The sequence below is a fragment of the Python bivittatus genome, unplaced genomic scaffold (genome assembly GCF_059951505.1).
Source record: "Python bivittatus isolate LINGU-HERP-01145 unplaced genomic scaffold, Pbiv_v1 ctg000520_np1212, whole genome shotgun sequence".
NCBI classification, from domain to species: domain Eukaryota; kingdom Metazoa; phylum Chordata; class Lepidosauria; order Squamata; family Pythonidae; genus Python; species Python bivittatus.
Genome location: NW_028277080.1, coordinates 1,767,858 through 2,056,215, shown reverse-complemented (window position 1 = coordinate 2,056,215; position 288,358 = coordinate 1,767,858). Strand labels below are relative to the sequence as shown.

The window sequence follows — 288,358 nt, the reverse complement described above, 5'->3', positions numbered from 1 at the left end:
TCTGGTGGAATCAGGACAGGGGTAGTACAACCATTCTGGTTCTTGATCTCTCAGTGGCTTTCAATACTATCAATCACTGTATTCTTCTGGATCTCTTATGGGGATTAGGAGTACAAGATGTGGTGCTGTGATAGTTCTCCTTTCTCTGTGGTTGGGTTCAGGAGGTGCTGGCAGTGGGAGAGATTGAACCAGAGATCCCTGAGGGTGCAGTGCCTCAGGACTTAATACCCTCTCTCACACACACACACACACACACACACACACACACACACACACATTTAACATCTGCATGAGGCTGTTGGGTGAATTTGTCAGTTTGGGGTCAGGTACCGTTGGTATGCTGATAATACCAACTTGTACCTTCCTAACCCTGGGTTGACCAGGTGATGCTGTCAAGCTCTTGCCCCAGTGTCCCGGATGCTATGTGGGTGCGGATGGGGAGAAACAGGTTCAAGCTCAACCCTGACAAGACTAAGTGGCTGTAGGTATTTGAACCACCCAGGTCTGGAAATATTCTACCTTTAGTACTGAATGGGATTGCAGTACCCCCTTCAGGACTGGTGTGCAATTTCAGGGCCTTGTTGAGCACAGCTCCTGTAGAGGAGCAGGTAGCAACTGTGGCCAAGAAGGCCTTTGCACAAATTTACCTAGTGTGCCAATTGCACTTGTAACTATAGCTAGAGGTTCTTAGCACAGTTACTCATGTTGTGGTCACCTCATGTTTGGGCTATTGCAATGTGTTCTACATGGGGCTGCTCTTAAAGACTACTAAGAAGGTGCAGCTGGTCCAGCATGGGCAGTTATGGGCATACCACAGTATTCTTATTGCTTCATGAGCTGCAGTTCTGGGTGTTGGTTATCATCTATAAAGCCCATCATGGCATAGAGCTCGGTTATTTAAAAGACCACCTGGGCAGAGTTAGCATGTTTCAGGTTCTATCAATAAGACTGTCATCTGAATAGACCCAGAAAGCAGGCCTTCTCTGCCCTCTGGAACAATGAAATTCATATCGCCCCCACCCTGATCCAATTTAAATGAGCCCTTAAAATCTCACTCATCCCCTAGTCTTGGGCTAGAGCAGTTGGTGAACCCCTAGTATGCCACCCGACTCCCAACAAATCTGGGTGCTTCTTTCCCACCACTTCCGCTAATTCTTATTTGGCTCAATGTCTTCTAGAAAGCAATATACTCAGACTTCTAAACCTTTTTTAAAATGACAAAGCAGATTTGTAGTAGAGAATTCAGATTTGTCACTTGCTACCTTACATTTTAGCTTTTCAGAAAGGAATATTGCTCCATGGAAGTTGGGGAAGCTGTCTTGCCAATTGCTCAGATCTACTTGGTTTCAATGACCTTAGCAAACATCAAAAACCATACTCTGTCAACAGTATTTTTTACTTTATGTACTCTCTGAAGCTGGGAGTTATGTTTCCTGAAAGGCTGTTGAGTCACATTCAAAAGGCTTTGATAACTGAAGTGATATTTGAGTAATTTCCTGGTTTATTTGTCTGGGTAACACCCAAACTGAAAATCACAAAGGGAAGAACAGGTACAAGTACTAGTTTTAAAAAGGAAAAAAGCAAAGAGAAAAAAGATAGGCATAAAAGTTTTATTCACATGTACATAAACACTCATGTGCGTGGAAAGGAAAGAACAGAGACAAGATGTCATTTCTGAAGATAGCTGAGTTAATTTAGTAAATGTGATAATTTGCTCAGTAATAAGGGAAGCCTATTGGTCTTATGCATTGCAGAGCCTTCTGCTAGTCTCAATTCCTAATATTTTTCAGCAACTCCACCTTCTTTTCATGGAGCTGGCAAGATGCTGAAATTGACTGCTTTGATTAGAGAAAAGACATTGATAAATTTTAATGCTGACTGGAAACCCCTTTTGGACTTTTTTGCATGAAATAGAAAAAAGTGAAACCATGATTTGATGATTAGAAATAATAGTAGACAACAGAAAAAATGAAAGTTATGTTGTAAACTTATAGTAACAGCTTAAAGAAATTTTATATGTTTATCTGTTGTAAAAGAAAGTTGGAAGTTGTTTTTCTTTTGTATTTCTTTTTCTTTCTGCAGTTTTGACCTTGTCCTCTTTTTCATTCTTTACCTTTTTCTCTTTTCGACTTTTTCTCTTAATTATTAGTTCTTGTTAGTTTTTATCTTTATTTTAAAATTTTAATAATTTAAAAAACACACACACAACTCCACCCTCTTTTTTTTGTCCTCATGAATATGACAAATTATACACGGACAGATAAATAGATAGACAGACATGCAACCTGCTACTTCCACCTGGAATGTCAGTAAAAGGAAAAGGTTTAAATCCAAATTCTGCTCACTGAATAAATCAGTACCTACCTCATCTATTTAATTCACTCTAACTTTTTAATGCACTCATGTTTTTAAATGATTTGTTTTTACAACTGAGCTCTTTGCACAGAGTTCATCCTGCTTTGGTTATGCAAACACTCCTACGAAACCTGTCGTCCTACCTCTTTTGCTTCTATGTCTCAGATTGCCTTTGAAGTCATAAAGGCAATGTCAGTAAAACAAAACAGAGCATATACACTGCTAGTCCTAATGCAATCTACTGAACTCTACATGAAAAAGAATTGTTTGCTTTTATTTCTTCCCTACAGTAACATGACATGGCATCTAACAATGATGTTCAACATGGATTGAACCAAAAAAACAAAACAAAAACACACTGCAAAGACAAACAGAAAACAGTGTACCTTCATATTAAATGATCTTAATAAACATTAAGGCAGAAGCTTTAAGGATAGAGTGGAACACTGTTGCACTACTTCCATGAAGCTTTTGGAAGAAACCTGTAGTCCCAATACAATAACTAAAACAATTTAAATTGTATCTATTCTTTCTCCATTCATTTTTGTTCTCTTTCTTTCCCATCCTGTTTTCTTAGTATCAGTTTTAGATCTGAAGTCCATTCTTTCTAAACTACCAAGCATATCGGTGGAGATAGAGTGACATATGTTATGGATATGGATGACAGATGTTACATAATATAATAGGCTTTTGAAGAGAGCTATTATGGTGTGATGGTTAAAGTGCATGATGATGATGTGCCATCAAGTCACTTTCAACTCCTAGTGACCACACAGATTGATCTTCTCCATGACAATCTATCCCTAACTTGTTCTTTCAAGTCTCTCAATGGTGCACTCATTGCCACCATCACTGAGTCCATCCGCCTTGCTGCTGGTTGTCCTCTTCTTCTCTTTCCTTCCACCTTTCTCAGCATTAGGGCCTTCTCTAAGGAGCTAGGTCTTTGCATAATTTGTCCTAAGTAGGATAATTTGAGCCTGGCCATTCGTGTCTGAAGTGAGAACTCTGGGTTGATTTGTTTGATGATCCATTGGTTTATTTTCTTGGATGTCCATGGTATTCTCAGTGCTAGATTAGGAGTGGGGAGACCCAAGTTCTAGTCCTTCCTTAGGCATGGAAGTCAGTTGGGTGGCCTAGGGCCAGTCATACTCTCTCTCTGCCCCCAAACAGCATCAGGCTCTGTGACAAACCGGCTGAAGAACATAGTCCTCATCACATCGATGAACTAGACAAGTCCACAACAAACAAGTGGACCCTCCAATGGTGGAACAAGTGCTTAAAAGAAAAAAAAAGATTGGTGAAATGTGACTTAGATTTGCTTCTACAAAGAGCTGCTCAGTGAAGGCAACTTAACTTCCAGCCTTCTCCAGTGACTTCTGCAAAAGTACTGTATGGATGCAGAAGCCCATCCTGGCTTTTCCAAATGACAGAGGACAATGCCCGAGGGTCTGCAAAGCAGAGCAGAATGAAGCAACGTGTTCTCTTGGGGGTCATGTTGCCTTATAAAACAGCTGTGGGGGAGACTTTGCTCAAACTTTCCTAAAACAAAGCAACAAAGATTTTCACAGTCATATTAGGTAGCAGAATATTATCTGAAGAAGCAGTGAGTAGGATTTATACCTTTCTTACACAGGTATACAATTCACCATGAGGTAAACTTAAAGAATGTATTTGATTGTATCAACTCAGGTACATATGGGGCAGGTTCATCTCTTTGTCCTGTGGTCTGCAAATCATCTCTTAGGGGTGACACAGAATTAGGCCTCTCCTCTGATGTTACCTGTCTTATGGAATAACTGTTCCTCTGATGTGTTTTAAGCATCTTTTTAAAAATCACTTATTTTATATTGGTCTCCCTAACTATAATCTGTTATTTTACTTCAAATTGTTTTAATTCTGAAATGTTCTAAAACTTTGCTTTTGCTTTTTTTTTTTCTTTGTGGATATGCAGTGAGAAGTGGTCTGTAAATATATTTATGAAATAAATAATAAATGTTTGCAAAGTGGAGTAGATGTTACTTGCTAAAGATTCAACTTAAAAAGCAAACTAATACTACTGATCAGCAGTAAAGCTGGGAATGTTTTTTATTAGTTGGTTACACAGTACAGCTCTGGGAGAATGCAAGAGTGATAGAAGATTAAATTTTAATAGGCATCTTACATAGTATTTTGAATCAACCAATCACTTCTAATTCTGAAAGGTTTGAAGCAGGATTGGCTGAGAAAGGGTTAAAAATAGTGGCCACAACTGTGCTCTTGAAGCCCCACCTCTTGTTTACATGCATAGCACATGCAACACAAAAAATAAGATGCACACACTATAAATGAAATACAGTACATAGAAGGTGTAAGGTTTGCCCCGTTCGACAGAGAAACTCTCATGACACGTGTGGTTCACAAAGAAGGTTTACTCATGCGTAACGTAGTAGTCACAAGCAAAGCCAGGACTGGCTTGGTACAATTGCATCACTTGTTATATTCCCCCCTTCCCGCGCTTTTTTCCCGCCCCGCAATCACGTTGCAGCTGCGGATTATGGGCTCCCAATAATCCCCCTTGATTGTTCATGATGGCAGGATCGGTCAGGGTCTATTGTCCTTGATTGCCAGTCCCCCTCCGGCTGGGTTGGTTCCTCCCCGTTACGTGCAAGCCCGCGGGTTCTGTGCTGCGTTGCGATCTTGTTTCGCTGCCTGCGGCCCCGTTCATTGCTGGCTCGCGCCGTTATCAGTTTATAGTTAAAAGCTTCCGCTGCGGTTTTCCGGTTTGGCTGGGCGCAGGTGGCCCGTTAATTAGCGGCGCTTTCAGTTCCTCTTTTCCCCGCTAGCTACCGCCGGTGGATTCCGCGTGGTCTGGCTGCGAGCTTCCCTGAAGCCCCGTGCTTCCCTGAAGCCCCATGCTGACCGAACCTGACATACCGCCCCCCTGAAGACAATTCCCCCCCCGGCTCTATTTCGGCTTCCCGGGGTATTTCTTGTAAAAGTCCCGCACTAGGTCCGGTGCCCTTATGTGGGTTTTACTCACCCATTCGCTGTGGGACTTGGGAAAATGTTTCCATTGCACTAGGAGCTGGGTCTGCCCCTTGTGCCTCCGGGCGTCCAGTATCTGGTTGATCTCGAAATGCTGCTCCCCCCCGACCATGATGGGTGGTGGCACTCCCTCTGTCTTGTGCCAGGCGTTCCCCGGCTGGTGCAGCTTTAGCAGGCTGCAATGAAACACCGGGTGGATCTTTCCGAGGCTTTTCGGGAGCGTCAGCCTGACGGTTACTGGATTGATGACCTCTGCAATGGGGAACGGCCCCACAAACCTTGGGCTGAGTTTTTTCGATGCCTGGTGCGTTTTTAGGTTTTTGGTTGACAGATACACCTGGTCCCCCACTTTCCACTGCTCCTCAGGGAGCCTCTTGTGGTCCGCGTGTTTCTTGTAGTCGGCTTTGGCTCTTTGCAATGCCGCGTGCGCCGCTCGCCGGGTCGCGTCGATTTGGGTGAACCAGACGTCCAGGGAGTTGATCTGGGATTCCGGCTGAGGCAACTCCGGCATGGGGACGAAGTCTCTCCCGGTGGCTACTTTGAACGGAGAGAACCCGGTACTCTTGTGGACGGCGTTGTTGTATGCCACTTCCGCGAATGGTAGTAGCTCCGCCCAATCGTCCTGTTGGTGCCCCACGTAGCAGCGCAGGTACTGTTCGAGCCCCCCGTTCAGGCGTTCCGTGGCTCCGTCCGTCTGCGGATGCGCCGCGGAAGAAAGGGCTTGTTTCGTCCCCACCCGCTTCAGGAACTCCCTCCAGAACCGCGCGATGAAGTTGCCGCCCCGATTGCTGACGACCCGTCGGGGTGCGCCATGGAGCCGGTAAACATGTTGCACGAACAGTCTCGCCAACCCCTCTGCTGTGGGGAATCGCCGGCACGCTACAAAGTGCGCTTGTTTAGAGAATAAGTCCGTAACCACCCAAATGGCGGTCTTCCCCTTACTCTCCGGGAGCTCTACTATGAAGTCCATGGCGACCTCTTGCCATGGGCCGTTGGGTTCCGCTACCGACTGGAGTAGCCCTCTAGGTTTGCCTTTGGCCCCTTTCGCCGTCGCGCACACCAGGCAACCCCCCGAGTACGCCTCCACGTCCTTACGGAGCGTGGGCCACCAAAATTGCCGCCGGATTAAGTGGAGCGTCTTTACGAAGCCGTAATGCCCCGCGCTCTGGCTGTCGTGGGCTCTTTCCATGACCTCCCGTCGGCAACCCTCGGGCACGTACAGCTTTCCTTCGTGCCACCACAACCCCTCTTGGCTGGTTAGCGCCTCTCGGTTCTGCTTGAGCCAAGCGTCCCGCTCCGCCGCCTCCGCAAACCCTTGCCTTACTTCAGGCGCCGCGTCCCGTCGCTCCCCCTTGGTCTGGCTTCGGGTCACCGCCTTTGCAGCCAGTCGGCTGGCAGGGATGATGGAGTCCACGATCTCCTCCCGTAGGCTGGCGTGCTGGGGCATGCGAGACAGTCCAACTGCTAGGAAGTTGTGCTTCCCGGGGATGTGTTTTAGTGTGAACCTGAACCTCCCGAAGTACTGGGACCACCGCGCCTGTTTGGGGGATAGCTTACGCGGGGTCTTCAGGGCCTCGAGGTTCTTATGGTCCGTCCACACCTCGAACGGTTCAGCTGCCCCCTCCAGTAGATGCCTCCACGTGGCCAGTGCCCACTTGACTGCGTACGCCTCTTTCTCCCACACCATCCACCTTCTCTCCGTCTCGGTGAATTTGCGGGAGGCGTAGGCGCATGGGTGGATGGCCCCCTCCGGGCTGGGCTGGAGCAGGACTGCCCCCGTTGCCACGTCTGACGCATCTACTTGGATTATAAACCGCCGATCTGGGTCAGGATGGCGCAGGATCGGCTCCGCTGTGAACCGCCGTTTTAGCTCCTCAAACGCCCCCTGGCATTCTGCAGTCCACGCAAGTGCCATGCTGGGCTTGGGGGGTTTCCCAGTGCCCTTGGTCTTCAGCAGGTCGGTTAGGGGAAGGGCGATTTGGGCGAAGTTTGGGATAAACTGCCTATAGAAGTTCGCAAACCCTAGGAAGCTTTGGAGTTGCCTCCGGGTTCGCGGCGCTTCCCAGCCCAGGACATCCTTTACTTTCACCGGGTCCATCTCAATTCCCCGGCTGGATATTCGGTAGCCGAGGTAGTCTAGTTGCTCTCGATGGAACTCGCATTTCGATAGCTTCGCATACAGCTGTGCCTTCAGCAGTCTCTGGAGCACCATGCGCACCAGGCTCACGTGCTCCGCCAGGGTTTCGGTGTAGATGAGGATGTCGTCCAGGTAGACCAGGACGCCCCGACAGAGCAGGTTGTGCAGCACCTCATTTATTAGCTGCATAAATACCCCCGGGGCCCCTTTTAATCCGAACGGCATCACGGAAAACTGGTAGCTTCCGAGCGGCGTGTTGAACGCCGTCTTCCACTCATCTTTTGCGCGGATCCTGACTCTGAAATAAGCTTCGCGCAAGTCCAGTTTTGTGAACACCCTCCCCTTAGACAGATGCGACATCAAGTCCTTCATCAGGGGGAGGGGGTATTTGTACTCCGTGCTGATTGCGTTCAGCCCCCGGTAGTCCACGCACATTCAAAGCGAGCCATCCTTCTTCTCCCGGAATAGTACCGGGGCCGCTAATGGTGACTTCGCGGGTTGGATGAATCCCCGCGCCAGGTTCTTGTCTATGAACTCCCGCAGAGCCCCCATCTCTCTCCTTGACAGGGAGTACATTTTCGGCTTAGGCAGGGTCGCCCCTGGCTCTAACTCGATGGCGCAATCACTGGGCCGGTGTGGTGGGAGCTGGTCGGACTCCTTCTCCCCGAACGCTGCCGCCAGGTCTCGATACTGCCTCGGGATTCCGCCGCCCGTCGTGGGTTCCCCGGGCCCGGCCTCTCTCTTTGCGGTTGTCTCGCCAGTCGCCGCTGCCTCCCCATGCCTCGGGATCATTGCGGGTCTCCGGGGTCCCGGCGCTGCTGCTGCTGTTGCCGGCCGGGTCTCAGGCTCCGTCTGCTCTCGCCCCGTCTCCCGGTGTCCCGGACCCTCCACTTGCCCGTCTGTGGTTGCGGCCGCACCCGTCTCCACGGCTCGGTCCCCTCGGCTTTCACACTTCGCCGGCCTGTCGACCCCGAACCGCATTGCCTCCGCCGTCCAGTCGACCCGTGGGTTCCGTCGTCGCAGCCACGCCAAGCCGAGTACCACCGCGTAGTCAGCCACCGGGACCACCACAAATCTCAGTTCTTCCCGGTGACTCCCGATCGTCATCTGGACCGGCTCGGTGTAATACTGAGCTGGCCGCCCCCCTGCCAACGTGCCGTCTAGCTGGCTGAATGCAATGGGCTCCCGGAGGCGCCTCAGCTGTAGTCCGAGCCCCGAGACCACAGCTGGGTGCATCAAGCAGTGGGTGCAGCCTGAATCCAGTAGCGCCCGCAGCTGTGCCTCCCCTCCGGATCTCACCCCCCGGATGTGTATTCTCACCCGGAACGGAGGGCAGTCCTCATCTCCTATTGGGTCCGCGCGCCTCGACTCCCCTGCTCGCACTGGGACGCCGTTCAGTGCGAGCGCGCCTCGTTTCCCGCCGGCTCCGAGTCCTCTCCGGAGGACGCTGTCTCCGGGGTCGACCACCCCCCGCGTCCTTTCTCGGTCACCGCCGCCACTGCCCCCTTCCGCGGTCGGTCGCCGGCCCTTTTCCCGGTCGCACGCGGGGGCTTGACTTCAGGCCGTGGTGAGGCTCCTTCCCGCTCCGTCGGGCACTGCGCCGCTCGGTGGCCTCTGCCTCCGCACCGGAAGCACAGGTTCGGGGCTCTGGTCGCCTCTCGCACCCCGGTGGGCTGCCGCCGACTGCTCCGCCTTTCCTCGGGGGTTCTCTCCCTCGGCTGGTCCCTCGTCTGGTCCCGTCGCCTCGCGCTCTGTTGGATCTGCCGCCATGCCGATTCCGCCGTTCCGGCCAGCCAGATCCAATCTTTCACTGTGGACGGGTCGTCCCGCCCCAGTGCCCGCTCCAGGATCTCTGGATTGAGCCCCCTCTTAAAATACTTCACCCTCAGGGACTCCGGCCAGTCCGTGAGCTTCTCTGCCAATCTCCGGAACTCCAGGGCGTACTCTGATACCAACTTGCCCCGCTGTCTGAACCGCAGGATGTCGTCCTCCGCCCGCTTGGCGCTCAATGTGTCCTCGAATCTGTCCCGGAGAGCCTGCATGAAGTCCGGGAAACTCCGTAGTTCCGCCGCGTTGGCATCATATAGTCCGATCACCCAGCTAGCTGCTTGACCATCTAGCAGCTCGGCCACGTAGGATACTCTATCCTCGTCCCTAGCGAATAGGTGACCACCCCTCTGCATGAACCCCCTAACGTGCGTCAAAAAGTGTGGCAGCTGTTCAGGGTCCCCTGAGAACTTCCCAGTGATACCTCGAAGTCTCAGGGCGTCTGCCGCCCGTCGGTCCACCGACCGGGGCATCGTGGCGGTGCCGGCTGAGGTGCCGGATCGCCACCCCTGTTGCTCGCCCCCTCGCTCACCGCAGGTGGTCCCACTCTCTGTAGCAGGGTCTGGAGCATCGCCTCCATGGCGTCTAGGCGCCGCTCGACTCTCTCCTCTAGTCGGGCGAACTTCTCGTCCCACTCGCGTCTGGCCCTTGGTTCACGCCCATCGACCACCGCTCGGCTGGAGGGCGCCCGGTCCTGGCCGCTGTCCCGTCGCTCCCGGGTGGCTCCGACCGTCCCTCCTCGAGCCTGGGTTCCTCGTGCTCCAGCTGACCCACGGATTCCTCGTCGCTGGTCATGCCTGTATTGGAAAAGGAAACGCTCCTCGGTGGTACCGGGTAGCGCTAACGGTGAGTCCTGGCTTTATGTAAGGTTTGCCCCATTCGACAGAGAAACTCTCCTGACACGTGTGGTTCACAAAGAAGGTTTACTCATGCGTAACGTAGTAGTCACAAGCAAAGCCAGGACTGGCTTGGTACAATTGCATCACTTGTTATATTCCCCCCTTCCCGTGCTTTTTTCCCGCCCCGCGATCACGTTGCAGCTGCGGATTATGGGCTCCCAATAATCCCCCTTGATTGTTCATGATGGCAGGATCGGTCAGGGTCTATTGTCCTTGATTGTCAGTCCCCCTCCGGCTGGGTTGGTTCCTCCCCGTTACGTGCAAGCCCGCGGGTTCTGTGCTGCGTTGCGATCTTGTTTCGCTGCCTGCGGCCCCGTTCATTGCTGGCTCGCGCCGTTATCAGTTTATAGTTAAAAGCTTCCGCTGCGGTTTTCCGGTTTGGCTGGGCGCAGGTGGCCCGTTAATTAGCGGCGCTTTCAGTTCCTCTTTTCCCCGCTAGCTACCGCCGGTGGATTCCGCGTGGTCTGGCTGCGAGCTTCCCTGAAGCCCCGTGCTTCCCTGAAGCCCCGTGCTGACCGAACCTGACAGAAGGAAGGTAACTGGTCACCATATCAAAAACGATACAGTGGAGCTAGAGAAGGTTCAGAGGAGGACAACTAAGATGATCAAGGGACTGGAGCAGCTTCCCTATGAGAAAAGGTTGCAACGTTGGGGGCTTTTTAGTCTAGAAAGGAAGCAAATGAGAGGGGACACGTACAAATCATGCATGGTGAGATAAAGGGACAAGAAGTTATTTTCCCCTTCTCAGACCAGAGGTCACCCAAATGAAATTGAATCTTGGAAGAATCAGGACAGACAAAAGGATTTTTTTTTTTTTTTACACAACACACAATTCAGTTTTGGAATTCACTATCATTAGATGTGGTGCTGGCTACCAGTTTGGCTGACTTCAAAAAAGGGTTGGTCCAATTTATGGAAGTCATGGGGATTGATGGCGGCTAGCCTTGATGGCGATGACTGCTTCTGAAGGCCATCTGCTGGCAGGCTAGTGGGCTTCCTGTGCAGTTAGTTGGCCACTGTGAGAACAGACTGCTGAATAGACAGGCCGAGGGTCTGATCTAGCAAGGCACTGCTCATTTTCTTTTCTGTGGAATGGGGCTAATAGGATTTTGTTTTTTCCAGTGGCAGCTCAGAAGATTACCCCTTTCAGTTCCATTTTTTAAAATGCTCCTTTTTTTCAGCTTGAGGGAGAACAGATTGGCTGATAATGTTCCCGGCCTGTTTTCAGCAATTTGAAGCAGCAGAAATGAAGATGGTCAAAGGTCAGCTTAAAATTGGTGTAGTATGGGATGGGGGGGAATGGAAACAGTGAAAACGGTACTAGGTGGAATTGTCCCCAGTTTGTGTTCAGATAGAAGGGAGTGCAATGCAAATTGTTAGTTGCACATAACAAGTAGTACAAATAGTTGCACAAGTTTTATGGACCTCCAGATGACTCATTCTTTATTTAGTGAACAGCTCATGTTTTACCTTTCCTCTACTGTCTTTTGGATGTACATTATTCACGTACATTCTCTTGAGGTGGACATTGACTGTTGTCAATGTCATGCTGGACAAAATTCATCTTGTTTTGGTGGGGTGATTGCTATGTTAGGAGCAACTGATATTCTTCTGCTTTGTTCAGTCCATCCCACAGGGGTTTCCCCAACAGTCCAGCAAGTTTTGCTGTGCTGAGCTGCGTTTTTTGTTGCTGTTGTTTCGTGTTCTGGAATTCTAGAATATTTGGGTATTTTTGGAGCAACGTGTTAAATTAAAACTGCATCAGATGAAATGGTAGAAAAACTAATGTGGGCCTTTCCAAAGTCTAAGTTCTGGCAAAGGTTTGTGCATACAGATTTCCATGTGAGCATTACTGCTGATTCATGCACTACTCAAAGCGATGGCAGAAAAAAAGCCATGCAAACTGATGATATGTTTCTCTTGAGTTCCAGAATTCTCTAACCTCAATTATAAAAGAAAGCAAACAAACTGTGATTGCAGGAATTGTAAGCTCGCTCATTAGTTCAGCAAACTGGGGAGAGGGACAGTACATTGTAGTTAGCAGGACAAAAATTAGAAGGATAAATGTCATGCTCTGCCTAAACTATGAATGAAGATTTCATTGATTTTTCATCTGCAAATGATGGCCAAGAGAAAGCAGGAATGGGAAGAAAGCAACACTGAAAAATAGTTTGTGTCTGGACACAGCCTCACAACCTTGAGTGGCCCATTAACACACTTAATGCTCAGTATGTTTCTGATATCGCCTACTCTGTAGGATTTTTTTTTCTTGCAGTAAGCAACAGCATCTACATCTGGTCACCATAAATAGAAGGATTTACAGTATACAAATAGAACATAATGATTCAATAAATCATTATGCAGCTTCCACAGTAAGAGATCACAATATTTCGGGAGGCTCCTCCTCTGTATTTTTTTATTTCCCCCTTTCACTTTCAATTCCCTTAATTTAACTGCACTGTACTTTCTGTTCCCTGAGGAGCTGAATTTTCTGTGCTGCCACTGCATTTGCCAACTATTTTAAGAAACATTACTATTTCCCCAATATAGCCAGGAAGGAAGAGAGGTGACTCTCCAAGGTAAGATATTGAGGATGTGGGTGGGACAATTCTGAAAGAAAATAAACGTCTGGAATAGCTGGAAAAGGTCAACCTGGTTAAGACTTTTCAAATAAAGAACACGTTGAGACTGTTTTGTCTGAAAGTGTAGACACTGAATATTCTGTGGCTCTGTGAATTCTAGCAAAATTATTTTTTATAATAACTTTATTAAATTTTAAAACAAAGATAAAAACTAACAAGAACTAATAAGAAAAAGAGTGGAAAAAAAGAAAGAATAAAGAGAAATGAGAACAGAAGTGCAGAAAGATAAAAAAACAAATACAGAAAAAGAATGACTTCCAACTTCTTTTACAGCAGATATAAGTAAAACTTACATTTGCTCTAGTATTACAACGTAATGTGCATTTTTTCTGTCATCTGTTAATTTTACTAATCATCAAATCCATATATCATAATTTCATTTTTTTTCTGTTTTCCACAAAAAGTCCAGACTTTTTTTTGCTTCCAATTAGCATTAAAATTAGTCAATGCCTTTTCTCTAATCAAAGCTGTCAATTTTGCCATCTCAGCTAGCTCCATCAACTTTACCATCTATTCTTCCATTGTAGGTAATATTGAGTCTTTCCCCCTTTGAGCATATAAAAGTCTTGCTGTGTATAAAAACAAAGATCCATGAGATTTTTTCCAATTGTTATCCATCAGCCCAAAAGAAATGTCTCTGGTTTTTGATTGTATATTAATCTTCAAAATCTTCTTAATTAATATATATATTTGAGTCCAAATTTTTTTAGCTTTTTTACATGACCACCAAAGATGATAAAAAGTCCCTTCTTGTTCACATTTCCAACATATAATTGAAATCCCTTTGTACCTTTTTGACAATCTTTTCAGTGACAGATACCATCGATACATCATTTTATAAAAATTCTCTTTAAGATTATAACATAATGTAAATATCAACCCTTTCATCCACAAATTTTCCCATTGTTCCATTTGTATATTATATCCAAAAATTGTAGCCCATTTTATCATACAGTGTTTAACTTGTTCATCTTCTGTTTCAAGTCTCAACAGAAGTTTATACATTTTAGCAAATTCTAGCAAAATTATTGTAGTTGAATGATTGCTATCAATCTAGCAATGCTACACAGTCTGGATATAGGTGTGCTAACTAATACTTTTAACAAGGGACATCCATTTAATCCACTATGGCCAATGGCAGGATAATTTATTATGATTGATTCACTAGTTGGGGGTCACATACACTATGTGAGAACTGCTTTGAAGAGGCATTATTTTGATGAGGGTTTTTTTAGGTTTTTTTTATCCCACCTTTATTATTTTATATAAATAACTCAAGGTGGTGAACATATCTAATATTCCTTCCTCCTGTTTTCCCCACAACAACCACCCTGTGAGGTGAGCTGGGCTGAGAGAGAGTGCCTGGCCCAAAGTCACCCAGCCAGTTTTCATGCCTAAGGTGGGACTAGAACACATGGTCTCCTGGTTTCTAGCCTGCTGCCTTAACACTTTTAATTAAAAAAAAAAAAATTTTTTTTAAAGGGTTTTACTGTTATTTTAATACATTCTGGTTTAATGTTTTTATTGTAAACTGCTTTGAGACTTTGGTAAAGGTTGGTATAAAAATTAAGAATAAATGAGCACATAATTCTCATGAGGGCCAGTTTGATGTAGTGGTCAAAGGCAGCAGGCTAGAAACCGGGAGCCCATGAGTTCTAGTCCTGTCTTTGGCACAATAACTGGCTGGGTGACTTTGGGCCAGTCACTTTCTCTCGTAGTCCTAGGAAGCAGGCAATGGCAGATCATTTCTGAAAACACTGTCAAGAAAACTGCAGGGCCTGCAAGACTGATTCAAAGGCACACACCAAATTCAACTCATAAATCTAGCTAAAACAGTTTCATTATTGGGCTTTTGGCCTTCTTTATAAAAGATCAGGACTGATAGGATTTTTCTTTTTTCTTTTTTTGGCTGCAGTACAGACGTTCTGCAGATCTTTCAATTGTTCCTCTTCATTGGGGAATCCATAATGCTTTGCCCATCTCTTGCCTCTCCCCCAAATGAGAAAAGAGCCTGGCAAGTGAAACCAGAACCCAAGTTCCTGAAACAGCTTCTCCCTAGATGTTCAATGATTCCCATGGGAGGAGATGGGACTTTTTCCTATCCTGATGACATCCAGAACACAGTGAGGTGAGCTCCAGCCCATAGGTCTGATCCTCTCTCCATTCAGACTATGCTCAATGCCACTTTCGTTGCTTCAGAAACAAGTAGGGTTCCTGTTCACTTTGGATATTGCATTATCAAAAACACATGGACTTCTTATGACAGCAAGGCTGGAGTTAGGGTCTCAGGTGGTCATACCTTCCTCCTTCCGTCTTGAACTCCCATCAAGCAAATCTGAAAGCCCAAATTGGTTGTTTATATAGGAATCTTCCCTTCCGGAACATCTAGAGGCTCAAATCATGGTCCAAACACAGGATTTGTTCAGTAAATAAGCAATAGTGCATCAAGGAGAGGGAGATAAAATTACAGATAAAACTGATTCAAACTACCTCCCAAGTTCTAGGAGGGCCCTTAGTATTGCTGACAGTTAATATGCCATGTGGTAGCATCAGCTCTTTACTTTATAACTTTACACATAAGAGTAGGGGGCAAACTCACTAGAACTGAGCCAAGAACTTTATCATGTTGGTTAAAGAAGCAAAATTACTTCATAGCAGCACAATTAAGTTTATCCTCCCCTCCCTTATTGAGCTTGATTTATGACGCTTCCTGAAGAGCAGCACTGGAGAAAGCAAAAGCTCATGTGCTATTTTAAAAACTGAGTGTTGTGTGAAGGTATTCAAGTTCCAGTGTAGTTTGCTTTTTTTCAACAACAGCTTTTTAAAAAATAAACAATGCTTAGTTAAAAAGGTGGTTGACTATTTGGTGGATCAGTGTCCTGCGCTAACTAAATCAGTGTGATAGCTTTTGGTTTAATGGAGTATGCAAACCCAGCTAATATGGAAAAACACTGCTTGGCATGTTGTGTGAACGGAGCCAGTAGTCATATAGGGAGTTAGAGTCTTCTTCTTAGCACTTGGGAAAAAAGCATCTCACACCCGATCGAGACCCGCACAAATTATATCCCACGCGCTTTATTAGTGGCCAGAAATCAATTTGGGGTTCCAATGAAGTAAACATGGACAGAGAAAAGCCCTCCCAAATCCCCAGGGTAAGCAGGCTTCAGGAATGCGCCTGATTGGGGGAGGCAAGCATAGTTACAGCTAATCAGCTACAAGCTGCCGATTAAAAAGACCCTAATCCTATTGGTGGCCTTCACGTGTTGGAGGTCGAGGGCGTGGTCGGTTGCCGGAGCCGGGGCTAGTGCGCAGGTGCGGACGTTTCATTACGTTGACTCGCCGTTCTCAGCCTTCGGCTCCGCGGCGAGGCTGGAAAGTGCCGCCGCTTTGTAGCGGAGGAGCAGAAGGAGAGGTTGGGGGGGAGGGTCGCCGACCCGGGAGCGCCGCTGAGGACCGGGGGAGCGGCGCCCGTGGTCCGACCTGCGTCCGGGCCGGCGGGCCACGGGAGGTCGGAGCGCCGAGGGAAGGAGATTGCAAGGGGAGCCGCCCTCTCCGCGCCGAGTTGGGACCCTGCGGGGTGGCCCTGGGAATTGGTGAGCGGAGCCGCACCTCCTTGCCTTGGCCCGGGCGCGGCCGTCTTGTGCAGAAGGGCTGCGGGATCTGCCTGGAGCCGGCCGAAGTACAGCTTTTGTAATGAAAAATCGCTGCGACGGCGTCTAGTGCCTGTCGGGCTCAACTAACCCAACCCTGGCTGGGAGTGAAAAAAATTTCGCCCCTTCGATTCCGTGGGGGCAGAAGGACATCCCTGCGCAACTCTGCATCAGGGATCCCTGGAACCTAAAATACTACCTCGAGGTTTTGGGTTATACCTTATATATCCGTGTTCAAAATAATTATTAACATAAATACTCTTTAAAGTTCTATTCTCCGTTTCTCATCTCTACCCTGTTTTCCTTCTAGCAATCATTGGTGGTACTTGTGGGGAAAGTTGGGAAGGAGAGATGAGCATTTTCATTTTTGCTGCTGCCAGAGATCACTTTTAACATTTATTTTTCCTCCCTTTCTTTCTCACTCCCTTCATGCCATGTTTTTTATATTCCAACCTGCCTCTTGTTCTTCCAGCTTCATTGCTTTGATTTTTGGCGAAAGAATGATGCCTGTGGCTTATTTTTATTCATATTTCCAAGGGGGGAATTAATAAATAAGCTTACTTTGAAGCTTATACCTTGCATTATTGTTAAAACACAAGATGTGTAATATAAATATGAAACAAAATCAGTGTAAGAAAATGCTAATGGGTGTGCTTGCGGGAATGGTTACTGTCTGATAAATGTTGACAATCCCTGGATAATTTTATTTTGTCTTTGATGTTAAAGTTGTCTTGTGAATGTCAGCATTTATTGTCAGCTTGTCTGATAAGCAAGACCATATGCCACACTGAAATGTGATGAATGATTATATTTGTCAATATTGCTAGTCTTGCAGATGGATTTTTTCTCTAATTTCTAGTGGTGTAGCTTTTAGTTTTGGTTCATCTTGCAAATCCATTTAGAATTACTACATTTTATATACATGCCAGTGTTAACAGTCCCTTGAAGACTCACTCTTATGTGAGATGTAGTAATGTCTTGTAATCCCAAACTACCATTGGGTAGAAAGAGCCTCTGGATCATGGGCTTTCCTTCTCTTTGCAGCATGGAGGCAAATTAACAAAAAGCATTTGCTTCTGTTTTAAAGCAGATTGTTTAGTCTTAACCTTGGATTAATGAATTAAGATACTTAGAAAATTGGAGTTTTCCCCTAAAGTTTGAGGTTAACTACAATCCTGGATTTGGGCATGATTCAGCATTTGATACGTAAATGAACTGAATGTGCCAAGGAAACAATGAAAGATATCTGCATTCTTGTTCTGTGTATTTTCACAAGATCTATATGTGCTGAACTCTTCTACATGTGCACATGGGGAAGTTGCTTTTGAAGATATTCTATATTTAAAAAGTTAAGAGCAGTAATGAAAACTGCTTGTCTCTCTCAACACATGCACGATAGTGGTGTTGCTATAATGATACATAGGGAGATTGGCTGCAGAATATGGTTCTCAAGGATGTAGCATCAGTTGAAATTCAAAATAATTGTGTGGAACAGATGCTGATATTTTATCTGTGTTTTAGGAAAACTATTATTGGTTTCACTGGTTAATTTCTGTTGATTTTCCTTCAAAGGCTGATGTATGCAAGTTATCCTTTTCAACAGTCCTGTACAATATTTTTGTTTTCAGATGCTTAGTCATTATGAAATAGCTAACGCATTTTCCTAGTGTGATTGGGTATTTAGTTTTAAATTTTGGATACACTAACATTGAATTTCTTGCATATTAATGCTCCAGATCCACAATGCTTGCTGACTTCCATCTAAAATTCAAGTATAATTACTTTTCTATTGCAGGTAAAAATGCAGGAAGCAGATCTAGTAGCAAAAATGCTTCGAGCTGTTCTCCAGTCTCATAAAACTGGAGTACCCTTTTCCCGTTTGCAAGGGGAATATAAATCTTTAACTGGAGATTGGATTCCTTTTAAGCAGTTGGGACATGCTACATTAGAGGGATATGTGAAGAGTATTCCTGGAGTTGTTAGGACTGAAATTGGCAAAAGTGGTGAGGTGAGATATCCTTGCTTTATAATTAAACTATACGTAAATGTGCAATGGTTGTAAACATCCCACTAACTAAAACTTGTTAGTGTTGAATTTTGATTATTTTAACACAAAACAAAGCCTATATCTAGGCCTTTGCGGATAGTCACTTGGAGGTGCTTACCATTTCAGTTACCATTCTTGAGTAGTTTACGTGGTGGGGTGACTATATTGTAGTCTTTATTTTGCTTGTTTGTAATACATATACAAAGATTCATCTGAGCCTTTTGAGCACTGCCTCCAAAACCTGAGAGTGTGTATGTCTTAAAGGTAATAACAGTAATAATATATTAAACTTGCATGCTGCTTGACTCTCAGCGACTCTGGGTGGCTCACAGCAATCAAAGAAATTACAATAAAATCAATAAAAGTAAAAAGATGGCAAGTGCAATAAAGCAAGGGGACTTGCTCTCCCTTGCCAAAGGCCTGGTGAAGAACCATGTCTTCATGGCTCTTCTAAACAACAGCAGAGTGGGGGCCATCTGGATCTTGGGGGGGAACCTCGTTGTAGAGGGCAGGTGCTGCTACAGAGAAGGCATGCTTCCATGGTCCTGTAGATGACATTGTTTAATCGAAGGAACCTGGAGCATGCCAACCCTGCAGAATCAAATTGGCTGGGCAGTTATGGGAGACAAGCAGTCCCTCAAGTAACCATGCCCTATGCAGGATAGGGCTTTATAGGTAACAACCAACACCTTGAATCCCACCCAGAAGCAAACTGGCAACCAATGCAGATCGCGAAGCAGAGGTGTTACATGGACGTACTGAAGCATGGCCATTACTGCTCGCACCACCGCATTCTGGACTAGTTAAAACTTCTTTTGGTCTTCACGGGAAGCACATTGCAGTAGTCAAGCTATGAGGTGACTAGGGCATGAGTGACTGAAGGGCGCCATGATCTAGGAAAGGATGCAACAGGCTCACCAGATGGAGTTGTGTAAAGGCTTTTCTGGCCACAGCTGACACCTGCTCTTCTAGCAGGAGCTGTGAGTCCAGGAGGACCCCCAGATTGTGTACCAACTTTGAAGGGGAAGTACTACCCCATCCAAGGTCACAGATGGAATATCCCCAGACCTGGATGGCCCAAACACAACCTCCAAGCATTGGGACAGAACCTTACCAAGACTCTTGGCTGGCCCTGGGTCGAAAGATATAATTAGGTATCATCAGCATACTGATGACACTGAGCCCCAAGCCAATGGATGACCTCACCCAGCAGTTTCATGTAGATATGGAAAAGGTGGGGAGAAAGAGTAGAGCCCTGCAGCACCCCACACAAGAAGGACCTAGGGAGCGATCTCTCCCTCCAACCAACACCCACTGGAACCAGCCCTGGAGAAAAGAGAATGACTGTAAAATAGTGCTTCCAATCCCTAACCCATGGAGCCAGCTCAGTAGAATATTGTAGTTGATGGTATCAAAAGCTGCTGAGAGGTCAGTGAGCACAAGGATGGATGCACCACCACCATCCTGACTCTGCCACAGGTCATCAAGCATGACCAAAGGTGTCTAGGTACTAAATCCCAGCCTAAAACCTGACTGAAATGGGTCTAGATAATCCATTTCTTCTGAGAGTCTCCTCAGCTGCAGACTGACCATCTTCTCAACAACCTTTGGCGAAAAGGGAAGGTTGGAGACCTGTCGGTAGTTGTCAAAAACCGTTGGGTCCAGGGATGGCCTCTTTTGAGGCAAGAGGTACCACCCCTTTCATCAGGGAGGCTGACACAATAGACTGGATCCGACCGTGGGTCACCACCTTGGCTGCTTTTATGTTCTTGGAGGGGCTCGGATCCAGTAAACTGGTGGCTGTCCACTTCCTTGGGAGTTGCTGGCTCCAAAAGCCTCTCAGATCATACCTATAGACCATGCGCCAGGCATCTCAGCCTGCTCTGCCCAGTCAGAGTCCAAATTGGAGCAAATCTGAGTGACTTGATCCACCAGATAGCCTGAATAATCCTCACAGTAGCCCAATAGATGTTTGGAAGGACCTTTCCTACCCAACAGGGACAGAAAGAAGGGAGGAACCCCAACACACAGAAGTTCAACACACACTCCCCCCAACAGGGTAGGTGCCCTAATGATGACACAGATTGAAAGGCCCAGGCCAGCCAGATTCCCAAGGCCAACTTTGGAGGGCTGGGGCTGGGGGTGGGGGGCGCAAAAGGCTAGGTCCACCAAGGCTGCACAGGCAGCAAAGTTCACCACACCAGCTGTCCTTCACTGAGATGCCAGTTTCAAGGCCCTCACTGGGCCTATATAGGCCTTATTGGGATTCCTCTTGGGCCCAGAACCCAGGTCTGGGTTGTGGCCCCAAACTCACAACTGGTGCCAGCTTCCGCAGTCCAGATGCACCATCTCTGGGCTCCACCGCTGCCACCATCCAGGGTCCAAGAGCTGCCAGACTCTCACCCCCTGCTCAACCCTCTGCATCTTCCGCAGCCACCAGGTCTTGCATCAGCTCCTCAGCTGCATCTCCAATTTTTCCTTCTCTCTTTGCAGCCTCCAGCAGCCTTTGCAGCCTCAGAGGCCTCGTATGTCTCCAGGGCTTTGTGATGGGCTAGAGAGCTAGTAAATACTGTACTGGGTTCCCCCACTAGCTCAGTGGTTGTGTGGGCCAGCCAAATTGACTCCCCCCCAAAAAACCATACAGAAACAAAGAGAGCATCCACACCAACCCCTCCTCAGCACACAACCCATCCAATCACCATCTTAAAAAATAAGTACTGCTAGCTTGTATGATCCATGGGTTGAAGACCATGTTTCTAAATGGCACTGAAGAGCATAAAACACAGTACCTAAGGGTGCCCCATATTTTCTGCTCTGGGCATTAATATTGCTGTAATCTGTACAGCTGTGACAGATGTGTAGATGTATGCTAAGCTTGCTTTAGCATATTGCAAGCCAATGCAAAGAAGGTGTGGAATGGCTTATAATGAATGAATGTCTCCCATAGCTAGGAATGTATAAAGCTGTTAATGCATAACCATCTGTTTCTTTCCACATCGCGCAGGTGATTTGCCATGCTGTTGTTTGCCAGGAGACTGCAAGAATTGCTCAGCTTGTAGCCTGCCAGAGAACTTCCAAAAGAAAATCAAAGCGGCAAGTGAATTGCCAGATGAGGCTGAAAAAAACAACTCCCCTCGCGTCAGTAGGTAAGCTTGTCAGTTGCAAAACACCATGCTAGAGCACACTGAATGAATCAGCTACTTGCTAATCACTGGCAGAGCTTTTCTAATTTCTGCTGAGTGCAGTTAACTCTGCATAAACTTGGACAAATCACACGCCCCTCACAGCTGCATGGTAAAGTCCCAAATGTTGGAAAGAAAAGGAAGATCTGTGCCTATAATGTCATAATCTATTTCATAGTTCAGCCTCTAATTTCATATTCCATTATGTCTACAATTTCGTAGTCTGTTAAGTTACATTCTTTAGTATTTAATTATGTTCTGAAATGTAGATTTCTTAAATAATTGGGTATATTTCTTCCAAAATGACTATCATGTAAGCCCATGGACTGCATACACTCCTCTGCCCTGTCTATTCTCCAGGGATTTTTCTCCCTGCTAAAATTGAGTGGCAAATCGGCATTTTTCAACAGAGCAAACTTTAGCTTTTAAAAAAAAAACAAATTAAAGATTATATTGGATGTCTGTTTCTATGGGACATGCACACAAAGGTCAAAATGTTTCAACTTTGCTTACTCAGTGACATCACTGTGTTGCTTGGACTTGGCCCTTGTTGCCTGTGGAACTCTGTGTGTCTGTGTGTCTGTCTATCAGATCACCCAAGCTGGAAGAGATTATAGAATCCTGATATAAGCAAGTAATGTTAAAATTGATTATGCATTTAGATACCAAGTGTTTATCTAAAATGTCTTTGCTTGTCAGATTCTCAGCTTTTTGGTAAATTAATCTACTGAAATGCTTCCTAGTCATAGGTAAATAAAAAATGAGACTTAGGATGTTGTGTCTATTTTGTTGTATTTTAGGCAAGCCAAAGGACACTCTGAGAAAACCTGGATTCATGAGTTTTTCAGAAGAGGTTAAGAGGGGTCCAGTCCCATTGCTGAGAGGCAAAGGAAGCTATGCTGTTGTTAAGCCTAGTATGAACCCTGCACCATATACTTTATCCCCTGAATTTGGGATGGCTGTACCTAATGAAATACAAGGACATGTGACCATGATGAATAGGTTAGAAAACTTGTCAATGGTTGTTGTAATGATATTTTAGAACTCTGTGTTTCCTTAGGATGAAATTGCTTTTTAATGGTATAAACAGGTGTTCCAAGTATAAACTTCAGTGATAAGTAAAAATAGTACAGGAATTATAGACCAATGGGGTTCCTTGTTTTCCATTAGAGATGGGGAAGTTCATAGCAGGAAATAATGGGAAAAGATAAGAAAAAATGCCAGCCAGAGGAAGAAAAGGAAGGTCGGTATAATGGAAAAACGTAGGGAAAAGAGAAATTGTATGATCAGACTTTTTTAAATTTTTTGTTTGAGATACATAGTGTCATGTGGAGGATTACTTCACAATATTTTCTTTGATAGTGATGATAAAATACTTTTTAGTGTTCTCTTTTAAACTTGTTACAGTTTATACCATGGCATAAATAGAGCTATAGTTTAAAACAAGTTGTCTAAGCAGGTAATGTTCTTGGTCCCAAGTAATCAAGCATATTCTTTCTGATGGTAATGTTTTAGTGTAACACGTGAATTGTGTCACTTTTCACTTCATATATCTATCAGAGAAAATAAATTGACAGATGTCAAAATTAAACACCCATAGTCAAGAAATAAATGTGGAAAAGCAGAGAAACTTCCTAATTTATACAGGCCTTTAGTTTTCAGTGGTCTGGTTTAGAATTAGAATTTGCTATGATCTGAAAGGAGAGCCAGTTTGGTGTAGCGGTTAAGGCAGCTGGCTAGAAACCGGGAGACCATGAGTTCTAGTCCTGCCTGAGGCATGTGAAGCCCGCCAGGTGATCTTGGGCCGTCATTCTTTCTTAGTCCTAGGAAGAAAATGGCAAACCATTTCTGAAGATCTTGCCAAGAAAACTACAGGGACTTGTCCAGGCAGTGGCCAAAAATCAAGACTGACTTGAAAGCGCATGCGCGCATGCACACATGCACACACACACACACACACACACAAAAATGATCTGAAAGGCCCATGAGAGAAGTAAGGTTGAGTTATGCTAGCAAAATAGGCAACTGATTTTCTCTACATATCAAGCGATACCTGCAGCCAACATTTCTTCATGTTTATTCATAAGCAGATGTTACTTATCCCAATTACTTTAATACAGACTAGCCTTACCATGAATGTTAATTTCAAATTTAATGCTGCTGATTAGATAAATTAGCATATTACTATTTCCAGAGATGTTTCTCCAAAAACAACATACATTTATTTTGTATAACATTAAAGGTATACAGTCTAAGTCTGAATAATTTATTAGCTTTTTAATAGCAATGATATGAACTTGCTTTTTTCTTCTGTGTTTCTGATTCAGAGACTAAAACATTGAACATACTTGTTCTTGAATAAAGTGAAGGCACTGATAATAAAGAGTTCTAACTTACTACATACAATGTATTTATATTTTTAAAGTAAATTGAGGTTTGTCACAATACTTATGCATTTGCTTTTAAATTTCTATTTTTTACTGTAAGTGGAGAGAGCTGTTTTGATAGACTTTTATTTATATAAACTGTACCTTTCTAAGCCATAAAGTTTAAACTGTACATCTCTAAACCAGGAACAAAAATTAACATGTGGGAATTCTTTCTGCAATACCAGGAGAAAATTAATGTTAAATTTAGGTATCCTTAGCTTCTCTGCAGTTGTTATACTACTTGAATAATTTAGATTGAAGAGGGAAAAAAATCCCCTTACATCTAAAGTGGGGAGTACTATGATTTCAGAATTGGCAGTAGACCATTTTTAAAGTTAGACAAAACTGAATTGGCATGTTTTTTTGTAACTGTGCACACACCATTTAAGGAAAAAGGACATGAGCTTTATGCCAAATGTTTAGTGATCTAGTAGTATTCTCCCCTTCGCCCTTTCACAGTCTACAAAATCAAAATTGACAAGCTCAGCTGCTGTGCCATCACTTTTCCATGTATTGTTTGCTGCTGCTCTGGATCATCAAATGATGATACAGATAGACCAGCAAAGACTGTTGTTGTGACTGGATTTTTCAGACTAGTTCATATTGCCTTGTTAATCCTCCTGTTGTGCTTTTAGGAAAATGGTGCTTTCAAACTAATATATTAGTATTATTGTTTGTGAGTCCTTTTTAGTTGAAAGTGTCAGACCTTTGAGGTAGGCCAGCTTGTTTCTGTCTCATTGTATATTAAACAAAATCAAGGCAGGGTAATTTGGGTTTTTTCCTTATGCTTCCTTCTATCTCTGGACTGTGTAATCTCTTATTCAAGTTCCTCCTTAACAGTACATTCCTTCCTCCTTTAAAGCCTCTGTCATAACTTCCCAAGGTCAGGTCTTAATTCCTTTGCAGAGAAGCTATTTTAGGTGGAGAGTGTATCTCCCATAGTCATTGTGATTTAGATATGAATAGAAATAATACGGAAGAAGGGAGGTTATGTGATAATCATGGAACACCATGTTTCAAACACAAAATAATTTGTATTTTCAGCTTTCCAAAGTAGGGAGTCCATCGTTGCCCTTTTTTCCCATATAAACACAAAGATAGCTGTGGATAGTTAGTAACTGTAAATCTAGCTTGTTCTTTTCCCCATCTTGCCTGAAATGACTTTGGGGGATTGGCCACTAGTAGGGGAAGGCAGTGTATCTAGCCTTGGAAAGTAGCCTATAATGAAATTCTTCGCTATACAACAAACCTAAAGGGACAAGATGCATTGTTGGTTCATGAAAACATTCTGAACTTCTAGTTCTCCAGAACTCTTCAAGCTCTATATTAAGCAAAACAGGAAAGTGGGGATTCAGTAGAAGAAAAGAAGAGCTGATGCCCAAAGTCCGAATATGGTCACGGTTTTAGGATGGTGTGCAAAAGAAAACAGTAGATTAAAAAAAATCTTCTTAAATCTACTGTAAGACACCCCCCCCCTCAATTCTGGGATTATTAGGACCAACTGAAATTAAACACAAAATTGATACAGTTTTGATTGGTCCCAATAGATATTGCTCAGCTATGGATTTGGATTGAATTGGAATATTTTCTGCTAAGTGCTGTGTAAATTCTACGTTACACCAAGAACTGCAGGGGCAATGGAAGTAGTAGTAATGACTAGTTACCCCATCTGTGAAAATATGAAATGCTGTGGTTGTCTGAATGAGATTTGTGTTATACAGTACATTTTTAAAACTGCTAGCCCTTATATTTTCAAAATAGGAGATCACCCAATGTTAATCACCTTCTGTAGTCCTCCAGAAGATTGGGAGGTTGAATAGTGGCTCATGACCCCTCAAACGCTGCCCATCCATGATAGACTTAATATTTTGGTTACTGTTTACCAGTAATACATAATTTTTTTTATATAGTAATTTAAAATAATTTTATTAAAAATACAAACTAATACAAACTAAAAAAAGAATAAAAAGAAAAAATAGAAGGTGCAGAAAAGAAAAAGAAAGAAAAAATAGAAAAGAAAAAAATAAGAATATAGTAAAAAGAAAAATGTATAAAGAAATGACTTCCCCCTTCATCACAAGAAGTATAAACGATTTTAATAACATCACCTTCTCTTAAAGTAGAACAAATTATCTATTCTTCTCATATCCTATCTCTTATCTATAAACAAATCCTTAAAACCTTGTCATTTCAGTCCTGATGTCAGCAAAAGTTCATTAAGGGTTACCAGAAATAACAACATATCTATTTTAACCTTGATCACATAAACCAACTTTATATTCCTTCCTTTTACTTTTAACAATCTTGATCTTTAGAACCTTCAAATAATGTCCTAGAACTTTATTTCTTTTCATTTTTTCTTGTCCCTTTTCACAAAATTCTTCAACGTTTTAACAAGCCTTTTTTGTAAATCCAATATAGGAAAATTATCCAGGTCACTGTCTAGGTTTGTTATTTGTATATCCCTTTTCATTATTAAGACATCAGCTGGTTTCTTTTGTATATCCAGTGTAACATCTTTTTCTTTGTGATTCTTGTAGCCTGTCACTTTCAGATCAGTCTCAATCTTGTCAGGTAAAACTTGTTCCTCTTCCATAACTTCTTTGAAATACAGTCTATCTATAGAGGCAGACACTCCTGAAATTAACTTCTGGGTCCATTGTTCAAAAATATCCTTCAATATGTCCAACGTTAACATATTTTGCTTCATTCTGTATTTGTAAGTTGAGTTTGAGTGTTCTTCTTTAACTGTAATCTTTAGTTCCTTCTAATTTCCTCTAGTGTCCAATTTTTAAAGTCTTATTATGTTTTTTTTAAGAATTCAGAACAAAAGCATTTTCCCACGGGAAAGATTCTGTATAATTAATTCCAAAATCTTATTTCAAATTTATCTGGACTCTTAGTCTGTTTGTAACTTTCTAAAATCAAAGTTTTAATCTTTTGCTGCTTATTCCAAAAAAAAAAAATTTTTTTTTTTAAAGTTCTTAAACTTGTATTTAAAACTTCTTTTTCTAAGGACTGAAGGAAACTCAGCCAGTGTTGTAAAACCTAGCTGAAAAGCAGTTAACAAGCAATTTCTGAAAGTTATTAGAAAAGGAAATATGTGAACTCAGTGTCCTTTCAAAGGTGCTGACTGTGGTTTGAGCAAGGTGGCTACTCCCTCATCTCCCAGTGCTGAAAACCTGCTGGAGACTGCTGTCTTGCAGTCTCCTCAGGAGGAGCAGCTGTCTGGAGCACTTATAGGCAATCTTAAGTCCTCTCCTTGTCCAGAGAGGAAGTATGGAAGAGCTGGTCTACTTCCCGGCTCTTCATTCCATCATGGTTGTCGGCTCCGCTTTTCATGGAGCTAGTCCACCATTTCTTCCATGGAAATCCCAGCAATATATAAATTCGCAAATAGGAAAATATTTGTCAGGAATGAATAAATGAATGAATTTGTCAGAATTATTGGTGGTTTCACTGTGATACATAATGTTTGCTGTAAGAAGCTTCAAAGATGAAACTGGCAAGTAATAGCTATTGCTTATGCTATGGGTCTGGTAGTTCTAACAATTAGCAGCAGCCCAGGAATTTCATTATAACGTGGCCATTATAATTTCATTATAATGGCCATGATCCCCACTTCCCAGTCTTTTCCTAATTTACAGATGTTGGAGTTGTTACTGCAGCTGCTGGGTGTTTTAATAGCCCTGTTTCTGCAAAGACAAGCAACTGTAGAGTCTTTTTGGCTTCTTTTCTGAGTGGGCTGTTCAGTCATTGAACCATGCAGTGGACAAGGCCATTCATGAAACAGCCTTTTCCTGAAAGCCCAAAGGGCTATTATATCCTCTAATGTTAGAAGCTAGTGAGGTCTGCACAGATAGAGGATTCTGTGGTTGTTGGACTTGCAAAAAAGGACTTTCTGAAAACAGATGGGCACAAGTTTAACTTTCCTCACGAGCAGTTTCAGTTGCATTGAGATTCGGTAGCTATGAATGCATGATGTGGCTGTGAAGGTGGTGCAAGGAAACAAAACCTGCAAAAGAAAATAGAAGCTAGGCACAGAAAATAATCAGCCTTCATTGATTTATGCTAGATTCTTTATTTAGGCTGCGTGTAGATGAGCCTGTTCCAGTGTACCTAATTTTTCATTTATTTTTTTTTGTTTTGCCCAGTTTGTTTATGTATATTTGTTTTTATGTTTATTTTACCACAAATTTATGTGGATTTCCTACAGAAAAGAGTTTACTTTCAGTTGCCCAGCATAACTTGTATGGAATAAAATAGTTCCATTTTATGTAATAGGGTAACAACCGCTACATTTGAAAACAAGAATGCAGGTAGAGAGTCTATGTGGTATATGGATTGTTTAGCTGGAGTTTTTAGAAAATGAAAATCTGAGTCTTTGCTTTGGGTTTTTAGGCCTGAGAGAAGACTTATGGTTCCACCAAGGTTTCAAAAAGAGATTCAAGTTCATCTGACAAGAAATGTGCCTTTGGATATTAACGGTATGTTATTAGAGGTCCACATTTTAATGGTTGGCTGTGAAGCTAATTCTCACTTTCTGATAGTTGGGAAGCTATTGCTAATGTGTACTGCACCTGTCTACCAAATAGTAAAAGTATAGTTCTAATTCATGCTTTATCTAGGTAAGTTAATATATAAAAGGATAACGTATCAGTTGATGTGCAAGTTCTCTGCCTGAGACTACGATTCTAAGCTAGATGGGCAAATAAAAGTTTGTATGTTATTGTAAGCCATGACTTATCACAATTGCTAGATCCATACAGTACATTAAGCCAAAGGAATTCTGGCTTATCACCTAATGAGTTTTTTATATAAATAATAAAATAAAACCCCGTTATGGATAGCTACAACTATTATATTCTGAACCAAAACAAGGGCAAATTGCTTATGGTTCTGTTTCTTGGCTTTTTACCATTCTTCCTGGAAGTTTAAGACAGTTCAATTTCCTGTGTAAGTATGTAACTGAAAGCAATTTAGGTCACACCAGATTTATTCCCTCTACCCACCAAAAAAAAAAAAAAAAAGGTTTGGGCAGTCAGGTTGCCAGATAGATGACAAGATGTTGGGTATTTTAGAAGCCAAGAACTTCATGCTACCTGATTTAGTTCCTGTTGGTTATACTAGCTTCCTAGTACATGGGATTTGAAAAGGCTATTTTATGAGTATTTGTTTTTTCCTTTCCAACTTTGATTCTATGGGGATGCTTAATATGGATTCCTGCGCTGAGCAGAAGATTGAGCACCATGGCTTGAGTGACTTATTTCAGTCATATGGCTCTAAGTGTCATGAAACCTGTGTTAACATTTTAAGATCTTGCATAGAATTAATGAAAGCAGTTGCATTTGTTTGTATTGATTAGTGATTAAATCCATAACTTTGTAAGGAAATGAGAAATATTTCATACAGATCATAGTCATAGATTTAAAAAGTAGGTCTCTGTTCAGAAAGAAGAGAAAATGTATGATGTTTTAAACTTCAAAAGCTTCTAACTTCAGCTGAATTGGATGAGATTCAGTTTTGAGTAAACAAGAATAGGGTCAACCTGTAAAACAAATGAAGCCTTTCTTTCCCAAAGATTCTTCAGTCAGTTATTGTGAAATGTTTGCATTTCTTCAGCGGTGGTTAAAAGAATTAACACTGTGAAATCTTTGCTTGCTGAATTCACACCAACTTCTAAACTGTTGGTTGGAACCTCAACGAAGAATTAGAAGTTCCAACCTAGCTCTGTAAGGCTGCTTTCCTTGTTTGTTTTTAAATATATGATTTTTTTCACCATTTCGGTAAGAGTTTGATAACTTACCAAACTAAATGTATTTTCACAATCTAAACTGTGATCTAAAAGGCTTGCAGGCAAAAATAGAGAGGTTGCATTCAGTTAAGCATTCCCCCTTCAATCTTCCATCATCTCATGATTAATTTGGAATTTGTGTTTGTTTTGATTAACAGTATTTAAACATCCTCCTACTTTCTGTTACCTTTACATTTTTACAGTTATGAGCTTACCTTCAAAACAGTGTAGGTGAAGCAAATCTGGACTAACTCAGCAGCACCAACACATTCCTTCCTGTTAGCCCCTAAAGAAAAAGCTTTTGCTATAGCAGGGAAGAAACAGTTACGATGACAGTTGCATATATATTAATGGGTCTGTATGTAAACACCAATAGCCGACTTTACTTTAAAGTCTGCAACATAGTGGTGCTTTGTAGGAGTATCTTAACAGGTGAAAAAAATTCACTATTTTTATTAATTGAGTATTTATATAAGCTTTTTAATTTTTTTTTTAAACTTGCAATTGTTGGTTTTAAAGATTTCTTTATCATTCCCCCCCCAAAGAAAATGTAATTATTACAATTTCTATAATAAATTAAGCCTTGGTTTAATTGTGGTTTATTAAAAGAAATACACTGTGGCTCATTTTTAGATTATTAATAGTTTTAATCATTGTTCCTTTAAAAATAAGTATATTCAAGAATATGTGTTTGCTTTTGCAGAAAATGTAAAAGAACCAAGACAATTAATACAACCAGTCCCCCCTCGTAACTCAAATACTGATATAACTGAGATTCAGAAAAGAATAAAAGACATCATAAACCGATTCAGCAATGGAATATGGTTATCGAAGATACCACACTTGTACAGAGAGGCATATGATGAGGACTTTAATACAACTTTGCTGGCACAGTTTGAATACTGGCCTCATGTTTGCGTGGTAGGTACCAATTTTATCAGAGCAGATAAAATGATTTGTAGGCTAATTTTCTGATTTGAATGTATGTTTTAAATTTTCAAGTAAAAATCTACAAGCTGGTTTACTTGGAAATCAGAATTTAAAATCAGCATGTAAAAGCCTAGACAGCCTCAGCTAAATTAGGATTATCAAAGTGCTGAAGCTTGTCTATGAATAGGACTATATAGAATTCCACTCTTAATAGGATAAAATTGTTCCTGAGGGCTTCCTGCTGAACTCAGAATATAATAAATGATCTCATGTTTTAGAATCCTGGAAGTATCACTATATCTCAGCAAAATCAGCCATTGAGCCCCTATATCTGATGTGTTCTTATATATGCCTCCCATCTGAGCTCAACAGTGTTCTTAATTCTCAAATTATGAAGATTTTTTTATTCTGTCAAACAGCATGACTACTCAGGCAAAATCTTTTTGTCCATGTTCGCTCACAGGTAAACCACACGTGATTCAGTGGAAATTCCTGGAAATGGGTGTAGAGAGGATTGCCACCCTAAATATAGTTATTTAATATCTGTGCATGTGATCAAAGGGACAGTAGAAAATTTGTATCCCTAGGCAGCTCTAACTTTGCAGATCAAATGGCAATATAGACTGAAGAACAAAAGATTTTATAGGTTGTGCTACTAGGCTTTATTTAAGCCCCTAATTAGGCTTGGGTTACAAGTGGCCATATCCAGCACCATAGAGGATGAGCATTTGTAGATGAGAACTTCTGTGTTTGGAAAAGCTATTTGCCTTGGGATGTACAGCCTTGCATTATCAGATTCCTGCTTGTAGTTAGGGCTAAGACTGAGAATTATCTGCTCCGATAGGGCTTCAATTGTAAAGTAATATACTAATTATGGCCAGAAATAAATTGGGAAATTGTTTTAAAAACAATTTTTAAATAATATTTTAAACATTTTTTTCTGTATTAACAGTCTACTGGAATGTACTGTAACTTGAAGATCGCATTCTCGCATGGACAGTCTGTTGGGGCTTTTTTTCAACTTACTCTAATTCTAAACGTATTTCCAAATGTTTGTACACAGTGTTAACCATTTTTAAAATATCCATTAAAAAGTCAGTGATACCCATAGGTCAGGTTTCTGTAGCCTGGTGCTCTCCAGATGTGTTGTCTTTTGGTTCCCAAAATTCCTAGCCAGAATGGCATTTGGGCACATCCACTCATAATTACGAGAGTTGCTGTCCAATACTTACAGGGACCATGGTTGTAATAGACTGCCATAGTTGCATGAAAAGTAGAAGGTTCAGCCAGTCAAAATAAATGGTTTGGATTGGAAAGATTTACCTGAATATAATCAAAAGAGGTAAGTGATTGTAGGCAGCCTTTTCTCACAAGTTTATATATTAGGCTTACATTAGGCTGCTCCAAGACTGAGCACGCTAGACCTCTGAGCAGGAATAGGTTGAAAAGCAGTATACAACAACAACAAACTTCTTTAGACATTGGGGAACAGCCATGATGGATATAAAGTTTTACCCTATAGGAGGGAACAAATACACCCCCATGTACCCCAAAATGTTGCTGAAATAACCAAAATTACAATAATTTTGTAATTGGTTTAAGACAAAGATCAGGGCCTATTGGATATCTAGGGGAATGCTGTTCCAGAGAAGGGGGCAACAGCTGAGAAGGCCCAACCTTCTAGATGGGTTGGGGCCCCGGGGGAGATTTTTCTTCCAGATCTGAAAGGCTGGCAGAGACTCTTGGGAGAAGATGGTCCTGTAGATGTGTAGGTCTTGAAACATGCATGCTTCACTTGCCTAGAAGTTTAAAATCTTTTATTAAACTAAGCACACGATTGAAAACGTGCTAGGGAAGTGTACATCTATCCTCTGTTTGGCTGATCACTTCAAATATGTTTTATATAAGGTGAAATGGCAAGTTTAATTGGAGGTGGTAAGAAAAAAAGTGTTTGAAGAAAGATGAGTAACAGCAGTGTTTGGAACCGGAGGCTTGATCAACTTCTGATCAATGAGCTTGAACAGTAGCATTGAACTTAAGCATTTTAGTCATTGTGTCTTTTTTTATAACTCCTTCTCTTCTTTCAAAGGCAGAGAAGGTATGTTCTGGTGGCCAAAGAGATGTACTTCTCTATCCTTCTGGGAAAATGCATCACCCAGGAAAGGATATTTCAGGCCAAGAAAGAAAGCCTCAGCCTCCATTAATAAAACAAAGTCCAGGAACTAAAGCTGCTACGCTCCATGGAGACTTCAAGCAAAACATTGCAGCTATCTTGATAAAATATTCTAGTGGTCTTTGGGCTAATGCACTCCCCAAAGTATATGAAGATACATACAAAGCAGCATTGCCTCAGAATCTTCTGGACAACCTTGACTTACTTTCAGAAATATGTACAGTCAATTACATTTCTGAAAATCCAAAGAAGGCAATTCTGTATGCAAAGCCAAAACAGCACACAGAGAAGAACCTGAATATTATTGCTGAGAACACCACACGTGAAGTCTTACCAAGACCAGCTGAGCAACAGTCTATTAAGGCAAAGCAGGAATCCCAGGAGGATGATTTGGAAAGTATTCCTGTACCTCCTTTAATTATCCCAGCAGAAACATCACCATCTGTGTTGGTAGTGGAGCTAAATTCTACAAATGAAGTTGTTGTTAGGTAAGTTTATAAACCTCTCTTTGATATTTCTCTGGTGCATGGAGTTGCTAAAAATCATAGGTAAGAATGGGAAACATCTCAGTTTGAACAATTCCAGGGGTATATCCTGTTGTGTTTTCCCTCTGTTTATAGAAGGTTCTTTACTTCAGTAGATTCTTCCTTGGATCATAGAAGGGATTTTCACAACACCCTGGAATTCTCTGCACTTCCCCCATCCCCTTTCTAAATTTATTCCAGTGCATTGGACATCCTTTGGAATAGCGAAAAAGAATGCAAATGGAAATGTAGCATTTCCATGAATGGGAACCAGTTTGGTGCAGTGGTGAAGGTGCTGGCCTAGAAACCAGGAAACTGAATTCTAGACCTCCCTTAGGCATGAAAGCCAGTTGGGTTACGTTGGGCCAGTTGCGTGCTCTCAGCCCAACCCACCTCCCAGGGTTGTTGTGGGGAAAATAGGACTCAGGAATATTAGGTATGTTCGCCACCTTGAGTTATATATAAAAAAGGTGGGATAAAAATCTAATAATAATTTGAAAAATTTGCAGTATCAGGGAATTTCCATTCACTTTTAAGACTTCAAAGAGATTCAGCTGCATACTAGGACTGGACATGCTTCAAAAAAGTTTTGGAAGAAGCATTTCAGACCTTACATGAACACAGAATTCCTTTTCTGTTAGTTAAAGCAGCCTGTCTTGTCACACAAGCTCTTTTAAGACTAGCATTAAAGAAGTGCAGTTCATTAAAGCAGCAGCATCTTTTTTTCAAGTTCAGATGGATATCTGAAAAAAGACATGAAATCTAAAACATTCCTGTATTATTTTTGAAACATATCAAACCTTTATTACTGTTGTGAGGTCAGAAGGTTTTTGAAACATACTCAGCCCCACTGGACACAATCTGTAAAGTTTTAATTATATTTTTTTTTCAGAATAATCATGTTAAAATTCTGACAAGATAGTCCTTTGTAAATTGATTCAACAGTACAGTAAGTCTGAAATAGGTGTAAAATTGGACCTGAATTTATTTGTATTAAGCATGTTAAAGCCCATTGCTATTAAAGCCCATGTTTTAAAACTAGGATCAACTATAAGTGCGAAATTAAAAGTTTCATTTCTGTGTGAAAGAAAGAGGGAGAGAACAATATTCTGAGAATGACTCGACAAGTCAGAAATAGATATACAATTTAGGAGACTTATTCTGTAAATCACAATGATTATGTTTTTTTGATCTCCAATTATTATACTACTATATTCGTATAGTATATACTATATTGGTATAGTTTCAAACTTTTACTATACTAATATAGTTTCAAACTATATAGTTTATTATATTATATATATATTATTAATATAATATATCTTAGTATGATGATATGCTAATATATTAATATTCTCCTAGTTTATTGCTAATAATCAGCATACTACTAATATGTGAATATATTAATGCCATATTAATATAATTTGACCTATATTTGAACCAACTAAATAAAAAGGGCAGTTTAATTGAAGGAAAAATTGTCCAGCATCCATCCTGTTTTGCTTCCAAGAAAATTATAGATCCTTGTTAAAATGCAGTCTTACCCATCTTTATTCAGAAGTTTTGCTTTGTTTCAAAACATCCTTACTTTCATGTTCATGTCATAAATAGGCACATAGTACAAAAGGCATATAGACTGCATAAGCATTACATAAAGGCTCTAATTTGAAATCAAACTATTTTTAATAAACTGATGAATATGTACATTTCCTGGCTAACTATATATATTACAGTTTCCTGCTTTATTTACTGCATATTGTTGTTATTTTTATTTAGGCACTGCCCAACTGCTAGCAACTCTGGGTAGCTCACAGTATAGCAAAACGGAATAAAAATTAAATAACAATGCAAAATGAATAAACAAGATGGAAATCTGGCCACTCAACAACAACCACAGCAAAACCCACCTACACAACACATACCACAAGGAGCTCCATCTTCCCTACCCCCAACACCTGGGAGAACCGCCAAGCCTTTAAAACCTTTTGAACACCATAGGTTGGGAGCCACATGGATCTTGGGGGGCTTATTCCAGAGAGCAAGTTCCATGACAGAAAAGGCACGCTTTCTGGGTCCCAAAATATGGCACTGTTTAAGAGATCTGGCTTGCATCAATTCTCTTAGCCTGTATCAGCCAGGCAGAAACCATGGGAGATAGGCAGTCCCTCAAATAACCTGGGCCTATGTTATGTAGTAACCAGCATCTTGAATTGCACCCAGAAGCATAATAATAACCAGTTCAGCTTGTGAAGCAGAGGTGTAATAAAGGAGTACTGAGACTTGCTCACCACCTCCCACACCGCTGCATTCTAGACCACATGAAGCTTCCAAGCAGTCTTCAAGGGCAGCCCTGTATAGAGCACACTGCAGTAGTCAAGCTCTGAGGTGACTGTCTGAAAGGCCTACCAATCTAGGAAGGGGTGCAACTGGGACACCAGACGGAGCTATGTAAACGCATTTTTGGCCACAACTGCCACTGAATTATGAGTCCAAGAAGACCCCTAGCTTTTGCACTACTCTTGAATGGCAAGTACTACCCCATTCAAGGTTAGAGATGGAAAATCTCCAGATCTACAGTGGGGCAAAAAAGTATTTAGTCAGCCACCAATTGTGCAAGTTCTCCCACTTAAAAAGATGAGAGAGGCCTGTAATTTTCATCATAGGTATACCTCAACTATGAGAGACAAAATGAGAAAAAAAATCCAGAAAATCACGTCTGATTTTTAAAGAATTTATTTGCAAATCATGGTGGAAAATAAGTATTTGGTCACCTACAAACAAGCAAGATGTCTGGCTCTCACAGACCTTCTTTAAGAGGCTCCTCTGTCCTCCACTCGTTACCTGTAGTAATGGCACCTGTTTGACCTTGTTATCAGTATAAAAGACACCTGTCCACAACCTCAAACAGTCACACTCCAAACTCCACTATGGCCAAGACCAAAGAGCTGTCGAAGGACACCAGAAACAAAATTGTAGACCTGTACCAGGCTGGGAAGACTGAATCTGCAATAGGCAAGCAGCTTGGTGTGAAGAAATCAACTGTGGGAGCAATAATTAGAAAATGGAAGACATATAAGACCACTGATAATCTCCCTTGATCTGGGGCTCCATTCAAGATCTCACCCCGTGGGGTCAAAATGATCACAAGAAGGGTGAGCAAAAATCCCAGAACCACACGGGGGGACCTAGTGAATGACCTGCAGAGAGCTGGGACCAAAGTAACAAAGGCTACCACCAGTAACACACTATGCCGCCAGGGACTCAAATCCTGCAGTGCCAGACGTGTCCCCCTGCTTAAGCCAGTACATGTCTGGGCCCGTCTGAAGTTTGCTAGAGAGCATTTGGATGATCCAGAAGAGGATTGGGAGAATGTCATATGGTCAGATGAAACCAAAGTAGAATGTTTTGGTCTAAACTCAGCTCGTCATGTTTGGAGGAGAGAGAATGCTGAGTTGCATCCAAAGAACACCATACCTACTGTGAAGCATGGGGGTGGAAACATCATGCTTTGGGGCTGTTTTTCTGCAAAGGGACCAGGACGACTGATCCGTGTAAAGGAAAGAATGAATGGGGCCATGTATCGTGAGATTTTGAGTGAACACCTCCTTCCATCAGCAAGGGCATTGAAGATGAAACGTGGCTGGGTCTTTCAGCACGACAATGATCCCAAACAGACCGCCCGGGCAATGAAGGAGTGGCTTCGTAAGAAGCATTTCAAGGTCCTGGAGTGGCCTAGCCAGTCTCCAGATCTCAACCCCATGGAAAACCTTTGGAGGGAGTTGAAAGTCCGTGTTGCCCAGCGACAGCCCCAAAACATCACTGCTCTAGAGGAGATCTGCATGGAGGAATGGGCCAAAATACCAGCAACAGTGTGTGAAAACCTTGTGAAGACTTACAGAAAACATTTGACCTCTGTCATTGCCAACAAAGGATATTTAACAAAGTATTGAGATGAACTTTTGATATTGACCAAATACTTATTTTCCACCATGATTTGCAAATAAATTCTTTAAAAATCAGACAACGTGATTTTCTGGATTTTTTTCCCCCATTTTGTCTCTCTCAGTTGAGGTATACCTATGATGAAAATTACAGGCCTCTCTCATCTTTTTAAGTGGGAGAACTTGCACAATTGGTGGCTGACTAAATACTTTTTTGCCCCACTGTAGATGGCCCCTAATATCCACAGCTACTCGCTGTTGGTAGGATGAAGTTGAAGCCAGTTGAATGTTGTATTAGGTAATCTAACCAAATTAGCGAAGCAAATATTTTCTTGAATATTATACACATGCTAGTTTATTGTAACTGATGAGCATTCCAGATTATGCAGTGCTGCGTGTATGTCGTTATTAGGGGAGGTAGATCATGACACTCTCATACCAGAGATATATCCCTCATCAAAATCAACAAATTGTGGGATCTACTGAGGGCTAAGTACATAAGATTATAGGGTTAAACTCTGATTATCCTGAATTGCTATTTTTATGATTACTGAGAGTATATGTTACAATTTACTATTAACATTTCTGTAACCTTATTCCAACTGTCCATCAGAAGCTGTTCAAAGCAGCTAATAAAAAACATAAAGAGAAACATACTAATACATTTAAAGCCGTAATATGTTTTTACCATACAATACATAAACTGACATGTTATTTCATTTGGCTGTACGTGCCATCATAAGTCCCCAAATCTGAAAATAATAATTATATATTGGTCCACAGATTATATAAATAATACAATTGTTTTTAACGCTGTTGCATTTGCAAAACTGAAAGCATAAAAAATCAGCTAAGCTTGTATCACCAAGCTGCCACAATTTCAGCAAAGAATCAAAATGCAACAGATTGAAAGCTTCCTCTATGGCAGTGTTGTCCAAACTTGGCCACTTTAAGATGAGTGGACTTCAACTCCCAGAATTCTCCAGCCAGCATGGCTGGCTGGGGAATTCTGGGAGTTGAAGTCCACTCATCTTAAAGTGGCCAAGTTTGGACAACACTGCTCTGTGGCTTCATCTGTCAGCAGTTCTACTGCCGGAGGAGGAAGCATCCTGATCCTGTCCAACTCGCTTAGTTTTCCTCTTTGGAAATGTACTCATGATTTACTCCTTTTGTAATTCTGAGCAATGAGAGTTACACCCAAGCAATGCGTATAAATAATTAAAATAGCTGTTCGTTCTTCCTCATTAGTAATAAACCGCCTTCATCCACCAGTAGCTGTACATCTGATGCTGTAAATCTTTTTTTCCTTGATAGGGTTTTTTCATTTACCTTATCATTACAGCAAGCACCAGCGTAATAAGAGGTCTTTCCTTCAGATAACATCTAATTATGAATTCCAATTGGATGCTTTAGGTAACTGTTTTGGTAGGTGGTATTTAAACGTCACCAAGCCACCTTTTTTTCTAGAGTTTTTTTTAATAAGCTAGTTGCACCTCTGTTGAAATCTCTGCCATTTTATTTCCAATCTCTGGTGGCAGACTGCATTACATAGCTTTCATAAGTCACTTTCTCTCTGAACAAAGGCCTTGAATTACAGGGAATAAGTACAAAAAGTGCTTTATATAAAATATAAGTTTAATATGTATTTTTATTAGACTTCAGCTGATGCATCTGTATGGAGTTCTCTCATTCCAAAAGAGTTTGCGTAATAAAATGAAGGTATTGTTTGTTTTGAAATATATTTTGGGATCAGAACTTTTTTTAATTTAAAAAGTGATGCATTTAAAAACTCACTCATATACTAAAAAGCACAGTAAACACATTCCATAGTTCAGTTGCATTCACTTGAGAATATTAACCCTTTAGCTGCTCCAGTGTTTCCTCGTTACTGATTTCTATTAACTTGTGTCAAACTGAAATCCCATAGATATGTGGGGGCAAACTATTCTGCTGCCCAGGAGTCAATGGAAGATGAGATGAAAGATTGGTACTGTCGGAATTCCTCACTTTTGCAAATCCAGTCTCCTCGAGTTGGACAGGTCGTTGCTGTGCTTGCAGAAGAAGACACTTGGCTGCGGGCACAGATTGTTTCAACAGAGGGCAATAGAATAAAGGCAAGTGCAAAACGTTCTGTAGTGAAAATGATATAAAAGTTGGATGCTGGTCCCAAATTTTATTCCAATCAATTCTTTTATTGTTTTAGCCACCATGATTATTTCTAAAAATCAAAGTGTGTGGTTAAAAATACTCCAATCAAGGAATTTGCTTGGTAAAATTCTATTAAGGCAAACAGCCATAGGTATAGCAGTAGAATTGTTTATTCTTGCCTTCCTGCTAAAATCTCTGCCTCTGTTAGATAGCTGAAATAGTACTGAGATTTTGTCTTTTACTACTTGTTGTACCAGTACCGCACCTGTGGGGAAATTTTAATCCCACATCTTGGGATGTGGCTTGTTTGTTTGTTATATGCTCGCATTTAAGACTTCAAGGTGGCATATGTGTTGCTCCATCCTTTCTTTTTGCCCCACAACAACTCTGTGGGGTTAGCTGGGCTGAGAGAGTGATTGAGCCATGGTTGAGTTTCCATGGGTGGGGTTGCAATCTACAGTTCTAGTCCATTATGTTCACCACTGCATCAGACTGGCTCTCTTTACAGTTCCCAACAGCCCCAGCCAACATGACCAGAGGCATGAGATACTGAGAAATGCACGTTAGCAATTTTCCTAACCCTGATCTAAGCTGTTGATGCCAGCCCACACTAATCAGTCCCTTTCTCCTTGGGAGGTAAACATTTAGGAAAGCACCAGTAAATTGAGTTTTCCTTGATCCTCATGAGAGAAAGAGATCAGGAATAAAGAACTAAGGGGAACAAGTCACAGCCTTCAATCCCTATTGGACCTAGATTCTCTTGGCCACAAAGTGGGCGGCTCTGTTCAATAAACTGAGGATCTTTTTAAACTTATTTTGGGTAACTTGCATTTTGTGTACACAGAAAATATGCTCTATATGAACAACATGCTCTGAACCTTATGGCCCAATATGTCCAGTGATGCGGATTGATCTCAGCCTGGTGTCAAAGCATATATAAGGATTGTAGCCTTAGGACATTAAAAAAAATCCCTGAATATTCCAGTTTTTCACTCCATAAAAGGATGGCTAAAGAAGCTGCAAGAGGACAAAACAAAAAACAAAAACACTCTCCTGAAAACTCAAGGCCTTTCACTTATAGCCCCTCATGGCTGTAAAGCAGGTGGGCTGTTATTAGCACAACTCTTGCAGCTTGTACAGCCAGTGGGTGTGCTGGCTGAAGATACTGGGAGTCGTAGCCCACATTTGGAGGGCAAACCCCCAGGGAAAGTGCAAAGAAATAATTTTAAATGACATATGTATTGTGACTGGTTAAGATTCCTGGGTGTCTCTTGTTTCGTTTTGCTTCTAGGTATGCTATGTTGATTATGGTTTTAATGAAATCATTGAAAATTCCAGAGTGTACAGATTAGCCAAGCATTTCTATACGCTGCCATTCCAGGCTTCCAAATGTAGACTAGCTGGTAAGACGTGCCTCTTCCTTTTCAATAGATACAAACACTATTTGTATAGCAACCTATTAGCACGTGGGGGAAAGAGATGATAGACTCTTATGGCATTATTCCGACAGGTGTTGAAGATGGTACCTGACAAGGTCATCTTGTGCTCTCAGAGGTGACAAAATGAGTGGGGGTGACCTTATGACTAAATTTCTTTGAGATAACTAGAAGGCAGTCCTCTTTTTGTTATTAGTTTTTGAAAAACTCCTTGTATACTAAAAGACTTCATCCGGGCTAAAAAAGGTTTTTATTCGATGTTGCATTTAAAACCTTCCAGAATTTCATAAATCAACTTAGTAGGCAACAATGTCAGCACATTCATTTTGCACATAAGAAAGAAGCAGAGCCATAGTCTCTAGCTGATTTGAGTTAGAATTTGACCTTGATACTTTTCATGATATCACTGGCATTCTGTGGTATGAATGTTGCTTAGTGCCCTGAGTTGGTAAATGGGGCTGCCCTTTTGATTAGAAAAATGGTTGAATAATATTTGCAAGCCAGCTAGACAATTGTAATGCTAAATTGCAACCGTAGAATGACACAAAATTCATTGTATGATACTTAAGCCAGTTCAACTCTTCAGAAATCTCACTGATGTTTGATAAGTACATTTTAAAATTTTTGTATTCTGTGGTAGAATTCCCTATAAAGAAAATCTGTTTTCTTCATCTATGTTGTAATCTAAGTTCTGGACAGAAGGTTTTAGGGTACTTTAGCCATTCTGGGAGGAAATAAAAATTTCAAAGGTTTTTGAAGCCTGTGATTTCACTCAGCCTTCTAGCTTTTTAGATTTCAGCAGGCATTGATCATGCCTTTACAGCACTAGGAGCTCCAAGCTTCCTTAATGCTTGTAGTACTTCCCTTAAAAAATAGAGAAAAGCACAATAAGTGGCCAGAGTAAAAATAGAGAGGTGGAATTCTTTCACCATTGTAATATAATCCTGATACTAAGCATTGACAGTCCTAAGAGACACATTGAAACAAAAAGCTCCAATTTGTAATGCTCATCAACTTACATTTTTTGCTTGATTGCCTTACCGTAGGTTTGGAGGCTTTCTGTGATGATCCAGTCTTGGTAAAGACAGTAGAGTCTCAAACTTGTGGCAAGATATTTGCTGTTGAAATATTGGAGAAAAGTGACATTCCCCTTATTATCCTATATGACACGTCAGGAGATGATGACATCAACATCAATGCCACTTGCCTGAAGGCACTGCGTGATAAATCACTTGAGTTTCATCTTCAGGTACTGCCTTCACCCCTCTGTATTACTTTAATAAAACAGATAAGTTTTTAAGTTGTAGAGGCATTCAGCATCTCACGTACTTTGCTTTATAGGTAGATGCACTCTATACGGAAGTCCGGGTAACCAATGTTTGCTCAGATGGAACTTTATATTGTCAGGTGCCATCAAAGGGCCTGACCAAGCTCTCTGAAGCTTTGCGGAAACTGGAAAACTATTTCTACCACAAGGTGAGTCTACTTTTAATATTGGCTTCTGCCTAAAACGTTACAAGATTAAGAGATTTCCAGGGCAGTTGCTAGCAATTCCGTTATAAACAAGTGATGAATTTCAAAGCTATTGGACACTCATTCTTGCTGACTAGTGTAGAATAGATATTAATCACTTTTTAAAAATGTACATATACTGGTTACCTAGCAATACGAGGTTTGCAATACTAAAAATAAGTGCCCCATGCTGAAGAAAGCCCATATATTTATTTAACATAGAAATCCTTTCATGGGAGGAAAATGTAGTGCAGTGAATGGATTTCAAAATATTATTGAGAAGTTAGCGGGACTCCATACACTTTTTCTTACTGTTGGACTCTAAGCAGAATGCAAATATTAAAGGATGCTTTGACTTTGTAATTAATAGGAAATTGCAGTCTTGACTGGAAGTTTGAGCTGGAAGAAGAAAGGCAGACTAAATCTGTTCATAAATATCCAGGCCATTGTATTTGTGAAAGTGGGATGTGTCCTGTTCTTAGTCATTGGCAGCCATATCCAACTGTGTAGCCCCCCAGGGGTTTCACAATATTAACACAGTGCTTTGTCCAAAAAAATCCTCTGCCCATCTTTGATCTTTGCGCATTCTTATTCTTGACCTTTGGCTTATACCAGAGGGAAGAAAACTCTGGTTTTGTTCTTTAGATCTCTCTCTGTTGCACAATAAAACAGTATGCCTTATTTTGAATGCTGTGAGATTGTGGCTGCTGAATGTTTTTGCATTAAGGTGGTATTATATTCAACATTCATTTTGGATGGTTAATAGCAGTGATTGCTCCAGGCTTGTTGGCAATGCTTTAATCTTTTGGTGCTCTGGAATGGAAATAAGAAAATAACAATTTGTGTGCTACTTGTTGGGATTGGAGGAAATGAATTAATTACAAGTAACACTAAGGTTGTAAGCAATTTATATAAGCATTCTGAACTCATCCTACATTTCATTGTAACCATTATAATTACATAATCAGGCTTCAACTCTACTCCAACAGGCAACAGGGTATTCTGTATCACTACCGTTTTGTGGCATGATCTGCTTGCTTAACTGTAAAGGAAAATGGGCCCGAGTAGAGGTAAGAAATATAATATTGACAAGTTGATCAGAAAAACTTTTTCTAAAAATTGGAGGTTTTATCCTCTAGTATCTTCTAGGTGGGTTGCTTAACTGAACATTGGATTAAGAACAGACTGTGTCTCCTAAACTGCCTATAGTTAAGCCGTTCTTTCTGCTTAGTTCTTCTGAGCCAATTTCTGGTGGAACAGAATGCTGACACCATTGTGAGATGCAACATTGCTCCTCTTCTTGTACCAGTGTAGAAACAAATGAGTAAAAGCCAGTCCCACCAGTTAAATAGTAAAAGAAAATTCCTACCTTTTGAATAGGAAACCAATATGCCAAACATACAATGCTAAACTGCAGCTCCATCCATAGTCAAAAAGCCCAGCATAATTTGGCATGTTATTCAGGGATTATGGGAGTTGCTGTTCAACACATCTGGGTTGAACACTAGGTTCAAAAGGCTAATCTAGGGTAATTGTTTGAGTCTCAGGAACTAACATTTAGTAAAGAGAGGGAGGGAGGAAGGAAGGTTCTTCCTGCTGCAGTAAATTGTTAGCAAATCCTTTACTGCCTGACTGCTTAAGTGACAATTCTGTCCATAATCATTATTAGTGATTTACCAAGCCTGGGATGCATCTTATCTTCCTATATGTTAAACATTCTAACATTTTGATATTACCCCTACCCCGTCTCTCAGATAACAAGCGTTCACAGTAGCCGGACTCTCGATGTTCAGTTTATGGATACTGGAACAGTAGCATCTGTAAAAGTGCTGGAACTGAGAGAGATTCCCTCACTATTCCTGCGAGAAATCATTGCAATACCACCTCAGGTATGAGGATCTCTGTTTACTCATTCTCAGGATAGTTTCGAGCAGCTTACAAAGTAAACATGAATCTTGCTGCCATGTGTAACTTGAATGCTGTTGTGATTATATATTTAGGCAATAAAATGCTGCTTGGCTGACCTTCCTCTTAATATTACCATGTGGACTCCAGATGCTGTACTTTGGCTGAGAGATACTGTACTGAACTGTCCTCACTGCAGCATGAAGGTAAAAAAAAAAAAAGTTACATCTGCTCCTTAACATTCAAGGGAAGATGTTCTTGAACTATTACTTGTTTATCAAAGTGAAAGTGGTTACTCAAAGTATTCTAGGTAGAATTTTATTGTTTTGGTGTATACTTCTGCATTTTATCACCAGATTTTAATTATCTAAATGTTTTAATATGATCGTACTTTAATACTCTACTAGACTCTCATTTAGAAATATAGCTTTGTACTTACTTAACAGTTAAGCATTTTTTACAATTTCTGCTGCCTTACATAAGTTAAATAGGGTCTGGTACTCCAGTTCATACCTGCTGTTTTTACTTTTCCTCCTCTTTCAGCTCTCTTTTGTGTAAATTGCTCACTTACCTTTATCCCGTTCACCTTTCCCCCCCATAATATTGTTGCTGAATTGTACCTACATCTGGTCACCGACTATAACAAAGGATTTGATTTGTCAGTCTTTCTCAGTACTGTGTGCTGCAAAAGCAACTCATATTGGAAGTCATTCAAGAGGGAGGAATTGCATTTCTGTTGTTTCTGTTTGTCCTCAGGTTTTAAAAATATTCAGTGCATTTCTTCTCAGTGAAGCAAATGTGAGGGGTTTAATATATGGACTTTCAGGGCTTCACAGTTTACAAGGTGGTATGGGGAGTATGTCAGGGTAGTTTTGGCTCCTACCTATTAAAGATCTGGAATATTGAGATCACTTCTGATGTAAGTTACACTCTGTAAAACCATCTGCAGAGGCTGGCAATAAGCATTAGCAGTCAGATCTACCCTCTTGTATATTGTATGCTACATCAGTACTACCAAACATAGTCACTGGAAATCTTGTGGGCATTATATTTGTCTTTGTGTAACTAGCTTTGTAGTTTGGTGTAACAATACTGTTAAGCTCTATTTCTTCTTGAATTAGTGACTTGGTTTATGTGTTTGCTTGCTATTACTTAAACTAATCCCTTGTCCTGGTAACATTTTAATGCTGGTGCAAAAGTTTTCTGAATTAAAGTTCTCTATGCTATTGTTTTGATCAAGAAATTATTTTTGATCATTGCACTATTCTCTCTCCCAATAAGGTAGTTAGACTAGATGACCAGATTGCACACATCTATCTGTTTACACCAAAGAATTTTCCAGACCCAGATCGCAGTATAAATAGGCAGATCACCAGTGCTGACTTGTGGAAGCATCAGAAGGATGTCTTTTTGAGTGTCACTGCCAGTAGTTTCCTTGGAAGAAGGGAAGCCAACTTACCAGTGCCGCCAAGCTTAGGGCCCAAGCAGAGCTCCGCAGATGCAGTTCCTCATGTTCTGGAATCCAGCAAGGTTGAAACCACCTTGAATGTGCCACCAGCACTGCCACTTGTCCAACCCCAGGAACAGATGGATGTTTTCGTTTCACTGGCCTGCCACCCAGGTTACTTTATCCTCCAGTCTTGGCAAGAGATGCACAATTTAGAAGTGCTAATGGAAGAGATGCTTCTGCATTACAGCACAGCAGAAGATGGAGCTGTTGCTGTCGAAAAAAACAAAATCTATGCAGCTAAAGTAAAAAACAAGTAAGCAACTTTTATAAGTACTCCGTCCTGTATTTGGAAATTGTATTCTGTTAACTATGGTTTGAAACTAGACTCATTTAGTCTCTAGCCTATTGATTTCAGTGGGACTAAAATTTGACATAGTTAGTCTAGATTCAGTTCTCGTGTCTTCAAAGATGATCTATTCCAGCACTTTCTGGCCAGCTTCCAGATGGGACACAAGCCTTCCTCCCTGCTGTTTACTACAACCATTTATTGTACTATTGAGGATACTTCACTTAAATATGAAGATGCAATTTAACTCTCAAGGTTAAGCATATATTCTTATGTCTTTACATTGGTTTTCTTCTTCCTAAGTAAAGTATTTGTGCTTTATTTCTGCCTTGTCTTGGTCATCTGATTTCTTTTTTTGTTTTTTGGCACTACTTGCTGTTTCATATACAGAATTTTAAAAGTTCCATAAGTTTTCTGGGAAGGTTGGGGGGGAACAGCTGTATACAAAGAGCTATGTATCCCTTGTGCAAAAAGTTTGAGGTACCCATAAAGGATGGACATTCCTCAACGGGGGGATTTTTTTTCTTTTTCTTTTTCTTTTTTTAAGTGGCTTCTGTCTTCCACTCTAGATAGGAAAAGGGGAGCAAAGGTTTCATTTCTTCATTTGCCAAATGGTCCAGGGCAGTAGCTTGGAGTCAGGGAGTCACATAGGAAATATTTAATACACTAATACCTGAAAATGGTGTTCTCAGGGACACTGGGCAGGGAATGAAGTCCACCCCTTACTTTCTGTGAATCTGTTCACTCTAAGTGAGTGGAGTCCTGTCTTTGTTTCTTCGTTTCCTAGGTGGCACAGAGTGTTAATAAAAGGAGTGTTGGCAAATGGACTGGTGTCAGTATATGAACTGGATTATGGTAAACACGAGCTGATTGGCATCCAGAATGTAAGACCTCTTGTGGATATGTTCAGAAACCTGCCATTTCAGGCCATAACAGCCCAGCTTGCAGGTGCGTTGCAGGTTGTGACGTACAGAAATGATGACTGCAAAAATAACAACAGAGAACTCAGACTTGAGAAAAGAGATAGAGATATAGAAAAGCACATTGGGATCAGTTAACTTCATGACTTCACCATCTGCTAGGACAAGCTCATCTTGATCACTGTGTCCTGTTCCTATAAATCACGTTCTAAAGCTGTTCTTCCCATTTCCCTGAAGATGATTGTTCGGTAGAGGCGCCTGCTGCACCTGTGCAACATGTTCTATCCAGACTCTTCTGAATCCGAGCTTAGGATTAATAAGTAGGCAGGTTACTGCATTCTGCCTAATCACTCCCAGTTGGCTCCTGTTGCAAGAGGTGCTAAACAAATCAAAAACTTAGTAAGCGCAGGAGTTTTAGTACACCATTAGAATGTTAGTTTGTTGTTTCTGTTATTCCAACCAACTTTTATTTAGAAATTTGTGCCAATATGGTAGTGTAGCACCAGGACAAGTCATTCTGACTAATTCTGAACTATAGTCATGTAGTTTATCCAGCCATTTTTTTCCTCAGTTTGTTTGTGCCAGGAATGGGCAGTGTGTCGTCCTCCAGATATTTTGGACTGCAGTTACGATCCCTTACTGTGGGTTATGCTGGCTGGAGAATTGCAATTTATTATTACACAGAGGATGACAGGTTGTCCATATCTGATCTGTGCCCAATGATAATAAGATGTTGGCCAGTAACATTAGTACGTAGGCTAAGTGGAAGAAAAATTTCTCTTTGGTAACATAAGCTTTTAATGTTTAACACCAGGACTTTGAATTTGTTGTTAGAAACTGATTGGAAGCTAATTTAGTTTTAGAATGAAGAAAGCATTTTCTTGTCAAGTGGCCACTTTAGATGAGGCTCTTAAAAAAAGAAATCTTGGAAGAGGGCAGTAGCAGGACATGAATATATCAGCTAATTCACCCACAGTCACACTCAGTTTAAAGGAGACTACTTTTAAGCAGCAGAATCTGCCAGATCTTACTGCTTTCATCAAAATGACAAAAGCAACATTGCAGTATCACCCTGGAAGCTCAGCCCCTTTCATACGTGCATGTGACATTATGACTCACATACAAAAAGGTTGGGCTTTTGGTTGCAAAGCCACTTGGATCATTCTGACACATACACACACCCTCCCACAGGATATATTGCTATTTTTAAGTACTTAAAGTTAACAGTGGGCATTTTTAAATTGTATCATAATACTGATCTAAAATATATGTTTACAGTACTTCATTATTGATTAATACTATTTCACCAGTTTCTTGATCAAGTTAATTAACCATCATTGCACACTAGTCAGAGGTACTTAATACAACCATTGTTTTGTTTGCAATTGGAAGGAATGGTCTCCAAATGATTTGTCATGGGCTAGGTTGTTCCATTTAAAACTATAAGTATGTGGGGGAGGGTTGGACCTTTTCCTGGAGTAGCTAGCAGGCATTTCTTTCAGGGAAACATTCTGATATGCAATCATCACACCACCCCTTTTGAAAGTTGCAGTTTGGAATTATATGATCCTGGAAGTTTTACCATATGATTTATTGATATGGCTTATGCTTAACAGCAGATTATATGATAATTTGATCAATCTAAAAATAGAGATTTAGGCTGTTAGAACATTGGAGGTGAAGATGCTCTACCTTTTTCACGTGGTAAAATGGCTTTAGTTCAAAAGGAGAACCTAATACAAAAAGTATATTCCGGCATGATAACAGTGTTCAGTGGTTTCCCTGGCTGATTCATTCCAGCCTGTCTCTACTCTTAGTGCTTAATTCTCTAAACACTGAAACTTTAATATCTTTTAAATTGCTGTCATTGAGCCTCAGTTGAGAATGAAAGCTATAGTTTTATGTGGAAAGGCCAGTTTTTCTGGCAGGTGTGCCTCTTCCTTCACATGCTTCAGATTATGGGCTCCAAAATCACTTACTGAGCATATGGGTTAAAATATTTCTAAAACTTCTAGTGATGTTTTATGACTCTGTTTAATTTCCTTCTTTGCTGCTTTCCCCTAGGAATAGAATGGCAGCAGTGGTCAGAGGAAGCTTCAATAGTCTTCCGAAACCATGTTGAGAAGAAACCTCTAGTGGCCCAGGTGCAAACAATTATTGAAGGGACTAATCCATGGGATCGCAAAGTAATTGTCTATTTGGTGGACACATCACTACCAGACAAAGATATATGGATTCATGATATTATGAATCAGTTGTAATGGAGATTGCAAAGGCGATGTAAATTATTTTAAAAGTTTAAAATGCTAGTAACTTTAGCAATAACAATATAGAACAACGACTTAAACTAAATCAGTTTACTTCTGATTGGTTTTTGAACTGTTCAGTGCTAAAAATTTGTATAAATAAATATTTCTGTTAACTTCTTGTATTAGAACAGTTTCTTTTTGCTTAAAATTAAGAGTTGTCTGAAGTTGGCCTGCTAGTTAGAAACAGACCTTTCCCAACCTCCAGATAAGTTGAACTTATATTTAGCTCATGCAGTTAAGATGGATTGCATTGGTTAAATAGCAGATTATTAATCATAACCCATTGTACCTTCTGTCTGTAGACTTTTCTACAGATGTATCTTGAATTATGTGACACTAAACCTAGGCTTGCCACAAATGTACTTGACTACTAATCTGGTTATGAGCATGTCAATGCTGCATGTGTTTTCTTGCACTATACATTCTTTAAATGCAGACAAAAAAAATGTGTTTGTGTGTATATGTGTGTGCACATATCAGCCTGTATTATGCATTCCATTATTGTTGCATGCGATAGCTCCATTCTTATCATACTGAACAAAAACTCAGGCCCTGCCTAGTTTTCTGCTTCATATAGCCTAGACTCTAGTCAGATTAACCAACTTCTTTCTGATCTGGGTCATCTGTCAATACAGACATTGTATGTAGAGCTAGAGCTTGGGTATTAGACTAGTATCTGGCACTCATATCCCCAGTAATCAATCACTCTCTAGATCCACTGTTACTGAGTGGAAATTAGTACTTCTGGTTCATATAGAATCTTTCTCAATCTTTCTTAAATGGACATCTTAACATGGCTATGGAATAGGGATGGACAAATTCCAACAACATTATAAATTGGGAGGGGGGAGAGAGAGAAATTAATTATAATGATATACTATCCTCCTTCCTGCTCTACTAAAACTTATACTTCACAAAGCTTATCTCTTTTCTCCTCTCCCCAATCTTCCCAGTATGGAGTTGGAAAAGGAGGAAATCAGTATGACTATGTATTGTGCATATACCCTTCACACACACACAGACATATTATGTACATATTCACATACAATACACACAGGTTTCTGTGTGACACACTGGTCTGTATAATATCTATTAGTACTCATATGCTAAAAAAAAAAACCCAAATTCTGTATCAGAAGTGCATCATATTTCCAGTTTAATAGGACTAGGCACAGAATTCATTTGCTAAGTTGAACATGAGCCCTTGCTTTGAAAACCAGTGGGATATATAAACTTTTTTTAACATGTTTTGCTTGTAACAATTTGCGCCTTTAACTCCAACCCATCAAACATAAAATGAGTTCTTGCAGCTATTATTGTCAGATTTGTATACCACTGAAACCTCCGTGCTAGCCAGTACTAGCCCATTCTAGGTGCAGCTGCATATTTATTGCCAGTATTTCTGTACTATCCTTTCACTGCATTTCCAAGATCACTTACAAATCTGAAATAATGTTCCATGGTTATTATACTATAAAGTACACAAACTTGTGAGATCCCTTTTTTAAGGAGAGAAGATTCATCCTGTTTTGGAGTGTGTTAACACAAAGGCTAGAAAGACGACAGCTTCCAAGTAATGCTCAGGCATCATTTTGAGGAAGGATCCTGTGTAATGTGGAGATACTTTCTTCCTTAGGAGACCTCTCCTGTTAAAATCATTGAGTGACACATCTACCTGGCAGGATTGTCTGAGGTTAGAGCCCTGAGAAGGACATAGCAGGCAACACGTTTGATGGAATTTTGCTTCAGAGCATTAATGCAGGTATAACCAGTTTGATGTAGTGGTTATGGCATCAGGCTAGAAACCGGGAGAGTGTGAGTTCTACTCCCGCCTTAGGCACAAAGCCAGCTGGGGGACCTTGGGCCAGCCCCTCTCTCTCAGCCCTGGGAAGGAGGCAAGGGCAAACCACTTCTGAAATCTTGCCAAGAAAACTGCAGGGCCTAGTCCAGGCAGACACCAGAAGTCAAAAACTGACTCAAAGGCCGGCGCACACACTCAGCTGAGGTCTGTAGAAAATATATTAAGATTTACTCTTAGGCAATCTTACACAATTTCCTCACTTAATGATTTATGGTGTCTTCTATATCATCTAACCATTGTGCTGATACAACTGTCACCTGGACAGTCTTTAAAATGGATGAGTAGCACCATAACATACTGCAAGTGCCTTTCCTGACTGCTGACTTGAAGTGGAAGTTTTCCTTGAGTAAGTACAAAATTACAGTAGCGTTAAATATGCTGCCCCCATAACCACTTCTAACCCTGTATCTTGCTTCTGTTCCATTACCTGTTCCAAAGTAACAGGTGATAAAGCCTGACAGATTTTACACACCTCAAGTTTGCCCTTGGATGGTCTCAGAATTAAGGGGAAAATACTACTATAACACAACTATGGACAACTTAAGCTGATGTTATCCAAATGAAGCCATTGTGGGGACATGGCAGGAAAAAAAATGTTCCAGGTGTTTGTATGTAAGTGGGGAAAGGCTCCAGGTTGAAAAAGAGAAAGACTGCAAGATATTCTGTGTGAAAGCTAAAATAATGTGACTTAAGTGCCAAGAATTCATTTTATTTAAAAAAGCACATGAACAGTGAGGGGAAAATGGCACTTTAATTTTTTTTACACACACACACACATATTCCCAACAGTACCCGCTCTTCTTTTGCCACTTGCGTGCACACATCACAAACTTGCGAGCATATGATCACAATCCCGAACATGCATACAATATACGGGTGGGGTCAGCTTGTTAAATGCGGCAAGAGCGGCACTCAACGAAACGCGCTGAAGTGGTTTCTCTCCTTCCCTGTCGGCCAGGCTAGGACCCGAATCTATTTACGGCCAGGCAGACGGGACAGCGGGGGCTGCCTGCTGCGGCGTCTCCTGACCGCCCACCGTGGAATCGCTTCTTCTAATAACAGCGGCCCTCGCTGTCGCCGCTCCCCCGCGCGCCCGCCCCGGACACTGAGACGCGGGCGGCGAAGAGCCCCCTCAGCCAAGCCGGGGGGGAGAGCGGCTGCTGCTGGGGCCGCTGCTGGTGGCTCCAGCGAAAGGTGGGGGTGGGGGTGGGGGTGGGGGGCGGCCTTCCGTTCGCCGTCCGCGGCCCCATGAGTGACAGTAGCGGTGGGAGGGGGGCGGGAGTCCCCCCGTCTCCTTTCTGCGTAACATCAGAGCTCCTCTCCGGGGCACGCGTCTCGCGACAAGCGACGTGCGTCCTCCGTCCACAAGCCCGCAGCCTGCGACGGCAACAGGTATATGACCGGTCGAGCGGGGAGGGTGGGGGTGTGCAAGCCTTCGGTGCCCCTCGAATTGGGACCCCACCTCTCAGTCCGTCCAGGAGCCCCGGCAGGAGCCGCTCGAGCCATATCTGGCCAAAGCATTCCGCTGCCACCAAAGGAGACCGGCCTAGGCGCGGCGCCTATAAATAGCTGCTGCTTCTGCTCCCCGCTGTTTTTTTGCTGGGGTGGAACTGGGAAGGACAGGGCTACGGGGCGCCGCGGGGAGAAGCGGCTTCGGGCGTTTCTAGTCCCCCTTGACTTGGCTGGAAGTTTCTTCTCTCGGGTCGATCCGGGGCAAAATGGAAGTAGTTGCCTCCCTGCCCCGTAGCCCTGATGGAGGATGTGCGCCGATGGAGACGGGTGAGCCTGAAAGTGTGGCCCCTAGGTTGCTGCCTCCGCGAACAGTCTTTGCAGCTCGGAAATAAAGCAGGTGAAATGTCCTGCCCCCCCCCCCCGCCCCAGGAGATAAGTAATTGTGGGGGGAGGGGGAGAGAAGGCTTTGCCTGCTGTGAAGCTCAAGGCATCTGCCGTGTAGGACAAGGCACCAACAGGAAAGTTGCCAAGACTTTGGGTTCCTTCCTCTAATATTGCACAGCATACAAAGAAAATGTTTTTTAAAAATGATCCACATCCAACAATATATTTAGCTATTTAATATCCTGTCCACATATAAAATGGACACTCACTTGATTACTTTAGGCTAGGGAGCAGAGTTTCTCAACCTTGATAGCTTGAAGATGTGTGGACTTCAACTCCCAGAATTCCTCAGCCAACATGGCTGGCTGGGGAATTCTGGGAGTTGAAGTCCACACATCTTCAAGCTGACAAGGTTAAGAAACACTGCTTAGTGAGTCACTGCATCTCAGCATACCTTATGCATCTCATAAGTTGATGGTTGGGGGGGGGTTGAAGGTTATGAGTACCCTGTACACCAGTGTTTTTCAGCTTTGGCAACTTTAAGATGTGTGGACTTCAGCTCCCAGAATTCCCCAGCCAGTATGCTGACTGGAGAATTCTGGGAGTTGAAGTCCACATGTCCTAAAGTTGCCAAGTTTGAAAAACACTTGAAAGGCACCATCTTGAGCTCTTTGGAGGAAAGGCAGAATATAAATTATAATGAGTAAAGAAATAAATAACAGCAATTATGAATACTGTACTTTGAAATACAGAATACTTTGAAAAACAAACTCAGAAGTTCTGCAGATCCCAGAAAGTCCTGGAGCATCCCAGATCATACTTACACAAACATTTGGTGATAGTTTCTTATGAGCTGCTTTCAACTGACCTCAGGGCTAAAAATCTTAAGGAATTACGCCCACCTTGTGAGTCATTTTTAGGGGGACCCCTCTTGGGCCTCCAAGTATTATCTTGACTCTCCTAATTGTGTCAGCTTTGGTTTCGGTGAGAATAAAATAATGACTGTGTATATGCACGTTGTAAGTGGGTGGGGGAAGGAATTGTTGATCATAGGCATTCCTTTTTATTCTTGACCCAGAACTAGGGCAAACCCATTTTGGCAAAATTAAAGGTAGCTTTTCTCTTTGCCTGTTCTGTTTTACATAATAACTGACAATCCAAGGAACTGAGTCATAAAATATGACTTGCGGGTGGGTTGCCATGCTGCAAGACGGAATGTTACCCCAAGAAACCTGCTGACAAGCTTAGGTAATCAGCTTTATAAGATCTGTCATTACGCATTTACAGCAACTTTGGTTCGCTCTTATTCCTTGATTGGTGGAAAGCAGCATTTTTTACACTAGAGATTAGGTTGCTGCTAAAAGTGCAGGGTTAGAAAGAAATCCTAGCTCTTGTCCAGCACACATGAGTAAGCATATTGTTTTTTTCCTAGCCTGTAAGTAAGAGCTAGGAAATGCTCATCTATTGAATGACTATATATCAGGTTAACAGCACAGGAATAGTTTTCTTTAAAAGGCAATAACTTATCCATAGGATGCAGCTTGGGCCTTAAAATAAAGACAGGAGAGCTCAAAATCTTTTGTGAATTTAGGATGATGCAGATTGTATTTCAGCTACCAGTTGTGAAGGAGGTTTGCTCTGGGAAGAGGAATATTTGCAACAATTACATCATTGGAGAGCATCTAGTCCAGTGTTTCTCAGTCTCAGCAACTTTAAGATGTGTGGACTCCAACTGCATGGCTGGCTGGGGAATTCTGGGAGTTGAAATCTTAAAGTTGCTGAGATTGAGAAACACTGATCTAGTCTGATGACCTCTTCATGCAGGAAACGTGCAGTTATAGCCCCCTGATGCTAAATACTTCCAGCAAAGAAGGGCACGTCAGCCTGTTCCTATTTGACTATTAATAAATATTAGACAATTTAAGATGTTATAACCTGTTTTCCTAATTACAGTTCTCATATACTCTACTTTGAATATTTGGCCATTATTTGAATTACCATTTAAGTGACATGAATTTAGATGGTGGCAGCCAGTTTTGTTCTCCAGAATTATTGTATGAGCTCCTCCGTGGGTATCTGCAGGAGCTTGCTGGCTTTGTGCTTCTGCCCCTGGTTGTTCCCTCCTGAGCTCTTCAATCTCTTTCAATCTCTTTCAATCTCTTTCAATCTCTCTCTCTCTCTCTCTCTCTCTCTCTCTCTCTCTCTCTCTCTTCCTCCTCCTCCTCCTCCTCCTCCTCCTCCTCCTCCTCCTCCTCCTCCTCCTTCTTCTTCTTCTTCTTCTTCTTCTTCTTCTTCTTCTTCTTCTTCTTCTTCTTCTTCTTCTTCTTCTTCTTCTTCTTCTTCTTCTTCGGCAACCCTTCAAGCCATCTTCAGTCATAACTGCCAAAAATCAGTGCAGAACCTCCTGTAGTTTCAGGTGAAAAATACATGAGACCTGCAGTGCGATTCCTAAAATAGAACTAAGATTTATATTTAATGAGATATTAAATTAAGGTTGCTATTGTCAAATAACTGTCAAGGCAAAAAGTACTTCTAGGCCACTACTCCCCAAACCTGGGTAAATTACCCCAAATTGGGTAAAAGTGGCTTTTCTTTGGGTGACGACACACAAACCCATTACCCATCACAACACGGGTTAAATTAAGTTGACTTAAGTAAAAGGGGCTTTCTGATAAGCAGTTTTGGGTAATGAAGGAAAAAGTTTGGAAAGCACTGTTCTAGGCAGTGTATCGCATTTGTTATTTATTGGTATATTTGTAGAACTACATTCTATAGCTGAACTTTTTTTTTGGTGCCTTTGAGCCAGTTTTTGACTCCTGGTGACTCCATGGACTAGTCCTGCAGTTTTCTTGGCACGATTTCAGAAGTGGTTTGCCCTTGCCTCCTTCCTAGGGCTGAGAGAGGGTGACTGGCCCAAGGTCACCCAGCTGGCTTCATGCCTAAGGCAAGACTAGAACTCAAAATCTCCCAGTTTCTAGCCTGATGCCTTAACTGTTACACCAAACTGACTCCCTGAACTATCATTAGGGATACCATACTTGGGCTGAAAATATCTGAACAACCACTAGATGGCAGCAAAGACATACAGGTAGTCCTTGCTTAACTTAACTCGTTCAGTGACCGATCAGTTACAATGGCGCTGAATGAGGGGTACGTATGATGGGCTGTCATAGTTGTGGCCATTGCAGCATCCTGTGGTCACGTGATTGCCATTCGTGACTTTCTCTGGCAGCTTCTGACAAGCATATTCAGTCAGGAAGCGGGCAGGAGGTCGCAAATGGTGATCACATGATTGTGGGATGCTGTGACCATGTGGGATTCACCTGGAGTGCTGATTCCGGACAGGTTCTTTGTGCTGGGTTCTGGTTTTCTGTATCTCTTTGCTGCCATCTAGTGGTTGTGATCACCTTGATTTCTGCATGCCATATATGATAATCCTACCATCATACAACCTAAGTTTTAACTTTTCTCTTATATTTTTTAATCATCCAGGTCCTATATTTTGTGAAAAGGAAGAGACTTAAAAGCCAACTTTCTCCAAAATGTCATACAGACAAGGTCTAGAGAAATACCGAGATCTGGATGAAGATCAGATCCTTGGAGCACTGACAGAAGAGGAAATTAAGATGCTAGAGGATGAGCTAGTAGACCTAGATCCAGATGTAAGTGCTTTAAAGAATAGTTTTTTAAAAGGTAGCATTGTTTTTTTTCAGTGACTTTCAATAATGATTAAATTTAACCTCCTGTTTTAGGCAGCAGTTTACCAGATAGTGGGAGCAAAGAATAAAGCAAAGAGATAGTAGTGATTTTTATACTACAGGTAGTCCTTGGTTAACGACCACTCATTCAACAATCATTCACTTACAACCATTCACTTACGACCAGTCATCAGAATTCCAGCCACCCCCATAGTCACGTGATCACAATCCGGGTGCTTGGAAACCTGCTCACACTTATGATGGTTGCAGTGTCCCACCATCACATGATTGTCATTTGCAACCTTCCCTGCCGGCTTCCTGCAAGCAAAGTCAATGGGGAAGCTGGCAGGGAAGGTCACAAGTCACTCCTGTAAGTCGCTCCTGCTCCCACTGGTTTTTCTCCAAAGGAGCTTGACTACGGAGTACAAGATCCCAGGGATCTCATACTCCATAATGCATACCCACCAGGAGTATTCCCCCCCATACTCCATAGAGCACACCCGCATGCCTTTCCACACTCCACAGCAGCCACACCTGGCTGGATGTGCTCACGCTGTGGCAGCCACCTGCACACCCTCCTGCATTCCACAGCTGCCACTCCCTGCCTGGCCACACTCCATAGCACTCACCCACCCACTGGCCTGCTTGCGAGCTGCCTGGGGCTTGCTACTTCCTGCTGGCTTTCCATTGACTTTGCTTGGAAGTCAGCAGGAAGTCGCAAGTCACAGTCACGTGAGGTCCTCGCTTAATGACCTGCAAAGCTTGCTGGAGATGGCAGTGGGGACTGCTAGGATTGCTGTCGCTAAGTGATGCGGTCACGTGACATTGCTCTTTATGACTGCATCGCTTAACAACGTGAATTCTGGTCCCAATTACCATAGTTAAGCAAGGACTACCTGTATGATTGTGGTCTTCTAAAGGAAATTGGATGGATTCAAGGCACTACAAACTCTGAACCTTGGATCTGAAAAGTGAAGGCAGGAATACCAGAGGTTTCTATGTGTAGAGAGTGGGGGTAAGCCTCTGGAGTAGAGATGCAGGGAGGAGAGTAAAGGAGCCCCAATTCAGGGACTGATAGTGAAGGATTTGAAGGTAATCTAAAGGTCAGAGGAGCTGGTTTCCGTCCAGCTGGTTTCTCAGTGCAGCATGATCAACCTAGAGTGGAGGTTGTGGGGGAAGACATAGGACCATGGAAATCTCATATTACTCCCCAAAGTAACTCTTCAAACTGGGCAAGCTATGAGGAGTTTTATCTGGTGTTGAGTCAACAAGGTAGACTAGAGGGACTGCTGATGTATCACTTGTTTTACTGTGCAAGAGGCATCCTCACTGAGCTGCCTTAGGTGGACTCAGGTATGGTATTGGAGAACTCTAGAATAGTAGTCCTGGGAGCTTTAGCATTCATTCTGAAGCTGTCCTAAAATACCCAGTCCAGGATTTCATGGCTTCCATCATAGCCATAGTTCTTTCTGAAACTATCACTAGACCAATGCATGAGGTAATGGTTTCAGTTTCACCTCAGGATCTGAAGAAGTAGCCAACTTCATTATGTAATGAAGTTTGATTTTATGGTGCGTCCCTCTTCTGCATTAAGATCTCCCACCCCTAAAATCTGGTGAATTCTTGAATACTCTGGAGGACTTTTCTTTTTTTTTTCAAACAATTTTATTAAGAATTATAAATGAAAAGAATAAAAGCCAATACAGGCTACAAAAAATACAAACAGAAAAATACAAAAGAAAAGAAAAAATGTGAAAAAGGAAAAGGAGAAAGAAAGAAGTAACTTCCCCCTTCATCCGGGCAAGTAAAGACAATTTTAATAGCTTATCACTGTCTCTAAATACAACATAATCTCTCTTTACCCCATATATTATCTATTGAATTAAAAAACAAAACAAAATCCAAATGCTTCATTAGTCGTTCTTTGTCAGCAAAAGTCCAGTAAGAGCAGCAGATATAACTATTTTTCTCCTTTAGCCTTGGTCCAATAAGCCAACCTTGTATTCCTTCCCTAAGTTTTTAAAAATATCTTTTGACCCCTTCAAAAACAGTCCCAGAGTTAGTTTTCTGTTCATCTGTGTTTCAAGCCAAAAGTCTTTCAGAACTTTAGCAGATTTCTTTTGTATATCCAATAAGTAAAGTTTGTCCTTTTGTTTGTCACTTCTAGTAAAGTCCTTCAAAACCTTAACAGAGCTCTTTTGTATATCCAGTAAAATCTGTCTGTCTGTCTGTCTGTCTGTCTGTCTGTCTGTCTGTCTATCTATCTATCTATCTATCTATCTATCTATCTATCTATCTATCTATCTATCTATCTATCTATCTATCTATCTATCTCCAAGTCAGTTTCCTGGTTCAATATCTGTATATCTTCTTTTGAGAATAAGTCACCCATTGGTTCCATTTGTGTGCCCATATCTTCCTCCATATCATTCTCATTACTTGTTACATTTAAGTCCCCCTTCAAAGTAATTTAAAAATCATCTGTTGCAACTGTTCTTGTTCTGTAATTTCATTACAACATGCTCTGTCAGTCTTGTCAAGAAATTTATCTATTTTGTCAAGAAGCTTGGCAGACAAATATTCCCTGATTTTAGATTTCTGCTCCTCTTTATCCTCTCACTCCCTCTAGTGACCAACCTTGTCATGAAAAAACTCAAAACAATCACCATTTTTCCCATGAGAAGATTTCTTCTAGTCAATTCAAAGCTCTTTGTGGGCATTTAAAATTATAATTCCAAGTCCATCTGAGCCCTTCATCTGTTGGTAAACTTTCTGAAGTCCATATTCTGAGCACCCTTTTGTTGTTTAATCCAAAAAGTAATATTTTTCAAAAGTTTTAAAAATTGTATTTAAAAGTTATTTCTCTAAAGAGAAGGTGACTCACCTAGCAAATACAATATAATTTACTGTTCCAAAAGGTCTTAATCCTTTTAAGGCAGCAGAAAAAAAAAAATCCAAAGTGCTTAAGAAGTGAGGCTAGGTCGAGCTTATTGTCCTTTGAAAGGCTACGTTAAAGACTGTGAGCAAAGATGGTTCCTCCCTCCACTCAACCCATAGGCAAACTGTAAAACGATGATCCCTGTGGTTTACTCACCAGGAGTGGCTGTGCAGAGTCATGTGGGCTATCTCAAAGATCTCTCCTTAACCCGGAGAGCATTTTGGTGGCTAGGATCCTGCATTCTGCGCTGATCTCCGTCATAATGCCATCCCACTGCAAAAGGAGTGTTTAGCTTGCCATGGCTCTCAACCAGAAGTCCACTCTGGAGGAATTTTCAAAAGCCAGAATTATGTATTTATTTATGAAATTTATAGGCTGCCCCAATCTGTATGACTCTGGGTGACTTACCAGATACAACAGTAAAAAGCAGTAAACCCACAAATATATATATATATATATATATTCACAAAGAAACTCCAGAGAAAAATAGCAATCAGTTAAACAACCAAAACATCCCACAAGGAGTCTACCATCCATTCTAACCCAGGGCTCGGGGATAGACCCAGGTTTTAAGAGCCAAGCTGGGAAACATGACAGTCTCAGGCAGGATGGTGTTCCAGAGGGCAGACATCATGACAGAGAAGGTCCACTTCCTGGGCCCTACCAGGTGACATTGTTTAATCAATGGGACCTAGAGCAGGCCAACTGTGTCAGACCATATGGGACAAACAGAAACTGCAGAAGATAGCCAGCCCCTCAAATGATTGCCCTGTTTGATCTTTCTTGATTTTTCTTCGTGCCTCAGGTGGGACTAGAATTCACAGTCTCCCTGTTTCTAGCCTGGTGCTTGAACCACCACACCAGAATGGCTGTCAAGGATGTTCATATTGTCAGCTATACAGTAGCATTTTCCTGGACAGTTGCCATGAGTTAGTATTTGGAGGCACCGTGTTACTATAGTTCCACTCTACTTGCATGGGTAGTCTCAGTAGCATCGGTGGTGGTTCCTCTGCACCCCTGTCATCTGTATGAGCCCTTAGAGAGCAGTCATGAGGAACGTGGGGCTTAATACTACTAATATGCTGATGAAACTGAGTTCTGTTTTCCATTACATTTGCTTTTCCCACTGCAATAATGAGGTGCCTATTACATCTTCTAAATCCTTCTGTGGATCTTTTTTTTCACCCAGACCTTCCCTGTTGGACGAATTTTTAACTTTGCTTACTTTTTCTTTCCATCTTTTTAATGAGAATGTTATTATATTACATCTACACTGTTTTGAGTATATTGCATGTATATTATTGTTTTGATTAGCTCAGTCATTTTGATTGAAACTACTTTGAGATGGAGTTATATTGACAGTCATATGAAAATACATTAAACAAACAAACCAACTCTAGCGCAGCTCAGCAAAGGAGCTTTTTAACAGCTGTAACAGAACATGTATTATTGAGTAGTCTGAAAATGTGGAGGTTGGGCAGCCCCATGTTTTGCCCTCTTTTCCTCACTCCCTAGATCAAAATGACTTGAGTTGGATTTGATAGTAGCTTCTTTTGGAATCCTATGCCTTATTGCACCTGGAAAAGTATGCTCTTGTCTGCGCTCTGAGATGTCTTTTGGATATATAAATGGTCATCTCCTGAATGGGATAAAATTTCATGTGGTTGCACACTCTCGAGGCCACACATGTTTTTGGGCAAGCAGGGCATGAAGGTTTTTGGTGTTTTCTTTTAGATCTAAAAGGTATTATCTTATCATGGCTGACATCTGAGAAGTAAACTTCACTGACTGTCGGTGCATCTGTACCTGACTACATATATGGAGATAATGATAATGTGTCCTTCATAGTCTCCAATACACAACGGGCATGTGCAAAGAGGAGGATGAGTTAGAATTCTCTGTTGAGTGACAACTATATATTTGACCACTCATGTTTCCCATTTATGCTTTGATATTGAGGTTGGCCATACAGTGCTCATAGCCGCTGCTGCATCCTTGCACACTCCTATGGGTGCCCACTAGAGCCCATTGCCCCACATCTACAAAATCTGCCCCTTTACTGGATTAATTTTAAAAACATTTTTAATTATACATTTTTCTTATTATTATTTCAGATAACTAGCAAACAGCTGCCATTTTGACTCCTTCCTTTCTCTTGCATAGAATGCTTTGGGCTTCTGGGATAGAGCTCTTTTTATATCTCCTTCAGCACATTGTAAAAAAGACAGTGGCTAAGTTTCTCAAATTGTGCTAAGTCATAATGTGGTTTGTTTGGTTATGGTTTAGTATGATGTAGGAAACTAGTCATTGTGGTTTGTAAGCCAAACTTTACGGCTTTAGAGTTAAGCATGAAGCAAAACTGTGGGCAGAAAGTGAGGGTGGTGGTGCCTACTTTTAAATGCCTTGGCATAAGTACCAAAGCAAGGCGATTCCAGCATCTCATATAATACTGCCAGCAGTTTGATATAAGTTCATAGATGAAGATCCCTCCATGACCCAAATCAGGGTTCTTATTAAGGCAGGATATAACAGTGCCTTGAACACATAGAGAAAACTTGACTGTCTATAAATACTGAACAAAATACCAGGATTACTTATAGAGCCTACCTCTACGAGGTTCTGCTCAAGGACTAGGGCAAAATTGATTTTTTCTGGATGAAACTCAGTTACTTATCTGATCATCTGATACTTATCTGATCATCATTTGACTGGTTGTGAGACCCTACTTGTTAAATTGGGCTCTAGGGATCTGGTGGGACTGTTGCTATAGTACCAACCTTCCTGCTGCATAGCAGTATGAATTCCTTGACTCCATGGTCGGATTTGCAGTGGAGTTCTCCAGGCTTATGGTCTTGGGGAATTTCAACTTGCCTTCTCTGAGGTAACTCAGGAGTTCATGGCTACTATGACAGCCATGGACCTGACCCAAGTCATTGAGGACCCAACCCATAATCGTGGTCACACTTTGGATCTGGTCTTCCTGTTTGGCAGTGGCAGTATCATCTGGGATTAGAGGAGATTACTATTACTCCCCAGATCACCTTGGCATGATCTGGGACAGTTCCTGCTATAAGGAATCTGGGCTTATTCAATCAGACAATCCCAGGTGCCTGATTGACCTGTCAAGGTTCCAGAGGGAGCTTGAGGTTGTTCCTGAATCCTTAGATGCCGCTTGGAACGAGAGGGTAGCTGGGGCCTTCATTCAAATCATGCCGATGTGTCCTCTCTTACTTCCCACCCCCTATGGATCTTGGGGCTTCCCTTGGTTTGCAAAGGATCTTAGGGAGATGAAGCAGAGGAAGCAGAGGAAGAGCACTGCTGGAGAATGAAGAAGGGTGTCTCTAATTCAGCATGAGCTAGAGCCAGTATTAAGGGCTACCACATGGCAGTAAGGGTGGCAAAGCATCATTCTTTTTCTGCCCTTATTGTATTTGCAGATAGCCACCTGGCGGCCCTGTTTCAAGTGATCCTATCCTTTCTGAGGAAATGGAGTTGGAGACTCATTTACAAGGCTACCGTAAGAAATATGCTAGGCATCTAATGGATAAAATCACTCACTCAGATTCATTCCAACCTGGACTCCAACCTTGATGCAAGTCCATGGAGTTTACTGAAGCTCTGTTTTGCTTGGTTATCTGGGCTGAATTTGATCCTGTTAGTCCTGAGGAAATAGACAGGGTTCTCAGAGCTGTGAGCTTGGCCACCTTGGTGTTAGATCCATTTTCCTCTCAGTTAGCCAAGGCTTCCCAAAGGATGTGTGGTTAGGTCCTGGAAGTGAGAGAGTTTAAGAAGATGGTGGTCCTTTCCCCCCTGAAGTAGTCATCACTATATCCAACTGTTCTGGACAATTTGCATCCTGTCTCCAAGGAAAGGTTGCTGAAAAGGTGGTTGTGCTGCAGCTTCAGAGAGCCCTGGAGGAAACAGGTTATCTCGACCCCTTTTAATCAGGTTTCAGGCCCAGGTATGGGACTGAAACAGCATTGAATGCACTCGGGGATGACCTCTGAAGAGAGCAGGATGGGGGTAATGCACCTATCCTTGATCTCTCAGCAGCTTTCAATACCATTGATCATAGTATCCTTCTGGACTGGTTCCAGGGGTTAGGAGTTAGGAGTACAATTTTGTGCTGGTTCTCCCCCTTCCTCCAAGGTTAGTTCCAATCACTGTTGATGTGGGGGAGAAGTCCACCCATGTGTTCTTTTGTGTGGGGTTCCTCAGGGCTCACCAATCTCCCTGCTCCTATTTAACATGTATATGAAGCCACTATTGAGGTTATTCAATGGCACAGAGTGAAGTATTGTCAATATTCTCAGTTACACATCTCCAGGCCTGTGGAAGATCTGTCTTGGTGTCTGGAGATTGTGGGGAAGAATAAGCTTCAGCTGAATCCTAATAAGACTGAGCAGTTCTGGATTTTAGGGTCTCCTGGCCCTAGAGATTTCCCATCTTTAGTTCTGGATGGGGTTGCACTTCCCCAGACAGAAACTGTGTGTGATATGGGGAGTCTTCCTGAACTCATGGCTGTAGTTTGAGAAGTAGGGCGGCAACAGAGGCCATGAGGGCCTTTGTACAACTTTGTGTTGTAGGCCAATTATGCCACAACACTTCTGCTTCCGAGGACTGAGAGAGAGTGACTAACCCAAGGCCACCCATCCAGCTTTGTACCTAAGGTGGGACTAGAACTCCCAGTCTCCCTGTTTCTAGCCTGATGCCTTAACCACTACACCAAACTGGCTCTATTGCTCTAAGTCACCTAGAGTCATTTAAAAGTGAGATGGGCAGGTATATAAATCAAATACATACATACATACATACATACATACATACATACATACATTCAAGGTGCTGGTGGTCACCTATAAAGCCCTTCATAACATGGGTCTGGGTGTCAGCCTCATGAGATAGACCTGTTCGTTTTGTGAGGTAGTCCAGACAAGAAGCACAACTAGGAGTACTAGCTCTATCTTTATTGTAAGGTTACATTAACAGAATCTTGCAAGGCTGAAAGTACCCCTCCCATTCCTTACTTTTACTCTCCCAAAACCTAGGGAGGGTCCTTCTGAGATGCTTTCACCACCTCTCCTCCTTCAGACTCAAATTTCGTTTGTCAGACCATCGTCTAGGCTGTGGCTCTTCCTCCTGTCTCCGAAGGTCATTCCCACATACCATTATAAGACCAGATCAGAAAATCAACTCCACAAGAATTCTGGAACTGTACTTTATTGAGATAGGCTATAATAGCAGAATCTTGCAAGTCTGATTGTGCTTTTTCTCTCCTCCTTCTACACTCCAGTCAGGGAGGGGCCAACCTGAGTTTCTTCTTAACAGTATCTTTGTTCCCAGGACAAGGAATGTTTTTGTCCTTGGACAAAAGTATATTTTTTAACTGTTTCTGAATATTTCCTTCAAGGCCACCTCCCTGGCTCTGTACGCTGGGTTATTTGAGGGGCCTTCTCTCTCCAATGGGCTCTGCCTGGCCATCAGATTTGGCAGAAGGGGCATGCTCCACTTCCCATTGATTAGAGAACGTTCTCTTGTGGGATCCAGGAAATGAGCCTTTTCTGTCATAACACCTGCCCTTTGGGACACCATGGACTTGAGATTAGTTTGGCCCTGATCCTGCTGGCCTTTCAGGAAGCCCTCAAGACCTGGCTGTTTTCCAAGGAATGGAGGATGGAAGGTTAGTTGAGTCTATGTAGGATTGTTTGATTGGCTTCCTCTCTTGCCTTTTATGCTTCTTTGTTTTTGGTTTATTTTCCTTAATTATTATTTTGTTATTGTTCTCGGTTGGTATTTTAAACTTTGTTAACTGAGTGGTCAAACAAACAAGCAAACAAACATTTCCACACATATTTTATGATTTTGTGAGTGCTACTCCAGTTCACTAACTAGGCACAGCCAGTGGGATTTCATTTAAAAAGATAGGGTGATGAGTGATGATCATGGAGCTTGTATGTTTTTTCTCCTTTCTCCAAAATATAGAATGCAATATTACCTGCAGGAATGAGACAGAAAGATCAGACCAAGAAAACACCCACAGGCCCTTTTAATAGAGATGTTCTTCTGGCACATTTGGAGCAGCAGGCAAATGCTACTAAAGACCGAGATGATCTGGTTCCCTTCACAGGAGAGAAAAGAGGTAGGAGATTAACAAGCACCACTGCTGTTTGAGCGTTTCTTTTCTGTGCATGTGTGTTCTAGAATTTAGATTAAGCTGATTGAATGAGTGCCCACAGGCATGTTCATTCTAAGGTACATCTGTTACATTTCTTGCATGCTCCGTAGGACTGGGGATTCAAAATCCAAACTGGGGTTGTAGTTATAATATGTAAGTGACAAGCAGATGTTTTAGCCTTTTGAGACATTCTCCTGAACAAGTCCTATTGAAACAGGACCTTACTCATTTTAGTGATGTTTGCTCAGAAGAACTTCCAGTTGGAATGCGAGTAGAGGGTGGGGGAAATTCACATAGATGGAAATTAATGCTGTGTTTAGGCAGAGACTAACTAACCTTGCCTCATGGTTCAAGTTTGAGGTACAGTTACATGTACTACTAGAACAAACCTTCCATCTTAAACCTTTTGTTCTAATATCCCATGCATGCTCCTGTAAAATAAATAGCAGTGGAACAGGGGGTAGATTTAGATATTAAGGTAAGACATGTAGAAGCTGCCTAACTGCAACACTCACCTTTCAAGAGTGTGTTTAAGAGTTCCCTGCCCTGTTTGTGGCACATTTCTAGCAACTGTGCAGCTGGTATTCTTTCTCTACCCACAGCTGCTCAATACATGGAATAATATTTTTTTAAAATATTTCCTCACGCATCTTGCAGGGCAACACAAGAAGCAAGGGCTTGGGTGAGTCAATATATCCACATAAGCCCACAGGAATTGGATCCACTGTCCACTAGAGCTGCCCAGAGTTGTTGAGAGCCGGGCAGCATACGAATTTAATTAAAAAAAAATTTTACACTCCCGTAAGTGTTAAGCAGCAAGGACACTTCCATGCCAACAAAGATTGTGTGCAGAAGTCCGAAGGAATCAGTTTGGTTGTTGTCAGTAACAAGATGGTGGAGTAGGCAGAGCTTGGGTTCTAACATTTTTATTCCCATTCGGAGATCATCCATTAAATCCCCTGAAATGCTTCATGAAATCGATTAGCCCTTGATATGATCTAAAAAGATGGTTACATTACTAATATTACTATAAGGATTCATACTTTTATTTTCATAAGTAGAGTGCCTGTGGACAAAAAAACATATGCTAAAGAAAAGTTTTAAAATAAGCCACAATTTCCTCTTCCGTGTACAACTCACTGCGTGGTAGTGCAGTCCAGTGCAAAAGAGGGCGGTGCTCCTGGGCCCTTAACCATTGTGTAAAAAAAAGTCACGTCTCCTTCAAGTTGAGCTCTTGTATTGATGACTTTATGGATGTGGCTAAATTGTATTTTGGGCAATGATACAGCAGTGGTTTGCTGTTGCTTTCTGGGATGCTCTTTTGACTTCTTCCTCTAGCTTCCAGTCATGGGATTGCCTGAAATGAACCAAGTCTAACCCTGCCTGGCTCAGATTGGTGAGGTGCTTCTACCTAGCTGGGTAGCAGTTGTATAGAAGATGGCAGGTGTACTTGTTATGCAAACAATGCCTGTTGAAATTCCTTAGTGAAAGAGCCCTGTCCTTTCTTTTGCAGATCCCACCAAGTTTCCTTCCTTCCTTCCTTCCTTCCTTCCTTCCTTCCTTCCTTCCTTCCTTCCTTCCTTCCTTCCTTCCTTCCTTCCTTCCTTCCTTCCTTCTTTCCTTCCTTCCTTCCTTCCTTCCTTCCTTCCTTCCTTCTCATCCTATTCCCTGCCAAGGGAACCATGTTTAAGAAAATGACAGATAATTAAGAATCAGCGAAGCCACAGAAATACACATACCAAAAGAAATAATTACCTTGGCATACACATTCCAACAGTCTATAAAAATCATTTCTCCATAAACCTTCTTTTGTTATGTCTTTTGGCCCAATTTTATATCAAATTAGGCATTTCTGCCAATTTCCAGACACTTCGCTAGCCAGTCTTCTTGTTGATGGAGAATGTACATCTTTCCATTACTTTGCCATAATTAATAAGCTCATAATAATTGATCTTGTAACATTTGGGAAGACTTCTGTCAAATTAAGGAAGATCAGCAATGGAAACATTCAAAATGCTACTCCTAATATTTCTGATATTGTATTTACTATTTCCTTCAATACTCACTCCTTATCAGGCATCCCCATTTGTTATGAAGTAAAACTGCATTAGCTGATCAACATTTTCATGACCTAAAATATAACTTTAAATATACCTTAGCTGATTCTGCAAGTGCTGTGTACCATCCAGAATACTGTTTTATACTGTGTTTCTCAAACTGATAAACTTAAAAGATGTTCTTAACTAAATATCCCATTTCATTTCTGTTCTGATACAAAAATTTCCACAACTCTTTCCCACAGCAGTTTAAATAATTGTATTATATATTCAGATTGCCTTTTACTGTAAAATAAAATCAAGTGCAAGGAATAGAATAGTGATCATACGGCTAGGATCTGTAAAAGCAAGCCCTTGTTCTACAATATTGTCCCTTCGTTCTTCTCCCCTCACGAGAAAAGGAACAGTTGCTTCAATGTGAGCCTAAATTTAGCCTTGTTCCACCAACAAGCTGGGACTGCGTGGTCTTTGTCCTCTGTTTCATGCCATTTCTTAGGAAGCAGGAACAAAAATAGCTCCAGTGTCACATTCCATGTCTGGAGCAGGACTTTTTTCCCTCCCTCTCTCTCTCTCTCTCTCTCTCTCTCTCTCTCTCTCTCTCTTTTACAGACATTCAACTGTACTGTTTTATAAAAAGGAACCTTTTTCTTTATGTTTGTTCATTATGTCTTGCTTTGTTGCTTTCCATTAAAAAAAACCAGACTTTTTCTCTCTTACAAGAAAATAATTGCCAAAAGAAATACAAAAATATTCTAATTTCTCCCTTTATATTCTTCATTTTTCCTTCTTGTAAAGATGGCATTTTAGCCACTGCATACACACATTTCCTTTGTGTGTTGGTGTACTTAATTTGAAGAATTTGCTAAAATGTATTGGATGTACAGGATTTTTATTTCTTTTCATTTAATTTTTCTCAAAAGTTGGGCTGGAAGTATAACGACATGGCAAACACTGCATAAACCTCAGGTTGAGGCAGCCACTAAAGTCTTAAACAGTTATTTTATTCTTCACATACTGCAAGGTTTTCAGTTGAAAGAAAAATATAATCAAGAATGTGTCCTGAATGTTGCTAATGATAACATCTATACATAATTGTGGCCAATAATTGAAAACAGTCATTATCAAACTTCTTTTTTTTCTTTTCCATTAAATTGGAACCTTTTTAAAGTATATCTCATTTTTTAAAATGATGACTTAGTTGGGGTTTGTTTATTTCCAATTTCAGATAGGTTTTAAATCTTTTAAAGATAGTGGAATGTATGACAGGAAAATAATAGCCATGTTTTTTGTTTGTCATTCTGCAGCTTTGGGCTATAATGCAGAACTGCCAGGTAAAATGGCCTTTGGAATTATGGGAGGGAATCAGTTTCAGGAGGCTATTCTACTACCCTTCCATTCTCTACAAAGGACCCTAAATCAGAGTTTTTCAAACTGTGTTCTATGGAACCCTGGTGTTCCATGAGAACATGGTGGGGTTCTGTGAAAGACTAAGGGAGAAAGAAAGAAAGAAAGAAAGAAAGAAAGAAAGAAAGAAAGAAAGAAAGAAAGAAAGAAAGAAAGAAAGAAAGAGGGAGGGAGGGAGGGAGGGAGGGAGGGAGGGAGGGAGGGAGGGAGGGAGGGAGGGAAAAGCTTGATCATGGGTTCTGGGAAATTATTATTTTTTAATTAACAAGTTCCACACCCTGCCTTTGCTAGTTTTTCATCTTACTGAGCTATTGTGGCAGGACGCTGCCTCCCCTTTCTGTGTGTTTTCTGCAGCACCTGATTGGCTATCTCTGGGCACCAAAGTTAGGCATGGTTGGGTTGCCTAATACTCAATGGAATTCCAAGGCTAGACTAGAAAGTGTGTGTGTGTGGGGGGGGGGGAAGACAGAAGAAGGCAATGGCAAACCGTTTTCATACTGTTGCTAAGAGAGCTACATGGACGTGTACTCATCAACAATCAAGCACTACTCGAAGGAGACTATGGCCATTTCCACACCAGTAACTTAGAGCATCTTCAAAGCCTCATCCAGTCATCACTGAAGTGACATAAAGCCTCTCTTCATCACCTTTGATAACCATTCACCACTGCAGTGGTTGGATGGTTATCAAAGCTGCTGTAAGTCTCTAGCGGGAAAGTGACCTTTATCTTTACCTTAAACCAAACAAACAGAACTTTACTTTTAAAAGAAAGCTGCGGGGTGGAGGTGGGGAATTGAAAATATAAGGAAGGAATTTGGTTTGCTGTTGAAAGGGCCAAGCTTGAATGAGCACATCCCACACTGAATGAGAATTTGGAGAAGAGCCTAGGATATCACTGTAGGCGCCAGGCCCCCAAAGGCATGCTCTGCCTCCATGCTGTTGCTATTTTAAAATGAACACCAACCACATTTAGGCAGCCTTAGAAGCAGGATGCTGTAAAAATGATTTTGTGTTAACATAAACTGAATTGGAATTACATAAAACCCAACCCCTACTTTAACTGTAAGGTTAGCAACCACACCGTGAGTCCTGAATCCTGATCTAAATCCCACATCCAGTAGGACCTTTTTTTTCCTACGAGTTATTGCTAGACAGAGAGAATGATTTTAATTGGGAAGGGAAGAGTTTAACTTCCCCTTTTCATACAACAGGGTCTCAGTGGAAAACCTTCTTCACCTTTCTTAGTGTTTATAGTCTTGGAAAGTTGGTAACTATGAAAGAACCACCTAGGTAGGCCCTTAGGAGGGTAAACTCTATACAATTGCCAGCCTACTGGAATAGAGCTGAAGCTGTTACCACTTCATGTATTTATAGGAAAAATCTGGGTGCCCAAGCAGAAAGCTATTGATCCTGTTTTGGAAAGTGTAACTCTGGAACCAGAACTGGAGGAAGCCCTGGCAAATGCTTCAGATGCTGAGCTCTGTGACATTGCTGGTAAGATGCAAGACTGAATGTGTTAGTTTTGTCATTGTTACAATTATCATTATTCTAAAACATGTAGAGCTCTTGGCATTAATAAAGTCTTTAGGAGAATTCATGCACAAGAGAAGCAGAAAGGAGAAGGGAGTATGAGCTTTCACAGCCTACTTCCTTTACTATGGTTATGTTTAGATGAAAACAGGTATAACTGTTCTGAATATTAAGGAACCTCAGTCTGTGCCTTTTCCTTTTCTGGCACTGTATTCAGGTTTCATAGGGGAGTGGAGAAATCGTTCTGCAACAAACGCTGCTACCTAGGGAATAGCATTAATTAGCTCTCTCCTATGATATGACAGAATTAACTTCCTCTCCTCCATGCTGAAGAAAGTTTTTTTTTTTAATGTAGGAATGTCTTTATGAGAAAATCATCCTTAAATTCACAGGGCTGATTTTGGAGACTTAGAAGTGAGGGATGTTTATTTTAATTCTTCCGCATTAGCAGATCTTTCTCTTCTTCCATCTTACCACATTATGAACATGCCCTAGCAACAGTTTTATATTGTTGTTCCGCCTTGATGTTACCTTCTTTTTATCCTCAGTCCATGAATGAGGCTTAAATCTTCCTTAACGTGTTCCTTCAGTCAGCAACAAGCCATAGCAGTTCCAAGATGTGTAAAGTCTGTGGACTATTCTATCGGTGATAGCGAAAGTCTGTGGACTATCCCGTTGGTGAAAGTGACCTCTAGAAATGGAAAGGCCTAGCATCTATTGTCCATTGCAGGCTGGGGTGAACACCTCCACTCCCTTTGGATTCCAAGGAACTCTTTTCCTCCACCATTCTTTTTTTCCCCCCTTCTGGCAGAAAGAGTTGGACAAGCTGTTCAAAATTTGGGCACTCTTCCAGTCCATCAAAAAACTTTGAACTAAAGAAGTTGCCATCAAAGCAGGAGCACCAGCAGACCATTTTCATTTAGGGAAATTGGAAATAATTAACCTCCAATAGTAGCAGCAGCAGCCTCTGCCAAGCCAGAGGCTTTAATCAGCCACTTTGTCTAACCTGCTCAGCACATTAAATCACAACATCTGAGTTCTAGATCTGTCTGAGGCACAGAAGCCAGCTAGATGACTTCCAAAAATGTTGCCAAGAGAGCTATGTGGACTTTTCCATGAAGTCACCAGAAGTCAAGGTTGAGTTAAAGGCACCAAAAAACAAAATACCATAATAGGGATCAGCAGTGGGAACAACAAATTTTAGATTGGTATAGTTTTCTGCCCTGATTTGTTGACTAAGCCACAGTTGGTTGGTTGATGCAACTTGCTGAGTCACGAACAATGACTTGGTTCACATAACACACCAACAAAATCAAGGACACTGCATTTTGGCCCAACACAATATGCAAGACCAGTCTATAATATGATATAAGTAGTTCTTATCAGAAAGAAAGTCCAATAAAGGACTTCTATGTGTATGCTATAAATTATTGTTTTCCCCTCCTTGTACTGACCAGGTTTATACTCCTTGCTGTAACTTGAGAGGGACAGCAGAGTAAGCATTCAAAGGCTTGAGCACAGACACTAAAGTCTCAATGACTCAGTCCTAGGCTACTTTACTGGGAAATTTGTGGATACAAATATTTGGCTAAGGCTTTTCCCTGCAGTAGAACAGAAGAAAGGCAAAATGAGCAGCTTACTTCCCCTTTCAACTTTTCCCCATCTTTCTGCACACAAGATTTTGCCAGGCTTGCCAAGAAAGTTGTTTGAAAAAGGCTTGGAAAGCAAGTGAGGATAGTACGTGTAGTTGGGCAGCCAAACCTCCTTCACAAGAGAAATGTGAAGAAAATATAGTGGTTTCTTATGCCTCCTCAGACCGAGCATTCATTAATTGTCTGCTGTAAAACTGCATAAGCCATTTACAGTCCGGATAGCCTGGCTGGGTAGGAGCTGAAAAGGGTGCAAGGTAAGTTTTGTTTCTGAAGATTGGTTGGTATTTTAAGGTGATACTGGGGTGGGAAGAATAAGATCCATTTAGTACCTTGCCATCTTGCCAGCATACTATGTTAATTTCATGGAAAGTATAAAATAAGACAAGGACTTCAAAAGCTGTGGAGAAAGTTGGGAAAGTAGGAAATCATTGAGCTTTCTCTACGAAGGGTAAAGAGAAAAGGAGAGACATCTGCAGATAGATTATTTTAGTGGGCTTGGTATACAGTGATCTTTTTTGTTGTTGTTTTGACTTCACCTTGGCTCTGTCCATTAAATTGAAAGTTTCAAGATATAACTGCAAATGATACCCATTATGTCAATTACATAACTATGTATATGACATAAATCAAAACAATTGATGGAAATTTGGATTTAATGGGCATTTGGGTCTAATGGACATCTCCTCTCCCTGAATGGTCCATTTAATCTAGGATTTATTGTACTTTGGTGCCTCTGTAACCCATGGTGCATAAAGGAGTCAGCTCTTCTCCTCCTCTCTATAATGCCTAGAGCAAACTGCCTGCAGTGTGAGGCTGTCATGGCTTCTCTTCTTTGTCCTCAACAGCAGTTTATTGAGGCAAACATGGAGCATTATGTTGTCACAACAGAAGGTTAATGTGGAGAAAGAAGTAGAGGAAGCCAGTGTGTGTCTCTTTGTTAGATTCATATCCTGCTTTTTCTTCTGAGGCTCAGAGCTACCCTTTTCACTATTCTATCTTATCTGAGCTTGGCTTATTCTCCAAAAGTGTGAATTAACATTCCTCTCTCTGATTTGACTAAAATCCCCTTCCCTTTGTTCAGCTCATATTCACTGAAGCAACCCATTCCTGCTTTAACTATGTCTGTTTTTTCCAGCCCGCTGTCTCTTCCTCTCATATTTCCATGACATCATCCATCTCAGCAGAAGTTGCAGAGGGACTGTAAGAGAACCATGCCGGTGACCTCATAGTCCTGCTTTAGGAATGCAAGACTGCATTAGGCCTGCTGCTCTCTCCAGCTATCCAAAACTATTTTGCTGCTTTATCATTTTCTCTTTGCACAAGCTATCTCGATTGTGAATTGGAGTTTCCACCAAAGGCTTGTTCATTGGCTTCTCCATTTCCTTCATCACATGCAGACTGGCAAGCTGGAGAATCCCCGCTGCCCATGCACTCATGAGTAAACATCTGCCAGGACTTCAACCTGTGTTAAAATGGCAAACTGGGTAGGCAGCCAATGAATGCACCCAAGCTTATGCTTCACATGCCAAGATGGGATACTTACTCATGAGTAGTTCTGCATATCTGTAAAGAGCAATAACTCATTCTTCTTAGATTTTCCCTGCCCTTTCCAAAAACAAATACATGTGCAGTATCTCAGGAATTCCGAGAGAAATGCTTATATAGTCAGACAAATAGATTAACATACCATATTTGCGCTGGCAATTTGGTGCATTGCACATCTGCAGCATGTAGTGCATGACCCTGGCCTTACCCTCTCCTCCAGTCATTTTTGGCTAGGACTGGATAATTCTGTTACCTCTGTGAATTGGATGTATTTGTTCCTGTGGCTGCTTCTGGTGCTGAGATAGCAGAATGAGATATCCTCAGAACAAACTACTAGTGATATCTCTGCACGAGTCACTGCATTGAGCTTGCTTTGTGGTAATGAAATAAATGCAAGAACTGTCATGACTTCAGTTAAGTATCCCCAGTGCAGCCCAGCTCTTCTCAGACACAGTACCTTCTAAAAGTAAACTGTTTCAGATATTAAGAGTGAGTAGGTCTTCAGTTTGATTCTAAAGAGAATGCTGCATCGATTAATTGTTTGGGATAAATTGCAATATCTCATAGCAAACCCTCTGTATTTCAAGTGAATAGACTACAGTACATATACAGTACATCTTACATGGAAGACTACAGTATGCTGAAATAATTTGCGTAGGACCTACACTGACACTTCCTTCATCCATGACACACCGTGGTGATGGTATTTCTTCCTATTACAATACTGATGAATAGACACATGCAATGAATATATAGCACAGCATCCCTACGACAAAATTGTAGTTGTGGGAAATATTTCAATGGGCACATGTTTTACACCGACCATCTCCATAATTGTAGTCTCTAATTGCTGCCATTAAGTCCCAGTAGCGGTCCATGAATATATATTTCAATTACTTGTGCAATCATTTTCAGATCCAGATTTTCATTTGTGGAATTGAAAATGAATTGCTAAATTCAGGTCTTGACCTCAAATACCTTTCCCTTGCCCCAGTTGAACTTGGGGCACTGTGCTACCTTTTCTTTGCTGATCTCAACAGGGCTTCTCTTTGCATCTTCACCCATCCTGAAGAGCATCCCATTTTCCTAAAGCGCTTAAAAGAGACTGCTGCCCCAGCCGCACGCTCATGCAGGCACTGTGTGTGTATCAACTTAGCAATCACTTCTACTGTAAGAAAGAAACCCATTTTTTTCAGGCTTCTGTGTTTAATGGTTCATTAACTTCAATTAGACATTAGATGTTAGCTTGAATGTGTTGACACTTAAAGCAGATGCATCTTTTTCCAGGCTTGTATGGAAGCCTGAAAAAGCATGGGCTGCTTTAATAAATAGCCAACCAATGCTGTGCACATGTAAGATGTATTTGTTTTAAGTGTATTTAGATTTAGAAACCACTCAACTTCAGAGTGACTCTGGGCGGCTTAAAATAGGAAAGCAGACAAACAAAGAAATGTCTGGACAAACTGCACAACATCCAACCTTCCAGGGTTCCACAAGCATTCTACCCCTAGGCTGGGAGGACAGCCAGGTTTTAAAGATTTGTAGAACATCATTAGAATGGCAGCTAAACAGATCTCTGGGTAGGATATCATTCCAGAGGGCATGTGCCACAGGCCTCCTGGGTCCCAGTAAATGGCAATGTTTGATCAAGGAGACCCAAGAGCACCATGTCTACCTGCTGTTACTAGAGTGGCAGAGATCATTGGGGATAGGCAGTCCCTCAAATAACCCTATGCCATGAAAAGGTTTAGAAGTCATAACCAACACACCACCAGTGCAGCTTGCAGAGCATAACAAGGCATACCCTACATTGCACTGCTGCATTCTGGACCAGCTGCAGCTTCTAAGTGGTCTTCAAGAGCAGCCCCATGTAAAGCACATTGCAACAGTCTAATTGGTAGACACAATAAGGTCAGAGAAATATTGCTGTCCTTATCATCACAAGATAATCCCAAATAGGGGCTCTTACCTGTGTTTGATCACTTCGCTGTTTGAGTTCCTCCAATGGTGCTCCAGCTGTCCCTTTGGGAGTTTCATCTCCTGGAGCTCCTTGGTAAGCTAAGGTGCCGTCCACAAGGAGAGGCCACAAAGGGCAACATGGTCCACAATCCAACCACTACAAGGTGTGACCAAGGCCTCTGCCAAACTGCCGACTCTCACTCTGGAACCTCTCTGGGTCCATAAGTTGCCTAGGGCAGGCCAATCAAATAGGCCTTATCTCCCCACAGCACAGGAGGGTGGGGCAGGTGACACCAGCAAGCCAGAGGGAAACCAGAGAGGCAGGCATTTCTTCCAAATTGTTTTAAAAGCATACAGAAGCCTCATTTACATAAGGTAGTCTTGATTCTTGGGCTGAAGCAGACAGAAATATGAGAGAAGCTGGTTAATGAAAATGTATGGCTGCTGTTTACAAGACATGGCTTGATATTCTTTAAAATCTCAGGTTGAATTGGTAAATCATTTATAGATTGTTTTCATTCTTATTTGCTGGCACATTTTTCCAAGTCAGTGATTTTCCAAGTATATACTTTAGGATTCTCAGCAGCATTTTAGGGCTTCTGATTGAAAAGGTAACAGTAGTGTGGGGACATGGACACATACAGACACACATGTCCAAACAGTTGGTCTATCACCAGCAAGTTTTCCTTGCATTGTACAGCCAGCCATAGGAGAGTACAGCACTTCTAGGACACATTCCCATGCAAGACAGCTGGTAGAAAAGTTCCATAGCTCTCATTAGCACCCAGCACAAAGAGAAAATAAGGCATCAAATACATTGAAGATGTGCTGTAATGCATTCTAGCCCCCTGCTGAAAGTGCTGGGATATCACAAGAGACCAATTTAACTTAGTAATGTTTCTTGAAGAAACCTTAATTGGGAAGCCACTAGGTTAAAAAAGAAAAATATTTTTGTAATTATTTTGTTTGATGTTTTTAAAGACAAATTTGATTGTGTTTTTAAAAAAAACAATATGAAGAGGTTTTTTAGAAGATACATTTCAGCATATATAATGTTGGGTCCATTGTAACTGAACATCTGGCTCTGAGCTTTTTGCTGCTTGCTGAAGAACTGCTGGAGCATGGCTGAAGCTAGTGCTTATAATACAACAGATTAAATACGTAAAGATATTTTTTATATAGAGAGGACAATTTAGAAGTGCTATGTTTACCTGAATCATACAGCTCATTCCATCATCCTGTTTCATTTTGCTAGTGTGTAGTGGTACAAGTTAACTGCTAGAGCAATAGACATTCCTGCAGAAACAGGATTTTCTAAGCAAGGAGAGCCAGATTTGCAGACATTGCGTTTGAAATGGGATTGTACTAACACACAAAAGAAGTGACAGTGAATCCTGCTGTCTTCTCCCTCCCTGGTAGTTCAGCAAAAGTTTGATTTGGAATAGATGTCATTGCTGGTTTCATCTGCTTTAACATGAGACCTAGGCTTTGTCACAGGCCAACCACAAATTCAGAGGCTTCATTGTTCATGGGAAATCTGGAACTGGGACAAGGACCCACCTAGCACAGCCTCATGACTATTGCATCCTTTAGGGAAGGTAGCCTAAGGTAAGACATTTGCCCCAGGTTTTGTAGAAGCTTCTATATAATCCTGTTTCTACTTAGATGGCACCTTGATAGGCAGCTCAAGGCCCAGATGGATTTGGCCTCCTAAAATCTCTGTTTATAAAACAAATTATATCTTTGTTTCATCGTGATTCCCAAACAAATTATGCACAGGAAATTATGCTTATAAAACCCTGCCAAATAATCTCAGGTGGCTCTCTTTGGACTACCAGATCAGGGCTGCAAAGAGTCTTCTGTATCTCTCTGCAACCCTCTAGCAGTTGTCCAGCTTTCCACAGCCCAGTCCTAGTAACAATGAATGAAAGAGGAAAGCCTGTTGACAATATCAACATTGACAGAGAATGTTGATATTGCTTATGTGGAATATCATGGATGAGTTTGTGGTTGGGCTTTTATTTTATACAGGCTCTAGAATTTTATGAGTTTGCCAGAATCTCACTCACTGGGTGGCCAGCAAGCAAGAAATTTTCACATGATGATAATTCATATATGCAGAATTTAGGCCTATAATGTTTTCAGTGTAATTTTATCCTTGTTTATTCAGCTGAAGATCCCAATAGGTTTGCACCCTGACAAACCCTTCTTAGGACTGTAGTCTTAGTCATTCAACCAAGAAAATGTGATTTAAAATATTTTATTCATTTAAAAATCTCTCCCTAATTAATTTAATATTTTTTAAGGACTTAAAAAATTGTGGGTGGCAGGCACTGCTTTAGAAAAGAGCCACTCACTTTTCTCTCATATGCAAGTTTGGAATGCCTGTTCTAGGATGGTGCTCATTGCAACATATACGTGCAAATAACTGGCTAAAAAACATACAATTATCACTTGTGGTACTGCAGAACTTATTATATTCCTAACAAAAAGTTGCTATCATATGTACCACTGTCCAGAATGTTGCATGTTTCCTAGTCTAGGAATGGATGTAGTTTTATAAGATATTAATGTTTTTGTGTGCTATTGAAAGCATGTCAGAATAAAATGCTAGGTGTGGACTAACTCTGAGATCAAATAAGAATGTCCAGCTTTTATTTATTTTGAGAGCAAAAGGGCAAATATGCCCTTACAAATGTTGGTGGTAGCTCAGATTCTACTCATACTGGAATTGGGAGACAAATGTGATTGAGCCTTTGCTAAATGGCAATGGCAATATTGCTTTGTGCATCCAGCTGACTTGGTAAGCTGTAGCATCTTGCCAAGTGGTGAAGAGAATTGTATTCATTCCACTCCTATTTCCCATAGGTATTTGGGTGGATGCAGTGAAATTCTCTCACATTTAATAGGGCATACAAGTAATTGGCATATCAGTTAGGGGATCCACAATGTAGTCAGTTGCTGCTTACTTTAAAAAAAACCCTCTAATTAGCCAAAACAATTGTGAAGGAACAAGGAATCACATTCTGTGAGAGCATACAAGTTGTGCTGAGCTTCAATGGATCTTCTCAATGGTCCCTTTCGAAATAAATAAAATCATTTATCACTGATATTTCACATTTTTTTCTAGGCTGCTTTGTGTCTTGGCCAGATTATCACTTTCCCAGGAAGGGGAAATCTATACATATATTTAACTTTCTTTGTTTGATTTTTTTCTTCTCTCGTGTAGCTATTCTTGGCATGCATACGTTGATGAGTAACCAACAATATTATGAAGCGCGGGGGACTACAACTATAGTCAACAAAGAAGGATTGGACAGTAAGTAAGATTTGCAACACTACAGTAGTTTAGCAAAGTGAGTCAAAAGCAGCAATGTTATTATCACAGTTAATAAGTCAGTAGAGCAACCCAGATTTAAGAGGGGAAAGCAGATTCAGAATATGTGAAGGTGCTCCTGTCATACTTAGTGAAGATGCTCCTGTCATACTTAGTGAAGACACATTTGATATCAGAAGATGCCAACAGGTGTGATTTATATTTCCACACTACTCAGAATCACCTTTTTCCCTTCAAGTCCAGATAATTGCCCAGCCCGTAAATTTGGTTTTTTTCCCCCCAAATAATTGTGTGGGTCCCTACATTTGCTGATAAAGAGCAGAAGAAGATAGTGAAAACAAAGGAATAAGCATGAGTTGCAAATGGCTCCAGATATCACAGAGTCCTTTTGAAGATTAGTCTAAAAATTAGCTGCTGTTTGGGAGGGCTTCTCACCTGTTGAATTTAAACCTTTTGTAATACTAAGTAGGACTTATTTTCTCCCAGCCTTGTTTCCATATACTTTTTTCTTCCTTTCTCCTGCCTCCTCTTCCTAGGCATCTCCAAAATTCAGTGCTTTCATCAAAATGACAAAAGCAGCCTTGTGCTGTTGCAAGGCAAACTCTGCCCCTTTGTATGCGTAGAGCTTATTGTGGACCATTTCTTTTCATGTCATCTTCCTTCTCCTTCTCTGAACAACTTTCCTCTTGCCCCAGCTCCATTCTAGTTGTTCCTCCCTCCCTCTCTTTCTGTTGGAAGGAGGAAGGGGAATGTGTTTGCACGTGTTTCTATTTGTGAGAATGGTTTGCATTTGTGGGTAAGAGAGAGTTGCTTATTGTCAGGGCAGTAAGAGTCTCCAGATTTGGTTTCAACTGGAGTCAGCAAACCTAGTTTGACAAGGTGGGAAAGCTGGGCAATGGGTAGGATTTTTGCTGGATTTATAATTTTTCTTCTCCTTAGTTTTTCTTTCAGGGAATCATCTTCAATTTTTAGGTAAATGTGCTAGTGGCACTTCTATAATAAATGTACATCCATAAATGAATTAATATCTACCTCTTTTGGGTCCTGTGCCCTGGGAAAAGTTGTTTCTCTGAAATAAACTCCAGGGAACGTTACTGGTTAGTGATTTCTGTCTAGGCTTGATTATGGAGAAACATGTTCCCCTCTACAAAGCAGATCACTTGAGAATGTTGGAATTATTGATATTGTAGAAATGTTAAATTTATTTATATGGAAGTTTCAGAAAAATAAATACACATTTCAGAATTTGATCAAAGACAGAAACACATTTTCTAAACACATGCCTATATAATATGAAAACCTTTTCTCTTATTTTCTGGTGGTGGGGAGTCTCTTTCATGACATACAATTTGTCATTGTTTACTAAGGAAGCAATTACATTGTCAATGTCTATACTGAAGACATTGTAGATTTCAACTTTTTTTTTTTTAAGCCAGAGTTATAATGAATTACAGAAAAAAAGCTTTCCTTCCTGGCATGCAGTTTATGCAACAAAAAAGATAGGACAATTTCCAAGCATGGATGTTCAAATGTGTGGGTTTTTTTCTTTTCTTTTATTTCTAAGCTGAACAAAAAAAGTTAAATCGTAAACACACAGTCCGTACAAAATCTATAAATCATACTATCCTCTGAGTGTTACTGCTAAGAGACATAAAGCGTTATTACTATATTTATTTATTTAAATTCAGTTTTTTTCCAGCATGGGTTGAAAAGGCTGATGCTCTGTGCATTTGTTTGTTCTGTGCATTTGTCAGAGGCACATGAAAGCATTTTTTTAGGAAATAGAATAAAAATGCAGCTTAGTTATTAAGCTACCAAAGCTGAGTCTGTTCCATGTGTTTCTATACAACAATGAAGATATTTTCATCACCATTTGATCCGTAGAAATTTAAAACTGCATCAGTGGTTGATGCTGAACTTATTTTAATTTATTTGCATAAGGGCCCTATATCAGAGAATCAGATTGTTCCACTTATGTCCCCAGTAAAACAAATATAGCTAGAAATGTTGTGAATTTCAGAAGATGCAGGTTTGGAACTCGCAGGAGGAGTAAAAGTGAGGCACCCCCTCTTTCTTCATTGTACCATTAAAGACTGGTCAGAAGCAAGTGGACCCTAGGTCTTTATCTCTTCTATTCCTGCACTCCTTTTCATGTAGGTATAATCAAGCCCACCCAGTATAAACCAGTTCCTGATGAACCAAATTCAACCAATGTAGAAGAAACTTTGGAACGAGTAAAAAACAATGATCCAGAGCTTGAGGAAATCAATCTCAATAATATTAAGGTATGGATTCCTCTCTACCCGAGTTTCCATTGAGTAGGCAGAAGGGGCAAATTTGTTGCATAGCCTACTAAATTACTTGCAATGTAAGGAGCCATTTGGAAAAGAATGAGATTATATAAGAGAATCAAAATGTGACTTGCATAGAAAGTCCTATAGATTTGGCCAATAGCTTAGACTTGTTTGAGGCAGTTAGGAAAACAAGATATTGTCTATAATTTCAATTGGTTGCTAAAGAATAATATTTTAATGCTTTCATACATAAATTATCCTACATAAATAATACCTACCATTCAGAGAGAAAATTCAAAGCCAAGTGATTTTAATGTATTTTTTATTTAATAGCTAGTCTTTGTGTTTTGCTCTATTGTATTCCTGAAAGTTCTTTAGTTGAGTAGATCTCTTTGGATACTTAATAATTCAGAGGCAACATTTTTGTTCTGCTCTTTTACTTTTTGGGAAAGTGTAACTGTAATTCTGAATAATTACCACTAAGAGCCTTTTGTTTAAAACAGTTGGAATTATGGGCAGAACTACTTTTTATTTCTGAAAATTATTTGTATTAAATTATGCTGGTTGCAATAATACAAGTATCACAGTGAAGTTGGGCGGGGGGATAAGCACATATAGAAGGGTGTTTATAAACAGGAGTCTATAATGCTTATTCTGCCCATTCTTTTTCTTTGAAAATTTTCCTCAGTCCTTAAGGTAAAAAACTCAACTTGAGCTGAACTCCTGGTGACTGCAGGAATACATCATTTATTTTATTTATTTATTCATAAATTCAAATTTATATGCCACCCATCTCACTATATAACTGAGTCTAGGCAGCTCACAAATAAGAAGCATAAAAACAATTTAAAAACTACAAAACAAAGTTAAAAAACAGAGAGAGCATCCTCAAGGCATCAGCCACCCCCAGTGTTGGGAGCCCCCATTGGATCCCCAAGCTAGTCAGCAGAGCCAGGTCTTAACACACTTCCGGAAGGCCAGAAGAATGGGGACCAATCTCACCTTGGGGGGATCAAGATATTCCCCCTTGGGGCAGGGGCGACAGCAGAAACGGCTCTTCTCCTAGACCCCACCAGTCAAAATTCCCTAGTTGACAGGGTCCGCAACATGCCCTTCCTGTTGGACCGGGTGGGACAGGCCAATGTAACCAGGACGAGGCGATTCCTCAGGTAATCTGGGCCCATGCCATGAAGGGCTTTAAAGGTCATAACCAACACCTTGAATTGGACCTAGAAGCAAACTGGCACCCAATGCAGCTCACGCAGCAGAGGTGCTACATGTGCAGCCCTAAGGGCACCCAAAACTGCCCGCATCGCCACATTCTGTACCAGTTGCAGCTTCCAGATGCTTTTCAGGGGTAGCCCAGTGTAGAGTTCATTGCAATAGTCTGTGTGGGAAATGACCAAGGTATGAGTGATTGAAAGAAGGGCTTCCCAATCCAGGAAGGGGCGCAACTGGCGCACAACCCAAAGTGGAGCAAAGGCTGTCCTAGCCATGACTGCCACCTGCTCCTTGAGCAGGAGTCATGAGTCCAGGAGGAGCCCCAGATTGTGCACTGGGTCTATCTGGATGGCAACCCCATCCAGAACCAAAGATGGTAAAACCTCAGATACAGAAGAGCCCTGAACTGCCGCTGTGTCTTACCAGGGTTCAGTTGAAGCCTGTTGTTCCCCATCCAGACCCCCACAGCCTCCAGGTACCATGAAAGAACATCCACAGCATCACTTAATTCACCCCAGTGGCTTCATGCAGATGTTAAAAAGGAGCGGAGAGAACACCAAGCCCTGTGGCACCTTACAAAGCAGGGGCTGCAGGCTGGACCTCTCGCTCCCTATCAACACTGATTGGGACTGGCCTTGGAGGAAGGAGGTGAACCAGCACAAGACTGTGCCCCCCACCCCCAACTCCCTCAGCTGACCCAAAAGGACATCGTGGTCAATGGTATTGAAAGCCATCAAGAGGTCAAGAGGTTTCTTCACAATGAGACCAAAGTGGCTATTAACTTCTTCCAAGGTTTTTTAAGATGTCCCAGGCTAACCTTGAATGGTCTCCTATTCAAGTATTTACCAAACTGAATCTGCATGCCTTTTTTCAAGCTCAGCCAAGGTTGGCTAGATGCTGCCACCTGCATTCCCCACTCCATGACCCCGGAAGCTCCAGAGAGTAAGAGAAATGACTTTTCCCTCCATTACTTAGAGATAAATAGACTCCTGAAAGTTAGCTACTTGAAACAAAGGTATCTTTTTCACACCAGAACTATAGTTTAATCATAAAGTAGAAATTAAACTGAGGCTGTAGTCCTAAACAGTATACTTATTCATTCCATCAAAAAGCAGTTGATCATTTCAGGGAAAATATGATAGGCATTAATGTGATAGATGCTTTCCCTATCTTTCTCTGTGACATTTAACATATGAAACAAAGCTTATGCTGCAAAGAAAACCAAGTGACTGCTATGTTATTTGCACATGTTTTGTTCCAGACACATTTTGGACAATAATTCTAAATCAAGGAAGACTCTAAAATATGGCAGGACCAAACAGACTTATTACTTTCCAAGTGCAGTTGCTTGGTTTTCTTTGCAGTATATTTTATATTTTGCCACGGCTTTATTCTACGTGTTTTTAAAATGAAGTCAAGGTCCCTACCTTCTGCTCCCACTCCAGCCTATGAAAATGATCCCAAATGGGTTTATTTTCAGGTTCAGAGCTTAGCAGGGGAAGGGCAGCATGGCAGCACAGAACTGGAAGGTTTGAAAAGGATTTAAAGGCTATCTGGATTTAGGAGCTCCATGATTCCTTGGAATATGTGACCGTATGCCAGTAAAACAGCTCATATCACCCTTGTTTGGTGTTCTTCTTTTAAAGGATATTCCTGTACCTATTTTGAAAGCCTACGCTGAAGCTCTGAAGAATAATACCTACGTGAAAAAGTTCAGCATAGTAGGAACAAGAAGCAATGACCCTGTTGCTTTTGTAAGTGTCAGATGGCTTCTACCTAATCTTCTCAAGAAAGCTTTTAATGGGATTGTCTCCTTTAATAACAGCCTGTTTGGGTGAAATGCAAGTCTGTTGTCAGGATGCTGCCTTTTCAGAAGTCAGTTCAGAAGAAGGTTATCAAGGTGGTGAAGAGACTGGAAACCAAATCCTATGACAGCTCTTATTACCTGAAAAACCAGTTCACTCCCTCCTCTATATCTGTGAGGGACAGTTTAAAGATTGGGTACATTTGGCCTGGAGAAGAGATGACTGAGAGAAGATGTGATAGTATCTTCAGATGTAGACATAAAAAGGGTTGTCATATAGAGGGAGTGAACTGTTTTTCTGCTGTCCTAAAGAGTAGGACCAGAACCAGTGGGTTGAAACTTCAGGGAAGGAGATTCAGATTAAGTACTTAAAGGGATTTTCAGGTAATAAGAGCTGTCAACCATTGGAATAGGTTGCCTCATGAGGTAGTATATTTACCTTCACTGGAAATCTTCAAACAGAAGCTGAATAGCCACTTGTCCAGGATGCTTTAGCAGATCCTGCATTGAGTAGGGATTAGGACTAAATGGTTTGAAGTCCCTTTCAACTCTATGATTGTATGCTTTTCATGGGTGAAAATAAGGGTTACACAGCTGTTTGAACTACACAATTCCTTACTCAAATGGTTGTGACTTGCTTCTAATGAACCATACTCATTATAAACTGTTTGAGTTATGACATACTTGTGGTTGACAGAAAGAAAAGGAATTAGGGCAATGAGTAAAGCAGGAAGGGGACTGGGTACCTTGAGCTTCCTGAGCTGTCAACACCTGAGGAACTCATTCTGTAAAAGTCTACGCTGGAAAGATCCACTAAAAAGACTGCAGGTTCCCCAAGGAATACAAGTCCGTAGAGTTAGAACAAGATCACTTTAAGAAGGTTTCTTATACTCTTGAGGCTTGTCATATATTCAGTCATAGGCTGATTTCAAGTTCTTTGGCAACAGAGGTGTACTCTTTATGAAGAACTCTCTATGGCTGAATTCTCAGGTTGATCATTACCCAAGTTTGAGGACTTGTATTGTTATCCTAGTTTATTTCTAACCACTAAAAACTAATTTCCATTTTCACATATAGTATAATCTTAGTTACATTAGTTTGTTCATTATTAGATTTATTTCCTGCCTCTGCTTTGTACAACTAGTGGGCTTTCTTGAGCAGTTGGTTGGTTGCTGTGAGAACAGACTGCTGAACTAGATGGGCCAGGGGTCCAGTCCAGCAGGGCACTGCTTATGTTCCCCACAACAACAACCCTGTGATGTGTCAAAGCTTCCTTATGGGTTTCCCAGGGTCACCCAAGAGATCACTGGTATAAAGGAAATAGAAAACTCTGGTTTGAGTTAGCAGTGTAGTTATTTATGACAAAAATAGCATTCCAGTAGTAATGATGCTATCGTTAGACCTTTGTTTAAAGTAATTAGCAACCGTAATAATACACAAGTATTTTGCTTTTCTCTTTGTCTTTTTCTTTCAATGGAAGGCACTGGCAGAAATGTTAAAAGTAAACAACGTGATGAAGAGCTTAAATGTGGAATCAAATTTCATTACTGGATCTGGAATCCTGGCCCTGATAGAAGCACTGCAGTACAACACAACACTAATTGAACTCAAAATTGACAACCAGGTAACCTGTGTAGAATGAGACCAGCTTCCTCCCAATGTTACAGTCCAGGCGTTAACTGCCTCTTCCATTTTGTTTCTGGGCTTTGTATTATAAAACTGAGATGGGAAGATACCCGAGGATATCAGAGGGAACAGCCAATGAGTGTCATGCATGCTTGACTTTTACATTCAGCCTAGGGATGGAACAGGTCTGTCCAGACTGTAGACAAAGATCATGGATGCTTCCAGTTGGCTGCAGTGCTCTAGAAATAATATGTACAGTCGTGTGAAAAAGAAAGTACACCCTGTATTGTCGAAGGCTTTCACGGCCGGCATACGATGGGTGGTGTGGGTCTTCCAGGCTGTGTGGCCGTGTTCTGGAAGTTTTGTTTCCTAACGTTTCGCCAGCATCTGTGACTGGCATCTTCAGAGTGCAGGAGCACAGACAGGAGCAGTTCTCTCTGTGCCCAGGGTGATGTGACCCTTTTGTGGGTATTTATAGAGATCTGGGGGGAAGGGGGAAGGGGTGGGGGTTGGGTTACTGAGTGGCTGCTTGTTTTGGTGTCAGAATCTGTGTGTATTTTCCTGGGGATTGGGCAGGGTTTTTCTTCTATTTTCTTCTACAATAGAAGAAAAAACCCTGCCCAATCCCCAGGAAAATACACACAGATTCTGACACCAAAACAAGCAGCCACTCAGTAACCCAACCCCCCCACCCCCCAAACCTCCCTTCCCCCAGATCTCTATAAATACCCACAAAAGGGTCACATCACCCTGGGCACAGAGAGAACTGCTCCTGTCTGTGCTCCTGCACTCTGAAGATGCCAGTCACAGATGCTGGCGAAACATTAGGAAACAAAACTTCCAGAACACGGCCACACATCCCGGAAGACCCACACCAGCCAAAGTACACCCTCTTTGACTTCTATGGTTTTACGTATCAGGACATAATAAAAATCATCTGGTCCTTAGCAGTTCTCAAAAGTAGGTAAATACAACCTCAGATAAACAACAGCACATGACATATTACACCATGTCATCATTTATTTTACAAAAAGAAAGCCAAAATGGAGTTTGTTAATACCTGTTGCAAAGAAGGTTGGAAGTCTTTTTTTTTATTATTATTATGATTGTTTCTTTAGTTTTCTTTCTCTTTTTTGCTTTTTGTACTTTTCTTTCTTTTTCCTTTTTCTTCTTTTTTCTTTAGATTTGTCTTTTTCTTATGGAAAATGTTTCAATTAAAATTATATATATATAAAAAGGAATCCAAAACAAGCATTAAACTAAGGCACTGATTGAAACTATTTCATGCTAAATTTTGGTTCGTTTAACCTTGGTTTCCTGAATAAATTGCAGTTGGCTGGGAGTCCACATATTGCTAACTCTAAAATTATGGTTTACCAACCAAAATCCTACATATCATGGTAAGCCAAAACCAAATATGCCACATGATGGTTTAGTATCATCCAGGTGATACTCTGAAATGCAGATAGAGATGAATGATAATATGAATCTTCACAATCTTAACAACTATCTCCACCTCACACAAGGTACGCATAACTGAGTGGAACCAAAATGGGCCCACGCTTTGATCTTTTTTATTTGCACAATTTGCAAAGAAGGATTTTGGTAAGTTTGAAGAGCTCCTTCAAAGGGGCAGAGATTTTGCCCCACTGGCAACTGATAAAACCTTTGACTTCCATCTACAAAAATCCTGTTTTAAGCTGAAATGATTTTCTCATCAACTTTACGCAGAAATGAGGACTGACTCTTACATTATTTTGATTTTTTTAGGTGGACTGCTAGCATGAATTTTATATACATGTATATGAATTTTAAAAGGCAGTTACTTGTGACTACTCCATTCAGTACCAAATTCAGGTTTTGTCCATGTTAAGACCATGGATTCACTTTAATACTCATAAAAATCTTTATTCTGATTACAGATAAGCATAATTTAGAACTTTGAAGTAAGAAACAGTAAAATAAAAAGATAAGCAACTAAAATTTAAAAAGTGCTTCTCTGCAAATGTTTTTTTCTTTTTTTTTTTTAAGTGCCAACTTTTGGGCAACAAGGTAGAAATGGAAATTGCCAGTATGTTAGAAAAAAACACCTCTCTCTTGAAGTTTGGTTATAACTTCACTCAACAAGGACCCAGACTTCGGGCATCCAATGCCATGATGAACAACAATGACCTTGGTAAGATTTTTTTTTCATAGAAATAGGGGTTCTTGGGGTGGACATGACCATCTTTCTTGATCCATGACCCCAAGAAATGGCAGTGTTTATATATTAGCCTTCTTAAACTGGTCACTTCCAGCTGCTGGTTGGGAATTCTGGGAGTTGTAGTCCAGCACTTCTGAAGAACATCAGGTTGGGGAAAGATATTGTTTATTGGCTCCCTGGCAGGCAGAAGAGATTGCTTTCTTCCTATCTTTTGTAGCTGAGTCAATTTTCCTTTATTCAATATTTTGAGGGTGGGGGAGTGTTGGATTCATTTGTGGGTGGGGTTTTTCTGGGGGTGGGTGGTAAATGTTGCTTGAGATCAGATTTTCCAAATGAATATCACAGATTGGCATGTTGAAAGGAGGGAGAGTAAGATTCTACTTAGAACAAAACAATAAATGCAGTCCTCGATTAGAGTTGCAACTAAATTTCCTGTTTCAGTCAGAAGCTTTTGAATATGTAGAAATGTAGATATTCTTCATATATTTTTTTTAATGAAAAAATATCACGCTTTTAAAATGGTGTCTGTGCTCTTATTATCCCTGACTGCTATTCCTGTGGTATTCAAGGGGTGGGTTTGGGATTGATTTTGTTTTGTTTTTTGATGTTGCCAAATTTTTTCAGGAAAAAACAGCTCATACCAAATGGGTAATATATGAACCTGCCTTCAGATGATTCAGGTGGTTGGTCTGTCTGGGCCAATGTTACCTGCTATCTTAACTTACAGCAGTTCTTCATGGACTCAGGCATCTTTTTATGGAAATTATTTGGGATTCAGTGGGGAACAATTTGCATGCAAAGCATGCAGCATATACAAAGCATATACAGGGATTACAGATTCTCTAGCCTACAAACAGTGGGAAATCCTGACCTATTGTAGAACTACAGATTAGCTTAAATGATTCATTAGTGCTCATGGAAAATCAAGCATACTAAAAAGACTTCTGCAAAGTATGTTGTGCCTTTATACTGTATTACATTGCATTCATGGAATATATGAACCTCTGTCATTGATTGGATGAGCAGATGTAACAGCAAGGAGGATTTCTATTGCATGGGGAGCAAGCTGTCGCAACTAAGTGTTTGTATTCTAGGTTTTGTGAGTAGAAATAGATGTCAGTTGGCTGGGGACTGGTCTCAGCTGACCTCCTTGGTGCAAGATTCTACAGAAGATATCTGACTTAGTTCTTATTTGCAGCTCGTATACATCGATGTGACGGTCCCTGGCATTACACCTCAGCCCTGGAACTGGAAGATGTCTAAGTATAGATTTCCCTGCAATTCCCCTCTTGGCAATTGCTTTTCTTTCCTTCCCAGGTTTGGAACTAGTAGTGCTTCTCTGCTATTCTACTTGGTTCTGACTGTCCCCCTCCACTTCTGCTCATAGCCTTCCTCCGGATATCTTTTATTCTATAGAAATAGCTTCAGCTCCCTTTTTGGAAGAAAAAGACCTCCTATCTTCATGGTTGAATGACTATGACCCACTCTTTCATCCTGTCCTTGCTCTTCCTCTGCCTTCTGCTTACATACGTGATTGACTTTTGCAATTGAATGTCATGTGATTTCAGCTGGGAAAAATCATTGCATAAAACAACCTTCCTCAATGTAGACAGCCCCAAATGTTTCTGGCCCAAGTGCAGAATATGAGGCTGTCCAACCAGGACCAGACCAGATGAGGTTATATGATGTTCTCCAGACACTCTACCCTCAGTTAAAGCTTCAAGCCTGTTTCTACATTAGGGGTGCCTTTATTTGAATGCCAGCAATTAAACCTGATACAAAGAAGGCAATGCTTATTTTTGTCAGAAACATTACACAAACACCTGGTATCTCTGTTTTGCAAAGAACTACTTCAAGAGCTGGTGCCTACTTGATTTTTCCGACTAGGTGAAGATTTTTTTTTTAACATTTATTTCCATTTATCATGCAAACAACATAACAACATCTAGGCCTTCCACAATGAAGGAGAAGGAAATCCTAGCTATCTGTTGACCCCCTTAGACCTAAACCTGAGCTGTCTTTTGCACCATTTCCATTCAGTAGCAACTCTTCTAACTAGGTGGTTTTTTCCCAAAGAATCATAAGAAGTGAGAAACTGAGTTCAAAGTGCAACCTGAGTTACTTAATTAACAATCCCTGGTTCTTTTACAAAATAGGAACTACTTTTTGCAGGAATTGGGATGGGGGGAGAAGGGGTAAAACAAAGCATGCAGAGCCCAGTTTTGTCCTTAGTCTAATTCCAGTGGACAGTTAGATTCTCTAGGCCAGGGTTTTTCAAACTGGCTTCTGCAAGGACTTGAGTTCTGTGGGACTAATGGGATAAAGAAACTCTCTGCAAGGGTCAAAGGGGGGAAAAAAACTTTGAACACACTTGGCCATCTGCTCCCACCTCAACAATGCTCTTCAGGGGCATCAGTAGCATTTTTTTCAAGGTACAATAGAAAGGGCAGGGCTTGTCAGTTGACATTCAGAAGCTCCCCCTCTTTTGATCAGGGATTGTTTTGTTTTTTAAATGAACAGGTTCTGCAGCCTGAAAATTTGAAAACATCTGCTCTAGATAGAGGCTGTGATCGTGTGTGTATTTGCTTGTTAGTTCTGTTAACGTAAGGATTACTTCTGACTTGTTATCTACAGCATTGCACTGTTAAATTGACTTTTCTAGAATCCTAGGAATTCCAGTTTCAGTCCTGAGGAAAGGAAGTAATAGTCCTTAGTACTTCACAAAAATGTTTTCCAAGAAAATTGATTAGCCCAGGACAGGGGCACTGGAGAAGCCCTGGCGATTAATGCAGTCTAGGTTACAGTGTTTTCAGACCTTCCTTGATTTCTTTTAAAAATATCCTAAATTAAATTGGTGAGGTTTGTTCAAATGTGATTAGATGGTTTAGTATTCTAATTGTTACACCTAGGGTTAATTGTCCTTCTTTGTGATGGTCTTCTAATTCAAGCATTTAGAATATCTATGGAATACCCCCCTCTATACATAAATAATATGCTGACCTCAACTGTATTTTTTTTTTTCCTCAGTGAGAAAAAGACGACTTGCAGACCTGACTGGACCCATCTTTCCCAAGTGTCGAACTGGGGTGTAGTTTTGGTTGTGGAGATGTGTCAGCTAGCTTGCACTGGTTTATGAAGGCTTATGGAAGCAGAGCAACTGGGCAGTGAATTTCCGGGGCTTGTTTTTCATATGACACCCATGCATATGGAAGATTTAAATTAAATAGTTATTATAGGCAAAGGTCTTCATTATCAATTTGTGGAATATGGCATCTTTATTTTTAAAGAGTAATCCAAAGTTTTAGCCTGTCAACCATAAGATGCAATTTTGGATTCTGGTGAAATATATTGTGACTCAGAAACAGCTTGAATTTATAGTTAAATCACAACTAGTTTTAGTATGGATTTGTGTGTGTGTGTGTGTGTACGCGCGTGTGCGCTGTGATATGCATGAGTAGTTAGCAACAATAAAAGACGTGATACTGGACTGCAAATGTAGCAGAAATGTTAAAAAAATACTTTATTATTTTGATCTTGAAAGAATTAGAAAGATTCTACTAATTTGACAGCATTTTTATCATCCCAACATACATAATCATTTTAAAGACTTGAGAACTGCAATCAGCTAGCAACATCCAGAACCCTATGTTGTAACCCAGCATCAGAATCATCATTTATACTTAAAGCACCTCACAGCCCCCCCAGCACAAAAAATGTAAGGCCACTGTTTCCCTAAGCAAGTCACAAGAAAGGCAGTTGCTGAATGGGATGTTGGTTATTTCTATCTTTCCTGAAGAACTGAAGTATTTTAAAATATGGATTAAATCTCATAATACACCCAAGAGTCTTTATGCTTGCAAATTGACTGTTTTATTTTTGTATTATATTTCTTTCTGTTTCACTACAGTATCTCCTAGCGACAGTCTCCTTGATCTAGCATGCTTTTGCAGAAAGCTGCGTGGGGTCCAATGTTTGAAAAATTTACCTGAACAAGGGCTTTTGGATTCATTCCATTCCATTTGCTCTGCAAGAGCAGAGTATTAGTACCTGGACAATATCTACTAATCTCCCTGTACTGTTGATGGGGATACCTATTCTCACTGCACAGGTCTCCTATACTTCCTGTATGGAGGGTGTCCTGACATTCTGCAGACAATGGCTGAAATGGCTTCCTTTTTCCTAGCTGTCCATACAAATATGATTTTGCCACTATGTTGCCAAAAGAGGGTATAATTTGCTTATATGCCTCCCCCTTGACAGTGTCATAATCTGCCCTCCCTAAATGTAGATGAGAATCCCATGGTTAAGGGACATGGGGAATTTCCTTTGATGCTCATAGTACCATTAGAATCTGTAATGATTGAAAGCAGCCAGCATCCCCATTTGTAGCCCAAAAGCAGGCATGGCTGAAATCTGCAAAACAAAACATGCAGAGTCCACTTTTGTCCTTAGTCTAGTTCCAGTGGACAGTTAGATATTCTAGGCCATGGTAGTTGTGGTGTTGGTGTTATTATTATATCATCTCACCTTTATTTTGTGCAATTTAAGGCGGTATACATAATGCTTCCTCCTATTTATCGATAGGAGATTTAGATATTCAGCATGCCCCTTAAATTCCGAAACATCCCCTCCCCAAAACTGGTGCAAGTTTGACTTGTTTTGGGGGGGTTAATGAGGAAAAGAGCATTTTACACTTCTGTCCCTAACACTCCTGAAAATGGCTCAAAAAGTTGAGCCCTGCTTATTCTAATTACATTGTAACATCAGCAACCCTAATTTCTATGGCCCAAATTGTAACCCTCAGGATGAAAAAAGTTTGTCTACTTCTGTGGTACAGCTCAACTCACAGTCAACAGATGCTCTCCTGTTAGTCCTGTTACCAGTGGTGGGCAACATTCAAAAATGGCACAGGATTCTATGCAACTCATTAAAATTAATGGTGAATGCACTATAGCCTTGCCTGTTGGGTTGAGACCAATCTGCTATTTTTTCGTTGCTTGTGAATTAGGCCTTCCTAAAGCATTACATGTAAGAACCTGAAGCTGTCTTGCTGGAAGACTCTAAACATGGTTGAACCTTTCTTCTCCATGCAATTTCTTCTGAGAGGAATCCAATCTTGCATAAAACCTTGACTGCAGCTGGAACTGAAGATCTGTTCAACTGCCCCACACAGCTAACTCCCCCGAGTCCCATTAAAATATGTCTCAGACCTGGCATCTCAGGCAATCATCCATAAAGAGGGAGCATAACTTCAGGGGTCTTTGTCAAATGCATTCCACTGGTACCTGCTGCCGTGTTCCTGTACACTCACACTCCTCTTTGAAGGTTAGTCCTGAAGGTGCTGAAGCCAGTGCATGACCTTTCTCCTGGCAGAGGGGACAGCAGGCTGTGAGCCCTTTCTGTTGGCATTGCTGGCATGTCAGGACAAGTTGACGGCAGAGCTGGGTAGAGCAAAGACGGTACTGGTCCCAGGGTGTCCCACAATAACGGCAAGCTGGAGAGGAGGGAAGCAAGCTTAAATTTCTAAGGGGAACAGTTGTTTAGGGTTACTGCTGACCCTACTTTCCCTATGGTCTCTAACACAGTGTGATTGGATTCACACAGCTACCATGGTTTCTTCAGTAAGCCACAATAGATTGGGATCATACAGCTAAGCCATAAATTGTACTTTATAAGCACAATGGTTGGGATCACACAGTACACTTAGCCAAAACCAAACATTCCAACATTAGTTGTTATGTACTGGATTTATACCCTGCAACTGCTCTGTGAGCTCATGACAGCACTCATGGGAGGCTCCTCATTTTACAGTAAACCCTTAATTGAATGGACCATTCAGAGGGAGGGGGTGTCTATTAAATACAAATGTCTGTTAAATCTGAATATAGGTCATTTGTATCAGTATACATGATTTGTGTAGTTACATAGTTGAAATAAATGACAATATCTGCAATAAAACCTCAGTTTAGCAGATTAGCCTTAAATGGGACTGAAAAACAAGTGAAAATTTGCCCATTGTATCTGGAGTCCATTACGCCTAGGCCCATTAAACTGAAGATTGCTATATTCCTACAACCACAACCTTGTAATGCAAATTAGTTGAAAGAAAGTATAGCTCACTTTCCATCTTCCAGTGATGGAAGGGTAGGTATTTGAACTTGAATTCCTTTGGCCCAAATCCAACATCTTAAAACACTTGGGGGAAGAGCAGTGTGTGACTTAGCATGATGTATGAGCTCATTTAGGGGTTTAATTGTGACTGACCAAGCATAGTTAGCTGAAGTGTATGCCAGGATAGAGGAGATGGGCAGCAAGTCAGTCTCTCATTTCTTGAGTGTAAAGAAAAAAACAACGACTTGGTGCTTCCAAACTGGCTTCCCCAACTAGATGAGCTGGACTACAACTCTCATTATGCCCAGCCATCTTGCTGTTCATCCAAAGGGCAACTAATTGGTGATGTTGAGCAGGAGGGAGCTCTCCTGTGGTAGTTTACAAACTAGTGGCCTATAGGATACAAGCAGCAAAGGTGCCAAACAGCCGCTCAGATGGGGAAGAACATACTTTACCTGAAATCACATCACTGTTTGAGGAAATGGCATAACGTTCATCAAAAACAAACAGCTTTCCTCTATAGAACCCATCAGGAAATTCTTCCAAGTACTTGTGGATTCCACCTTTGAGATGATACACCTCTGTGCATACACCCTGGTTCAAAGCAACACCACACATAGATTTAGGAACTTTTGAAAGGCCAAAAAAAAAGTCCTACACTCTACAACCAGTTGGGTTATAATTTCTTGTTGCTGATTTTCTAACTATGGTTTAGTGTTGATGATGCACATATGATGACAAAAAGGGAATGATTTTCTCCGAAGACACAATTAATATAATTTTATAGAGAAAAGGCAAGACAGAAATGCTAGAAATATACAGTATGCCTATATTCAATATTATGTGTAGAAATTTGCCATCCTCATGCTTTAGGAAGCTCTAATGGGTGCAGTAAACAAACTAGTATTTTAGTAATAAACCCAAATCTAAGAACAGAATCCAAATCTTTGGTAGCGAAATGATTGGTGGTGGCAGTGATGGCATGACTTACAGTACATGGGCTAAACAGAAGGCATAGCCTTTACTCTCTGTTTCTACCCTATATCCCCTATCCCCCAGTTATCAGTTTAGATCAGCGTTTTTCAAACTTGGCAATTTTAAAATGAGTGGAGATTAATTCCCAGAATACTGGGACTTGAAGTCCACCCATCTTAAAGTTGCCAAGTTTGAAAAACACTGGTTTAGATGTTCCAGGTCTAAGAAAAGCAGCTGACAGACAAAGTTATGGGAGAAGACAATGGGTAGCTGAAGTAGTAAGTATTCATTCAGTATCCGCTACTTATCTAGGGAAAATTATGTAAGTTTCTTCTGCCAATTTTCAGCTATTCAATGGAAACCCAAGTCCCCAATTCTACTTATACACTGCTAGTTAAGGCCCAAGGAAAAAGGAGCAAGGCTGGATATATCGCTAATGACATATACTTGCACCTTTCGTATTGTGCTACAGTATTCAATTCACATGCATAAATGAATTCTTCTGAAACTGAGAACTCTTCCAATCAGAGGAAGGCAAGTTCTTGAAGGGGGCAATTCAGCCTCCTACTTTGCTGGCAATTCTTCCAATGATGCAATAAGGCTGAAGTATTTTTTAAGCATTTAGGGGATTTTTTAAAGCATTTGGGGGATTGGGGTGGGGATGTTTACGGATAGAAATGGGAGAGTTTTGTGTCATGGAGATCTTGTGCTCCCAGTCTTCTCTTTCTCTTTAGATAGAATGGGAAGAGACGAGCTTGATCCAGAGATCTTTGTAATTAATAGTGAGGCTGTTCTGGAAGTTTTCTCACCTTGTTCAGTCTGAGTATTTTATTTCCACCCTTGGGTTAACCTCTGAAAAAACAAGTTCTTAAGACAAACCCAGATATAACTAAATGGCTTACAGGTCACAAATATACATTATCCACACCTGAGAGAGCAGTTTTGCCTTTTTTGGGGGGGGGGGGGCTTCAAGTTAGTCTTGACTCCTGGGACTACCTGGACTAGTCCCTGCAGTTTTCTTGGTAAGGTTTTTCACAACTGGTTTGCCCTTGCCTCCTTCCTAGGGCTGAGAGAGAAGGACTGGCCCAAGGTCACCCAGCTGGCTTTGTGCCTAAGGCAAGACTACAACTCATGCTGTCCTGGTTTCTAGCCTGGTGCCTTAACCACTACACCAAACTGCCTCTCAGTAAGTCTTCTTGACACCAGAAAAACGTTTGGTTGATTTTTACCACAGGAGACTGATATGCTCACCCTTCAGGAGAGCTAAAAAAAAAAAAGTCCCTCATATTTTTTAATAAGGGAGATCTGGATTGTTCCATAATTACCTAACGAAGCTACTCTACCATGTTGAGGAAACTATTTTCCATCATTTTAGAATGCATAAAAAGCAGACAAGGGAAGTGTCAGTCCAATTTCCAGTTTTCCTGGAAAAAGGGTCAGGGGTCTGGCTCAGCTGTTTACTCCTACATAAAATCTGCAGACTAAGTTTTGCAGCAAAGGCCAGATTTGCTCCATCTGCTTATCCTGTACTGAACAAAGGGTTCTGCTTTTCTTAATGCACAGTTGGGTTCACAATTTATTAAGAGGTACATTTGATTATTATCTAAACTGCAATGATTCATCCACTACAGGTGGTGAAAGAGCAGGTGCTCTTTTCCAGCCCTTTTGAACAGTAATTAGTTTAAACACTTGGCAGGTTATTTCGTGGTTCCCTAGAGTTTGACTTTGTTCAGCATTACATAACTGCTAGAAGACTGGACCTATTAGGTCTGAGTGAAACTATGAATGCCTTGCACAAACCCCGCTGTGTCACTTGTGTTCTACAGTTGACCAATTCTAAGTCAAGCCTTCTCCCCTGAGCGGCTCACCTTAGACCTGAGGTAGGCTGAACCCCGCTCGCAGCGGATCCCTCCTGTGCAGTACATCAGGACTCGCTTGCTCCTGAAAAGGTCCAAATTCTCATCTATGTAGATGGGGAAGTAGCTGAACTTCCTAATGTTGGGAGCCAGACAGCCTTGGAAATGCCCCTGGAATTAAAAGAAAAAAAAGCACTACTTAACCTGTGATTTTAAAAGATAAAACCAGGAACAACTGCAGCTGCTATGCTACCATGTTGTCTCACTGCTTAATTTCTTTAGAACCACAGAACATATGAGTTGGAAAGGATCCTTTGGCCATCTGGTCCACCCTCCTACTCTGTACTCAGGGCATCCCTGACAGGCAGCGGTCCGGGTCTTGGTTCAACAGCTCCACTTAGGAGAAAGCCATCATTGTCCTAGGCAGGTGGTTCCACTGTTTAACAGCAAATTCCCATAAAAAAACACATCCTAATATTCAGCAAGAACATTTTTTTCACTTTAACTTGTTGGGCCTCGTCCTGTCCTTAGTTCCAACCCAGGTCCACTCCCTCTTCCTTTTAAACATTTGTAGACCACAAGCACAATGTTTTATTTAGAACATGTATATAGCCACCCATCTTAAGTACATAACTCTGAGTGTTACAATACAGTACAATACAATTAGTTTTGGCAGGCCAGACATGTTCCTGCTCCTTTAACTTCTCCTCATAAGGCTTGGTTTCCTTCAATCTTTAAAAAAAAACAAAAAACATTTCCAATAGGAGCCGTAACGGAGGAGGGGTGCAGAGGGGGGAAGAAGTCTCACTGCAGCTTCTGAGCCTGCTGCAGCCTCAGCAGAAGCATCACCAGCACTGCCAGCGTCCTCCTCCAGTCAGATCATCTACAAGTGGGGTAAGGACAGGCTGCACTAAGTAATGGAAGGAGAGCTCTTGGTGGCCCAGTAGGAGCGTTTGTTCGCACACAATAAGAAAAATACAATGTGATAGCAAAACAAGGGACAGATAAATGTAGGCAACAAGGAATAAAAGTGGAAGCCAAGAAGTCTGCTCAGTAAGATGGGAAGGGAAAAGAAGCACAAGAGAATTTCAAAATTACTTGGGGTTGGTTTTGATTCATAGAGGCCACTGGATGTCTTGTGACCTTGACTGAATGGTTCCAGCCCCTGCCAGTAGGTGAAGCCTGATACACTGACAGCCCCTCCCCTCCAGTGCTAGTTGCGAACCATATGCTTCTCCTTACCCCGTCATGCAGCTCAGGTCCACTTCTGCAGTGTTCATGACTGTGACTGTGCAGTATCTTTTACCATCCTGGTAGCCCTCATCCAAGCCTAGAACAACTCCCTCGAGTCTCTTTCAAAGCATAATCCCCAGAACTGGGCACAGTTGGTAGTGACACATAGGCAGACCTTCTCCAGGATGATCTCCCCAGTCTGGTCTTCGGGTCTTCCAACAGTGCACCTATTGCTGCTGTAACCAAGTCTATCCTCCTTGCTGCTGCTCATCCTCTTTCCTTCCACCTTTCCCAGCATTACAGACTTATCAAAGAGAATAGTAATAGTACTGGTTAAGCCACATTCTCTGTGGCTTAACCAGTGCAGAGTTCAGTAGACCACTTGCCTATCATGATCTGCACATAAAGCTACTATTATTAATGCAGTTCAAGATTACACTGGTCTTTTTAGTTGCTACATCACACTGAGGGTCTATGTCAGGTTCAGCCTAAGGAACTCCACGAGACAGTACAGATTTAGTTCTATAGCCTTTATTAGCTTTCCCCTTCAAGACAGAATCTTGCCAGACTGAATCCAAAATTCCCAAGCCAGCAAGCAAACACTGCAAATTCCTTAAGGTGGTGCCAGTCTCATCCTCTTCACCTTCCCATGCTCTTTCTGGGGGCTAAGCAAATGCTTATCTCCCCAAGTGCGGCCTTCACCAACCCATTCCATCACAGTCTACTAGTATTCCTAAATGTATCTCACTTACACTGCCCCCAACCTGGTCTCCCCAATCCTGTATTAATCCATTTTTCCTACCAGATGCAGGATCTCACACTTATCACTACTGCTGGATATGACTCAGTGTTCAGACCTCTCAAGGGAGTCTTCTTTTGCCTGTAAAGAGTTACCAAACTTTCTAACTGGGTGTCATCTACAAAGCTGATAAACATATCTTTCATTCATTCTTCAAGGTCATTTAAGAATTCAGTTTTAAAATGGCAGGTTATACATCTCCCAAGTAAAAAAAGGGGAAGTGGGAACAGGAAACGGGCAATGTATTACTGAATGGATGTTTAAAAGCCTCTTAACCTACTCTGTTCCATGCACATACACAGGACCTATTATGTATTCTTATGGCTAAACCTCTGGTATGCAAATCCAAAGGAGGCAACCACAACAACAACAACAAAACACCCAAATTAAGGCTACCTACTATTTTACTTTCATAGAAGTTCCTGCAGTCCAGCAAAATTGTATCCACCTGCGCATCATGACCCTGAGAAAGGTATTTTTCTACTTCTGCATGAAACTCCTTTGGAGCCAAACGGATTCCTACCAAGAATTAAAAGACATTAAGAGGATAAGTCACTGCAGTGAGCCAAGTTTGCATATTTAACACACACGTCCTCAGCAAATCCCACTTTATTCCAGACAGCTATTTCTGAATAACTGTATAGAAGACTTCAAGCATGAGTTTAATCCTGTTCTGTTTTTGTTCCTTGGGCTTACTGCCTTCCATTTGATTCCTGTAAAGCACAACAGGCTTAGGTTCAAAAGTGATGAGTTCAGATTTCTAGCAAAAGTGTTCTGACTTCTCCATGGCAGCTCATTGGCTGGGAGGAAAGAAGATGAGGAAGAAAAAGGGTCAGGGAAGAAGAGAGAGAAAATACAGTGGCTACACCCACTTTCATGCTTTGATTCACCCACCACCAGCACTTTTCCCCAAGAAATTACTCTGGAAGAATTCAGCCCTTGACAAAAAAAAGATTGATCACCTATGACCAGTTCCATACCAGTTTCTTTATAAGAGACTTTTTCTGGGTGAATTCCCATAGGTACTATTTCTTCAAACACACCAATTCGAAGATCTGGGAAACAGTGGGCTCCTCCAGCACTGGTCTGAGGAATCAAGGGAAGAAAACAAAGAAGCAGCAGCTTGCAAGAAATCTTAGTTGCCATGTTGGTAGACAGTCAACAATCTTCCCTGCCCCACCCCTCCCCTCCCCTCTCATCTGTCCCAATCCCATGGGAGTCAAAGGTGAGAAACCAGTGATTATGAAGTGCACCTCCAGCTTAATTTAGTCAAAAAGATTTAGAAGCAACCCTCTTGAATAAAGTCTGACAAGTTCTGATCTTCTAAACAATTTATTCAGCCTGTTTGAGAGTGAACACATGTACAGGAGCTTTCCTGAAGGGCACAATTACCTTACAGATAGAGAACATGCTGTCCACAGACCTAGCACTGTCTACTAGGCTGGCTTGTCAAGTAACACTTGGCATTTGCCACATGTGTGGCAATTTCACTGGGTCTTTCAAAATGTTTCTCAGGTACTCTCAGTTGCATTGAAAACCTCTTAATTGATCTAACTTAAGGTGAAGAAGGTTCAGTCTTCAGAATATTCCCCTGGTTGCTCTTGCAAAGATTTGAGCCTACTTCTGTCCTCGTTGGAGATGAGTCTCATGTAATTTGAGATGGGTGGCCATATAAATCTTTTAAATAAATAAATATTGTCTGATCATTTTATTGTTTTATTGTTGTTTTATAGTTACTGCTTTTACTGTTGTTGTGAGCCACCCAGAGTTGTTTAAGATGGGCGGCCATATAAATTGTTTAAATAAATAAATAAACAAACTTGTCACCGGCAGAAAAAACTAAGCTTGCGTGCATCCCAGATGGAATGACCTGAGCACAGCTTGGTTGGCTCCTCCTCTTTGCCTAAGTAGGGTGAGGAGTCCAGCAGGAGCCACACTTGAGAACAATCCAATAGAGCACCTGCAAGCAGAGCTAAATTTTGGGTCCATGTTTCTTTCACAGCCCATCTTACGCCATGCAGGATAAGGTGGAAATATTCCTTGGTTCTTCCTTCATGAAGGACAGTTCTCCATCCAGGATAAGGAAGAGGGAGATTATTGCCTTCCTCCTTTTCCTGTCTGCAGAGAAACATCATACAAGAGTAAATAAGTCATATGTGGAGCCAGAGGCCTTTCTCCATTGCTCCATACATCCACTTCCATGGTAAGAACAGATGTGGTCAGAGAGCAGTAGTTCCCTTCCCCTTGACATCAGCATGTTAGGATATAAAGAAATACATCCAGCCCTTGGACTTGATTTAGTTCCCAACTCATAATCTACATAAACAGCACATCAACTAAGAAACACTTTTTCTGGGTCACCAATCACCCAGATTGGGTGGTAGAGGACTCATAAAATTATTCAAGAAAGCAGGCAGTGTTTCTCTTGTCATCTCTTGGAATCCTATAGGACCTGTGAGAATTGTATGACCGTATGGCAAAAGAATTTTGCAAAGCAAGAGTTCTGGGGAAGAAGGTCTTTAAGAAAATGCTCACTATAGGATTGTAGTGCAGTCAGATTGCTGTCTGTGTCTCTCACCTTGAAATCTTCCTTTGTCAAAGTGCCTTTAAAGAGGGGGTAAGATAGCATTGCTTCCATATATAGGTTAGTAGATGCCCTGTTCCCACCAACAGTTCCATTAATTCCTTCTGAAGCAATTCGCACCTGGAAGCCAAGCAGGAAGAGTCATTATAAGATATGCAACCAAGGCCTATCTGGGTATATTCAGAAGGGACCCTAACAGAATTCAGTAGGATTTACCCCCAAGAAAGTATGCATAAAACGTCAACCATGCACAACCTACAATTGGTTATTGTTCAGCTGCATCTAAATTTAATCCAAACAAAATGCAACAGCAAAAAAGGAGAGGCATAACACATTCCTAAGAATTGTCTTGGGATCGGCTAATGCAAGTTGCTCTATGTGCTGGAGATACTGACTGCTATTGGCTTCTGATTGGCTTCATTTGTAGGAAACATTAAAAAAAACAGCCAAGAGCTCTCTTCCCATCCATTGTGATATGTTCTGTTCTGGGTCAGCAAAGTAACACCCAGGAGCCAGGGCACACCTTAAGGTGCCCAAGAAGCATCTCTGCTTCACACTTAAAATGAAACAATGTTTTTAAAGTTGCAAAAATCCTGCAAGATCTTGCATGAGACTTCTGCACCCCCTTGAGATTTTGATTATTTATTTGTTAATTTATTTAGACAGTCCAAGGCCAGAAAAGATTGTCAACGCATTTTCTATATAATGTCTGAAAGTGAATGAGAGATGGGTCAGCATCTTGTTCTTCCAAAGTTGCTGATAGGGATGATTCTAGCCAGGTATTTCAGAGTAATTCCCAGCCTGCCTATCATGATGATGATGATGATGACGACGATGATTTGCTGGAGCCATACCTGGTTTTCACCAGATAATGGTGTTCAATATAATTAACATTGTTAATAATATATAACTAATTAGAAAGAATAGAACCAAATTAACTAAAATCTCAATTAAAACTCAGATGATAGAATAGTTACTTCAAAAAGGGGATAGTGTTGAATCGCTTACCTTGCCAGTTAGATGCAGATGCTGACATAAAGCCTTCTGCCACATACAAAGTCCCACAGGATCTGTCACCTCGCAGTAGCAATAGTATAGCAAAACTTCCCCAACTTCACTGCAAAGAGGGTTGGGGAGAGAGTTTGTGTCAAAAGTCTGTATTTGTATGACTAAATGTACAAGACCTTAATAGCTTGGTGCTAGTTTCTTGCCTTGTGTCTGCTTTTGATTTTGTGTCTGGCATCTTGATTTTTGCAATGAAAAAAGCCATGTCAGAAGCATTGATTTTTTTTTAAACTTTGCTTGGATATCATTTTGTTCTGCAAAACTGTATTTGTGTGTGCACACACACCCTCCTTTGAACCATTCTGCCTCTATTCCTCATACCTGCTTCCAGATTTTGCAGCAAGCCATAAACAAGTTGATACACATTAATTACAAACATCATGGTTACAGACCCAGAGGACTAGGAGAAAAAAAGGGCATAGTCACTCACATATGAAGAAATAGGGTAAAGAATCAGTGAGAATGATGGATTAAGGTGGCATCACCTCCTAAGTTTTAAAAAAGAGAAGAAAACTGTGCACTTCACCTAGGTCAAACCATCTTGTTGGTTCCTGTTTTCCCAGAGCCCCTCCTCCATCTGACCCTGTCTCTGAGAGACTGATAAAGACCTTGCAATGGATGATGAAACTGTTTGAGTACACCGGGAAGACCTGAAGAGCCCATTCCCCCTGCCCTGCTTCCACCCCCCCTCCATTTCTCCTTCCCTTAAATGAGGAACTTTAGATGCTCAACTCTGTAATTACTTACCAAATGTTAGATGTTAGAAACCACTTATGAAATTAAATAAAAAAAACCATCTCTAACCCTTTATAGTCATCCATTATGCTTAAAGTAAAGAAGTAGCTTCCTTAAGGAACATGAAAGGGTGTAAATGGGATGTGTAACAAGCCTGGCCATGCCAGATAAACTGGAGGGCAAGGCTGTTTGAGTAGGAGATAATCCAGAAGGGTAAAAGACTATCAGTCCCTTGATGGCAGCAATAAATCCCAAGAACATGAAACTGATGCTCCTCAGTCAGTGGACAGAAGATCATCAGTCTCTCGGTGATCAGCAGTTTCCTAGATGACAGATGACTGACAATCACCAGCAGAGCAGGAGACCATCAGTCATTAGGAAGCGGGCTGAGTGAAGACAGAAGAAACTGAACAGAATCACCCTAGCTCAAGATAAGGATAATAATTTCTTACCTTTTCATTTCATTAGTATCGATGTGGCTTATATCTGGGAGCTTGTAGACCATCACCTGGTTTCTGTCTGGAGTTTTGTTGGGCCTAGATGTTTCATCCACGGAAGCAGGGCTATTTGTGATTCTGCTGCCTGTCATCTGCTTTAAGATCACAGATGTTTGCTGCCCAATGTCACCTGAATGCTGAGAAGCCACATGTCTGTGAATGCCAGTCAGATCTTTGAAAGTCTGTTGGCAGCATCTCCAGGAAATTGCCCTTTGGCAAGCATACATGTCCACTTCCACTTCCTTGGCTTTCACAAAGAGCGCAAATGCCTGCAAGGACAGCAGATGAGGCCAGAGGGGCCAGAAGTTTAAGAGCAAATATAAGAGCAGTCCCTGTGAGTCATCTGCAGTGAGGTCTCAGGCTCAAAACTTACAGGACAGCCAGCAGAATGCTGACTAAGCAAGCGTAGATAGATTGCAAGCTCCTCCTTTTGGAAGAGTTGCTTTAAAAATGCTTCCAGTTTTGAAGTTGTCTAACATAATTAGTGTCATATCTACTTATGGCATCACTAGCAAAAACAGATAAACACATTTGGTTGAAAAAAATATGAAGAACCCAATTTGCAATTGACTAAGCAAGCTGATTTCCTTCTATAACAGACAAGAGGCCTGCATTTATTGTAAACATAAAAGACAACCCATGAAATTATTGTTTATACATGGCATTCATCCAGTAGTACAACTCAAAGTAGTACAAGTCAAAATCTAGTGGCAAAACTTCTTTTTGGACTGGAATCAGAGGAAAAGGGGAAGTGGTTGAGTTGGTGATCATCTCTAATCAATCAATATCCCTCTACAGTTTACTTCTTTCAAATTGGACCACTCTGAAAGGTATAGAATGTGCTCTTCCTCCTGACTCCCCCAATGAAGACTTTTTTGCAGTCAACCCTTAATAATAAATTTGGATCATCTTTTCCAGATGTGAAGCACATCTTTCTGAGTAGGCACAATGAACTGATGGGATATATATTTCTTTCTAAGTTTAGTTTATGGTGTGTGTGTGGAGCCAGGAGGCAGAGCTACATTTGCCACAGCCTTACCAGCCTTAACCTTTTCAAACCTGGAAAAAAACAACACTGAACATTGCTCCAAGAAAGTAACTACTTATGCCCTGTGGTTTGGCAACTCTCTCACACACCAAATGAGAAGACTATAGAAAGGATGAAGCAGGATCCCAGGAAAAGAGCAAGCAGATGAAGCAGCAAAAGTGATAGGTAGAAAATCAAAGTGTGAACAGGTAGTAACTGGAGAAATCAGACAAAGATATAGAACCAGGGAAAAGTCTACAAGGGGAAGAAAAAGAGGGAGATGATGGAATGATGAGAGCCAGTTTGGTTTAGTGGTTAATGCACCAGGCTAGAAAGCAGGAGACCGTGAATTCTAGTCCTGCCTGAGACATGAAAGCTGGCTGGGTTACTTTAGGCCAATCACTCTCTTTCAGTCCAATGCACCTCACAGCGTTGCTGTTGTGGGGAAAATAGGAGGCGGGAGTATCAAGTATGTTTGTCGCCTTGAGCTGACCATACATATATATAAATAAAAAGGCAGGATAAAAATCTAATAATAATGTTTAAAAATAGGCAAAGAGGAGAAGTAAATGAAGGTCAGAAACTGCATGGTGAAGAGGATGGAAGTTCACATTATTCATTTGAAATACAGTAATCAGAAAAACATTTCACTACCATGTTACTGTGACACCAATTCTCTTTTGTAAGTTCTGGTCATGAACTTCTCTCCAAATAACTCTAATGTAACCAAGAAACAGAAACCTATGGTACCACCTGTTTCCAGTCCCTGGTTTCTTTTCACATCACAAACAGTAGTCTATAATCCTGGCCATAAAAGGAGGATTGTGGCGAAGAGCAGGGGACAGCACCTACCCTGCTTTCACCCACCAACTCCCCCTTGCAAACTCAGCCTTTTCCTGCTGCTTTGCAGTCAAGACAACCCTCAGCTTGCCAGATACATTCTGGATACTTAGTATTTACTAGTAACTGGCTTCAGACTGGTACAGCAGAGATTGGAATTTGTCTGAAATAATTCTGCACATCAGTCATAACTCTGAATTCAGAATGACCATTTATGAGTGGAGTACAAGTGGGATCAAGGAACTCAGAGCTGCTCAGTAATTTTTCCCTGGTAATAGACACTGATGAACAGTCAACAACAAACCAAGTACCTTCTTCTTTGCAGAGGCGTATTTCTTTTTGGCACTGCTGTCTACTTTGGTCCTGGGATGACTTTTGGGTGGGAAAGGAACATGATCTTTCAGCTCAAGGTCTGCAGAGGTTAAGATGCAAAGTTCCACTGCATCATCTCCATCAGGCAATGGCAAAGAGGAGATCATTTCTACGTCACAGCAGCTAGGCATAAGTTTTTTTCAACAGCCTAAGGAAGATTGTTCCAAAATAGGGATTTATTAACAGGCATGCAAGGAAAATAAAAAACAAAACAAGGAAACAATGGACCTGCATGAGCATTTCCACACCAATTCTTCAAATTAGTTAGAATCAGCTCCAGACCTGCCTGATTGCAGATCAGTAGAGTCCAGCTGTCTACACGTATTGCTAACTCTGCTGCAATGTAAGCTAAACCGGAGCAAATCTATTTTTCTCTGTTAAAGCACGATCCCCTGTGGAACTTCTGGGCACTCTTATTGCCCCATTGGTAAGAATTCTCACCTCCCCCCAACTTCAGTGTCCCACTGATAGGAACACTTGCCTCCCCCAGCCCTCTAGCTTTTTCTTTTGCTGTAATGTGGTTTCCTGCATTTCAGGTCAAAGGCTGGAAGGATTATTTCCTCAATGGAAGGATTGAGGAGCTGTGAGGTTAACTCTAGAAGCCACTCAATCACAATCAGTCTAAAAACATTCCTACTGTATTTATCTGAAAGAAGGATTAGATTGTTTCCTTAATAATTTATTTTCAAATCAAATCCTTTATTACAAGTCAAGAACCAAGACTAATAAGACTTACTAAAGTTTAATAAATTATTATTATAAGCTACAGAATACAGCTACAGAATAGAATGTACAAAATAACATAAGGTATACAAGATTTTAAAAAGTACAATCATATTTGCATAAGTTTATTTTAAAAATAGAATTGACATCTCAAATTTGCTGAGAATATGGCAGGTGACTTTTTCTTTTAACCTAAGCTGCTGCTGCTGCTGCTGCTGCTGCTGCTGCTGTTGTTGTTATTATCATCATCATCATCATCATCATCATTTATTGGATTTCTCCCCCACCCATCTCCCCCACAATAGGGGACTCTGGGTGATTTATGGATAATCATTCTAAAGTCAGGATCACTTTCATTTCAGGTAAATATAGTCTTCCTTTACAGGTAGAAGCTGAAAGTAGTATATGGTACTTTCCAAAATTAAAAGGCAGAAAATCTGCAGAAGCCTCAGTGCAACCTGAAATTAGACTCAACTGGTAGATTAAAATATGCTTTGATTTCTCTAATTAGCAGTTGCCATTTTTCTGAATGTCCTTGAATGCTGTGCTATACCCTCCATTTGAAATACTCGTGTCAGTCACAATGTCACTAAGGAAGATTTTTTTTAAGACACAGCTGGTCAAAATCAATCTGTCTTCTGAAAACATAGGACTTATTTTTAAATCTTATCCACCTGTACTATCAGGATGGTGCTGATGATGTTACTGGTCTGCTTCACAGGACTGATGGAGAATTAATATTATTATGGTAATAATTATTTAATTTCAGAAACAAGACCATATGCTGTTTTCCCTGCTATGATAATCTGTATTTTCCTTCATCTAACAGCTTATGCAGTCAACTTACTCAGCTGGAGAAATGCAATTTCTGAGGGTAGACATCTGAAGAATGTTGCCAGTCACTGGTCTGATTTGCACAATTTGCTGAGCCATGCTGTAGTTGGCTGAATTTGAGTTTACACAACAACAACAAAAAAATTGCTCTTAATATGATGTGCAGTCTCAGCCATCCACTCAGAACTTTGGTTCACCTACTCACTCTAACACGGCCAGTCGATGTTTTGCATGACATCCTGAACCAATTCTATTTTACCCTGCCATGTTGTATAAGCCCAGCCTGTGAGGAGGAAAATGAATGCCAATTCTGAATGTTAGACCAGAGGTTTTCTCATTGTATTTGAAGATACTGGGGAATGCACTTAGGACTGGCTGCATGTAAACCAGAGCAAGTAACACTTGCACTTTTCATTACAGCTCTCGGCTCCGAAATCTTCTGGATCTATGAAACGGCTGGCAAAAGAACATCTTTAGCTTTTTAATCAAGTTCTTTAGTTTCCCTCAGCACCTGTTTTGGCCACAAAATACTATAGTAGCCAAGAAGTTCATTTGTAGAATTGGAATTACTGTATAAACAGCTAAGAGTGCAAGAACTAAGAATCAAGAAGTCCCAATTCAATTTTCATTGGAAACATAGACTCATTGGGTGACTCAACCAAGCTCTTTTCTATAACACGGAAATAAAATGTGTGTGTGGCCATAATGATGACTTCATTTTATGGTTATTATAATAGTAAGATCATTTTATTAAATGCCTTGAGTTTATTTATTAGATTTGCACAGCCACCCATCTCACATATGTGAATTGTTATCCCATGATCATTACCACAGAATTGCCAGCATTGTAGGAGGAGAGCCACGTTACTGTAGTTTATAGTAGCAAAAATAAGCCTGGGACCTCCTTTTCCGACTACTGTGCCCAGTTTCATTAACAGGTACAAGCTTTTGTGAGCTGTAGCTCGCTTCATCAGGCGCAACTGATGAGAAGGGGCTACCAGGCTCCCTTTCTGTTTCAGTATTTCTCAATCTCAACCATTCTAAGATGTGTGGACTTCAACTCCCAGAATTCCCCAACTAGCATGCTGATTGGGGAATTTTGGGAGTTGAAGTTGCTGAGATTGAGAAACACCGTATTGAAGAAATCCCTCTCAGGGGACACGTGCCCATAACTTTTGCCTGTTGGCGCACAACAAAGTTAACCGCAAGGGCTCATATTCCAAATTAAATTCGTACCTAATGAAACCCTGATTTAGAGGGAAAAACAAAGGGGGGGGGGAACAAGTTTTGGACTCCTTCCCAACTGCAACCCATTTACTTTTGTCCCATTCTTAACAGGAGCCATTAAGAGCCAAATCAAGGCAACTGCCTTCCGAATTGTGCCTCTTCCGTCTCGCGGCTTCCTTGGCCTGCAACCGCGCTAGATTTCTGCCGCTGCTGCTTCTTCGTGCTCTCCTCCAATTGCCCCTTTTTACCTCGACGCGCGCCCTCGGTGCGCAGGACCTCCCTGGCCCGCTCAGCCGCTCCTTCCTCTCCCCCTTGGCCGACGGCTGAACTAGCTGGCGCTCTCTTTCGAGCGAGAGCATGGCTGGCGGCTGGCTCCCTTAAGCCTTTACTCCGCCTCCTGGAAACGCTGCACTTGAGGGACTGCTTGCAATTCTCAGCCTTTTTAGACCGGGACCGCAAGAGAGCAGAAACGGCCTGGGCGTCGCAAGCATGAGGGCACTTGTGATGCTGGGAGTGAAAGCCAATAATAACGATAATCTCGGCATTTGTCAACCGGGCTAACTTGACCAGAAGAACACAGAGGAAGATACATTTTTGCAGCCCATTGAAACCGTGTTTTTCTTTAACTACAGCAGTGCTTTCCACACGTTAATAGGCGAAGCCTTCCTTTTTGTTTTCCCCTGAAACTAGAGTTACGCTGCCTTCTTCTTACATCCAAAGAATTTTGCTTGAGGGTGTGTAAGAATTTAAAAACAGTCCACTCTTAGGAGACCCCCCCTTTGTGTCTCTGCCTGAGTGACTGTTCTGGAGTAGTATTTGGGGCTGTCCCAAAGAAGTATTTGATACAGCATTGTAACAAATGGGTCCCCTCTCAAGCATAGCTAGTACTGAGATATTAGAGAGCTATAATATCTTATCATGTAAGAATTTTAATTTTTCAAGTTTTGTAGAGATTAGTAGACAATTTTCTGACTGATACAGAAATACTAGTCACGCTTATTCTTGGACTGGGAGGCCCTGCTCATGCTCACTCAGTCACCCCCCAACTGGACTATGTGGGGCTGCCCCTGAAGACCATCTGGAAGCTTCTGCGAGAAGGAAATCAAATCTCCCCCCCCCCCGCCACAGGAAGTCAAAGCTTCCCATTTGTCTCACCCTACCATTGTTTATCTAAACAGCAATCAGGACATATGATTAAATTATAGTAAGAATGGGCTCACCTAAAAAAGATTAAAACGTAGCAGGAAGAATCAAGAGTCCCCCAGCCCAGCCCAAAATTAAATAACTAAAAACCTAGCAGGAAGGGCCAACATTCCTTGAAGCTGTAATTGAATCATAAAAAGATTTCTTCCCTGAAGAGATCTACATTCCAATTAGACAATACCAAGATAAGACAAACACAAGGAGCCCCAGCTCAGCAGGGTGCCTGACCTTAGAAGGCTCCCTAGGCCAGTGTTGTCCAAACTTGGCCACTTTAAGATGAGTGGGCTTCAACTCCCAGAATTCCCCAGCCAGCCAGCCAGCCATGCTGGCTGGGGAGTTCTGGGAGTTGAAGTCCACTCATCTTAAAGTGGCCAAGTTTGGACAACACTGGCCTAGGCAATTTCACTGGAGAGAGCTCTCTCTTGGAACCCCAACTTCTTTCCTAAGAATTCCTAGAGGGCAGGCATTCCTTGGCACCTTTCAAGGAACAACAGTATCTTCCCTATAAAAGGAACTCCTGGGGAACCTGAGCATGGAGTCTTGTGTATCTGGCTCTCAGAAATAAAGTCCTCTGTCTCCTTCAAGCAACCGACTGCGTGTTTATTCCTGGCTCCGAGATGAAGTTCGTAAGCTTTCTTTCTAACACTTTAGTTACTCCAGAGTGCAGCGGTGCCAGTAGTTATGAGTGCATCTTGTTTTGCCTGTGTAACACCATTACTGCACTGGTTTCCAGTAGGGTTCTGGGTGCAATTCAAGGTGCTGGTTGTCACCTTCAATTACATGGCATAGGACCAGGTTACTTGCCGGACTGTCTTCTCCCAAGAACATCCGCCCACCCCACACAGTCCCACAGGGAGGACATGCTCCAGGTCCCATTTTTTAAATCTTGTCATCTTATGGGAACTAGGAAATGGGCCTTTTCTGTGGTTGCCCCCAATCTCTTGAATGATGTTCACACACACACACTGATACAGGAGGTCCCAAATCTGATTGGCTTCAGGAAAGCTGTTGGAGTCAATTGTGTGGAGACCCCTTTTGGCTGTTTTGTTATGGTGCTTGGTCACCATTTTATATTTTGTATCTTATATTTATATATTGTACATGTTTTAAATGTAATGTGTTTTTTGAGGGGAGTTGTTTTTAAATTTTATTTATTTATCAAATTTATATAGCTGCCCATCTCATGTATGTGCAGGGTGCACAATTTAAATAAAACAATTAAAAACAGCCTTTAAAAACCATTAAAGCAATTAAAAACATACATGTTGTTGTTGTATGCTGCCCAGAGTCACATTGTCTGAGTTGGGCAGTCCTATAAATCTAATTAAAAAATAAACAAACACACAAGAAATACACGTGGCAGCCTTTATACAGGGGAGTTTGGACTCACAGTCATCCTTGTCTGTTTATTGAACAAATTTTTATAGCAGTTCAACTACCAAAAGGAATTCTGGGTGGCAAATAAAATAAAAACACCATATATTAAAAGCAACAATTTAAAACAATAAACTGCGTTGAGGCTACAATCAAAACATACATACATCGACCAACCTCCCCATGCCAGCTCTATCAATCTTGGTCCCAGTGCCTGGGAGAAAAGCCAGATTTTCACTGCTTTCCTGAAGGTCAAGAGGGTTGGGGTCATTGTTTCTTGTGGGGGAGGCTGTTCCATTAAGGCAGGCACCATGACAGAGGAGGATGCTTCCAAGGCCCCACCAGGCCACACTGCTTCACCAAGGAGTCCCAGAACATGCTCACCCTGCCAGCTCTAGTAGGACGGACAGAAACCATTGGGGATAGGCAGTCCCACAAGTAGCCTGGCCCCATGCCACGTAGGGCTTTAAGCATGACAATCAGCACCTTAAATTGCACCCAGAAGCCTACCAGGAGCCAGTACTGCTCACACTGCAGTGGTGTTACAGACATACCAAGGTGTTCCCACTAGTGCCCATGCTGCTACTTTCTGGACCAAATGTAGCTTCTGAATGCTCTTCAAGGGCAGCCCCATGTAGAGGGCATTGAAACAGTCCAATTGGGAGGTGACTAAGGCATGAATGACTGAGCAATGCCCCCCTATTTAGGAAGGGGCGCAACTGGTGCGCATGATGTGCAAAGGCCCTCCTTGTGTAAAGGCCCTCCTGCCCATGACTATCATCTGCTCTTTGAGCAGGACCCAAGAGTGCAGGAGAACTCTAGACTGCACACCAGCTGTGACTGGGGGAGTGTCACCCCAGCCAGAATTAAAGAACTTGTCTTTAATACACGGACTCTAAAACCCACAGCCGCTTGGTCTTGTCAGGGCTGAACCGAAGCCAATTCTTTCCATCCAGAGTCATACAGCCTGCAGGCACTGGGAAAGTACCTTGACAGCATTACTTGAGTGGCCCAGATCAGAGATATACAGCTGAATATCATCAGCATACTGATGGTATGTATATATTTTTAACAACACATTAACTGTTCTATCAGGGCAAACAAATCCAGAATTATTTGAGTATATTCTTCAAGAAAACTAAGAGCCAGTTTGGTCTAGTGGTTAAGGCACCAGGCTAGAAACCAGAAGACTGTGAGTTCTAGTCCCACCTTAGGCATGAAAGATGGCTGGGTGACTTTGGGCCAGTCACTCTCTCTCAGCCCACAATGTCAGGCTTGGGTGACAAGCCGATTGATCAATTCCTGTTGCAACCAACAGATCAACATTCAGTTGATCTGAAAAAAGCAGACCATGCACCTGAGGGAAAATGCTAGGAAGAAAAAAAATTATTCAAGAAAACTTAATGAACATGTCCATGTAGTCCAGGAAATTTAGCTGAACTCATTACCTTCCACTCTTGTTTAATCTATCTTGATGTGGTCCAGGGTGTTTGTGTTCAAAGGAAGGCAAATGACATTGAGATAGCATATAAATATGCACAGAGAAAATATAAGACACAATCCCCTTAGCTGGTAATAAGTCTCTCAGAGCTACAGTATATCTCAGTAGACGTGGATAGGATTAGAAATATTATCCGGATTAGACATATACAGGATTATGCATCTTTTAATATCCTTCATAGTGCAATCCAATTTGTATATATCCAGTGGAGCTTACTCTTGAATTAGAATGTTTAGGACTGAAGCTTTACTAGGTCATTCTATGCACATTATTTCAGAAATGGCTTCTATTAAGAACAGTGAAACCTGCTTCCAATATCCTCTGTTTCTGACTTGTTGCTACAATGATTCAGTGGAAGAGACTCTTTTTTCCATAAACTATGTGACTATACATGCTTCCCTCTAAGTCTCACTGAACTCAACAGTATTTTAAAGTAGATATAGACTGTTAATATTAGGAACTAGTTTCAATGCAGATATTATATGAAACACTCAATCAGCACTCTACATGACAGAGTAACATATTTTGGGGAAAAAATATGATCCTGCCTTTGTTTTTGAGGAACTATTAAATTTATTTTCTTTCTGAGGAGGGAATGGCTAACCACTGGAGAAGATGATGTGGTTTGCTCACTGCTCTCCTCCTGAGCCAGCTTATTTGGAAGAGTTCAGCCCTTCTAACTTAGTCATTTTGGAAGATCAAAGAGAGAACAAATGCCAAGGAAAGGAGCCTCATGTAAAGGCAAAGGAATTACAGCTTATTTGTATGAATATGTAAGCCTCAGCACTCCTCCAGCAATGAGGATGAAATCACTGATGAAGACCTCTACAATAAAATACCTAAGGTAAGTCATTTTGGTAACATACTGAGTCTGACTTGATCAAGGACTTGATCAGGCAACTCAAGCAAGAACTAAAACTTGCCACCCAGAGTCACTCTCTTGTGAGATGGGTGGCTATACAAATATGATTGATAAATAAATTTTAAAAAAAATAAAACTGGAACAGGAGAAGTCTGTAACACTGATAAGAGAGGACTTAACAGGTATCTGCAAACAAACTACAATAATAAGCAGTTTAAGGAACTATCCAAAGAAATGTCTGACACAGCTCAAACAACTAGCTAAGCGTGTGATTCTCTCATACAGAATGCATCTATCATAGAAGCTCAAAAAGAAATTTCAGGTATCAAGGTAAGCTTGGCAGATTTATAAGACTGGTATAGAACAAATAAACTAAAAGTCATAAGTCTTTAATCTAATCTAAAACAAATAATCTAAAAGTCTTAGAGAAAATGCCAAGAAGGTTGATATAATTGGTTACATGGTGACAAAATTTAACAAATTCTTCCTAATCTGAAATGACTACATAAGGATATTAAATGTACAGACTGTTTATTCCTAGGCTCACAAAGATACCAAGACTCAGAGACACCAGGAGAACATTTCTCAGTCTCTCATGAGAGACAAAATTATTCAAAAGGCACATTTGCTGGAAGAAACAAATTGGAAAGGAAATAAAATGGTGTTATATCAGGATATGAGCCAAGCTACTTTATCAAAAAGGAGAATGTTCAAACCCCACACTGAGCAACTGACTAAACAAGGAATAAGATATAAATGGGGGGCGGGGGTGTTAAATATATTCCAGCCTCAAGGAAAGAAAATAATTTCTACTCTTCAAGAAATGGACAGAATTTTGGATGATCCACAAAACCACCTGCACTGTTAGCACAAAAAATTACCTTGAAGCTCCTAAAAGACATATATACTGTAGTTGCAAGAAGAAGATGGAGAAGATAGCAGAAAAAGTTAGGGCTAAGAACTCTGTAAGTTATTATTTAATATCAACTTTAGGGGAACGTATGTGGGGGAAGGCTGAAAATTAATAAATAAGTATGATTAGCTGGGAGGTTGGAATACAGCACTGCACCCCTTCCTTAGACCAAGTAGGGATTAATAGGGAACAGCTACAATTTTTTTTTTTAAAAGAGTTGATGCGTGGTCTTCAGTGGGAGGGTTGGAATGTGGAATTGGACAAGCAAGGGATAAGGGGACAGGGAAGGACACCCAGAGGAGGAAAATATGTAAAAGAGCTCTTATTAAATAAGATAAGGTTGTTACTAGCATCAATTTCAGAGGCTTTCTTTTAGCAAGAAAAGACATTTCTGATGACTGACCAATGTAAAGTAGTTTCTTTCAATTTTAGAGATTGAGAAGATATCAAAAGGATTAGAATGAATAAATATTTTAAGATGTTTTAATCCATCCATAGTAGCGATAGAGGCGAATATCTATAGTAATTAGAGGAAACATATAAAACAGAAGGTATTATGGATAAGTATTTTGGAAAACAATATTCTGCTGAGGGTACAGATAACTCAAGAGGTGTATTAATCTTAATTAAAGCTAATTTGAACTTTATATTTGAAAAAAATACAAAAAATGAGAAGTTTATTTTTTATAGAAGGGAAACTACTTAACAAGATATTAACATATTAACACTTGCTTCAACATACTGCCTTAATCAGGAACAAATAAGGTTTCTCCAGAAAGTAATAAAATGTTAAATAGATTGGGCATACAGAATTTGATATTGGGTGGGGATTTAAACATAAAATAAAAACATGAAATAAAATCTTCAGCCAGCTTTAATTTCTAAAGCAATAAATTATGTTTTATTTTTATGTTTTATTGTAATTTGTTTGATTGTTGTGATCTGCCCAGAGTTGTTGAGAGTTGAGCAGCATTCAAGTTTAATCAATTATTTATTATTAATTTGATAGTAAAAAAATCCTTACAAAATCAAGATTGCTAGTGAGCAGATTGATAAAAAGGAAAGGAAAAATAACTTATAAACTTAATACAAGTCTCTAAATGTCAATTACCAACACTAAAAATGGCCAAAAAAAAAAAAATTAGTTACAATAAAAAAAAAACACCAAGAATCAATAGAAAGATTCTCTATACTTCTCAGAAATAGGATGTGTGTGTTTCCATATCTAAAATTATACTATCAAGCTGAAAAGCTAGGCATACCATCCATTCAATTTGAAAGACCAATCAAAACAATGAATAGAAACTGAAAATATACAAAATTGTAATACTTAACCTATTTTTTCTTTAAAAAACATCAATCTAAAGTAAGTAAAATAAACAATGAATTTACATAAGTTTTGGTCTAGATATGGAAAAACAGGTATGCAGTGCTCTACACGATATATCTCGTTTGATACCCCTGAAGATGTATCTGGACTTTTATGATCAATATAGAACTGGCCAAATAAAAATATGGAAAAACAAGTGGTTATACAGAATACAAGATTTTTATAACAATTTCTTCACAATATAGAAGAGAGAGAACAGCAATTAAGAAATAAAACACCATGACTCTCAGAGATTCAAATGAACTAATTATTGGGGACATAGGAAACTTTCTTTAGATTTGTAACAAAGTGATCTGGGAAAACAATTGCACAATAATACATTGTGGTAAACTGGGGCCTTTTTTTCAGCTTCTATGCAGGAATTATAGTTGAAGATGTTGCACTGCAGCTTTTAACACTCCTTAGAATTGTATAGAGCTTGTAACCAATGACAGACTCTGAGTTCAAGTTCCATTTTCAGAAAACTCAAGTGGCAGATTTAGTTTGGTAAGATTGACATGGTAAGCCAGAAAGAAACTGTAGCATACAAACTGAGGAGGAACAGGCTAAGGTGGCAGCCTTCTTGGCTTGACGTGTGATGATCCCAGCCATTGTGTCAAAACGACTATCCAAACAAGCATACCCAGGATTGCAGCCATAAAAGTTATTCACTTTGACCTATTCATGCTAAACCATGGTATCTTAACCAGTTTCCCAAATAAACTACAATAGCATGGGTTTACCCAACAAACTTAAGTCACAGATTGCACTGTGCAAAGCACAAACACTACGCTCAAATGACATAGTTAAAAGAGACAAAACCTATTCAAAACACACACTCAAAACAAATTGTGAAGTAATGCAACGTGTAATCCAGTATCTCAATCATGCCCACAACCTCTGGTGTGGGTCTTCCGGGCTGTGTGGCCGTGATCTTGAAGTTTTGTTTCCTAACGTTTCGCCAGCACCTGTGACCGGCATCTTCAGAGTGCAGGAGCACAGACAGGAGCAGTTCTCTTTGTGGCTCCTGCTCCTGTCTGTGCTCCTGCTCTCTGAAGATGCCGGTCACAGATGCTGGCGAAACGTTAGGAAACAAAACTTCCAGAACACGGCCACACAGCCCGGAAGACCCACACCAGCCATCGTATGCCGGCCGTGAAAGCCTTCGACAATACAATGCCCACAACCGTTTATGTATTTTTAACTACAAAGAAGATATTTTTCTGCCCTTCTTCGAAATCGGGCATTCGCTGCAGAATGTATATTAAGGTGAGGATCATGAGAAGATTCTCTATGGAATGATTAAAAAACAACCTTATAGGGTTTAACTATCATCCCATAATAAGGAGTCCCAGCATGATGGATTGGGGACTGACGCTGGACTTGTTCCCGTTTCTATAGCTATCCCCACATCCTTCCTTTAAAACAATAAAACATCAGGAACTACATTATCGAGGGAGCTTTGTTCGTTTTCCCCTAAAGAAGCACAACAACACATGTTGGGGGGCGGGGGGGGCGCGGTTTTTGTTTTTTTTTCGTATCTCAGGAAGCCCCCCAAGTGGTAGACCGTCCCTTAGCCTTGACCTACCCCGGAACAGCTCCGTTCGCATCCCGTCCCACCCCTAGAGTTCCTCTCTTGGTCCCCCGCCGGACGCCAGCGGAAGTGCCTGCCAGCGGGCCGGAAGGAACCAAGGGCGGAGAGAAGCCGACGCGCGCGCGCGCTGATCGTTCGCTCCCTCGCTCCCTCGCTCCCTCGCTGTGTCTCTCAGGGGGCGTTTGCGCGGCGGAGGCTTCCGGCGAGCGCCCCGAGCGTCGGTTGCTGCTGTCATCGGGCCGTGGCGCCGGCTGCCCCTTTCCGCCCCGAGAGCTCCCTGAGGCCGCCCGCCGAGCCGGAGAGAGAGTCGAGCCATGTCGCGCAGGCGGCACAGAGATGAGAACGACGGAAGAGAATCGGACGGTGAGATCGCTACAAGGCCGTCTTCTCCTTGCCCCCGCGCCGTTGCCGCTCCGGAACTCCTCGGCGCTCTCCGGATGCCCTTCTGGGGGTGGGGGGGAAGTGCGGTAACACCAATCATGATGGCAGCCCCATCGTCTCAGTCCTGCCGGTTGACAGAGCCAGAAAGCAGCCAGAGTGTCGGTCCGGCCATCTGGCCTTCTGTGCTTGGATCGGCCGAGTCAGAGGAAAAACGCTCTCCTCGCTCTGTCCCGGGAGATCCTCATTAAGTAGAGATGCCAGGTCTCCTGAATCTGGCGTTCTCAGCGCGGCCAAGATTTCGCCATGTTCCGTTTAGGTTCCTTGTGGGGTTACCTTAATCTTAGAGGAGGAGGAGGAGGAGGAGGAGGAGGAGGAGGAGTGAGTTTTCACTTGGGGTTGCATTTGCACACAGCTGAAAAATAGCCATATGAGGCCTTTGACAATCTTTGCACCCAGGCTAATTCTGTAACATCACAAACAGAGATGAATGTAAGAACGAAACTCTGTGGCAATCTAGTAGGTGGATGTGGATGACTTTTCTCTGGAATTCTTAGAAAAGCCTTGGGGGCCTGCCTTACCTCTGCTACCTGAAATTTCCAGCTTATCTCATCCCAGTTTCAGTTTTCTGGAATCATTATGTGTGCAAACATAAAGAGGAATCTGTTACAGGTTTCTGCATGAGATAGGAACAAAAGCATTTATTTATTTACAAACAAACAAAGATTTTTGAGTCTGGGATTAGTATTGTGAGTATTCTGGAAAACTTTGAACTGAAGGGAAAAAATTGTCTAAGAGAAATAAATTTTATTAGACAATTTTCTAATCAATTACATATCAATTTCTCTCCCAATTATTAGGGAGAATAACTTGAAGAATGTTAGTTTAATATGAACTAGCCAAATCTGACTAATGTATTTGCAGTTGGCATCTGCAAGGTATGGTACATTATGCCTAATAATGTAATAATGAACAGCTCCACCCCATATTCCAGTGTCTTTTTCTCCAGCTAGAAATTGAGCTGTGCCTTGTAGCAATGAAAGAGTTTTACATGTTCCCACCTTGTAACCAATTTTAAAAATTATCATTTTTATGGGATCCTGTTGTAAATTCACAGATTTTGTGCACACACCGGAACTCTATACTTTTCTTCACAAGCACTGCAGATCTACTTAGACAAATGGGCATAGGGAATCTGTTATTCTGAAAGATGCTTCTCCATTGGCAGATGCACATTGTTATACATTGTTATAGCAATATATTGTATGTTAGTATCACAGGTATAACTGTCCACACTTTAATGTTGCATATTTTAAAAACTCTGAATTCATAGGCACTCTTTCTAGGTTTGAGAATCAAGGAAAGCAATAACTTTTGTCATATAATGGCATTTAGAGGCCATGCTTCATACATTGGGTGCTTCCCAGCACCTGAACTGTGTTTTCACATTTCCTTCTATACACTTGATTTTCTGGCATTAGTTGGGAAGAGGGGAACAGACTCTTCCATTTCAGAGCACATTTTAGGATTATATCTGAACTTAGGTTTTATTCTCAAGTGAGTATAGCTTCTCAAGATGTTGTTGTTTGCCATTTTTGCAACTGTATGTTAGTGCTTTGGATTGGATTCAAGCAGTGATCAACCTCTGGTTAACATTCCCCTCTTTCTCTCTCTCACACAACCTGACATGGAAATGAATTGCAGGACTGGGAACAGAATGAAACCATTCCAGTAATAGTAGACCTACTGTAACTTTTTTGTGTTGTTCAGTTCTCTGCTGATGTGGGTAGCAGAGATAATTTTTCAGAACAAATGAGCTGGGAGAAAGAGTTTGGTTTCCCATCCCACTTTATGGTTGAGATCCAGGTGGGCCACTATGTACTTGCAAATAATTGCAAAAAAGGGTGGCAGAATCACAAGTTCGGTTAATCTTCTCCCGCTTACCCAGCCATACAAAGGCAACGGACTCAACAGATAGGGCAGAATTTTATGTAGCTTATGAATAGGTTGATATTAAGTTCAGCTTTATTTGGCCAAGATATGCCAGCTTCTCCTCCTCCCCTTTTGTAGGAGGGAAATGCATAAAGCCTTTCATGTGGCTAAATATTCATGGTATATAACCTGCACATATTACTCATAAATAATGAGATATGCAAGTAACTTAGCTTCTGACTATAGAGGCAGACAGTAAATTATCCCCAACCTTCCCAAGCGGTGGAGATGTTGCCAAAGTGTAGGGAAAATATCTTTGTGGTTCTTTGAGAACCTATTTTAAGTTACAGCCCTTGAGCAGACAAGTCTTTGCTTCTAGGCATTCTGTGTAACCAAGAAACAGAAATATAAGAAATCTTAGATTGATGAATCTTTGTATAAAAGTGTTACTTCCCTTTTATATCTGGAAAAGTAAAGCAGAGAAATATGTCTGTTGATTGTGAATGCTTGCCCAGTGACCACCCGACCAGTTGTAAACAGTTACAAGTTCTATTGAAGTTACTCTAGAACTTGCTGTAACAATTTTAATTTTAATGTTAAAGATAGGCAAGCTTTCTCAGTACCCAGCATACTGTGACACTTCCTTCTGGAAAGATGTCCTGAAATCCTTTGTGGGCCATAGTAAATAAGACAAGATAAGAAAATTTCTGGGGTATGCTGCTGAAGATTTCTTCAGATGTAGGGCACTTCTTGTGATTAGCAATTCCTTATTTATTCAAAATTATACATGGCTGTAAGAAAGCTATTGTGTTTCTCTTATTCTTTTTAACATCATAAAATAACTTGTTACTGTTTTATAGCAACGTATTAAGCTATTATTATTAGCACCATTAGGTTCTAGACAAAATGTGGATAGAACCCAGGTGACTCACTTGGGCTTCCACAGAAGTTGATAGTGGGTTTGAGTACATTACACAGATACAGTGGAAGACTAAAGGATCTTGGCAGCTAGCATTTGCATTTCCAAGTGGCTAGATTGATTTAAATTTTACATGCCCTACTTAGCTTCTGGAACTTGAAATGAAAAGTCATTTGATTCTGTTCATATTCCTGATGCCTGCCTGTAAACAGAGATCTTTAAAATGTGTTATAAAGGTTTGGATTTTTTCCCATTTTCACTTTAGATTGTGTGGATTTTGGCTCCTCCTCTTCTAGCACTAAGCCACATGATAAGTAGACATGAATGGTTCCCTGGTCTGTATTTGCTTGTTTAATTGTCACTCCTCCCTGAAATCCTCTTTTTCTTTGGAGTGTGTTAGGGTTATATGACTGGCACAGAATGTGTTGTTTTGTCTTTGGTTTTAAAAGATTTTAAAAGATCTTAGCTTGACTTGGTTTTGGGAGTCCCTTCCTGTGAATTACTCCTTTTGTAAAGTTTTGCTTTTTTTGCTACCCCAGTCCAAGTTTTAAGCCCCCCTTCAAAAATACACAACACACAGAATTAGAAGGGGACATCATAGTAGGCACCTTTCCACTTTCTCCCACTGCATTCTAACAAAGTAATAATGTGCCTTGTACTTTTATTTGTTTTAATGTTTCTTCCCCCCTCTTCAATTGAAAGGATTCTGGTGCAGCCTATAGGCCAGTTAAAAAAAAAATAAAGAAGAAGAAGGTGGTCCTTGTTTTTAGCTATGTCAAAAAAAAGGTAAAAAGATGGAAGGGGAGGGAAAAAAACACTTATATTATTATTAATTGCCAATTTATTCTAACCAGATTCCAAATAAATATAATTTAAAAGGAGAAAACCATGGAACTGAGGTGTGAATAAAGAGGTCTTTTTTCTAGCTAAATAATGGGATCATTTCAATGCAGCATCATATAATATGGCAGTATACTGGAATAAATTGTGGAAACATGTAAATATAAGTGCAACCCTTTTGAATCTTACTCCTACAAATGAGACTGTATCTCACACCTTGTTGGGATATCATTTTTGCTCCTGGAAACAGTGTTTCTATTTTGTCTCACTGAAATAGGACAACCGTACAAGAAAAGGAAAGTGTCTATTGCAGAGCGATTGGAATCCTTAATATGCAAAGTGGGAGAAAAGGTATGAAAGACTAGCAACTTCATATTTTTGTGGTTTCCCTGTGTGAGAATAACATTACTGAAATACAAGTGAGATAAATATATACTTAGAAATGGGTAAAGCTAGAGTGTACATTCCATTTTTAGTATATTTTTAAAAACAGTTTCTACTTCATATACCATCCATCAAAGAATCTATTTTGATAATTTTGAGAACTGCAGGAAGGTATTCTTTAATGTGCAATCTTTTTATTATCCTTGTACAATTGGACCCCAACATTTCATATACTCACTTATATAAACGGTACCTGCAATAATATGTTGCAGTGTTCTTACAGTTTCTAATACTAATACTAGTACTTGAACAACTTCCCATGCTCTGTTTCAGCAGGCCATTCCACTTTCCTTGATTTTCCAGTTTTCTTTTCTAATTAATAGTAAGAAAACATTATGTGGCTGCTAAGCTGATGAAGCTGTTCTCATTGGGCTGATTAGAGTTCTTCAGTCTTTTCATATTGGAAACTCTCAGCCATGAGGATATTTATTACTCTGTGGCCTTGTTGGACTGCAATCCTGTCAGTGCTCACTTTATCTGAATTCCTACTTACATGCCCTTTATCCACTTAAAGTCTCAATAATTATAAAGCTTTGCTTCAGTAGAGGAAAAAAATAGCAAGTGATTTAAAACAGCCTGAAAAAAGGGGGAAACAGAATATGACAAGGAGCACTATACCAGAATTTACCAGTGAGACTAAAAAATGAAAATAGTGTCTACTTGTTGACCAGTCTAAAATTATTTATTGTATGTCTCCATTGGGCAAAAAATGAAATATAGAGTAATATCAGAATAGTAAATAAATCCAACTGTTATTTTATTTGGTGTAATTGATTTTTTAAAATTTATTGAAGCGTTTTATTGAAACTGCCGTGAATCATTTTGCTGAAGCATAATAAACTCATTCCTTAAGTGAATAACATTGAACTACAAGATCACATTAACAAGTGTATAAATGAAATTACAATTATGAAATTTCTTTTCTTCCACTTTTTTGCTACACAGAGGAATTGCTGTTGTTTTAGAAATATGTAAAAGTAATGGATAATGTTACAGTTGTATGAATTTTAGATGATTCAATTCCATGGCACTGGAGATACTATTCTTTGTCATCACTATTGTTAAAACCTGTGGTAATTGTATTAATTTCTTTATGTTCCCTTGATGTAGGAAATTATTTTTTTTACTTTGAATTTAGCTTACAGAATTTAACAAGTTACACTTGTATCACTTTTAACCATGATTAATGGTAACTTGAGTTTCCTCTTCATCAATGTTTGCTGCTCAGCATATCATATCCCAATTAAAAGGAATTTTTATTTCTCATCATTCAGACCCAGCATCACTGCAGTGTGGTGTTCAGACATGGTAAAGATGAAGCCATTTTCCACAAGGAAAGAAGGGAGGGCTAATTTTGGGTCTGCCTGAACTCAGAGCTCTGATTTCCTCTTAAGCATCTGCATTGGAACTAGGAAAGAAATGCACAGTCCCTTGTATCAAGCATGAGCAAATTTGTATTTATTTATTGGTCAAATAGCATATTCCCTCAGGGGCAATATGTGAGGAAGAGAGTTGAAGGGATATACTTCCTTTTCTTTTACTCTCTCCTTGCCATCAGGCTGCTTGGGACATGTTTTATGGCAGAGTTCTGAACCAACTCCTTGCAAGAGGCTCCTTCAACTGGGGCAATAGCTACATAAACTTAAGCTGAGGTGAGATGACCCCTAGGCTTCATGCAACTCTACTTTATAGTTTCAGAGCCCCTCCAAGATCAGACAGTTAAATTTTAATGAGATTTTCCTTCATTTTTTCAACAAAGAATCATCCCAGGAATTTGATGCATTCATTTTATTAAAAAAACCTAAATCTCCTCAAATGTGGGAGAATGATACTGAGAATTCCAAAACCTTCTGGTGATATGGCAGCATTACTGCCATACTCACTGTAGTCCAAGGAAGGAAAGAAAATCTTTTTTAAAAAGTGCAGCCACAAAATATCGGACCTCCTCCAGATTAGACAAGGGCCAGATGGGACCTGAGGTTAATAGTGCCTCTCATAAAAGTTGCTTGCATCTGTATTTAATTGATGGCTTCTTTCAGTTGTGGAGGATTTTAAAATTTGAAATTTGAAACAGAACTATTAATATCAGATTTTGGACTGAAGGGGGATCCTTCCAGCTGATGCTTTCATTGTAGAATGACAGCGCCTCATTTAGCATTTTAGGAGGATCAAAAAGATATCATGTTTGGAACCTTCTTGTATTTCCCACTGGGTTTTTTTGCTTTGTGTTCTGTGTGTTACCATAAGAAATTCATTAAGGAAAAAAGAAGAATAGAGAATGGTAGCAGAGTGTCTTTTGGTTAGTAGCTTTAACAGCTGCCTTTGCTGTCATATTGACAGGACCCTTTAATAAGAATCATCTTGGTAATATATTTCGATATGATAATGACTTTCTAATATCTTATCCCCTCAGAGTTCTTTCTCTTTGGAAAGTAGAATAGAAGGTTTGGCTGGAGTTTTGGAGGCAGATCTACCAAACTACAAAAGCAAAATACTGAGACTCCTTTGTACAGTGTATGTATGCAAAACATTTATGGAACTAGGTGGTAATGCATTACCTTAATTATATGCTTTTAAATAATTGCTTTTGAGAAAGGTAACTTTTCCAAAACACTTTATTGTATATATTGTATGCTTGCATATATTTTCCTGTTTAAAGAATTTTTGAAACGTGGAGACAGTATAGGATAATTAGGAAGGAGAGTGGAGAGGAGCAGCAGTGTCAATATAGTTCTCTATTGCTGATCATTCAGGCTCAGTAACTGCAATACAATTCTCTTAATTTAACTTGTTTTTTGCAGCCATACATTGAGACGTGATTCACAGTGCCAGCTTACTCTGGAATTTTCATAAGAGCTCAAAGAAAGGATTGCATTTTTGCCTGAGTTGTTGCTCATTAGACCTCCTCCTTTCAACTAAAGCCCTGCTTTGCAAGGAACGTATTGCCTTCTCAGTCTGAAGCTAACCTAATTTTGGGATTGGGGGACAACAACACCACAGTGGAGGATTTTACATAATTATATACAATTGAGTTTGATTTCCCATTGGGAATTGCAGTATTAACTTTGGATGAAGACTGAATTGGCTCTCACAGTATCTTTATTTTTAATGTGGTACACTGCTTCTTCTCAAAAGGTATGCATCCCAAATAGCTTGAATTAGCCACAACTAGGAGTAATGGTATGACGGTTGTGATCAGAGTTAGTATTTGATACTACTTTCTCTCTCTTTTATGAAAAAAAAAAAAATCAGTGCACGTCTGTTACCACAGAAGATGACCATTTACACAACTCTTGTTGGCTTGCTGAATGCCAGGAACTACAATTTTGGTGGAGAGTTTGTAGAAGCAATGATACGTCAGCTGAAAGAATGTTTGAAAGCCAACATGTACAATGAAGCTGTATATTTAGTAAGTTGTTGTCATACCTTTCAGTCTTTATTTAGTTTGGTGATCAGTGGATTTGAAGAGCTCACCATTTTACCTTACAGCTCGTAAAGGCAGAAAATGTAATTCCGTGTGATCATTTAAAATACCCATCCAACCCTTTTCACTGCCTTATTTCTTCTGACTTTGTCATAGCAGTTCTGCAGTGTGAACGGTGTGCCGGGTTTTGTGATCTACTGATGTAGACTTCAGGTATTTTGATAATAAACCAGGTCTCAGAATCCAGCATATAGAAATAATGATTTCTTTCATATACCTTGCTAATGCATTTTATCTGGGAAGTAGTGCCAGTTTGGTCCTGCAAAGCTGGGCTGCTTTCTGTTTATCTTGCAAGTGTCTATTCAGTTTTATCTTGGCCCTGGGCTTCCCGTTACCCAAGTAAAAGATGCTGAACCAGAGAGAGCCCTGGCTTCAATTGTACTGGTGTCTGGCCTTATGAGAATTCTTGCTGCTGTTTATCCATGCTTTGGGGAAATACATGACTGGGAATTAGCTGCATGTTCTCTTTTTCCAGGTGCGCTTTCTTTCTGATCTTGTGAATTGTCATGTAATAGCTGCACCCTCAATGGTAGCCATGTTTGAGAATTTTGTTAGTGTGACGCAGGAGGAGGATGTACCTCAGGTAAAGAAGAATACTTTTGCTTCGTAGCTAGAGAAATAAGTTGCTGAAATGTGGTAGTGGGGTTTTTACATTTCTGCAGTGTGTTTGTAAATGTGGTAAGCCTCTGCTCGCCTTGTATTACAACACAAGCCTAAACAGTAAGCTGAAGCGTTTGGCCATGTATCTTCCGGTGCCCTTGTCACAGTCTCCCATGGCCTTCAGAGGGAACATAAGTACCACAAGGCAAAATGGTACCTGCCCGTGATTTGGAAGGGCAAATGGGGCCCTTGCCGTTCCTATTTCAAATTGAAAGTCTGCAGTTCAAAAGGTTCGCATGGGAATGTCACTCCTTAAACATTTCTAAGAGTCAGTTTTATGGAAAATGTTTTAATCGTGCAAATTGATGCCGATGCCTAACCGAGGTTGGCCACGCCCTGGCTGATTTCATTTACTCCAGAGAGTAAATGTATATCTTAAATACAGTCAGAAGCAGCATGTGAAATAGCTCCTTGAAAAAGCTTATGTAAATCAGCCCAGCGTAAGGGAAATTGTTTGGCTTTTGTGTCCTATATTTTCTTCATCGCTTTGTGCAGATTGAGTATGTATCCCCTGTGCACACGTATGCAGGATTCTTTTGGAAGTCAAAATCAGTCACTTATGTGTAGAGATTTGTGCGCATATGGACCTGTGCTCTTGAAGCTTTGCACCGGAAGCCTTGTAACGTAGAGTTAGAGTTCTGGTGTCATAAACAATGCTTCACATGAGATTCAGGTCTTTGACCTGATTTTGCTTATAGTCTTCTAGCAAGAACCAGAAGTATTTTCTGATTGCGTATTGCCACTTTTTTTACTAACAGGTTCGGTGTGACTGGTATGTGTACGCGTTTCTGTCATCCTTACCTTGGGTGGGGAAGGAGCTCTATGAGAAAAAGGACACTGAAATGGAGCGCATCTTGTCCACTGTTGAAAACTATCTGAAGTAAGAAAATGAGAGAAAATGTTACTTTGCCTCTTTACTTGTTAATAGATTATGAACACAGAACCTTGTAGAGATCATAAATTTGCAGGAAATAACTATTCCTCGACTGTTGAATATAGAGGTAATAGATAGTTCAGGCTTTTAGATGTAAACCAAGTTAGTTTGGGTACTTTCTTCACACAAAACACGTGACTTCGCAACGCTGAAAGAGTTCTGCACGCTTAGCATGGACAAGAGATGCTCAAAAAGAGGAACAATAAAGTCACCAAATTTGTGAAAGGCATGCGCTCTGTGCAGAAAACCTAATTGTTTTCCGTTGACCCAGAAGGCAGGACCAGAACCAATGGGTGGGAATTGCTGGAAAGCAGTAGGCAAGTGTTGCTACTTAAAAGGGGATCCAAAGCGGTCACGGAGCTGCTGAGAGAATTTCCCTAAGTCTTGTGGCTCTATGACTCCACGAGCGTCCTTCTACAAAAAGAAACGCCTGCTATGTGGTGGCAGAGCCTTTTGTCTCAAAAACCTACAGTAGTTAGGAATCAGGTCATTGAAAGCACATACACATTTTTACAGCCAGACCCTTACTTTTGAGGGAATGCCTCCCGCCCATTGAGAAGTACTTGCTGGTTTGAATAATGTGCTGTTTCCTTCAGAGTCTTTCTGAGCTGAAGCGCAGATCAGTTATCAGCAGTCCTTAAAACGGTTATGTTGTTTTATGGCAGACGGCGTCAGAAGACTCACGTGCCCATGCTACAGGTTTGGTCTGCTGATAAACCGCATCCACAAGAAGAGGTGAATATCATTAGGATTTTGAATTCCTGTCCTCACGTCCATCTGAAGAAATGTTAGTGCAAATGCCTACTTCTAGTGTTGACTCCACGAAGTTGCCGCTGTTCCAATGAGAAAGTCATGCCAGCGGCTTTCGATTTATTCTGCATTTCCCTGCAATACTGTACTTTCTAAGAAAATTGGATAGGTGACTTCCTACAGAATACGTATACCAGTCTGGGTTTGGGAACGTCCCCGCACGCCAAATGCGAAAATGTCTGATGGATGCCTTTGCTTCCCAGTACTTAGATTGCCTTTGGGCTCAGATTCAGAAAATGAAGAAGGATCACTGGCAAGAGAGGCACATTCCGAGGCCGTACCTCGCTTTCGACAGCGTGCTTTGTGAAGCACTGCAGCACAACCTGCCTCCTTTTACGCCCCCACCCCACACGGCAGATTCCGTTTACCCGATGCCAAGAGTCACCTTCCGAATGTTCGACTACACTGATGATCCTGAAGTAAGTTAGCGATGTGGGGCAACATCCTCGCAATGCTTTGTCTGCTGGAAATTGAAACGTTTCCATCTTTGGTGGTTCCCAAATAATCTGTTCCTTTGTCTTCTGACCTTCTGGCTTGGGCCGTCCAAAAGTAGTTGAGATCCAGAATGTTGCTTGGCTTTCTTTAGAAAGATTGAAATAGCTCAGGGTTCGCTTTCTCTTCCTAAGAGCTCCCTCTACCCCATGCCCCACTGCTTTTTGGGGTTGTGTCCGTTTTGTTTCTTAGAGCAGAAAAGGCTGCTTCCAAAAGAAAATACTAAGTGTCCTCTTGCTTATAGAAGTCGTTTCTCTCTTCTCTCTTCTCTCTTCTCTTTTGTAATGGCAGTAAAAACCAGTGTGTGGCAACTGAACTTTCTCTATACTGAAAAGTATGTTATAAACATTAAAACCCCACAACCAAACTACAGTATTAAAACTGTTGGGAAAATGCTATGGTGCCAATGGTGTGCTCACACCGTGCCTTTTGGGATGAAGATGTACCGATGAATTAACCTCTGTCATTTCTTTTGTCAGGGCCCAGTTATGCCTGGGAGTCACTCTGTTGAAAGATTTGTGATTGAAGAAAACCTTCACTGCATCATCAGATCCTTTTGGAAAGAGAGAAAGACATGGTAGGGCTCTTTGCCTCCATGTGCATTTAATTCAGCCTCCCCATTGGATGGCCTCCTTGGGATGATTATTAATGAAAAGCAGACAAAGCATTTTTAAAATACATAATGGTAAAGCTTTGTCAGAATTTCCAATCAGATTGGATACGCTGGACAAAAATTCTGTTGTAATTCAAGGTATTTTGAATTATATTTTGCAATACGGTAAAAGCATTTTTGCACAAATTGGTTACAGGTTTGTCCAGCAAAGCTGATGGTAGGAAGTCTGTATTCATAAGTGGCCATGTCGCGCTGCTGTCGGGTAGAGAGTGAGAGAGAAGAAATGCCTATCTGGAAAATTAAAAGGGTCCAGTTGAACTGCCAGTAGCCATAAAATATAAAATTTTAATTTTCTGTGGAGGAGAACAGCCTAGAAAAGAGATATTGGTCTGTTTTGCCTATAGTGAGAAGTGTTCTTTAAAACTGTGCCGTTGTGTGTTAAATTAATGCTGTAAAAATGCAGCTTCACATCATGTCAGGTACTGTGAATAGCAATTCTGTAGGAGCTTATTCCCTGTTTGTTAATGGCATCTAGATCTATCAAATCTGTTTCTACACCCGTCTGTCCAAAGAGGGACAGTCATAGTCACAGAGTCTTTGGCAACTATTCCCAAGACTTGCTGATAAAGCAGGAGGAAGGCAATCCCAGTTCCTTGAAGGCGTGGGTCCTGGCACATATAACAAAAAGTATTTTTTTGTAAGGTGCCTGCCTGCTTCCTGCCTGGCCTTTTTATTCTAAATCACATACCTGTCTTTTTCTGTAGTGCTGCCCAATTAACAAGCTATCCAGGAAACAACAAGATCCCTCTGAATTACCACATTGTTGAGGTAAACACTGTGTTTATCGTATCACTTTTTCTGACACTTTGCACTTATTTTACTCTCTAGTGCCAGTGCTCTTCCTCTCCTCCAATAGTTCTTCATCTCAGAATGGATCTTGGAATGACCCATTTTGAGATTGTACCGTTTCTGGTACACTTAAAAAGCCCATGGTGGGATTGGAATTGGGCATTTCAAAAATGGAGTTTTCTGGCAATGAAATATTCTCCCCCATTGCGAGCCTATGTTTCATATCGCATTCATATTTTCCCAGGTAATTTTTGCTGAGTTGTTTCAGCTTCCTGTTCCGCCTCACACCGAAGTCATGTACACCACACTCTTTATCGAACTTTGTAAACTTCAGCCTGGATCTTTACCTCAAGTTGTATCCTTTTTCCGAAAAGTCTTTTGTAGCAGTTAATACCTTTTGATAACAAAAGGAATTTCTGTTTTCAACCACATTGTAGTTAAAAATTGTAACGTAAACTATTTTTAAACCTTAAATGAAAAATAACAGCTTGCCCAAGGCACAGAAATGCTGTACATGCGCTTAGATACAATGAATACTATCTGTGTAGATAGGTAAGTAATGACATTCTCATCTAAATTTTCTGAGGACTTAGTGACTTGGGCTTCTTCACCCCAACTAAATCTCTGATAGTGATAAATGCCCCTGTTTTTACAGGCCTTCATATTTTAAGGTCACTCCTTCCATTTATTAATTATCGAATAAATGATTTCTTCTGTTAGTGTCTTCTGAATTTTCCTTATATGGCATTCATAATGAACACGTTAGTGCTGACTGCAAAGTTAGATTGCTGATTAAAAATAGAATATTCATATTAAAATCTAGAAGAGAGCTACCCGATTATTATGACACGTAGGGCTGTGCATTGTTTGAAAATGATTCAAAAAAGGTGCTTTGGAATATGCTGAGTCTGAGCGCAGCACCTCTTCAATGCAGCCACTCCTCTTTCCGGTCCCAAACATTTCACAGCATCTCTTGCAAAGCCCTTTCAAAGCATGCCAGCACCTCTGAGATGGCTCTTCAGAAGGTTCAGTTACTGTAAATGATTGGACATTCTCTGTCCTCCCGTTTCTAAGACTTCACATCGCCTCAGACTGGGCAATCAGTTTTTCTATCTATCTGGATATATTGTTGGTAATAGCACTCCAAAATACAATGTTTTTGATATGTAAAATTTACAGATTTTTTTCCCCCATCAAGGTTTATTAATTGGTTCTCCCACCATCTTAGTAATTTTGAGTTCCGTTGGAGTTGGGAAGATTGGTAAGTGTTTGATTCTGTATATACGTGTATGCACATATGTGTGTGTGTGTGTGTATAAATTTTCATTTCTGGCAGCTATCTAATTGGCTTGGGTTATGTTTGTTAAGACTGCAGCGCCCCAGATTCAAACACAAAAGTGTGTTTTGGAGCATTCTGCATTGCTTACGTAGCAGCACTCCGCAAGTCTCTAAAACACTTGAGCATTTTCCTGGATGACATGGCTTCTGATGTTCTCTCCCTCGTGATATCAGTGCTATATGCCCTTTCAATTCACACTAAGACCTCATTAATCCCTGGATGAAAGAGCCAACCTGGCTTGTACTATGGAGAAATGGGTGGCTGTGCTGGATGGTGCGGACTTAGCTGAGCTAACCTCATTGCCTTCAGCATCAAGCCAAGCCCTGGAGCTGAGCCTTCCTTTGACCCAAAGGAAGACATCTCGGGCAGGCTATGAGGCTGTTTCCTTGGCGCTACGTAGTAAGACAGACCATGTCTTCCTAACTACCCCTGCTGCCCAGCTTTCTCGCTGACTGGGCTGCCAGTAATGCTCTCAAGTATGGGGTTGGAAAAGCCCAGGAATTCACCATGTTCGACTAGCTATAGATGTTCATGGCGCTGGGACCCTCATGTTTAAATTAGTCTAATGCGCTCCATGTGGGGCTACCCTTGCACTTGATCCGGTTGCCCCCGTTGGTCTAAAGGCAGCTGACAGAATGCCGTATGGGGCATCTGATCATGCGCATCTTACTGCTTTGCTGAAGCTGCACTGGTCCCAGTTAGCTTCTGTGACAGGCTGTGGTTAGGACCTCCAAGGCCCTGAGCAATTTGGGACCAGAATACTGTACAATTGCCTCCACTGTTGTAGAACGAGGTAAGTCTCTATGTGGTTGGTCACTGAGATCATCAGGGAGGTCCTACTACATGTGTTGAGGGCTGCATAATGCCATTGGCAGCCGTTCATGGGTGGCCTTCTGTGTAGTGGCCTCCATTCTCCAGGGTGTGCTATTTTAGGCAAGTGTTGGAAATTCACCTCTTTACTCAGGCTTTTCCTGTATAAATGGAGAATATTATTTTCTTTCTCTCCTATGACCTTTTTAATGAATGCTTGATTTAGTGTAGTTTTATATTATTTCAATAGATTGCTTTTACATATTTGATTGCTGTCTGTATTGTAAACTGTTGTGGAATATTTTGGCACTGTGATGGACTGGAATGGAGGAAGCGGGGTGAAAACGGTGCTCTCGTCTCCAGAGCAACGCTCTGGAGATAAGCGGAGAAAGCTGGCGCATCCCTAAAGAGAAGATTGATGTCAGGCCTAGCCCAAGGAACTCCTGGAGACTGTGCGGGTTCAATCAGCAAGGTTTATTAGCTAGCGCCTGTTTACGAATCTTCTCAGACTGACCAGTAGTTCCCAGACACAAGTCTCTACTATCTTCTGGAATGTTTAGGGATGCGCCAGCTTTCTCCGCTTATCTCCAGAGCGTTGCTCTGGAGACGAGAGCACCGTTTTCACCCCCCCTTCCTCCATTCCAGTCCATCACAGGCACATAGTGAACAGATACATAGATGGATAGGTGGTTGGATAAATTGATGGATGAATAGAAAATAGACAGATAGGCTAGCAGACAGAGGAATACTGGTATCCCTAATAGTGGAAAATCCTGCAGAATAGTCTCATTACAAATTTAATATATTATCTGACCCCTTTAATTAATTGAAGATACCTTTTTAAAAGCAATTATTGCTTTTTATAAGTCAAACTCCAGTCCTATATTTCTTTAGTGTCCTAGTAACTTTGATGCTAAATAAATCTGAAGAACTGTCTTATGAACATGAAAGCCACCTAGTTGCCATGTATTCTTATAAGTCTTTCTTATCATAACAATCTGCTTGTTTTTCTGAAAACTGTCTTTTTTTATATAGGTCAGATTCTCTTTCTGAGGATCTTGACAAACCCAGGCCTAAGTTTGTAAGAGAAGTACTGGAAAAATGCATGAGGTGAGTGAGAGATATCAGAATTTGTATACATACACGCCCATCATGCTGTTTCCATCCAGGATAAGCAGTTTTATGCAAGAACGGAAAAAGATTAAAAAAGAGCTAGCAAAAGAAATTAAAGACATGGGAAAATAAAAAAAAAGGGGGAAAGATTCCTTAACTTGTTTACACCAACATTCATTATACCAGAGACCACTTTTGATCTATCAGCTTGTTCCCTCTCTCATTCAACTGCAGTTTCTCAGTCTTCCCATTCCTGTTGACACATTCATTCTTCTTTCATATATTTCTTTTGCAATTCAGTCCTCATTCATTCTCTCTCTATGTCCAAACTCTCTCAATATACCATATTTTTCCGACTATAAGACGATACTTTTTTCTAAAATCCTTACGCTAAAAATTGAAGGGCATCTTATTCAAGGAAGTCAGCCGAGGAGAGAACCGCACGGTTGCAAAACTGCCCATACTTTGTCTCTGCAAAGAGGCTTCCTCCTATTGCTAGCCTCCAATCACAAGTGAAATAGCTTGAGTCTGCAAACAGACTTCCTCCAATCACAAGGCTTATGTAACTGATGTCAGCTGATGCTGAACAAACCAATTGGAGGAAGTCTGTTTGCAGAGACAAGCTATCGGCAATTTCACTCGTGATTGAATGTAATCAGTTATGCAAAAGAGCATGGAAATAGAGCTGCAGAGAGACGGTTTGGACCTCCTCCCACCGAGTGTATCTAATAGTAACTAATTACTAAATAAAAATGTGTTCTGCACTATCTTTAAAATATTGATTTCTTAATTTTGGGTTGGAAAATTGGGGGGGCGTCTTGTAAATGGGGCGTCTTATTGACGGAAAAATACGGTACTTCTTTTGTAATTGGTAGTTTTGTTTCATTCTACTTTGTACTTCATCTAGATTCATTCAACATCCAGCCATTTGTAACCCTATTTCTTCTTGTTCTAACAAATACACACTTCTTAAGCAACCCATTTCCACTGCATTCAACTTATCACCCTCTGTCGCTACCCTGATTTCCATTCCACTATCCCTATCCCCTGATTCTGCCTGTAAGGAACATTGTCCATTTTACATGCATGTTTTCACCTCCCTCTATCTATCTAAATTCTTACTTCCAACTTCTGAGGTATGCTTAACAGAATCAAAATAGAATTCTGGGAGTTGAAGTCCACTCATCTTAAAATGGTCAAGTTTGGACAGCACTGGTGTAGTAGCTTCCTAGTGAGATGGGCTGTAAGTGAATCCTACTGACATTCAAGCAGTCTATAATTCCAAGTATGCTTTTTAAAATGAAGCCCATGCTGACCACTTTCCTAATATTTCCAAGGCATGTATTTTGTGAGACACAGATCTCCCCACTTTTTGAGTCACTACATTAAGATGCTGGCAGCACTTTAAATGAGAATCAAGGAGTGGTTGCTGCTGCTGCTGCTGCCAGTTGCAAAGATAACAAACCAGCCCTGTCCTTGGGAGAAGCTTATTTAGATAAGCAATCTCAGGCAGAGAGAGGAAGACAGATTGCAGCTGAACTGCTGGAGGCAGAGTTAATTGACACCTCTGGAGCCCTGAGATGTGAACAGGAAGATTTGTTGAAGAAGTTAGAGGATCTTATGCAAACTTCATCCACAGTGCACAAAACAGCTGCCCCACTAATTGACTTGGTCTCTGTGCCCTATACCGAAGGCTGCAAAAGTAGTACTAATATGAATTCATCTCTATCACCCCTTGAAGACAGGCAACTAGACAGGCAACCGGTTTGTGTCAGAGAAGATTGGAATACACTGCTGGGAGATGCAAATTCAGTCCCACAAATTACAGAGATTGGAAATCAACACTTACTGGTGTCCATCTTAACTGCATTAAAGGGCACTTGGATATCTGACATAGGCTGTTCCAATGCCTGTTGGCAATGCAGGAGCCACCGGATATAACTCCCCCCACACACATACACACACAATGCTTCCCGGGAAGTATTTACAGCAATACTTTTGCCTGCCCAAACTGAATGACATTCAGCTAATATTACTTCTCTGTCTTTCATTCCTGAAACACTGCAGGATGGAAATCCAGAAATAGAGATCCATCATTTCTGATATATATCTCCAGCTACAACGTAGTTTTTGTCCAGGAAACATGGTTGTTTTTACTTTCTTGCCGCATTGCAACAGTGGCTGATATCCTTTGCCCCATTCGTTCTAAATGGACTTCTCAGCAAGCAGCAAAAATCACTAACTTTGTTAGAGGGGAACCAGCCAAGCTCTTTAGGCAGTAATAGAGAATGAAAGAGAGAAATAAGGATATTTGGATGATGAACCACAAGACTGGGAGCTCAGACTGGAAGTGTAGTTGTGCCTTGTATTTTTCTACTGAGATTACCCTGATATCTTCGTTCAAGGTTTAAAAGACTGAATTTTCCCTTCTTACTTTTAGAATATACTACTGATTCTTTTGTTATTATCCATTTTGAGCCATCCTGAAAACCGTTAATTCTTTTAAAATTGTGTCTATACTTTGTTTTGAGTCCTATAACTGCTTTTAGGCATGGGCATTAGTTGTCTCTTTTTACGTTTGGGGCCTCAGTTCATTTCGGCTCTTAGTTCAGATCAAAGACTGATTCAGCTTAGCTTCCAAGATCATACATCCTGATCTAATACTAGGTCAGGATCTCCAGTGTAGTTTGATGCTTTGCCCAGGACTAAAGTTTTCTTTTTCTTTTCTTAAATTATTTTATGGTTTCATGATCCATTTATTTTGTTCATTCAAAAATAAATGTTAATACCCTGAAAAGTGTTTGTTGAGTAAAAATCCTGGCCCTATACACAGTACGAGGTAGGCTTCTTTCTCCCACTTTTGGTGTTTCACACCAAATTTAGTCCTAAATAGGATGCTTACCAAGTTGGGTTTTGTGACCAATGGTTGTGATGGTTTTATTACCATTTAGAGACTGCTTACCCCCCCCCCCGGATTGCACGTAGTTCTGCAATAATTTAATAATAATTGGTCTTCAATTTAATTTCTGATGTACCTATTTTATACAACAGTCTTTTTATGTTCTTGATTAGCTTGGGGCTTTTTATGTATTTTAGATTCATAATCAAAATTATAATTTCCCCAATCTCCTCCTTTCAGCATTTCTCTGAAGTTTTTAAAAAATTAAAAAGCAAGGCAATAGCAGTGAGATCTAATGAAGCTTTTTTTCCCTATAACTCTGTACCACAAGATTTGAGGAGGGCATAGGAGCTATAGAGGAGAGGAGATTATCTCCCTGCATGAATGGACTTCTCCTTTCTGTACTCTGTGCTAATAAAATATAACTCTATCCAGGCAATACGCATTCTAATGGAAAGAAATTTGAATCCTGTATACAGTATTGAAACTGGTATTATTTCTTTTATTTGAGCATTCTTTCTCTACCCAATTCTAGCTTGCAAAATGTATTTTGCTCCTAGTCAGAATATCTTACAGTCTTAATTGCTGGAAATCTTACTCAATCATATCGTCCCTTTATTGTTCTTCCCTCTTTAAGCATAGAGTTTGGCAACAAGCTTTCTTCAAATGAAGAAAAGGAAAGAAAAAAAGCATTGAAATTCTGAGAAAGCCCTACTTTTTCCCTATTTCTGTCAAATTATAGCATAGGCGCAGCCCTAGTTCTTACAAGGAACTTTGTCTGAACGTTCAGGGTACAGACTTCGGCTTTTGCGTGCTTTACCAATGCATGTACCTTTTACTGAATACCAAGTTATGAATGATTGGTTGGGTATGTCTGTAGCCCTACGTCATGTCAAGAACCACCTTCAGCAAAATCTTCTTTCTTTTTTCTTTTCTTTTTTCAGGCTTTCCTACCATCAGCGAATAATAGATATTGTTCCTGCTAGTTTTTCAGTCCTGACTCCTGCAAATCCAACATGTATTTATAAATATGGAGATGAAAGCAACAGTATGTAGAGGATACTTACATAATTTACACTTTAAACAATAGTTGGACTGTATGACAAGAAAGCATTGGTTACTGTTGGAGGCAGACAGCTCTATTAACCTGGGGGGATGGGGTGGAGGCAATAGTAAATCCATCTAGCTATAGCCATGTGCAGGTGTGAGGAACATGATGTCACCCAAGGACCCATCCAGAGCCCTAGTGGGAAAGATGACATAAGGGGACATTGCTTAAAGACGTGGCCTCTTCTCTTCTGAAACGTTCCTCAAGATATGTAAAACCCTCTACTATGTTGCATGCAAGCTTTTATTTCTGGTCCTGAAGATTTTCTGAGATGATTGATTTCCAAGGAAGGGGATTTAATGAGCTTTCACAATGTAAACTTTGTAAAAAAAAAAAAAAAAAAAAAGTGCCCAATTTTCAAAGATGGAAACTTTGCTTCTATCTTTGTGTGTAGAATCTCTTCCCGGATACAATGTTGCACTCTGTTTAAGCATTGCCATTAAAAATAAAGCAAGTAATGATGAAATCTTCACCATTCTGAAGGATGTGCCCAATCTTAATCAGGATGATGATGATGGTAAGCCTTTCTGACACTTATCATGTCCCATTCATAATTTGTATTTATGGAAGCATTGCAAAACCTCAGAGAAATTCATTAGGTTTTAGTTAAATCTAGGACATGACTCCAGTTTCTATTTTCACATAAGAATTTGTACTAGCTCAGTAATATTTCATTTGTCTGGGGCTGTTGATGACCAGGGCCACTCCATACACACAAACAAGCAAATGTGCCTTTAGTACTTACGGTACACACAGAAGCCACACAGGCAAAGGGGGAAACTGCAACTCAGGTAGGAGTAAGAAAATGGACACATTTTGGATAAAGTAGGAGATTCAGACTAGGCGATTGTGGGAAAGACCATGATTTTTAAAAAACCAGCTACTATATAGCTATTAAAATATACTGAGAATTGACTTCATCCATGAGTTAAAATTCAATTATATCTTTAATTGCTATATATTTTAGTATGTGTCTGAAATTCATTCATTGATATATATGATTTCATTTGTATTAATGTAATTGTAAGAAAAATCCACTATGAAATTTCCTCACCACCTTAATTTTTTTAAGAAAAGAAAAGTAAAAATTCTCAGGCCTTCTCAGCCTTCAGTGAATGCCCATATTGCTCACAGGGATTCAAATTTATTTGTAACTTTGTTTTCCAGATGAAGGCTTCTCATTCAATCCTTTAAAAATAGAGGTTTTTGTCCAGGCGCTATTGCACTTAGCCTCAAAGTCATTCAGTCACTCTTTCAGTGCTCTGGGAAAGTAAGTATTAATTAAGTATCATTAAAGTGTTAGTGCTTTCATACTATTGCCATTTTATTTTTATTTGACTTGTAACGTTCTGAAGAAGAGGGCAGAAGCAAGTAAGATTTTATTTAATGACTATGTTTTAAAAATTAGCTATATTATCTACTTCTCTTTAACTTTCAATTTAAAATAGGCTGATTCCTGCATAGTCTCTGATCCCAGATATCTCTGTCTATCCATCTATCCATCCTGATGCATCGTGCATCTCACCATTTCCTCCTAAACTGCAGCATCAACAACAAGTTTATCAGTCCTTTCTCACTTCCTTGTGATCTGCAACAGAAAATTTCCCTGTGTGCATTTAAGCCCCAAGATACAGGCAAACAAGAATGACCAATGGAAGCTCAGGGGAGGGGGGAAGTCAAAAAGCTTGGTGCTTGACAAAGAAGACCCCTTTGTGCATTGGATTGTGGAGTGATAGATGGAGCCTGGAGACGGGCAAAATTAAAAACAAGCTCCCTGAAGAAAAAGCTGATGACTGGGTCTAATTATACAATGAGAGAATGTCAGCCCCATGATGTAAACCAGGCCAAGAAATCAACTCAACTTGAAGACTAAACTACCTTTAGTAAGATTGGCTATAGTAACAGAATCTTGGAAGTCTGGCTGGACTTTACATCCTCTGCCTCTTATTCTCCTGTGACTGAGGGAGGTGTCTGTCTGAGATGTTTTTGCATACTTTAATGGGCTGTGAGAATAATCTTGGGGGACAGCTGCAGCCAAGGTAATGGTCAGATAAGAAAAATCTCAGCCCAAACCAGGATTGGAATTTGAGAAACCATCTCAGACTTGACCCTCCCACATCTCAGACTTGACCCTCCCTAGTTCTCTTTAAGATAAAGGCAGGGAGGGGGAAGGTACATTCAGAGTTGCAAGATTCTGTTAATATAACCCTATAACAAAAGTAGTTTTAATATTCATGACTTTGGTGTTCAGGTTTGGTCTACTTCAAAGGGTTGGCACATACCTTCTGTATGACTTGGGCTTAAGCCATGTTTTTCACCTCATCGTTTTGATAACAGATCTCTCTTATCTCTGCCTCACCTACAAAGAGGGAGAGAGAGAGGTTTAACGTTGATAATGATTTGGGGGAGGAGCTGGGTTTCATAATTCACTTGCTGATTATCCACAGGCTAAATGCGTAGCCAGCCAAGGGAGCAGGAAGAACTGCTCTGTTACAGAGCTCTTTGTCAACATGATGATATTGCTAGTCTCTCGGTCTAGAAATCCAGAGTTCAAAATGATCATGGGAGATTAGACTGGTCCTCTTTCACTCTCCCCTCCCTATCAGTCTTGCCATTTCAATCCAAGTTGCATCTCAACATTGCATAGGGATTGATCTGTAAGAATGAGTGACATGTTGTGTTCTTTAACATCCTTTGATTATTTCATTTCTGCTCCAACAAGATTTCGAGAAGTCCTCAAAACTCTGGCTGAAAGTGATGAAGGGAAGCTCCATGTTCTCAGAGTTATGTATGAAGTATGGAAAAATCATCCTCAGGTAAGAGTGAATATTTATAGACTGCCTGCCTGCCTGCCTTCCTGCCTGCCTTCCTTCCCAAAACAATTCCCAGTTCCAGTTTAGGTAGGAGAACTAAAGTGTGTTTCCTCCTAGATTTAAATCTCTATTGAATTAGAATTAGTTTATGTTGTTGAACAGGACCTGAAACATTTTTATTTTTGTATCTATTATTTCATATGATTAAAACCAGAGAAAATGTTGGCGTCCATATAGATGCAGTTTTTAATCTCCTCCCAAAGCAGGGGACAAGCATCCTCTGTGCTCAGTCAGAAGAAAGGATGGACTGAAACATTGACAGAAATCTCTGTGCCTTTTAGCAGGAGTGGAGGTTGCCTCCCAGTATTGCAGGGTGACCTTTGTGTTTTTAGGAATGGTCTTCCTGCTCGTATATTGGTAGAGAGATGCAGTCTGTGAGTTTATGTTTCCTCTTCCCCTGTTCTCTGCTTTGCCATGAGAAAAAGTAAATGATTGAAAGGTCCTCCATTGTCCAGATTTCCCCAGAGTCTGTGAATGTAATGGAGTCTGTAATTCTTGGTGGGGAGTTATGATAAGTGGCCATCCTGACATGGAAAACTGTGGTCTGGGCACTTTAGGCGCTGATCTTATAGAGAGAGGTGTGCCTTGGGGGACCCTGCTGTAGATTGTTTACTGGGATCTCAGTTTGTGACTTTCTGGGGTGAAAGTTGTGCCCAGATGACAACGCAGACTTTGATGAACTGAGCAAAATTTCTGCATTTCCCTAATTGCACAGATGATTGCTGTACTGGTGGATAAGATGATTCGCACACAGATTGTGGACTGTGCTGCAGTGGCAAACTGGATTTTCTCTCCAGAGCTAGCTCATGATTTTACAAGGTAAATAAATATAAACTATCACATAACCTTTTAAAAAAAATCTTCAGGTTATGTTTTGAATATCTCTAGTGAAAGTTTGAATGATATTGATAAGGGGGAACTTGCTTAAATAAAAAATATTTGCTGAAAGGAAGCAGTCTTATTGAAATGTGTGTGCTTCTTTTATAGTCCTAGAGAATTCGGATTCTGCAATTCCCCGTCAGAGGGAGGAGTAGGAGGTGCAAGTTGTGTAATTGTCCTTGTGTTTTGGGCCACTTCATTCATTATGCTGAGAAAAACCCACATTTACAAGTGTGCATCAGCCTTATTACTGACAAAAATCAGAGTGTTTCTCTGAACACCAAGGTGTTCTTTGCTTCTTTTATTGCTAGATTTTATATTTGGGAGATCTTACACTCTACCATTCGTAAGATGAACAAGCACGTGATGATGATCCAGAAGGAGCTAGAAGAAGCCAAGGAAAGATTAGCCAAGCAACACAAAAGAGTAGGTAACCTTTTTCCATGCCTATACAAAGAAATATGGCTTGAGACATATTTCATCAGCTGCAAGAACATAAGGTTTCCTTTGCTAAGCTAGTCAGAGATGGGCAGGAGGACAGAAAGTTCATATTGCAGATACAAACTTTCAGCAACCAAGGGGATCTCATTAACTTCTGCCTCCATCTCCTGTTAAAAAGAGCCTTTTACCCTGGGTTTGCTTTCTGCACATTTGTGCTTACTATTTACATTTCAACTCTTTCCCTCCAGCGTGATGATGCCCGAAGCAATGAGAGGGAGAATTGGCCCCTCGAAGAGCAGATCGAACGCTTGCAAGAAAAGGTTGAATCAGCTCAAAGCGAACAAAAAAACCTCTTCCTTGTAATTTTCCAGGTAAAAGCAGACATATCCGTGGACCAGTGAAAAAGGCAACATTAGAATGTTAGCATGACTGATTGCAAAATTCTGGAACAAGTGTTTCAGCTTCATAAGTTTCTAAATTAAAATTCTATACATTTGAGAGCAAGTTCTTGGAAATAGCCACTGGTTCCATGTTTGCTAACACTGCTGTTATGCCCTAGTTAATTCAGAGAGGCCGTTCTGCACATTCCTTTTAAGCCCTACTCAAAAGAAACATTGTCTTGTCTGTATATCCAAAGCCAACCATTTCACTTTCTTTATTCCTCCCAGCGTTTCATTATGATCCTAACAGAGCATCTAGTACGATGTGAAACAGGAGGGATTGATGTAATTACACCTTGGTACAAGAACTGTATAGAGAGGCTGCAGCAAATCTTCTTACAGGTAAATCTTATAGATGTCAGAATTCATGTGGTTATTAAAAGTGAGATTCTCCTGATACATCCTATCTCAGTTTGCTCCATATTCTGATACAGAAGAGAAGCCAGTGAATACCTCCCTGAGATGAATCTATCAAATATGTTTCAGAGTATAATTATGTGTCCATCTGGGTTTGCGTCATTGGTATATTGTGCTTGTTACTAATTAAGGCACAGCACTTTCTAGATTTATACTGGGCACTTAGGACTTTTCCTTTCTTAAAACCTTGTTTTGCTGGTATTTAAGGAGGCATATAGTACTGTGCAAAAGTTTTAGGCAGGTGTGAAAAAATGCTGTAAAGTAAGAATGCTTTCAAAAATATATATTGTAATTGTTTATGTTTATCAATTTACAAAATGCAAAGTGAGCAAACAGAAGAAAAACCCAAATCAAATCAATATTTGGTGTGACCACCCTTTGCCTTCAAAACAGCATAAATTCTTCTAGGTACACTTGCACAGAGTTTTTGAGGTAGGTTGCTCCAAACATCTTGGATAACTAACCACAGATCTCCTGTGGATGTAGGCTGCCTCAAATCCTTCTGTCTCTTCATGTAATCCCAGACAGACTCAATGATGTTGAGATCAGGGCTCTGTGGGGGCCAAACCATCACTTCCAGGACTCCTTGTTCTTCTTTACGTTGAAGATAGTTCTTAATGACATGGGCTGTATGTTTGGGGTTGTTGTCCTGCTGCAGAATAAATTTGGGGCCAATCACACGCCTCCCTGATGGTACGGCATGATGGATAAGTATCTGCCTATATTTCTCAGCACTGAGGACACCATTGATCTCCAACTCCATTTGCAAAAACACAGCCCCAAACTTGCAAGGAACCTCCACCATGCTTCACTGTTGCCTCATAGACCCTCATTCTTGTACCATCCTCCAGTGAACAAACTGCCTCCTGCTACAGCCATATTTTTCAAATTTGGACTCATCAGTCCAGAGCACCTGCTGCCATTTTTCTGCACCCCAGTTCTTATGTTTTCATGCATAGTTGAGTCGCTTAGCCTTGTTTCCATGTCAGAGGTATGGCTTTTTGGCCACAATTCTTCCATGAAGACCACTTCTGGCCAGACTTCTCTGGACAGTAGATGGGTATACCTGGGTCCCACTGGTTTCTGCCAGTTCTGTGCTGATGGCACTGCTGGACATCTTCCAATGTTGAAGGGAAGTAAACATGATGTGTCTTCCATCTGCTGCATTAAGTTTCCTTGGCCAACCACTGTGTCTGCAGTCCTCAACATTGCCCATTTCTTTGTGCTTCTTCAGAAGAGCTTGAACAGCAGATCTTGAAACCCCAGTCTGCTTTGAAATTTTTGCCTGGGAGAGACCTTGCTGATGCAGTATAACTACCTTGTGTCTTGTTGCTGTGCTCAGTCTTGCCATGGTGTATGATCTGTGACATAAAACTGTCTTCCTCACCTTAGTAGCAGAGTTTGGCTGTTCCTCACCCAGTTTTAAGCCTCCTACACAGCTGTTTCTGTTTCAGTTAATGACTGTGTTTCAACCTACATATGAAATTGATGATCATTAGCACCTGCTTGATATAATTGGTTAATCATACACCTGACTCTAACCTACAAGATCCCTGACTTGACAAGATGTGCATGTCTAAGAATTGATGGTGGTTTGAAGCCAAAGGATAGTCACACCAAATATTGATTTGATTTAGATTTTTCTTCTGTTTGCTCACTTGGCATTTTGTAAATTGATAAACATAAACAATTACAATATATCTTTTTGAAAGCATTCTTACTTTACAGCATTTTTTCACACCTGCCTAAAACTTTTGCACAGTACTGTACTTTCTGTCAGTCAAATTCTGGGCACAACTGTAATTATTCTTGTCTCTAAGCCTTTACTTATCAGGACTGGCTTTTATTAGATATGCTTCCCAAACTCTTGGTCTTTCACTGAAGATTCTAAGTAAGTAACTAAATAGTAACCACAAGATTCAGACCCTCTCATCTAAAATTAGATAAGTGGTCACTGGGGAGTGGTGCAGGCATGGTTTTGGAAAGTTCCCTCAAACAAAGTTTTCCTGGGATCAAGTTTAGACTTTCTGATTTATTTGTACAGGTTTGGAGCTGAAGATGGATTGCTGGAGTTAAAAGCTTAGGAATCTTATGATTTCTGTTTATTTTATACAGTACTTTTATTGATTTGATTGCTTTCGTTGTCCAGTGTTCTGGAAGTTGTACATTTCCAGAGGTGTGTTAGAAAGAGGTGTTAAGGAAATAATATTTTACAATGACCATTTAACCTTTCACTTCTGAGTAAAAGCAGTTGGCATGTTGAAAACCTCCTGCTTGTATATGGCATTGGATTTCATAATTTAGATTCTACACTCCTGTAAAAGTTCAAATCCTGTTCTGTTCTGTTTTTAGTTTGATTGACTTGAGTTGCACATAGTGTTCTCAGTATAGTTGTGCTGTAGCTATCATACATATCAAAACTGCAATATCAAGCCACAAGTGGCAAATACAAATAAGAGATTATCATTTTTAAACAGATACTTTTTTAAATTTAATGATCATTTCCAAGCTTAACAGAAATGCTTCTTTCTGTCTATAGCATCATCAAATCATCCAACAGTACATGGTGACCTTGGAGAACCTTCTATTTACAGCAGAATTGGATCATCACATATTGGCTGTATTTCAGCAGTTCTGTGCACTGCAGGCCTGAGTAACTTTTTTTTTTTTTTTTGTACAGGACTTAATTTCATCTTGTTAAGTTTAAGATGGAAACTTTGATAAGAAAGGAAAAAAAATCTTTTAATCTGAAAATATGTTAACTGTGCTGTCCTAGATAAACTACGCAGTGCTCGAATGGGGTGACTTTGGGCAGTAGGGGCCTTATGCTAGATATGATTGCTGGGTGATTGGGATGGAATAATGCGTGGATTTCTAATTTTGAAATGGATTGAATGTTGACTTTGCCATAGCATCTGTTTTGTTCCCTCCTATTGTTTCTATAAAAATAAAAAATAGATAATAAATAGAATTGGCTCTTTGCTTTCCTTTGCATATGAATGAATTCCATGATTCTAATGTGAAACAAATGTCAAAACATATGAATTTGTCTTCAGATTGCCTTTTTGTAATATCCAAAACTCTATAAGAAACTGAACCTAAAATATGTGAATGCTTAAATGGTCAAATCTGTAAAGCAGCCTAGACTTACACTGACCACAAGAGAAAGACCATATCACTGTTTTTTTGACACTTATCAAGCATAGGTAGTGGGATGTTATTCTTTGTGATTCAAACACTCTACCTGGAATGAAACTTATAATTACTAAAGACAGCAATTTGTACTACTCATTGCAAATTTAAGTTGAATTAAATGACTTAATTAAGGCTACCAAAACTACACAGGGAAAACTGAAGTGGAAGAGTGTCTCCTAATATACAGAGGTTGGTGGCTCCAGTTAAAACTATCAATCAGTAGGAGATCACTTTGTGAGAAACACAGTTTTGACCATGAGGAGCCTGACCAGCCTTCTTTAACTCAAGATTGTCTGACTACTGTGGAGAAAGTGTTCTGGTCTGCTAAGTTGTGTTTTATTGGCTTAGACATTTTCTTATGCTTACTCAGGATTTTTACAAGTTGAGTCATTAGATTTAGACTGGCTTTGCCAATATTTTTGTCAGCTTCTTAACTTGATGGTAAGAAATCATCCAGAGCTCCTTGAGGGCCTATTCTCAATACTGGAGAATACTTGTAGCTTGGGGTTAAATTGTTGGGTCCTTGGTGTTCTCTGAGCTTGCTTTTCTTTTTGCAAATGTTTCATTACCAGGCTAGGTAATATGATGCAAATGTTCCCTGCCAAAAACCTCTAAGGAGAATTGGGCAAAAAGATTTCTAGCACCATAATAGCTTAAATTGTATACTGCTCAGCCCTAGAACCTGGTTTCCAGAGCTTTGGTGGCTCTGGACTCCAGTTACTGCTACTTAATGCTAGGTTGACTTGTAATAAAGCTCACCTCATCCACGATCTGATTGTGGATGAGAGGCTGACCTGGCTTGCATCACCAAGACCTGGTTGGGCACTGAAAGTGGGGTCCCCATCTCTGAAATGTGCCCTCCTGGGTTTCAAGTGTGGCATGAGCCATGACTCCAAGGGAGGAGTGGGGGACAGGGTGGCTGTTCTTATTTGTGAGTCTCTGGTGGCCTCCAGGGCCCCAGCCCCGGATATCACTGGATGTGAGACCCTCTTTGTGAGGTTGAGCCATAGGGATCAGTGGGAAATGCTGCTCACTTTCCTTCCTGCAGTGTAGCAGTGTTCCTGCCTGTGCTCCTGGACTGTATCCGGGTTGGCGGTGGACTTCCCCAGGCTTATGGTTCTGGGGGACTTCAACCTGCTGTCTCTGGACCCGGGGTCTGAGGTAGCACAGGAGTTCATGGCCGCCATGACAGCCATGAACCTGGTCCAACTCATTCACAGCCTGACTCACATGGGGGGCCACACATTGGATCTGGTGTTTACCTCATGACAGCGTCATGATCTGGATTTGGGGGACATTAACATCAGTCCCTTGCCATGGACGGATCACTCCTTTTGGCCCTAGAGTTCTCCACAGCAGCCTCTCGTTGCAGGGAGTTAGGGCCTATTAGATTGGTCCACCCCAGGTGCCTGATGGATCCAATGTGGTTTCACAGAGTTCAGCAGATGCCCTCATTGCTGTTTGGAATGATCAGGCAATGGGGACACTGGACCAAATTGCACCTGTGTGAACTTGGTGCAAACAGATCTTAGAGCACCGTGGTTTACTGAGATGCTAGAGATGAAGCAACATGAGATGGCTAGAACACTGCTGGAGGAAGACAAAGAATGAAGTTGATTGAGCACAGGTAAGAGACTTTGTTAGGATGTATCTTGTGGTGATAAATGTGGCAAAATGTACTTCTCTGCCCTTATTGCATCTGCCATCTAGCAACCCTGTTTCAAGTGACCAGATCCCTCCTGGGTGAGGAGGAGCCGGGGGAGCTCTTGCAAGGCCACTGAGGAATATTCTCAGCATCTGCTCGAATTCGCTCAGAGTTGGACCCTGGCTGGGCAGATCTTTGCAAGTGACTGAGACACATTTGAGGCCTATTATCTGGGAGGAGTTTCAGCCAGTTGATCTGTGGATACAGTACTTGTGCTGTGAGCTCGGCCACCTGTGTTCTGGACCCATGCCCCTTCTGGTCGGTTAAGATCTCCCTCGAGACGGCATGTGATTGGACCCAAGCAGTGGTTAATGCCTCTTTGCTGGAGGGAGGGTATCGCCGTCTTGAAGGAGGTGGTGGTGCACTCCCTTCTCAAGAGGCCATCCTTGGAGCCAACAGTTCTTGACAACTTTCATCCACTCTAACCTTCCCTTTTCAGGAAAGGTGGTTGAGAAGATGGTTGGTGCTTAGCTTCAGAGGACCCTGGATGAGGCAGGTTATCTAGACCCTTTTCAGGCTGGGTTCAGGGTGGGGTACAGTACTGAGACAGAGTTGGTCACGCTTGCTGATGACCTTTAGAGGGCTCTGGACAGGGGTGGTGCAACCATACTGGGTCTCCTGGATCTCTCAGTGGCTTTTGGTACCATCACCCATGGTATCCTTCTGGACCAGCTTTGGGGGTTGGGAATGGGAGGCACTGTTTTGCAGTTGGTTGTGGAGCATCCCAAGGGGATGACTGAGGTGCTGGGTTTTGTCCTGGTTCCATGGTTTTTTATAGTTCTGTTTTTTATTGTTGTGAGCCACCCGGTTGTGTTTTACAATGGACAGCCTTACAAATCTTAAAAACAAACAAATACTGCTCTATCCTACAGGATCTCAAACTGACTCGGTCAGCTGTACATTCCTAGCAGATCCTCAGAGCATTAGCCGTCCCAGTAGCATTCTTCAGCTCGCTCTGAAGTTTTGGGACTTACAGGTCTGTGATGGTGTTGAAGCAACATTAAACCAAAACCATGCAAACCACATTATGTCCTATAAAGTGCATGTGTATGACCTTCAAAATTGGAAAGTGTTTTTCTAACCCATAAACAACTGTATGAAAACATATGAAAAGCTTTAAGTATGTATGCAATGATAGATAAGCTTTGAACTGTGTAAGTATTATACAGTTAATTTTTTTTATTATTCAATAAAAGTGTTATAAAAGGATTATTCTTAAGTCTCTTTCTACCTGATTTTCAACATATTTTACTTCTGGATGATGATTAGACTGCAAAAAAGAATTCACGGAGAATCTGATTGTTTTACTTTTCACTTGAACGTTTTAATCATGACACACTGCAACGTGTAATCCAGTATCCCAATCATGCCCACAACCGTTTATGTATTTTTAACTACAAAGAAGATATTTTTCTGCCCTTCTTCGAAATCGGGCATTCGCTGCAGAATGTATATTAAGGTGAGGATCATGAGAAGATTCTCTATGGAATGATTAAAAAACAACCTTATAGGGTTTAACTATCATCCCATAATAAGGAGTCCCAGCATGATGGATTGGGGACTGACGCTGGACGTGTTCCCGTTTCTATAGCTATCCCCACATCCTTCCTTTAAAACAATAAAACATCAGGAACTACATTATCGAGGGAGCTTTGTTCGTTTTCCCCTAAAGAAGCACAACAACAAATGTTGGGGGGCGGGGGGGGCGCAGTTTTTTTTTTTTTTTTCGTATCTCAGGAAGCCCCCCAAGTGGTAGACCGTCCCTTAGCCTTGACCTACCCCGGAACAGCTCCGTTCGCATCCCGTCCCACCCCTAGAGTTCCTCTCTTGGTCCCCCGCCGGACGCCAGCGGAAGTGCCTGCCAGAGGGCCGGAAAGAACCAAGGGCGGAGAGAAGCCGACGCGCGCGCGCGCGCGCGCTGATCGCTCCCTCGCTCCCTCGCTGTGTCTCTCAGGGGGCGTTTGCGCAGCGGAGGCTTCCGGCGAGCGCCCCGAGCGTCGGTTGCTGCTGTCATCGGGCCGTGGCGCCGGCTGCCCCTTTCCGCCCCGAGAGCTCCCTGAGGCCGCCCGCCGAGCCGGAGAGAGAGTCGAGCCATGTCGCGCAGGCGGCACAGAGATGAGAACGACGGTGAGCGGGACGGGTGAGATCGCTGCAAGGCCGTCTTCTCCTTGTCCCCTTAAGTAGAAGTGCCAAGGCTCCTGGATAGATAATTTTCTAATCAGTTACATATCAATTACTCTCCCGGTTATTAGGGAGAATAACTTGAAGAACGTTAGTTTAATACGAACTAGCCAAATTTGATTTGCAGTTGGCATCTGCAAGGTATGGTACATTATGCCTAATAATGTAATAATGAACAGCTCCACCCCATATTCCAGTATCTTTTTCTCCAGCTAGAAATTGAGCTGTGCCTTGTAGCAATGAAAGAGTTTTACATGTTCCCACCTTGTAACCAATTTTAAAAATTATCATTTTTATGGGATCTTGTTGTAAATTCACAGATTTTGTGCACACACCGGAACTCTATACTTTTCTTCACAAGCACTGCAGATCTACTTAGACAAATGGGCATAGGGAATCTGTTATTCTGAAAGATGCTTCTCCATTGGCAGATGCACATTGTTATACATTGTTATAGCAATATATTGTATGTTAGTATCACAGGTATAACTGTCCACACTTTAATGTTGCATATTTTAAAAACTCTGAATTCATAGGCACTCTTTCTAGGTTTGAGAATCAAGGAAAGCAATAACTTTTGTCATATAATGGCATTTAGAGGCCATGCTTCATACATTGGGTGCTTCCCAGCACCTGAACTGTGTTTTCACATTTCCTTCTATACACTTGATTTTCTGGCATTAGTTGGGAAGAGGGGAACAGACTCTTCCATTTCAGAGCACATTTTAGGATTATATCTGAACTTAGGTTTTATTCTCAAGTGAGTATAGCTTCTCAAGATGTTGTTGTTTGCCATTTTTGCAACTGTATGTTAGTGCTTTGGATTGGATTCAAGCAGTGATCAACCTCTGGTTAACATTCCCCTCTTTCTCTCTCTCACACAACCTTTTTGTGTTGTTCAGTTCTCTGCTGATGTGGGTGGCAGAGATAATTTTTCAGAACAAATGAGCTGGGAGAAAGAGTTTGGTTTCCCATCCCGCTTTATGGTTAAGATCCAGGTGGGCCACTATGTACTTGCAAATAATTGCAAAAAAGGGTGGCAGAATCACAAGTTCGGTTAAGTCTTCTCCCGCTTACCCAGCCATACAAAGGCAACGGACTCAACAGATAGGGTAGAATTTTATGTAGCTTATGAATAGGTTGATATTAAGTTCAGCTTTATTTGGCCAGGATATGCCAGCTTCTCCTTCTCCCCTTTTGTAGGAGGGAAATGCATAAAGCCTTTCATGTGGCTAAATATTCATGGTATATAACCTGCACGTATTACTCATAAATAATGAGATATGCAAGTAACTTAGCTTCTGACTATAGAGGCAGACAGTAAATTATCCCCAACCTTCCCAAGCTGTGGAGATGTTGCCAAAGTGTAGGGAAAATATCTTTGTGGTTCTTTGAGAACCTATTTTAAGTTACAGCCCTTGAGCAGAGAAGTCTTTGCTTCTATGCATTCTGTGTAACCAAGAAACAGAAATAAAAGAAATCTTAGATTGATGAATCTTTGTATAAAAGTGTTACTTCCCTTTTATATCTGGAAAAGTAAAGCAGAGAAATATGTCTGTTGATTGTGAATGCTTGCCCAGTGAACACCTGACCAGTTGTAAACAGATACAAGTTCTATTGAAGTTACTCTAGAACTTGCTGTAACAATTTTAATTTTAATGTTGAAGATAGGCAAGCTTTCTCAGTACCCAGCATACTGTGACACTTCCTTCTGGAAAGATGTCCTGAAATCCTTTGTGGGCCGTAGTAAATAAGACAAGATAAGAAAATCTCTGGGGTATGCTGCTGAAGAATTTTTCAGATGTAGGGCACTTCTTGTGATTAGCAATTCCTTATTTATTCCAAATTACATATGGCTGCAAAAAAGCTATTATGTTTCTTTATCCTTTGTAACATCATAAAATAATGTGTTAATCTTATTTAGCAACATAGTAAGCTATTATTATTAGCACCATTAGGTTCTAGATAAAATGTGGATAGAACCCAGGTGACTCACTTGGGCTTCCACAGAAGTTGATAGTGGGTTTGAGTACATTACACAGATACAGTGGAAGACTAAAGGATCTCGGCAGCTAGCATTTGCATTTCCAAGTGGCTAGATTGATTTAAATTTTACATGCCCTACTTAGCTGCTGGAACTTGAAATGAAAAGTCATTTGATTGTTTTCTGTTTATGAAGATTCTCAGTCATCCAGGTGGAATTGTCTGGAGGTTGAGTCACGGCAACTGGACTTTTTTTCTTTTTGGTTAGAGACATTTCGCTACTTGTCCAAGCTGAAGACTAAAGAAGCTGCGTGGACAAGTAGCGGAATTTCTCTAACCAAAAAGAAAAGAAGTCCAGTTGCCATGACTCAACCTCCAGACATTTGATTGCTTCCATATTCCCTGACACTTTCCTATAAACAGAGGTCTTAAAATGTGTCATACGGGTAGACCTTGCTTAACAATAGTAATTGGGACCAGCAACTCCATTGCTAAACAATGCGGTCGTAAAACGCAATGTCATGTGACTGTGCCAACTTAAAACAGCAGTTCTGGCATTTCGGTTGCTGTCTTTAAGCGAATCCCACACAGTCATTAAGTGCAACCTCACGTGGTTGCTATTTGCGACCTCCTGCCTGCTTCCACATTGGCTTCACTTATTGGAAGCCAGTGTGAAGCCAGCAGTGAAGGTCTCAAATGGTGATTGTGGGATCAATTTATTTTAACCAAATTCAAAATAAATAGAATTTAAAAGGAGAATACCATGGAATTGTGTTATGAATAAAAAGATTTTTTTTCTAACTGCATTATCATAAAATGTCAATGCAGTATCTTACAATATGGCATTTTCCTGGAATGAGTTGCCAAAAGGTACATATAAGTGCCACATTTTTGATATTTAATGTTACAATTGTGACAACATCTTCAACCTTATTGGGGCTTTCATTTTGGCATCTGATGTTTTGTCTCACTGAAATAGGACAGCAGCACAAGAGAAGGAGAACATCTGAAACGGTTAAAGTTGCAGAGACATTGGAAGACTTAATAAGCACATTGGGAGAAGAGGTATAAACGACTAGCGGTTTCATTTTGGGATTCTTGAGGTTTCCCTGTGTGAGAATAACATAAATACAGTGGTACCTCGGGTCACGAACGCTTCTGTTCACGACCAATTCGGGTCACGAACAGCACCGTTCGCAAAATTTTGCTTCCGTTCGCGAACTCCGCATCGGGTGACGAACAGGATCCATGGCCATTTTCCCTGCTGTGACACGTGGTCGTGGCTTCCTGTAGGGAGGGGGACTCTCCCTCCAAACAATAACCGACTCCCCACCCGCCTTCCTGTCCTTCACGCCTCAAGCAAGGTTAGTGTTCTCTCTCTTCATACTGTACTGTACTTTGTGTCATATTTTTGTGGTTTAAAAAAAACACACATATGGTTCAGAACGGATTAACCGTATTTACATTGAACCTTATGATTTGATTCGGGTCGCGACCAATTTGGGTCGCGACCAGAGTTGCGGAATGAATTAAGTTCGTGACCCAAGGTGCCACTGTACTCAAATACAAATGAGGTAATATAAATATGTATTTAGAAATGGGATAAAGCTACAGTGTACATTTCATTTTTTAAAAATGAGGTTTCTCCTTTATACACTATCCATCAGAGTATCTGCCTTAATAATTTACTCCTTGCTTATGGTTAATAAAGTACTCCTTGCTTATGGTTCTTGTATAATGGGACATTAACATTTCATATATTCATTTATAAATGGAACCTGCAATAAACTATTGCAGTATGTTTACAGTTTGTAATAATATTGTGTTTAACCAACTTCCCACGCTGTGTTTCAGCATGCCATTCCACTCTCCTTGATTTTCCAGTTTTCTTTTCTTAATAGTAAGAAATGTTCTGAGGCTGCTAGCTGATCAAGCTGTCCTCATTGGTTTGATTAGTGTTCTTCAGTCTTTTTATATTGGAAACTCAAAATATCAGCTATGTGGATATTTAGTACTTGTTTGACTGCAATCTTATCAGTGCTCAGCATATCTGAATTCCTACTTATATTCCCTTTATCTATGTAAAGTCTGAGTAACTATGAAGCTTTGGTTCAGTGCAGGAAGAAAATCAGTTTGCAGATGAAGCTTTCATTGTACAATGACAGCACCTCATTCAGTGTTTTAGGAGGGTCAAGAAGATATTATTTATTTTAAACTTTCTTATATTTTCCCAATGTTTCTTTTTTTCTTTGTGTTATGTGTGTTACCATAAGAAATTCATTAAGGAGGGAAAGAGAATAACAGCAGAGTATCTTTTAACTGATAACCTTAGGAGTTGCTGTAGCTGTCATACAGATGGGGCATTTTTATGAGAAGCATCTTCATAATACATCACAAAATAATGTCTTTCTAATATCTTATCCCCTCAGAGTTCTTCTTCTTTGGAAAGTAACTTAGATGACTTGGCTGAGGTCTTGGAGGCAGATCTACCAAACTCCAAAAGCAAAATACTGAGACTCCTTTGTACAGTGTATGTATGCAAAACATTTATGGAACTAGGTGATAGTACATTACCTACTGTAAAGGCTTTTAAGTAATTACTTTTGAAAAAAGTAACTTTTCCAAAATGCTTTATTGTAAAAGTGTATGCTTGCATATTTTTCCCATTTAAATTATTTTTGAAATTTGGATACAATATTGGATAATTGGCAAGGTAACTTATTTGGAAGGAAAGTGGAGAGGAACAGCAGTCTCAGAATAGTTCTCTATTACTGATCATTCAGGCCCAGTAACTGCAATACAGTTCTCTTAAAACCTGTTTTCTGCAGCCATACATTGAGATGCCATTCACAGTGCCAGCTTACTCTGGAATTTTCATAAGAGCTCAAAGAAAGGATTGCATTTTTGCCTGAACTGATGCTTATCAGACCTTCTCCTTTCAACTAAAGCCCTGCTTTGCAAGGAACGTATTGCCTTCTCAGTCTGAAGCTAACCTAATTTGGGGATTGAATGAAGATAGCAACATAGCAGAAGATATCCCCTAATTATATACATTTGTGTGTAATTTCCCAATGGGATTTGCAGTACACAAACCGTTAAATGAAGACCGAATTTCCTCCCATAGTATCTTCTTTTAATGTGGGGCACTTCTTTTCAAAATTTAGGCACCCCAGATAACTTGAAAACCACAAATAGGAGTAATGATATTGTGCTTGTGATTTAATATTTGATACTGCTTTTTCTCTCCTTAATGGAAAAAAAATCAGTGCACGTCTGTTACCACAGAAGATGACCATTTACACAACTCTTGTTGGCTTGCTGAATGCCAGGAACTACAATTTTGGTGGAGAGTTTGTAGAAGCAATGATACGTCAGCTGAAAGAATGTTTGAAAGCCAACATGTACAATGAAGCTGTATATTTAGTAAGTTGTTGTCATACCTTTCAGTCTTTATTTAGTTTGGTGATCAGTGGATTTGAAGAGCTCACCATTTTACCTTACAGCTCGTAAAGGCAGAAAATGTAATTCCGTGTGATCATTTAAAATACCCATCCAACCCTTTTCACTGCCTTATTTCTTCTGACTTTGTCATAGCAGTTCTGCAGTGTGAACGGTGTGCCGGGTTTTGTGATCTACTGATGTAGACTTCAGGTATTTTGATAATAAACCAGGTCTCAGAATCCAGCATATAGAAATAATGATTTCTTTCATATACCTTGCTAATGCATTTTATCTGGGAAGTAGTGCCAGTTTGGTCCTGCAAAGCTGGGCTGCTTTCTGTTTATCTTGCAAGTGTCTATTCAGTTTTATCTTGGCCCTGGGCTTCCCGTTACCCAAGTAAAAGATGCTGAACCAGAGAGAGCCCTGGCTTCAATTGTACTGGTGTCTGGCCTTATGAGAATTCTTGCTGCTGTTTATCCATGCTTTGGGGAAATACATGACTGGGAATTAGCTGCATGTTCTCTTTTTCCAGGTGCGCTTTCTTTCTGATCTTGTGAATTGTCATGTAATAGCTGCACCCTCAATGGTAGCCATGTTTGAGAATTTTGTTAGTGTGACGCAGGAGGAGGATGTACCTCAGGTAAAGAAGAATACTTTTGCTTCGTAGCTAGAGAAATAAATTGCTGAAATGTGGTAGTGGGGTTTTTACATTTCTGCAGTGTGTTTGTAAATGTGGTAAGCCTCTGCTCGCCTTGTATTACAACACAAGCCTAAACAGTAAGCTGAAGCGTTTGGCCATGTACAGTCAGGTCCAGAAATATTGGGACATCGACACAATTCTAACATCTTTGGCTCTATACACCACCACAATGGATTTGGAATGAAACAAACACAATGTGCCTTAACTGCAGACTGTCAGCTTTAATTTGAGGGTATGTACATCCAACTCAGGTGAATGGTGTAGGAATTACAACAGTTTGCATATGTGCCCCCCACTTGTTAAGGGACCAAAAGTAATGGGACAATTGGCTTCTCAGCTGTTCCATGGCCAGGTGTGTGATATTCCCTCAGTACCCCAATTACAATGTGCAGATAAGAGGCCCAGAGGTCATTTCAAGTGTGCTATTTGCATTTGGAATCTGTTGCTGTCAACTCTCAAGATGAGATCCAAAGAGCTGTCACTATCAGTGAAGCAAGCCATCATTAGGCTGAAGAAACAAAACAAACCCATCAGAGAGATAGCAAGAACATTAGGCGTGGCCAAAACAACTGTTTGGAACATTCTCAGAAAGAAGGAATGCACCGGTGAGCTCAGCAACACCAAAAGACCCGGGAGACAACGGAAAACAACTGTGGTGGATGACCGAAGAATCCTTTCCCTGGTGAAGAAAACACCCTTCACAGCAGTTGGCCAGATCAAGAACACTCTCCAGGAGGTAGGTGTATGTGTGTCAAAGTCAACAATCAAAAGAAGACTTCACCAGAGTGAATACAGAGGGTTCACCACAAGATGTAAACCATTGGTGAGCCTCAAAAACAGGAAGGCCAGATTAGAGTTTGCCAAACGACATCTAAAAAAGCCTTCACAGTTCTGGAACAACATCCTATGGACAGATGAGACCAAGATCAACTTGTACCAGAGTGATGGGGAGAGAAGAGTATGGAGAAGGAAAGGAACTGCTCATGATCCTAAGCATACCACCTCATCAGTAAGGCATGGTGGTGGTAGTGTCATGGCGTGGGCATGTTTGGCTGCCAATGGAACTGGTTCTCTTGTATTTATTGATGATGTGACTGCTGACAAAAGCAGCAGGATGAATTCTGCAGTGTTTCAGGCAATATTATCTGCTCACATTCAGCCAAATGCTGCAGAACTCATTGGACGGTGCTTCACAGTACAGATGGACAATGACCCAAAGCATACTGCAAAAGCAACCAAAGAGTTTTTGAAGGGACAGAAGTGGAATGTTATGCAATGGCCAAGTCAATCACCTGACCTGAATCCCATTGAGCATGCATTTCACTTGCTGAAGACAAAACTGAAGGGAAAATGCCCCAAGAACAAGCAGGAACTGAAGACAGTTGCAGTAGAGGCCTGGCAGAGCATCACCAGGGATGAAACCCAGCGTCTGGTGATGTCTATGCGTTCCAGACTTCAGGCTGTGATTGATTGCAACAGATTTGCAACCAAGTATTAAAAAGGGAAAGTTTGATGTATGATTATTATTCTGTCCCATTACTTTTGGTCCCTTAACAAGTGGGAGGCACACATGCAAACAATTGTAATTCCTACACCGTTCACCTGAGTAGGATGTACATACCCTCAAATTAAAGCTGACAGTCTGCAGTTAACGCACATTGTGTTTGTTTCATTCCAGATCCATTGTGGTGTATAGAGCCAAAGATGTTAGAATTGTGTCGATGTCCCAATATTTCTGGACCTGACTGTATCTTCCGGTGCCCTTGTCACAGTCTCCCATGGCCTTCAGAGGGAACATAAGTACCACAAGGCAAAATGGTACCTGCCCGTGATTTGGAAGGGCAAATGGGGCCCTTGCCGTTCCTATTTCAAATTGAAAGTCTGCAGTTCAAAAGGTTCGCATGGGAATGTCACTCCTTAAACATTTCTAAGAGTCAGTTTTATGGAAAATGTTTTAATCGTGCAAATTGATGCCGATGCCTAACCGAGGTTGGCCACGCCCTGGCTGATTTCATTTACTCCAGAGAGTAAATGTATATCTTAAATACAGTCAGAAGCAGCATGTGAAATAGCTCCTTGAAAAAGCTTATGTAAATCAGCCCAGCGTAAGGGAAATTGTTTGGCTTTTGTGTCCTATATTTTCTTCATCGCTTTGTGCAGATTGAGTATGTATCCCCTGTGCACACGTATGCAGGATTCTTTTGGAAGTCAAAATCAGTCACTTATGTGTAGAGATTTGTGCGCATATGGACCTGTGCTCTTGAAGCTTTGCACCGGAAGCCTTGTAACGTAGAGTTAGAGTTCTGGTGTCATAAACAATGCTTCACATGAGATTCAGGTCTTTGACCTGATTTTGCTTATAGTCTTCTAGCAAGAACCAGAAGTATTTTCTGATTGCGTATTGCCACTTTTTTTACTAACAGGTTCGGTGTGACTGGTATGTGTACGCGTTTCTGTCATCCTTACCTTGGGTGGGGAAGGAGCTCTATGAGAAAAAGGACACTGAAATGGAGCGCATCTTGTCCACTGTTGAAAACTATCTGAAGTAAGAAAATGAGAGAAAATGTTACTTTGCCTCTTTACTTGTTAATAGATTATGAACACAGAACCTTGTAGAGATCATAAATTTGCAGGAAATAACTATTCCTCGACTGTTGAATATAGAGGTAATAGATAGTTCAGGCTTTTAGATGTAAACCAAGTTAGTTTGGGTACTTTCTTCACACAAAACACGTGACTTCGCAACGCTGAAAGAGTTCTGCACGCTTAGCATGGACAAGAGATGCTCAAAAAGAGGAACAATAAAGTCACCAAATTTGTGAAAGGCATGCGCTCTGTGCAGAAAACCTAATTGTTTTCCGTTGACCCAGAAGGCAGGACCAGAACCAATGGGTGGGAATTGCTGGAAAGCAGTAGGCAAGTGTTGCTACTTAAAAGGGGATCCAAAGCGGTCACGGAGCTGCTGAGAGAATTTCCCTAAGTCTTGTGGCTCTATGACTCCACGAGCGTCCTTCTACAAAAAGAAACGCCTGCTATGTGGTGGCAGAGCCTTTTGTCTCAAAAACCTACAGTAGTTAGGAATCAGGTCATTGAAAGCACATACACATTTTTACAGCCAGACCCTTACTTTTGAGGGAATGCCTCCCGCCCATTGAGAAGTACTTGCTGGTTTGAATAATGTGCTGTTTCCTTCAGAGTCTTTCTGAGCTGAAGCGCAGATCAGTTATCAGCAGTCCTTAAAACGGTTATGTTGTTTTATGGCAGACGGCGTCAGAAGACTCACGTGCCCATGCTACAGGTTTGGTCTGCTGATAAACCGCATCCACAAGAAGAGGTGAATATCATTAGGATTTTGAATTCCTGTCCTCACGTCCATCTGAAGAAATGTTAGTGCAAATGCCTACTTCTAGTGTTGACTCCACGAAGTTGCCGCTGTTCCAATGAGAAAGTCATGCCAGCGGCTTTCGCTTTATTCTGCATTTCCCCCCTGCAATACTGTACTTTCTAAGAAAATTGGATAGGTGACTTCCTACAGAATACGTATACCAGTCTGGGTTTGGGAACGTCCCCGCACGCCAAATGCGAAAATGTCTGATGGATGCCTTTGCTTCCCAGTACTTAGATTGCCTTTGGGCTCAGATTCAGAAAATGAAGAAGGATCACTGGCAAGAGAGGCACATTCCGAGGCCGTACCTCGCTTTCGACAGCGTGCTTTGTGAAGCACTGCAGCACAACCTGCCTCCTTTTACGCCCCCACCCCACACGGCAGATTCCGTTTACCCGATGCCAAGAGTCACCTTCCGAATGTTCGACTACACTGATGATCCTGAAGTAAGTTAGCGATGTGGGGCAACATCCTCGCAATGCTTTGTCTGCTGGAAATTGAAACGTTTCCATCTTTGGTGGTTCCCAAATAATCTGTTCCTTTGTCTTCTGACCTTCTGGCTTGGGCCGTCCAAAAGTAGTTGAGATCCAGAATGTTGCTTGGCTTTCTTTAGAAAGATTGAAATAGCTCAGGGTTCGCTTTCTCTTCCTAAGAGCTCCCTCTACCCCATGCCCCACTGCTTTTTGGGGTTGTGTCCGTTTTGTTTCTTAGAGCAGAAAAGGCTGCTTCCAAAAGAAAATACTAAGTGTCCTCTTGCTTATAGAAGTAGTTTTCTCTCTTCTCTCTTCTCTCTTCTCTCTTCTCTCTTCTCTCTTCTCTCTTCTCTCTTCTCTCTTCTCTCTTCTCTCTTCTCTCTTCTCTCTTCTCTCTTCTCTCCTCTCTTCTCTCTTCTCTCTTCTCTCTTCTGTCTTCTCTCTTCTCTCTTCTCTCTTCTCTCTTCTCTCTTCTCTTTTGTAATGGCAGTAAAAACCAGAGTGTGGCAACTGAACTTTCTCTATACTGAAAAGTATGTTATAAACATTAAAACCCCACAACCAAACTACAGTATTAAAACTGTTGGGAAAATGCTATGGTGCCAATGGTGTGCTCACACCGTGCCTTTTGGGATGAAGATGTACCGATGAATTAACCTCTGTCATTTCTTTTGTCAGGGCCCAGTTATGCCTGGGAGTCACTCTGTTGAAAGATTTGTGATTGAAGAAAACCTTCACTGCATCATCAGATCCTTTTGGAAAGAGAGAAAGACATGGTAGGGCTCTTTGCCTCCATGTGCACTTAATTCAGCCTCCCCATTGGATGGCCTCCTTGGGATGATTATTAATGAAAAGCAGACAAAGCATTTTTAAAATACATAATGGTAAAGCTTTGTCAGAATTCCCAATCAGATTGGATATGCTGGACAAAAATTCTGTTGTAATTCAAGGTATTTTGAATTATATTTTGCAATACAGTAAAAGCATTTTTGCACAAATTGGTTACAGGTTTGTCCAGCAAAGCTGATGGTAGGAAGTCTGTATTCATAAGTGGCCATGTCGCATTCCTGTCGGGTAGAGAGTGAGAGAGAAGAAATGCCTATCTGGAAAATGAAATGGGCAGTTGAACTGCCAGTAGCCATAAAATATAAAATTTTAATTTTCTGTGGAGGAGAACAGCCTAGAAAAGAGATATTGGTCTGTTTTGCCTATAGTGAGAAGTGTTCTTTAAAACTGTGCCGTTGTGTGTTAAATTAATGCTGTAAAAATGCAGCTTCACATCATGTCAGGTACTGTGAATAGCAATTCTGTAGGAGCTTATTCCCTGTTTGTTAATGGCATCTAGATCTATCAAATCTGTTTCTACACCCGTCTGTCCAAAGAGGGACAGTCATAGTCACAGAGTCTTTGGCAACTATTCCCAAGACTTGCTGATAAAGCAGGAGGAAGGCAACCCCAGTTCCTTGAAGGCGTGGGTCCTGGCACATATAACAAAAAGTATTTTTTTGTAAGGTTCCTGCCTGCTTCCTGCCTGGCCTTTTTATTCTAAATCACATACCTGTCTTTTTCTGTAGTGCTGCCCAATTAACAAGCTATCCAGGAAACAACAAGATCCCTCTGAATTACCACATTGTTGAGGTAAACACTGTATTTATCGTATCACTTTTTCTGACACTTTGCGCTTATTTTACTCTCTAGTGCCAGTGCTCTTCCTCTCCTCCAATAGTTCTTCATCTCAGAATGGATCTTGGAATGACCCATTTTGAGATTGGACCGTTTCTGGTACACTTAAAAAGCCCATGGTGGGATTGGAATTGGGCATTTCAAAAATGGAGTTTTCTGGCAATGAAATATTCTCCCCCATTGCGAGCCTATGTTTCATATCGCATTCATATTTTCCCAGGTAATTTTTGCTGAGTTGTTTCAGCTTCCTGTTCCGCCTCACACCGAAGTCATGTACACCACACTCTTTATCGAACTTTGTAAATGGCAGCCTGGATCTTTACCTCAAGTTGTATCCTTTTTCCGAAAAATCTCTTGTAGCAGTTAATACCTTTTGATAACAAAAGGAATGATCTGTTTTCAACCACATTGTAATTAAAACTTGTAACGTAAACTATTTTTAAACCTTAAATGAAAAATAACAGCTTGCCCAAGGCACAGAAATGCTGTACATGCGCTTAGATACAATGAATACTATCTGTGTAGATAGGTAAGTAACGACATTCTCATCTAAATTTTCTGAGGACTTAGTGACTTGGGCTTCTTCACCCCAACTAAATCTCTGATAGTTATAAATGCCCCTATTTTTTTAGGCCTTCATATTTTAAGGTCACTCCTTCCATTTATTAATTATCGAATAAATGATTTCTTCTGTTAGAGTCTTCTGAAATTTCCTTATATGGCATTCATAATGAACACGTTAGCGCTGACTGCAAAGTTAGATTGCTGATTAAAAATAGAATATTCATATTAAAGTCTAGAAGAGAGCTACCTGATTATTATGACACGTAGGGCTGTGCATTATTTGAAAATGATTCAAAAAAGGTGCTTTGGAATATGCTGGGTCTGAGCGCCGCACGTCTTCAATGCAGCCACTCCTCTTTCCGGTCCCAAACATTTCACAGCATCTCTTGCAAAGCCCTTTCAAAGCATGCCAGCACCTCTGAGATGGCTCTTCAGAAGGTTCAGTTACTGTAAATGATTGGACATTCTCTGTCCTCCCGTTTCTAAGACTTCACATCGCCTCAGACTGGGCAATCAGTTTTTCTATCTATCTGGATATATTGTTGGTAATAGCACTCCAAAATACAATGTTTTTGATATGTAAAATTTACAGATTTTTTTCCCCCATCAAGGTTTATTAATTGGTTCTCCCACCATCTTAGTAATTTTGAGTTCCGTTGGAGTTGGGAAGATTGGTAAGTGTTTGATTCTGTATATACGTGTATGCACATATGTGTGTGTGTGTGTGTATAAATTTTCATTTCTGGCAGCTATCTAATTGGCTTGGGTTATGTTTGTTAAGACTGTGCAGCGCCCCAGATTCAAACACAAAAGTGTGTTTTGGAGCATTCTGCATTGCTTACATAGCAGCACTCCGCAAGTCTCTAAAACACTTGAGCATTTTCCTGGATGACATGGCTTCTGATGTTCTCTCCCTCGTGATATCAGTGCTATATGCCCTTTCAATTCACACTAAGACCTCATTAATCCCTGGATGAAAGAGCCAACCTGGCTTGTACTATGGAGAAATGGGTGGCTGTGCTGGATGGTGCGGACTTAGCTGAGCTAACCTCATTGCCTTCAGCATCAAGCCAAGCCCTGGAGCTGAGCCTTCCTTTGACCCAAAGGAAGACATCTCGGGCAGGCTATGAGGCTGTTTCCTTGGCGCTACGTAGTAAGACAGACCATGTCTTCCTAACTACCCCTGCTGCCCAGCTTTCTCGCTGACTGGGCTGCCAGTAATGCTCTCAAGTATGGGGTTGGAAAAGCCCAGGAATTCCCCATGTTCGACTAGCTATAGATGTTCATGGCACTGGGACCCTCATGTTTAAATTAGTCTAATGCGCTCCATGTGGGGCTACCCTTGCACTTGATCCGGTTGCCCCCGTTGGTCTAAAGGCAGCTGACAGAATGCCGTATGGGGCATCTGATCATGCGCATCTTACTGCTTTGCTGAAGCTGCACTGGTCCCAGTTAGCTTCTGTGACAGGCTGTGGTTAGGACCTCCAAGGCCCTGAGCAATTTGGGACCAGAATACTGTACAATTGCCTCCACTGTTGTAGAACGAGGTAAGTCTCTATGTGGTTGGTCACTGAGATCATCAGGGAGGTCCTACTACATGTGTTGAGGGCTGCATAATGCCATTGGCAGCCGTTCATGGGTGGCCTTCTGTGTAGTGGCCTCCATTCTCCAGGGTGTGCTATTTTAGGCAAGTGTTGGAAATTCACCTCTTTACTCAGGCTTTTCCTGTATAAATGGAGAATATTATTTTCTTTCTCTCCTATGACCTTTTTAATGAATGCTTGATTTAGTGTAGTTTTATATTATTTCAATAGATTGCTTTTACATATTTGATTGCTGTTTGTATTGTAAACTGTTGTGGAATATTTTGGCACATAGTGAACAGATACGTAGATGGATAGGTGGTTGGATGAATTGATGCATGAATAGAAAATAGACAGATAGGCTGACAGACAGAGTGAATACTGATATCCTGTGATGAAAAATTCTGCAGAATAGTCTCATGACAAAGTTGATACATTTTCTGACCTCTTTAAATAGTTGAGGTCACCTTTTTAAAAGCAATTATTGTTTATTATAAGTCAAACTTCAGTCCTATATTTCCTTAGTATCCTAGAAACTGTTGCTATAAAAATCTAGAGAACTGTCTTGATGAACATGAAAGCTACCTAGTTGCCCTGTATTATCATAACAATGTGTTTAACACCATCTTTTTTTCAGGTCAGATTGTCTTTCTGAGGATCTTGACAAACCTAGACCTAAGTTTGTAAGAGAAGTACTGGAAAAATGCATGAGGTGAGTGAGAGATAGCAGAACTTGTATACATGCCACCCATCATGCTCTTTCCATCCAGGCTAAGCATTGTTAAGCAAGAACCGAAAAAGAGTAAAAAAGAGCAAGCAAAAGACATGGGGAAATAAAAAGAAGAGGAAAGGTTCCTAAACCTGTTTACATCAACAATACCAGAGACCACTTTTGATGTGTCAGCTCGTCCCCTCTCTCATCCAACTGCGATTTCTCAGTCTTCCCGTTTCTGTTGACACATTTACTTTTCTATGTTTCTTTTGCAATTCAGTCCTCATTCATTCTCTCTCCATGTTCAAACTTTCTCAATATACTTCTTTTGTAATTGGCAGTTTTGTATTCATCCTACTTTGTGCTCCATCTACATTCATTCAGCATCCAGCCATTTGTGACCCTATTTCTTCTTGTTTTGCCAGATACACACTTCTTAAGCAACCCATTTCCACTGCATTCATCTTATTTTTATGCTTCTCCTGAATTGGCCAAAGCCAGTTAAACATTTTTTGACATTATCTGACACAAATATAAAATTTTTAAAATGTGCATGTGTCAGCCGTTCAAGAGCTGCAGCTATGATTTTGGAGAACATATACTGAAATGGTTATGAAAGGAAAAGCATGTGTTAAACCCAGGAAACTGAGAAAGTCTGAGAAAAACGCTCAGACTAGTAATACCCTAATTCACTGGGATATAAGAAGGAAGAGAAAACACAGTCAGGTTTTTGCTATTCTAGCCTATATCAATGAAGTATAGTTCCAATCACACTTGTGGAGTTGGTTTCCTGACCTGGTTTAACTCAAAGGGCTGATCTTGAAAACCTCCTACTCTTTATAAAGCGACACAGAAAATCTTACTTAAGATTATAGTAATGGCATCCCACTCTCAGGGCACCCACTATCTGCAGCATTGTGGGAACACCACCACCAAGTGGATTTGCAATGAACTAATCTGCAGAATACCACGATACAACTAACCCAGTATTTAGGCCATGATTTGCCTCAGCCAGCCATAGCACAGCAGCTAGCAACTCAGCCAATATTTCTGCACTCTCAGGGGAGTTTACCAGAGAGGTATGGAGGAGACCGGGATTAATTCCTGACCTTCACAAGTCAGTGTAATTTGTTGATGGCAGATTGATCAGTGGAATTTGTTAGTGACTTTTGTGCTGACTTTACAGAAAGAAAGGGCAGCCAAAAAGCTGTGGCCATCATTGAAGCCAATGACCCAGTACTGGGCAATTACAAGAATTATAATGTCAAATTATAGCACAGGCACAGCCCTTGTTCTTACGAGGAACTTTGAAAGGTCAGGTTCAGGGTATAGGCATCGGCTTTGGGGTGCTTTACCACTGTGTGTACCTTTTACTGAATACCAAGTTATGAATGATTGGTTGGGTATGTCTGTAGCCCTACGTCATGTCAAGAACCACCTTCAGCAAAATCTTCTTTCTTTTTTCTTTTCTTTTTTCAGGCTTTCCTACCATCAGCGAATAATAGATATTGTTCCTGCTAGTTTTTCAGTCCTGACTCCTGCAAATCCAACATGTATTTATAAATATGGAGATGAAAGCAACAGTATGTAGAGGATACTTACATAATTTACACTTTAAACAATAGTTGGACTGTATGACAAGAAAGCATTGGTTACTGTTGGAGGCAGACAGCTCTATTAACCTGGGGGGATGGGGTGGAGGCAATAGTAAATCCATCTAGCTATAGCCATGTGCAGGTGTGAGGAACATGATGTCACCCAAGGACCCATCCAGAGCCCTAGTGGGAAAGATGACATAAGGGGACATTGCTTAAAGACGTGGCCTCTTCTCTTCTGAAACGTTCCTCAAGATATGTAAAACCCTCTACTATGTTGCATGCAAGCTTTTATTTCTGGTCCTGTATTTTTCTGAGTTGTTTGATTTTGGAAAGGTATTTTCAGGTATTCCTCGTTTAGCGACCACAATTGGGACTGGCAACTTGGTTGTTAAGCGAGGCAGTCGCTAAGTGAAACTGCGACTGTGCTTACGATCTTACTTCAGCTTTCCTTTGCTTTACAGACCCACAAAGGTCGTCAACGCGAGGATTGGTCGTAAAGTTACTTTTCCATCACCTTCGTAACTGTGAACGGTCGCTAAACGAGGCAGTCGCTAAACGAGGACTATCTGCTTAGTAATGTGCTTTTACTATTAAACTTCGTGTAAAAAAAGTGTCCAATTTTCAAAGATGGTAACTTTGCTTCTATTTTTGTAGAATCTCTTCCTGGCTACAATGTTGCACTCTGTTTAAATATTGCCATTAAAAATAAAGCAAGTAATGATGAAATCTTCACCATTCTGAAGGATGTGCCCAATCCTAATCAGGATAATGATGGTAAGCCCTTCTGATATTTACCATGTCCCATTTCTAATTTCTATTTATGGAAACATTGTGTAACATCAGGGAAGTTAGGTTTAGGCATATCTAGTACATGGTGTTGATTCTTATGCACACACAAAGAATACATACTAGTTCAGTGGAATTTTTATTTGTCCTTGGCTGTTGTCATCTATCACTACCCAATACATACTAACAAGCAAATATACCTTTAGTTTCAAAAATGGTATATGGGCACAGGTGAGATGGCATTACTGTTTCATAAGGTCACACTTTAGGGACTGCACAAGCAGTGGCTTTTTAGTGTACAGATAGTCCTCATTTAGCCTTAGATAGCAACCATTTACAAATACAACAGTAATAAACAGTAATTAAAAATTCATTTTCTGACCAGTGCCTGCATTTACCACAACAAAAGCCTTCAGTGTGAAATTGATTAAGATCTGATCAGTTTCAGACAGCAGCTGTTAGCAGGTGGGAGGGTTCTAATCAACTAATCAAGGTCACAGAGCTGAGCTTGTTAACTTGCCCTTAGCATTTTTTAGGGAAGCAAGGCAGTGCAAAGAAAAGCAGCTCAGGAAGAGATGGCTTGCTTAAGAAATCTCTCCACCCTGTGAGGGGGCAAAAAAAGGGAAAAATACAGGTCAGGCACAGGAGACTGTATGAGAGAACTTTATCTGAATGAGACAGTAGCAATGAGCGAGCTTCCCAGCATCTCTTTCTCTCAGTCACCTAGTTCAATTAGTGACTGTGTCACTTAGTGACCATTTTGTTGGAACCAATTGCAGTCACTAAATGAGGACTACCTGTACATGATAATTTAAAAAGAATGACATTACGGAAGTAGCAAAAGAAAAGGAAGATTGTATATGGAGAGAGAGAGAGAGAGAGAGTGTGTGTGTGTGTGTCTTATATTTGAATATTATATATCCACATGGATTATATCTCGCTACGGTTCTATCACCTCCGTGGAAGGGGCAGGTCTCCTATGGATTGCATAAATATATTTGCATTGATTTAAATAGAAACAAAATCTGTAAGAGATCATGCAGTATTAAGTAGTCTACTGAATGTTTGGGATAAATACAAGAAAAACATAAGTCTGGATTTCCCCTCCCCTTGCCTTGTTATTAAATGCTTATTTTCATGAAAATACTAAGACATTTGCTCAATGGAAAGTCAATGATCTTTTGAGATTGCAGACTTTGTTGTTAAAGAGGACAAAGATAAAATCTCTTGAATCTCTCACCACACAGTGTTCCACTTCATTTGATTGGTTCCATTACATCCAAACAACTATTGCAGCAATAAAAGAACTACAGAAAGAAGGGGGAATACTAGGAGGTTTGACTGGATTTGAAAACCGTACAATGGGTAATACCAAACATTTACTAGGAATCATTTATAATTTACTAGTGAAGGATGATTCAAAATCTGAACAAGTCAAAAGTTGTATGATTAAATGGGTGTAGAACAGTAATAGAGAAAAAGTGGGAGTTTTGATGGAAGAAGAATATCAAATTTACTCCAAACATTACACTTAGACATAATTTCTGTAAGAAGCTTTACCACTGGTGTATTATTCTAGTCTTGATTGCTAAAATGAATAATTCTTTTTCTAAAAACTGCTGGAAATGTAATGAACAGATTAGATCATTCTTTTACATGTGGTGGCAATATTTTAAAACTCAACAATTCTGGAAAATGGTTTATAGTAGAATGGAACAATTTTTGAAAGGTGTAATTCCATTCAACCTGGTATATTTTTATTACATTTCACTAAACTATATATCCTTTCAAAATATCCTGAACTAGCATTGTATATGTGAACAGCTGCATGGATCCTATATGTTTTTATTGAAAAAGATGGCTAAATAAATGAGAGTACGCCTTGATGTCCAGAATAACCTCATATTTGAAAAATAAATCTGATGTAGAATTTAATTATAATTGGAAATCATTATTGGATTATAATTTTATTTGTGGATTTGTTCCACATCCAAAATTAGTGTTTTCATATGCGTAAAGTTTCTATATCTTACTCTGTCATATGAATGATTATTGATTATGTGCCATCAGGTCAGTGTTGACTCTTAGCAACCACATACTGTAGAGAGATTTTCTCCAGGACGATTTGTCTCTAATCTAGTCCTTCAGATCTTCCAATGGTGCATCCATGACCACCGTAACTGAGCCCATCCACCTTACTTCTGGTCATCCTCTTCGCTTTCCTTCCACCTTTCCCAGCATTAGAGTCTTCTCCAGAGGGCTAGGTCTTTGTGTAGTATGCTCAGAGTATGAATATGCTGTTTAAACTTCCAATATTGACTAATGTGTTTATTGTTCTGTTAGTTATTAATACTGTGTTAACCAGGCATTTTCAGCTTAAAGCTGAATAGGGATATTTGGACTTAGTTTAGAAAATTGATATGATTAAAAAAAGTCCATTATGAAATTTCATCACACTTTAATTTTTTAAGAAAAGAAAAGTAAAAATTCTCAGGCCTTCTCAGCCTTCAGTGAATGCCCATATTGCTCACAGGGATTCAAATTTATTTGTAACTTTGTTTTCCAGATGAAAGCTTCTCACTCAATCCTTTAAAAATAGAGGTTTTTGCCCAGGCGCTATTGCACTTAGCCTCAAAGTCATTCAGTCACTCTTTCAGTGCTCTGGGAAAGTAAGTATTAATTAAGTATCATTAAACTGTTAGTGCTTTCATACTGTTGCTGTTTTATTTTTATTTGACTTGTAACGTTCTGAAGAAGGGGGCAGAAGCAAGTAAGCTTTTTCTGGTGCTTGACAAAGAAGATCCCTTTGTGCATTGGATTGTGGAGTGATAGATGGAGCCTGGAGACGGGCAAAATTAAAAACAAGCTCCCTGAAGAAAAAGCTGATGACTGGGTCTAATTATACAATGAGAGAATGTCAGCCCCATGATGTAAACCAGGCCAAGAAATCAACTCAACTTGAAGACTAAACTACCTTTAGTAAGATTGGCTATAGTAACAGAATCTTGGAAGTCTGGCTGGACTTTACATCCTCTGCCTCTTATTCTCCTGTGACTGAGGGAGGTGTCTGTCTGAGACGTTTTTGCATACCTTTTGCATGACTTGGGCTTAAGCCATGTTTTTCACCTCACTGTTTTGGTAACAGATCTCTCTTATCTCTGTCTCACCTACGGTGGGGGGCTAATGTTGGTGCTGACTTAGGTGAGATGCGACGCATAATTCACTTGCTGATTATCCACATGCTAAATATGTAGCCAGCCAAGGTAGCAGGAAGAACTGCTCTGTTAGAGTTCTGTGTCAACATGATGACACTGCTAGTCTCTTAGTCCAGAAATCCAGAATTCAGGAGGATCTTGGGAGATGAGACCAGTTCCCTTCTCTTTCAGTCCTCCCTCCCCATCAGTCTTGCCATTCCGATCCAAGTTGACATGTTGTGTTCCTTAACATCCTTTGATTATTTCATTTCTGCTCCAACAAGATTTCGAGAAGTCCTCAAAACTCTGGCTGAAAATGATGAAGGAAAGCTCCACGTTCTCAGAGTTATGTATGATGTATGGAAGAATCATCCTCAGGTAAGAGTGAATATTTATAGAGTCCTTCCTTCCTTCCTTCCTTCCTTCCTTCCTTCCTTCCTTCCTTCCTTCCTTCCTTCCTTCCTTCCTTCCTTCCTTCCTTCCTTCCTTCCTTCCTTCCTTCCTTCCTTCCTTCCTTCCCTCCCTCCCTCCCTCCCTCCCTCCCTCCCTCCCTCCCTCCCTCCTTCCTTCCTTCCTTCCTTCCTTCCTTCCTTCCTTCCTTCCTTCCTTCCTTCCTCAATTCCTAGTTTCAGATTAAGTAGGAGAACTAAAGTTCATCCTAGATTTAAATCTCTATTGAACTAGATTTAGTTTATGTTGTTGAACAGTACCTGAAACATTTTTTGTATCTATTGTTTCAGAAGATTAAAACTGGAGAAAATGTTGGCATCCTTATTTATTTATTTATTTATTTATTTATTTATTTAAACCGCCCATCTCCCCCCAATGGGGGAACTCTGGGTGATTCACAACAAACATTAAAAACATAAAATATATAAATATATAAAACCTTAATTAAAAACATTACTAAAAAGAAGAAGGAGAGACCAAGAGGATGACAAATCTGAGGCTGAAGGCAGAAGGCCTCTATGGGGCTAGCCATCCCCATGCTTGAGGTATTCCCACCCCACCCCAGGCCAGGTGGCAGAACCAGGTCTTCAAAGCCTTACGGAAGGCCAGGAGTGTGGGGGCTAATCGCACCTCCGGGGGCAGGATGTTCCATATAGATGCAGTTCTTAATCTCCTCCCAAACCAGGGGACAAGCATCCTCTGTGCTCAGTCAGAAGAAAGGATGGACTGAAACATTGACAGAAATCTCTGTGCCTTTTAGCAGGAATGGAGGTTGCCTCCCAGTATTGCAGGGTGACCTTTGTGTCTTTAGGAATGATCTTCCTGCTCGTATATTGGTAGAGAGATGCAGTCTGTGAGTTTATGTTTCCTCTTCCCCTGTTCTCTGCTTTGCCATGAGAAAAAGTAAATGATTGAAAGGTCCTCCATTGTCCAGATTTCCCCAGAGTCTGTGAATGTAATGGAGTCTGTAATTCTTGGTGGGGAGTTATGATAAGTGGCCATCCTGACATGGAAAACTGTGGTCTGGGCACTTTAGGCGCTGATCTTATAGAGAGAGGTGTGCCTTGGGGGACCCTGCTGTAGATTGTTTACTGGGATCTCAGTTTGTGACTTTCTGGGGTGAAAGTTGTGCCCAGATGACAACGCAGACTTTGATGAACTGAGCAAAATTTCTGCATTTCCCTAATTGCACAGATGATTGCTGTACTGGTGGATAAGATGATTCGCACACAGATTGTGGACTGTGCTGCAGTGGCAAACTGGATTTTCTCTCCAGAGCTAGCTCATGATTTTACAAGGTAAATAAATATAAACTATCACATAACCTTTTAAAAAAAATCTTCAGGTTATGTTTTGAATATCTCTAGTGAAAGTTTGAATGATATTGATAAGGGGGAACTTGCTTAAATAAAAAATATTTGCTGAAAGGAAGCAGTCTTATTGAAATGTGTGTGCTTCTTTTATAGTCCTAGAGAATTCGGATTCTGCAATTCCCCGTCAGAGGGAGGAGTAGGAGGTGCAAGTTGTGTAATTGTCCTTGTGTTTTGGGCCACTTCATTCATTATGCTGAGAAAAACCCACATTTACAAGTGTGCATCAGCCTTATTACTGACAAAAATCAGAGTGTTTCTCTGAACACCAAGGTGTTCTTTGCTTCTTTTATTGCTAGATTTTATATTTGGGAGATCTTACACTCTACCATTCGTAAGATGAACAAGCACGTGATGATGATCCAGAAGGAGCTAGAAGAAGCCAAGGAAAGATTAGCCAAGCAACACAAAAGAGTAGGTAACCTTTTTCCATGCCTATACAAAGAAATATGGCTTGAGACATATTTCATCAGCTGCAAGAACATAAGGTTTCCTTTGCTAAGCTAGTCAGAGATGGGCAGGAGGACAGAAAGTTCATATTGCAGATACAAACTTTCAGCAACCAAGGGGATCTCATTAACTTCTGCCTCCATCTCCTGTTAAAAAGAGCCTTTTACCCTGGGTTTGCTTTCTGCACATTTGTGCTTACTATTTACATTTCAACTCTTTCCCTCCAGCGTGATGATGCCCGAAGCAATGAGAGGGAGAATTGGCCCCTCGAAGAGCAGATCGAACGCTTGCAAGAAAAGGTTGAATCAGCTCAAAGCGAACAAAAAAACCTCTTCCTTGTAATTTTCCAGGTAAAAGCAGACATATCCGTGGACCAGTGAAAAAGGCAACATTAGAATGTTAGCATGACTGATTGCAAAATTCTGGAACAAGTGTTTCAGCTTCATAAGTTTCTAAATTAAAATTCTATACATTTGAGAGCAAGTTCTTGGAAATAGCCACTGGTTCCATGTTTGCTAACACTGCTGTTATGCCCTAGTTAATTCAGAGAGGCCGTTCTGCACATTCCTTTTAAGCCCTACTCAAAAGAAACATTGTCTTGTCTGTATATCCAAAGCCAACCATTTCACTTTCTTTATTCCTCCCAGCGTTTCATTATGATCCTAACAGAGCATTTAGTGCGAAGTGAAACAGGAGGGATTGATGTAATTACACCTTGGTACAAGAACTGTATAGAGAGGCTGCAGCAAATCTTCTTACAGGTAAATCTTACAGGTGTTTATTAAAAACAGGATTATCTGGAAATGATCTTTTGCACCATCCATTGGCAATTTCTTAGTAATAGCTTGATTTAAAAGGCTGAAAAGGGTATTGTCATATTATACTATTTTGTTCATTATTGGTCCAAATTGATCTTGGATTTTAGCATACTTTTTTTTGCTGTTTTCTTGATAAATTAACTATCTTAGTTAAAGCTGTGTATGTGTGATAAATTACTTGCAGAGTTATTTGCTCCACACTCAGATACAGAAGAGAAGCCAGTGAATACCTCCCTGAATGTCAAATCACTATCAAATATTTTTCAAAGTGTAATTATATGTCCAGCTGGCTTTGCATCATTGACATGCTGTTACTATTAAGGCACAGCACTTTCTAGATCAATACTGGGTGCTTAAGACTAGACTAAAATCCTTTTTCTTTCTTAGAATCTTCAGTTATTACAAAATATAGCTGCTATTTGGGATGTTTTATAGTTACAGGTAGTTCTCGCCTTATGACCACAATTGGGCCGGAATTTCCATTGCTAAGCGATGCAGTTGTAAAGCAAGATGTCACGTGACTGCATCACTTAGCAACGGCAATTCCAGCACTCCCCATTGCCATTGTGAAGCAAATTCACCAGTTGCTAACCAAGGACCCACCCAATCCAAGCCATTCTGGGCTTAGTCCCTCCCAGCCCCGAGCCTCAGTAAGGTAAGGGACTGCCTCCAACTCCCCCCACCTGCCTATCTCCCCACCATCCCTTTTGGCCACCCTGCACCCTGCCCTGCAGGGTGGCAAGCAGCCCCAGAACAGCACACTGTGGCTCAGGAACTTCTTGGCCCTCCTTCCCCCTTCACTCACTCGCACACACTGTGCCTTCCTTCCCTCCTTCACTCACTCATATGCCTGCCTTCCCCCTTTGCTCACTCGCATACACCACACCCTCCTTCCCTCTTTGCTCACTCATAAGCACCAGCACCCTCCTTCCCCCTTCACTTGCACACACAGTGCCCTCCTTTGCTCACTCAAGAATTCTCCAGGGGCACTTCTGGCACACGCTTTGCAGCTCATGTTGGAAGTTGCTGGCCATTCATGAGGCTTTCTCCTTCCTCTTGCAAAGCCCCAGAACCACAGTGCAGCATGAAGGGGTGTGGTGCGTGTTAACGAGCAAGCAAAGGAGGGTGCAGTGCGTGTGGGTGAAGAAAGGCCAGGGTGGGTGGGGGGACTTACCCAAGCAACTAGCAACCTCCCCTGCCGGCTTCCCCATTGACTTTGTTTGTGGGAAGCCAGCAGGGAAATGGCGCTCACGTGATTGTGGAGTGCTTGGCAACCGGTCGTAAGTGGCAACAGGTTAATAAGTGCCCAGATTGCAGTCACGTGACCGCGGGGGTGCTGCAACAGCTGTAACTTCAGGGACCAGTCATAAATCCATTTTTTTCCACACTGTCTTAATTTCAAATGGTCGCTGAATGAATGGTTGTAACTCAAGGACTACCTGTATCTTATTTTGCCGGTATTTCTCTATTTATTTATTAAATTGATTTATATGACTGCCTCTCTCACAGACGTGACTCTGGGCAGCTAACACATTAAAAAGAACACAAAGAACAATATAAACAAAACATCAGAAACCTATGATGGTTGCCAAGAGCAAACCCAAAAAACATACAACTGAACAATAATATCTCATGGGCCATCTGACCTCCCAACCCCCAAGCCTTGGAGCAGATCCAGATCTTCAGCGCTTTGGAAAAGGCTGGCAGGGTCAGAGCCAATCTAATCTTGGGAGGTATGGTGCTCCAGAAGGCAGACACTGCAACAGAAAAGGCTCAGTTCCGAGGTCTCGTTGGATGACATTCTTTAACTGAGGGGACCCAGAGCATGCCCCTCCGTCAGACCTGATGGGATGGGTAGAAACAACTGGGAAGAGGCAGTCCTGCAAACAACCCAGCCTAATGCCACAAAGGGCTACATAGGAGACAACCAGCACCTTGAATTCCACCCAGAGCCACTGCAGCTTGAGCACAAGTGTAACATGGGTCTACTGAAGTGCACACATAACTGCCCACGCTTCTGCAGTCCAGACCAGTTGTAGCTTCCAGGTAGTCTTCAAGGGCCATCTGACGTAAAGTGCTTTGCAGTAATTCACTTGGGAGGTGACTAAGATGTGAGCGACTCTGAGCAGTGCCTCCCAGTCCAGGAAGGGGCACAGTTGGTACACAGAAGAAAGTTATGCAAAACCCACCTGGATATGGCTGCAACCTACTCTTCAGATAGGAACTGTGAGTCAAAGAGGACCCCTAGATTGTGCATTGGTTCTACTTAGGGTAATGCAACTCCACCTAGAATCAAAGATGGAAAGACACTAAAGTGTTTAGAGAATCAAGGAGACTTTGAGGGAAATAGGACAAGGACTGCTATATAAGCAAAAAGGGATGTAACATTATTTCAGTACTGGAAAACAAAACAGTATTTAGAAGCAACTCAGGCAGGCTCCTCCCTGATTCATTGGGAGGGGCCCAGTGAAGGGGGCCCAGAGGGAGGGGAGGTAAAACACAACCAGACTTGCAAGATTCAGTTATTATAGTGTATCTCAAGTATAGTTCTCATCTTCATGTGGAGTCTGTTTCCTGATCTGGTCTGGATCCAAGGAGCCCTAAGACTCACAGCCACTCAGGGGTTGCCAGGGTCGAGCTGAATCCTGTTCTTCCCCATCCAGACCCCCACAGTCTCCAGACTCTGAGATAGAACCACCACGGGGTCAGTTGGTAAGCCCAGGGCAGAGATATAGAGCTGGGTATCATTAGCATACTGTTGATGCCTCACTCTGTGCTATCAAATGACTTCATCCAGCAGCTTCATGTAGATATTAAATAGGAATGGAGGGAGTACCAAGCCCTGAGGGACCCTGCAGAGAAAGAGCCGTGGACTAGATCTCTCTCCACTGACTGGAAACAACCTTGGAGGAAGGAGGAGGACCAGCACAGAACTGTGCCTTCCACTCCTAATCCCTGGAGTGGTATCCAGAAGGATACCATGATCGAAGGTATCTATGAAACTGCAACACAACCACCTTCTCAACAACCTTCCCTAAGAAGGGAAGATTGGAGATGAGATGAAAGTTATCCAAAACAGGTCAGATTCAGCAATGGCTTCCTGATGAGGGGTTAAACCATTACCTCTTAATCAGGGGTGGAACCATCCCCTCTTTCAAGAAGGGATTCACCATTGCCAGGATCCAGCCACACATCATCTGGGAAACCTTAGCTAACCAGGTAGCCAAGCTAACAGTTCCATTTAGGCAGATGTATTTTCTGCCAGTCAAATTCTGGGCACAACTGTGATTATTCTTGTCTCTAAAGCCTTTACTTATCAGGACTGGCTTTTATTAGATATGCCTCCCAAACCTTTGGTCTTTCATTGAAGATTTTAAGTAAGTAACTAAATACTAAGCACAAGATTCTATCTGAGGGACTGCCTCTCCCTGATTTCATCTGCCTGTCCCACCATATCCAGCAGAGAGGGCATATTATGGGTTCCATCGCCTAGGGAGATACATTTGGCAGGCCCCAGGCGGTGGGCCTTTTTTGCTGTGGCACCTGCACTGTGGAATCTTCTCCCCCCTGAGGTGAGGTTGGCCTCGTCATTGTTGAACTTCCAGAGGTCCCTTAAGACTTGGTTATGCCAGTAGGCCTGGGGACCCCAGGGAATGGGGGAATTAGTGAGGTGGCACCCTTATTTTTAACTTCCTTTTATTCTCTGCTTTATTTTGTTTTATATATTTTTAATGTATTTTACTGTTTTTAGCTTTGTTGTATGCTGCCCAGAGTCACCTGTGATGAGATGGGCGGCTATATAAATTGATTAGATAGACAGACAGACAGACAGACAGATAGATTCAAGTCTTCTCATCTAACATTAGATAAGTGGTCATTGGAGTGTGGTGCTGGCATGGTTATGGAAAGCCCTCTCAAACGAAGTTTGACTGGGATCAAGTTAAGACTTTGATTTATTTGTATAGGTTTGGAGCTGGAGATGGATTGCTGGAGTTAAAAGTTTATGAATCTTATGATTTCTTTTTATTATATACAGTGCTTTGATTTGATTGCTTTCATTTTTCAGTGCTCTGGAAGTGGTAGGCTAATAGATGTTAAGTAAATAATATTTTACAATGACCATTTAACCTTTCACTTCTGTGCAAAAGCAGTTGGCGTGTTGTAAACCTACTGCTTGTCAAGACACTGGATTTCATAATTTAGATTGTCCACTCCTATAACAGTAACAGTAACAGTACCAGTCCTGGTTCTGTTTTTAGTTGTGTTGACTTGAGTTGCACATAGTGTTCTCAGTATACATATCACAATGGCAGTATTAAGCCACAGGTGGCAAATACAAAGAAGAGATTATCACTTTTAAAAAGATACAATGTTTTTTATTTAATGTGCTAAATTATTTCCAAGATTAATAGAAATGCTTTTTTGTGTCTGTAGCATCATCAGATCATCCAACAGTACATGGTGACCTTGGAGAACCTTCTATTTACAGCAGAATTGGATCATCACATATTGGCTGTATTTCAGCAGTTCTGTGCGCTGCAGGGCTGACTGATTTTTTTCTGTAGAGAACTGAATTTCATCTTTTTAGGTTTAAGATGGAAACTTTCATAAGAAAGGAAGGAAAAAATCTTTTAATCTGAAAATGTGTTAACTGTGCTGTTCTAGATAAACTACACATTGCTTAAATTTTTGGCAGTAGGGGCCTTATCCTAGTTATGATTGCTGAGTGTTTGGGATGGAATAATGCGTGGATTTCTAAATTTGAAATGGATTGAATGTTGACTTTGCCATAGCATCCCTTTTGTGCCCTCCTATTGTTGGTATAAAAATTAAAAATAGAAGATAATAAATAGAAGTGGCTCTTGGTTTGCCCTTTGCATTTCAACGGATTCCATAATAATGTGAAACAAGTCTCAAAACGTACGAATCTGTCTGAAGAGCCTTTTCAGTGTAAAACTCAAAGCTCCACAAGACACTGAAGCCTCAAATATATGAATGCTTAAATGGGCAAGTCTACAAAGGAGTCTTGAGCATGTTTGCTACCAAAATGAATTTATCATGATTGTGTGAAACCTAATGGAAATACAGTATGTTTTTTATATCAATCTCATGTGCTTATTTTGGGTCACATGGAATAAGAAAAAATCTTGTTAAGAAATAATTACTAAAGCAGAAATTTGTGCTGTCAGTGCAGATTTAAGTTGCATTAAGTGACTTAAAGCTATCAACAACTAGCCTGACCTCCCTTCCATAGCTTAGGATTGTCTGACTACTATGGAGAAAGCTTACTAGTCTTCTGGGTTTTATCGGCTTAGACCAAGAAGACAATCAGGACTGCTGTGCATCTCCTTATATATTTATGTTTACTCATAAGTTTGATAAGCCGAGTCATTAGATTAAGGCTGGCTTTGCCAATATTTTTATCACCTTCTTAACTTGAGAGTAAGAAATCACCCAGAGCTCCTTAAGGGCCTATTCTTAATAGTAGAAAATATATGTAGCTCAGAGTTGAATTGCTGGGTTCTTGGTATTCTTGTGTTTCGTTACTAGGCTAGGTAACATTATGTACTGATGATGTCATCCAGCCTGTTAATGAAATGTCTTCAAGAAGAAAAGCAAGCTCACAGAATACCAAAGACTATTCTTAGCTATACAGTGGTACCTCGGGTTACGAACGCCTCTGTTAACGAACTTTTTGGGTTATGACCAGCTCCAGCCGCAAAAATTTACCTCGGTTTGCGAACTCCGCCTCGGGTTACGAACCGGATCCGCGGCCATTTTCCCTGCTGCCACGCGGTCGCAGCTTCCTGTGGGCGAGATCGCAGTAGCAAGGAGACGTTCGGTGAGGCTTGTGGTGTGTTTTGTGGCGTTTTGGAAGGTTTTTGGTGTGCTTGTCAGCATGGCTCCAAAGAAAGTAATTTGCTTCGGGTTGCGACCAGAGTCAAGGAACGGATTAAGTTCGTAACCCGAGGTACCACTGTATTCACCAACATATGCAAGGCCCAGGTGTTTTCCCTGCCAAAGAATGTGTACCTCTAAGGAGAATTGGGCAGGGAGACTTCCAGCATTGTAATACCAATAGTTTAAACTATACACAGATAGTCCTAGACTTACAACCAGAACTTCTGTCACTAAATGATGCATTCATTAAGTGAATCACACCCAATTTTATGACCTTTTATCACGATTGTTAAGCAAATCACTGCAAATGTTAAGTGAATCGTGGTCGTTAAGCTGATCTGGCTTCCCCAATTGACTTTGCTTGTTGGAAGCTCCCTGGGAAGGTCACAAATGGTGATTATGTGACCCCAGGTCACTGCAACTGTGATAAATACATGCTGGTTGCCAAGCGCCAGAATTTTGATCATGTGATTGCGGTGATTCTATGATGGTCATAAGTGTGAGGACCAGTCGTCACTTTTTTCAATGCCATCGTAACTTCAAACAGTCATTAAATGAATGGTTGTAAGTTGAGGACTACCCATACTGCTCTGTATTACAGGGCTCAAACTAACTTGGTCAGCTGTACATTCCTAGTAGATCCTCACAGCATTAGCCCTCCCAGTAACATTCTCCATGGCAACTACATGGCTCGGTCTGAAGTTTTGGGGCTTAGGTCTGTGACTGTTGAAACAACACTAAATCAAAACTACACAAACCACATTATGGTGTATTATGTTCTCTGATGCAACCGCTATATCCACAGTGATAAAGTTCATGGATCCAAGTGCAAGGGTGTGTTTCTTCTTCCGTATATCCTATAATGTATATGTGTATGACCTTCAAAATTGGAAAGTGTTTTTCTAACCCACAAACTACTGTAGATATATATGAAAAGCTTTAAGTATGCATGTAATGATACAGATAAGCATTTAACTGTGTAAGTATTATACAGTTAAATATTTTTATTATTCAATAAATGTAACATTTTTATAAAAGAATTATTAAGCCTCTTTCTGCTAGATTTTCAACATCTTATTTCTGGATGACAGGGTATGAAAAAGAATTCATGGAGAATGTGATTTGCTTTATCAATCACTTAAACATTTTAATACAAAAATGCATTGAATGTAAATCCAAGATCATACTACATCTTTTCATATGTTAATTCATGACCACATGTGCTGCAGGTCTTTCTGTACATATCATTATCTATCATTTCTTCAGCTCCATACTCATGCTGATGGATACTTGTGTCTTTTTTCCATAAACTACTTCTTACAGCTCGCCGTAATTCTAATACAATAGAAGAAAGAAGCAAAAATAATTACAAAAACAAAAAATTAAAGTCAGTTAACCCCAATCATACTATATATGTGCTCTGGATGAGGATCTACTTTTTCCAAAACATAACTAGGGGCTAAATATTGATTATTGCACTAATGTTTTTGAAATAGATGGTGCAGATGGAATTGGAATGAATTTAAGTGAATGTTAAGGCCTGTTAGAAGACAGCGTGATCATAAAAAGCAGAGACAAACGAATGTAACTCTCCCTGGATTTTATAGGTCAAGTCCCTAATCTTTCAGCTAGTGGGGTATCAATCACCAAGAGTACGTTGAGGGCAGTAAAACTGGCTGTCGGTGGGGGCTGGCCACTTGCAGAACTCCAGTTTATCTGACAGCTTACCAAGGAGAGGATTCACTGCCATCCTTTCTAGCCCAACTTTCCTTTGCTTTTCTTTTTAACAGGTAAGCACTATTATGAGAGCCAGTCTGATGTAGTGGTTAAGGCACCAGGCTAGAAATTGGGAGACTGTGAATTCTAGTCCTGCCTTAGGCACAAAGCTAGCTGGGTGACCTTGGGCCAGTCCCTCTCTCTCAGCCCTAGGAAGGAAGCAAGGGCAAACCACTTCTGAAATCTTGCCAAGAAAATTGCTTAGACTTGTCCAGGCAGTCGCCAGGAGTCAACACTGACTTGAAGGCACCAAAAAAAGCACTACTATAAATAAACAGCTATAGCAACCCACCATTTTTACTTTTTGAAATATATTGGGTCTCAGTGGAATCCAAGGGCATTCTTTGAAATAAAGATAATTGTGGAGACTGGTACATTGTCCTGCAGCCTTAAAAGTAGAGAGGGGCAGGGAGGTTTAGATTTACCTTTAACTTTTTTATCAAACTTTTTCTGTTTCATCTTCTCTCTGTTGTCTTGGCGGTTTTCTTTTGCTTCTTCTAAGGCTTCCTCACTACCCCAAACTTCAAGGGAACGCTTAATGACCTGTGAAATACCAAGCATCATTTCAGTAAAATTTAGAGGACTGGAAACAAATGGTTTGTTAGATGAGCTAGAGCTACCATATCTGGGCTACAAAATTGTGGGCAAACACTAGCTGGCAACAAAGGGTTTTCTGTATCTTTTGCCTCCTGGAGTTTTGCAACCCAGATATGGTAACCCTGGGATCAGAGACCATCTCAAGGGAAACCTTACCAGCCCCATCTTACAGTCTTTGTTGGCTGCTGTGCAGCAAACGGGCTCTGGGAAATGCCTTGCTCTCAGCTAGCTCTCTCTATCCTTAGTGCTATCTTCACTCAGTATCTGTGGGGAAAGGGATTTTTTTTTAAAAAGAAGCCATTATTTCATTGAACAATAACTATTTACACAAAGAAGCAGTCCAATTTGCTCCTCTTGACAATAGTATAACAGAAGAAGAATACAATAGGAGAAGTAGAGTACAGCGATCATGCAGCAGATTCAGAAAGTCTATGGAAATAGCAAGGAGACTAGTTCCACAGAGGCTGAACCATTTTTTTAAGGAAATTGTAAATGAATCCCTTTTGAGTATATATGTTAAGCTATACTGGTAGTTACAGAGGGTTATCTCTAGTAGTGTCTCAACTAGCACCATTTGCCACACTGTTCCAAAGGGTTCCCCAATTTTCCAGAACATTTTGGGGGTTGCAAAGAGACATTTCCTTCCCTGAGTCAAAAAACCTTCTCTCAGTAGAAAGACACAATCTGATATAACTCAACTATTACTTGTATCCTACCAACAAACCAACAAACAAAAAACTATCAAGAGATATTTGAGTCACTTAGTTAAAGTTCAACTCCAAAAAAACTGGAATGTTGTTAGAATGTGAAGAAGTCACACCTTTAGAAGAAAAGGATTTACAGGACAAGATTCAATACCTGTAGCTTTAAGTAAAGTTTCATATCACCCCAGTGTGGATTATGAGGATTTTTCTTCAGAATGAATCTAAGCACTGGTTCTCTCTTGTCTAAATCACAGTCTTTCAGAAGATACTCTTGCTTTGCTTCAGTCCTTGTTAAGAGTTTATGTTTGTTTTCAACATCTCTGAAATGAGATCCCAACCCAAACTGAAAATATATTCTGGGCATTTGTCTATATTAAATTATTAGTTACACTAGTTCTTATCTTTGTATTCTTATATTCAGTGAAATGTAAGATAAGCACACTGAATACCAAGTTGGGCTGTGCAAAAAGAGTTTTGAAAATGATTTGGAAAAAGAGCTTCAGACTTTATGCAAATGCATAAAGTTTTTTCCAACTTCCACTCAAACCTGAAAAAAAGATGCAGCTGCTTTAATGAACTGAACAATTAAATCAACTCTTAAGCCACATCTTTTTTCAGACTTGCTGGAAAGCCTGTAAAAAAGGGGTGCTTTAATGAACATTATAAGGTGTTATGCTTGGGTGAGGTCAAACACTTATTCCAAATCATTTTTGAACCATGCACAGCCCTAATACCAAATATCAATGCAGCCACCAATGTAATCAGAATTTTATCTTTAAGTATTCCACTCCACAGAAACAAGCACAAATTTGACAATTTAAGCTGGAATCCTAAGCACACTTACTAGAAAGTAAGATTCACTGGGAATACTTTCCAAGTAAGTATGCATAAGTGCCAGTTAATTAGGTGCAACACTTAAATTAGTCCCACCTAAATCAGCAGGACTATTACAAGTGTCTCAATTATGCTCAATCATCTATGTATATTTGCACTTAACTATCACTGGAAACATGTTCACAATGACATATAAAGACAATTGTTAGAGAGTTTATGTAATCCTATGAATGTTTCCTGAGACATATTTCCACTATGTAAAATACCTTTATCATCAGTAAGTGTACTTGGGATTTCAGCCTTTTAGTATTTTTCTATATGTATTTTCATAAAAATAAATGTCACTGAGTTCAATTGAGTTTATTCTTGCATAAGCAGGTATAAGATTGCACCCTCAATCTCTGTGAATATCATGGTTTAAAATGTATTTGTTTGCATTAATTCATATTACCAATATTTGGGGTGGTTGGTATGTATTTAAAAATATTTTGAGTGTGATATGCCCTTACTACTGTATATGTAAGTTAGGATCACAATTCCTTTTTGATTATCCAAAAATACAACACTTGCATTTTCATCTGCCTATGAAATGTCGTAATTCTTTTATTGATTGACTGATATGATTTGATGCTGCCCAACTGCAAATGATTCTGGGCTGCTGAAATTAAGTTTATGAAAAAGATTTATTTTTCACACTGAGCTAGAAATGTTTACAATACAAAAATAAAATGAGAACATTTGTTAAATTCAAATACTAACAAACTAGCATTTGTTAAATACTAAATCCACTTATTTATTCATTCTCAATCCACACAGTTGCCAGGACAATTGAACAAACCAAAACAAAATTGCCATACCTGCAATTATCACATGTTGCTAGATCAAAATGATTCATGAGATACGAGTCCATGAATTCCTTCCCACATTCTTCACAGATCAGGTAATCAAATTCTAATACTGGCCCTATTGAAATAAGAACAAAAGCACAATAAAGTATTTAAGCTGTTAAATATATCCAAATAGCAAAATAACAACAACAAGAAATGCAAATGGGGCAGAAAGAATTTTAAACTTTGGAATCTTGGGACTCTCATTTTTCTGTGTTTTATTGCCTACAAAGCTTGATAAAAACAAGTACTGCTTTTTAGAAGTAAGCTTGTTTCCCCAGGCAGTTGGGCCATGAGGTTAGGCAAGCTGTGTTGGTGATGTGGTTTTATGATTGGGATGTACTGTTTACCTTGGGCATCATGAGTTATTGTTCTGTAACTGCTGGTTTTAATCCTCGTATGCTGCCAAGAGTCACTGTTGTGAGATCGGCAGCTGTCAGGTTCAGCCCAAAGAACTCCACGAGACAGTACAGATACAGTTCTATTGTATTTATTAGCTTCCACCTCCAAGACAGAATCTCTCCAGACTGAATCTAAACTTCCCAAGCCAGCAAGCCAAAACACTGTGAATTCCTTAGGGGTGGTGCCAGCCTCATCTTCTTAACCTTCCCACGCTCCTGCTGGGGGCTAAGGAAACGCTTATCTCCCCGAGCACCCATCAAACCATTCCATCATAGCAGCCATATAAATTATTTAAATAAATAATGAAATGATACGAAATAATGTCATCTTCATTCACCTTTAAATTACTACACATTGTCTAAACAATCTTTAGGGGGAAAATCCACTAAAGCATTTTCCTTTATAAACTTTACTTGAATGAATGGAAATAACCAAGTAGTGTTCTACAAAGTTATCTCCATTGATTTCACAGAAGCTTGCCTTCAAGAACATTCTGGATCATTGTAACAGATGTTGTCCTGCTCCCCTGGCAGATATGCAATCTCATCAGGAGAATCATTACAATATTGAAGATGCCCAAATTGTAGTTGCTTGGTTCCATCCATTTCTTTATTTATTCACAGTTTAAAGTAACAAATCAAAGATAAGCTGCAGCATAAGGAGAGCAAAAAGTATTAAAAAATATCTATAAGGAAATTATTGATGCAATAGTGCAGCTTTTCCCAATCTGATGATCTCTAGATGTGTTGTCTCCATCCCCCCTCCCTGTAATTCTCAGCCAATATAGGAGTTGTGATGATCAGAATATCTGGAGGACACCACGTTGCCAAAAGCTTTTGTAAAGGCAGTAAAAACTAGTAGTATTCCCTTGTGCTAGATTTTTTTTATTCCTTTATTTTATTTGGCAGAAAATATGGAAGGAGGTGGAACGTGAAATACAGAAGTAACAGAAAGGTTAAGGTTCTATGGCAATCAAAATGATAAATCCTAATTTTATCTATCTTTCTAATAAATCTAATTATTAATGCTTTAACTCCTAAGAACTTTAGTTACCTCTTTCCTAGAACTTGTTTCATTTCATGCTATCTAAATGTGGCCTACCTTCTCTTGTGAAACTCAGCTTCTCCCTACTGTATTTTCATTCAAATGCATGGAAGTAATAGATTTAAGAAGATATTAGGCCAGTGTTTCTCAACCTTGGGAACTTTAAGATGTGTGAACTTCAACTCCCAGAATTCCCCAGCCAGCATGGCTGGCTGTGGAATTCTGGGAGTTGAAGTCCACACATCTTAAAATTCCCAAGGTTAAGAAACACTGTATTAGGCTAAGAATTAAAAAGAGCTTCCCCATAGAGTTAATAGCCATTCTTGTCAGTCACAGAAAAAAAAAGATGTTTCAAGAGTGATGAATTCAGACATCTGTAACTGAGGAAAGCAATGCAGTACTTTTTCCCACTCTAAATAGAAATGGTTGAGATCAGACAATATAAACTCTAAAGACCATCTTTCATTTGAAGATGGATTCTCAAGCCAGCAGCTATAATCAGTGCATTCCAACCATTGTCTGCACACAAACCACCTCTCCAGATGCATTCTTGCTTGTGCCAAAAAATGTTGAGTGGGAATGTCATCCCGCATCCAACACCTGATCCCAACCACAGTATACATGTATTGACTGATGTAGGCAGGTATTCAAGAGATCACCAACAATATTTGCTCAAATACTGCCAAAAGCCTATTTAGATTTGTGAAGACTGATTCCAGGCACTTCTCCCCTGCATAACAGGTAATCAACACCGTCAAAGCGGAAACTACCAATTGTTCCTATAGGGTGGAGAATTATTTTGACACCACACTATTCATGCAGAACTTTGGATTAAGACTAGCAAATCTAAATTCTTCTTTAATCAATGTTGAATTTAGAATACTGCCTACATCAATACAGACGCACAGCTATTCTGGAAGAACATATGGTTCTTTGGGACCAAAATTTCTAATATCTTGCTTCTAAACATGTAAAGAAGTTCCCTTTATCAATAAACCAGCTACTTATCAAAATTCAGCACCATTTACCAGGGGGATGCACAATTTTCTCAGTTTGGTGTCCTTTTTTCACTTCTTCCTCTTCCTCCTCCAGAAAAAATCCTCCTCCTGTATCTATCGTTTTTGGAGGTGCTTTAACTTTTGAACTGCCTGGAAAGATAAAATAACAATTTAACTAGGCACCTGTACAGATAAAATGACTTTGCTTTGAAATGGCTCCATAACATTCGTTAACTAAACTACTTTCAGTCACTGAAGAGGCAGCAGCTTCAACACTTTGTAGTGTAGAAATATATACATCCAGACATCTCGTACTCACCTCAAACTGTGATGCATCAGATTTAATTTATAAAACAAACTGGGAAGATATGAGTGAGTTCATATATTGCGATAAGCCATTGTTTAATTAATCACACTTCACTGAATGAAGCACAATTGGACGAGTTTGCACAAGATGCTAATAATAAAACATGGAATGACCGTGGCTTGGTTTAGCCAGCACATTAAGCCAATAATGTCAGCAAGTATTTTTCCCTCAGGTTTGAATAAAACCTCCCTCACTGTGGCTTGTCCTACCAAAATTCTTCCTTAGTGCTATATGTGAATGCAGGCTGTGAATATAAGTTCCACGAGAGGTCTAGTACAGAGATAATATTATGGGAAGCAGTGTTAGCTTCTCTGTGCACTTACTACAAAGGAAGATGGCAACTCTTCTTTCCATAAGCATGTTTAATTTCCCAGAATGTACGACTTATTAGGGAAAGTCTTAAGAACTGCCCTATGCCATCTCCTTCTTCACATGATTTCCTTACAGCAGCCTAAAGTATACAAACCAACAGGAGCTCTGTCCATCTGATTGCCCCACATATGACATAACAACAGGATACAGCAAACCTTCACCAGCAGAAGGGTAGGGCCGGGTCGCCAGTCTAGCCTGCCTGAGCATCAAAGCCCGCTGACGGTTCCTCTCAATCTTTGCCCTCATGGTCTCGGAGAGTGTGGCCTTTTCTCCTTTGGCAGCACTTGGATCCATGGCCAGATTCGGAACCAGTCAGCTAAAAATGTAAAGAGAGTAGGGGTAGTTGAGGAGTAAAATCAGTAGCCAAAGGAACTACTAAATACCAATCTGGACCATATTTAACAAAATGTGGAGTGAGATGGGATGGCATATTTCAAAAGGGGGATAAATAGTCCAGGGAAGAGAAGCCTGTGACTCTCTAGATCAGTGTTTCTCAACCTTGGCAACTTTAAGACGTGTGGACTTCAACTGACTAGGGAATTCTGGGAGTTGAAGTCCACAGAACTTAAAGTTGCGAAGGTTGAGAAACACTGCTCTAGATGTTGCTGAATGATAAGAATCAGCAGTTTCAGCCAACATGAACAAAAAGGAGGGGTGCTGGGAGTTATAATTCAGTATCATCTGGAGAATCACAATTCCCCATTACTGACTTAAGTTGTCGCAGCAAATGCAACAAAGTTTCCAAGGAATGTAATAGCTTTTATATATTTATTGAGAGACAGCTTGGTTAAAGTAGTTAAAGGCAATGGATTAGAAACTGGGAGCTTGTGAGTTCTGGTCCTGCCTTAGGCACAGAAGTCTGCTGAGTCCCTCTCTCTCTCAGCCCTTGGAAGAAGGCCATGGCGAACCACCTCTGAAAATCTTGTCAGGAAAACTGCACGGGCTGTTCCAGGCAGTCACCAGGAGTCAAGACTGATTGGAAGATTGAGTGTGTGTCTCTTGCTGAATAGTGAAAGGACCCAGAGTCTCCCAGCCAGTCCCTTGTCCTGAAATGAATTAATTTTCTGCAGACTCTTGACCTACCAAACAGCAGTAGTTCCTCAGAGCAAATTTCCCAGAAGGGAGACAGAACATTTCAATTCAAAACACTTTCTTCCTTTTTTTTTTTTTTATCAGTGCTGGAGGCATTTAAGATTAGCAACAGTTGAATGTAATTTCCAACACGACTCATTCTTTGATCTCTCTCTCAGGGGAGAATCTGATCAAAAAGAAGGAGATGCTATCTGAAAGTGACAAAACTTAATCACTACAGACCTTTAGGAAAGTTCTCTAAACTCATTCAAGAAGGGGCTGAATTGTCAGGAACGCTTTAATTTTGATTCTTGCACTGAGGAAACGTTGGGCCCCATGGCCTCAATGAACTTTTTCAATTCTATGATTTTCATTGCCTTCTGCATTTCTGGGACTGCTGATAGTTTTGATTACATTTTAGAATAGGAGGTATTTATTTTATATCATCTTTGGTTTTCATTAATGGGATGTGTATTATTTTTGGAGGCAGCCTTGAAAGAGATCTGAAAAGGCTGTTTAATTGTGCTCCAAATGAAGAACTAAAACATTAAATAGTTGGTTTACATAGTAGAGATACAAAGATGTGTTTACTCTTTCACTGGGATATGGCTGTTTTGCTCTGATTCCAACGGTTCTCCATACATTCCAATTTTTAGAGGGTTTTTTTCCCTAAAGGTTTCACTTAAAATATTTTAAAAATCTTGTTTACTATTTTAGATGACATTTTTATAAGAATATATATTGCATACAGACAAAGTCAATAAATACTATATAAGTTACTGTGACATGCTGCTTTTCTGGATTGGCTACATCTCATTTTATCAGATCCATAAAAAGACAACCTCAGATGGAAAATATGTATTTCTATAGGCCAACCAAGGTTTACAGTTCACCACCTGGCCATCTTGGCAGACCGTGGAAACTAAATAGGGTTGGCCTGAACTGGCATTTCGATGGGTGATTCTTGGGAATTCTAGGGCTGCTCGATCGTAAGTCGGGGGGGAAAAAAAAAGCTACGGCCATCCATTTCGCAACGCTGCCAGAAAAACTGCATAGATTCAACCCCCAGGAGGTGACCCCACTGATCAAGTGGGCTTCAGTGCACAAAAGCTCAATCTCCCGAGGTTTGGAAATGTCAAAGCTCCTTGTTGTTCTTCCTTGATGGTATCAACAAAGGTGATTTATCAACGCCCCTCCCCGCAAAGGTTAGCCCACGCCGCCTGCCAAACGGGGTGACAGAGGGAAACGGAGGCAAAAATTGGTGCCCGCTCCAGGCACAACCCTGCTTGGACCCCCCGCCACCGTTATTCCCGCCACGGGGCTCCCCTCCCCACGTAAGCTTGGTCCCGCGGCATCTTCACTTCGCGCGTCCCGCCTTGGAAGCACGAAAATCCGAGAAGACCCTCCTGACGTCACAATCGCCGCAGCTACTTACAGGGAACTCAAAAGATCCGGCTTCATGAGCAGCGTGCGCATGCGCTGGCACAGGCCCAGCCCCCCGGTGATGCAATGGGGCGCTTGTGACCATAGACTTGAAAATGAAGAAAAGACCTTCCGTATGTAGCGAATTTTCCAATTTTTTTCCAGTTGACAGGAAGAATTTTTAAAAATTATTCTCCATTTTAAAATCCCCCTGTACGATTATCTTTATATTGCGCAAGTGTTGTATGATCTCTAGTGCAAACCGCTAGCTATGCTAAGAGAATAGCTCTGCAAAGGTAGGCTAACACCGCAAGACAGAGCTGAGGCTGATTTCGGTGGATTCCCCGCCAAAGTCCCCCATGCAAAAACTGACCCAGGTTGTAACCAAGATCAAATCCAATCTCTTAGGCCCGCGTAGAAGACGCTTTCTCTTCGGACGTATATGCAGATCCTCAAGAATGGAGGCAATTACATATTTACAAAAACGAAGGCCGATTATGAAAGAGCAAGAAACTCCATATTTTCTGATGACGTGCGTTTGACAGGGAGCCGCTTGGACTGCTGGGAGTTGTAGTTCAACCACATGCGGTTTATAAATTGCCCAACACAGAAAGTAAAGCAAGCACGTGGTGTTTTTGACAACGACAGTAGAGTGCGCTGAAACCTTTGCAAATTGATAGCTTATACTTTCATACAGGTTGCTTAGTTAATTTAAACATACAGAATTATGGGTATACTTAATTTTACAGAAATTTAACCTGCAATCTTTTGAATTTAATTTGAAATTGAAATTATTATGTGTCATCAAGTCAGTGTTGACTTTTAGTGACCATGTAGATAGATTTTCTCCCTGACCTAGTCTTTCAGGTCTTTCAGTGGTGCACCCATTACCACTGTAACTGAATCCATCCATCTCACTGCTGGGCATCTTCTCTTTCCTTCCACTTTTCCCAGCATTACGGTCTTTTCCAGAGAGCTAGGTCTTTGCATAATGTGTCTGAAATAGGATAATTTGAGCCTGGTCATTTGTGCCTTGAATGAGAACTCTGGGTTGATTTGTTCCATGATCCATCAGTTTGTTTTCTTGGCTGTCCACAATATTCTCAGGAGTCTTCTCCGACACCTAAGTTCAAAAGCATCAATACTCTTCCTATCCTGCTTCTTCAAAGTCCAACTTTCACTTCTATAGAGTGTCATGGGGAATGCTTGCACCATTCTGATCTTTGTAGGTGTAGTCGCATCAGGGCATCTGAATATCTTTCTAAGGCCTTCATGGCTGCTCTACTGAGTGCTAGTCTGCAGAATATTTATTGACTGCTTATTCCTTTACTGCTGATGGCCTATCCCGAAAGGCAGAAGCTATCTGCCACTTCAATATCCTCCTTGTCAATTCTAAGGCTGGTTTTGTACCTGTTGTCATCAATTTGGTCTTGGAGAGACATCTGACTGGCCCTGGCCCCCAGTTTTCAGTAGCCCAATGTTGTAGCTGAATGTCACAGATGGGGAAAGAGATCCAAATACCATATACATGACTTGGAAGGTGATACTTCTCACTATGACAGACACCGGAATGCCATCAGGGGGTTGTGCTTTGGCAAGAGTAATAATGTGTTCCTAACAAGCAGACCAGCCCTGCTTGGTTGAAAGTTCTCTGCACTCCGCTGCTGGCCAGAAAGAGCAACTGCAAACTGGTGATTAAACTTCCAGCCAAGAAAGCCTGCCTGCCTCAAGAGCATCAGAGTATCCTGGCAGAATTAGAAACAGGAAACAGCTTCATCACTCCCTGTTGCATTTAACTGCGGAATGAGAAGCACCCATTCATGCTTTTCAGCCTTGTTTTACCACACAAATAACCCACTCTTACTACATTTGACTTTCAGGCTTCTTCTTTATTAGGGACTGAAGAGTGCGCAGTGGTGTTTCAATAAACATGTTCTACCAAGACTTACCTTCTTTTTTCAAATGATTATATATTGAAAACAAGATATTAAGTGACTGACAAAGATAGGTAATCAATTATAGGTGGTCCGATAAAAGATCGAGGACTAGATTCAAGATTTTCAGGATTCAAGAGAGCAGGGAGGACCGATGGCTCCAAATTTTAAATTGTACTCCCATGTGAGTTGTTTAACATGGATTTCAGAATGCATTGTATTTCCTTATGGTTCTGCTACTTCTATGGAACAGCCAGGAGTTTCAGATCATTTGCATAAATATCTTTGGGTTGATACAAATGGAAATAAACAATTTGTAAGAGACCATGCAATAAGGAGTAATATACTGAATATTTGGGACAAATACAGAAAAAAAAATAAATCCAGGGTTTCCCCCCTTAGCTTTGTTATTAAATGTCTATTTTTATGAAGAGAAGGATACCAAAACATTGTTCAGTGGAAAGGCAATCATTCAGATCGTGAGACTTAATTGCTAAGAAGAGGAAGATAACCTGATTGGTTTAGGTTCCTTCAAATAAGTAGTTCAGCATGAAAAGAATGGCAGAAACAAGGGGGAATATTGAGAGATTTGACAGGATTTGAAAAATCTTATACAGGTAGTCGTTGACTTACGCTAAACATTTGTTTAGCAACTGTTTGAAGTAATGACAGTGTTGAATGAATGGTGGTTATAACCGGTTCTTGGAATTCTGGCAATCCCAGCACCCCCACAGTCACATGATCATGATCTGGGTGCTTGGCAACTGGCTCACACTTACAACCGGTTGCAGCGCCCTGTGATCACATGATCGCCATTTGCAACCTTCCCTACCGGCTTCCCCGGAAAGTCAATGGGGAAGCCAGGAGGGAAGGTCGCAAGTCACTGGGGTTAGTCTCCCCCACCCATGCACCTTCCCTTAGCCCCTCTGTGCTCATGCTGTACCAGCCACTCAAGCACCCCTGCGCACCCTCCCCAAGTCTATGCCTCCCTCACACCCTCACGTATCGCCTCATGCCCTCTGCCACCCAGCAGCAGCCACTTACTGCCTGCCAGTCTGCTTGCAAGCCACCTGGGACTTGCAACTTCCTGCCAGCTTCCCCACTGAAATCATTGTGGGAAGCGGGGCAGGAAATTGCCTTGCCTAACAATCGTGGGATTCGGTTAATGATAATAGAGGTAATAGAGATGCAACAATGGGAATTCCAATGGAAGAAAAATATTAAATTTACTCCAGATATTATATTCAGAGAAAATTGGTACAAGATGTTCTATCATTGGAATATTACTTGATTGCTAAAATGAATAATCCACTTTCTAAAAAGTGTTGGAAGTTTAATGAGCAAGTTGGATCGTTTTTTTCACATTTGGTGGCAACACAAACCTCAACAATTTGGAAAACGATTCATGGTAGAATGAAACAAATTTTGAAAGTTGATTTCCCTTTGCAATTGGAGATATTTTAATTAAATTTTACTAAACCATACATTCCTTCAAAAAACTACCTCTGTATATGTTAACTGCAACAAGGATATTCTATGCTTCTTCTTGGAAGAATGGCTAATCAAGTTATGGGACTTGATTATTATTATATTATATATATTATTATTTATATTAATATTATATAATATATATATTATGTATATATTATATTATATTATATTATATTATATTATATTATATTATATTATATTATATTATATTATATTATATATGAATTATATAAATATTCAAAACTTCATATTTAAAAAGTAAATCTAATGTAGAATTCTAACTAGAAACCATTCTTGGACTTCAACTTACTATATGGATCTGCACCACATCCCACATTTGGGGGGTTTTAAATAGAGAGTTCAGATTTCTACTTTATAAGAAATTAGATTCCTAGTCTTGACTTTATTTTTAATAGCCTATAATTCTAGTTAGTGATTTATACTGTATTAACCAGGTATTTTTAGTTTAAAGCTGAATAGTGACTCTAGACTGTTCTTTAAAAAGTAATACATGTTGTAGTTTTATAAATAACCAAGTTGCAACCTCCACAACACTTTAGATTCCACATTTACTTATTTGTATTTTAATCATGTATTTTAGTCTTCTATACTTTTCATATGACTTTCATGTTTCATGTTTTATATTTTTTTTCTAAAATGCTTAATTTAAGAAATATCTTTTTTAAACATATGGCAATAAATAGAGGACAGTCTGGCACTCTGAGAGAAGCTGTTGTGTCTGGACTTTCAGTTGGTGTTTAAGGCCTTCTTGGAGTTGGATTTTTCTGTACCTCTTTGCTGCTGTCTGGTAGCCCTAAGCAATTAGAGGTAATGAAGACAGTCACTCCTGACTCTGTCAATCAGAGTTTTTCTACATTGCAACCTTCAGCTGCTTGATTCCTGTGCATAAACTGGTTAGAAATGAAGCTGCCTTAAGAAATCCCTTTCTGGTTTTTAACCACTACTCTGCTTTGGCCTGATGTTTTGTCTGGACTATGCTTACCATAGCCCCAGCCTGGTGGATTCCCCTGCTTCCTTTACCTCTCTCACCCATGTCAGGAAAGCAAGCCCCAGACATGTTCCTATCTGTGGGTGCATCTTTGAAGACATTTGATTTCCCTTGATAGACCTTTTGTATGAGGGCTCTCACTGACTCCCACCGTACCTGACCCCCTCTGATGCATCAACAGATGGACCAGTTAAAAAATGGAAAGAAAAGCACCAGTTACCATTACTGTATTGTTATTACTTGGGGACAAGGGGAAACTGACAGAACTTTTCAATTTCAACAGGTTAAAAAAAATAAAAGAAATGTCTACTTTCTAGCAGGGAGGGAGGGAGGGAGGAAGGAAGGAAGGAAGGAAGGAAGGTCCATGTTTCATCTGTAAAAGAAAAATTAAAAAGCTCAGCCTTTGACAAGTACATCAGTGAACCTGTAAAAGAGAGAAAGAGAGAGAGATCACCAGCCTTCCACTAGTGAAACAAAGGAAAAAACCCCAAACAAATAGCCCAGTAGTCCAGGATGAAAGGCACATGGAGGACCGTAACTAATGACCAGAGGGCCTTGAAGAAAGAATTTGACTGTCACGTAAACATCATCTTAGCCCAGATGGAGAGGAGGAGATGAGGAAATAACTCAGGACTGCCATGCCTTGATTTTCTTTAGTATAAGAGGGGAGACAAAGAAACTCTGACGGGCTCTGAAGACTCTTTTATCATTTCCTATAACAATAGCATTCTAGCAGTTCACGTGGGGTCTGTTTCCTGACCAGGTCTACCTCAAAAGGCCAACAGTAGCCAACTGAAATGGAATTACAATGAAACGAAGCACAGCAGTGAACCAACACCGCTGCTTACATCAGCACCAGTTGGAAAATGCTGCTTCTGACACGTAGCAGGAAAAGGCAGATGGTGGTTGCTTTCACAAAGGGCTGGGGATCCATAGAAGATAATTTTTGGTGTTCCTGGACTTAAGAAACTGCTAGTGGCCCATATTTACATATTTGGGGCAACTTGGTCATGCAGATCACCTTCCCTTTCCTCTGACTAACTCTTTGTTTTGCACTGCCTGTAGAGAAAAGGGCAAGAAAGTGGGAAAAGACAGCTGCTAGGCCCAGGCCTCCCTACTGCCTGGAGAATAGGAACAGGAAAGTGGAGATAGGAGCAGAACCAGCCCTTGCTTTGGCAATGGACAGGCCTGGCAGCATCATGATGCATTTCCTGAACCACTTTGCTCTCCTCCACATTCTGTGGCTGGTAGATGTTTTGCAGTGCGAGAAAGGGGATGTTGCACAAATTAAGATCCTGCAACGAGACGAGCATTATGGAGAGAGAAAGTGAAATGAGAATTACCAGGCTGCCCCTGATGATGCTGTAACTGGCTAATGAAGTTTAATTTTTTATAGGGGAAACTGAGCATGTGAAATGGGGCTGGGGTCTACAAGTACCCTGTGTCATCTTTCATATAAAATTCAATATGCAGATTTCAAATAGGAAAGAGAAAGGCCAATGAAAAGTTGTTTTACAGGTGTGTAAGCTTTGCAATCATCAGATACCAAATCTGTAGAAATAGGACAGTATGCGTGATTTCATTCATTTACTTCCATATCTTCAGTATAACATCTAAATAGGGCTGATGCTTGTCTTTTATGTGGCGGTCATTTTCTGTGGCTAAATTCCAGTGGTTTAGCAGAACTCTCTGGCATAGTGTATTAGAAATGGTTTTTTAAAAAGATAAAACAAAACAAAAGCTAAACAGAGTAGGAATTACCAAATGCATTAAATTGACATTAACCATTTTCACATTGGCTTGCCATCTAGTGAGGGACACATTTTTGGTAGTTTATGCTGTCTTTCTGCTTCATTTGTTGCCTCTTATTGTCTGAGACAGACTATTAAGAAAGCATATACAGTGTTGAAAGCTGCTGCCCTAAAACTGAAAAGTACAGGTATGTGAACAGATCTGAAATGCAAATATGTAAGGGAAAAATTGGCACCCTTCCCTAAAAGGCAATCTTAATGCATGTTTGTTATTTTTGTTATTCTCACAAAAGACGGAGGGAGGATGTGACAGGATGTGAAATAAGTTGAGGGATTTTTTGGGGGGGTTGATCTTTTTCTTTTAAAAAGCAACACTTGTGTGGCTTTCATTATTGCTGTTATTCAACAGGATTTTACAACACAGTGCAGTCACTTTGCAATATCAGGAAATTCATTTAACTATCTTTAGATAAGAAAGTGGTAAGAAGTTAAGGGTGGTAAAAGCTAGGCCCATCTTCCTCCCTTTTGCTTCATACATATTTTTGTTGCTTCCCTCCTTCCCTCCTTCCCTCCCTCCCCCTTCCTTCCTTCCTTCCTTCCTTCCTTCCTTCCTTCCTTCCTTCCTTCCTTCCTTTTTTGTAAATACCCACCACACTTTGTTGTCTGTTTATAATCCAGGAAGTTAAAATGCTGTGATTTACTAGCCAAATCCTTTTGCTGCTGCCAAAGATCACTTTTCAGACTCCCTGTACCCAATATCTTTGGGCATGGTGGCAAAACGCCACCCATGCATCATAAAAGAGGCATTCCACATTTTAACTATTTAAAAACACAGCTTTTGTTTTCCCAAGTACAGGAACTAACAAAACCATTGGCCTATAATTCCTGCAGCAGAAGCCTTGCTTATTTTGACAGTCTCTAGCCATTTCCAGTCCATCAATGTGAACTGAAAATTCCTTAGGACAGTGTCTTTTTTAGGTATGTATGTCATTTAATTGATTATTTTTACCATACTTTTAGTAGGCATTTCATTTATTCTCATGCATGTTTTACTTCCTTCAATGCACTGCTTTGATTACACTCCATAACTAACCTTCAATCCATATTAGTACAAAACATTCCATAATTCAAGCCTATTCCTTTTATCACATGCTTCTTCTAAATCAACAAATGTACAATAAATTATCTTGTTCCCATTCATACATTTCTCAGTGACCTGATAAAGAGCACTAATCTGGTCTGCATAAATCCCGTCCATATTGCACTTCCCAAATTCTGCTTATTGTAACCTCTTGTGCTCTTTCAATCAGACTTCTATGAAATCTGGAATACTCTTCAAACTAAGCCACCTGTAGTTTTTACATGTTTGCCTATTACTGTTCCTTTGTGTAAGGGAATAGTGGAATTCTTTCAATCATCAGGCATGGATGCATCTTCACACACTTTAATCAACTCCATAAGCAAACTACCTCTGTATTTCAACGTTTCTCACCATTGTTCTATAGGTGTAGTCTTACTTTTTTAATGTTCTCACAGCATTAATAACTTCCTTTTCATTATTTTTTTTCTCAGACAACATTCATTTCAATTCCACTCTTTGAAACATTGCTATCATTCCCATGCAAATCTCTGCAAAACCTCTTCCAGCATTTACAAATTTCATCCCAAATAATGTCATTGCTTTTATTCTTAATTCCATTCATTCTGCTAAGACTTGTTTAGCCCTTTTCTTAAACTTGGTTTTATTTCTATTAAACTTGTTCTGCATGTTCCTTTCAGCTTTAATCTTAACCATTCCTTGTTGTCTTTGATTATATTATTTGCAACTATCATTTTTCTCTATCTATGTAATATGCACTATCTCTTGTCTTTATTTTGGCAGCAATCACTCTCTTATGTGTATTTCCCCCTCATTCACAGCTGCCTCCATTTCATTCCATTAAGCATCCTCTTCCACGCTTCTCATTAGTATAATTCTATACTTCTGTGACCCTTTGCAACCTAATTTTTTTCACTCTGATTGAAGCAGAGTATTCTGTGCATCTTCTTTTCATTCATTCACTTCAGAGATTAATCTATCTTCTAATACTTTTTTTTAAATAAGAACTTTATTATATTGTATTTCAAAGTAGTTAAAATACAAAATGGAAAGTACAGCAAAGATAGAAGATAGAGCTAAAATAAAAAAGACGAAAACTACAATAGTGAAAATAGATAGAAAATTGAAACAGAAAATGACTTCCGACTATCTCCAATACAGATTATAAATACAAATTTAAAAAAATAATCTCTTATCACTTAATCCAAGTTCACATACAAACCATCTAATCATTAAAACCCACAATCAAAGCCTCATTTTTTCCCCCACACAAGCACGTAATCTAAAAAAGGTTGCCATAAGGAGACAAATGTAGAAGCAGTATTATCTCTTATTAAACCTGTTAACTTCGCCATTTGAGCCAAATCCATTAATTTAATAGTCCATTCTTCCACTGTAGGTATTTGTGGATCTTTCCATCTTTGTGCATATAACAGTCTTGCAGCTGTGATCATATACAAAAGCAGTGTTCCATGTTGTTTCTCCAATCCTTTCTCCATCAAACCCAATAAGAACAGTTCTGGGTTTTTTTGAATATTCACTTTAAGAATCTTTTGAATAACAATACATATCTGATCCCAAAAATTTTTAGCCTTTTCACAGATCTACTAAAGATGATAAAAGGTTCCTTCACCCTGAAAACATTTCCAGCAAACATTTGTTACACTTATATACATTTTTGATAACTTATCAGGAGTTAAATACCAATGATACATCATTTTATAAAAGTTTTCTTTTAAATTATAATTCAACGTAAATTTCAAACCTTTATTCCACATATTTTCCCATTGTTCCAATATAATATTATATCCAAAGTTTTTAGCCCACTTAATCATACATTCCTTGACTTGTTCATCTTCTAGATTCATCTGTAACAACATCTTATACATCTTAGCAATAACATGTTCATCGTTTGTACAAAGTTGAATCTCAAAATAAGCTCTTTTATTAGCAAATCTATAATTCCAACTTGAAAGGTTCAAACAATTGCATATGAGTAAACCAATGACATATAACGCCTTCTAACTCTAGCTATTCTCTTGTTTTAAAATTTGGTTCACCCTCCTCAAAATTTAACAAATCTTTGTATTTTAGCCACTTCATTTCTCCCACATTTTCTCTTCTAGCAAATGCTTCCTGAGGTGATAACCACAGAGGTACATCAGGAGACAATCTTACCTTGTATTTATTCCAGATCCGCAGTATAGCATTCCTGATATCTTCTAATACTTTTTCTAATCCAGTGACTACTCTACAAGGCAACAGGCTGTGATCAACTCCCCCCCCCAAAATAAAAGGTACATGCAGTGTATTGGCACACTCTGGATACACATGGTAGGAAACTCCCAAGAGTGATGCAATTTCACACATATAGAAAATTGTTTTCTGAATTAAAATAGAACATGTTTATACAGACTTGTATGGGTAGAATACTAAAGGAGTGAAGGGGACATTTTTCATTGCTCCCCCAATTGTAGCTGGAGTGGCATCATGGCTTCCCTGTTATAGTGTAAGACACAACTTGTGCAGTTAATGCAAACAAAGCATCAGGATATCAGCTGTTGAGAAGCATCAACCATCCCCCATGATATTGTATAAATTGAGCCTGAAAGACAAGGAGAGAGGTTTTACAAGGATTGAGAGAAGCGACAGAGTTAGCATCTTTTTTTACAACTTCTGGGCCTCTCTGACATATCTCTTGCTGCCAAGAGCAGAACTCTTATTCACTGCACTGGCTGAAGTGTGGCCTTTGTTGGCTCTTCTGCAGTGTACAGCTGTGGACTAGTTTCAGAAAATAAATTAGCAACTAGCTAATCTCATCCCATTCACAGATGCCATGCAAAAGATGCCCCTCCCCTGATCTTGATGTAAGTTTTTTTGGGAGGGGGTGAGATTTTTCTTTTCTGTCTTTCTGTCTTTTTTACTTTTTTGTCAACAGCATGAATAAGCAGAAAAGTGAACTTTGCCACCAGTACCTGAGAACTATTGTTTTATGAATGACAGATTGAAAAGAAGGTGGAAAAATCCCAACCCCAGAGACTGTCAGCTGGGTGAAAGCATTCCTTCTCTTGCCTCTGGGTGGTCCTCTCTGAGGCTCCCATCATTTCAGCACCATTCATCCCAAAAGAGGGAGCAGCCTGCGTGTACAAAAGCAGGCCAACTTAATTACCTGACTTTTAAAAGATCAGGTTATTGACTACATATTTGTTCTGAGCATTGTATGCATTTGCTGGCAATCTTTTAAAAGAAAAAGGAACACATGAATAAAAAGCAAGACAGTAAGAATCATTTCCAAATTTATTTAAAATATTTTTATCCCACTGTGGGTTTTCTTATTTCAAAAAACACTCCAGGCAGCTAATTTAAATTTGATGAGCTTTATACACGTTCTTTCGCTCTCCCTTCCATTTGCTTATCCCATGTTATACAGATCTCTTCAACTCCTCCCCTTTCTCCCTTGTTTATTCCCTAGTTTTTCTTTTTTTTTTTAAGATTCTTTTTCATAAAAACGAATAGATAGCATGCCAACCTCTAGCATCACCTTATGTCCAACGTGTCTCTGGGCATAAGCCCCACAGGCATTCTTATAAAATTAAAATGATGGTTGGTTAGTAGCTCTGGACTTTGATTGGAAATGTACACACTTGCCCAGAAGGAAGCTAAGAGTAAACTGGGTGGATAGAGAGTATTCTACCGAGTTAGAGTAGCAGTAGCTTTGTAGGATACACTTTATCATACTAGAGTGCCCTCTGCCAAATAGCTGTTTTGTGACTGACTCTGCCTGCTCTAGCAGCATTTTTTGTGAGTCTACTCATTGCGCTGGCTTGTAAGTTCAGATGTACTAATGGATCAAAACACTTGCCCAAACCTCCCCTAACTCCTTTTTCCACTGTCGAAATACAGAAAATACTTTCCCTGGGACAATGACGTGAAACAGTTTGGGCTTGGTCATCTCTATATGTTTGTGAGTCTAGAACTTGCTGAATCTCAGGGTTAGGGGTGCAGAGAAGCTTAACTGCAGCTGCTGAATAATGACTGTCTTGAGATGGGAGGCCAGCAAGGCAAAAACTCTGCCCAGTAGGAAAATTGAACACCTCTCTAATTGGCAGAACTGCAGTAGGACCTCCTTGCCAAACCTGGTAACATCATTCAAGAGCAAGTCAGCTTTTCCCCACTTACAAAAATTATGGGAAGGACATAACAATCACTTTTGTATGGAACCCCTTTGACATCTTGAGAATAACTGATAGGCACACTTTTTCTTGCGAGATTAATGGGGGTATGTAGACGTACCCCTCTGATTTTATGAGATAAAATTTTCCTTCTTCTCTTGCAACCACTTTGCCAGTCATGAAGCAGAGAAGTAAAGGCTGGCCCAGGGCCCTTCAGCTATGAGCTCTGTATTCCACACATCTCTGCACAAGCATCTTTCGTTCAAGTTCAGCACTTTTATTAATTGTATTTATATTCAGATTTTCCTCCCAAGGAATCCCCTGATAGTTTCCCCTCTCTATTTTTGTCAATAATCTGAAAGGTAAACCCTGTTGAGAGACAGCTGTTGCTGTAATGTCACTCACTAAGCCCCCAGGTTGAGTGGAGATATGAACTTGAGGTCCAAGACAAGTAAGAAACAGGGATTTATCAAGGTCAGTGAGCAAAACACTAACAAATAGGGACTGCTGGAGCATATTAAAAAAAAAAATCCTATATTTGTTTCTCTGAAAGTAAGTCCCATTACTTCAGCCAACATGACAGTATTTGTAATTCAACACGTTTGGAGTGGAACAGATGAATTATGTGCCTACATTCATGTACAGTCGTATGAAAAAGAAAGTACACCCTCTTTGAATTCTATGGTTTTACCTACTTTTGCGAACTGCTAAGGACCAGATGATTTTATTATGTCCTGATACGTAAAACCACAGAACTCAAAGAGGGTGTACTTTCTTTTTCACACGACTGTACATTCAAAACACAATCACATCCACTTCATTGGATAGAAAATGCTGCGATGTTTATTGAGCATGATTATGGAACAATAATAAGGGTGTCCATGAGGAGGGAGTGTCGGAAAAGTCAAGATGCAGCTGCAACCACACAGCTGAAGTGCTGCATAGTCAGGGCTGGACCTTGACTTCTTTTGACTACCTCCCCCACACGGATGCCCCCTGGACCATAAACGTATGTCCTTCCTGCTCAAAGACCAGCCAATGATGTTCTGTATGAAATGTGCCCAAAAGATCAACAATGTTGTATACAGGTTTATACTTAATTCTAGATGTTTGTATGCTATTGTAATGAAACACTTTGAAGTTTTTTTTTTTTTTAATGAGCTTTTTAAAAACTATGGAGCTGGGAGGTTATAAAATAGTAGAAAAGATGTCAGCAATCATGCTGGTCTGTTACTCATTCCTTGTTTTTAAAGAGAATGACTTCTTAAATGCAATACCTTCAGACCATGAGGTTATTGTATCCACTCTGATTCTTCCTGAATTTGTTATTCATTTAACTGAACATGAGCAGAAAAAGAGAACTGTGAAAATGGCAATTCACCAGCTCCAAAGTTCCTGGTACACATGTAGTGACTGGTAGAAGAAAGCTTCAGCTTCTTTCTGAGACCTTTTTAGGTGGAGGGGAGAGAAAATATTTAATTAGAGAGAACTGTGGAGAAAATGGCTGCACTTACATGTTTTTGTAGTCAATACTTTTCAGCTGCTGAAACGTAGGATACACATTTCTGTGTACTTAGTAAAGTCTCCAAACAAGTGCAGTGGTTCAGAACGTTGCCTTCTGTTGCAAGTATTTGATCAAACTGGTTTTATTTCTTAATCCCTGGAATGTAATTTCAATTTGCGGAACTCAACAGCCAACTATGCATTCAAGAGACTGAAAGCTTAGTACGCCGCGTCAGTTTTGAAGATGTTGCTCCAATAATATAAAGGAAAATAATATTTTGTTTTGTGTATTTAAAACACATCGGTGGATGGGGGGGGGGGGGATTCTAGAAAACAATAGCTCATCCTTCTTTAAATTGAGCATTCTCCAGGTATATGGACTACGAGTCCCAGAAGTCAACAGTCAGCGTGGCTTTGGCTGAGAATTCTAGTCCAGGGAAATTTGTGATCCTGTTTGGTGGACGATGGGTGGCTGGTATTTTATGTGTATTTTCCTCCCCAGTGCTTTGTGTTTGTGTATTTAGTTTTAAATTTGTATTTGCATGACATTTGTTATGCTGCCTAGAATCTTGATTTGGCAGCCTTCTATATCTAATAAATATATATAAAATGTAAATATATCTTGAAGTTGCCAGCATTTGGGGATATTCAAGAAGCAGGGAAAAACAGAGAGAGGGAGGGAGAAAGAGTGCTCCCAAAGTAACTGGGCAATGGACTCCAAGGATGTGTTGCAAATATAGGGTCAATCATGTGAAAACATCTATGCTCTGAACTCTATTATGACATAACAGGAGTCAGAACAATCAGGAAGAAGGGCTGGAAATGCCAGAAGATACTTGTGGGCATGAGGGGCCACAAGGGGGTTGGCAGGATTTTTAAAAGCAGACCACCCTTTGGAAGGGCCCAACAGTCCAGTAAACCCATGAGCTTATTTCTAATTCTTTTATTTAAAATCACTGATTTCTACCTCTATAGATCAAAACATTAATTTCAAAGCCTGCTTAATCATCATCATCAAGACCACTTGGAAGCTACAGCTGGTTCACAATGCAGTGGTGCAAGCAGTAATGGGTGCCTTTCGGTGTGCCCATGGGTCACCATCGCTGCATGAGCTGCACCGATGGCCAGTTGGCTTCCAAGTGCAATTCAAGGCACTGGTTATTACCTATATAGCCCTGTATGGCATTGGGCCTGGATACCTGACAGACCACGTGTCTCCAGTCGTTTCTGCCCGCCCAGTTTGTTCCAGCAGAGTGGGTGCGCTTCAGGTCCCTTCTGTTAAACATTGCCATCTTGGGGCACCTAGGAAGCATGCCTTCTCTGTTGCGACCCCCACCCTCTGGGATGGCATCTCCCCTGAGAGGAGGACAGCACCTTCTCTCCTGGGGCTCTGGAAAGCTTTGAAAACCTGGTTCTGGTCCCAGGCCTGGGGTTGATGTTTGTTATTTGTTTAATGCCCCCTTTTTTGTTTTGTTATTAGAGCATTTTAGTCTGGGCTGCCTGTTGATTTAATATCTTTAGCTGTTTTTATGTCTTTTTTAGTTTTGTGGAGTTGGGCGGCCAATAAATTTAAATAAATAAATAGGTAATTGTTTATTAAATTTATTATAGCTACCCACTCTATTAGACTCTGGGTAGCTTACAAAATCCAGAAACAATAAAAACCATTAAACTCACAGAACCACACAGAAACACGCAGCCCAGACTAAAACAACCAAAAAAATAAACCATCAGATACCACATTAACCCCAGTTCTGGGAACAGAGCCAGATTTTAAGGGCTTTCCAGAACCCCAGGAGAGGGGGCGTCATTTGTATGTCCGGGGGAATGCTGTTCCAGAGGACGGGGTCAGCAGCAACAAATTTTAAGGACTGAAGCAAAGGTCTTTCTTCATCCAAAGCAGCATTTAATGTTCAAGAACCCCAGGCACTTGTGTGAGGGGCCTTCCTCATCCAAGAACAAGACTTTATTTCCATAATAGAGCAAAATACTGTTTTGCTATGCCTAGTCAATATCCAAGCAAACAACTACATTCAGTTCCTCATATATGTGGAGGGGGAGGCCTTTGTAAAGCCTCTGGAAAAGGAGAGGACTTTTGTGAAACACGTGCTTGTGACTCTTCAGTTTCACACAGTGGGGTTCAATATGCATAGAGGCCTATAGGTACTGGCAAGCCCAGGAAAATTCAAAATGTCAAGAACATTCAAGTTCAAAAGTTCAGACAAAACGAAACCTCAAAACTTTCTAAACATTGATGAGCTTTTGGTTCAAGCCACCTAATAGAGTGATGGAGCCGTGAATACAGAGCTGTTCTTTTATGGTGCACAGTTGACCCTTTGCTATGAAAGACAGTTCCAGCAGACAAAATATTTTTCATCAATGAAACAGCTATAAAATATGCATACTGATGAGTAAAGATCAGTCACTCAGCTTCTCAACCTTGGCAACTTTAAGAATTGTGGACTGCATGCTGGCTGGGGAACTCTGGGAGATGAAGTCCACATGTCTTAGAGTTTCTATGGTTGAGAAACACTGACCTAATCCACCGTGTCAGAAAAGAGAGCAATTGTCACTCAATTCTGATCATTAAAAAACCAACAACCCTTCACTAGATCTATATGCAACTCTGACAGGATGGTGAATTCTTCCAAAAAGTCTTGTCACGCTGAAGATTCTCAAAGTTCATCTAGGATTCACTTTTTGGATACACCCACAGTAAGCCATGAAAATAAGGAAAACATATCCAAAGCCAATGAAATATACAGGGTGTACCAAAAGTCAGGCCCCATAGACAATTTATTATATAAATTACATTAAATGTTTGAATTGGTGGCCATTTTCTTCTAAACACTTAAATATCATGAAAAAACACTGAGACTTTTATTATTGTATTATTTCTCCCCTCCCTCCCCCCCTTCCTTCCCCAGAATCACTTCTTCTGCTTCTTCCAGCTTCTCCCTTCAAGCATCTGGGGTTGAGGCTGGTGGCTCACAATAAATGTTGTATTTATCTGTCTTCTGTCAATGCTATGCCATTCCAGCCTCTCAGCCTTCACCCTTCTCCCAACAGCCTCTGTGGGAACTCTTCGCTGAGTAAATGCAGGAATCCCTCTTGCTAGCTCCCTTCTCCTCCACATGGTTCCTCCTTTCTCTGGCCCACACAGCCATCCCCACTCCTAATGGACTATACATAACAGGGTGTTGGCAGAAAAGGCAAGACTGTCCCCCAGCTCCAATCTTCTCATCCAGATCAGGTTTACATGGAAATGCTGACATTTCTGGTCTGCTGGATTGGTAAGTACAACTTCTCCACGCATGTCTTGCTTGCACCCCCTACAACAGAATTTTTCCTTCCTAAGCTCACCACACCATTCTCTTTCTGTTCAGACATCTTCTGAACCTTGATGCACTTGCTCTGGGCTCTGCAACTTCTAGTCTTTTTCTTCTTTTTCTTCCTCCTTTTCTTTTTTCTCTCTAACCATCTCCAGTTCACTACTGTGTTGCTTTCAAGTCCAGCAGCCACTTCTCTAACCAACAGTTCACCTCCTTTGTTAGCTTTTAAATGTCTTTATTTAATATTTCTCAGCTCTACCCCTCCTCTCGTGGGAGATGCTAATAGCTGGCTAATGACCTTGGTGGGAAGCAGTAGAGCCATCCTCTCACACAACTCCTGCTGAAGTCATTCCCTTTCAGTGATCCAGACTGAAGGCAGAAGTTGTGTTTGATCCTATACAAAGAAAATGTGAGCCACTTATCTACAATAACTCTTTCGCAACTATTTTCCTATATAGTGCCACACAGCAGACAACATTATCTTTGGGTGGGGTTCATGTGATACCAAAATCTCACAGATTTATCTGCCATGTGCTTTGAGGAAGTACTGTAATAGTTCATCAGTTTGGGCATTAGCTGCCCAAATTGCAAGATCCAGCTACTGGACAACCACACTTTCCAGTACTTATTCATAACAAAAGTTTCCAGAAAAATATGTGTTATTCATCCCACACAATAATGCTTTCTGTGAAGGTATTTTCCACATTGTTACAAAAAATAAAACTGAGAAGAAAAGCTCAGGAGAACATAAAGCATTCAGCTCATATGATGTATTATTGGGTATTAGAAACAGTTTCTTTGTGAAAATGGTCTCCAAAATGAATACATTCAAGAAATACAACTGTACTAAATGATCATTAGCAACTGGACTAATCCACAGAGCAAAAGATGCTACTTGTAGATATTTGCCAGCAAATAAAGAAGCTTCTAAGAATCCAAGTGGATGGTCAATTGCAAGTTCTCCCCAGTTTCATCTCACTCATTATTTGGACATATTTATTGATTTTGGCTTATGGAAGACAGCTCTTATACTGCTTTAGCCACAGTAAGCTCTCATTTAGCATTACGCACACTGTGCATTGTAAGAGCCATACACCTATATGCCAACTGTCAACTGTTGGAACAGGTTGCCACATAAAGTGATAAGTTCTTTGCTGCAGCGTTAGGGTTGGAGTCTTCAAACAGGCTGGTTGGTTATCTGTAAACAATGCTCTTAATGCAGTGTTTCTCAGCCTCAGCAACTTTAAGATATGTGGACTTCAATTCCCAGAATTCCCCAGCCAGCACCACACTATTCAAACTCACACAGAAGTTGCTGAGGTTGAGAAACGCTGCTCTAATGGATCCTGCACTGAGCAGAGGTTGGACAAGATGATGTCTGAGAAACACCCCAACTCTGTGATTCGACGATATGGCAGTTATGTTGGCAAGTATGACCTGTAGGGGCCTTGTGGCACTATGAAGGCCAGCAATTTAAACTTTAGTGAACGTTAGAACAGAGATTCTCAAAGTGTCCACCAGGAGGCCTGCCTCAGCCTCTCCACACGCACCTGGCAGACTTCACCTGACTCAACAGATCCTGTCTTAAACTTTCGCCACCCATTTTCCCGTCTGCCACCGTATCCAAATTCACCTGATGCTAGCGTGTTTGCATTTTGTCATAGCCATGCCAACACCGGTTTTTGACACTGAATGCTCAGTATGCCACTGGCCCAACCAAAGTCCAGTTTTACCCCAAGCATTTTCATGCTATTCTGCGCAAACCAAAATCTCTGCTCCAAAGTCTACTTTGCAGTCCCACTAATTAGGAGGAATATGCCATTCTGCATGCAAACTGACCCACTCAGAATACCGAGAAGGCAGAGAAAGCTGGAAAGGATTTTTGAGTTGTTTTCTCCTTCCTCCATTTCTTATTAAGGCTGACCTCGACATTGACAAGATGAACTGTCCCTGCTGTGGCTCCTCTCTCTCCCAATCTCTAGAGCAGTGTTGTCCAAACTTGGCCACTTTAAGATGAGTGGACTTCAACTCCCAGAATTCCCCAGCCAGCATGGGGAATTCTGGGAGTTGGTCCACTCATCTTAAAGTGGCCAAGTTTGGACAACACTGCTCTAGAGGTAACTCTCTCATCAAGGAGACTATAAATAAGATGAAGAAAGTTAAATAACCAGCAGCTTTAAGATCCCTTCCAGAAGAGTCTCCATAATTCTCGGCAACCAAAGCCTGGCTAATATCTTGTTATTTTTTTAGACGCTCAGAGTAATTTGCAGCTACATTCTTAAGAGAGCTACTGATTATGCTAATGTTATTCATTGAGAGGTTGGTGTTTCATCATAGGAAGTTTTGTTGATAGTTTTGTTGATAGTTTACCACATCCAATTTACAGTTATTGTTAAAATGTATTTGGACAGTGTCCTTGTTTTTAATTCAAAACTAAACCTCTGGGGAATGTATCAATGCACTTAAGAGCCACTGATTTGACCCATCAGAACTCAATGAGTCTCATCCACACTCCTCAACTCACGATGACATTTTAGGTAGGTTGATTTCTTAAACCACTATGCCCTTCATTAGGAATAGATTCAGACAAATAGAGCTGTGCTCCAGGTTCTGTGAAGAATTACTAAGAGGATGCCTTGTGAACATTGAAAAGGCATTATACCAGTGCTGAGAATTAATCTTTTTTACGCTGAAATCATTCATTCTCAAACAAGCACCTAACAAAAATTTTGCCTTTTTTGGAGAATCTTTTAAGGATCTTTTTAAGAATCTTTCCCAAATCTTTTGCACTTATAAAATGTTTTAACCTTTTCTCCACTTATAAAAGCTTAATAGATTACAGGTAGGTCTTGATAAGTGCTGATAATGAATCCCACGAAATGGTCATGCTATTTGAATTCACACTATTCAGAGTGATATTTCAATGGCAAATAGGGCAACTGGTTCCAGCTTGACAGAAATAGGCAACAACATTTTTAAAGGTAAAATTTTATATGTTTAATAATGAAATAGAAGAAGGCACAGAACAGATATAGAAAGCAAAATAAAAAGTAATTCTAAATATCATTCCTATCTATCATCGAGATAAATAGATCTCATAAATATTTAAAATAAATAAATCAAGTGAACAAAGGACAGGCTGGAGGATAAAACCATACCCAAACCATACCTGCTGTATTCTGTTGTAGTTCTTCAAAGTGAGCCTGTTCTTTTTGGAGCTTTCCTCAAACAAACCACAAAAATATGAAACAAAGTACAGTACAGTACAATACAGTATACAATACAGTACAATACAGTATACAATACAGTACAGTACAAGGTTAGAGAACACTAACCTTGCTTGAGGTGACACCAAAAAGCTTCACAGCAAGTGTCTGTCTGCAACCACAATCTTGCCTAGAGGAAGCCACGACCACGTGTCAGAGCAGGGAAGATGGCCACGGGTGGTGTTCGTCAACCGACGCGGAGTTCGCAAACGGAAGCAAAATTTTGTGAACGCTGCTGTTTGCGAACCGAATTGTTCGTGAACAGAAGCGTTCGTGAACCGAGGTATTACTGTATCTAAAACTCCAATGGCAACTGCACATGCGCTAGCCTCGCATTAACTGCATTTTGGCTCACATTAAACATGACCTAGTATCAACTTATAATTTGCACTAAATCGAAAATCACACTATTCAAATCGTGACTTACCTGTATACAAACATTTAAAAACCCCACTGCACTGTCCCGTATTATGAGCTTTTGTACTGCTATGCCTAGCTGAATTACACTGATCTAGAGATCACTATTTGCCATTCTCCATATTGTCCTGGACAGCCAGCCTAGTGCAGTGATTAAGGCACCAGGCTAGAAACCGGGAGACTGTGAGTTCTAGTCCTGCCTTAGGCACACAGCCAGCTGGGTGACCTTGGGCCAGGCACTCCCTCTCAGCCCTAGGGAGGAGGCAAGGGCAAAACCCCTCTGAAAAACCTTGCCAAGAAAACTGCAGGGACTAGCCCAGGCAGTCACCACTGACTTGAAGGCACCCTCCCTGCTGAAAAAATTGTCCTAACCCTGAGAGTTTCTTTCTGCAGTTGATTGGCCTGATCCCAAAATAGTGAATGGCTGGTTTGAAGACCTGAGAATAAAAAAACCAGAGTTCGCAGAGACCTACGAAGGAAAATTAGAGGGGGGAAAAAAGAGCTCCAAAAAGAGTTTACAAATGAAGCCTTAGTGAAGATAGGAATGAACATCCTCAGGATCTGTAGAGGTAGAGAAAACTGAAATGTATACGCAGACTTGAAAAAACTAGCCAGACGCCCCTAAAACTCATAAAACCAGAACCACACAATATATATACAGTAAGTAATCCATGAGACCTCAGGCAAAAATGAGGGCTGAGCATTTCTCAACTGATTTTCACTTGACAGAGAATTCACTTTTTATACTTAAGGTACCCTTATGTGTTGTGGGGTGACCTTGATCTGCCCTCAAATCGGCCACAAGATTTCACCAGGTGCCAAAGCAGAGAGGAGCTATGGATGGCTAGTAGAGCCACGCCTTGCTCTCATGTTCCTGGCAACAAGTAGGGACTGGAGACTGTGCAGTACATTGTGGATTAAGCAAAGGCCTTGAAACCAATCCAGCCCCATTCAAAGCCATAGGCATTATGCGTCCACCACAGGCATTTCAGAGGGATTATGCACTGCAGCACTTTGTCACGATACCAAAAAAAGTCAAATTGTTTTGCTATAGGCCTCTGATGTGCCACTAATTCTCCATGTTCCTCTTTGTTTTTAGATAAAGGAAAGCGTTGGCCTCCCTCTTTTCTGGATTGGGCTGCGTTTGTCAGTGCATTTTCTGCAAACCAGGTACACCTTTTATCGGATCAACAATAGGTGACCTTTTCTGACTTCAAGGGAAACAATGGAGTGGATTTCGCAGCAGAATTTCTATACATGACAAGATTCACTTTTCGTCTCCTGGAAAGGAGTTTTAAAATTGGATGGGTGAAAGAATGAATGAATGTGGTTTTTCTTGTCGTGCATTGCTGCAGGCGTGGCAAGTTCATCACAATCTTTAAGTGCCTAGGAATACGAATTGGGTTTTCCCATGCCCTCACCTCTAGTTAAGCACTCGTGTAGGCACTCTTGGGGTACCTGCAGTTCCTTCTTTGGAGCCAAGTCCGTGTCGGTGCTGGGAGAAGCTGATCTGATGGTTGGGCCCAGTGGAGAGCCCAGCCAGAAGACCCAGCCCTGGGGCTGAATCAAGCCATTTCATCACTGCCATTCCATGAGACTGCAGACCAGTGAAAGAAATTCAGCTGTGCCTTCAGCACCCCTGAGAAACTGTTTGCCTCATCTTAGAAACTCTTCCTCAAGAGTTCCTACCTTCCTACCACAGGCTACAGGAACAGTTTTCATCCCAGTTTGGGGTTACATAAGAACTGTAACGTAACTGTTACTTTGGCTTTTTTTATTACTCTCCCCCACCCACCCTTTTCTTCCTTTTTCATGTTTATCTATCTTATAAGCTGCCCAGAGCCTTTCAGAAAAGAGCAAGGTATAGCTATAAACAAATAAGTTGGGAGTGTATTGGATTGTAAGCCCTGAAGGCAGGGGATTTGTGTGTGTGTGTGTGTGTGTGTGTGTGTGTGTGTTTAACTGAGTTCCTTTGAGTGGGTTTTGCTGAGAAGGCACTGTTAAGCTTCTTAAAGACTCTCAGTTTCACTTCTGGTGTGTGCGTATCTGAGGAAAATGTTCATGGCATTAGCCCAGAGTCAAATCTAAATAGCTTGTACTGTCCTTACTCTTCATTAGATTTGTGATGTCACATCGATCCAGAGATGATTGGCTAGCCAACAATATTGGGAAACCATCATGTTAGCTTTGTGGTTTATGATTGGCTCCATATAACACAGAAAAAAAGGCAGTGAATAATTAAACAAGGAAATAAAACACAATTTGATTCAACTGCAATTCAAACATACTTACAGCAGAGGGCTGGAGGTAAATATTTGGCACAGTTGATTAACTTCAAGAAAATTATTTTGTTTGAGAAATGTCTTGTACGCTTTGACCAGCCGTCTAACATAGGAGAAAAATACTAAAAATAAATAGAGGATATATGTTTATTTAGCAGGCCTTCCCTGGCTGAGCTAGCTGCTTCAAATATATTTCCATGTGTCTAGATGTCGTGTGGTTTTCTGGCACAGTATTAATGAGAGGCAAGGCATAAAAATACAGCAACCTCACCAACCATCACACACGCAGAGACAGATAGACAGACATATATGCGCCCACACTATTTAGCAGGAATCATCCATCTCTTTTTTTCTGGAGAGGAGATCCCCATATCACTAAATAAAACGTGCAAATGTTTACATAACAATGAAATGTGTAAGAGGCCTCTTCTCATTTGCATTTGCACATACAAGAGCATGCAAAAGGCCAGAAGCAAATGAGCCGTTACACCTTTGATTGTAGGTGCAGAAACAAGAATGTCAGAAGAGGTTTTGCCAACTCCTACATCAACAAAAGTTGTTCAGGTAAAAGTCTCTCTTGTCTATTTTGAATTACAACACTGATTTCAGGTATCTTTCCTTTAATGTAATCCTTCCCACCACATTTTCCTTCTGATTACAGGTGGCTTTGTGTGTTTCCAACAGACAAAATCAAAGCACAGCTTTACTAAAAAAAAAAGAGAGAGAGAGAGAAAGAAAGTGCACATCATCTTCAGCCATTCTTCAAAGTAAATCTACACCTTGATTTGGCTTGCTCCTACCTCCACTCCATCCCACTTATCAACAAGAGATTTTGAGAATCTCTGCGGCAACATGAATCACTGACCATGTTCAGCATGACTGAAAACCACCGGTTTCCCCAAGGAAATCAGCAACATTTATTCCTCCGCCATTCCTGTTTAGACCAACTGTGGTGCAAATACAACATAAGCTAAGGAAAGGAGTAGGAATAACTGATAGACATGTATGGACAACATACAAGAACTGCTGGGTCTTGCAAGAGCTGTTGTGTCTTACAAATTTAACACCAGTAGGGAACTGCTTCCTGATATAAATTCCAGCTTCAGAGGAGGGAATTTCCTGTGTGCCAAAGCAAGGGTAGGAGTTTACATTCCTGCTATGATCCAGAAAATCATCAATGATCCCTCTGCCTTTCCTGATGCTGGTTTTAAAACCCTGCAATCCTGCAAGTGAACTTAACCTCACATCTACTTTAGTGTCAGTCAATAGGTGAGAATAGTTGAGCAATGAAAGTTACGCATTTGTAAAAAAACAAAAATAAAAATGGGGAAGATGAAAGAAAATAAAAGGTGACAGTGAAAGCAAATAACTGGCTGTGTCTATAGCTGCTCATAGTGTAGAAGATACACCAGATCTACCAATAGATCTCTGTCTATTCTTCAATAGATTTGGAAGGGTTTTAATTTCATGTGATAGAATCCTAACAATTCAGTAGATTTATTCCCCCTAAGTGGGTTGTGAAAAGAAAATTTTGAAGCAAAACTAGAGTCACCCAGGCTCTTTATGTTGCAACAGTAAGGTTTTGTGTGAATGGAAGTTCCCTATCCCATGGACCTGAAGCTCCATCTGATAGTCTCCTTAGGACATTTGTGCCCCACCTGTACCACTCTTATAGACTTGGGCTCTCACTGATCAACCCGAAAGGCCTAATAAAACAAAGGAGATTCCATAAACTGAATATCTGCCCATTCCTAGCTTACAGTGACTTGGAGGTGAGCATGGAGATCAAGAGATGCATTCCATGAGGTTAACAATTCCACTGAAGAACTCCAGTGTTGCAAAAAAAAGAAAGCTTCTGGAATAGCCAGCCAGAAGAAATTCAACATGGCTGCCCAATGAAGAAAGACCGCAGCACATCACTGATGGTAGATCAGTGTCCCTCCACTTGCTATTGCTTATTTATTTATTAAATTTGATATAGCCACCCACTCCAGTGGACTCTGGGAAGCTCACTGTTGGTACCAGAGTGAGACCTCAGAGCTCAGCCTGCATGGCTCAGGAACTGTGGTGCTTACTTCATAGCTAGAAACTACTCTCTTTTTTCATATTTATTAAATATTTACTTTCTGCTTATGTAACACTCAAGGCAACTTACAACGTTTAAAACAAAATGCCAAATCTAAAACATGACAACACTACCCATGCAGTTAAAATCAATTAGCAGTAACATGCTGGGCAAAAGAGATGCATTTTTGCCCTTTTCCTAAATACTGGGAAGGGCCTTCTATGTGACTAGACAAATGCGCATATGAAGGAAGTATGAGGAAAAGAGGTACAATAAAAGAAAAAATTAAATAAAACTTTTGTTTCTTTTTTATTGAGGACAAGGGGTGCAAGCAATTTATTTTATTTCCTTGTCCTGCAGTATGACAATAAGGCATTACCCCCCCACCCCCACACTAGGCCTGCAGCACTTTGGGACAAGAAAATGATTAAAACATGCCCTTGACTCCTTATTCTCAAAGTTTTGAGGCTGACAGAAACAAAGGTTTCTCTGGATCTTCTTAAACTGCTTTTGAGGGATTAGGAAATGGAAACGGTGATGTGCGAGGGGGCTCTGAACATGCATCCCCAGTGGCTTTGTTGCCCAGAAGACTGCTTCCTGAATTAACATCTGTGGCTGACCTCAACTCATGATGACTTATCTCAGGTACCAGGCCTATGGCTAGAAAGGAACAGCTGTTGGAACAAGCTTCAGTCACATTTTTCTTCCCTCCCCACATTTTTAACCATCTTGCCTGAGGAAGTTCTTGAAAAGTGTAAGCCTGTATTATTTTGTAAACCTTCAGCTAACCTAACAAGGGAAGTGCTCTGAGAAGGAACTTGGACTGCGTTCCAGTGATCAGTGAGGCTGCTTTTAACAGCAACAGCAGCAATAACAGAAGTTGACTACTTGCAGATGGCAGGCAACAAGTAGTTGGGGTGGATGGAAGAGGCTCTCCAAAAACCTTCTGTTTGCTTTGGAGGGAAGTAACTCTTACCTTTAACATGATCTGCCTCAGTGTGGCCCATTCTTGCTGCTTGTACATGCATAAATAAAAAGTTAACTAAAAACGACTCCATCCTCTCCCCCAAAGAGAATGGACTCATTGAACAGGTGCTTCTTGATCTTCCCTCACTTGGGGGAAACAGGTTCATTTCAAAATGAATAAAATACACATAAAACAACAGAAGGCAAAGGCCAGAGTAAGCGGGCCAGTGCATTAATATTCTCTGCAAATCAAGCTGTAACCTCCCTGCTCAGGATCCATATAACCATCAGCCTTCCTCTTCTCCTGAAGTGTTCCCGTTAGGTAAACTTATGGCACTTAGCTGCTTAAAGGCTGAACATAACTCAGCCAGGCATGCAGAGATGACGGAAGGGGAGCAGCGGCTGCCCAGATACAAAACCAAGATCGCTTACAATAATTCATGCAAGTGTGGCAGACCATGGTAGGGTTGTTACAGCTAAGGACTTGGAGGGACAGGCTAGATGCAAAAAATAAGAATGACAAAAAGGAATGGAATTGGAAAAATGAAACAGTCCCCTATATCATACTAATGGATTCTTCAAAAGCAAGGAAGATTTCAGCTTTTGCTTTTTAATTATAAGATTTATGAAGCAGCACCAAAGATAAAAGCATGAGGGCATATATATGTGTTGCTTACAAAAGTAAAAGAAAGCTGGTTCATGTCCAAATATTCTTTAAAATGTTTTCTGATTCTGTTTTATTTCTGAGTAAAATTGGGAGCAAAGCATTTACTGTTTCCCTGATCAAATCTGATAGGGTTGTCTGGGTCAAATAAAATTAGCTTGGGGGCAGTTCTCCTTGCTTATTGATATTGAGCCAACTCTAATTTCAGACGTATCTGCATTAAGTGGACATGTCCATTCAAGTGCTTATTGAAGATGAGTCCCTCGAGATAGAAGAATATATTCTTTGCACATATTTAATTCAAATCACATAAGAGTCCAGAGAATCAGTGTCCTTGTGCAGAGTCCAAAGTGGTTAAATTTTGAATCACTTCTTGTTGCCATGATCTGCATATCAAGCCACTATTAAAATCACTGGTGCAGAAATATTGTAAGTTGAAAAAATAGCAGGTTATTGTCAACATGATAAGTTTTTCTCCAACCTGCTTTGGGCACCTAGTCTCAGGTGACCATGTAGTTTGGAATTCTGTAAATTATAGTCCCAACACATTTAGAGAACACCAGCTTGGGAAGGCAATTGTGATACTTTGAGGCCCAATATTTAATGATTTTTGGGTTGTTCTTATCTCAGAAGCATAAACTGCCATTTCTAGGGAATGAAGTGCTGAGAAAGCATTAGCATTCAGCTGAAGAATTAAAATGTGCAAATTCTAACCCAGATGGATCACGTGTGTTAGATCAAATATCTTAAACATACTGGAATGAAAATCAGTTATTTGACCACAGACAGCCTATGAGATAGTATACTTTTACTGCATCAGTTAAATGCAAAGGCCAGGAACAGTTATTTTAGAGATATTCTAGCTAAAGATTTGAACGTGCTCAGTGGGATTTTTAAGCCTATTATTTAAACATTAGGACTCCTTAAAATCTAACAAATGACATTTTTGAACATTTCTTCTATTGATAAAAAACTTGCCTTGTTGGTTTATCTAAAAATAAGAATCAATGTTTCTTAGACATATAAGTCTGCACAGTTCCTTAAATTTAAAAAAAATTAAGAGGTTAACTATTCAGATTTTAAACAACATTTCATATTAGAGGTTCCAATTCAAAAATTCATGTTCAAAAGTTGAATGAGGATACTGACAAATCAGTCACAATACAAAATATTTGCATATTTCTATTTCAGTTCTTCTCATACAGATGTTATTTATATACTTTTCATATATGATTTTAGTAGACATCCACTCAGTTCTCTGTTGGCATTTTGAAGGCCACAGAAAGTGATAGCTCCTCAGAAACACTTGTAAAAAAGATGATGTCAAATAAAATAATGGAGCAAGCAGTACATGCATGAGAAATGGGGTTTTCTTTCTATCTCTTCTTATATTCCCTGAACACCTTCTCAAACTGTTACTCGTTCATGTTATTTTATGCATCTGTTGAACACCTCTTGTGGTACCACTGTGTTTCCATTTTGTTATTGTTAGCTGCATGGTTCCAGCCACTCAGAACTCACAAAACCAGCCTGAGGTTGTGAAAAGCCACACACCTATCACATTCAGCAATATGGTGGCAATATGAAATAAATTCAGAGTAAGCCCCATCACCATTGCCATATTTCTGGAGAAGTGTTGCAAAAGAAGTGCAAACACTTGTACACATGGTCACAGCTCTTGCCATGTCTGTTAAAAAATAATGTAAGGAATAATGTAGTGGCAGGGGAGTGAACATGTTCACAAAAAGCACTATTAACATTTAGCTGACATAAAATATAAAAAGAGACTGCTTAAGGTATAGAACATTGTATACATATATGAGTGACACTTTAAACAAACTTTTTAGCATACATGATAAATATTTGATATGGTTATCAGGGACTAAGGTACACTGTCTACAAGACATCAGTCGGTTGTTCCAGATCTGTAATATTCCAGATCTGTAATAGATCAGCTCTGCTCTCATCATGAAACGCCATTGATGTCAGTGATTTCATAATCCTAATATAAAACCAGTCTTAGCTCTCAGGCATGTGCAATACAAAATGCAAAGGAAATCCAATATGTTTCATTGAAATATGTGTCACCTATTTTGAGATCTTACATTCAGACATGCCATTACTCTGTGGGTGGTTCCATTCTTTTACATTTCCTTCCATTGTTCATGATGTCAAATAAATGACATGGAACTGACTCAGAGCAAACAATGCTGAAATGTTGATCCATTTTTGCACATAATCATCAGACATCTTCCAGCAGTGCTCACAATATTCTCATCCATTTACAGCTAATCCTCCCGTGCATTTGCAATTTACCAAATGTTGCTCTTGTGAGAAAACTTTTTAAAAAAGCAAATACCTTAACAGTGAAAAAACTTCCTTCCTTCCTTCCTTCCTTCCTTCCTTCCTTCCTTCCTTCCTTCCTTCCTTCCTTCCTTCCTTCCTTCCTTCCTTCCTTCTCTTCTCTTCTCTTCTCTTCTCTTCTCTTCTCTTCTCTTCTCTTCTCTTCTCTTCTCTTCTCTTCTCTTCTCTTCTCTTCTCTTCTTTTCTTCCTAGGTAGGTAAAACAAGGAAGTAACAAGTGAGAATTAAGCAGCAAACATTTCAAGGCTGAAAAGAAATGAAGAAAAGCAATCCCAATTTATGTTTTACATTTTTGGCATACATGATAAACATCTGATATAGTTATCAGAGACTAAAAAGCAAAGCCAATGACAAATAAACAAGCTTGAGATAATTTAAAAGAGCCCTTTGTGGAGTAGCCAGTAACTAAGTACTTAGCAAAGAGCCCAATTCATTCAGCCTCACTGGAACACAGAGAAAGTAGGAAATTCAGAGAAGTCAGTCTCTAGTCAGGTATGGATAGGATGTAGGCTGGTTGATGACATGCAGAGCAGTTTGAGGATTTTACATATTAAGCCCTCTTATGCTACAAAGGTCAGGAGATGAAAAGCAGTGCTTCTCTCATATTAACTCCAACCTTGGTGGATACCCGCAGGAAAAATTGTAGCAAAAGTTGAAGTCACTGATGTTTTGCAGGTTTTGGTGCTTTGACCAAATGCATACATCTACTCCCTTGCCCCCATAGGCTGCCATAAGATAGCTTTAGAAAAGCATATCTCAGAATGTGGTTCCCAACTGACTGTGACAGCTACTGCAAGATAAGGGTTAAGGTGTTGGACAAGGACCAAATTCAAGTCCACATTCAACCCTGAACATTCATTGGGTAGTCACAGGGTGGTTGATGTAGGGATGAAACATCCATCCATCCATCCATCCATCCATCCATCCATCCATCCATCCCCTTCACCTTATTCCTTTTTAAGGCAAGCAACATAAAGCAAAACCCAGGAAATAAATATCTAATAGTGAGCAAAAGAAATTACAGATAGGAAATAAGACAAAAGGAAATAGAACTGAAGTCAGCTTGGTTTCTAAGTGATAGATAAATTGTATAAATAAATAAATAATTCTTTATACCAACACTATTTATACCTCTATCCTTGTAAACTATCCTCACATTCATTATGTTCATGCACCAATCCATGCATTGCCTTTAGTTCTTCCTTTAGTTTCTCTCTTCTCTTCTTATGATCTCCCTCCAATCACAACTTTGTTAGTCTTCCCCTTCCTCTTGACATATTCACCTTTCCCTGATTTCCTTGGTGATTATGTCCTCAATCATTCTGTCTTTCACCAAACCATCGCAATGTAGAATTCTTTCATTCTGGTCACTCATCAGCACTGATGATGTTACCTAGTTGGGCAATAAAACATCTGCAAGCAAACAACCAAGCTTAGAGAGCACCAAGAACTCCACAATCCACATTCATTCAGCATCCATTCGTCCTTGACTCCCTCTGTTGTTTTATCACATGCATTTCATACACCCTCATTTCTATAATTTACTTTTGTTTCTTTTGACCTATGGAATTTTTATATCCATATAATAAAAGTGGGCAGAAGTACGATCTTAAGCCCAAAATGTTCATTTCTTTCAATCAAGAACCAGATTTTATATTACTCCCTAAATTTCTACATCTTAACATTTTCCCATCCATTTCCTCACTTTTAATAAACATTTTCAAGCAGGGTCTCAAACCTGCAGCCTGCAGGCCACCAGGGGCCATCTAACTTTTAGTGCAGCCCATGCCTTGCTGACTCCCACAGCTGGAGAACAACAGCTGGAAGTAGAGCAACAGCTTGCTGATGTCAACCAAGCATGAAAAAAGCATGGCTTGGTGTCCAGGTGGGGCAGGCCAAGGGGCAGCTTCAGTCCTAGCCTGTCAGCTCTCCCAGGTAAACCAGACAGGAAACACGCCCAGATGAGCTACTTACACTTTACTGATAGTCTACATTAACAGAATCTTGCAAGTCTGAAAGTGCAAATCTCTCGCCGTCCCTATTTACCGCCTGATCAGTTAGGGCAGGTCCTTTCTAAGTCTCTTTCTCTTTCCATTACTCATTTGGGGGTTCCTCCCCCTTTTATTAGATCTTTCCCTAGGCAGCATCTCTTCCCCAACCCCCACCCCATCTCCCAAGGTCATTCCCACATACCTTCACATAGCCCGACATCAAGGCTGGGGCTGGGACGTAACCTCTCATCACTGGCAGGGCTGGCAGGGGAGGGAATGGTGTTCCATCCTCCTTGACATCAGAGAGAGAGCCAGTTTGGGGTAGTGGTTAAGAGGCTAGAGTAGAAACTGGGAGACCATGAGTTCTAGTTCTCTCTTAGGCACAGAGGCCCTGGGGTGGTCTTGGGTCTGTCATTTCCTCTCAGCCCAACCCACCTCACATGGCAGTTGTTGTGGGGGGAATAGGAGGCATGCCACCTTGAGTTATACAAAAAAAAAGTGGGATATAAATCTAATAAATCATCATCATCATCATCACCATCATCATCATCATCATCATCACCGACCTTGCCAGGATTTACTGAGAGATGCTACCATCACTGCTGCCTCCCTCCTCTGCTCCTGTCTGAAGTGGCCAAACCCTCACACCTGAACAAAGAACTGCAGAGCAGAAGCAAGCCCTGAGCTGTGCCAGCCTGGCCTTCCCCACCCCCACCCCCCCGCTATTCCTCCAGCTGGTAGGGTTGGAAGGAGGCCTCTGGGGAGGGAGGGGACCACCAGGTGAGGCACAACTGGCATCTCTCAGAGCATCCTTCCTGACTCTTTTAGCTGGTGCCCACCCACCCACCCCTTGTGCATCCCAAAGGGCTAGTCCCAGTTTCTGTCCTGGGCTGGCTGCTTTCCACTTTCCACCCGAGCAGCCGTACAAGGTAGGGGAGGCTTAGGCTCAAATCTTCAATTTGATTCAAAGCCCCAAACTGCCAAGCTTCCTCATGAATTATAACTGGAAAACATCAAATGGCAAACACCTTTTTCTTCTGTGTGAAAATCTGAAACTGACTTACATTTGCAGGAATTATGAGAGGGAGGTTTGTTTGTTTGTTTATTTAAATTTATCGGCCACCCAACTCCAATGGATTCCACGTGCCAAACTGAAGAGGAAGCGTGAGTTTTTTTCCTCCTTTGGGTAGTGCTAATATTTTTATTTCTTGCTTTCAGGCACAGTTGACTCTTCTGAGGTGATAAATCCTGTCAAATGTTCAAAGTTTTATCTTGTTATTCAGCAACAATCCAGACCAAATATAGTTCATTACAAATGCTCCCAGATAAGTGGCCCAAAATAGCTATTTCCTAGTAAAGTTTTTAAATTATTATTTAATAAGTGTAAGTCTAATGGCATACCCTGATACCCTTTATTTTTGAGTGACTAGAGACTTTTGTACATATAAAAAGCCTTCAGGGTTGTGACTTTCAAGCTTATGAACTAGTCCTCAAATGACCCTTATCACTATTTGAGTTTGAGTCCTCTCTTCTATGAGGCACACAAATTCATCTCCATTTTCTAATTTTTCACCATTGATGTCTAACCTGTCCTTTGCTCCATTTTCCCTGTCAAACACAGCTACCTCAATCTTCAATACATTAATGTTCAGATCTCTATGCTTTGTTGCATCCCTCAGTCTAACTAACATAAAATATTTTGCTTTATGAAAATAACTTCATAAACTTAATCAAGTACTTTAAAATAGATGCAGAGGCACACATTTAATGTACCAGTAGATGGCGCTTGGCATATGAGGCCATTCTGCAGTAGTCATTAAATTTTTCTCCCCATATTGTAGACACTACTTGGTTTTCCTGAGCAGAAAGCAGCTTTAGGTCTCAAATGTAATTTATGGCCATACCTTTAGCAAAACAGAGTGGCAGAGAGAAAAGTTAACTGTTTTAAACACTGGTTTTCATTCTTCATTTTAAGAGCAGAGCTTAGACTCTTAAAAGAAAAACCACTGTTGTCTGAAATGTCAGTGGTGTAAGGAATACAGGTACTTCAAAATGAGCCAAAACTCCATAGGAGAGATCTACAACCTATAATTTCTAAATATCAGAAATAACATCGCAATCCTTTACATGTCTATTTAAACGTGAGTTTGTATCTTTAAGAGCAAAAATATCGCTCCCTCCCTGATTGCTATGAAATCTGAAGAATTCTGCTGTACTCTTTTGAGCAAGGGAGCAGCCCTATATTATCTAAGTGGTTTTCCTTTGAGATTAGAAGACTACTCCTAAATACTTAGAGCATCTAATCTGCTTTATAGTCTGATTATTAATATACCAATAATGGCTTTTGAATTGACCACAACTTTAGGTTTATAACTTATAATTAACTGCTCCTCCTTATAGTGTCATGCAAACTTAAACTTCAGCACGAGCTGTTATTCAAACACTGCACATTCGTGGTAATCCCTAGATATGAAAGTATTTGAAAACTCTAAAGTAAAAAAGGAAGGGGCAAGAGAAACTCCAATCAGCCCAGTTGTTGAGTCTCTGGGAGTCGGGCGGCATGTAAATGTAATAAATTATTTTTGTTGGTCGCACAGTCAGCCAGTTGTTTAGACTGGATTTGGCATCTTTATCCACCTATTGAGTCCTTCCCAAGGACCTGGGATAGGCAGATGTTGTTGTTTGATGGTGATAAAGGTATCATCACAGGATGTAAACTGTTCCAAGTAAAGCTGCCTTTTGCAATTGACTGATGGTGATTTTGTCAATGCTGATGGTCTTCAAGTGGTGCTCCAGATGTTTTGGGATTGCATCCAAGGCACCTATTAGTATTGGTACTATCTTTGCTTTCTTTTGCCACAGTCGTTCTATTTCTATTTGCAGGTCTTTGTATTTTGTGATCTTCTTCTTCTTCTTCTTCTTCTTCTTCTTCTTCTTCTTCTTCTTCTTCTTCTTCTTCTTCTTCTTCTTCTTCTTCTTCTTCTTCTTCTTCCTCCTCCTCCTCCTCCTCCTCCTCTTCTTCTTCTTCTTCTACTTCTTCTTACTACTACTACTACTACTACTACTGGAGTTTCAAATGCAAAGCATTTGGAAATCTTCAGATTGGGGAAGAAGGAAGGATTCTAGGCCTGCTGCTGTCAAATATTGGCACAGCAGTAGTATTATGATAATGTGCCATCAAGTCATTGTCGACTCCCAGTGACCCCATAGATAGATTTTCTCCATGACGATCTATCCCTAACCTGGTCTTTCAGGTCTTCCGAAGGTGCACTCATTTCCACTGTAACCGAGTCCATTCATTTGCTGCTGGTTGTCCTCTTCTCTTTCCTTCCACCTTTCCCAGCACCAGAGCCTTCTCCAGAGAGCTGGGTCTTCACATAATGTGTCCGAAATAGTGTAATTTCAGCCTGGTCATTTGTGCCTCAGGTGTGAACTTGGATCGATTTAGATGACATTGAGTCTGGCATAGGAATTTGCTCACTTTTGTGAGTCTGGTGGGGAGAAATGGCTGGTTGAAAGTCAGGAGGACGTGTTTTACATTTCTTAGACTGGGTAAGTAGTGAAAATCTTTCAGATCAATTGTTCTATTTCAGCATTTGAGGAGCTGAGAGAGGGAGGTTACAATAACCTTGTGGCTGTTCCATCTGTGGGCATTCTGATGGATTTCTAGGAGGAGTTGCTTTTTCTATAGCACACAGCGGTAGTTGGCTGCACCAACTGCTTCCGGATGCCCTGTTGACATCGTAGGGCAGGCTGCTGGAATGCCAACGTGCCAGCTTCTGCTACCATTTTAACCCCCTGATTGCCATGGAGGATTTGCAGATCAACAGCTTGTTGGAAGCTGTCCACCTTCACTGCAGTGTCATTTAGCCATTGCAGTATAAAGATCAGAGAAAAGGCAGACCTCATGGAAAGGATGCGTAATGTAGTTGAAGGGGTGTGCAGGATAATCCAGGAGATTATCTCCACTACCTTCCTGCTCCAGAGAGTGATTTGGGCTGAAGCTTTGGAGGGTCAGGGAGGAGGATCTGTCTTGTTAGTGGCTTCTGCATTGTCATATTCCTTGGGGGTAAAGGGGGTCCTGAAGCTGTAGATCTGTTACTCACATTTTGTGTTGTCTCTGCGGTGGGGAGATAGGAGTCAATCCTCATCTGTTTCTTTGTTTTATTGGATTTATGGGCCCCAGTATCATTCCTGGGGCTGGCCTGGGTTCTTTTCTTGCCTCTGGATGGCATTTTTAGGCCGTAGGACTGAGCCAGAAGGGGTGAGGCCAGTCACAAGTTGGGAACTTATTTCAGGAGCTGCTAGTTTGTTGTCATCTTGGCTCCTCCCCTCTAAAAAAAAGTGCTGGTCTATGACTGTAATAAAGATTTGATTTGATTTGGTCTGGGTTCATTTGTGTATTTGATCCATTTGTTTGTTTTCATAGCTGCAGTATGCTCAGTATACTATAGTATACTACAAAAGTAGCATGCTACACCTGAAATCCGGCAAGACATGAATTCAATCAGCCTGTTACTTAGAGGCGCTTCCGCTTTCAGAATTCTCATGCTTAACTTTTCACCTTGTAAAATTAATACTCAGAACACACGAAGAGACCTCCTTCCCTTCCTGTTTTGGCTGAGCTATTTGTGTGCACTGGAATATGAGTTGGCTGGAAGTGTAGAGAAAACAAGGGAAGGCTACAATCATAACCCATGGAATAACAAACAAAAATCACTACAGTCAACCTTGTTAAGGTATTGTCTCATTATGCCCTTGCATTACCTGTCACAGAGAGATCTCTGCGCAGGTCCATGGACAACCCTGAGCAGCGGAGACAAAGAAGTGGCTCTCCAGAACCGTACCCATCCAAGGTCTTTCCTTCCTGTCCCCCTTGCTTCACACTTTGTACAGTTCCAGTATTTGACATTTTGAAATATATTTAAGTAAATGTTTGATGAGGGGGAAAGAAGATCTCCTTAGTTATTATTTGTTATTCTGGTTTGTTGTTATTTATTGTCCTGTTTTATTTTGCTTTTAGGTTTGTATAGTTAATTACTGGGGTTATGGTGAAATTCACGAGGGAGAGAGCATGATGGCCTGCCCTTCACTATGAGCTTCTTTTTGTCTCTTTGTGCCAGTCAATTTTCTATTCATTGCCAACAGAATGAGTTCGTCCATCCTCACAGGTCAGTTTCTGGGCAATGGGCTGCATATAAGGGAGCTCAAGAGCTTTTAAAATTGCCCTTTGCACTGACCACTAGTGGATTTCTGCCTCCTCTTTTGGTACTAAGGCATCAGTTACTTTGTAGGGCAGTTTGATTCACATCTACCCTCATCTACCAAACCCATCGCTTGGACAGGGCATTTGATTTTGGCTTAAAAAGCAAAGAACTTTACTTTTTAAATTAACAGGAGTCAGGAAAAAAAGGGTCACCTTTAACCATTGCTGCACTACAGAACCTGAAGGAGCATGCAATCTTCCATGAAAAGCACTGGGTTTCCTTTTATGAATTCTGGCCGTGGAAGCAGTGATGAACACAGGTGCGTTCATGGTAGCAGATTTTCATGAGCAGAGTAAGAAAACATGCCTTGGGTGTGGTAGAATGAGAAAAGTTCTATTATTGCTTCCTGAGCTGCTCTGTCATCAGCCACATCACACTGGCTCTGGGCTTCCATGTGAGGATGTGCCTCACAGCTCCCATTCTTCCCATTCAGAGATCCCATATCCCCCTTTCTCTCACAGAAGTTATGATACCGACATTCTCTCCAGCCAATGGGAGTCTTGCACTGAGGTAGTGCCACTGCACCTTTAGATATCCCAAAGCCCATAAATGGCTTGACCTTCTAAGACAGTGTTGTCCAAACTTGGCCACTTTAAGATGAGTGGACTTCAACTCCCAGAATTCCCCAGCCTGGCTGGGGAGTTCTGGGAGTTGAAGTCCACTCATCTTAAAGTGGCCAAGTTTGGACAACACTGTTCTAAGAGGATATGCATTGTCCTCACTGATAATCAGTAGGGTACTAACCCTCCCTTGTGAGGCTTTCAGGCACAAATTGACCAGAGTCCATAGCTGAATGGACTGCAGAGTTCCTGAATGGTGAAGTCAGCTGCAGCCTATTTCAGTGTCAATGAAGCATATCCTGGAGCAGTAGTGAGTAGTAACCTCCCTGATCTTATTTCCAGATATCTTTTCAGAGGCAGGGAACACCAGAACAGAGAAGTGGAGAAGTAACACACAGCATTTCTCTGCACATTTCTTTCTATCTTTCTGTCTTTCTATCTTTCTATCTATCTTTCCATCTTTCCATCTTTCTATCTCAAATAGAAAAGAATATATGTAGCTCAGGGTTGAACTGTGGAGTCGTTGGTGCTCTCTGAGCTTGGCTGTTTACACCTCTTGTCAGATCCTTTGGCATTTTTTCCAGTACATGCATGGAGTTCTTGATTGCCTGTCACATCTCATAAATCTTCTGGTGCAATTGCAGGAGATCTCCATGCATTATCTCTTAACTCTCCAATGAATGCTGTAGTGCAGTCACACTCAGTGGCAGAACTTCCTGTTGATTCCTTTCTAAATCCCTTCTAATACTTTCAACAATGAACTCTATGCTGTGTACTTTCCTTTTCCTCATGGGCAAAAAAGCCAATCTGGATGCTGGAGACAAAGTGGTGACCTCTAGCATGGGCTGGGGATGAGACAAAGGCAACATCATTAGGACATGGCAGGAAAAAAGAGGTTGCCAGGAGACATTCATGTTGTGCTAGAAGCAGGTGAGAAAGAGCCCTTGGTTGTAGACTGGGGATGGGATAAGGGCAATCTCATGGGTACAAGGGAGAAACTGGTGTTGTCAGAACATAACCATGTCATACCTAAATGCAAGTAGGCTATGGCCTCACATCTAAACACACACAGTCATACAATTGTCCCTCCCTCTAAAAGAAAGCTAAAAGGAACTTAAAAAACAGAAAGAAGATGGAGTGAGGAAAAAAGGTAGCTGCCCAGGGAAGGGAAGAAAAAGAGGAGAATAAAACTGAATGGAGATGAAGCCAGGAGAGAAAGTAACTGGACAGGGAGTATTTGGAAAAGAAAACGGGCAACTCTACTATCCTACATGTGGATTGGGTAACTGTGACATTTCTAAATTTGTTTGAGAATAGTAAACAATGCTCCATCCTCCTAAAAGACAAGGCATGAAGAATAGAAATTATTTCAAATTCCCCTTGGATGCAGGAAGGAAGATTTTTTCTTCCTTGCAAAATCAGAAAACTTCAAGAGACTACTGTAAAGAAATACTTTGGAACAGTCATCTGCCAACAAAGCATAAGGCTCAATTGCAACAGAGAGATCACTTGCAATGCCCTTAAGATCCGTGTCTCAGTTAATCCAAAACAATTTCCGCAAGCCTGGGAACTCTCTTAATCCGATGACCGCCTAAAAAACTGATACAGTTTGGTGTAGATGGGATCAAGGACATAAACTGTTGAGAGAAGAAAAGCACACTGGGAGCTTCCAGTTGGGGCCTTTAAGGTGGAATAACCCTGATGAATTCACATCATTTTAATGAGAAGCCAGGTGATTTCATTGTCCGTCTGGAACCACCCAGTGGTCTAAGATATAGTTTAAGATTATAAGAAAATTCATCAATCAGCTGGTGGTTTGTGGAGTCCATTGTTGCCCATTTTGGTTAATAGTTGATTCCAAAATATTTGGCTACAGTTTTTTCTCAGTTTTGGATTCAAAAATCTTTATCTAGAAATGCTAGGAATTTACCTTGGAGCTAATTTCACAGAATAGCTATGGGCTCTCGGAGGTAGCAACAGTATGAATAGTAGCATTAGTGTTCAGAGGACTTCACACACATCCTCCTATTGATTCTTATGCTCACCAAGTAAGTCAATATTATAAAAAGCTAAACATTATTTTAAATTCAAAAATCAGCCCTAACATATGCATTTCTGAGTCCTGAATTTTTAAAATGTTAAAGTGTGCCTGATATTCCTGAGGGTTTCTCTGTATTGCACAAGGCTACCTGAAACAAAATTGAGATAACAATATAAGGTACGTTACAATTAAATAAAAGTTCTGCTTGTGTAACCTCAGACCCTAGCTCCAAAATCTTCCCATAAACATGGGGGCATAAAATAGCTTTCCTAGCCCAGAGTCCTCAAAATAGATTAGACTAACTCCAAGAATTCCCAGCCAGCACAGGAGGGAATTCTAGGAGTTGATGCTAAAGGCTTGAGATTGGAGGAAAATTGGACTAAAAGATCATTAAACTTCAGCAAAACTCCAGAAGGAAGGAGTTATATAAATGCATTGCTAATTTTTCTCAGTACCATCTTCTTAATTGGCAACGGAATCAGTGCTATAACAAAGTAATGGGCCATTTCAACACAGGGGATTGATACCATCTTATAGCATCACCAGCCACAGCTGCAGCGATACATTGGCACATATAGCAGGAAGAGGCTACAAATATGGAAATGGCCATAAGCAATGCTTCATTGTCTTCGGCCTCTAGTCCCCAAGTTGTTCTCAGCTTCCTCTTTCTGCCTTTGCTAAATAAAATTGCCAACCTACCAGAGGAATTGGGGTGGGGTGGGGTGGGGTGGGGTGGGGGACTTTTTCACACATGTTCTTTTGTTTAACATCTTAGCTGGCAGCTAGAAGTTTCATGTCTGCAAAAGTCAGCAATATGACTAGCATTTACTGCGCATGCTGAATATCTGTTGTATATTCACCACCGCCTGCACGAGTTCGCTACCTGTAAGATTGCAGGATAGCTGCATTCATTGTTCTTCATGTCTGCTGTCCAGAGACCCTGTTGAGCCAAAAGAGGCAGAGTGGAGCAAAATGAGAATTTGGAAACACCCATTTTCCTCAGTAGCTCCCTCCACTCTGACCTGTTCCAGCTCAGCAACCTGGTCGCAGCTAAGATACAAAACTGACCCAGGAGAGGCATAATAAATGTCATAATTTTGACCCAAGAAACAGGGTTGCTGACAAACACTTGGAAGTCGTGCAGGCCCCAGCTAAGCCTTCCTTCTCCACCTTCAAGACCTTTCTCCGGTGGCACCACAAATATGCATCCAAGGTTTGATGGCATTTCATGACATGGATTTCAATGCATTAATTCCATGACCTCAGCTACTAAATTAGAGCTTTACAAATCATTAATTGCCAAAATAGTATTGAGAAGTATTCTTATGAAAGGATTATATTACCACAATTGAATCTCCCCTGTTCACTCCAGGAAACAAGTCTTGCTTCATACCAGACATATTGCTAGAGAAAGGCGTTGCCCTGGGAAGTGGGTGCTATGTGTAAGTAACCCCCTTTTTCTTGTTTTCCAGGGTTGCATGAGAGATATTTATAACTGACAGGGCTTCATGAATTCTGTTGTTGAAAGCTCAAACTCTACTTCGTGACTGTGGGGCTGTAATTTTGTATGAAAGCCATATACTACGAAGGCAATATTTCAAAAATATTAGGTAAGAAGGAGCAAGCAGCTGTGTCTGATTCAGAAAATCAGATCAGTGGCAAGCAACTTGGTGCTCTCCAGAAATTCTGGATCACATCATGGTGGCTAAGCCTGATGGGAACTAAAACCTCAAATGTCTAGAGGACAGCAACTTGCCTCACTTTTATTCCCCCCAAAGACTTACTTCTAAAACAAATAGCAGAGTAACAGTACATAAATAGGACCAGCAACAAAAGCAGATTGCATGGAGTGTTCTTTTTAGTATATTTCATTCCATTTCCCTTGCTCCTGAATTGTGCTTTGATTGTTCAGCATTCCATGGCCATTAAGCATGCTCACTCCCCTAGTATTTTTTTCTAAAACTCTGTGTATGTGTGTGTGTGTGTGTGTGTGTGTGAGAGAGAGAGAGAGAGAGAGAGAGAGAGAGAGAGAGAAACTTCTGAGTTTCCCCAAGGCTGATAACCCCTCCCTTTTCTGTGGGCAGTGATGCCTTCATTACGTGAGCAGCAGCATTCAGCTCTGAACATCAAAAAGGGAAGGAGCAATTCTCTGACCTCAGAAGGTGCCACCCTCTGTATTTTTGCAGGAATCATTGTTCTAGTTCAACTCTCCAGCTGGAGGAGGCAAGCCCAGAGCAATAAGGCGTACAGAGCAAAATAGCCTGTGAGAGCAAGTCATCTTGCTATCTTTGCCTATGCATCAGGAATGACTGTACAGTCCAGTAATCCAGCAAAATGGCTTTATTAAAAAAAAGGAATATAGGGAGACAGCTGTGAATAGTGCTTCTTAGGTGCATTATTAATAAGTCATCCCTGTATGCAAGGAAGGGACAGGCACTTTAGTTCCACACCAGTTCCCACCCTGTTGCTATTTCCATTACCCTTCAGATGTCCAAGACATCTTTTTGCAACATGGAGTCTACTCTTTCTTCGCTGGTCAGTTCCAAACCTTGTCCTGCAGAAAGTGTTCACAGAGAGGAGAAAATGTTTAATGCACAAAGTTGCTCTTGAGGCTTTTTAAGACTCTAAATGGCCGAAGAGAAAGATGTACATTTCTCTGTCTCTCCTGTGTTCCATAGAACTTCAGCACCATGTTGTTCTTGTTTATCTGGAGGGATTGTTTAAAACATATCCTCTTCCTCTCCCACTTCAACCATCACAACAGTCTGCAACATCGTTAAACCTGTTGGTTGTAAAGCTACTGATATGCTATCTTTTAATCTTTTAATTGCAGGAAGCTTTCAAAAGCAGGAGGAAATGTGTCCTTACAGTCAAGGAGCTTCCCCTCATAGCACCTACTTGACAACCAAACAGAGAAATGTATGCAACATACTGAAAACATGGAGGAGGGACATTGGGAAGAGAAATGAGAGGATTTTTGTTGTTCCTGGACTGCTTAGGATCAGGTCACCAGTTGAATGGCTTTTATTTGCATTCTCCTACTGGTTAGCTGGAAAGAGAAGTGAACAATTTTATTATGCTCCCTGTCCTGACCAGGTCAGCAGACCTGAGGACTATTGCAAATAGATTTCAAATTGTTTCCGAGAGTTTGGAAAATGGAAATGGTGATGCTGTGGCAATGCCCTGAGTGCAGACAGACTCTAGGAATAGGATATTGAGTCTTTATGGTGATGGTGTGGAAGTGAGAGTTCAGAACCTAGAAGGTAGGATGCCAACAAGGAAATTAATCATCACCAAGTAGGTTAACATAGGCTTTCAAAGAAAATATCCATTTTGTGCAGTTTCAAATAGAGTCCCCCTCCGTCAAACCAAAAAAATCAATTCATCACTCACAAGTAGCTCATATGCAATCAGGAATGTTCAGAGTTGTTCCTAACTGGGGCAAAGACCTTATGTAGAGTGAAGTCCTTATTCTAGCGAAGTTAAAGTGATGAGTAGAAGAGATGGAACGGGGAAGAGGAGAAAGATGAATGGGAGTATTAACCAGACTGGATTTCTAAGTCCAATGGGATTTTTAAAATGCTATTTTGTTAGTTTTTCCACATGGTTGTTTATGGACTTTGTTCTACTATTAACTATTAACTATTTACTATTAATACAGAAAATCAGAATTGACAGTGCAGAACTGCCAGACATCTCCCCACAAAGAACCCTAATCATGCATACGGAATAGGAATGCTGAATAGCAACACTGAACCTTTCACAATATTATTTCTTTTTAAAAAGTACTGAAAAAAATAGTATTGATAATGATGATGAATTAAAAGGGGAAAGAGGCTAATGCTACATAGGACAAGATAAATCACATGGCTTAAGAGATGTATGTATGTGCGTGTGTGTTAAGCAACTATTAAACCAGAAATTTGGATCAAAAATTTATATATAAAATATTTTTCCAAACATTCAGATGAGGTTGGAGTAGCTGCATTGTAGCTTAATTGTCATATCAAATGAATCTGTTAACTATACACACAAACACACACACACACACTTATATACATACACACATACAGTACATATCCGATTTGACCAAGTCATGTCTACGGTAATGTTGATTCTTCTGTTGAACATCATGTTGGGGCTCATATTACTAATAGCCTCTTATTTTCAGAGACCACATTAAAGGCAAATGAATTAAATTACATCGTTCAATTTACCCTGGCCTAAAGGATGGAATGCTGCAGCAGATGGCAGCAGTTGTCTGGATTTGGAAGCTAAGCAGGCAAAACTCTGGTTACTACTTGGAAGGGAGAACTATCGGGAAATCCCAGGACTGTAAAATAGATTAAGAAGTTCTATCCTGGAAAAAGGCAATAGCAAACCATTTCTGTACTGTTGGCCAGAAAACAGAATGGATGTGGCCATGAAACCAGGAGTAGAGCTCACCTAAAGGAGATGTTACCTTTATATGATGGAACACGAAGGTGTCGGTAGTGGGTAGAACAAAAGCCAAGTATGAGCTCTGATGTCTGTAAATTGACTTATCTTCATTGCAAAATATACTTTGCAATTACATTGTGTGTGGGCACACAAATGAGGCTTGTGTTGCATTTGCCTGTAGGCTGATATGACCTGGTCATGAACCATATGGAAAAGAGATAATTATATTCAAACTCCTGAGAATCATCTCTAATCTCTTCTTTCACGCTATTGTTCAGGTGGGAATAGATGACACTGAGAAATCAAAGCCAGAAATCTGACTGATAACTCTTACTACAGTGCAGTATCTTTCTTGCTGCAGAATATTCAGAGTGATTTCAACAAGTTCATAAAAGAAAGGGTCTTTTCTGTGATAATCCCAGACTTCGAAATGACTTCTTGAGGAAGGTGATTACAACATACTTGCAGGTGACAATTGAAAACAAATGTAAATATATGTAAAATCTACTCATTTCCCAGTACATTTCACATTTGGTTATATTTATCTGGTGGAAAAGTTGGATCTTCTCAGTTCTACCCTGAAGGCTTTTTGTAATGTCAGAGTTCTATGTTATTTTAAATATACCACTGAGTATTTAAACATTTATATATACTATTTTGGATTCCATTTTTGGGCTGAAGGTGTGGTTTATAAACCTTTTAAATAAATAAATATTTTGCCAGTTAATTTGCAAATCCTAGCTCATTTTTACTTTTCAGCATATCTTACTCAATGTTCAATTAAATGTCCCATTACTAATTGAACATTAAGCCTTCATTATTACATAATCTATTATTTATGACTTCACCCATTTACAAATCCTTATTTTTTGCTTAAATAACAGCAGAATTGTTCAACGGCCAGTCAGTTTACCCTCTATGAATCCTACTGGTGTTGAGTACCTAACAATGTCTGACACATATCTGATAGCTAACTCTCCTAGCTTTACAATTTTGTTTGATAAAACCAATTCAGACTAAATGAAGGTTTTAACTGAGTTGCACTTCTAAGGTTACTAAAAAAAGAGATGAGCACCAACCATCAATATTTCTCATGAAAAAGAAAGAACACCCTCTTTCTCACTCCAGTCTAATCCACCAGTCAAGATCGCTTCCAAAATGGCTTCCATATGCCCTTCCAGTGCCACCAAGTTTAATTACTGAAAAAACTTAAAATATGATAAATAAATACATTTGACATCAATCTGTGGTTTAAACCAATTACATTTTATAATCTTAGTTGAGATCCCAGGGTTATGGATTGAAATTCTATGCTTGCCAGCATAGAATTTCAATAGTGTATAACCCAAAATAGTGTAAAGTCCTGACTGAATTTTGTAATTTAAAAATGCTTTAAGAATGGATTGCAACATAGGTTAGATGGACAGGCACCAGGTGATGGAACTTATCCTTAGTGGTTTCTGCCTTATGCAGAAGGGGCATCTGAGGGAGTCAAAGAAGTCAACATGACAGCCACAACTGCACATTAAAGGCCACTCCCTTTTTATGTGTATCACAAGTAAAATGAAGGGGTGGGGCTTCAATTGCATGCTCATGGCTACCATCTTGACTTTTTTGATACCCCTTCTCATGAATGTCACTGATTTTACATATAACTCCTTCCTAGAGCTCCTTCGAAAGCCTGCTTTGAATGAATGATATGTTTTCTTGGCCATGCCACTATTTTATTGTTATAGCTATGTTTTTGTAATTTATGACTGAACTTTGTAATCTTAATGTCTTCTATGGGGGAGTTTTTCAATGTCAGAGCTTCTTTAAAATTGCTGTATATTATTATATTCTTGTTTTTATACTTCCATTACATAAGCATTGATGTCCTTGGATGGACTTGATCACAAAAGATGCCTTCACAATATGTTTTTGTATAATAAATAACTCATGGCAACCTTGAAATTAAGAAGTCAAAAATGAAAAGTAAGCACATTCATTTCCTCCATTTGGAGAGCATTCTCCTAATTATTTTGCTTGACTTTTTTTCCCCCTTCACAGACATAGATGAACCTTGAAACTATCAGATTGTTGAAAATTGGTTTTAAAAGAGCAGCGCAACAGCATCTTGCTTTTCATCCAGTGACAGACAGGCCATTATCGCTAATTAGAAGCCTGTACCAACACAATCCTTCCCTGAGGAGTCAGAACTTCGAGGAAGGTGTGGTTGCCAGGGCTTGTGTTCGACATGCAGAGGTACAAAAGAAAATTTGAGTGAAGCTTCCAGTTTCCACCCACTCATCTGTGGAACATGTTGATGGAAAAGAACAATGATGGCCAATGAGATTCTTTTGACAGCTCTTGGGAAATGTCTCAAATCTAGAAAAAGCTGGTGAGGATCAACTAAATGTACTAAGAAGGATGGAAATGTTTAGATTTTTCAGAAAGTCAGTACCCATCAAATGTCTGTCACAACAGGTAGTCCTCAGTTAACAACAGCAATTGGGACCAGAATTTCCATTGCTAAGCAATGTGGTCGTAAAGTGCAACATCACAGGACCACACCACTTAGCAACAGTAGTTCCAGCAGTCCCTGGTTACTGTTGTTAAGTGAATCACCATGAGTCATTAAGCGAGTACCTCACGTGACTACAACTTCCAACTTCCTGCTAGAATCCCCATTGACTTTGCTTGTGGGAAGCCAGCAGGGAAGGTCACAAATTGTGATCATGTGACCATGGGACGCTGTGCTGGCTGGAAATCCAGGCGGTTGCCAAGTGCCTGGATCATGATTGTGTGACCACGGGGGCATTGCAACAGCCAGAACCTTGAGGACCAGTTGTAAGTACCACTCATTCAGTGCTGTCATAAGTTCAAATGGTCGCTGAATGAGTGGTTGTTAACCAAGGCCCACCTATAATACAGACACCGTTGTTCCCACTTGTGCAGTTGCTTTTAGGGGTTTTAACACTCTGTAAGGCCATTTTGGCTGCAGTGTGGCTGAGAAATAAGCCCTATCAAGCTCAGTGGAACTTACTTTGCAGTAAATATGCCCAAAATTGCACTAAATCCAGGTCACCCTAGTTTTCTTCACATTACATAGTGCTACTACCCTTGGAGAGGTTTTATGAGCCTCCAAAGAACACTGCTGGTGTGCTGACAAGTAAACAAGGAAAATCCCATTATTTTTTAATGGGAGAGAATAAAATGGAGTTTCAGTTCTCTGTCTGAGAATTGGTATCAGAAAGTTGTGATGAGCTGGAAATGGGCTTGAGGCTGCTCAAAACTGCCAGATATGCTTCTGTTTGCAGGGAAACTCAGGCCAGGGATGGGTATTCTGCTGTAAGAGAAAGTTTGAGATGACCCTCATTGGATGCCTCCAGTTCACTCATTTTGGCCCATATTCAGTGTGTCACATGACCATGAAGTGTGTCACATGCCTAGAATAGAGCAGCTAGCAAAATTGCTCCTCCTACAAGGAATGCATGGGGGACTTTTCACACTCTATTCTTCCAGCTTCTCCTGCTTCACCAAATTTGGCCCATTGTTTTTTAAAGTTTGGAGAGTTATCATGTTGATGGATGGACAGGCTGCAGAGACCCAAACCCTTTATGTGACTTTTTTCCAATTTTCCATTGGGTTGGAAAGAATAAAAAGATAACAATTAAGTGGTGATGGAAAACACTGTGGGAGGGCAGAGGGGCTGGTGAAAAACTACCTAACCCATTTGCTTTCTAAGAGATGCATTTTGATTGGCCATGCCCATCATGCCAGCCATTTTGCAAGAACACTCACCATCTGCTCTCCAAATTTGAAAGAAGCCCACAGTTCAAAAGAGTTACTCCCCTACTCTTTCATGTCACAAAATGTATACTGGTTCCCACCTAATTCTTCTCATCTCACTGAGATTTTGTGAACTTAGCTGTATGAACGTTGGGGGTCTTTTTCACAAAAGGGTATAGGTATGAAGGTCCAAGAAATCCTGGAAAAATTTGGGGGGGGGGGAACTTCTCCTAAAATTAAAAAAATGGATTATGAAATGTTTCCTAACATTTTCTTTTAAAAATACTTTGGATGGTTAATATGGTCTATGTTTGGAAATCAAGAAATCAACCTAAAAAAAGTAAAGAAACTTGCCTCAGTACCAAAACCTATTGTTTGAGAAGTTTGTGAAAATAATAACAAATAAAGGATCAGAAGTAGAAATCAATGGTAAATATTTTGCCAGATTCAGAAAATGAGAGACGATTACCTGAGGCAAGGTACAGCATGTATTTTGAGATTTCTTTTCTCCTTCCTTTTTTTCTCACTTTTCCCCCCCCTGAAAATTAGTGCTTTCAATTTCAGGTTAAGATTCTGCCCTATCTTTTACTGTAGTTGTTTTACTATAACGCTGATGATTTCTTCTATTTTTAACATCAACTTTTTGTCTGCCCTTATCTCCCAAACATGCAAAAACGAAGAGGTACAATATTCATTACAGTCCAGCAATTGTGGTTCTATTAGAACAAAGAATTAAAATGCTTTAAAGCAAATTCAGTTCCAGATTTATAATTATAGTCTGTATAGACAGTATTTTTCACCACTTCCCAGTTCATACACTAAACATACTTTTTTGGACCATCCAAGTTATCCATAGAACCCTTTATACAATAACAAAATGATTTTATTGTTGCAAAGGTTGTTAATAATTTTATACGTATTTCAAAATTTCCTAAAGTTTCTGTGTTTTGCCAGAAAGAATGTAGCACCCTTCTTTCAATTCCTTTCAGTCTTAGAACTCTGCTGAAAGGCAGTTCAGATATCTGAATGTAACTAAAGCATGAAGACCAAGGAGTTTCAAGGGGGATAAGTGGAATATGGATTGCTGCTATTTTTGAGCCCAGCTCCCCATTCCATTCCATTCCTCTGTTTCCATTTTTCACCTAACTATCCCTCAACATGTATAGCTCTATCAACATTGGAATTCCTCCAAGCTTGCCGATGATGCCTCTGTTGTGTGGGGTGATGTCTTTTTGGTTGCCTAAACAACCACATTCAGAGTCCACGTTTGGTAGCAGAAGGAAGTGAGAACCGTTGCAGCATGGACCATTTCCATTAAAGATATTCCATTTTTCATCCCATTCCTGATTTTCTAATCCTTCCCCCACTCAGCAGCCATGCTCAGTCCTCCTTGAACTGTTTTCCTTTGCTTTTGTTTCATTTTCCGAAAAACTCTGCACAGTTTGCTGTTTTCCTATGCCTGTTTTCCTATTTGCCTTTTCTTCCTAACTGATGAAATTTTCACTGCGTAAGTCCGGCACTCAGATAATCTAGGTTGCTATTACATTAGGACACACGGTGCTTTGTTCCAAACAGAGACTGTAATAAAATAAGAGTAGAAAAATATTTACAATAAAAGCAAAGGATATTTTTTGAAATAGCTATGTGTGTAAAAGATTTTTAAAAAGTGTGTGTATGTAAAACATACATGTGCAGTGCCATTTTTTAATCTCCCAGTCAGTCCTAAATACAAGGGAAGCTGGCTAGAGAAATTCCATTTTTGAAATACTGAATCAACCTCCCCTAATTTGGTCTTCTCCAGATGTGTTGAACTGCAACGACCAACATCCCTCACCAGTGGGGCTCATGCTAAGTGGGATGCTGGGTGTTATTATTATCAGAAGATACCAGGTTGGAAATGGCTGCAGCTGACGCATGGAAATTTACAGTGAGTTTTTAATTCTGGATGTTTCATCCAATGGGTATGGGAATTGTTCTTGTGCCAAGTGTTCACAACCCCTTCTTACACTGTATATAATTGTGATATTTCCCTAGAACCCAACAACTTGACAAAAGAAAAATTAAGGCTTGTAGTCAACTCTCCTGCCGAGCCATGCACCCTTCACGTTACAAGGAATGTGTCTTTTTTACTTCTTCACCTTACCTTTGTAATACCTTATATTTTGTAAGCAATTGCAGGTATCATTTTTTTCAGGGTGATTGTTGTAATACATGGGTGGTTCCTTGGCACAGTGTCCTCCTCCACCCACCACCCAAACATTACGATAATCACCTAGAAATTCACCCTTCATTGTTTCGTGCTGTGTAAGCCCTGTTCAAGTTGCCTTCGACTGTGCTAAGTGATGAAGGTGCCATGTTACATGCCTTCCCGTAAGACACCCAGTAAGTAATTCTTGGCTATATACATCACTGGTTTCCAACTGCAGGAGCTAAAATAAGGTACTTTCAAGCAAAGGATTTCATGCAAAACCAGCCAAAAATCATTGCACAGCTATTCCATCACTTCTTTACTAAAATATCTTCTCTAGGCAGAAGTTTGGGAAATGGTCATTTACTCCAATTTTGCAGATGTCACCAGATATCAATATTCCATAGATACAATAAATTGTAAGATATGTGCATATGAATTGATTCTTCACACAAAATGCCAGAGAATTTCAGTTAGAGCAGTGTTTCAAGGTGATTCTGAAGATTCCATTTGGGTCAAATATTCAAAGAGGTTTAAAGAAAGCAAAAAGCATTGTATTAAAATTAGCAATGTTCAGAGATTTTCAGTGTATCCCTAGCAACTACCATGTTAAGTCAACATGGACCATCCTTACCAGCAATAAATATGTGACTAATTGTGAAAAAAAAAATTTTTTTTAAGAGTTTTGATAATTCTAGTACAAAAGTACAAGGATTCCATAGATTCTTAAAACTAAAAAGGCTATGTTAAGATTTCTTTGTATAAGGTATTTCACTATATGATTAATTCATTTAAAGGGTTATAATTAATCACCATATATGCTTAATTAAACAATCATGTAAATTGGATATTCACTAAATATGCCTACTGTCTTAGATCAGGGAGGCCGTTCTCTCTGATAGAACTCCATTTGTGAAACATTCCCTGTTACTCATCTTCAGGTGAAAATTTTTATACCAATTTTTTTATTTTCTCTGTTTATTGTTACTTGGTGGGTACAGTCTTCTTCATTACTTTTTTAGGTACTGTTTTTATTATTGCTAGTTTTGTTATTTTGCTGTACTGTTTTACTATTTTTATTTTTGTACTATAAGAAGTGAACCGAAGCCACTCAGAGCCCTACTGGGTTGGAGTGGCAGATAAGCCCCACTAAACAAACAAATAAACAAACAAATGATTCTTTTTAATCTTCTGTCCTTAGGCTTCTTGTGCGGCTCAGTTGTAGGAACATCTGAAACTGTCTTGTAATGAGACTTACTTTTTAATTATTTGTCCAGCTACCCCAGGATGATCTTTTCCGTCCATCTCTGATCTTCAGATCCCATCTTTCATACCTATGTGACCATCCTAGTTAGGTGTTATGGGAGTTGAAGTCCAACATATCTGGAGGGTGTCAGGATGGGAAAGACTGGTCTACTTTGCTAGTCATTCTCCAACAAAGCTGTAGAAGCAGATGCTTCAAATGTATTTCTCAAACTCAAAGCCTGTCTTCATTAGGCATTTACAGATTCACTGGAACAGCCTGACTTTCCAAGTGTATTCCTCTCCCCATAATGCTGGCTATGTCTTGTTCTCAGTCATAATACACGAAACCTTAGCCTGCTGTTTTCTGTACTTTTGAATACTCAACCCTTCCTCCTTTACACTTCATGGTCCCATTACAATGCTTGGTGAGCAAAATTTGAAGCACTTCCTGCCTCTCTTTTGGTGAGGTGACTAGATCAACCTTGCTTGTCACTGGAATATTCCCATGCCCCAATGACATTTTAGGGGTTTCTGTACTCTGAGAGGAAGGGGGGAATAGACATGCTATTGGCTACCCATCAATCAACACCCTCAAAACACCCAACCATATGGACAATACAGTTTGTTGGCCATCAGGAAAACCTACAAAATAGCAACAAGAGTAGGGACACTATACCATTATGTTGACAGGACATTATGTCAACATAGCAAGGGCTGGGTTCTGCTACTGTTCCCTACTATGGAGAGGCTCTTGGAGTGGTTGCAAACAATTTGATCCACCAAATGTTAAGCAAAGTGGCCCAGACTTGCCCAGCTCTGTCTGACAAGACACATATTCTGTCAGGAGGAGAATGTGCTAAACAGCTAGAGGGGAGCTAGATGTTCTCTACCTTTTGTACTCTTGTTGTCCCAACCAGAAGTAGGTCTTGCTATAGTTCTGGGTCTCTGTAGGGTAGCCAGTTTATTTCCTGATGCCTGCTTTTGTTCTTTTAACAACAGTTTTACCTTCAGACATTGGCAAGTGAACCTTCTTACTTCTATGCAACAGAAAGTTTCACCTGCTAGGTTTTACAAAACAAGCTACCATAAAAGACAGAAGAATATGCCAATGTTTTTTCTGGTTGGCTGGCAACCATAAGCCTCTTTCTTAGCAACATTAGCATCTACATAAGCTGTAGAATGTATAGGTAAAGGTTTCCCAATTTGTCAAGATCAGTGGAGGGAACACGTGGGGCATCCTGATGTTCTTGATCTCATCACTGCCCATGTGGAGGGCTTGAAGGCCAACATTGAGCTGGAGGGCCACATGTTCCTCTTCCTGTCTTGATAAATTATTTCCCTCTGGCTATGCTGCTGGTGAAATAGAATGACACAGATGTGACATTTCTGGGAAAAAAAATACTGTGAAATTACTGGTGGAGATTTTGCACCCTTTCAAATTTGGTAGGTGAGCAAGCCTGCAGTTGCTGCAGCCTGAAGTGAGGAAGGGAGAGCATTTCTTTCTTGAGGTTGCAGCATATGCATCTCTGGACTTTTTTCTTGGTAATGTCTTGTACAGTTTTTTGTATAGTTTTTATATTTTTCCAATTTTATATATATTTATTATTTTAATGGACTGTGTGAGCTGCCCAGAGTCCCCCATTAGGGGGAAATGGGTGGAGATAAATAAATAAAATAAATAAATAAATAAAATAAAATAAAATAAAATAAATAAATAAATAAATAAATAAAATATGTGGCTGCTCCTTAGTCCAAGAGGAAGAAGAAGAGCACAAAAAATTACAGAGGGACTACCCCCAGCCACTCTTGTACAAGAGCTCTAAATCAAAACTGAGGAGTATTAAGACAATTCTGATCTGCAATGCATGCTTGTAGTCTAGGCTAGTACCACTGTGACTGTGTATGACCACAATTTTTTCTGGATGCTTTATTAATGCACTATGAAATCAACCTTGAAAAAAATGCAGTCCTACTACTATCAGGTAGAGGACTCTCTCTCTCTCTCTCTCTCTCTCTCTCTCTCTCTCTCTCTCTCTCTCTCTCTCTCTTTCTTTCTTTCTTTCCTCTCTCTCTCTCTCTCTCTCTTTCTCTTTCTCTCCATAAACACTAGGAGCTGCTGAGGGGCCACAATGGCTGCCAAGCATTAAATCAAGCAATTTGTTATTTTTTCCCCATTCTTTTGATTATACATCACTTAAACTGTCATGCACCAAGCCGCAAAGTCTTACTGCTTTGTGGCAGTTGAACTTCTCATCCCCGCCACCTCTTTCTGCCAATCCCAGAGCCAAAAGTGACTCATTCCATCAGGATTAGCTCTTCTTTCTCTGTCCTTCTATTTTGGTGTTGCCCAGACTAGTTTTTGCTTTAAAAGAAAGAGTGACACTCCCCATATAATGGAACACTATTGCAAATGCTTGGAAGAACAGCATCACCTCCCAAGGCATTTACATGAAGCTGGCAAGATCATGCTTCTCCACTTCCATGCTACACTTACCTGTTTGTGACAATGACAGCAGCGATTATGTATAACTTATGTGTCTCCTTTGCAGAGGATTTATTATGCCATTATTTCTGAAGAATGGATTTCACCAGGTTACTACCATCACAGCTGGATCCACTGCAGAGATGGTCTTCCAAGAACTGACACCTTGGGTCACATCGGCATGGATACTCCATCTGGTGTATGAAGCAAAATACAAGGGAAAGATTTGGTTTCAGTCCTAAATGGCCTAGCTGTAGAAAACTCAGTGCCTTTTTTTCTCCCTGCATTTTAGGAGCTAATGGAGACTTGCATTCTACTGTAGAATATCTGCTTGGTTTGCGGTTCATTTCAGAGAGATTTGAACTGAAGAGGGAATCTCGGTGGCTTCCTTATTTTCCTCTCTAGCTCTGTCCCAGAGGGAGGTTCACTCACTGGCTGTGTTCACATACCATGTTAAGACATTGTTCAGTTAACTACGGACAAGTTATAATTGACTGGGATCACACAACACATGAGGCTATAAATTAGAAATACACAACCAAATGCCAGATATAATCTCTAAAAGCTGTGGGAACCCTTAGAAGGTTGTTATCCAATTGTAATTTTAATGACAGAAGAGGGAAATTACAAACTGCATTACTAGAGAACATCATTATAAACTGCATTTAATTTTGTTTGAATTATAATGTTAAATCAAATCACATTTTTTGCTCTGATTCTACTTGCTACTTTTTGCAGTGTGCCCCCTAGCCCACCATTTAAAGCTCGTATAATGTTAGACCCAATAAAGTTGCATATCATCAATCATGATTTACAAAGCACATTAACCTAGTTCATATTACACACTCAACCAATACAGGAAGTCCTTAACTTATGACCATCTGTTTAGCGACAGTTCGAAGTTACGACAGTGCTGAAAAAGTGACTTACGGTTACAACCATTGCAGCGTCCCTGCGTTCACATGATCAAAATTCAGGTGCTTGGCAATCGGCATGTATTTATGATGGTTGCAGTGTCCCAGGTCACATGATTACCATTTGTGACCTTCCCAGGGGGCTTCCAACAAGCAAAGACAATGGGGGAAGCCAGATTCGTGTAACAACCATGTGATTCGCTTAACTGTGGGATTCACTTAACGGCCATAGCACAAAATGTTGTAAAATTGGGCTGGCTCACTTAACAACCGCATTGCTTAGTGATGGAAGTTCTGGTCCCAATTGTGGTTGTAAGTCGAAGACTATCTGTATCAAATAACCCACAGCATGATTTATGGTGATGCATGAATCCAATACTCAATTAATGTTTTTCCATAGAGAGAAACAACATGCTTAGGAGGCACAACAGGCCTGAGTTCAATCATAGGTGATTTCAAGCTAGTCCTTATTGCCTCCCAGGTTATTGTGATCATATAGTATTTTGAGTGTCTTAGAAGAAAAGTGGGAGCTATACATTTGAAAATAGTATATTTTTAAAGATGACCATTTAAAGCAGCTTTTAATTTTTGGCTTTGTTTCTGTGATTGTACTTGTTTCCAATCATAGTTGTTTCACAATTGCTTGGAAAAATAATCAGACTTATAATTATGGAGGTGCTTTAAACTTACTTATATTCATGATGGTTTTTAATTTTTTACTGTTGGACAATACCGTGTGGATTTGATGACAGAAATAATTAAACAGTTTAAATAAATTGAACAGGAAGTGTGGGAAGCACCTCTAATATAAAAGCTTTGTGAATCAGTAGAGCTTCTTCATCCAAGATGGTTATTACATAATTTTCCAGCTCTGCATTTCTATCTGGAATGCCCTCAGAAGAAGGAATGTATAGCTAGTTTCAAGTAAGTTTCTTACTGTGCATCCAAAAACTGAAGAGGTCTTATTAAATGCATGAATAAAGCAACAGCTACTGTGTATTTATCAGGTTATATGATATTATATGATAACCATCCTTATCTTGGGGTTGCACTACTGTTCAATGAATGCCTAGTGAGAACAGTACCACTAACACCTACACAACACATAGGCTGGTGACCCCAGGGACAGATGATCTAGTGAGGTAGCTCCATTATTTTTAACATCCCTGCGTCTATTATTTTCTGTTTCACAGGGTTTTTAAAATATTTTTTATACATTTTAATGTATTTATTGATTGTTTTTTAACCTTGTTGTACGCTGCCTAGAGTCGCTTGGGAAAGGGAGATTGGCACCTAATACATTGAGTAAATAAATAAATAAAATATGAAATATTTTATGTATATTAATTTTTTACCTTTCCTGATAAAGCATTCCAAGGACAGTCATACCGTAAAACATGGTCACTGCTTTTAAATTCCTGTAAAATACACAATTGTAACTGATTTTTTTTTTAAGTACTTCAGTTGTCTCACTCTTTTATTTAACCCTACAGTTCATTAGACCTGGTGGAAAAAACTCTTTCACCTGCTACCAAAAAATAGCAAATTTTGATGCCCCCATAATTTCCAAAGGAAGGATGTGTTGAGTTGGAGTGCCACCACAGAGAAGGCCCTGAATGTCAGACTTCATTTAGTCTACTAAACCATAGCTTATTATAATTTTAATTGGTTGAATAAACCATGTGCTGTGAAATAAAACATGCTTTGCATCTCACCATGGCTGGGTTTACATAATACACTAAGCCAAAACCAAGTCAGTTGTGTTACTGCATAGTGCAATGCAAGAAACCTAGTTTTACTTGGTGATAATAGAACTTGGAAACAAGGCTCTTGTCCCATTGTACTTTTTAAAGTGTTTAACAGATTATTTAAAATTGTTTTAAAGCAAACCACCAGCCTCATATTTATTGCCACAAATGTGCTTGGTTTCCACATAATCCCCATAGTTTTTTCTTAGAAAATAAAAAGGATGAATGGTGGTGGCCCAAAGCTTTATTTCAACACATGTCCTAATCCAGAAAATGGATAAAATTAAGTTGGGAATGAATAATAAGTAACCTGAGATGGGGGTGGACAAGAATGCAGGGGAAAAACTTGCTAGCTGTTTTCTGGAAAATTGGGCTTTTGTGACTAGATACACCCTCTCCAGTAGCCACTTGGAGAATGAGTACTGTATGCTCTTTCTTGCAGCCATTTTCTTTGAGTGTCTATAACAGTGTTCCTCAACCTTGGGAACTTTAAGATTCCCCAGATGACTGCCTGAGGAATTCTGGGAGTTGCAGTCCACATGTCTTAAAGTTGCTAAGGTTGAGAAACACTGGTCTATAGTATTCTCCTAAAATGTAAAATGTGCCCACTAGTATCCCTGATACAACCACAAGGACGTCCTGAATAGATCCCCAAAGCAAAAAAGTAAAGATGTGAAAAAAAGAGAGGCTCCACCATAATAACTATTGTAATTTCTTAAGCATTACTGTTGAATCATCAAACCATGCCCTTCAAAGTAGTACGTTTTAAACAGTAGCAGATAAAAGTATTTGAAATGAAAGGAACCTTTCCTTAGTAGAATTTGCTGTGGAGCGGTTGGTCCTTGTTTTCCCTTTTCAAGCAAATAAAACAAACAACAAAAAATCCCAAACGTTTTATGATTTGAAGAAAACATGCACCCAAAGGGGTAATTTCCAGATTCAGTGCTCCTAATAACTTTCACACACGTCCCTGCAAGATTTGGAAACTGAAGGGAAAAAAAATCACTTTCAGAAGGCAAGCAGGCTCTTGTGTTTTGGCCACCAAAAAGGTTTTGCCCACACGTGAGTTTTGCCCACCAATCGATTGCATCTGCTTATTTTGGCTGTCTTGCACCTCTCACCAAATGGGTTAGAGTTAGGGTTATTATCAATGGTTAACAGTTACCTCTGCAAATTCACATACCCACGCCATAATCCCAGTAAGGATGTCACACCAATCGAGTATAATACCAACCTGCAGCAGGCAAAAACTTATCAGATATGAGATTTAGATTAGATTTAGATTAGAACTAGGTAGATTAGAGAGAGGGAGGGAGAGAAAGAGATAGAAGGAAGGATGAAGAGAGAGAGAGGGAGAGGGAGAGAGAGACTATAGATATACTTTTATTACGGTCATAAACCAATATAAAAATATTTATTACTTGAATTACTGTATCTTTTTAAACCTCACTTTTATGTTGCATGACATAGTTCTCATATTAATTATATTGCATTTTACTGTTTTCAGGTTTTACAATGCTTTGTCTACTCCTGTTTTCCTGCTAAAATTTGATAAGTTGTAAATTTTGTAATATGCTGTTCTTGTTCTGTTTTGTGACTGTAATAAAAATATCTATCTACCTATCTAGCATCTCTATCTACCTACCTACCTACCTATCATCTCTCTCTCTCTCTCTCTCCCTCTATTTATCTATCATCTATCTATATATCATCTATCTATCTATCTATCTATCTATCTATCTATCTATCTATCTATCTATCTTAAACTGCAGTTTATTCTATAGACATTAAGAGGTTATCATACTTATGTGAGCTATATTCACTGTCTGGAGTCTTAAAGTGGGCAGTATACAAGTTTTTTTGTGTGTGTAAAGAATCAGCTTATTGCTAAAGAAAAATAAATAGGGATTTTTTTCCTGTTTCTTGGTCATTTGACATAATAATGAGCTGCCGTAATCAACACTGTTTTCCCCTTTCCATGGGGCTCAGACAACTCTGCCTGCCCCTTACTCAAAATGAAGTGATCCCTAACATTATTCTAAATGGGGAAAATATGTGGAAGGACCATGTACCCAAAGAGATGCTACGTTTACAATGATCTCTACCTTCTCAAAAAGTCAGATTTGCCAGGTGAAATGATAGAAAAGAGGTTCTCTGGGTGTGGCAAATTTACATTGAAAGAGACAGTCCTTGATATTAGTACAATAAAAGAAACCAGATCTCAATAGCTGGTATTTTTAGAATTATTTTTGCTTACATTCTTCAGTCATTTTCATATACTGTACATGTATAATTTGCTAGAGTAGGATAGGAAACAACATGACTAAAACCATGACTGCTTATACAAATGAGGATTAAAATGGAATTAATCTTAAAAAAAGCAAAAGTGAAATGAATCTACTCTATAACTAGAGTGAGAGGCTTCAATCTGTGGCAACCCAGATTTAAATCCTTCTAAGCTATGGAACTCAGTGTCTAGGCTGACATAACATGCAAAGTCGATTTGTTTCATTTTTCACTTATGTTCTGTGTAGTTTGTAAACCATGGTTTATGCTTTACAGCAGTGTGTGAACCCAATAAATGGAACATTAAAATATATAGTTAAATAAAACAAGATTTAGTGCAATGTACACAAAAACAGTATCAGGTGAAAAACAGACTAAGCTACATTATAAGCTTCCAGGGCAGCCAAAATATAGCTCCAAATCTGGTAGAGAAACCATAAAATGCCAACTGAGTTGGCTTAAGAAGCAGGATTCCAGTTCCAACTTCGTAAAAATACAGCCAGGGAACACCTACTGATCTTTTTCTTTAATATATACTTTTATTTGTTTTATTACGAGTTTAAGAAAAATACAAAAAATACAAGACCCCCCAAACTAACTTCCAAAAAGTACAAAAAGCAAACTAAAGAAAAGTTTAAAAACAATGATAAACAATCAGAAATGAAACAAACAGAAAAAGGGAAAAGATAATTATAAACAATCTAAGTGTATCACATTTATATGAAATAGTAAACAGTATATGAAGATTTCGAATAAAAAAAAATCTATTGTAGTAAAAGAAATCATGAAATCTGTGCCAAATCTTGTCTTTTTTTTTTTTTTTTTTTTGGCTTAGTAGAAAAAAGTTGTGTTTTCAAACAATGGAGAAATTACACTTGTCCTAAATCTAATCTTTAACATCAGAATAGTAATACTTCATTAATACTTCATTAATACCTATTGTTCTTAAATGAATTCAAATCCCCGAGGGCAGCTAGATTACATCTTAGAATATTGAAAGAATGTGCTAATAGTCTTACCAAATCTCTCAATTATCTCTGAGAAATCCTGATGAAATGGGAGTGAAATGGGAAAGGAAGGCAAACATCTGAATATTGGAATAAAGGTAAATCTGGGAAACTATGCACCAGCTAGTCAGTATAATCACTAAAATCAATACCCAGAAATAAAGCAGATAATTAAGCAAATGATCTATTAGCACCTTGAATACACTGAAGTGGTTACTAGAAATCATCATGGATTATCAAAACAAGTTTTGCCAGATTAATTTTACTTCCTTTTCTAACTGAATGACTTTCTCAGTAGATTCTGGGAATGCTATAGATGTAGTGTTTATTCATTTCAGCAAAAATTCTGATGAAAATGGGTTGGATGGCATGTCCATCCAGAGCTGCCTTGAAAACCATAATCAAAGAGTACAGAACAAAAGTTCCACAACAAATTGGCATGAGAAGTCATATGGAGTGCTGTAGGAATTTTTCCTGGGCCTGGAACTCTTCAACTTTTTCATTAATGAGTAAAGTCAAGATGTGGAAGGAGTGCTCATACATTTGCACACAACCAAAGCAGGGTAGGATAGCTAATATTCTAAAAAAATCAAAATGATCTTGGTCGGTCAAAAGAGTGGGCTGAAAATAACAAAATGAATATCAGTAACAAACACAAGTGCAAGATTGTTCACTCAAGAAAAAGAAATCAATTGTATAGGTACAGGATGGGGTATCACTGCCTTGCAAAAAGAATTTTGGAATAGCAGTTGATTATTTAATGGAACATGACACAGCAGTCAGATGTGACTGCAAAAAAGGCAAATGCAATTTTTGGTTGCATCAATAAAAGTTTAGTTTCCAAATCATGGGAAGTAATAATTTTACTCTATTCTGCATTAGTCCAGTCCCACCTTAAATACTATGTCCAGTTCGGGGCAACCCATTTTAAGAAAAAAAAAATTAGAAATATTACAACAGATGCAAAGAATGATAACAAAGAGAATCAAGCGGTGGGGAAAATGCTATCTTTAGCCTTGAGAAAAAGTTCACTGAATACACTTTTCAAGCACCTTGAGGGAAACCTTCAGAAAGAGGCCGAGGCGTGTTCTCTATCATCTTAGTGTGCAAATGACAGAATTACAATTTTACTTTACAGGAAATCGGATCTGACCCAATGTTTTTAAAGAACAACTTTCCTAGCCATAAGAACAAATTGGCAGTGGCATCAATTTTCAGCAAGATGGTCAACTCCCCTTCGCTGAATGTGTACAAGCACAGAGTGGATAATCATCTGTTGCGGATGCTTTAATTTGGATTCCTACACTGATTCTGTTACATAATTAGGAGGAAAAAGTTTAATTAATGGCTTAATCAGTCACCCTACACAGCATGCACTATGCAGTATAAAGCACACCCAAAACTCATTAAATGGGATTTACTCCCTAGTAGGTACACCCTCCCTGTAAAGAGAATACACGTGCTTTCTTACAATTTAGGCACATGTTTTTTTAAAAAAGCTTATTCTCTTTGGCATTTGATATTTCATGGTGGTATTATTCTTGTATTCATAGCCACTGGTGTGTATGGGTTATATATTTTAACATTTTTATTACTCTATCAATTTCACTGTTTCGTAAATTACATGAAGCATATACCTCATGGCATAATAGGTGGAACATAAGTATTTTAAACATTGTTTAACGTCCTTTAAATACATACATTAAATCACTCAATAAAAAGTGGATTTAGGACTACAACCTAACTTGGAAAATATATTTCAGTGATTGTTTAGGACGAAAACTTTATTGGATTTTGTGCCCCCTTAGAAAATATGCATTAACATCTTTCACCTGCAAAGAGAAAGTTATTATTCTTTTTTTTTTTTTTTAAAGAAGAACATTTCCCATCAGTCCACCAGGTGAGCAGCTAAATTTGGCTGCAGGTGCTCCTTTCTGATGCCTGGAACCAAAAGAGGCAAAATTGCAAAGTGGATAGTCAAGCATAGCAAGCAGCTTTCAGCTTCAGAATAGGAAGATATTTTGCCTCTATCCAAAGTAAGTCAAGCTCGGTTTGTACAGTCATTTGCATCTCTGTTTCTGATTTGCTATGAAAGAGAAAGACAAAATGAAAATGTCTGTTCTTTCCCATTTTTCCTATCTCTTCCAGCCAGCCAGCCAAGAAAGGCCATTCAGGCTGTTCAGAAGACACCCCCCCAAGTTATCAGGGCCTGGGGATGGGAGAAGAAGACAGTGACTCACTCACTGGCCATATATGGGCATTTTTAGATTGGTACTTCAGCCTGGAGATGGGCCTAATGGGCAGAGCCTCACTCCCCTCAAAATGGTGTATATATGAGATATGTAGAAACTGGTTCCTGGCTTCTAACTTTCTTTGACATGCCTGGAGAACAATGAGGCTCTGGAGACAGAATGTGATGACTCTTATGGAATGGCTTCTACATCTCATGGGATAATATAAATAGGCTACCACAAGCAAGAATGCCAAGGATGAGACACATCCTAGCCATTAGGAGCAGGGGATCATTAGTCATTACTCAAAATGGTGAGGATATTCTGCTATTTGTCCCCATTAAAGACTCCCATTCTCTTCTATGAGAGAAGATCAAATGCTCTACATGTCAACACCATTGCCACAATGGCAACATCACTCCCTGGTACAGTTTCCACTAAGAAGAACCCAAGAGGAAGGTACAAAATATTCCCCTGTTGCAAATGGTCCAGAAACACAGGGCATCACTCATGAGACTCTGGAACATTAATTCCTTCTCCTCTAACAGGCATTTTATAGTGGTTGTTAATATTTATTATTATGAAAATATTTATATAGCCACCCATCTTATGTAACATGACCCTGGGCAGCTCACTACAACTCTTAGTTTCTAAGAGTCAAGTTGAAGTCAAAGGAGACCAGTGGTTTGGCTTCAGCCTACCATACGGCACTTATTCATTTGTGTTCCGCCTACATCCGGCTTCTCCAACATGCAGCAGAGTTGGGAAATGGCATGCTATGTGGGTACTTCTGATGCAATACTAGCAAAGGGACTTGATGTCCTCCATAGGAGACAGATGGGAAGGATTAACAAAGGTCAGCAATATTATATCTTCACTCAGCAGAATGCTATGACGTCATTCCAAACTGGGTCTCATTGTGTGCACTATTACACATTATGATGTATGCTATTGCATAATATCATGCAAGATTAAACTAAAGGGTGGCTATGAGTCTTATTAGCCATACTGATGAGTTTGAGGGCACTCCCACTGTGCCATTGTTTTCATTCCCCAAACCTAGAAAATATTTGAAGCCTGCAGTTGTTCTCACTGCGGCAATCTCAAACACCACACTGCTCCTTCCAGATGATCAACTGGAGAGCCCAAAGAACAGCATCTGGCCAGTGCTGCCACCATGCCATCTTTATTTCCTGGGTGATTTGTAAGAATCACCCCAGTAGCTATGGGTGGAAGGAGCTGATGCATCACTTCAGTGCCAATGCTCAGGCAAACTACCTGTCAAAATGCTGGTTGAGAGGGGGGAGTACCCAGGAACTGGAAGGTGGGAGTTCCCATCAATGGAGATATCACCAAGGAGCTCCAGCATCTCAAAAAGAAACCCAGAAAATGTCTGCTCTGCACTGAAACACAGCTCGGCCAGAAATAAATCAGCTCAGCTATCTGATGGTGACAACAGCCTGAGAGGACAAGTGTGGAATCCCTGTGTTGAAGGGCCCTTAGCTTAACTGGGTAAAATTTGTACACTGCAGTTCAGAAAAAGTTTGGAATGCCTTTTTACCAAGGCTAATTTGTCCTGGGTAAAATCAAGAGTCTCATGGAAATGATTTCTATATATATTTACTTTAACTAAAAGAGTGCAATGCATTTTCTTAATATTAACTCTATCACTGTTTTAAAATATATATTATTGTCAGTCATCTCATAGGCCAGTCTTTCTTTTAAAACAGCATATAAATGCCTTCAATTAAATGAATGAATCAATCCATAAATAATCAGAAACACCGGAATTAAACTAAAAGCTGAAACTTCCTTCCTGATTTCAACCCTGTTGTTTTAGGTGTTTATTCGTAATCTAAAAAGCCAAACAAAAACCGAGCACTTTGCTAGCAAGTTTGAAAACCCTAGCAGTCATCAGCCAAGAAACAGGGCAAAACAGGATAGTAACAGGAAAATCAGGTACAATTAAGTCCAGTGCCACCTACTGACGAAATGCTATCATAACATGATCCAAACACCATCAGAAGTTCCTCTGGAGTTCCTGTTTCAGTGGGCCTTGCACTGGGGAACTTCCTTGCTGACTTGAACAAAGGTAAGCCCTGGTATTAGCAAGAGCTGCGGATTGTCTTGTAACTAGAAATTCTGGCACAATTACATATTTGTGAAAATTGGACTGGCAACATTGACCTAAATTTGGTTTCCCGGTTCTTATTTGTCATGAAACTAGAAAAACATAGCCGGGTTTATGTGTTCAGAATAATCCCAGTCCATCCTGAGACCTCCCAGGCCCCATTAAATTCCACACTGAGCTTTCTTTCATCAGCCACATTATAATTCAACACACTGCTATGTCCGTTGGTCTGATGCAGGCAAGGCATAGCTGAAAGGCTTCTGCTTATTAGCCCCTGCAATCTCCACCCACCCAATTTGTTGTCAAAGTAAGACAAAAGTTAATCATACTTCCTGGCTGCCCCTGGACTTAAACAAGTAATATTGAGGTCATATGTGGGAATTTTTCCAGGGAAATTAAATATTGCTTTAATTTACTTTAATTTATTTGATTTAAGCACCGCCTGACTCCAAAATAATTTTGGGCAGCTCACAATATAACAGACAAGATAAAGTACAATATAAATAAGAAAAAGACAAGATAAGTAAAGAACAAATAAAATTAAACAACAAGATGGTGACTCCACCATCAGCACAGAAAAACATATACAGGCAGTCCTCGTTTATTGACCACAATTGGGATCGGTGACTCAGTTGTTAAGTGAAATGGTCACTAAGTGAAAATCACATGACTGCAATTGTGTTTACGATTTTATTTCAGTTTTCCTTTGCTTTACAGCATCAGAAGGATACGACCCCAAAACAGCCTGGTGAGCCGAAGTGGTAGGGAAGGTTTTCAGAACTTGACTCATGAGGCAGTGGGAAAAAAGGGCAAATCTTATAGCCCTTTCCCCCCATTCCCTGACCCTTGGGAATGCTCACCCTGGTGCTGGGATAATTAGCAAGAGAATTGATGTTTGTACTTACATTAGTTGGAGAGGAAGGGATTACAAGAGAGTAAGCAGGCACACAGTGGGGAATACCCATGGAAAGCAATGCGCTGTTTGCCTAGCCTGCTTGCTGCTAGCTGCTTAGGAGGCAAAAGGAAGCCTTTAGTGTGAAACTGATTAGGATCTTGTCAGTTTCAAGCAGCATCTGCCAGACAGTGGAGGGTTCTAATCAACTAATTAAAGGTCACAGAGCTGAGCTTCTTAACTTGAAGTTAGCACTTTTTAGGGGGAGCTGTACTGTGGAGAAAAGCAGCCCAGGAAGAGATTGCTTGTTTAGGCAATCCCGCTGCTCTGCAAGGGGGGGGGGGTAACGGGTCAGGCACAGGACAATCCATACTGACTGACTGTAATAGTGAACACCTGACTGAGAGAGAGAGAGAGAGAGAGAGAGAGAGACTTATAAAGGCCAGCATTGGTGGCAAAGTTACTTTTTCGTCATTGATGTAACTGGAACAGCAGCTATCTGAGGGAGTCGCTAAATGAGGACTACCTGCATAGACCTGTCACACAAGGAGCCCTAGCCACCTAGCCAAGGCCTTGGAAGAATTGGAAGAAAAGAGAACTGTACTAAATGGAATCAATTACTTTTTATCATTTCCCTATAACAGTAAACTCAAGAGCCTGGAAGTCTGTCATCTTTAGAAGTGAAATGTTATATTTCTACATATATGTGGAATGCCTTAGATATGTGTGTGTCTGTGTGTTCAATAAAAATCCATCTAAAATGGCCTGACAATGAAATTTTCAGGCTTACAAAACGCTGGTGACAGTTGAACAAAGAGAAAGAGATGGTCTAAGTAAGAATGAACACATTTCTATAGCAGGGAGCTGCATTTTTTCCAGCATTTTCTACCATCAAGAGCCACAGGATATAGTCTATATATCCGATAGATAGATAGATAGATAGATAGATAGATAGATAGATAGATAGATAGATAGATAGATAGATAGATAGAGCTATATCCTGTGGCTATAGCACTATTTATCTATCTATCTATCTATCTATCTATCTGTCTATCTATCTATCTATCTATCTATCTATCTATCCATCCATCATCAGTGGGTGCACAGCTAGCATTATTTTTTTTTTTACTCTTTTTCATATTTGTGTTTTCTAATTGTGCATATGAGTGTTTTATAAATAGAATAAATGATTTAAGCCTGGTAAACACGGCTATTTTACTTCTTGTTTTGCATACTTCTTCCTCAAACAACTTAAAAAGTGCACTACCATTATTTGGCACTTTGTCACCACATTTTGGCTGGCACAAATTCAGGAAACACAAAGGGAACACTAGAAAGGGACTGGAGACTCCATGTGCCTCACAGAATCAGGCAGATTATAGGAGTTTATCCATTAAATCTTGTGTCAGAGAACATTAGAGTGTCATTGGAGCAGAAACTGAGAACAGCAGAACAAGAAAATTGGCTTATTAAAATGTTTGCAGTTTACCAAAGTCATCGTAGGGAAGAGGTTACAGATGGTGGAATGTATGCTATGAATCAGCAAACCAAAAATTCCATCTTCCACTATAAAGGGATATTTCAGAAAGAAGGGAAAAATTGGACTTCCCCCTTTCTCATTTCCCAGACTGGGTGGTCTGTGTTACGTGCTCGGGTTCAGGAGATGATAGAAGACCCCTAAAAAGCCACTGCATAGCCCCTCTCTCTGGCAGACTGGAGCTCTGAGCAGGATCACTCCTTCTAAACCTCTTCTGGAGTCATCCAGTCATTCTCATTCCAAAACAACAGTAATGAGGTTAGGCTTTATATTGCTTCAACAGTGGCTATCCTGAGATGCTATACTGTAAACTCCTGATCAGGATCTTGCTGAAGACAAGTGATGCCATCCTTGATTTTTCTCCGTTAAGACTTAGGTATTCCTCATCACCCCAGAGTGGTAGGCTCAGTTTACTGCTTGTTTCCCCGCCCCGCCCCCCGCCCCAGAAGTAAATTACTGCTATCTATGTGTTATTTATTTATTTATTTATTCATTCATTCATTCATTCATTCATTTATCATATTTATATAGCTGCCCACCTCACGCAAGGTGACTCTAGGCGGCTTGAGTGACTTGAGTGACTTGAGGAAATGCTTCCCTTTGGTGATCCAACTTCTTTGGAAAGAAGTATTGCTCCTCCATTTCAGTCATCCCACTGGTAGCCCAATTATACTACTCAAGCAAAACAAACAAACCAAAATAATTGCCCCATCTTGGATCTCTAGCACAGTACCAGACTTATGCAGCACCCCCTTCCTCAGTCATTACAGTACTATCCAATTGCAGTCCACATACAAAACCTTGGTGATATTATTTTTTCTCATTTTCTTAACGAAACCATAGGGAATATTGTAAGAATCTTAAACTTCAGCAGGCTTTACATATGCATTCACCTTTTTATTTAAAAAAAAGCCACAAATCCTCCCAAAATGAAAAAAGCTGAAAATTCCTGTCCTACTCCCCTGATCATGTCACTGGCCCACTACAATTTCCCTGTGACCCTTGAATGCTGCCCCCCAAAAATAATAAATAAAATCCTGGTTGCTGTGATTCTTGGAAAGAACTATGGGCTATCTGTCTCTTGGCCCAGCAGGAGCCTTCTTTTGAACAGAGAGCCATTTGATGAAGCTACAGTAATTAACTGACTAGGCTATTTAATGGAACTGTATGGGGGTCCAACTACTGTATAACACTCCTATACTTTTTTACCACTGCTTTTTTCCCTCGCTTGAAAAGAATCCATCAAGAAAGGAAAAATGGAATAGCTGCATAATGTCTTCAGGACATGTCTTCAGGTAGTACCAGGAACCCTCCATCTGCAAGTCTGCTTACTCAAGGTTACAGAATAACACATATTAGTTATGCGTAATCTTGTTTAAGTACCCTTGTCTGGAGACTGAAATTCATTGAGGCACAACATGGATTCTCACTGAAACAAAAGCAGAACATTCAAGATGGGGAGTACCCAAACTGTCCCACTTCTCTGGTCCCGACATCTCACTTGCATAACTCCACTTCAGGTCCGATTTTTTCATCGTGTTAGAATATGATAGAGCACATAAGGAACTGGCTTTTATATATACATTGCCTTGACTTCTGTGTTGAATGATATTACTGTATAAACATTCATGGCATAACAAGCACCATAAATGAGACTTCCGTTTGTGGCAATGCCATTGCCTTGAGCCACACAGGAAGTGGAAGCGGGCCGCATCTGACTAAGTAAGAACAACATGCAAAACAGCTCATTGGGTTAGATCTGCTGGATTCCTTACAAGTACCTATCCGTGGTGTTGAAAATCCAGCCCAAGTTGCACTCACACAAAGCATTTGGACCAGTCCACTGAAAGTTGAAAGAAAACCTCCAATAAAAAATGAGCAATGGACTGCAGTAAAATCTTGGGTGGTTTGCTGGATCTTGAATGAAATAGGGCTATTGTAGGGGGAAAGCCCTCTCAATCTATGATAGCCAAACATCAGAAAAAGTCTGGTAGCACTTTTTAAGACTAACCAATTTTATTATAGGCTTTCATGAGCTGCAGCTCACCATCAGATGGGTGGGGTGGCTTAACTGAGGCAAGGTATAAATAGCTTGGAAGCCTTTTCTGTACCTGCCAAAGGAATCAGATTCTCAGGGCTTCCTAGCTCCAATTGCCCCCTCAGCTACTGCTGGATGTTCAGCAATTGCATCCATGACTGAACAGAAATCAGGAGAGAAACCTCAAAAATGAAACTGTTGCTGATTGTGTACCTAGGCAATGTTGATTAACAACTCAGACTGTAAGAACAATTTTTGAACACCTAACAGTGCTTAAGGAAAAGGTGGACCCTCTGAAAGAGTCTTCCATACATAGGGATGAGGCAGTGGGAGAGAAAAGGAGAGGAAGACAAGGAGGCTGTGTGGTTATGCAAGATTCCAAGTCCCTGGTCCATTAACCATTGTAATGTGTTAAAAACCCACTGGGTGTGTTCAGAACCTTCTGAAATTGCCCCAAATGTCTTGATGTATAGAAGTATAGCTGCCTCACAATCAACTGGCTTGGCAAATCTTTTCGTTCCAAAACTTGGTGAACTCTCTCATCTTCATTGCTTCTGCCACTGCCTCTGCTTCACTTCTCCCAATCCACATCGCCATCCTGGGAAGAAGAAAGGTGAAGTCTTCTTCAGCTCATACATGCACGCAGTTTTCTTGGTAAGAATCTGAGAGAGTTTTTCCATTGCCTCCTCCTGGGAGTCCTTCTTTCTTTCTTTCTTTCTTTCTTTCTTTCTTTCTTTCTTTCTTTCTTTCTTTCTTTCTTTCTTTCTTTCTTTCTTTCTTTCTTTCTTGCATTTCAGTCTAGCTTTTTCTTAGGCTTAAATTGAAGAATGTAGGGAAAACCACTAGACCACTCAGGTATGACTTAGATCATATTCCTTGTGAGTACACAGTGAAGGTGATGAATAGATTTAGAGGATTAGATTTGGTAGACAGAGTGCCTGAAGAACTATGGACGGAGGTCCGTAACATTGTACAGGAGGCAGCAACTAAAACCATCCCAAAGAAAAAGAAATGCAAGAAAGCAAAATGGCTGTCCGATGAGGCTTTACAAATAGCTGTGGAAAGAAGGAATGTGAAAAGCAAGGGTGAAAGGGAAAGATATAAGCAACTGAATGCAGATTTCCAGAGAATAGCAAGAAGAGATAAGAAGGCCTTCTTAAATGAACAATGCAAAGAAATCGAGGAAAACAATAGAATGGGGAAGACTAGAGATCTCTACAAGAAAATTGGAGATGTCAAAGGAACGTTTAGTGCAAAGATGGGCATGATAAAGGACAAAAAAGGCAGGGACCTAACAGAAGCAGAAGAGATTAAGAAGAGGTGGCAAGAATACACAGAAGAACTATACAAGAAAGATCTTAATGTCACTGATGTCCACGCTGGTGTGATCGCTGACCTTGAGCCAGACATCCTAGAGAGTGAAGTCAAGTGGGCCTTAGGAAGCATTGCTAACAACAAAGCTAGTGGAGATGACAGTACTCCAGCTGAGTTATTTAAAATACTAAAAGACGATGGTGTTAAAGTGCTGCACTCAATATGCCAGCAAGTTTGGAAAACACAACAGTGGCCACGGGATTGGAAAAGGTCAGTTTACGTTCCAATTCCAAAGAAGGGCAATGCCAAAGAATGCTCAAACTATCGCACAATTGCACTCATTTCACATGCTAGCAAGGTTATGCTCAAAATCCTACAAGCTAGGCTTCAGCAATACATGAACCGAGAACTACCGGATGTACAAGCTGGGTTTCGAAGAGGCAGAGGAACTAGAGACCAAATTGCCAACATTCGCTGGATCATGGAGAAAGCATGAGAGTTCCAGAAAAACATCTACTTCTGCTTCATTGACTATGCAAAAGCCTTTGATTGTGTGGATCACAACAAACTGTGGCAAATTCTTAAAGAGATGGGAGTACCAGACCACCTTACCTGTCTCCTGAGAAATCTGTATGCAGGCCAAGAAGCAACAGTTAGAACCGGTCATGGAACAACCGATTGGTTCAAAATAGGGAAAGGTGTACGACAAGGCTGTATACTGTCACCCTGCTTATTTAACCTATATGCAGAGTACATCATGAGAAATGCCAGGCTGGAAGAATCACAAGCCGGAATTAAGATTGCAGGGAGAATCATCAACAACCTCAGATATGCAGACGATACCACCCTAATGGCAGAAAGTGAAGAAGAACTAAAGAGCCTCTTGATGAGGGTGAAAGAGGAGAGTGCAAAACCTGGCTTGAAACTCAACATTAAAAAAACTAAGATCATGGCATCTGGACCCATCAATTCCTGGCAAATAGAAGGGGTAGAAATGGAAGCAGTAACAGACTTCATTTATCTGGGCTCCAAGATCACCGCAGATGGAGACTGCAGCCATGAAATTAAAAGACGCTTGCTCCTTGGGAGGAAAGCTATGGCAATCCTAGATAGCATATTAAAAAGCAGAGACGTCACCTTGCCGACAAAGATCCGCATAGTCAAAGCTATGGTTTTTCCAGTAGTAATGTATGGCTGTGAGAGCTGGACCATAAAGAAGGCTGAGCGCCGAAGAATTGATGCCTTTGAACTGTGGTGCTGGAGAAGACTCTTGAGAGTCCCCTGGACTGCTAGGAGGTCAAACCAGTCAATCTTAAAGGAAATCAACCCTGGATTGATTTCATTGGAAGGATCAATAATGAAGCTCAAGCTCAGATACTTTGGTCACCTAATGTGAAGAGAGATCTCTTTGGAGAAGACCCTGATGCTGGGAAAGATTGAAGGCAAAAGGAGAAGAGGACGGCAGAGGATGAGATGGTTAGATAGCATCACTGAAACAATGAGCATGAAACTGAGCAAACTCAGGGAGGCTGTGAAGGACAGGAAGGCCTGGCGCAATATGATTCATGGGGTCACGAAGAGTCGGACACGACTTAACAACTAAACAACAACTAGCTTTTTCTGGAATGTTTGGGTGGTCTCTCATCAAAACACTAGCCAGGTCTGAAGCTGCTAAATTTTTGAACTCAACCAAGTTTGACTAGCTACTGCAAACAGAAGAAGCTCTCTTTCCCTCACAAAGAGAAAGGGAACTACAAGGATTAAGATGAGAACCTGCGCCAGGCAATTTGGGATTCTACAGCGAAGCCCTTCCTGCAATGTGGACATGCCCCAAAATGCCCACTTCTGACACCAACCCCTGTGAATGGTCCTTTGATTTGTATTTGCATTTCTCCACTCTCTCAATTCTAATCTTAAATGGTATGGACCATTTCAATGGATTAGAGTTCATTCATTGATACTCTTGAAAATTAGAATTGTCACAGTGGAGAAATGTGCAACGTTTCCAAATAACTTGATTAAACTCAGCTACTGCAATGCCAAGCTACATAAGGGGCACTTCCACACTTTCTGAGGGAAGGCAAGCAGGAGAGAACAAAAGCTCAATTGAATTACATTTTCTACTAGTGTTGGGGCCAGAGAAAAAACAGTGGCTCTAAATCATCATCATCATCATCATCATCATCATCATCATCATCATCATCATCATCATCCTGGATTAATTTTTAAAAAGTATTGAAATAGTCCCTCCTCAGTTTTATGTCTTTGAATCATACTGCTAACTCCGTGGAGCTTAATTCTGATTAGTCTGACAGGATTACACTGTTAATCTCTTACTTCCCTCTCCTTGAACATAGGACACAGGATGTTTTTTAAATGTGGGGGTATGTAAAACATTAGCAAGTCCCAACGTTTTTTTTAAAAAATGCATTCAACATACATACATAAGATAAGATGACCTTCCACCCCCCACCTCCAGCAGAGGCTCATAGACACCTATTATTTATTGAATATGGTAATATCATTGAATTGTTTTGTATTATTGAGGAAGAGAGATTTTGCTAATGCTCCTATAGGAATAAGAGACACTGACCATTGGCACTTTCTGCCAATGTTGCCTGGCAGAACTAAATAGAAATTGGACAAATGTGCTGCCCAGAGTTGCTGTCCATCTCAGAACAGTTTCTTTATCTTACCCACCCACCCCCTTTTATTTTTATTTTATTTTTGTGCCTTTGAGTCAGTTTTTGACTCCTGGTGACTGCCTGGACACGTCTCTGCAGTTTTCTTGGCAAGATTTCAGAAGTGGTTTGCCATTGCCTCCTTCCTAGGGCTGAGAGGGAGTGCCTGGCCCAAGGTCACCCAGCTGGCTTTGTGCCTAAGGCAGGACTAGAACTCACAGCCTCCCAGTTTCTAGCCTGGTGCCTGAACCTTATCCCTACCTGATCAGATTTCTCCAGATCTTTTCAGTGGCGGAGCCTTTTTCTGAAGTCTCTTAGGCTCCCCTTGTGTCTTTCTTTGGTTATGAACTGAAAACTTACATGATAGTTTAATATTTAAAATGATGGGATGTATGAAATTTGAAGCAGATGCATTTTTTAGAACTATACAACACCACAGAATTGAGTGCTACAGCAGAAATGCGAGCGGCAGCGACGGAGAGAGTGTCTCTCTGCATAAGGTTAGGTGAACCTTATGCAGAGAGTGAAGGTTAGGTGAACCTAATGCAGTGAAGAAGCTACCTCCAATCGTAATTAAAATGAGCTGCTCTGAGAGTTTGCTTTGGGATCGGACCAAAGGACAATAAACCCCTCCCCAAGAAAAGAGTTTCAGACTGGGAGGGAAACCCGATGCATATCCAGATTTGAAGGGGGGGGGGGTCTTCTTCATTGTCACTTTTGGTTTAGTGTAATCGTTGCAGATTCAGGTCCCTTGGTTGTTGATGGACAGAGGGGGATGGAGTGGGGGGAGGAAAGTGGTCAGCAGGCGGGGGCAGGACTTGGGATTCCCAGAATAGAAAGAAATAAGGTTCTTTGAATAATAAGCACTATTTTAAATATTTTTAAGCAGGGGTGGGGGGTGGGGAGGGAGGAACCCGATGTATTTGTCCTTGACAAATAAAATGGCTATGTCTTCATTTACATCTAATAGGTGGCAGGTAGCATTATTTTGAGTGCCACATTTATAAAGATAGATATGGGACACAGATGCCCCAGAAACAATTTCCTTCTCTTTCCCTTCTCCACCCCGCGGGGAAAAACACTCGACGCGATAGGAAAAGCCAAGCTAAAATTAAACCCCGAGCAAAGGAGCTTGAAGCGCCAGAGGTCTCCCTGGGAGGGACGTGATTCCAGCTCGCTCTGTAAACTGAAAATAGTTTTAGACCAAATGTAGCGGGGGCTTTTTAAAATCCATGTCTTCCTAAGGAATTTACGTTTCAATGAGATCATTGCTTAAACAAACGAGTCATTAGAGATTAGGGGGGGGGAAAGGCACCCCAAAGAAAACACTACAGTAGTTTAATAATTATTACAGGGGGATAACCAGGCCACCAGCCTCGGCCAAAGAGCAATTACTGCCTTAAACTTTCTCAGGGTATTCTGCAAGAGCAAAATAGTCCCGTGCGTCAGTAGCTTAGCGGTCGTGCGAGCAAGAAGTCGCCCGATTGCAGGACTCCAGCTTGGAACTGTACTCGTTCTCTTCCCTTTCCCTCCTCGAAAAGAAAATGCGACGAAATCCTCTTCCTTTCGCCCCAAGGTCACTCCGCAAGTCGTAGCCAGTTCTCCCGGGACATCAGAGCAAGCCCGGGAGTTTTGCACTTCGAGGCCCGAAAAGGCCACTGGAGACGTCTCCAGCACTCCAGCCCCTTCAAGGAGATGGGGGGGGGGAGGGTTGTCAGCAGGTATGCCCCCCCCCCCAGATACAACCCCTAACTCTAACAAGTTCAGCTGGCAACAGAAGGAGGTCCCGAGGCGGCTTGGCCTCTAAGTAACAAACCCGCTCCCCCGGAAATAATCGGGTCTGCTTTCCACTGCAGAGCGCTTAAGATCCGGGCTGGGGACCGCCTGGCGTCCAGGAGCTCAGACTTTTCCTCCCCGATTAGCACTCTTCCTTTGCCTCCTTTTTCGTTCAGTCGAAGGGTCCCCAGAGAGCGGCGGCAAACGCTCCCTTGAAGCGCCGCGCCCGAAGGGCCATTCCAGAAGACCCGAGCCCCGTTCAGCAAACTTCAGAAGGCTGCTGATCTGCACAGCCGCGTGGACTAAAAGAAACATCAACATGAATTTCATTCCCAAAGCGTGTTTATACAAGAGAGGTACAAGACAGAGAAACTTCAGACCCAATAGGGAAAACTTTTTTCCCCTCCCCTACGCACACAGGGGGAGCGGGGGAATGTGATTTTTGTCGGCAAGAAATCCAGAGCTTTGCCTTTTTCTGTCCCGGAAAGGGGCTTGCCCGCTGTGCAAGACCGCTCCGCTGCTTCGGCTGCATTTGAAATCGTTGGTCTTTGGGTCTAAATGCATCTCCTGGACAAGCGTTTTCCGATATTATCGCGAACGAATCTAGGTGTATTTATTTCTGTTACCAAAATAAAGAGGCAAAATGCGCTTCACGGCCGCCTGGCAGCGATCTGAACGCGCAACGCGAAGGACCTCAAAAGGGTCTTGAGCCAGAACGGCAGGCAGCGACGGGCGAGAGACAAGCCGCCGGACGGGGCTGCTTCTCAGCTGGAGCGTTTTAAGTATAAACTGGACGGGCTCGATGCAACTCAAAAAATGACCGTCTGCAAAATCAAGTTTACAGAATGATCAGCGGGAGATTTCCCCCCACTTTGCCCACCCGCAAGCGGAATCGCTCCCGCTCTCCTAAACACGTTTGTCGGGTTACAGTTGTGGATTTGCACGCACCTCGTGAGAATCCTCAAGCGTACAGTGTTGGGCGCGGACTTTCAGTGGCGGAGTCTTCCAGAGTGCCCTGTTAGAATCGGCGGGAATCAGAAATTCTTCTGAACATTAGAATACAGGATTAAAATCTGGAATAATGTACAAATCAATTCACGGAGAATCGGTGCATTCGTGAGCTTCTGAAGAGCTCACATTATTAATAGCTTAAATCCAGTAGTTCCAATAGAGACGTTAATGTAAATGGGCTTCCACCCAGGACTTGAACAGGTGAAATTCAACATGGACTAGGATGAAGTCTGGATTTATGAAGCCCTATTTGATAAGGTCTCCTTTAAGTGGGAGTAAATCTGGCTTTTATCCAAATGCAGGACCTCTATCTTGTACCATGGCTTTTATCATATGAACACCACTCCCCCCCCCCCAAAACGCTCCAAATAATCACCAAGATTTGCCTCTTCTTTTCGTGGCACACGTTTCTCCTTCCCCAGAGCTTGTGTATCAGTTTCCTTCTAGTTTCTCCAGCTCTATCTATCCAAAAGAAGTTGACGGGTCCAGAGTTAGGACGATAAGAACTAGTTCCTGGGTTAGTTATATTATCTTGATTAAAAACTAGTTGCCTAATTAAAAAGATTAGTTAAAAGCTAACTAGTAGGTTAGTTAAAACTCAGATTATCCTTATAAAAGCCTATTTGTATATTAAATTAATTCACACCAATCATATTGAAATACTTAAGATTTGCTGTTCAAGACTAATACTAAAACTGGTGCCCGTTTACTTGCAAGGAAGTGAAATAGAATCTATGGGGCTTTACTTGTCAGTAAAGAGACATCAGCTGACCATCAGTTATGTTTTGCACTTGAAGCAAATCCCACTGAAATTAAAAGTATTGTTTTTGGGTATAAATTATTAGGATCAGACTAAGCAAGTGAGCAGATGATTCTGGAAAACTCCTAAGCAGAATGCTTAGTAAAGTCAGGCATTCTTCTAGGACATGGTTTGAAGGGAGATCAAGATTGTTAAAAGTAAAAGGAAGGAATATAATGTTGGTTTATTTGATTAAAATAGATATGTTGCTATCTCTGGTAACCCTTAATGGACTTTTGCCGACCAGGACTGAATGAGGAAGCTTTAAAGATTTGTTTATAGATAAGAGATGACATATGGGAAGAAGAGATCTTCTGTTGTATTTTAAGAGAGGGTGATAAGTTACTAAAATTGTTTATACTTGTGATGGAAGAAGTTATTTCTTTATACACACACACACACACACACACACACACACATATATATATATATATATATATATATATATATATATATATTTCCTTTACTATATTCTTATTTTTTCTTCTTTTCTGCACTTTTTATTTTTTCATTCTTTTATTTTTTTTAGTTTGTATTAGTTTTTATATTTTTAATTGCAATGTTTAATAAAATTATTATTTAAAAAAGAAAGAAAAGTCAGGCATTCTGGCCCAGTGAAAAGGACTCCTTTCTGGTCTACTAGTTTTCTTATAACTCATTGTGATTTTGCAATGCAACCATAACACATTCACTATTGCATTCTTATAAAGGAAGATCAGTTTGATTCTACTGAAATAAGAGTGTGGAAACCACCAATACTATGCTTGTTCTGTGGCTTCCTTGGGGACCATCACCAATCATGAAATAATACCAGCCAAAACAGAGATTGTTAAAAATTCTTGCTATTGTGGGCACAACACAGCTAAAATGAAGAAATTTTAAAGGCTAATGTAGCTATTAAAGTGTGAGATAAGGACTGAAGAGAACTAGGTTTAAATTCCTGCTTATTGTCATTGCAGATTGTAGGCTCTCATTCAGGTTACTGGGACTCACAGGAGTGTAGTGTGGATAATGGCAATGAAATGAAATTTTTGCACGGTTGCCATGAAAAGTATATGGATGTGCCCATGCAATAACCAGAAATTGAGTTTCACAGAAAGAAATCTTTACCTTTTAGTATATTGGCCATGCTGGGTAGGGATGATGGAAGGTATAATTTAACACATTTGCAGGGCACCAGGGTTGGAAAAAGTTGCTGTTTGGATTGCAAATTTAATCATGGCAGCTTTGCTTTATTGTATATTTATTGCTCCTACTGATCTCTTTATGTTTTTATTGCAGTTCTTTTTGGTTGCTCTGTCTACTAGCTTGTTATTCTTGTTGTGTTTTTTGATGCATTGTTGGCTTGTTTTTATTGTATTTCATTATCCTTGCATTAGCAGCCTTCGGCCATACAAGGAACACTGCCCTATAACAATTTCAAAGAACATATTCTTTCTTACACAGTATTACAGTCCTGCCATCTATACATGTCTATTCAAATTTAAGCCATCAAATGAGCTTAAACCATTCAATATACTTTACATACACCTTAATCCAGGAATCCTTATAACAACTTCGTGAGATAGACCAGGGCTTTATCTGGTTCACACCTCAGCCTCTTAGGCACCACAGGGTTTTAGTTCTTTTGGTCAATATGCTCATTCTAGTTGGGTTCACATGTTATTCTCACAAGGTGTAATGAGAAGATTCCAATTCACCTTTTCACATCCTAGCCAAATTGAATCCTATTTAAACAGGAGATGAAAGAAAGTGAGAATTTGTACAGTTTATTCACTGAAAGGAATAGGACACTGTCAGAGTTTGCATTACCAACATTCATATACCAATGCTTTTATTAGAGTTTATGGAATGTGTGGTTTGATTGCTATGAACCGTGCAGTCATATGTGTTTTTGCTATTCTTGTGACCTGCTTTGGATGTTATGGTTGCAAAGAAACATAAATATTTGTACAATTCTTTTCAATGAGGTGATGGGACAATTGCTCCTAGAAAGCCAAGGCTTGAACTGAGCAGCTCCTGTCTTCGCCATGTGATTGTTGGCCTCTTCCACTTCTAATCTGGGAAATTCCTTTTTGCAAGATCCATAAAATGAACTATTTTCTACAATTTCGTCTCATCCCTTTTCAAAACTACATGAGAATGTATCTTATGGCAGGAGACGATACATTCAGCTGATGTTATACTTTCTTTTATCTATGCAAAAATATGTCCATCGATTTCACTGGATTATATCCCCCTAAACACATCTAGTATTAAAACAGTAGGGAGAAAGGGTTCTATGTCTTCTTCCTCCACACCATCTGGGATTTTACAAACTGAAACCATGTCATAGTAATTGTAGTGGTTAGTATTATTGTTGTTGTCGTTGGTATTTTTATTATTTCAATTTATAATTGTCTTCTACACAGAAGACTCCCCAACTCCACTATCAGTCAGCTTTCCTTTAATTTAAACTAAAAGAATCCTGTGCCTGGATTAAATTCTGCAGTGCCATACACCAATCAGGCACCCAGTCCCTGAAAATGGTACAGAAACTGAGTAGAGGAAGTTCCCATTCCTGAGTGCTCCAACAGGTGAGAAAGAGAGAAGTACTTGCTTACCTCTGCCCTGATCCATTTTTTCTCTTGAAGAGAAAGGGCAGGCATATATGTCCTTCATCTATCCTGCTGGCCCGATCTCCGCAACTGAGACTGATTTTGTTAAAGCAACCAGTTGTGGAAGAGAGTGATTCCAGCAGCGTGTGTGTGTGAGTGATTCCAGCAGGATGGAACGGTTGCTCAAAAGAAAAGAAGAGTGCAACCCGAAGGCTGTCTATTCAGGAGTCAGTTCCACTAAATTCAGTGAGGTTGAACGTTTCAGATAAGTAGATGTAAGATTATCAGCCTAAGGTTTCATATATCACTGCACACTTATTGGTTATAATCCTATTGAGCAGAATCAGACACACTTCACAAAGTACAGAGAACATGTGCCTTTTCTCAGTCTCCCTGCTATGGCTAGCTGTGCTAGGGAGGTGAGATCCTTCCACTAGAGAAAGGGGGACCGCAGTCCTCCCCTTTTGGTAGAATATCTTCTGGACCAGATCCCAGAGCAACAAGGTTGGCATGGAATTCTGTAGACATACATGAGAATTAGAGTTGAAGGGACTGGGCTAACCAACCCAGCCTCCTCGCTACTTCCAGTGCAACATGAGCTTTATTGCTGCAGCATGTGGAAAACTGTCCCCAAACGTCCCGGCTTGAGAGGGCAATGGCCCACTACCCTCAACCCGCTGGAAGAGCGCCGCCGCACTCCTTTCACCAGGTTTTGCCCTGGGCGCCCACGGGTGGCTGTCACTACTTGAGGCGTCTCTCGGCTGGGCTCCTTCTAAGGCGGGGAAAACCTGGCAGTCGGGCTCGCCTGCTCTTCTTCCCGACGGTATAACCCCTCCCGGTTCCTGCCTGTCTTGGGCCAGGCCCCTCCCTCAACAAGCCCTCTCAGCAAAGCCCTGTGGGTTTGCTGCGCCCCCGGCATTCTCAGGAGAGGCTGCTCGGGCAAGCTCGTCTCCACCCGTCCCTTTAAGGCACGGCAGCTGGAAGGGAGTGCCGGCCGACGGCTGCCCAGCTGCAGAGAGAGCGCAGGCAGAGTCCCTGCCACGGGAGTGCCTTTCTGCTGGGTTAGCTCGCCTCCTGGCTCGGCAAGGTGCGCCCGCAGCTCTCCAGCGGTTGTTAAAGGAGCACCGGGCGGGGGTCCGGCAGGTCTCCCTGCGGAGCGTTCCCGGGGCGGCTCCAGTCGCCAGTCTTGGAGGAGCGCTGTATTTGGAGAGATTGACTGTTTCCCGCCGCCTTGTCCCGCCGCCTTTTTCCATCGCAGGAACCCGGCAGGTATTTCAGGACCGCTCCCCACTTCTCGAATCTCGCAGCCCTTCGCTTGTGCCAATAAGCAATGGAAGGTCTGAGCACGCGTTGCCACGCTGGTCCTCGGAGATCGGCTTCATTTTAGGTGTGCCGGGCACCGCAGATTCAGACTGCCGAGGAGGCTGAAGGTCCTGAAGGACATCGCCCCGGGTTTCTCCCAGGCCCAGCACCCAAACATAGAGGACTCCAAAGCTGCCCTGGCCTGCGGGGACCGCTTCGCAATTCCACCTGCCTTCGCACCCTCTGATCATTGCGAGACCGAGGGTGCCTTGAAGATACTTCTTCGGACGGCAGCCAGGGACAGCGAGGCTGGCGCACCCCCATCCTCAAGGCTGCCCGCTGATTTCCTGGAACCTGCGTCGCCGTCGGAGGCGGGGGCAGAGCCTGGGATGACGGCTGAAAGCCCTCAGCCGTCGGCTTGCACGGTGAGCCAAGCGGACGCCGAAGCCGAAGCCGCCTCCAGGCTTCCCGCGCTGGTGAAGGTGGACCCGCCCCCCCCGGGCGAGGCCGTGGAGCCGGAGCCGTCGGAAGAAGACGTGGCCGCGGTCGGGGGGTTGCGGCCCATCGGGCGCCGCCGGAAGCGGCCGGTACAGCGCGGGAAGCCCCCGTACAGCTACATCGCGCTCATCGCCATGGCCATCGCGCACTCCCCGGAGCGCCGCTTGACCCTGGGCGGCATCTACCGCTTCATCACAGAGCGCTTCCCCTTCTACCGCGACGGGCCTCGCAAGTGGCAGAACAGCATCCGCCACAACCTCACGCTCAACGACTGCTTCGTCAAGGTGCCCCGAGAGCCCGGCCGGCCGGGCAAAGGCAGCTACTGGGCCCTCGACCCGCACGCCCGCGACATGTTCGAGAGCGGCAGCTTCTTGCGCCGCCGGAAGCGCTTCAAGCGCAGCGACCTTTCCACTTACCCGGCCTACATGCACGAGGCGCCGGCCCCACCCGTCGGGCCTTCGCTGAGCTCGTCCTACGCCCCTCCCGCTGCTCTTTGCTACCCTTCCCAGCCGCCCCTCTTCAGCCTGGGCCCGCTCATGGCGCAGCCGAGCCCGGAGCTGGTCCAGCAGCATAGCTCGGACTTAAGCCCCTCTGGGGGCAATGCCTGCTCCTTTACTGGGTCCGCGGCCTACTCCAACCAAGCCTGCACCCCAGCCCCTGGCCTCGCGAGGCCCCACAATGCCATGCCTTACTCGTACGCAATCCCCAGTGCCCAGCAGCTCCAGGTCAACCAAGGGTCTTACTCCCAGAGCAGCAACAATAACCTCTTTGGGGCTTCTGCCCGCTTAGGAATGCCTACCTCACCCCCCATCACTAATGACACGATGGATTTCTATGGCAGGATGTCGCCTAGCTCCTACAGCTCTTTGGCTCACGGGTATAATGCCAGTGGGCAGCTCAGCAGTCCCGGAGCCTACCTGCGCCACACCACTTACTCTAGTAGCATGGAAAGGTTCGTTTCGGCCATCTAAAGCCAAGGAGGAATTTGGTTGGGGAGAAGAGAACAAAGCAGGGCAGGGGGCAAGATCTCTGGTTGTGTCATCTTCCCCTTAGATGATCATCAGAAGCATGTTACCCTGCACTGGTGGGAGGGCTGTGGTGTTCCTTCAGTGTGACTGCATATGGATAGGCTAATCAGCACCATTATTTAAGACTGTAAGAGGAACAGGACAACGGAGGTGTCCACAGTACTGGCTGGTGTAAAGATCTAGCTCTGTGAAGCGAATGCACTATACAGTATGAAGCTAGTGACTCTGCTGTGTGGGTGGGGGTGTTGAGAAGACACGGGATCCTTTCATGCTGTGAGGTATGAAACACACTACCTATTAAAGTCAAAGGCAATGCAACATATTAGACCATTTTGTGTGCTTTTCCATTCCTGTTAGCTGCCCTCCACTTTACTTTGTGAGCTCATTATCTTTCCAAAATAATGTGTTGCAGCAGTAGCCTCAATAAGTAGTGAGCTTCTATTTTTTTTCATTTTTTTTTAACCTAGCCCAATTATTAGCAAATTATGAATAACTGCTAGGTGTATGCTTAATACCTCGATGTCAAGTTTTCAGTGACTCACAAATTCATTTGGATAAATAAATGTGAGGTCAATGATTCACCCTTCTGTTTGAATACTTAAAGCTTTCTGCTGGCTTTGGAAATGCAATAAATAATCTTTGAAATTGATTTTCTTGGAGAGTTCTGATTGTAGCTGATAACTTTGTTGCAGCAGATAAAGGAACTTGCCTCCACGCTTCAGTGTGCTCATTATTCATTGACTCAAATCAGATTTCTTTTCATTTTTGTTGGGCGTAGGAATTTATTGTTAGTAGCCATATAGTCAGATTGTTTGCGAATTGCTTATACATTAGATATAAGAAAATGTCCGATTCACCCCAGTGTCCTAGAAAGAAGACATCTTTTTCCATACTCAGTATAATTCTCTGCTTTTCAGCTACAGTTGTTGCTATCTAGAAATACATATCCAAAACATAACTTAAAAGTTATTGTATATTTTCTGATTAGTTAAGAATAATACAGTAATCAAATGATTCACCAGAAAAGGCAATCCTAATTTTCAAAATGATGCTTCTCACCAGTTCTTTTTTGAAGGCCTTCTGCTCACCCTGCTTTACCTTATCTGTCACAGCAATCAAGACTTTAATATTGTCATACTGGTGGTTGAGGCAGAAATGCAAGGAAAGGCTGGAAAATGAATGGCTAAACCCATATAATTTACTACTGTATATTACCATTAAAAGTAAAATCAGGTTATCTAGGTTATCGCCCTGCAATCCTGGATCAGAAATCTTGGTTTTTTATAAGAACTGCTGGGATCACGACTCTCATGAGCTGAACGCTGTTCAAAATCCAAACAAGACTAATTCTACATGCGCATATAAATAACATAGTGCAACATTGTTAGGACTGCACCATTTCAGACCTCAGGGATAGAGAAACTCATATATTATAAGCGATCAGGAATCTTTTGCAAATTCAGGGTAATACAATTTAAATTAAAAAATAAGTATATATTTGAATATTCCCACAAATGTAAAAGCCACAACAAATCTCTATCCTCATTAAGATGAAAAGCCCTTGTGAGCCTTTCCTTAATATTCTATGCATAGGAAGTTCTTAACACAGAAAACGCTCAAAATTCATTTTCCACGGACATGCACCTACAATTTTGAAATGAAATTTGGCCCATAACATTCATATGATTCACATGCAGAGTTTGAGTCAGATAGTGCGGACAATCATTCCTTCAGGATGATAAACTTGCCTTGTTGGGTTAGACCAAGAATACTGTAACCCAGCATTCTTAAAAATAGTTGCTAGTTAGGTGCTTCTGGGTACTCAGAAGCAGGCCATGAAATTCATTGTATTCTTTCTGTTGTCTGTTTTCAGCATCTGAACAGCTTTTCTAAGGTAAAGCATTTATGAAAATGGATTTCATTTAGTAAAAATCATAGAAACCTCCTCTGTGTAATGTGTCTAATTTTTTTAAGTTAGCGGCTATCACCTTTAATTGTGGCAGCACCTGTGTGCCATATCTTAATTCTATGTTTAGTGGAGAAGTACTTTGGTGGAGGGAGAGTGGGGGGCTGCCTGAATTTATTGCCAGTTAGCTCTATGGGGTTGAGATGAAGATACTTTCCTTCAACCACAGACCAATCTCATTGATGTCCACTATTCCACTATTGTTTTGCCATTGCTGTCCAAGCATGTGCAGAGGAGTGAAACGCAGTTCTGGAATTCTGTTCTATATAAAACTTCTGAAAACTTTTTCCCCCCTAAAATACTACCAAATTCTATATCAATAAATTACAGGCATTGGACAACCTTGCACGCTCTTGTGTCTTTTGAATACTTCTTGCTCCATTCTTTGGCCCATTCTTTTTCTCAATATTTTCAGCCATGCATCTACTGTATGTTTGTAATGCCTCTATCTGAAAAAGAGAGAGAACTCAGGACAAAAGGATGAGGATTTACTAAGTGAGGTGGACTTTGTCTAAAGTTCTGTGTGGATCAAGATGGACACTAAGTTAAATATGTGGCTACTCCCCCAGGCCCCTTTTTAGTCTGTCATTAGTGCATGGTAGATTGATCTGGATTGAAATTACTGCTATGCAGACATAAATTTTCCAGCCAAAGGACATAAGGGGAAGGATTAAATTTTCTTCCTTGCACCACAAGATGGGAGAGCAGTTGCAGGCTGCGTATTTTACCTATTGTAAAGTTTGCCTCTAATTTTTAAAATTTTCTGTAAAAAACAATCTGCATTTTCTCTCCCTGTGGCATCCAAATATGCAAACTATTTTACTTATTTTAAAGGCAATTTAAGAAAGAATATCACAAGGATAATTTAGACTGCAGTAAATTATATTTTATTCCATTCATTTTATAATTTGTAAAACATTGAAAAGGTCTTTTAGTGAGGTTTGAACCTTAGGGCGCAATCCATTTTTTGTCAGAACTTGTTATGCACGCACTGACTTTCTACTAAATTAAAGAGCCCTTGTATGTGGGAGGTGATCTTGAAAATGCTGTGACACACGGATTCCATTCATACAGAATGGTGAGCAGTCCTGTTGGGCCAAATTATTTCATCACATGAACTAGGAAGGCACTGAACACGGATTTTCGCTGCAGGTGAAAAACAACGGTGGAGGGAAAGATGTCTTTGCAGGGATGTTTCTGCAGTTTCCAGTCTTCTAGGGGAACTACAGGCATTCCTGCGCATTCCCTAGAACAATTGGAAAACTACTGCTCTAAAATAAACATGAACAGAAAGCAGAATGAACCGAAGCAGAGGTGGACAGAAAGCACACTCAGATTTACTGAAATCTGTGGGTGATTTACAGCAGTAAGGGTTTCTGAATCCCATTTGATTTAACAAATGACTTTCTCCCTCTGTAAAGGCTGCTAATGGCAGAAAGTGAAGAAGAACTAAAGAGCCTCTTGATGAGGGTGAAAGAGGAGAGTGCGAAAGCTGGCTTGAAACTCAACATTAAAAAAACTAAGATCATGGCATCTGGACCCATCAATTCCTGGCAAATAGAAGGGGTAGAAATGGAAGCAGTAACAGACTTCATTTATTTGGGCTCCAAGATCACCGCAGATGGAGACTGCAGCCATGAAATTAAAAGACGCTTGCTCCTTGGGAGGAAAGCTATGGCAAACCTAGATAACATATTAAAAAGCAGAGACGTCACCTTGCCGACAAAGATCCGCATAGTCAAAGCTATGGTTTTTCCAGTAGTAATGTATGGCTGTGAGAGCTGGATCACTTAACGACTGAACAACAACAAAGGCTGCTGAAATGAAGAAAATGGAAGGGTGACACCAGATTCAATTTTAGTAACGGAAGCATAATCTTGATTTCTGCTCTGTGTTCTAAGGCAGAATGCTCCTTAAATTTGCTGTGTGTGTGCTTGGCCTGTGCTATTCTTTTGCACCTTGCGCCAGTTGGTAGAATTTGAGGTTCTAACAGCAATAACTTTAAAATGTAGATGTTTGAAGTTTGCACTCCTTTGCACTAAAACATCCAAATTGGTAATACTTAGGTTACTTCCTTGTATATTCTGGGCTAGGTTGAAAGGTGCCGCCAACCTCTGTGTCTCCATGGTGTCAGCAGCATGGAAAAGCTGTTCCCAATTCAGGTGTGGTTTATTTGAAACCTTTACAAGGTAAGTGGATGTTGTTTTTAGATGCTGTAACTCCATTTCACCATTGGATGGCACTCTTGCCTCATTCTTCCTCCTGGCTCCTGAGTTTCAGGTACTGTGAGGGTTGTTTTTTTTTTTAATCCATTCTGGTACTTGCAGTTTTTTGGCAAGTTTTTTTTTTCAGAAGTGATTTGCTATTGTCTCCTTCCTAGGGTTGAGAGAAAGTGATTGGCCCAAGATCATCTAGCTGGCTTTGTGCCTAGGCGGGACTAGAATTCACGGTCTCCCAGTTTCTAGCCTGGTGCCCGAACCACCACACCAAACTGGCTCCCCCTTTGAGGTTCATGCTGGCTAAATAATTTTGCAGCTTCCCTTCAATAGCCCAGTCAAAAGAATAGGAGTAAAGTTGACAAGAATTTGTCAGTTCCCACATTCACTTCATTAGGGAACAAGATCTACTGGGCTACTGGCCTTTTTTCTTTCTTTAACTCTTTTTGTAGGAAGTGGAGATGCACTGAAAGGGCAGGGTGATTGCTCAGGTCCAGGCAGCAATTTTCAGTCCTTGTTCTCAGCATTTCACATAGAACTAAAAACAACTGTGGATCATAGGAGTATGCAAAACATTTCAAATTCATAAAATATATATTCATTTATTAGATTCCTAAATCATTCTCTACCAAAGTCTCTGAGAGATATACAAAAATCAAACATATTAAGACAAGAAATTCCACAATCAATTTAATTATTTTAAACATTCCCAAATCTCCAGAACCACTGTTTCAAACTCAAACAATGGATTGCCTTCAAACTGCTTCTGAGAGTTTGAGAAGTAAAAACTCCAATGGATAGAAGTATCACTAGTCTATATTTCTCTGTATCTCCTTTTTATTTTTATCAGGTGAAACTGGCAGAGCAGGAGGTATGTGTAATTATATTATTTTGCACATGTACACATGGACTACTCATTAATTCAGTACCTGGGATGGGCTCCTCACACATGGTCTCAAACAGATAAGTTCTACATACAAAAGGAAAAAGAGAAGACTAGGCTAAAATCCATTGTCCTAATATACGGATTGTTCTAAATGGAGGGTTTCAAATGCTACCAGTCCAAAGACCTTGTGATCTGAAATGATTTGAAAATGAAAAAAATGGTGGGAAATGACAGAAGTATACAAATGAGAGAAGTTGCTTCCGAGACAGTCTATAAGCTTATATGAATGAGGCAGAGTAGTGGACTTATCAGCTCCTTGTTATTCTTTGAAGGGATTTTAAAAAACCAAACAAACAGAGGAGCATTCAGCCATGTAGATCTTATCTGCAGCACAAAATGGTTCACTTCCCCAATGACTACAGATAAGGAACATAAGGAGAAAAAATGCTAGGGAGGTATCTGTCTTTGCTTGTTCCTCTATGTTATTCATCTTTGTTCTTTCCTGTTCTAACAAATTACCTATAAGCAGAGGAAGAACCTGTAGATGGATGCAGAGCATCACCCTCTTAGAGTTCCAGTGTGAGGGAATGATTGCTGCTGCATTCTGCTTGCCTCCATTTCAACTTTTCCCATCCTGGAGCTACACAACGTTTTGGATGATAACTACCTTTGTCATCTGCCATCATGCTTGATGATAATGACCCTTCCAGTCTAACACATCTCAAAGATACTAGATGAAGAAGGCTACTTCATCTGAATATAGGTCAGCAAACCCAACGTTACAAAATAGAAAATCTCCTTTGTTGTGTACTTGAAAGGAAGAGTATTTCAAAAAAAGAAGAAATTGCAGGAAGATGACAACAAAGGCTACCGGATTTTTATTGCTCACACAAGAATGACAGGTATCATATAGCCTAACAGCATTTTCATATTGAATAGGAACAATTATTATCTGCACCCAACTTTTAAATTAAAAGCCAAATAAACCTTGCTCCAAATGATCATTTTCCAAAGACTGAGGGTCCTCTGATCCTTCTGGTCTTGGTGTCTCCTCTAGTGCTGGTTGGTGGGCTGGGAGGGAGTAAAGAAGATGTCACATACAAATATTTATATTGGTTTGGTCTAAAGAATGCTGTTATCTCTGGATAATAACCATAACCAAGATTAACTAAGCAGTGCCTAAGCAAAAAGGAAAAAAACATTCATTCCCAAACTGATGATAAAATACATGTTGTCAAAGATTTTTAATTATTGATGACATGTTCATAGTAACAGAAACAAGAATTATAACTACTAATTCTTCAAACACTATTGTTGTGAAAACCAGGTATATTATCCTTTTGGATGGTACAAAATTAGAAGGTATAAGCCAGGTGCTATTTCTCTGCTACATAGGCACCAGCTACTTTAAATATTTTATGGACTTTCTTAATCATTGTATTTGTGGTTATTTCACTATAATCCCCCTTGAGATTTTTCAATAAAAGAAAAAGCTACCTTCAAATCTTAAATAAGGTAAAATAAAAATTGACAAGCACAAAAAGGGCTCCAGTGCTGAAAAAGGAATTACAGTATGTATTAAATTTCCCTTTTTTATACTTCTATCCTCCTTTATGCCTATTGAAGCTGTACTACAGTAATCAAAAAGAGCCTTTGATAGTGGAACCACCTCAATCACAATGAACTATAGAATTATATTTTGACAATGCTGGCCCAAGTCACTTATGGAAAGGCATGAGATGAGATCCCCTTCCATTCCATATAGAGAAGCCAACTGGACTGAAAGCTGGACTTACTTTAACATAGGCAATGGAATAAGATTCTCCATCACCCCTAAAGGCAGCAGCCTAGTTTACAGGCTATAGGGCAGGCTGTAGACTTCTTTTTCTAGTGTATAATCCTATTTTAAAATATAATACATCTGTTTTATTTCCTAAGACTCATCAGTAATTCTCTAGGAATTGAGTTTTCTACTTCCATTAAAAGTATTTTTTACTTTGTTAAGTACATTCAAATGGCCAGACTACATATAATGCAAGACACATGTCATCTGATCTCTGATACACTTTCAATAGGACTTGTGGAAGGTTCTGAATGCCAAACAGTGGGGGAAAATGTTCCATATCACTTTCCTAGTCTAAATATAAACACCCCAAGCAGGGGATTAGTAACATATACAATAGCTCTACATGGCACGGGACCTGGATACTTGAGGGACCACCTCTCCCGGTTAGATCTACCTATCCCATCAGATCTGGCAGGAGAGGCATGCTGCAGTTCTTGTGTACAAAGAAGCATCACTTGATGGGACCCAAGAAGAGAGCCTTTTCTGTCATGGCCTCTGTCCTTTGGAACATCATTTCCCTGGAGCTTAGATTAGCCTCAACCCTGTTGGCTTTTAGGAAGGCTCGGAAATGTGCCTATGCCACCACACCTGGGGATCTGATGGTAGCAGAGAGCCTCTTCAATGGCTGTGCTGAAAGTAGAGTACTGACTGGATTCTGTTGCTGATTAGGGTTATTTTTCTGTTTTTAATGCAGTTTTTATTGACAGTTTGTATGTTTGTAGGCTTTTTTATTAATTGTTTGAGGTACTGTTTTAATTGTTGTGAGCCACCCAGTCACTGAGGTGAGATGGGTGGCTATACAAGTGGAATGAATGAGTGAATGAATAAAATATTAATCTAATATATTATTTGGCCCTGATATTGATGTGGTTGCCTTTTCAGCCAAATTACTAAAGAAGAATATGAGGCATGGCAATGGGAAAAAATGGGAAGCTGGCTAAATTATAATTTAACAGTCCTGGCAAAACTCTAAACTGGGGCTACGAAATCAGGTTTGCAAAAATCTAGATGACCACTAGCTGGCAGCTCTTTCTTGTCCCCTAATGGTCATCAGGATTTTTGCAGATAAGATATGACAGCCCTGCTCTTATCATATCTAAGTGCCCCTGCTGTTCAATAATCCAGAAGGAAGGATCAGAGCACTACATTTGTACTTTATTTACTTCTCCGAAATAAAGTAGGGACAGCTACTAGACTCTTATCTGATCCAACTGATTAGTGATTCCAGAGGAATCATGGAAGAGGACAGGGAAAATGTTTTCCAGAATTATTTCAGAGACCTTATCATCCAGACCAAATTTCCTTCAGGTTGAATAATATGCTTCTCGGTAAAAGAGCTTTTATTTTCAAAGGCTGCTACTTACAGAACTTACCACATCTGAAAACAGATGGAGTTACTTCCTGTTGGGAATACAGCCCTTCAGTTTCCACCACAGGGGCAGAACATTCTTCATGGAGTCCATGAGGTACTTCAACCTTTTCTTCCACTGCGGTCACCTGTGTTTCATGGCTCTCTGCTTCCTCTGGCTGCGATTCTGGTTGTGGCTCTGGTTGTAGAGCCTGACGCCGGCCTCGGCCCCTTCCAGTTGCTCTTCCTTTCCGCGCTCGCTTGTGCTTCTTTTGCTCCCTATCAGATTGTACACAAAAGAATCATTTTGTAAATTCTAGGAACTGACAGATTACTCTGAAGGGCCCTTTTTACAAAACCATTAACTCACTTCTTTTAATCACATTAAAATTCTCAGCTTGGTTTTTAAGATTATTTATTCAACACTTTCCCATTCAAGATGAGCAAACCAGAGTGTTTCATTCATGAGAGGACCGAATGTGTTCCTGGGTCAGCGATTCAACATCCTGCAGAACTCAAAGCTATAGTCATACCTATGCAGCAGACGAAGGCTTGGGTAACAAAGGAAGGTGGCAGTATCTCTAACTTTTACCTTCAATCTATTTCTCTCTGAAATTGATGTATTTGTTTGTTTGCTTGTCTAAAGGGCTTATATGGCTGCCTATCTCACATAGTTCTCCCTAACAGTTCCATTCCTTGTTGGGGTTCCTTTTGGTGGCTGTTAGGTAAACAGGTCAAAACCAAACATAGTAAATGCAGTGTGGACGGGAAGAGGTTAGTTTTATAACAGCAGCAGCAGCAGCAACAATGAAAAGCTGTGAAGAATTAAACACCTGGTTGAAACACCATTTCAAAGCCTTATCTTCCAAAGATATTGTATAATGGCAAAGAAATCTGACATTACATCTGGATGCAACTTCACATGCTTTGATATATGGATGTATATATATACACACACACAAGGTTTTATCATTCATGGCGCAAAAGTACGTCTACTGAAATTTGAGAAGCCAAAAGGGTAACTGAATAGAATGTTCTGTGGTCAAGTGGGATTTTCTGTGTCTACTATAGCTCTTTGCTCCTACCTTTGTTAGAAGCAGAATAAATGATGCCAAATATTGAACACTGCAAAATAAGTTATTTTAAATCAAATGTTACAAATCCATTCTATTGGCATAATTTGTGCATTGCAGAATTCTATTTTCTGGGCATAGAGTAGACTCGCTAGGTGTTGAGTGTAAAGAGTTTACCCTAGAGTTACGCTGCTGTGAAAATAAGTAAAATAGGTGCATTTCCAGAATTTAAATTCTGGAATCTAAATTCCAGTTTCCATCTAAATTCCAACCATTTGTGTGAAGGCCAGTGTGATGATGAGGAGAGCAAAAGATCCAAGGATACAAATGGGGATGTCTTGTTATCAAGGAATGGAATAAGCAAAAGTTTAATATTTGAGTCGGGAACGAAACACTGGCAAAAAAGAAGGGTGGCTCTATGAGGTGTACTAGGAGAGAATTCCAAACATGAGGGAAGGCAAAAAAGAGGTTAGCATACCTTCCCATTCTTCTTTTTCTTAGAAGGGAAATCTGAGAAATCTACCTTTATCTGCTAATACAGTGTTTCTCAACCTTGGCAACTTTAGGATATCTGAACTTCAACTCCCAGAATTCCCCAGCCAGCATGGCTAGCCTGGGAATTCAGGGAATTGAAGTCCACATATCTTAAAGTTGCTAAGGTTGGGAAACACTGTGCTAATATAATCCTCCAACTTGTGGTCGCTCAAATCACAGGATTTGTTAACTATTATTAATTTGTCTTATTGATTCTGGTGAAACTTTAACATGACTAAATTATTTTTCATCAGAGCAAGAGTAACTTCAGTGTCATTATTTAGACCCAAAACATAAACATCACTTTGTCACCATCCTAATTTACCCCAGAACCCACTGTTGAGTGTCTTTTTCATCTGCTTCTGCTTTCCTTTTTCTGAGAAGTTCTCGGTCTCTCAAACGGCGTGAAATGCCAACATCTGCAAGAGGTAAGTAACAAGAACACAGTTGCATGAATTATGCTAAGAGATTACTCTGATAAGCAATCTGAACAGATATTGCAGGAATAGAGCACACCTGAATAAAGCAATGACAGAACCATTTCAGCAACTTCTACAGAATATGTTGGGTTATATGTTATATTTATAAAATGAACTGCCTACAATGAATATTTACGTGATGGTTATGTTAAAAAAGAGGGTTTCAGAAAACCCACATGTATCTAATTGGCTACATGAACACAAAGTGAACGCTATTCCAATTAAACACTTCCATAATGGCTGAAGGATTTATGACATGTGCTCATCTTTTGTCTCCATTTAAAAAAATATATGTTGAGACAAGCCAGAGAAACAGTAAAGTCATGTAAAGTTACAAACATAACAAACGTGATTATTTTAGTTCTTTTTTAAAACCACTTCAGTGGGTTAAAATATTATTCAAGGAAAGTATGCAAAATTCAGTAAGTCAATTAAGCAGCCCAAAGCTTTTAAAAAATGCTAAAGCTTTATTCTCTAAATATAGTATCTTCATATAATTGTATGCAGTCTATGTTCATGTTTGCCCATTTAGCTACATTTGCAGACATTATTACATAGCCTTGCAGGCTGTGCAACTCATTTCATTAAAAACAAATCTGGTGCATCTTGCTGTGTGGCATTTCACTTTTGACTCCCTATCGCTAACTCCAAATGAGAGTAGAAAGGCTCATCTTGTCCAGATGAAATGACATCAAACACTTTTGTCAAAACAGTGGAATATATGGGAGTGAGAACATGGGGTAGATCTTTGCTTGATGATTAACACATTCAGTTTTGAACTTAGAAACATTTTGTTGTTGCTGGAAATAACATACAGAACAACCTCAGGAAAGGTTATAGTCTGGCTTGACGATTTGGACATATAAGGTTCCATGTGGTACAAACATGTTTTGTCATCTGAGTAACACACAACTTGCCCAATATCAAAATGGGAAATACCCTCTTCTTTTTCTTGTTTCTTTCTTTTGGAAAACAATCTATCAGGACTTCTTTCTATGGCCATTAAAGGATGATATTTCACAGTCAGTTAAGATATGACAGTTATAACTTGTGGTGAGTAACAACTTCATTTTCTAGCTGTGACAGAATCTACATTTCATTTGCTTTTAACACAGATGCATAACATGTGTAAAGATAAATGCATCTTGTTCATAAATTCTTTTAACAATTTCCCCAGGCATTAAGGTAATGGTTTCCCCAAAGTTTGGGACATTTCTACTTGATTCTCCTTCATTAGGATCTGTGATGCTACTAACAGTTACCAGTTCATAATGCTATTATGTCATGAAGATATCAAGAGGAAAAGTGGTCTAGATCAGTTTTATTTTCATCTGTGACACAAACTAACTCTACACTTGTAATAGAAGCACATCAGCTGTAGCAATGAGTTTTTTCAGTGACACCTTAAGATTCATTTATTTACATTTTATAGTATTCAGATGTAACTATTAAAATGGGACCTACCTTAAATTGACTGTACCATAAAACAAAAAAATGCATCAGCTTATTTACTGAACACCGGTCACCTGAGGCTTCTCTGTGGCTTGGATTCATGGATTTATGCAAGCCACAGTTGTCTGTTTCCATCCAAATGTGGAATATTATGCATAGTGTCCACTTCAGCAACAAGGTCTGCCTATGCATGAAGTGAATCTGCCCTCCAGCCTTTGATGGTGAGGGCAGCACCGGATACCTTGCAATTTAAGAGACTTGCTCTCTGTACCATTTGGCCAGTATCTAGTACACCAACCAGCCTCTCATCATTTCACCATTAGACTTTATCATTTTCTATAGTTTTTGCCTTGTGCTAACGTCCAACTGGTACAATGAAGAATTAAAAAATATATGTACTGTATTTCTCCCCCTCCCCCCCTCCAGTGGAGCATAAAATGGAGAGGTTGGTTTGACAAACTGTTCTCTCACAGTAAGGACCACAGCTGCTAGCCCCCAGCAATTCTATGGCAACATTATCTGTTCTTATGCCTTTTGTTCAATGTTACAACAGAACCGGCTACACACATAGGATGGTGGCAAGTCGGACTGGCAGTAAACCCAGAAGAACGACAACGATTTGGGAAGGAAGTTATAGCAAAATAAAGGCAAAAGCACTGCACAATTTGTGATTGTGCATCTAGAAATGCATATTCTGAGTTCAGTCTAGGATTCATCAATATGTTGACTTTCTTCATAATGAGGGTAAGGGCCACATGATAGGGATGCAGGAGGGAGATCTGGCTAGGAGGAGGAGTTGTTTTTAATTTTCCTTCAATTATTTTCCCATGCCAATTCCTCTTCCCAGCCTGTTTATCCCATTTCCCCCCTGCAAGGCTCCTGGACTGGAAACATGTCCAATAGAGCCATTGTATTTATTTGCCTGTTTTTCACATTTATCCCTGTTTTTCTACATATTATTCATGGCAGTTTATGGGAGGTGTGTAGGAGGTGTGGGGGAAATCAGCTGTAAAGTGGGCCTAAGACATTTGGTTGTCTGAGGCAGAACATAAAACAGCACCCATCCTTCCCCAACTCAGTATACACATGGCACCCAACACAGATCAAATTATTTTGGTATCTGAGGCAGAAAATCCCATCAATTCTTCTCCCTCTCCCTGGCAATAAAACCAAGGCAACAAAGTAATAATTTGCACATCTTTCCTGACACCTGAAATAAAATGCTTGTGTCTGTTACCTTGACCTAACTGGTAGCTAGCTCTGCTGTAGAAATGCTTCAGTATTCCTCCTGTTCTCTGATTCTCCCTTGCAAATGCCCTGGTCTCCTTCATTTGCACCACTGTAGCAAGCAATGTTATAGGGATATACATTTGCTAAGTATTGCCAAGGATGGATTATTCTCCAGAGTTTTAATTTGAGGAGGAAGACAGATGGAACATTTTATGTGGAAGCAGTTAGAACAAATCAATGTTCTCTTGATCTATATTTATATTCCATATTTCCTCTCATTCTATGTTTGCAACCTTGCAAGATAAATTAGGTGAGGAATGTCTAAGGTCATCCAGTGAGCTTCATAGCTGAGTGCAGATCCAAACCTGATCACCCCAGTCCTAGTCCAACACTGTTTAAAAGTAGAGGAAATGCCTTCTGCTATACTCAACATTTTGCTTCTGACCTTCCCCGTTCAGGGGAAAAGAGCCTAAAGATGCTACTGCACACAAACAATATTTGCAGAAGACCCTCCCAACATTTACTCACCAAAAGCAAAATAAGAACAGAGGTTTCTTGGGGCAAGGATCAGAGAGCAGGTAATTCTTGAAAAAATGCAAATCTGTGTCCAATAAAGCATCCCCTTCCCCAAAATAAATTGTATTACCTGGAACTGCATACTCTTCAGGTGTGGCCCCTGGCTGCTGTGGATTTTCAGAGTATGAATGATCCTTTTCTAAGCTTGCCATCTGTAACAGTTTATTTTAAATATTTATATAGAAAAAGGAGCTGGATCATGTAACACATCTGATGGTATAGTGCAAAATGAGAGTTTCCAAAAAGGAGGGAAAAAAAGAAACAAACTACCCGCCCTGCACACGTCTTATCTGCCATGGACATGGCTATGTCAATACTATTTTTTCTTATCAAGCTGCAAAGGTGTCCATATTGGTGCTAAAAGCCTGACATATCCATTTCCAGACATTTTTTCTCATATGAAATAATTGCTTTTTCAAAGAAACGTGCCATTTTTCAAACATTTTGAGCTTGGAAATTCCTGGAAAAAAGTCCCTGCCTCACCATTTAGAAAGAATTACCTCCTCAAACAGTTTGGAAAGAAGAGTTTACTAGATAAAATTGCAAGATATGTTTACACACAATAAGAACAGTTCTCTGGAAAAAATCTGTTCAAATCTACATGCACATTTGCACAAAGATCCCTTGTCCTATGTTTTCAGTTCCCTGGGAATGAGCAAATCAACTAAACAGGACATGGGGATGTTTCAAGAGAATCCAGGTGAGAAAATACTCCTGAGATTTTTTATATGTATTTGTTTTGCAGGTAGTGATCAATACAATTCTACAAACATTTGGCACATTTACTGCATAGAAATTGATTCTGAAGAATGTTCTGCAATGGAAAAATTATATGGAAGAATTCCCTTAGTTTTCCACATCAAACTTCATATACATGAGCAGTCACTACTACAAATACCTGAAATGTGTTGTATCTCCAGGTTATGTTAAAAAACTGGCATTTCTTAGATTGCCTAATTTCCAGTTTCTTTTACCCTTCCTCTTAAACTGTATTCTTGAAATCAGTTTGTTTGGTATTACCTTTTAATATTGGGAATTCCTTTTCCCTTGTCCTTTGGACACCTCCCTTGGGCTTAAGAGATTATTTTGCTGCTCTAGAAAGGTGGGGCAGACTAAAAGTCACAAGAGAGAAGGGTGGAGGTAAAGGGAACTAAATGCACCTCCTGCTTTCTGTGATATGCAGAGGCAAGGCACTCACAGCAACCAACTACAGGCTTCAATAGTAGTTAAGAAGGAATCCCAAGAACCTTATTATGGCACCAGTTACAGTTCCCCACATTCCATATTCTCAAACAACAACAAAGAATCTTCAGGCATTTTAAAGATCAACAAGTTTATTATGGCATAAGATTTCATAGACTAGTCTATTTCATCAGAAGCACTCGGTGCTTTTCTAAACTGGGGATACTTATTCATATAGAGGTGGTGAAACAAACACAGTGAGGTCTTTAAGGTTAATTTTTAAGTTCCATAGGCCTTTTTATTGCTTTGTTTGTAACCAACCTCTATGACTTGAAATTAGAAGTTTTTCTCTGTCATTTCTGTAGAAATCACATGTATTTCTCATACATAGACGGTTGCAATCAAGCTAAGCCATAACATGTGAAATTTGAAAGCAGTTTATGGCTTAGTATGTTGCATAAATTCCCAATGGTAGCTTATTTAATAAAGTTAAATAAACCATGATTAATCATATGAGAGATATGACTAGAGTAGAATCTTGCTCTTTCACATTTTTATGTGGAAGGATTTTTTTTTTACATGGAAGAGCTTCTGCCAGATGAGACTTACCAACAGACTGAAATGGTAAAGACAGATTTGTCGGTCTGCTGGGAGACAAAGTAGTTGCAATAATAGCAACTATACATCTGTATGATTAATGGAAAAAACAGAAGACAGTTGTGTCTAATTTCTACATCAAAAGTGATAAATGACTCAGCCTTCCTTGATTTTGTTTGATCCATTTAATATCTTCTCCACCCTGCCACACTCCACTTCAAGTATAAATAGGGCAGAAATACAAACATTGCTATTGCTGTTACATCCTGCTTGGCCTACAGACGGTACCATTAATTCCCTTCAGCACAGACTCTCGAAGTGGTATACAGTTGAAGCAGAAAGATAAAATAATACAATTAAAAAACATATAACAATATAAAACACAGAAGCAATGCCATCAATAGAGCAGATCAATTATAAAACATTTATTTATTTTATTTATTTATTATTATATTTGTATGCCGCCCATCTCCCCCAATGGGTGACAATTAAATCCATGAAAACATCAAAATGTTCTCATTACTGGGCAGATTAAAAAAATTCAGTCCTGCTGAATACAATTTGTTAGTCCAAGATTAGTACGAAGAATTGGACTGAAGTTATTTGAAGTACCAATTTCAGTCATGGTTATACTGCTTGCTTTTCTAATTTATTCTTATTTATTATTGCTATATTTTCAACAAAAGGGATACAGAACTCAAAATTCTCTTCCAAACCACAAACTATATGTTTATCATTTTAACTGATACGGTAGAGAAGTTAGGTGCCAAGTATTTCAGAAATTCAAGAAAGATCTGCTGCTAATACTAGCTTTCTTTAAAAGTTAGCTCCTAGAGTTGAGTCATTCAATTTGAGGACTTTGTTTTGGTCATACTATACATCAAAAGGTTGGACTGTTGTGTTTGTTTTGGGTTGCCTAAGTGATTTAAATATTACACTGTACATTACCTTCGGAACAAGTCTTAGAGTACAAATGTGAACCATTGCTTGCTTTTGTTGCTATAAACTTTTAGAAACATATCAGCTGGGAGGTTAAGATCTCATAACTTTTCAAGTTATTTAAGGTAAGAATAGAAATTCATCACCATTTCTGATAAAATAAACATTTTTGTGAAACTCAGCGATGACATTTCCCTGTTATAAAGAAATTATCTATAGAGTATTTTCTTATCTATTTTTTTCCATATGAAAAATACAAACTAATTATCATTATTGACAAAAAGAAATGGTTGCCTTGAGAGTGAAGGAACTTTTCCCACAGAAGTCTCCAGACGTTTGGAGTAGGCAAACACATTTTGCAGACATATTTTACATTCTGAAAAAAATGTTATAGACACCATTACAAAACTTTTATTGTGGTTGGTATAATCCAAAATGGATTTCACAGGAAAGCAAACTAGCTAGGGTAAAAGACAAATAACTATTCCAAAAAACTAAATACAGGGCAAATATGGGATATAGGTTTCAAATCAGATACTTCTTTTTGCCACAGTTTTCATTCAGAATCTCTCAGAATAACATACATTTTTCCTTACACATCTCACAGTAAGATTTACACTCCAACCGTAACCAAATAAATCATATTATGGTTTGACACAATATGAGAACCAAGTCACTGTGATCTATTTATAAACATAATATAAATATAAAATAAATATAACATCTGTTTATCAACAGCACTGTGAACTGCTGTTTATATTATAGTATAATATTTAATAAGCCATGGCTTACTGCAAGGATGGGTAATCTGTATCCCCACCCCAAATCCCATTTTTGTGGCTCCCAGAACTACCACTAACTACATGTGCCAGTACTTTAAATTAAATACTGATCCCCTCTAATACCCAGACATCAAAACAGCAGCTTTGGAGAAAATTTGGAGAAAATACAATTGTTAAGCTGCATTAGACTGTTTACCTGAAATCTCATTGGCATGAGAAATGTTAACCCCAGATCCGCATCATTCTAGGGATGGATCCACACAATATGTTAGGATAAATTTGGTTAGCTACTTTTGGCTCAGCATTCCATCATACTAACTGGATTAAGGACTGCCATTCTGGAGAACAAAAGCGTCCCTGCCTGTTTCCTCCAATCCTTCTAAGTATTCCAAGAGCCTCTCAACCACAAGAATAACTAGAAAGCCTTCATTACATCAATAGCCCCTTTTTCATTATCCGGGTAATCAACAGAGACTGTGCTACTGGTGCTGTAGTTCATGTGTTGGGAAATGTGTTCTTAGGCTCGTATGTGTTGGTAACAAGTTTGGTAATGATACACTTTGAGTTTTTGGTCATTCTGTACCTTCATCTCATTTTCTTGGAGAATGGACTGGACAGGGCAAGGCCCAAAGAATCTGGTTTGGGATTTGCAGTAATGTCAGACCAAATGAAAGTGCTTTGACCTGAATATTTGGTTGTCAGAATGATCTAATTCCTGATCCTGGAACTGACTATATTTTGAGGTTTGCAGAACAGATGTATAGATAACCCAGTTAAGCGTTTTGTGTGAACCCAGCCATCCATAACTATTCAGTGGGTTTAAATCTTTCTTAGCCAATTCAAGGACAGCTTCCTGCTATGCTAAATTTATCAACTTTTAAAATATTTAACTATTTGCAGCTAAGTTCACACAAACTGAGTTTGGTTAGTCTTTCGTCCAGTGTTGTTAAATGAACCCAGAAAATAATGTTTTAGTTTAACCATGGGTAAATATAAAATGCATATCCCATATACCCTGTTGATACCTTTTAAAGTTAAAAATATTAAATTCAGTATTGAAATAGCAGAAAGATATACACTATGCTTCCTAAAACTTTCCAAATGACCTGCAAGAAACTCTTAAAAATGTAGCACGAGAACTGCTGAGTTCTCCTTAAGGCCTGTTGAAAACTGATAAGTGCATTATGACTATGACCCAGCAAAATATTGAAAATGACAGGCTAAATTAGATAATTCTTCCTAATTTATGAATAAGGGCAAATACTTATTTCTGCTTCTAGTAGCACTGAATAGGGTGAACAGATAAAGTGCAAAAGTACAAGATTGTCTGTTCCATCCAATTTTTCAGTAACGGCTATTTACACAACACTTGTGGCTAATTTAATCATGGCTTACTAAACCCCTCTTTCTAAGTTTATACCACACATTG

At 40.6% G+C, this 288,358-nt stretch overlaps 8 protein-coding genes and 1 non-coding gene across 16 annotated transcripts; 6 read left to right on the top strand and 3 right to left on the bottom strand.

Moving 5' to 3' along the window:
* Positions 1–12,764: 12,764 nt before the first annotated feature.
* On the top strand, positions 12,765–49,710 carry TDRD7 (tudor domain containing 7). Of its 2 annotated transcripts, none has more exons than XM_025176219.2 (17): positions 12,765–12,821; positions 18,330–18,542; positions 21,586–21,727; positions 22,564–22,765; positions 28,594–28,679; positions 30,690–30,907; positions 33,006–33,577; positions 39,482–39,668; positions 40,994–41,105; positions 42,185–42,387; positions 42,480–42,614; positions 43,640–43,720; positions 44,405–44,539; positions 44,651–44,761; positions 45,837–46,318; positions 47,139–47,299; positions 49,336–49,710. In XM_025176219.2, the coding sequence occupies exons 2-17, from the start codon at positions 18,336–18,338 to the stop codon at positions 49,530–49,532; spliced, it is 3,231 nt and encodes a 1,076-aa protein (XP_025031987.1). In that variant the 5' UTR covers positions 12,765–12,821; positions 18,330–18,335; the 3' UTR covers positions 49,533–49,710. The 2 variants fall into 2 exon arrangements, with proteins under 2 accessions (XP_025031987.1, XP_007443186.1); XM_007443124.4 differs by lacking the exon at positions 12,765–12,821 and adding an exon at positions 16,212–16,477.
* A 2,955-nt stretch (positions 49,711–52,665) lies between these two features.
* Positions 52,666–92,567, top strand: TMOD1 (tropomodulin 1). 3 transcript variants are annotated; one of them, XM_088147491.1, is made up of 10 exons: positions 52,666–52,833; positions 56,770–56,939; positions 65,896–66,052; positions 70,924–71,043; positions 79,465–79,554; positions 81,730–81,857; positions 84,734–84,841; positions 86,372–86,515; positions 88,549–88,693; positions 89,919–91,717. In XM_088147491.1, the coding sequence occupies exons 2-10, from the start codon at positions 56,820–56,822 to the stop codon at positions 89,981–89,983; spliced, it is 1,077 nt and encodes a 358-aa protein (XP_088003617.1). In that variant the 5' UTR covers positions 52,666–52,833; positions 56,770–56,819; the 3' UTR covers positions 89,984–91,717. The 3 variants fall into 3 exon arrangements, with proteins under 3 accessions (XP_088003617.1, XP_088003615.1, XP_088003616.1); XM_088147489.1 differs by lacking the exon at positions 89,919–91,717 and adding an exon at positions 91,748–92,567 and having other exon boundaries at positions 52,669–52,833; XM_088147490.1 differs by lacking the exons at positions 52,666–52,833; positions 89,919–91,717 and adding exons at positions 53,135–53,290; positions 91,748–92,567.
* Positions 92,130–109,985, bottom strand: TSTD2 (thiosulfate sulfurtransferase like domain containing 2). Its single transcript, XM_007441569.3, has 10 exons — positions 109,847–109,985; positions 106,754–106,962; positions 104,531–104,844; positions 103,287–103,395; positions 102,273–102,398; positions 100,675–100,780; positions 100,095–100,213; positions 97,675–97,833; positions 95,287–95,425; positions 92,130–94,214 (listed from the first exon to the last, which is right to left on the bottom strand). The coding sequence occupies exons 2-10, from the start codon at positions 106,943–106,945 to the stop codon at positions 93,985–93,987; spliced, it is 1,494 nt and encodes a 497-aa protein (XP_007441631.1). The 5' UTR covers positions 106,946–106,962; positions 109,847–109,985; the 3' UTR covers positions 92,130–93,984.
* An 8,504-nt stretch (positions 109,986–118,489) lies between these two features.
* LOC112543204 (nuclear cap-binding protein subunit 1) lies at positions 118,490–145,765 on the top strand. Its single transcript, XM_088147488.1, has 23 exons — positions 118,490–118,777; positions 122,761–122,834; positions 125,341–125,441; positions 126,180–126,336; positions 126,887–126,994; positions 127,830–127,951; positions 128,671–128,740; positions 129,019–129,234; positions 129,787–129,884; positions 130,685–130,748; positions 131,014–131,124; positions 131,257–131,321; positions 131,968–132,030; positions 133,954–134,028; positions 137,875–137,978; positions 138,433–138,555; positions 139,206–139,308; positions 140,761–140,854; positions 141,627–141,730; positions 142,102–142,216; positions 142,480–142,602; positions 142,900–143,013; positions 145,628–145,765. Exons 1-23 carry the CDS (start codon positions 118,729–118,731, stop codon positions 145,739–145,741), a joined length of 2,367 nt encoding a protein of 788 aa, XP_088003614.1. The 5' UTR covers positions 118,490–118,728; the 3' UTR covers positions 145,742–145,765.
* A 4,085-nt stretch (positions 145,766–149,850) lies between these two features.
* On the top strand, positions 149,851–180,300 carry LOC103062610 (nuclear cap-binding protein subunit 1-like). 2 transcript variants are annotated; one of them, XM_088147484.1, is made up of 23 exons: positions 149,851–150,128; positions 153,132–153,217; positions 154,582–154,682; positions 155,419–155,575; positions 156,126–156,233; positions 158,717–158,838; positions 159,558–159,627; positions 159,909–160,124; positions 160,830–160,927; positions 161,726–161,789; positions 162,055–162,165; positions 162,299–162,363; positions 163,010–163,072; positions 164,619–164,693; positions 166,173–166,276; positions 166,946–167,065; positions 169,644–169,746; positions 170,556–170,649; positions 171,916–172,019; positions 172,391–172,505; positions 172,769–172,891; positions 173,189–173,302; positions 177,794–180,300. In XM_088147484.1, the coding sequence occupies exons 1-23, from the start codon at positions 150,104–150,106 to the stop codon at positions 177,905–177,907; spliced, it is 2,352 nt and encodes a 783-aa protein (XP_088003610.1). In that variant the 5' UTR covers positions 149,851–150,103; the 3' UTR covers positions 177,908–180,300. The 2 variants fall into 2 exon arrangements, with proteins under 2 accessions (XP_088003610.1, XP_088003609.1); XM_088147483.1 differs by having other exon boundaries at positions 149,852–150,115.
* Positions 180,301–180,305: 5 nt separating this feature from the next.
* XPA (XPA, DNA damage recognition and repair factor) lies at positions 180,306–190,255 on the bottom strand. 3 transcript variants are annotated; one of them, XM_088147487.1, is made up of 7 exons: positions 189,647–189,722; positions 187,397–187,557; positions 186,533–186,652; positions 184,029–184,134; positions 182,492–182,657; positions 181,462–181,579; positions 180,306–180,595 (listed from the first exon to the last, which is right to left on the bottom strand). In XM_088147487.1, the coding sequence occupies exons 2-7, from the start codon at positions 187,533–187,535 to the stop codon at positions 180,447–180,449; spliced, it is 798 nt and encodes a 265-aa protein (XP_088003613.1). In that variant the 5' UTR covers positions 187,536–187,557; positions 189,647–189,722; the 3' UTR covers positions 180,306–180,446. The 3 variants fall into 3 exon arrangements, with proteins under 3 accessions (XP_088003613.1, XP_088003612.1, XP_088003611.1); XM_088147486.1 differs by lacking the exon at positions 189,647–189,722 and adding an exon at positions 190,108–190,255 and having other exon boundaries at positions 180,307–180,595; XM_088147485.1 differs by lacking the exon at positions 189,647–189,722 and adding an exon at positions 189,748–190,081 and having other exon boundaries at positions 180,307–180,595.
* A 53,720-nt stretch (positions 190,256–243,975) lies between these two features.
* On the top strand, positions 243,976–244,110 carry LOC112541317 (U4atac minor spliceosomal RNA). Its single transcript, XR_003085332.1, has one exon. It is a non-coding gene; the product is annotated as a U4atac minor spliceosomal RNA (small nuclear RNA).
* A 24,576-nt stretch (positions 244,111–268,686) lies between these two features.
* On the top strand, positions 268,687–269,766 carry FOXE1 (forkhead box E1). The gene has a single exon (XM_007433779.2). It carries the CDS (start codon positions 268,687–268,689, stop codon positions 269,764–269,766), a length of 1,080 nt encoding a protein of 359 aa, XP_007433841.2.
* An 824-nt stretch (positions 269,767–270,590) lies between these two features.
* On the bottom strand, positions 270,591–283,663 carry HEMGN (hemogen). Of its 2 annotated transcripts, none has more exons than XM_025170232.2 (4): positions 283,500–283,663; positions 280,018–280,111; positions 278,111–278,364; positions 270,591–275,962 (listed from the first exon to the last, which is right to left on the bottom strand). In XM_025170232.2, exons 1-4 carry the CDS (start codon positions 283,579–283,581, stop codon positions 275,862–275,864), a joined length of 531 nt encoding a protein of 176 aa, XP_025026000.1. In that variant the 5' UTR covers positions 283,582–283,663; the 3' UTR covers positions 270,591–275,861. The 2 variants fall into 2 exon arrangements, with proteins under 2 accessions (XP_025026000.1, XP_025026001.1); XM_025170233.2 differs by having other exon boundaries at positions 270,593–275,962; positions 280,030–280,111; positions 283,500–283,660.
* Positions 283,664–288,358: the final 4,695 nt, after the last annotated feature.

Bases quoted from the DNA above. Each gene is read 5' to 3' on its own strand.
- TDRD7 (XM_025176219.2), top strand. From the start codon at position 18,336: ATGCAGGAAGCAGATCTAGTAGCAAAAATGCTTCGAGCTGTTCTCCAG. The intron at 41,106-42,184 runs GTAAGACGTGCC...GCCTTACCGTAG, and splicing joins TTCCAAATGTAGACTAGCTG to GTTTGGAGGCTTTCTGTGAT. The intron at 43,721-44,404 runs GTAAGAAATATA...CCCGTCTCTCAG, and splicing joins GAAAATGGGCCCGAGTAGAG to ATAACAAGCGTTCACAGTAG.
- TMOD1 (XM_088147489.1), top strand. From the start codon at position 56,820: ATGTCATACAGACAAGGTCTAGAGAAATACCGAGATCTGGATGAAGAT. The intron at 66,053-70,923 runs GTAGGAGATTAA...ATGTATTTATAG, and splicing joins CTTCACAGGAGAGAAAAGAG to GAAAAATCTGGGTGCCCAAG. The intron at 79,555-81,729 runs GTAAGTAAGATT...CTTTTCATGTAG, and splicing joins CAACAAAGAAGGATTGGACA to GTATAATCAAGCCCACCCAG.
- TSTD2 (XM_007441569.3), bottom strand. From the start codon at position 106,945: ATGCCTAGCTGCTGTGACGTAGAAATGATCTCCTCTTTGCCATTGCCT. The intron at 104,845-106,753 runs GTACTTGGTTTG...CTGTCCTTGCAG, and splicing joins ACGCCTCTGCAAAGAAGAAG to GCATTTGCGCTCTTTGTGAA. The intron at 94,215-95,286 runs GTAAAGTATGTT...CCTCCTCTCCAG, and splicing joins AAACAGTGATGTGATTTCAG to CTTGCCGTTATTGTGGGACA.
- LOC112543204 (XM_088147488.1), top strand. From the start codon at position 118,729: ATGTCGCGCAGGCGGCACAGAGATGAGAACGACGGAAGAGAATCGGAC. The intron at 139,309-140,760 runs GTAAGTATTAAT...TGCTCCAACAAG, and splicing joins TCTTTCAGTGCTCTGGGAAA to ATTTCGAGAAGTCCTCAAAA. The intron at 142,603-142,899 runs GTAAAAGCAGAC...TATTCCTCCCAG, and splicing joins TCTTCCTTGTAATTTTCCAG to CGTTTCATTATGATCCTAAC.
- LOC103062610 (XM_088147483.1), top strand. From the start codon at position 150,082: ATGTCGCGCAGGCGGCACAGAGATGAGAACGACG. The intron at 158,839-159,557 runs GTAAGAAAATGA...GTTTTATGGCAG, and splicing joins ACTGTTGAAAACTATCTGAA to ACGGCGTCAGAAGACTCACG. The intron at 166,277-166,945 runs GTATGTAGAGGA...CTATTTTTGTAG, and splicing joins ATATGGAGATGAAAGCAACA to AATCTCTTCCTGGCTACAAT.
- XPA (XM_088147486.1), bottom strand. From the start codon at position 187,535: ATGGATCCAAGTGCTGCCAAAGGAGAAAAGGCCACACTCTCCGAGACC. The intron at 186,653-187,396 runs GTTTGCTGTATC...TTATCTTTCCAG, and splicing joins CTACCCTTCTGCTGGTGAAG to GCAGTTCAAAAGTTAAAGCA. The intron at 180,596-181,461 runs GTAAATCTAAAC...CTATTGTATTAG, and splicing joins GTTTGATAAAAAAGTTAAAG to AATTACGGCGAGCTGTAAGA.
- FOXE1 (XM_007433779.2), top strand. From the start codon at position 268,687: ATGACGGCTGAAAGCCCTCAGCCGTCGGCTTGCACGGTGAGCCAAGCG.
- HEMGN (XM_025170232.2), bottom strand. From the start codon at position 283,581: ATGGCAAGCTTAGAAAAGGATCATTCATACTCTGAAAATCCACAGCAG. The intron at 280,112-283,499 runs GTAATACAATTT...TACCTCTTGCAG, and splicing joins TGAAGAGTATGCAGTTCCAG to ATGTTGGCATTTCACGCCGT. The intron at 278,365-280,017 runs GTAAATTAGGAT...ACAATCTGATAG, and splicing joins ACTCAACAGTGGGTTCTGGG to GGAGCAAAAGAAGCACAAGC.